Genomic DNA, 288358 nt, shown 5'->3' on the forward strand with positions numbered 1-288358 from the left:
ACTACTTGTTCCTGTGATGCTAAGGACACAGTAGTGTCCATGGAAACGGCTTACTGAAGGCTTGAAAAATCATGTTTTTATTTACCTTATTTACCAGATTTACCTTAATTCCTGATTCCCCACTGCCCAAGCTACGAATCCTGATCTTTTATTTAAAAATTTAAAGTACTACACACAAGAAACTGAAAATTCTTTTTGGAAGCAGGTAGGGTCATCAACAATAAAATATTCCAAGAATGCACTAGGTGAATTTGTAGGTTTACGCTGGGTTGTCTACAAGTTTATGGTTTGTACTTAGAAAACTTCTTATCAGAAAACCAGGGACACAGCTTTAGGGCTGAGTTAACTCATATAGTACATTTTCCAGTTAGATCTGTTTTTCTTTCCTTCCATTAATGATTGCCTATCAAAGGGTGATTTACTTTGAAATTTCTAAGGGCCTCTTACATGTTACTTTGCTAAGTTTTGTTCTTAGTGATCACTGCATACATAGTAATCACATGATCACATGTAATATTCTGATGGTTTTATTAACAAGTATATAATACATATATTGCATACTGTATATATGAGGACTGTACAGTACAAATTTATGTTCACAGTTTGACATGACAAAATGTCATTACTGAATTCCCATTGGACTACCGAGTAGAAACAGAGAAAGAACATTAAACATTCACATCTTTAGTAAGAAAGATTACCAAAATGTTTCAGTATTTGCAAGTATACTAATGCATGCTAAAAACCTTTACCCATTCAGTCTTATTAGCTTATAAAATATATTACACTTTATTAAAAATTTCTGCATAGTTTATACAAGTATTAAAGTACTGTAAATGTAATAATCCTGCTATACTTGCAGGTATGGTTTAAGAGATGCTAAGCAGAAAGATTATTTTGACCCTCTAACACTAAGTACATAACAGCAAAAAAAAAAAAAAAAGTGCTAGTATTTGTAAAACATAATATTGTTGTAGCCCTCGTTTAATGCATGTAAAATGGCTTTGTAAATGTATTATTTAAGTGAATTTGCAATCATTTAGAACTTGTTAACCTTGACCAACAAGAGAATAAAGGCCACTCTGAGCAACTTCATGTATGACGGCAATTCCTTCAAGATGACTGTATATTTTCAAACCAATCAAATTATTCTAAAACCTTAGACCTTTGAGATTGTCTTTAAAACAATCTAATCAGGAATGATGTGTAGATATACAGTATCAGCAATATAGTTTTTCAAATTCCACATTAGTGCAACACTGATAGTGCAGATGGGTGTTTAATAAAATATACACATTCATATATAGTTCCCCTGTAAATCTGTTCTAAGGCTCTTGAAACTTCTGATATTTAGCATTTCCTTAGTTGAACATAGCTATGCTGCTAACACGTTCTCAAAACCAGGCGATTTAGAATGTTAATGCCCATTTGCGATGTAGATTCACACTTTAGAACTCTAAAATGTGATGGTTACAGATTTAATTTTTCTGACTTCTCCCCCAGGATGACACTTGGATAATAATGAAAGAAATTCTATAATAAACAGAATTTACACAACACTAACTCCATGTTTACAAATCATTCTCATCAATTTAAAATATTGCAATTAAAATCACCATTGATAGTAACATGGCATATCATTAAAACCACACGTTCAAGGGTACCTTATCTTGTATTGGAGGTCTTCCACAATAACAGCTAAAAATTACTAAGAGACTAAATTTCTCAACTATCATAGTAAAATACAAATATATATAAAAAAGGAAAATTTGGTTAAGAGCCAATTGGTAACTAAAGTATACAGACCAGCATGAGAACAGAGAATAGCTTCCTGGGTTGCTTTTCTTTCAGGGTTGAAATGTATCTTTGTTAATGAACTGTTAGCATAACCTAAGCAAGCTGAATAGTAATGTAATAGCCTTTGCAGGGTCTTGCTTGCTTTTCTGAAAAAAAATGTCAATATGCCATAGCATACACGTCAAATTTCACGAGAACCCACGAAGCTTTCTATCAGCTGGACTCAGAGTCACAGCTAATTATTCAAAGATCAGTTCTGTCCTTTTTTGCCCCTTTTCCCACCTTCAAGATGGGTTAGAACACACACAAACTGGTTATCTCCATTAAAACAAAAATGTTCTTTGCACTCCAACTTAATTCTTCAGTGTGTTGTGGAAGAACCATTTCAAGCAATCAACATTTTGGCATGAATGTGACTAAGCATCTACAATACAGACAATACCTACTTTTCCAAGAGCCATTTTTTTTTATCCCTCAATTCATGTCATAGTTGCAAAAAAAAAAAAAAAAAAGCCTCATAAGGATGTTTTAATATTCTAAACAAATTTTGCAGTGCTTAAAAAGAAAAAAGAAAAACCAAGTGCCACAATAACAAATTACTTTGCATTTCTCAACTACATCTCCTTTCAGTTGGATCCGAGGGCTTACGAGCGGGATCTCTTAGGTGTGCAGTCCCTACAACTAACTTTTATTAACACGGCGCCATCAAAGTAAGCTCCCCACACAATTCGCAGGCCTCCAGAATCACTCATGCACTGTCTTAAAAACAATTGAACGGTGTATTCCTCCCAGTTAAGGTTGTGTTGGATCCTGAGTTGTGGCTGGGATAAATCTTCAGGATTCCATTCTTCTCTCTGCTCCTCCATCCTTTATCGAGGGATGAAGGTGCATCTGCTCAAATGCACCCACACTACACCACCGTCGCCCACTTTCTTCAAATTTAGGACCAATGGCATTTCTACGCATAAATTATTTTTACTGGCATTTACACTATGGTGCTCAAAAGCCTGCTTTTGAAAAACTTCCCCTAAATAATGGTGCTATTAATCTTCAACATAAACACGAGTCATTTTCAGTTTGTTCTTCTGACAGGATACTTGATAGTGATAGGAGATTGCCAGCTCCAACAGTAAACATTTGGGAATTTGAGCTACATTTATGAATCCCTGAACTGTGGTTTTCTAGATTTTTCAGAAATCTGTCCCCCAAGAAAGGTATGTGTGCTTCACAACTATTTATATTTACAAATAGTGTCACTCAGGTCTTAAATTGAAGGAATCTACTAAAGCATTAGCAGATGCTTATTTATGATATGCGTCATGAACACAGATGACAGCCAGTTTGGCACCTTACAGCTCACACAGAAAAGTCTCCATATGAAGCCTCCGTGATTAATTTGATAGGGGAATACAATTACCACTCAACGTTTCCCTGTTTGCAGAAAAGCTGTTAAGTAGGTGGGGTAAAAGAAGGCCATTAAAGAAGACCATTCATACCCTTACCCAAAAGATTTTTTCCCATTACTGAGCAAATATTTTTGTGGCACCCCTATCAATGCTTGGTAATCCACATTAAGGACATTGTAGAAACAGAGACAGGTGCATGGAGAACCCCATCAGTATCTGGCTTTGCAGTAGGGTTCCGCACAGCTGAACGTGCATAGAGACTGAAGCTCTGGGAATGTACTGCCCAGCGAACCAAATGATGAACTGTCACCGAAAAGCCCTAGGCGAGCAGGAATGGCTGGCTTCCTCCTTCGCCCACCTTGCTCTGCCCCTGCTGATGCCCCTTTGCTCCGACTCCACGCTAGCAAGTACAGCATGCACCCCCTCAACTGATAGACGTCATCCACCTAAATCAGCAGCTCTGGCTCACCTCCCAGTGGTGGCAAAGACCTCCTTAGTAGCTGCAGGCACAAAGGAGGGTAAAGGACATACATTTAGATGAAGCGATAAATCCAAATTGACAAGCCAGATCTGTGAAGGACAATGGAAGAGTTGACTGTACTAGTCTGAAAGCCTGTTGCATGTCTAGCTCATCTGTGAAAGGTTCCACCCTTCTTTTTGCTGTGGAGCACCAAACTCGATCACAGAGCACAGAGGTCTGGACGCCTCTGGCAAGGACCAGCAGGCTGGATACTGTATTTCTAATACATTTACTTTGACATTCTTTTGAGGATTACATGGAGAAACAATTGGTTATGTTAGTTTACATGTTCCCTTGTTTTCATTACATTAAACGTTATCTCTAAGAAGGGTTTGCTTAGCATCCCCGGAAAAAAAAAAAGAAAAAAAAAAAAAGTGTTCACATTCTTTAGGTCTGACCCGTGGTAAGGAGAGGGAGGATTAGAGAATATTTACTACTGACCATATGGAAGTTTGAATGATATAAATTCAGAGATTCAGACCAGCTGAATCAAAATTAAAATGTACATGTAAAAAGATGAGTTAGATAATGGGAGGGAGGACAGAGAGAGAGCTGGGAGAGTGGGAGCCACGCTGAGGCGGGAGATAGAGGCATTCAAACGAGCATGTGGCGTTTCCTATGGAGGGCAAGGTGGTCGGAGCGGGAGAAGCTGCGGTCACAGTCTGGACACTGGAAGGGTTTGATTCCAGTATGTTTTCGGAAATGTCTCGTGAGTTCATCAGACCGAGCAAATTTCCATGTGCATCCTTCCCATGTACATTTGTAGGGTTTTTCTCCTGCAGAAAGGTGGGGAAAAAAGAGCTTATTTTTTCTAAGAGCAAAATGATATTAATAATTAAAGACAGTAAATATTTCTGAGCTAAAGCTCTTGACAAACATTATTTCCAAGATAGGACCATACATTTGTCCCTTGAACCACTAGGCGACAAATAAGAAACACAGATTGTCTTAATATGAAATTGGCTTTCTGCCCAAAAAAGGGGGTGAGGGGGATTTTAAGAGTTCTTAAAGCATATTTATGGCACTGAAATCCACTCTGAGGGGCTATCAAATAATTTTGGTTTTGCCCTCAATGGAGGCGATGAATAAGTTTTTAATACCCGGTGATCCGTATTTGTTGACCTCCAAGTTGTAAACCTACTTAGGAGCTTAGCTACATGCAGTGCTATCCATTCAAAGAGAAGTCCAAACTGAAAGTTTGTGGGATTTTCTTATTCTTTTCAATAGTTTTCTAAAAATGTGAAGTCCCTAAGTCCCTAGCAACAAATATTTATCAGGGATTTCAACATTTTATTTTTTGTTTAGTCAAGAACAACAACGCCTAAGTATAATGCTTTAATTCAGATGTACGGAAAATATAGTAAACTCCTCCCCACCCTGTCAGAAGTCAGGTTTCTACAACCCTCTCCTGTGTGACGATAACTTACAGGTGAGAAAAAGAAGACCTTTGTGGGAAAGTCACGAGGACAGCAGTTTGAAGGCCTTTACAAATAAAAAGGCAGTTAATGGTAATTTTACATGTTTTAATCAGTAATATTGGGTAATGGCCATGACAGATTCATTCCCATTTACTATCTCTTGTTTTCTAGAAACCTTAAAGGATTGCAATTCCTTGGCATTTCAATGACATATTCAGAATTTATACTCTCTGCTTTGTTGCACAGAATATACACGTTAAGAGTTATTTTTCGTACATCTGAATTGTTACCCAAATATCCAATGTCTTTTTACTCTTAGGCTGGCCTTTGGTAACATCCACCCCTCAGGGCCCGTTCATGCCCTGAGGAGACTTTCATGAGTCTATCTGGCACTGCCCATTGGGTGGTCCTCTAACCGCAAGGCTGTCACCCTCAGCTCTCTCCATGGCAACACTGTGAGGAAGCCAAAGAACACTGTGTCTGGCTGGATCCCCTCGGCTTCCTTTGCCTCCTTCCCAGGATGCACAGAAAGCCTTCACTTCCACTCTGCCAGACACTTTACTTCCTCTCCTCTTCCAATCCCCGGATTCTTCTCTTTGTAAATGTTCCTAATAAGAATGACTCACAAAACTCCAAATATTCTACATTCTGAGTTAAGGAAATGTACAGAGAAGGAAATTGCTGTTACACTAGAAGTTCACATCCAAGAGTATGAGGTCAGCTCAGATGAGGCTTTCCATAAACATTAATCACCAATACCAACTGCAATTAATCAGGTTTGTTTAAAACATTTTTGTACGAATTCCTTAAGATGTTTTGCTACAAAATGTTCATGAGCACAGGGGACAATTTTACGTTTTCCTCACCTATTTAACAATTTTTATAAGATCTGTCTGTACGCTCTACATGCAACGCCTGGCAAACTGGAAAATATCCTACAACAAATATGGCAGGCAATCGCCTGTAAGTTCCCTCAGTTTTAGAAGACGATAATTACCCAAATTTCTTCACTTTTCTTTCCTTCGATGACTGTCTTCCGTTTGAATTCCATTTCTATAAACTGCTGCATTTACTTGTTCTGTATAAAGAACTTTTTTTTCTCTTTTTGCCATCGTGAATTTGATAATGTACAACATTTATTAAGTGACAGCCTATATGAAGGCCACATCTTTGATGAAACAGGCCCATGGTTAAGGGCACTTTCCCCCTCTGTTACCAGTGGAGGTTTCATGCCCTTCTCTCTCTCTTACTACAGAGACCACAGAACTGCAAGTGGTTGCAAGGGGCCTTGAATAGATAACCCTGAATCTACTCTATTATAAAAACAAATCATTATCGAAAACTTCATTTTTCACAACTGACAAGAGACATCTGTAGCTGACTATGGTAACTTTCAAGATGCCTGAAAAAATTTCCTTACAATAATCTCTGAAAGCTAGAACATTTGTCTTAACATTCCATGCTAGTACTTCTTAAGAAGAAAGATGAAGCGAGTCTTGTATTTCTAATACCTGTATGTGTTCTTCTGTGTGCTTTCAAGTGAGAGCTTTTAGTGTATACTTTGTTGCATCCATCATAATCACATCTGTGTATCCGCCGCTTCCTCTGGGTGTCTGGAGATTCCACAGGTAAAGGTCTCTTCCCGGGCTGCACGATGACTGAAGGGTGATTCCTAGGAAAGCCAATGCCAAATGCAAAATGGTGAGTGAAAGGCCCTTCCTTTCCTTCAGGGTACCAAAAGCATTAACAACACTGGGCAAAACCAAACAAACAAAAAACCCAACAAAATAAACAAAAAGAAATTAGCAGATCAACCCAAGAAGCACTGCTATATTCATTCAACAAACATGGAGTGAGCACCTACCATGAGCCAGGCACTGTGCTTGGCACCGGGACACAAAGATGAATAAAAACAGGGTTCCTGCCCTGGAGGAGCTCACACTCTAGGGGGAGACAGACATGTAGATAAGTAATGACAGTAAGAAGGGTTAGGGGCTACACTAGAGGGAGGTGCAAAGTGCTAGGAGAGTCTCTTTCCCTTAATAGAAATTTGCTTTCTTGTAGAATTCTGTGGTACTAGGCTGAACGCTGTACTATGTTTTCTCACATTTATTATTCTTTAGGGGAAAATGTAAGAAGTCAAACTCCTAAGTCTCAGGCAACCACGTTGTAGGATGAATCTACATTTGATCCTTTACATAACTGGCATTTAGTTTGAGTCTCTTAAAGAGGCTCAATTTACATTTGATTTTTATCTCCCCCCCCACCCCGTCCCCCGCCAAAAAAAAAGTTGGCACTACCGTCTTCACAAACTCAAACCTTTACTGTCACTATTATTCCTCCTTGAGAGAGAACTTCAGGCAGTGCTAGTGGTCAGGCGAGGAAGCCCCTCACTCAGGACTCAAGACCCAGGCTCCAGGTGCAGCACCGGCTCCCTCACTGGCTGCCCGCCATCCTCCCTACCTTCCTGGCTCCTCACCCAGACTCCCCTTCCTGCGCCTGCACACCTTTCCAGGGGGGAGGGGGGACTGAAATCAAATCAGGTTACACATCATTACTGTGAACTTTCTCTTTTTCAGAATGGAAGTTGGTGGAGAGAAATGGCAGGTGGGAAGAGCTAGGAAAAATCTGTAGTTTTTTCAGGCTTCCCCTGCTGATTGATGGAATTAACAAGTTCTACTCCATCCATTTGCTCTCCTAATAACTAATTACTTGATACATTACAAGCTTATGTATCAACAGTTGGCCTCTAACTGCAATGAAAGACTTCTTTGTCTTTTAAATTTGAATCTAAAGTTCTTAAAATATTCCAAATAACATGTGAATGTTTTATACAAGAGTGTATGGGGGAAAAAAGATGGGTGAAAAGAATTTGATGAGGGTAAACAATCTTGTGAGATAAAGAATAATAAAATTTAGACATAAAAATCAAGAGAGTCACTGAATGAAACGTGTTTTTTATCTTGGTAAAAATGTAAATACATGTCCCTTATCAACAACTTTTTCAAGCACCCAAAGAAGTGACTAGGAAGAGAATAAAAAGGTGCATTTTATCTTGAGTGACTTCACTAATTTCTCACTTACGATTAGCAAAAAAAACTGTCTGTTTTGAGTATCACTTTACCTTCCTACCCTGATGCTTAGAGGGATGATATGAAAGAATAAAGTTTAGATACATGGAAAAGTGAACATGAACTAGTGAGGGGGGGGGGTGGAGAACAAGAACTTCAATTATATAAATGTACAAACAAATAGCAGAGAAAATGGAGAAGTGAGAGAGTTTTTATAAAGCTCGATTATTAAGACCCTTTAATAAAAAGAAAACAGTTTATCAGTTTATTTTAAACTTTCAACTTTCACGCCATTGACTGAAAATTTTCATCTTCATTAAGAGAACTTCAGGAAGTAAAATGCTGAGGGGAAAAAAAAATGAACAGTTAAATATATCTCATTTGCCTCTGGGACCCTGGGAGAGAATCCCAGATAACATTAGAAGTCTCTCCCAGTTATTCGATTTTATGGGTTGGGATTCTAATGGTTTCTGGGCAGTAGTTATGACTGCTGTTTCAGTTGCTCATTTTGTGAAAATGTTACCCTAAAAAAAGGAACCGTAAAAGGCTGGGCGCTCCAGCTCTGCCCTGATAGTCCCTATAACCCTCGGCAAGGTATTCATGCTCTCTGTGCCTCAGTTTCTTGTCTGTAAAAAAGGGGATGATAATAATGCGATCTCAGAAGGCTGTTGTGAGTAATGCACACAAAACACTTAAGAACAACACCTGTTCCAGATGCAAATCTGCGAAACAGTAGCTGTTACTATTTCAAGGTGCAGAAACCCATTAGCAAACTTTGCCCCTACAGTTGTTTAATTTCATGAGGAGTTTTTTTGGGATGTCCTAACACCAGATCAGGAAATCTCTACTCCACCCAACATCTCCCTTGGAAGGCAGCATCACTCTGACAGGGGTCAGCAGTCTATCTCTAAAGAGCCGGGTATTGGTACAGGCTGAGGTTCAGGATCTTGGGATCTCACTCACTCTTCTTGGTCTCCTCACTGCTCATTTTTAAGGAGGTTGTTTGGGATCATTATAACCAAGAAGTTAGAATATCTAGTAAATATCAGAGACCTGGTCATTCTTTTGAGTTAAGCTGATCCCTCATATGTTTGCTACAGTTTCATGTACACAACTCAATGGGGAAATCTGGTCCTCAAACGTTTTGTTCTAAATAAATGTTCACACATGTAAATAACAAAAGAAATCTGATATACATTTGAGTGCCTTTAAAAATAATCCTAAAGCTATAACTTTATGATCAAACAAGTGGATTTCAAAGCTGTATTTTAAAGTCCGCCCCTGTAAAGGAAGGGTTTCCTAAGGCAAATATTATTGGGGCTGCCTCATGGACATGGTACCAGGTGCTTGGTTTCCAGTGATTCTTTCCTGGCTAGCTGGTTTCCTATGTGGGCTGCTACTGGGCACACTCCAAGACATTACTTAATCACATCTGTGAGAGAATTACTTGAAGGGTACATGTCCCAGTTGTGGCTAATCGGTTCAATTTTCTGAGAGGCAAAATGCATTCTTAGGTCAGCATTAGACTAAGCACATTACTCATTAATCATTAAAAGCCACTGAGCTTGAGATCATCCAAAGAACGTTACTTAAAATAAGCAAGAAAAGAGAAAAGGTGTTTTCTTTCCAGCAGCATTCAGAGCACAGAATATTGCCTTCAAATATTCTTCTGTAATGTGTTACACTGTAATTTATAATAACCTAGACTTTGGAATAACCCCCTTTCAGTCAACGGATCCCTCGCTACGCGGGCAGTTGGCTTTATAGCATCTTTTTCATCATCTGTGCAGGAACAATTACAGGTACGAGCCATGTTGCCAGTTACCTCATCAAAGACATCTGACATCCTAAAAAAAAGGTAATTCAGCCTACAAGATGTGTCCATTTTGGTTAGTCTATTTTTCCTTTCCCTTAGTGCAGCAGCAGATGCAATCAGCTAGATATGGCCTAAAAATAGCAAGAAGACCACTCATCTGGAAGCCGGAGATCAGCCCAGGCCCCCTCTGCTGTTAATGGTGTGATTACAGGCAAGTTATTTATGTCTTGGCTCGTCAGTTGTTTGCTCTGACTCCCACCTGCTTGTTTTCGGAGAATGAAATAACTCCTTTGAAAACACTTGGAAAAGTTCCTTTCTGGGGGTAAGGAGGCACTATGCAACTGTGAAGGGCAATAATGTACAAGACCATCAGGCAGTCTGCCTGCTGACGTGGCTGCAGAAGAAGATTCATCTTCTTCTTCATCTATCAAGGAGTAGATGACAACCCCCCGCCCCCCCTCCCCAAAGAAAAAAACAGACGGATTTGATGCAAATGACAATTGATATATGAGCTATTATGAAGGCATCTACTTGGGGTTGAATGTGGATACAACCAGAATATATGTTAAGTTCCAGAAAATAGCTGTTCTAAAACCAGAGGATTCATATTCTGCTACAGAATTCATTACGTAAGGGAGAAGAGTGCAGTAGATAAAGCAGAAAGGTGGGCAGAAATGCTGGAGAAAAGGTTACATGGGGAGGAAGGTGATAGAAGGGAGCCTGAGGAGACAAAGCTGTTGTACTTCCTTTGTACTAGGAAGCCGGCCATTAAATCCAGTGTTGTAAGGACCATAACAGAAGAAAAATAATTACAACCAATAATGAAAATAAAGAGGAAGCCGGGGCAATGAGATTAAGTGACTATGCCAAGGTCATACATATGGTGGAGAGCAGAGCTGGGATCTAAGACATTGGATCCGAAGGCCACGTTTGTACCTACTGCAGACACAGCCTCCAGTGTAATCCCTGGTAGAAGTCAAGGGCATCTATAGTGGCAAATCCCAGTAATGATGTTATTTAGACTGTGTGTGACACCATCACATGACAGCAAGTTAAACCACCGTTCAGGTGCCTGGATGCTGACCAGTAGTGTAAACTTCCTACTGGATGGCGGTTCTAAAGCAGACTGAACATTCTAGGGCAGTCACAATTAGAAAGACCGGAGACTAAACAGTTCTTTCAACGCCGAGCTTCTCTGAGCAACATGGTCAGCTTTCTGTTGCCACGGGCCTGGTTTTGCAGTATCTTTCTTGGATTTGTGGTTGGCCCGGAAAATTCTGACTAAAGCCATTCCCCACCACAGAAACACTATACTTTATGAGAACTGACAATGGGAAGGACGATATGTGATCCCATGAAGCATTTCCAGGATCCAACCTTAAGTGGAATATCTAGAACACCAAATTCAATCCATGTTGGGCTAAAGATGATGGGAGAACTAGATACACATAGTCTGGAAGGACGGAAAAAAACAAGATAAAAATGATTTCTGGGGTAAAGTGGCAAAATCACGTGTGACCAATTCACTGAGAATGTGATGTAACGCGTGTTAACAGAGCACATAGTTTTTGGAGAGATTCTCCCGTCTGGCCCAGGGGCTGCCCCGAACGACAAGGCAGTCCTGGCTGGCAATCCACACCACATCCTGAGCGGGAAGCTCCAGCTTCCATTCCAGTTCCGAGATGCACGCCGCTACGTAAATGCCAGGCAGACCTCAGTATACTTACTCTTGTAACAGTGCTTGCGGGGGGGACACTGAGTTCATTAAAGGGGGTGACATTTCTTCAGGATAATAATCTGTCCTCTGTGGTTCGATCCCAGGTTCTATTTTAATTTTTTTCTGTAATAGAGGCTTCTCATATGATTCAATTACAGGGACTACAAAATAAAAATAGAAAAGTTACTCTATGTACCATTTACCGATTTCAGCCTTTAAAAGCTTATTGCACGGCTTCTAGCTACCACACTGATGTGTCTCTATTTGCCTTTGGCAAAATGACAGCAGAAATGAATCGGTGGGCGCTTCTTGTTCCTCCTAACGATTACTTTGTCAGCAAGCACCGTAAGGAGGAAGCTGGACTTTTAAGACATCAGCCCCCAAAGGATTTCTTCCTTATGACGTTTGGTTATCTCCTTGTTACCCCAGCCTTCTGCCTCTGACCAGTCAGTAAACAAGGTGGCTTTTAATAGCCATTAGTTATCACATGGCCTAAAGGTATTTCTTAAATGCCTTTTTTGCACCTAGAACCATGTTGGTATTCAATAAAGCAAAACATAAAGTCAAGATTCTTATTATCCCCAGGTTGACAAGTATATAGTGAAACTAATCATTTCATGGCATTTAACAGACAGCCTGATTCTTGGGAGATCTTCCAGTGTCAACACTTTAAAAAAAAAAAAAAAAAAAAAAGCAAATGCCTTACGCAGACTCTAAGTCGAATATTTCCTCTGCAGAGTTCAACAGCTCTTGGCCCCTTGCTTCCTTTGCTCCCTCACCCAGACTATCTGGTGAAGACCCGTTAAGTCCGGACTAAGCAGGGCGGCAGCAGTGTGGGCGGGTGGCGGAATTTACCTTGCATGCTACTACTGGAATTTTCCATCTCGTCCGACAAGGAGACCATGAGCGGCTGCTGGAGGTGGCTGGTGTACATGAAGGGGACGGGCTGCACGACAACAGGCTGGATGACGGGCAGGATGCCGGGGCTCCGGATGCCGTGGCGGGAGAGGGCCGCAGCCATCACAGGCGGCATGGACAGCGGCACGCTGAAGGGCTGCACGCCGGGCGGCGGCGGCGGCGAGTACTTCTTCCCGGGTGGGCTGGACGAGGGCAGGCTCAGCCCCGGCGAGGCCCTCCGGTGCAAGGACTGGAACTTCAGGGAGGAGGGGGAGCTCCCGGCAGAGGGCGGCGAGCTCCGCTTGTTCACGGTGAGGTCCACCGGCTCCATCTGCATCCCGTGCGACAGGCCTTCTGGGGTCTGGAAGAACTTATCAGATAACGGTGTGGAGTAGATGACGCCATACTTGTTGGGCTTCATCGACTCCATGTAATTGGACGGGTATGACTATTGGAAAAGAAAGACGGAAACGTGTCAACAGCCAAGTAAGCGCGTTTGCTTGAAACACGAATTAAGATGAAAAATATACAAGTCACCTTCAATCACATGGACTTTAATAAGTGGTTTGGGTTTAGATACATGCTTGACCCTAAAACAATGCTATGAGAGAGAGCTGGTCTAATAAACGTAAGTACTAAAGTTAATGTGGTAACTGTGTCACACGAAAAATCTCAAATTTAACTCTACGATTATGGCCGTGTCCAATGTTAAGGCTGAGGATGATAGCTGGAAAAATTCTAAAATAGGTTATGAAACAGAAGGCTTATGGGCCTTTATCATTAGGAGTTGGCGTTGAGGTTCACCAAGAATCAGCCAAGCCAACTAACCTTGTTGATTTTCTGATGGGGTTTCTTACTTGGCAGGAAATACTCTCCCTGGCTTTAGTGCCCTCCAGCTCGGCAGAAAGACACTGAACGTTTCTCATACGCTGTGTATAACAGGGACAAGCGGAGCTGCATGGTAGTGCCTTAGGATGGTCTTCAGCCACTGACACATCCATGCTACGAGTCCTGGCCTTAGCACTAAAAGTCCTACATCCTAGGAAACACCTCAATCTCAGGCACACCAGGATGGCCAGTCACCCTACAAACCTATACACGGAAGGCCACCCACACAAGGGTGATTATGTTCTTGGCTCCAACTTGTGCGATAGACTTATTCACAGTCTGAATGAAACTGTAGAAGATGACTTAATCTCCAAATTTGTGGATGACACAGAACTGTAAAAACGAGCTAATCTAACAGGACTTAAATAAAGACACGTGATGCTGGAAGGGCCCTGCACACGAGCCAAGGCCCTGCCTTCTCTCCTTTCCACCTTGCTACCCCCCTCATCAAAAGAGGCTGCAGGACAACCTAACAAGATACTGGAGGAGACACCAATGGTTCTCCTCCCAAATCTAAGATCTGTTCCACAACTGACCTAATTTATCTTCAAGTACATTTCTCTCTTATAATATCAAGGTAAACCTAACTCTCATTTACCAGCTTTAAATATAAATCAATCATAATTGCACACTATGGGTACTGTCCTTGGCCATGGAATTCACTAAAATTACTTCTATTCCTTAACTAAAATTAAAAAATAGAAAACTTTGTTGTAGAATGCTTTAAAAAAAAATTAAACTCAACATAAGTCATTTTCTTTACTTGTAGGCATTTTAGGGAAACTGAAATTTTTAGTGGTAACATGTCAAGTCTGCCTGCAGAAAATTACTTGTATTTGAATGTTTTACAGTAAAAGTGAAAAGTAATATACTGTGCCTCTCTTCCAGCTCTAAAATCCGAAGTGTTTGTGATTCTGAGGCAACACTAGCTCATGATGCAACTGAGAAAACCCACCAATGGGGCCTTATAATGAAACAGCTTAAATGCACTATTAATTTCTGAGCCTCCCCAGCCCCGCCAATGGCCACTAATGTGAGTTATAAATAACTGTGGAATAGCAGTGTTTTTGACTGGGATTACCACTGAGATCACACCTTTTTCCTCTCTGGGCCTCGCTGGGTAAATCTCCACCTGACTATGCATCAGAATCAGCTGTGCTGCTTTAAAATTCCAGATGCCTGATTCCTTCTCTGGGCCAACTGAGCATCAGAGTATTGGAAAGTAAGGGGACAGGCAAGTACCTATCTTAATCTGGTTTTGATGTCAGTTTCTCATCGTTAAGATGCACTTTGTTCTTCTGTCCTTTCTTTCTTTACCTGTATCCTCATTCGTAATCTACATAACCACATGGAACAGTGATTCCTGCAGTCTGGTGTACATCTCTCTGATAGACACAGAGCTTTAGAATAGTTATTTATTTAAGTGCATTAAGAAAAAACTATGTTTCTCAGTAGTAGTGATAAAAAGTTCCCTTTTAAAATAACTTTTACAGTAGTGATACAAAGTTCCCTTTTAAAATAACTTTATTATGTTAAAAAGCAATTCTATCTCTAGGGCAAGAAAAATTACTAAATAAATATTAGGAGTGCAGGAGCCATGAGGATATGGCAAAATCTGTCAAGGTGGCATCGGATACCCACCTTCCAGGAGGTTGTGAGGTTAAGATTAAAATTGGACTCAATGAGATACCTATGTGATGAACTTAACACACACTGTGGTCCTGGGAGTCTCTTGTCTTCCTTCCTTATACAAGAGGTGTGCACTGCAGTGGGCTTTGATGCTCCCTATTAGGGCTCCTCAAACTTTACTGAGCACACAAATTCACCTGGGAATCTTGTTAAAAGGCAGGTTCTGAATTACTGGGGAGTGACCTTAGGTGCCACAGACCACCCTTGGAACAGCTCGGCTCTAAATGACAGAGATACAGAATAAAAATACTAATTTTTATTATTAAAATGGTATAGTGTTTAAATGCAATTTAAAGGCGGGGGCGGGGAGAATTTTCACTAATAATACTGCTTAAAAACAAGGACATGAGGATATAAAATCAGGAAACATGAATTTGTAAAAATATACAAATTGTTTTTAAAAATAGCTTTAAAAAAATAGCTTTGAATTACATATTAAGGATCAAATGAGATAAAGACTGTTTCTACCTTTCTTTAGAACTAGACACACACAGGTGCAACACAAGGTGAGAGGCCCAAAATATACAGTAATATTAATATGAAATAGATTTCAATTTAAATATTGAAATAGGCAAAAGCAAAAGAGGCACAAGGTTTGCTAACAAAAAATTACAAACTTTGTACAATGAGGGTTTAAGGAAGTAATTAACTATAGGAGGAAAAAAAGATTTCTCCTGGTTCTAAAACTTAACCATCTTGATATAATTTTCTAAAGGGCAAAAGTTATGGTATGAGAAACAAAAACTCCAGGAATGGGAGGCAGTATTCATTGTTTCTACTCACAGAATTGTAGCTTCTCCCTAATTTTCAGCCCTAGTCTTCAAAGACATCCCTATGACCTAGATTTTAATGCCAACTTATTGGCAGCTACATAGGAAGCAAAATGAGGACATACTTTTATTGCTGTCATTGTTGGATTTTTCTATCTGTGGGGTGAGTTTAAGGAAAGCAGGAATTTAGAACCTGGGAGATTTGCAAATTTAATAACAGTCTCAGGTTTCTCAAGCCATAAAGAAAGAAACATCCACACATAGAGCTAAGTTTTATAAACATTGTGCACAGTTCTGCAGAGAGCTTGCCCTCCCGTGAATGCCCCCTGCCAGCTATACTGGACATGTGGTTTTTGTAAGGCTCTAGGGCTAAAAGCAGGGGGACTGTTGGGACCTGGGCACACGACTGAGTACACACTATTAACAACTTCCAGTCCGACTGCCTCGCCTAAGGGTGAAGAAATGTGGTTCTTCAAACTGTCTCACTAGCAAATTTCATAGCAATGTTTACCAGAACCTTCTATGAGATGTGTTTACTTTATTTGGGTGGAGCACATAAGCCACTGCAATCAGCCTGCAACAATCTGGTTCTCCACAGTGTAAGGACTGATACAGGGCTTGCTTGGGGTGTGTGCCTTGGGTGGATACACCCTGGTAACAGTTGCCTCTTCTCTGTTCCAGACCATTCCTGTCTTCTAACAAAGCAATGCAGATAAGTGTGGCTACACCAGCGAAATCCAAATCAGAGGCAAGTACTGATGAAGCAGAAAGAGGGCCTCCGGCCACTGCCAGACACCCACTGCCTCGTATGCACACTGCTTACTCAAGGAGCCTTGTTTGCGGGAACAGAGCAGCCTGCAGACAAGACTCACGCAAGTCTCCCCCACTCCTGACCCCCACTAGCGGTGGCAATGGGTTTACTTTTCCAGAAGATCTGTTGTTAAGAAAAGTTCTCTCCCTCTGTTGTAACACGCATTCAAGTGTTCACACCTCCGCGCTGTGGGTTATTTCTTTGCTGGCGGCTTCCTGTCACTGGATGGGAGATGAGGGTCCAGCCCGGGTGCTCAAAGAACACTGGATGAATGAATGATGGGAATCAACATGCTCTCGGAGCAAGGTTTTACTGCTGACAGGGCTCAGGATAATACCAATTCTTTGATTCTCAAAAACATGATTTTTTTAAGTGTGGTGAGGAAAAAGGCACAGGGTTTGGATAATTTTCCAGTGCTATCACTTCATATGAAAGTGAGAATAGTTTCTCATTTTATTGGAAACAGTTTTGGTGAGTTTTCCACTACAAGATGGTTTAAGTGGATGGAGTGACTGCATGAAACGTGGATGAGTCTCTGTTTCACTGTTCATTAATATGAAAAAAATGTGCCGTCCGTTACAGGGCGATGGCAAGTCAAAGGAATCTTCATACCAAGGGTGGGCTTCCAAGTGCAGGAAGGTGTGGTGCATTTATAAACAAACTCGCTGGAAACAGCAAATGTCATGCCCCTCTATGCAAACAAAAGCAGAAAGCTCTCTTTCTACCAGGCTCAGAAAAGTCATGAAAAGTTTCTGTTAGAACACAGCAGAGGGACTACTGATTTCTAAGTACTTCTCAATCTGTAAGGCGTCCGTTAGATGATAATTTTCATTAAAGAAAAAGAAAAAAATACACGTTCTTCAAAAGTAATCTTCCTGTAGGAAAAGAATATGAGGGAATACTTTTAAAAATTCTTTCTCACTTCCTGAATTAAGTTCTAATTTTCAAACTTCTTTGGCAGTATCGGTAAAAACATCTCCTTTATGTGCGTATTTTATATACACCTGCCATTTCACATTTTACAAATTAATAATCTCCAATTTCACAAATAAGAAAAAATTGGAGGCTCAGGGAGCTGCTGATGGTTTTGCCAGCATCGCACTGATAGTAAGTAACAGAGCTCCATGGCACAGAGGCGGGTGTACTCTGCTCCCCATTCTTGCAAATCTTAACAGGATCGACAATCCAAAGTCTAATGTGCCTCAAGGCACAAGGTTTAGTGGGAAGTAAGAAGGCTTATACTTCAGCAAGAGAAAAATGACATTTCCTCACTTTCTCTAAACTATAGCAAAATACCAAATAGGCAGATTGCTTCTGCTCTTCTCACTTTTTAAGAAAAAGGAGTGGGGGAGGGAAATAAGTCACTGTAAAATATTTTTATTCATATGTGGAATTAAAACAAAAAGAATCTTACACATGTCTACGGCTTAATGTAACACTGACTTGAATAAACAAAGACCTCAACCTTCAGGTCAAAGGCAGAATTAAAAAGGAAAAAGGAAAAAAGGAACAATAAATCAGGTTTCATATACTCCACCTATGAAGGCAGGAAAGATAAAATCTGAAGATTTAAGAGTGGAAACAAAAGCTTTTAATTTTGTTATGTAAAATAATCACAATGCCCTACTCCCCAAATGTTTTAGTTAACTGAGGTTTTGCTGAATTAAGAAAAGGAAACTTTATTGTAAGGACTGAAACTATCTTTTGGTGAGACAATGTAATTAAGTCCTATAAGCATCTGTAGAAGTTGAAAACTAGAGCATGAAGGAGAAAAAGACCATTAATTGCAAAAATACTTCTACATATTTTAACTCCACATATTAATATAAGTTCCAGCATTACAAGTATAACCGTTACTTCAAATTAATCTTATTTCCATTTTTTCAGCAAAGTATATGTATTTCCTTGTACTTAACTGTATTGTGCCAACTTCATTTTAGCTTTAAATTAGGCTCTTGTGACACATTCTCATGCCTGATTACAAAATGCATCACTGATGGTCCTGCATCATTTATCAAATTAATCATATTCTTCAGTACTAAAAACCTATTCATATTTCAAGGATATAATTAATGGGGAAATTTTATACCTTAATATTCCTCCAATATGATCATGTAGTAGTTGGGGGAAGGGACTGATGACAAAACGAGTAAAATTAGAAGTCAATTTAGTTTTTTGATTAAAATAATTCTTATTGCTCTGTTATTATATTCAGACACACAGTTATCCAGTTATCATGCAGGAAGGTGAATGTTATTTCCTGACTTAACTTTTCACTGTACACAGTGGTAAACACTTCACTGGCACAGTAATCTCCATGGCAACTCAGTTCCAAGGGCCTCGGAGTGACCCCTGTGTCTTGTATAAACAGTTTTGGCAGGAACCTCCACAGCCAGTGCATAAGGATGATCTAATTTTTGCAAGCGTGTCATTACCAACCTTCAGATACACAACTCAGGCCAAGTTTTTCCCCTTGTGAGTATTTTCCAAGCCCATGGAAGAAAAGAGCAGGACAGAATTGGTAGCGTGGCCTTGTTATATTCACTAAACCAGATCTCCTCAAGTCTCAACCACTCCCTGCTTTGCAGTCGGACACCTTTCTGTTGTCACCCATGTCCCACCTCCATAGCACTGGTGTTGCACCTCTATAAACACCTGGACTAATTACTTGTTCCCTGGTGGCCGAGAAGCATGTAGAGGGGCCTGGCTCACAGGAGGGGCTAGCTTAGCACTAAGGTGTTGAAAAAAACAGTGATAATAATTTCCTCCCAGTCACAGACTCTTCTGAGTGATATGAAATTCCATCCTCAGGGTCAAGTTCATTCTTTCCCTAGCTTCTCCCCAGTCACAGCTCCATATGGCTGCTAGACGTTTAAGCTAATCACTTTATTCTTAATATATTTTTACATGCAAAAGGACCAAGGAGTTCCCCCCCTCCCCCAGTTTTCATCTTTTTAATCAGCTCCTTGAAGGACATCCTAAACACTGCATGAGATAAAATGGAGTACTTTTTTCCTTCCAGTATTAAAAAAAATGACATTCACAAACATGTTTAAGAAACTCTTCTATATAGTCTGGGTGGTGATCTCAAGTGAAAAACACCTCTAAGTAAACGCATACTTTTTTTTTTTCAACATCTTTATTGGAGTATAATCGCTTTACAATGGTGTGTTAGTTGCTGCTGTATAACAAAGTGAATCAGCTATACATATACATATATCCCCATATCTCCTCCCTCTTGCATCTCCCTCCCATCCTCCCTATCCCACCCCTCTAGGTGGTCACAAAGCACCAAGCTGATCTTCCTGTGCTATGTGGCTGCTTCCCACTAGCTATCTATTTTACATTTGGTAGTGTATATATGTCCATGCCACTCTCTCACTTCATCCCAGCTTACCTTCCCCCACCCCGTGTCCTCAAGTCCGTTCTCTACGTCTGTGTCTTTATTCCTGTCCAGCCCCTAGGTTCTTCAGAACCATTTTTTTTTTTAGATTCCATATATATGTGTTAGCATACGGTATTTGTTTTGCTCTTTCTGATTTACTTTACTCTGTATGACAGACTCTAGGTCCATCCACCTCACTACAAATAACTCAATTTCGTTTCTTTTTATGGTTGAGTAATATTCCATTGTGTGTATGTGCCACATCTTCTTTATCCATTCATCTGTCGATGGACACTTAGGTTGCTTCCATGTCCTGGCTATTGTAAATAGAGCTGCAATGAACATTGCGGTACATGACTCGTTTTGAATTATGGGTAAACTCGTTCTTGATGCAGATTTCTTGTAGGTACATTTGGAAACTGCTTCCTAATCACGATAAACATTGCATACCGGTTTTTTTTTTTTTTTAATGTCTCTAAATACACATTAATTTAAAAAAATTAATCTGGCCAAACTTATTTTTGCCAAAACCAATAATCCTGAGAACTCAAACTAAAAAACTGGTAACTGAGGGGGTTTTGTAAAACTACTTCTATTGTGAGCAGATGCTCCTGTGGCCCAAGTTCTGCGTTGATCACATCTTGGGGGCAGGTGGGGGTTTGGGGCACAGGGCTTAAGGAAACACGGATCCCATTTATTAAATGGGGGCACAGTTGCTAGGAGGGTGTTTACCTCACTTACTACCAGGGGCTTTCAGAAAAGTTTGCCTATCAAATGCCTGTCAAGTAGCGAGTGGCTTTAAGGAATAACACAACACACAGTAGAGTTATTACCACTTGGAATAAGGAAGAAGAGGTGTTCGGTTTTGGAAAACTTACCACCGAGACAGGATCCATGGCCTCTTGCTTGACAGGGACTGGGTCAAACATGAGCATTCTTTCAAGTACGCTTTCTAGGGTGTTCTGGTGTTTGGCCTAGAAAACAAAACAAAGTGTCTCTCTAAATCCCAAGGTTACTTTCAATATAAACCAGTAAAAAAAAAATATATATATATATATATAATATTCCTCACCACCACCCCCCTTCTCTGCTCCTTCCTCTCCCCTGCCCCCGGAATGGCTGGAATTTGTTTCCCTTACCTATGAAAGATGCCATTTTATATAATTAAAACCAGACTCCATGGCCATAACCGGGTGAGAGCCAACGGGCATTTCTAACTCAAATACATAAACCCTGATGTTTCTGGAACAATAGGTACAGCCTCTTCTGAGCAGCCATGCTTGTTCAAGATTACTGTGCAGCTCAATAGAAGTTAACATTATATATGAATGTTAAACACCTTTCCTTTCCCCCTTGTGTTTGTTACAGAAAAATCAGGAAAAAACAAGGCAGGCAAAAAGACAACTTAGAACCAACCATCCTGAATATCTTTGTCTTTATCCCTCCAAACTCTCTTTTTAAATGGATTGTAATATGCGTACTACATAGTACCCATAATTTCACTTAACAGTTTACTGGGAAAATGTTTCTTTTTCAGTAAGTATGGTTCCATACCATCAAGTTCAGTGTGTCACCGTGTGAACCAATCGGATTTTTGCGGCTTGCGGGATCTTAGTTCCCCGACCAGGGATGAAACCCAGGCCCCCTGTAGAGGAAGCACAGAGTCTTAACCACTGGACCGCCAGGGAAGTCCCCAATCAGATTTTTAAAAATTCCTTTCATTGGGCACCTAAGTTGCTTCTAAATTTTCACCACTACAGATAGCAATGAGCACTTTTATACTTACATGCTCCTGCACATCCTTAATTTTTAGGATAAATTTTATGAAGGGGAATTCTTGAGTGAGAAGCATGTACTTTTACCAAAGCATTTACTGTATCATCCAGCAAAGATACTCTATAATTTCCATCAGTAAAATATAACCTGTTTCCCAAAATTTCTACCAGCAAGGTGCATGATCATTTAAAAAAAATTAAAACTTTGCTAATTTGTTAATATCAAAATGACAAACGATTTTTATTCTCTATTGATTTAATTATTGAAGCTGAGTCTTTTTCATCGTTATTTACCATTTACGTTTCTTCTTTTACAAGTTGATTTTTTTGGGGGGGGGGCGCCGCGCCGCACAGCACGCAGGATCTTAGTTCCCTGACCAGGGATTGAACCTGCACCCCCCGCGGTGGAAGTGCAGAGTCCTAACCACTGGACCACCAGGGGATTCCCTACATTTCTTCTTTTGAGAAATGCCTATATTCAGGTCTTGAGTTGCCGGTCCCTGCTTATGGTTTTTTAAGTACTTTTTTTATATGAAGTAAATACCTTGTATTTACTCCAATTTCTCCTCATAAGGAAATAAGCCAATCTTTAGCCTAATGTAAAGAAAACGTCCATCTTGATTCTGTTGGATCTTTCCCTTCCTCTTTTGTTATGCTTGTGTTATCCCTTTCCTCCTGTGTTCTACACTGTCCACTTCTAGCACTAAAATACATCAAATCAATCGCTTCTTCACAAGACAAAATATTCAGTCCGCTGAACATTTAACTGCATTTCATACATTATAGAATCACTGCCCACATATTACCCAGATCATCAACAACTTTCTTCAGGCACCTCCTACCCAAATTTGGTTAGAAGTGAGGTCTTTATATATTACTTTGGTTTGGGTGGGAACGTAAACAAGTTCTAGATTGAGTTCTACCAGAAAAAGGTATAGAAATCCCTGGTTTAGATTACTTCCTGTATTTCAGCATTTAATCACTCCATCCCCACTTCCACGATAGCAATTCTGTAGCCAGTGGTGTCCATGCTCTACGGGTTAAACTAAGATATCGTCACACACAATTATAAAAGTAATACTGTGTAGTCCTTGTGCTTCACTGCTTCGCTGAAGAAAGACTGTCCTGGGTCTTGTGACAACACGTGAATATCATCATTAACTCAACATAAGGCCCTGACTTCAAAATTATATTTCCCTACATCACAGGACGTATTATAATCTGTGAACACAATTTGATACCAGGCTGCTCAAATCAATGGTGCTACCACCCTCTTCTGTATCCCAGCAAGAACAAACCCCACAGCCAGTGAAAAATGGATGATTTCATAATGAAGGATGAAAACCCCTTTTGTGTCTTGGGATCTATTATTAACCAGTTCCCAGGGTAGCAGCTGTACAGATGGATACGGTTCTAGGAATTGCTGTCCAGGGCCCTACAGCGGACCGTAAACAAAAGACGTGAGATAGCCTCCTTGTATCAATGAGGTCAGATAATTCAGCAGCCTCGACCCACAGCTGGTCATCCTCCCCCAAGCCTTTTAAATTTAATTTACTCTTACAGATTCATCCACTCCACTAGACAGTATCTTGCTGCAAATCCTTCTAAACAAAAGTACTCATATTCTCAGGAGTGTAAGGAAACAGTCCTGATCTGTAGACTCAAGCAGGAGATCTGCACCTGACCCCTGACATGAGGGAGAGGAGGAGGGAGACCCTTTTTCACATGTAAAATGCAGAGGACACCTCCTTTGCCTACTTCCTAAAACACTTACCTTCAAGGTTCTGGAAAAAACCAAATGAGATTAAAACAAAACAAAACAAAAAAACTCTTTTTGCCCTCTTAAGTCGTTTATATCACTGAATATGCACACAATTTTTGGATCTATATACTGTACAAACAGCACTAAATTTGTTGGTTCCGATTTCGGAAATGCCAGGTACTTGTCTCCTTGCTAACATACCTAGCCTTAGAGGTCAATCCTCTCCACCCTTAAAAAACTCAGACTAAATTCAGTTTCAAAGATAATAGCTGGGGCTTCCCTGGTGGCGCAGTGGTTGAGAATCTGCCTGCCAATGCAGGGGACACGGGTTCGAGCCCTGGTCTGGGAAGATCCCACATGCCGCGGAGCAACTTGGCCCGTGAGCCACAATTACTGAGCCTGCGCGTCTGGAGCCGGTGCTCCGCAACAAGAGAGGCCGCGATAGTGAGAGGCCCGCGCACCGCGATGAAGAGTGGCCCCCGCTTGCCACAACTAGAGAAAGCCCTTGCACAGAAACGAAGACCCAACACAGCCATAAATAAATACATAAAATAAAATAAAATAAATTAAAAAAAAAAAAGGTAATAGCTGCCTACATCCTGTATGAGATCTTACATAGGGCCTTGTCACTTACTTGACTGCTGTACCATTGCAATAGCTTCCTAGCATCTCCACACCTCGCCTTACCTGGAATCCTTTCCTACGTGCAGGAGCAGCACGGTGGCATTAAGATGATGGGCTCTGTAGCTCATTTTGGTCCAAATTTTAACCCCATCATTTAGCTCATAAAGCCTTCAATAACTTTTTCAAATGCCTATAGCAATAAGTACTGAACCCATTTAGAAATGAATTACACATTAACCTGCTATAGCTTGGGTCATTTTAAGACATTATTTAAATTACTTTCATTCTTTAATTTTTATGTTTTATCTAAATGTAGGGAAATTAGTGCTTTGAAAGACTTATAAGAGAAAAAATCGTCTAACATAAAGCATCCCTTCTAACAAAACCTGATTCATTTTTATTAAAAAAAATTTAAAGGTATGTTTATTTGTTCAGAACTGTACCTAAAAGAGTAACTCAATCACTGATGAAGGGATATTTCTCATACACAAGTATTAGAATTAATTAATAAATGAAGAAGCAAGATACAATTGAGAATACCTCATTTTGAAACTCCTAACTAAATAATGCATCACCGGACAATAAAAAGTCTGTGCAAAATACAAATATCACTATGAACAGAACCCAACTCACTGTCCACTCACATGCTTAACAGCACTTTGCTCTCAATTTGGTAGCTTCTAAAATGACTGATTATACTTTTAGTGATAGTCACAGGATATGGAACGAGGAGGTCATGTGGTGAAAAAAAAAAAAGAAAAAGACACACCCTAACCCTTAACAAGAGCATCTTGGGAGGGGTGGGGCAGCTTTATACACACCTGTGTGCCCATTTTTAAATTTATTAATTCTATAATTAAAACTTTTAATAAAAATAAGACGGAAGCTAAGCTAGAAAGAAACCAAATTTAGGAAGGGAATCAAACACATTAACACAAATCAGGCTTTTGTTTATTTATTGCAGAAAACATCTAGACTCTGTACCTACTGTTTCTATCTCTGAACAGACCACTTTTTGCCACGAGCATTGACCTTGTCTTTGGGTTCTGATCTAGAATCAGAAAAGAGTGACTACAGTGTCTCCAAAGGGCCTTCCATATAACTGGGAAGTAACTCCCGCACTGGAAGAACTGGGGTTCCTAAACTTAGTGGCTTTTGTTAACGCGTGGGCGACTCAGTGCTCTGGGGCTATTACCATCATGTTAAAAGAATGCTAAGTAAACTACAAATGCTGTAGAAAAACTATTACTTCACAACCCTGACAGCAGTCCCAAGTAGAACCATTAGGTGGCGCACTAAAACAAGTATAAAGACTAGGACAGGGGTGGTAAATTGAGTTTGCCAACATCAAGGTCTTTAAACGTAGTGGGTTTCAACTAGGCTCAGGAATTCTTATCACAGAGATGAGAAGGCCCCCAAAAGTGGTTCTGTTTTTTCTTACAACTATTTCCCAAACATTAACACATTTACATCTCAGTTGTGTGTAACTAGCTTAGGAAACATACATTCTAAACTAGCAATCCCAGGATAACACAACTACATTTACAAGAGGAAAAAAACGGCAAAACCGGTTTAAAAAAACTTCTAAGTTATCAAGGTGCCTAAAAGCAAAAATATAGGAACATCACCATTGCCAAAATAATTTTCCATCACTGGAACAAATGTCATCTTCCCCCAACTGTGTTATTTTGCTGGGAAGGGCCAGTACAACTGAATTTTCCTCCAAAAGGAAGAAACAGATTTCCCTTCACACTCTCTCTACTTATACTTCTGACTTTTCAGATGTCAAAAGAAGGCTCAGAATTTTGCCAAAATGCACAACCGCAAGTTTACGTCTTAAAAAGCTTTGGTGAATCATTTACATGAAGTTTCACAAGCAATATAGTTTCGTCTCCTTTTCAGCCCTCCAAGAGGCCTACTCGACAATTGCTTTATGAGGGTACAAATAAGCCGCAGAGCTTAGAAATACAGACAGGCCTTAATGTAAGAGGAGGTTATGTTGCCAGCCTCCTTTGAAAGTAGCTTGTCTTGAAGCTACAGCACATTTTATTACAGAAACAACCTTATAAATAACTGCCCCTTCCTTAGAAGCATGACACAGAGAGAGAGAGGTGTGAGGCAGGGGACGGAGGGGGGTCTGGAGAGAGAATGTGTGCATCTCAAGTCAATTTCTTGGTGATGTATCAGGATTTGCTTCTGACATTGTCCCTTCTCATCTCCTGTTTAATGCACTCAAAGGGTCCCTGTATTCTTCTCCCCCAGCCCCGCCTGACCCTAAGGCTCCAGATTACCTGCCTCCCTCAAAGCTAATCTGTTTCCTAGCCGACCTCAGCCAGGTGTAAGGAGAAAAACAGGATGGTCAAACCAACACACCGTCTGTAAGCGCCCCTTTCTATTCTCCCAAGTGTTTGGATGTTAAAGGAGGGAAGCATGTTGCCTTCCCTCACCCCTTACTCCCCAAAGGAACTTCAGGGAAAAAATTAAGAAAAGAGTTAAAACAAACAAACAAAAAATGTGTGTGTGTGTAATTCTTGGTCAGGAGGAGGACCAGGGCAGGGAGGCAACATCCCTGTAGCTAAACTTCCTTTCCAAAGAAATTTTCTTTCTTTACTTTTGTACCCAAACTCTTCCAAGAGCTCCCAGGAGTTGAATATTTAAAGGCAGCTGCTCTGGCCAGAAATACAAGAGGCCAGACAACAGATGTAAGCAGGCATTTCTAAGTCAGAGCCTCCTTTCAGGACAGCCAAATGCTGGCACCTACCTGGAAAGGCGTCTCGTTTTCATGTCACTCGGTGATCTGTCTCCTAGCTCAGTCTTCTATTGCTGGTGCGAAAGGGAAAACTCCATGGAACACTTCTGAATCTTTGCCCCTCATAAATTAGTTATTTTACATGAAAATGTTTTGTAAATGGGGAAGAAGTTAATTACTTAGTTTCAGATTAACTGTAATGACCCATGAGCAAACAATCCGCCCTCTCCCCTCTCAGCTAACAAGCCACCCAACTTTACTTTCCTGCATCCGCCCATCTGCTCCACCCTATGGAGAGTTGCCAAGGCAGTCTGACTTGTCCAAACAGGACATGGCTTCAGATAAGATTCTGCCCACACCCTGTACTTCGGAAAGACCAAGTGAAGCAATTGCCTTTGCATGTAAATAAGGACAGGTGCAAAGGTAACAACCAAGCAACCTCCCTACACATTTCCAGCTGGGGCCCAGCAGAGCAGGGGCGGGGGAGGGGAAACCCAAGCCCATACCCTTTGGTAAACTCTCAAGTTCAATGCCACCTAGTTAGTGGCCTACAACATCTTTCTTAAAGAAATTTTAGCGAACACTCATCATTTTCCTTACTGAGGTTACATACTCAGTTTCATCCTTCACGCTCTCGGACAATTTTGTATTTTAGTTTTAAGGGCGAGCAACCTCAACTCGATTGAAAAGCACCTCTAATGTGTACTCCTGCTGTGTACATGTCTTACAAGATCTGCCTCAGCCCTCAGTCTTCTTCCGTGAAGTGTTATATAATCAGACCCAGAAGGGCTGCGTGAGGCCACTGCCTCTGTCTGCCTCTCCGCTGGGTGCCCTATCACTGGAGACCCACCCTACTCCACCCTCAGGGGCCTCCACCCATGGGGCCCCGCCCTGCCGGGGGGGAGGGGCCCTGGGAGGGACCAATTGGCTCAGGTCAGCTGCCAGTTCCTGGAAATTCCAGCCTGAGCAGCGATGGCTGGAACCTTGCAAATAACCAGAAAGAAGTGGTGGTATTTCCCCCAGCTCCTGAGGATGCTCCATTAAACGTTTATTTCAGAGCCACAGAACCTCTGGATGTGGAAATGAGCTAATACCGCCCTCTCCCTTCAAAAGTAAACAAACAAAAAAGCATTTTGCACCAGTGCTATGTAAGAGAATTCATCCCGTCCCAAACGGAAACCCTCCTCCTCCTTGCTCCCCTCCCCGATTTGCCTTATCTTCTCGTCACTCACCAAGGAAACCTAGAGGTCATCTTTTAAGCCTTCCTCCCCAACTTTTCTCTCCACATCTACTGCTGCCACCAGGGGGCCAGGCCCTCAGTACCTCAAGACTGTGTTACTGGGGTCTCACCTCCACTAGTCCATTCCAGGATGGAGAATCCATCCTGACCCCCTGCCACCTACATTTCTCAAAGCCCTCTTCTCAGCTGGTCTTTCCCAAGCTCCCAAACCTTCCTCCGACGGGACCCGCAGGGCTTGCAGAGTCAGTTCAAGCACCAGGCTCGGTGTCCCCTCTCCTACCAGCTGCCCCTGCTCCACCAGGCGCCCTCCACGCTGGCTGCCCTGTCCCCCGCCTCCCCACCCCGCCTTTGTTCATTTTCGGCCCTGACGCTGGGCAACCAGGGTGGAATGCCCGTCCCCTTCCGGCTTATCTAAATCCTCCTAATTCTTCAAAGACCAGCTCAAGGCCCTCCCGACTCGGCGCAGCCAGCTGATTGCTCCCTGACCAATCTGAGGCCACCTCTTCTTACCTAGATAGGCTGGGCCTTTCTACTTTACTAATGGTCTGCCCAGGACCACCACCCGGACTGGGAGCACCTGAGGACAGGAGTGCTTTACACCTCCTTAGAGGGGCTCCCTCCCTGTTCCCAAAGGAGATCAGGAACGTCCACTAAGTCAAGTTTTTTGCCAGGCCGAAAGGAGTGAATATAAAAGCACTGAGCCGGTATGAGGAGTCCCACAGTCACTTCCCTTTCCCTTCGAATGCTCTTGAAATCTCCCTTAAATAAACAAACAAACAAACAAAACCAAACCTCCCTTAAATAAGTAATAGGAGTAACGGGACCTAACCTAAAGGAAACCTATTAAACCAAACTTCCTCAAAAAAAAGGAATGCTCCTAACCTTAACCTTGCCTGTTCCGGGTCCTCCAGAGACCTTATCAGCATCATCCTCCGAGTTTTTTTTTATTACCCACCCAGAGATCTTCTAAACAAGTCTAGTGTCAAGGTCTCTACTCTTTTTTAAAACCTAAAACAGGGGGGGAAAAAAAAAAAAAAAGACAGCAAGAGAGAAGAGAAAGAAGCGACTTCAAGGTGTGTGTGTGTGTGTGTGTGTGTGTGTGTGTGTGTGTAACAAACACTAGGTTTGTTATGTTTTAAGCCTCTTCTATTGACCAAGGAAAGCCAGAGGCTCAGTGATGTCACAGGTTTCCTACTGGCACTCTCTGGGTGCTGTTCTTTACATGCACTGTGTCATTTCATTCCTATGAGGTGGGGAGGTACTACCTTCCCATTTTACTGATAACACCGAAACAGAGAGGTAAATTAATCTGCCCAAGATCACACAGCTGGTAAAGTGGTAGAGCTGGGATTCGAAGCCAAAGTAGTCAGACTTCAAGGCTGGTGGTGGACTTGGCACTCCACCCTGTTGTCTCCCTGGCAGGGGACAACACACATCAAGAGTGGGATGGAGAGTTCTGCAGACAGGTCTGTCATTCGGGGATCTGGAACCAGGGGCAGTGTATTTACAGCAGTGGTGACTTCAACTCCTTCCCACTGGTCCCTGATGCCTCCCCCGTCTCAGTGCATGCCTGGACGCAACATCAAAAGACACATTCTGAAGCCCCCGAAGTAGCCGATTATTCTTCCTAGCCGGCGCATCCATAAAACTGTTCAGAAAAAACTGGCAGCTTCACCCAAGTAAATACGGAAATCCTCATAATAACTGTACAAAGGTGGAAGGGTCAGGTCCTCGTCCCCATTTTAGAAATGAGGAAATGGAGGAACAGAGGTGAAAAGACTCGCCCAAATTCACAGAGCTGGCTGGAGCTGCAGCCAAGAAGCGAAGTGTGTCCGCTGCAGACCCACGGCTCTTTCTGTTCTGCTCCACTCCGTGCTGTGGGACTCACTCTGAAGCAGAATCATCTTATATATAGTTGGGGCACTCCCCTGGGGCCAGGGGCGTGGGGCGTGTGCGCCATACTGGCCCATGGAAGGCAGTGCCATGGGGAGGTTCCAGCGGACAATTACGATTTCCAAGTGACTCTTCAGGTTAGATCCCTCTGGACCTACTCCATCTCGTGGCATAACTGAGAAAAATGACTGCAATCTTAGATTAGCTCTAATGCGTAGGTGCTCAATAAATACTTGTGAGATGAACAAATGAATGAATGTCAAACTACCCTTCTTACATGCTAGGATAAAATGAAGGGCAAGGGCCTCAGACTGACTGTACACCAGGGGTCACACAAGGAAAATTTGCCCAGGGGCCAGTGCAGCTAGCCTTAAAATCATCTTCTAAAACCTGAAACGCAAAGTAAATGTGAAAACTTTACTCAGGAGGCTCAGGAGACAAAACACCCTTGTCTGGAGAACTAAGTGGAACAGGAACTTGAACTTCCTAATGTTAGCGGTTTGGGGGTGCAAAGCTTTGGAAGGTACCAGGGTGTAAAGTGCAAGAACAAATAGAAGAGTGGATTTCAGTGATTAGACTCAGAGAACAGTAGTTAGGAGAATGAAGAGCATATGGGACAAAGGAGAAAAACCCCACACTGGATCATAGGTCGCTCTCCAGGGTAGAAGGCGCTGACCTCAGTGTCTGCTGGACCTCTTCTGTCTAGATTTGACCAAACTCCACTGATCTGGGTTGAGACGCTCCAGGCCATCCCTGGAGAGCCCCAGGCCTTCTAGAGATTGGCAACCATCTTAAGCATGTCCCAGGTTAAGCTGGGCTCCTTCAGGGTCCTCTTGGAAGGGGGCTGTCTCAGGAAGCACCCCCTTCCGGGAAGAGAGTAAGAGCTAGACCCAGGGTTACATGCAATGCATGGGCTGAAGGGCCACTTAGATTACTACATTCAGTCTCCAGCTCCCCTTTATAATGAGATGGGGGAAGTGATAATGTATTCGGCCTGCCAACACAAAGGAATGAGTTTCCAATAGCTCTAGGAACCTGCTTTGCTAGAGAAAGAAACTTACTATTAAATACTCTGACCAATAGAGACAAAATATGCTGATAATTTTTTCTAATATGCCATTAAACTATGGTGACATTCCAGAAAAAGCACAGAGCCAGTTAAAAGGATATACATAGAGACATACATATATATGTGTGTGTGTATATATATATATATGTGTGTGTGTGTGTATATATGTATATACATACATATATTTGCTGTGGGAAAAAACAGTCCTAGTTCTGGTTCAGAAACTGTGTCTATAGCATTGTGTCTCTTATTGCTACTAAATTTCAAGGAAGGAGAATTGAGGGGGGGGAAAGCAGGGCTACCTTCCTTAGACAATGCCCTCTCTTATCAGGGCAGACTGCTGTCTGGTTTCCTGTCTCGAGCTCTGGCATTACTGCTTCAGATGAGAAATGGGGTCTAAGAAAGGGACAGATCAGGCTTGAAAATGAGAATGCTAAAAGCCATCATAATCCTTCCCTTCCAACTCACTCCATCATGAGTTTTGGCTGGAATACTACATATTAGCAAACCAGATATCAATTGTTTTATGTCTCTAGGATTTTTTTTTTTAAGCTATAACCAATGATAACTGAAGCACTTCAGAAAGAAACCCAATTTCCAGAATAATGTAATTCCTGATATTTAAAGGATGAGGTCGCCTGTATTTATTTTTCTTAAACACAACTGGGTGTGAAAAGAGAGTAAGAACCACTTAAGAAAGCTGTTCATTTTATAGCAGAAATGTTGATTTGGACAAATTAAGAAGGCAAGTATCTAAAAAGGGGGGGGATGGAGATAAATGATTTACATGGTTTAGAGATGAAACTATTGTGTTCACCTCCCTCACTTTTTTGGTAATTATAATAACTATCAGACTGGTACAATTTTCCCCAACTGTTTAGCTTACATTTAAAAGCTTGCAGAATTTTTCCTGACAGAGTATATTAGATCCTTATCATCTCTATTACCACCTCCCTCTCCCCACAAGTAGGGAGGAAAGAATGATTTGGGGTAAGCCAAATAAAGACTCAGTCTACCAAATCTAGTTGAATTGTTCACAACTTTGGAACTAAAACAAAAAAACTTACTTCAGTTTGGGTTACTTATGAATTTAGTTTAAAGGCCTCTTGTCCTACAAGCGGCTTAGTATTTCAAGTTTGCTTCCTCCAAAGAAGAAAGGAAAAATCTTATTGAAACTTTCCAAACGCCCATCTTTTTTCATGGAAGGTTGTCAATATCCTACTATTTGACCCTAGTAGCTTTCTTAATAGCATATTGTGTATTTCCCTTTTATCCATCAAAGAAAAACGTGATGGGAAGAGATGTTAAAACCAAAGCATTATTATTATTATTACCGATTTGGGTAAGAATAGATAGGGCCTGATGTGTTTCCTCAGCAACTCTTTGCATTAATTCCATTAGAGAACACTGTAGATAATTCCTTTAGATTTTAGAGAAAATCCCCAAATAAGACATTTAAAGGAGAAACTTGTCAAAAGTTTTCTTTTCCAACTTTTTTTTTAAAACTTCATTTCTGGAGAACCAAGAGAAAAATAGTTTGTTAAAGTAGGTTTTAAATGGTTAACCCAGAAATTTGCTAACTCACAACTGACAGAATATACCAAAAAAAAGGGGGGGGGGATTATGAGAAAGTTGTTACCGTAAAACAATAAAAACAAGAGCATTCTCCTTCTGTCTTCAAAATATAAGGTTAAAAATTTCCAAACTATCATTAAATAAACTTATTCCAGTTCTCCTTTTCTTTGAGCTTTTTATTCTTAGAGCAGTTTGGAAATCAGATGTAGCATACAGTAAAATCTTTGTCCTTAAAAAGAAATAATCCTGTAGTACTCTCAATACATCTTATGTTTTGCTTCAATAGAAGATTTCTCCCTTAAAACATAAGCAAGACTTCCAAGTCAGTCCAAGCTGCCAAGGCTGCTTGAGTTCTCCATCCCATTAAGCCTCCTGGGCCTTGAGTGTCCTGTGTTAAATGCAAGACTGAGACACATCCTTCAGATCATGCTAGATCTTCTAAACTGTAAGGTGGTAACCCCATCCAAAATTGACAGCTTCAGGGCAAAATGCCTATCTCAAAACAAGAATGAAAAACAAACAAACAAAACAACCTCCTTTAGATTTCTAGCCAACATGCACACACATTTCTTAAAATCACAAGTTGGCAATGATAAACTAAAAAAGGTAAAAGTATTTATTCACCCATATAAACACATGGGAGCAAAGGGTGTATGTGAAAAGGTTAACTGACTTCTCATTATGACATAACACAGGCATCTTAAGCAATCATAAGTGTGTAGAGACATGATAACTCCCTGGGTGGGGATAGGGAGTTTAGGGGCAGGGACCATGGCCTGGTCTGGGCTACTGATCTACCAGAAAACAGCCTGAAACAGGAAAGAGCACACATATGCCACTTGGAATGTATGACGCAAACCCCAGCCTTGAAACAAAGAACAGGAAACAGCTCTGCTGGCTGTGCTGGAGAGAAAGCACAGAGAAACATTTAGCCGGCCCTCCCTGACCCTATATTCATGAGCAGCTGGAGTTTTTTAAGACAACAACAGGGGGGTGGAGGTGTTTGTTCTATGGGTGTGAATAATAACACCAGCTTTATACAGGGGACCTGCCCTATTTACAAATAGGAGCTTCCAAATACAGTAAACACCGTAAGTGAACATGTGATTTTATCATATTCAAGCAGCAGAAAGCTTCCTAATTAACACCAGCCTCCCTACCAATTTCTTTTGTCTCTTTCTCCCCCATCCTAATGGCTGGTCTCTAGCCACGATCAAATTCTGGGTTAGGGTAATAGGGTAATGATCACTGTGCAGCCTCAGAGCATCAAGAGGAAAATGAGACAGCACAGCTGCTGAGAATTCAGTTGACACTGGGGTCACCCCACATAACCGAAGTGGGACCAACTCTAAGTGTCCCTGAGCCACAGAACTAAATTCTAAGATGAAGAGTGTGGGACATCTAGAGTCACCCCAAATTTTCACTGTCTTTTTCAACTGCATAGTTACAAAGATACTTCCACACAGCTGCACATCTGTTCTACATGTACACACATCTACAAAAATCCACCTTTTGAGAATGTGATTCTGTTCCTGGTATTTCATTTAATCCAAAATTGTTATACAATCTGCAGAGTATCAATTTGTATAAGACATCCTAAAATGTCTATTTTTCCTTTAGGTATTTTTAAGGTAGCAAAATCCACTCACTAGTCCTTTTCTGATTTTTCTCTTTATTTTGTTAGCCAGTACTGTTTAACTCAGGTTTCTATTAGCAGAGATTTAAGAATCTGTGTGTAGACATAACTACAGGTAAAAAAAAAAAAAGAAAAAAAGAAGAAAAAAAAGGCATCACTGTGTCCATAGCAACCAGAAGATTGGGTTTTAATTTAGAAACTTTGCAGTGAAAAAAACAATAGCTCTCTCCAAAGCTATGTTGTCATGTTTTACATCTGACAAGGTTCTGTGGTCTAAGCAGTTACTTTTGTTATTCTCACGTTAGGATTTTCATACTTGCATTCTTCATGCAAGCAGAATGCTCCTTACAGTCTATCTTCACTGACCTCACCCATAGTACATCAGGCTGCTTTCTTCTAACAGTTCTGCAGCAAACCCCACTGACTGTAGAAATTGAGATATCAGCTTCTCTAGGGAGCTAAATGAAATTAATCAAACATCCCATTTCAGGTTCTGTTAACAGAATAAGGTCAACTCCCATACTCCATGTTTCAAGTCAGAAGAAACTCATCCACTCTTTTAAAGATACTACTAACTCACAAAATTTTGAAGATGTCAGGGTTATCAAACTGTTTTTTCCCTAGAAGCAAGTCTTCTCTTGGGCTAGGCAGATTATCATCCAGATGGATTTCTCTTTTAAAAATGCTCCTCAGATTCATACATAAAGCACTCAGAAAAGGACAGCACAAAATTGTTCTGTGGAATAACCTATAGTGAACAACTGCCCTATTCCCCACTTGATTTTGCTTAATAATTACAGATACTAAATCTAAATGAAGTCAGAATACTACTTCATACTTTTCTCCATATACCAGATTCTTGTGAGAATATAAATACATTTAAAGTGTCTTGGATGACATTAATGGAAAATTCATTCTGGGTAAAAAAAAAAATTCAGTGTAAAATGTTTATTTTAGTGAAATACAAGAAGGTGACCAATTACCAATTTCCGTTTAACCTGACTTAAAAAAAAGAAGTCTCATTCACACGTTCTTCATCTAGTATTATTGTATATTGCTGTAAAATTTAAAGCAGCGCAGAGTGTTCTCTCTTTTATCTGTCAAAGAAGTAGCTATGACAATTCCAGGTATTGTCTGCCATCTCCAAAAAAGCCACTCGGAAAGGTAGGTCCCAAGGGTGCGGGTCCAGGGATCCGTCCCTCGGTCCCCACCCGGCTCGGGTCCCTAACACTGCGGGCAGTTGCCTAAGGCGTTCTCCGCCTCCAGCCACGCTGCAATCCTTGCTCCAGACACTGCGGCAGGTTCTCCTTGCACCGGAGGAGGACTCTCCAAACCCGGACAGCTCTTTCTCCTGCCCTCGGGAAGCCAGACGCCCTGGCAGCTCCTGGGCTCCAGCACCGAGACTGGGATGTTTGCCTCCACTCCCAATCTCCCCAAGTTTCTTCCCAGAAGGCCCGCGAAGCTGCTCCAAGTTTGCTCCGCCGGCGGGTGAGCGGCAGCACGCCCCGTCCGAGGAGGGGGGCTGCTGGGGGCGCGGGCGGGGAGGGGGAGGGGGAGAGCGCGGGGGGTGGGGGACCAGGAGGGGGAGGAGCAGGAGCGCGCGGCCTCTGCGCTACCTTTCTCCAAACAACGTTGCCACACGCGGAGGGAACTGAGATTTCTGGGGCTTTGGAGGGAATCGCGGGCGGGCGGGCGAGCGGCTGTCGGGGGACCACACAGGTGAGCCCCCGCCCGCGCCCTATCTGGGGACGCGGCGGGCGCCGCCAGCCTCGCTCCCCGCACCCGCCGATCCGCACGGTGGCTCTCCCCAATCCCACACTTTCCACCGCTGAACCCGGGGGCCCCCTCCTCCTCACCTCCTCCTCCACCCTAACCCCCGGCTGCCAGGAGCTGTTGCACTTTCCCAAGCCCAGGAGCGCCCCAACCTCCGCGCTGCACCCCCAACCCATTCACTGCGCGCCCCCCCTTGGGGGGGAAAAAAAAAGGAAACCGGACGAGCCGAAAAGGGGGGCAGCGGGAGTCGGGGCGAGAAGGAAAGGTGAGGGAGAGGCGACTTACTTTTCGAGGCGCGGTGCTGAGCGCTGCAGGCGAGAAATAAAGGCCCGGATCCGGGCTGCCTGGAAACCCGCGGATGCAGTGGTGTCAGCGCTCCAGTCCCGGCGGCGTTGGCGGTGGCGGCCGCAGGGGACGGGGACGGGGACGGGCGCGCGTGCGGCGGGCGCGGCTCGGCTCGGCTCGGCGGGCGCTCGCGCTGCGCTCCAGCTCGGGCCCCGGCTCCGCGCGGCTCCGCTCCTGGCTCTCCTCTGGCTCCTGGCACCAACTCCGGGCAGTCACATGACACCGGCGCCGCTCGCTCTGCGAGCCTCCCAGGGCTGGCGGGGTAAGTAGAGGCTGGGACCCGGGGTGGGAGGGTCAGGGAGGGGAGAGGGAGCCGCCGCGGCCGCCCGGGCTGGGCGGGTCCCCACCCACTTGGGTGGAGGCAGCCGCCGGAGGGGTCGGCCGAGTCACTAGCGCAAACACGCACCCCGCCCTGCGCCCTTCCCCCGCCACCCTCGCCTCCCGCGCCGCCTCCGCCCCGCCCCGCCCAGTCACCCGGGGACGGCCTGACAGACACTCATTATTCCCCGGAGCCGGGCGCCGCCCCGCCCGCCCAACCTGTCCCGCGAGGCGCGGTGCGGCCGTGGGGCTGGGCGTGCGCGGCGCGGCCTCCGCCCTCCGCCCGGCCCCGCGTCCCCGCCCTGAAGCCCCCGCCCCGGAGTCTCCTCCCCGCAGCCCTCCGCCCTCCGCCCGGGAGCCCGCGGCCCCGCCCGGCCCGGACCCGCCGCCGCGCCGCCGCCCGAGCCCGGGGGGAAGGAAGGGCGGCGCTGGCCGCTCCGGGCGTCACAGCGCTGCAGCCCGCTGCGCCGCTTCCAAAACACACAGCCGGGCTCGCGGGCGAGCCGAGGCGGGGGACCCGGGACGGTCGGGGCCATCAATCAGCCGGCTCCGGCGGGAAGGGCGGCCCCGGGGCGTGGCGGGAAGGGCTGGGCCCCGCGCCCAGCGCGGCCCCTCCTGGGCCCAGCGCAGACAACTCTCTTAAAGAAAAAGCAGAAAAAGGCACCGCTGGTGAAGCAGCGGGTGGACCCGGGCGGATTCGGGAGAGAAAAAGCGGCGAGGAAAGGGAGGGCAGTTAGGGTGACTTCAACCCTAAAATGGTCCAGAGTTTCCAAGGTCGTTAGCCATCCTCTGGCACGCTTTCTTTGTGCCCGGGGGCGCCGGGGCCCCCTTGTCGCCCGCTCCACGGGGGTGCCGCCCGGCAGGGTGGTGCCCCCGCCTCCCGGGACGTTTCTCTGAAGACCGGGAGACCCTCGAACAAACTTCCCACGGCCGGGCCTGCAGCTGGAGCGTAACGGCGACGGGCTCAGCGGCATTTGCTCAGCCAGGCCTGTCGGAAAACTTGGCAAAGTTCGGTCCAGATCCTCCCGCCCAGAGGGAGAACTCGGGGCGAGCTGAGGGCTCGGAGCGGCGACCTTTCCTTTCGTGTCGCCTCCCTGGGACCGAGCGCGAGCGTCCTCGGGGGACTTAACAGGAGCCGGGAGGCGGAAACTCGCTTTCTGTCCCAGCCAGGCCCCTGGGAGGACTTTGGAGAGCTTGGTGCCCAAGTTTAATGCTTTTCGAGTTTCTTTTTCAACAGTACTAATGTAATAAAGAATGCAATAAAGAGAACAAAGGACAAATTGGTTCAATTGTTTTAGTCCTGTGTACTGTTTTAAAATGCCCCAGCTGCAGTCTATGGCTTGTTATCGCTTCAAGATGTTTTAAAGTCCCTTTAAGTTCACCATTCTCACTTTGATGCTTCATCCAGGCATGGTACTACTTAAAACGTAGAGATAGAGTATATTCGGAGCCTCAGCATGTAACTACACAGTATTATAAAATTAGTACTGGGAAACCTCAAATAGTGAAATTGCTTGTTGTAAAAAAAAAAAAAAGCATATACATAGAAGACCACGTGGAAAACACCCAGAATGGACACCGGTTTATGTGCCATCATACTGTCCCATAAGATTAATCTTTAAAATGTAAAGGGACGAGGTTTTTGTTTGTTTGTTTTAGTGAATAAAGACAAATGCAAGGAAAAAAGTTGGATTCGGGTCAATAACTAATTGCAACCCATTGATCACTGACACCGTTAAATGTCTGATTAGACGACTTAGATTTGTATTAGCTGAGAAAAAACAACAACATATTAGTGATGACTGGTGAAATTGTTTTGCATTTCCGTGCCTGGCTCATAGTGGGGTCTCAAAAAATACAGGCTTCACTCAGGGGACACAGAGTGATGAAAACCTGAAGAGAAGATCGAAGTAGGTCTATCTGAAAAAAGTGTTATTCAAGATAAGTAGGGAGGGGCTTTGATATGAAAGATGCGGGAGGGAGGAGAAAAGTCATAAAAAAGATTAATTAATGAACACAACTGTGTTCAGTGCCCTGTGGGAGGCAGCTCAACATAACTTGTCCAAAAATGAATCCATCCAGTGAAGGACACCACCATCCCTCCAGGTGCCCCAACCAGAACTGCCTGAAGTCATCCTTAACTCCTCCCCCTCCCTCGCTGGTCACAGCCCTGTGGTTCACTGAATCCCTGACCTCCTCAATCACCACCCACTCCTTGGCCACCACCCTGGCCCAGCCTATTGTCACAGTGTCTTGTTGGTCATCCTGTTTGCAGCGTGGCTGAAGTGTGGGTAAGGGATTGGAGCAAAGGATTAAGAATGCCTTTTTCTAAAATGCAAACCTAAACATGTCAAACCCTTCAATGGCTTCTCTCCGGATAAAGTCCAAGAGTTTAGCCCCAATGTTGACCTGGCCTTCACCTATCATTATAAACTCATCTCTCCCTGTTCTCCCCTCCCACTCTTTTCTCTAGCAACAATGAGCTTCTTTCCTTTGCTTTCCTCCAACTCTCTGTCCCCACCTCCGGCCCTTTGCACACGCTCATTTTTCTAGATGGACTAGCCTCCTTGGCTTTCTCCCCCACTCCTGACCTCCACTCTCATTTCCCTAAATTCTATTCATCCTTTAAATATTGATTTAAATGACATCTTCAATGAAATTTATCTTTTCTTACTACCATCCCTCACCCCACCTTTGGACGAGTGGAGGTGCTCCTTCTTGGTACCCTGATAGCACCCAGGCTTCACCTCTTCTAGCACTTTTTATTCTTTCTTGTAATTGACTCTTTACCTCTCCATGTCACTGAAATAGAAACTCTGTGAGGGCACGGACCTTGTCTTTTTAGCAAAATTGTATCCTTATGGCTCAGATGTTCAATGAATATTTGTAAAATGAGTAAGTGTGGACTATGAATTGAGAAGAAGTCATTCAGATTAAAAAGATGAGAGGGGGCTTCAGGGGGGGCAAGTGGCCATGAACTGTACCTTTGAAATAGTGAGGGAGAGGGAAGAGGGAGTTCCCCTCACTGTTTTTAAGGAGATGGTACAAAGTGGTGTCTAGGTCTTCTTTTTATTCCTAATACTAGTACAGTGCCTGGCACAAGCTTAGGTACTGGATAAATCCATATATCCTGGGTAAATGAAATATCTCAAGCTTGGTCCTTCCAGTAGCTGCTTCACTGTTGCTCTTTGAGGACAGCAGGCCAGTCTGGTTTAGGTTTGGGGCAGCATGTGCTCAGGGAAGGGTACCCCTCCCTGGCGCCAGCATCATTCCTCCCAACCAATCATTGCAGTCGCTTTTGCTGGTGACAGAGTAGATATGTGACCTGGTTCTGGCCAGTGGGACCTGTAGGTAAGTGTGCTGGGGCTTATGGGAAATGTTTCTTCCTGATGAAAGAAAACTCTTGCAAGGATAAACCCCCAGACCTGCTTTGGAAGTTATGTGAGAGTGTGATGCTTGAAGCTATGGCAGCCATCTTGTAGTCATGAGGGGAAAGCAAGGTTTCAGATTTCCATACAGATAGCTCTTTTTCCAACATTAGTTTTCAGATCAAATATTACGTCTTTAGGAATGACCACACAATCTAAAATATCCCTCCCTTCCTCATTCAATGTCTAGTTGTCCTTGCTTTTTTTTTTTTTTTTTTAACCTTTTTTCCCCATTAGAACCTGGGCTCCATGAGAGCAAGGACACTGTCTTCTTCACTCCTTTTTGAATTACGGCTTTCTCCAGGTATATGCCCAGGAGTGGGATTGCTGGCTCATAGGATAGTTCCATTTTTAGTTTTCAAAGGAACCTCCATACTGTTCTCCATAGTGGCTCCACCAATTTACGTTCCCACCAATAGTGTAGGGGGGTTCCCTTTTCTCTGCACCCTCTTGTCTTCTTCACTCCTGTTTCCCAAACTCCTGGAACAGTGTCTGGCAAATATAAGTTGTTCCAAAAATATTTGTTGAATAATGGATGACAACTAAACAATAACACTATGTTGAGATTGATTCAGAGCCTAGTGGATAATAGCCACTATAAACCTCCACTTTCTCTTTCAGGGATTATATCACAGTTAGTTCCGTTTCAGGCAATCTCTTTCTGATACACAGACACATATTCTTGAGATTCTTTCTTCCTCCTCCACTCTCTTTCAGAGCTTTTCCATTCTTTCCCCAGGAAAGTTTCTCCTCCTTGTGTGATGATGGACTGAGTTACGAAGGCAGAAAAGTGTCACGTGCTTGTGAAATTATGATCAACACAGACACATCTACCCTAAAGGAAAACGTATGTTTTTTTTTCTCCTTTCTTTTTCTTCCAGCTTTATTGAGATGTTATTGATCTATAACATATGCAATTTTAAGGTATACACTATGATGATTAGATACACATATATATTGCAAAATGATAATCACAATAAAGTTAGTTAACACCTCCATCCCCTCACATAATTACTTTTTTTTTTTCTGGCGGTAATAAAATTTAAGATCTACTCTTAACAACTTCTTTCAAGTATAGAATACAATTTGTTTATTATATACACGATGCTGTACATTAGATTCCCAGACCTTATTCATCTTCTAGCTGGAAGTTTGTATACTTTGACCAGCTTCTCCCCATTTCCCTCACCTCCCAGTTTCAGGCAACCACCATTCTACTGTTTCTATGAGTTTGGCTTTTTCAGATTTCACATGTAAGTGAGACCATACAGTATTTGTCTTTCTCTGTCTGACATTTCACTTAGCATAATGCCCTTGAAGTCCATCCATGTTGTTGCAAAAGGCAGGATTTCCTTCTTTTTTAATGGCTGAGTGATAGTCCAGTGTGTGTGTGTGCGTGTGTGTGTGTATCATATTTTCTTTACCCATTCATCTGTTGATGGACACCTGGGTTGTTTCCATATCTTGCCTATTATAAATAATGCAGCAATGAACATGGGAGTACAAATATCTCTTTGAGATAGTGATTTCATTTCCTTTGGATATGTACCCAGAAATGAGATTGCTGTATAATATGGTAGTTCTGTCTTTAGTTTTCTGAGGAACCTCCACACTGATTTCCATAGTGGCTGTATCAATTTACATTCTCAAGAAGAGTACACAAGGGTTCCCTTTTCTCTAATCCTCACCAACACTTGTTATTCTTGTGTTTTTGATAATAGCCATTCTAACAGGTGTGAGGTGGTATCTCATTGTGATTTTGATTTGCAGTTCCCTGATGATTAGTGATGTCAAGCACCTTTTCATGCACTTGTTGGCCGTTTGTGTGTCCTTTTTGGAAAAAATGTTTATTTAAGTACTTTGCCCATTTTTAAAACTATTTTTTGTTTGTTTTTGTTTTTTACTGTCAAGTTATATGAGTTCCTTATTTAATTTGGATATTAACCCCTCATCAAATAGATGGTTTGCAAATATTTTCTCCCCTTCCATAGGTTGCTTTTTCATTTTGTTGATGGTTTCCTTTGCTGTGCGGAAGCCTTTTAGCTTGATGTAATCCCACTTGTTAATTTTTTCTTTTGTTCTTTGTGCTTTTGGTGTCATAGACAAAAAATTGTTGCCAAGACCAACGTCAAGGAGAGTTTTCCTTATGTTTTCTTCTAGTAGTTTTACGTTTTTATGTCTTACATTTGTCTTTAATCCATTTAGAGTTAACTTTTGTGAGTAGTGTAAGATAGGGGTCCAGTCTTCTTTTGCATGTGACTATCCAGTTTTCCTAATACCATTTGTATTAAAGAAACTGTCCTTTTCCCACTGAGTATTCTTGACTCCTTTATCAAATATCACTGTCTATCTACATGTGGATTTATTTCTGGGCTCTCAATTCTGTTCCATTGTTCTATGTGTCTGTTTTTATGCCAGTACCATACTGTTTTGATTATTATAGCTTTGTAATATAGTTTGAAATCAGGAATTGTGATGTCTCCAACTTTACTCTGTCTCGGAATTTCAAAGCCACATGTTTTGAAGTAAAATTAGAAATGCTAGACTAAGGTCACCCATCTCAAAAGCATTACGAAGGGTGCAGAGATTCTCTTTAGCATCTCTACAAGTTTTCACCTATATTATCCATCCATCCATCCAACCATGCAATTTAGGATTGCCAGGAAATATTGAGGTTGAGTTAGGTGACCACGACTTTTAATAAAGATCAAAATGGTATGTGTCCTGCACACCCAACCCAGGAGCTCTCAGCATTTCTAATGCAGGTGGACAATTGAAATTGTCCTGGATTATGTTTGACAGAACAATGCAATTGAAGGACAGTAGTACAAAAATAGTTGAAATGTTGGATATTGGAATCTGAGCTGGAGAGCTAAAACAGAAGGAGACTCTAGAGATCTGGGCAAAGGATCAGTGAACTGGACATTTCAAGTAGGTCGAAGAATGGGTGTGTTGGGAATAATGTAGTGAATGACCTGGAAGGTTAGAAGGTGAGTTCCCAGAGAGTGGGGATATATGAGTTTAACATTTAAAGGTGATGCATGCTATCCCCAGGGCTAGCATGGTTCAGGGTGTGCCTGTGGGATTGGGAGAAGAGAAGTGGGTGGAGAATATCCCTGAAAATGAGGAGACGAAGGAACAGAATGGGGTAGTAAATGTGGTTCCATGTGGATCCTGAAATTACTCATAATTTTGTCCAGATTTGGAAATCAAGAGTAAGCCCTAGGTCCTCAGGCCACATCTTCATTTCCCAAGAGACTGGTGAATGATAGCAACCAGGAGAGAATGATTAGATATATCCTCCTTTTTGTATAGTGAAATCTGCTTTCCTTGAATCATGATTATTCAAGTTAAAAATAATCACTTGTATTTGGTTGTTTTTATTGGTTATTGTACTAGTAAAATATATCAATAATTTTATTTTCTACTTTTTATTGCAAATATACTATTTCTGCTTCACTGAGTGTTCAGATTGGCTTTGGAGGACTTATCAGGGATCTTAAACATTATTTATAACATTATTTCAAAGGGAAATGAATTGTAATTCCCAAATCAATGACCTACACATATAAAGATGGAGAATGTAACTTATTTCTAAGAGAATGGGAGACCCACAAAATAAAATAAACTACTTCCCATTTTTCAGCTTGTTTGGGAATGAGGCTGACTTGTTATGTTTCCAAACCTCTCCTCTATATTATGGAAAATTTATTGGCATTTAAATCCTGGAATGGGTTAGTTTGGTAAGTACTGGTTGAATATTTACTATAGGTCTGGGGTGGGTGTAAGAGTGCAAGAAATATGTATATGATCCCTGTGTTCAAGAGATTTGAAAGAATATATATACTTGCTTAATTAATTATTACACAATGCAGAATATAATGAGTAAAATTTAGAAAAGAACCATGATATGGGTGTTAAAAGGATAAAAAGCTAAACTGATTCATTCAAAAACTACGAGTATTCTTGTGCAGTTTGGGCCTTGTCTTCAAGGAGCTTATAGGTTTGCAAAAGAAATCACATTGGTCAGGAAAACCCCCAAAATCTTCACGGAGGAGGTGATGAACAGTGACAGAACTTCACTGCTGGAGGGAGAGGGGGCTCCACACTGCATTTTGGAGTCTGGAGAGGGGCCCAGGGGCCCAGGATTTGGTGGTGGCGGGGTGGGGTGGGGGTGTAGACGAACCACGTGGTGTAAGGCAAGCTAGGAAAGGTCAGCTGAGGCCGTGCTGGGGGGAAAATGCAATGCCAAGGAGATGCAATGTTTTCCAGCAGACTTCGGGAAACCATGGAAGGTCTCTGAACAAGTGAGATGCATGATAGCATATAAAATGACATTAAATATAACTCTAATGGAAAGTTCCACCAGTGCAGTGCAGGAGGCAGCAACTATGGTGCGTGTGCCATGGGGAGAAATACATATATATGTGTGTGTGCGCACACCGTCTCTTTCTCTTTCACTCTAAACACACACACACACACACACACACACACACACACACACACACACACACACATCTTTCCTCTTCAGCCAGCAGAGAGATGTTGTGTGAATTATACTCTAGGGAAGTGGCCTTGCTGCCTTCCTTTTTCTGCCGATTCCAAGTGTGTTGCATGCTTACGTCCAAACCCTGAACTGTGACATGTGAAGCGTTTCCCTCTGTGCAAAAGCCCAGTCGCACCAGTTTCCCTGGTACTTACTGGGGAAGAAGGCTTCAACTTTCATTCCTTAGCTTCCCAATCTGGCAAGCCTGTCCACGCTCACAAATGCCTTACAAGTTTGCTGATGTGTCTAGAAAAATAATAAGCATATGGTGGGATCACATGAACAGTAGAGAATTCTTCATTGCCCTTGTAATATAAAAAGATTTGCTAACAGCAGACGATATTAAAATCATAATAATGTCATAGCGAAGTGATAAGAGTGAGGGTGATTTTTTTTTTCTTGCCGTTCAATGCTCTTATGTACTTTTTTTCTTTAGTGGGCATATATTGCTTTTGTTATAAGAAGTGTGCTTCTTTAAATAGCTAAGAAAGTAATGTGCACGCTGTGTGTAATTAAATGTAGGGCCTGAAGCACAGTTTTACAAGGTGGCCCCTTGAAGGCACCCGGAGCCAGAGGTGTGGTTCTGCGCCTGTGAGTTTTGAGGTGGGGGGACGTATGGGGGGGCTGTGGGTGGAAAGGGAGGGGCTCTAGGAGGTGAGGCCGCCGGAGAGGGTGACCATCTTCCTTTATCGACTGTTTGGCTTTTTAACTGCTGCTTGAACCTGTGCACGTTCTTGGAACTGAAATTCTTCCTCAAAATAGCGTGTATTTACTTTAAAAGCGACTCCAAAGAGAAAAAGTTAAAAAACAAAACCGAAAAACCAGAAAACCCAGCACACTGGACTGAACAGAGCCAAAGTTCCTATTTCTCAAGAGACAGAAATATACTTCCCGGAGCACAAGGTCCGCTTACCCTCTCCCCGTGGTCTTTCGCCAGGATCTGTTGATTCAACGGGAGACAGGAGTGTCAGCAGTTGTGCTGAATATGAATATGTGGGAGATTACCTTCGCCTCCCCAAGCACCATTAATACAGGGGGACTTGTCGTCCCAGCCAGCAGAGGCTAGCTTCTCTCAGGTTTCTTTAAGCTACATTTGTTTGTCTGTTATTATTCTTAAAGTTTTCTGGGTAACTATAAGCAACAGACCTTGTTAGTTCCTCTTGAGATTGCCCACTACTCCCCACCCTTATTTCTCACCTCCTGGCATCCTGTTTGTCTCCCTGACTCTGTCCCCCAGCCCATCCCCACCCCAACTCAGCTACCGGCCCTTTTAGCCGTGTTTTTCTTCCCTTGGTTAGTTACTTTTAAATTTCTATTTTTATGTGTTCTCATACCAAAGAAGGCATGGCATATATTCAATTTTTAATTCACTGACTTGTGCTTTCTTCTATCATGAATACCTCTAAATTATGTCTTGGTGTGTATTCCAGTGTTCGTCTCCCTCCACCCCTTTTCTTGAAGACACTGTATTTCCAGGAGGGGATAAAAAGGAAATATGGGGGAACTTTGAACTATGTATAGTACTTTTTGGGTGATCTTTGCTTATTTAAAGTTACTCAGTTATGATATGGACAAGAAAGATCTACAATGTATACTGTGTTTATGCTCATATCAGTATAATCTTTAGTATATTAGATTTTAAAGAATATTTTAGCCAGTCAGCAGTTTTACATGAACTGTTTAGACTTACATTTCAGTTTTGTTCATTATCGTTGCAAATGGATCTATTACTTAATGAACATATGGATTCCAGCACCTCTTAAGTTTAGCAGGTTTATGAGAAATATTTAAAAAATGTTTTGGAATACCATCATAAAAGAAGTCATCAGTACCACTGAATATACAATTCTGCCCAGTAGTCACAGTATCTTCATAGAAAATTCACTTTCTAAAAAAAAGAGGGAAACACTTTCAAAACTCATTGAATACAATTTTTGCTACACAGTAATTTATCTAATCAATTTCCTTTTCTGTGCTGGAGATAAGAAAGATAAAGATTCAAAAGAAGCTGAAATTAATAATAGTGGAATCCTAAACTCATTTCTCTTAGTATCTTGTGGCTGTCAGAAAAATGAAGATTTCCCCCAGATTCACACAAGTTTTTCTCCTTTCCCATATGTTTGTTTATTTGGCACAATTTTCAAATAAAACTCACTGTATTTCACTTAGTCCTGAGAAGATGAGGGCATTTTAGAGAAGTTCCCAAGATTCAGGAGGAGACAGGAAAGGTCTTTTTTTTTAATATATATAATTTTGGCTGCTTTGGGTCTTCCTTGCTCATTGTGGGCTTTCTCTAGTTGCAGTGAGCAGGGGCTACTCTTTGTGTGGTGTGTGGGCTTCTCACTGCGGTGGCTTCTCTCGTTGCCCTGGCTCCAGGCATGCGGGCTTCAGTAGTCGCAGCACACGGGCTCAGTAGTTGCGCACGCGGGCCCTAGAGCGTGCGGGCTTCAGTAGTTGGGGAGCGTGGGCTCAGTAGTTGTGGCTCGTGGGCTCAGTAGTTGTGGCTCGTGGGCTCTAGAGCGCAGGCTCAGTAGTTGTGGCACACGGGCTTAGTTGCTCCGCGGCGTGTGGGATCTTCCCGGACCAGGGATCGAACCCTTGTCCTCTGACTTGGCAGGCAGATTCTTAACCACTGTGCCACCAGAAATTCCCAGGAAATGTCTTGATGAGGATTTATTTACCATGTTTCAGGAGAGATACTGTTGGTAGAATCTGTTTGCTTTCCCTCACCAAATATCTCGAGGTGTTCCCCATTCTGCTGCATTTGAAAGAACCTTTCCAAAGTCCAGTCCTTGATACTTTGCGGTTTTGATTAGGTGGTAGTGCTATCAAATGAGTAGTGCTATTTGGATGACAAAATTTGTCATACTTCTTAATGTATTCCCCTTGACTTTCTTCTGTACTTGAAGCAAAAGTACATTTAGATTCTTAAAAAAAAAAAAAGAGTTAATTTAATCTAGACCATTTGGTACAGATGACCCGACAAAGATGCATTGTCTAATTCAGACACAGTGATTGCTATGCCTGATGCCCTCCCTAATAACACTGTTGATTATGTTATTTCAATTCTAGATAGCGATCTTTCTATTCCATAGTCTTTAGAAACTAAAGAAGGAAGGCAAAGTTTGTTTAGCTTATTTTAAAGAAAACCTTTCCTGTATCATTTTTTTAAATAAAATGTGTATAATTCAAATTTTCTCTTTGAATCTACAAAAGACATCTTTCAAAAATTAAAGAAAAATTGCTTTTATCAGTAGAATTACCTCCCTTCTCAGCTCCCCGTGCAGTTTATACTTCTAGTTAGCTTGCACTCCAGTAGTTATTTGTAAGCTGATTGGGGTAAGGGCTTTATCTTTTTATAGTTCCTGTTTCAACCCTTTATACTTAATAGACAATTCTATATTATTCCAACAACTAATTTCCTTGACCATGTAAATGGTCTTTTCCATTTGAATTTATTTATCTATAAAAGGATGTCCACCCTCTGATTTATATAGTATTGATTTGTATCTTGATATTTTATACCTTATTCCATATCACTTGCTTTAGTATTTCTGAGTTATACTCCTGAAAATATAAGCTTTACTCAAAATAGTGTTATTAGAGTCTAATTTCCCAAGGGGAATATTATAATTAAATATTTTATTTAAACTATTATCAATAAAAATTCCATTCAACATGTCCTCTTACATTACATAAAAATGGAGAGAAAGTTAGACTGGGGGTTCAATGAGGAGCACATTAAAATAGTCAAAGACGGTGACATCCACACTTACCTGTGAGGTTAGGACCCTCCTTTCTCCAGTTATCTTATTTATCATTATTGTTTGGATCCAATTAAATGAAAAGAAACATAACAACAGGATTTTTTTTTTTAATTTTTTAATTTATTATTTATTTATTATTATTTTTTTATTTTTGGCTGTGTTGGGTCTTCGTTTCTGTGCGAGGGCTTTCTCCAGTTGCGGCGAGTGGGGGCCACTCTTCATCGCGGTGCGCGGGCCTCTCACTGTCGCGGCCTCTCTTGTTGCGGAGCACAGGCTCCAGATGCGCAGGCTCAGTAATTGTGGCTCACGGGCCCAGCTGCTCCGTGGCATGTGGGATCTTCCCAGACCAGGGCTCGAACCCATGTCCCCTGCATTGGCAGGCAGATTCTCAACCACTGCACCACCAGGGAAGCCCACAACAGGATTTTTTTAAAGGTCATATGAAGATGAGATCAAGTGGTCAGAAAACAAACTGAGGAATATCACACTTATTTTTCCTAAAGGTTTTGCATTAAATCAAGAGGAAAGACTTTTCCTTACACTGGGTCATGTTTCATATCAGGAAAATCAGAAAAAGGACTGATAGTAAAAAAAAAAAGAGTAATTAATTCTATGCAGTATTTCTTTTGCCTATGATTGCATAAACACACTCTAGCTTGTTTGCCAAGCCCACAGAGGCAGAGATCAAACATATTTCCACACCCTGCTGCTGATCTGGTTATCTGCGGTGAGTGTCTAGTCAATCAAAAAAAAACCCAAAAAACAAAAAACCAGCCAAAGGAAAGAATAGTAAGAATCCTTGGAAAGGAAACTCCCAGCATTAATCAAATAGACATTATTCAAAAATAGGGCCTGATGTATATTTATTAGAGTGATGTTAATGGCGACATTAACAGCACCACGGCTCAGTAATTGCAATTCTCCATTTCCCACTTTTAGTAGGACTTGTGCCCAAGTTGTTAAAGAGATTTGGATTTGCCAGTGCCTTTCCAGGCTCTTTGGACTCAGGGTTGGGGTTCGGCATAACTGCTGACTATGCCGTTTTCCAATGACATAATTTTAAAATCTACACTATTTGCTGGACCCCTACTTAGATAGGGGTAGAATTAAGTAATTTACAGCATCCCTGTCCTCAGAGAACTTTCAGTCTAAAATGGAAACCAGAAAGATATCTTCATGCAAAGATAACTGATGGTATGAGGAAGTAGATGATATGTTTTTTAAAAAAGTAGTCCAAATAAATAAATAAATATCTGAAGCCAAATAATCCTTGGCTTCAGAGGGTCAGAAAAGGCTTCATGTGGGAGGAGGGATATGAGTTGAGCCTGGTGTATCTGGAAGGGATGCAGAGACCACAGTGGTTCCAGCAAAGTGTGGAAGACTTGGAGAAAAGAGGTCGGAAAAGCAAGTGACAGCTGTATGTACGGTGCTTCAATTTAGGTCAAGGGGTAGGGACATCAAATAGTTGGCAACTTATTCTACCAAAGCTGGATTTTCCCAGACCAGCTTAAATTTCATGACATTTGCCCTCTTCAACTGAGGTGATTGTTAAGTGTGATTTAATATTGAAAGTTTTCCACTGCTTATATAAATATACTTACAGAAGTTTTTTTTCAACCTATATCCTGATTTGGTATTTGGGAAATAGGATCATTTATTCAGTCTTCAAATATTTGCTAAATATCTGTGCCAAGTACAGGACTGGACATTTATGTAATAGTTCAACAATTACTAGGTGCTTGCTATGTGTCAGGCTCTGTTCTAAGCACTCGGGGTACATCACTGAACAAAAAGAAAAGAAAAATCTCTGCTCTCATGGAGCTTTTATTCCAGTGGTATATTAGTTTGCTAGGACTGCCACAGACGAAGTACCTTAAACAGCAGAAGTTTATTTTCTCACTTATCTGGAGGCTAGAAATCTGAGACGAAGTGGTCCGCAGAATTGGTTCCTTGTTAGGGCCATGACGGCAGGATCTGTTCCAGACCTGGATCCTTGGCTTGTAAGATGGTCTCTCCCTATGTCTTCACATTGTCTTCCCTCTGTACTTGTCTGTGTCCAAATTTCCTCTTCTTATAAGGACACCAGACATATTGGATTAGGGCCTACCCTAATCCTCATTTTAACTTAATTACTTCATTAAAGACCCTATCTCCAAATATGGTCATATTCTGAGGTATTGGAGGTTAGGACTTCAGCATATGGATTTGGCCAGGGGGGTGGGCATGGGACACAATTCAGCCCATAACAGGTGGGCATTGATGGCAGAACAGTGAATGAAGCCTAGAACTCAGGTGGTCCTGGTTACAGTGTGCCAGGCACTGTACCGGGCACACTCATAGGCATCATTGCATTTAGTGCTATAACCAGCCTGTGAAGTAAGTATTGCTGACCCCACTTTATAATGAGGAAACTGAGGGCAGACCACATTTCGTTCGTATGGAGGTTTGCTTTGGTGATACTGTGTTTAATGTTTTCACTGGGTTGAAACCTTGGAAATGGAAAGTGAGCCACGGCTAAATGTATAGAGCATATATTTATGGCTAATTCAGATTCAGAACTGACAATTTCTAGTTGTTAGTATAGAGGGTGGAGGGTTTTTTTTTTTTTACATTTGGTTCTAAGAATAAAACAAAAGATAGGAGTAATCTTTGATAATTTTCTCTCTGAAGATAGTTCAATATCTTGTATTATGTAATAACATTATATATAGTAATATATTTATTATAAATAAAATATAAATAATATATTTATTATAAATAAATGTAATTATTTATAATAAATATATAATTATCTAGTATATAAATTCTACATTTTACATAGCAATGATCATTTTCCTTTTGATTATATAGGTTTAAATGAAATTATAGATCCTTTCTAACCTTTACCCTTGATTTATGTCCAGACTAGCAAACCTGCCTTGGCACTGCCTCTATGGAGGGACTCCTCCTCATATTATCTGTTTTGCCTGTTGAACTAACCTTGCTGCTCCTCTGGTGGACAGATTCAGGTTCAGCAAAATTATGGAGGACCAACCATCATATGGCAGGCCACTTCACATAAATCCATGCTTCTCATAAATATGGAAAACCAAAGGATAATACAGGCATTTTTCATGAGCATCCATTTTGTTCAATTATTTTATGGGAAAAAATTTAAGTAAATTAGCAGTGAACAATTTAAAACATAATTTAAATACTGAAACAATATAGGTATATATTATAGTATAAAATACAAACTTTTCATAAACTTTCAAGATAAAACCTATTTCAAGAAAGTTGCTTTTGTTTTGAGTGTGCCTTCAGTTCAACAGAGGTGTGAACTACAACCCCCGCCCCACTTTCCTGAGGGGTTCTTGGGAGAAAACCTTTGAGAAGTTCTGAATAATTTCTTCATTTAAGCTTCATAACAACCATGTGAGGTGTATTATCCTCATTGAGAGATCAGAAGCTTGGATAAGTTATCTTGCCCTAATTAAGACGACAAGTAAACAACAGAGGCAGGTGTTAAACTCAGACTTTATGACTCCAATTCCAGGGCATTTTTAAAATTTTTATTTATTTATTTTTTATTTAAAGTATAGTTGATTTACAATGCTGTGTTAGTTTCAGGTGTACAGCAATATATATATATATATATATATATATATATATATATATATACACATATATATACACACACACATATATATATATATATATATATATACACATATATATATATATTCTTTTTCAGATTCTTTTCCATTATAGGTTATTACAAGATATTAAATATAGTTCCCTGTGCTATACAGTAGGTCCTTGTTAGTTATCTATTTTATATATAGTAGTGTGTATCTGTTAATCCCAAACTCCTAATTTATCCCCCCCCCCTTCCCATTTGGTAACCATAAGTTTGTCTTCTATGTCTGTGAGTTTGTTTCTGTTTTATAAATAAGTTCACTTGTATCAGTTTTTTTAGATTCCATGTATAAGTGATATCATATGGTATTTATCTTTCTCTGTCTGATTTCACTTAGTATGGTAATATCTAGGTCTATTCATGTTGCTGCAAATGGCATTATTTCATTCTCTTTATGGCTAAGTAATATTCCATTGTATGTATGTATTACATCTTCTTTATCCATTCATCTGTCGATGTACACTTAGGTTGCTTCTGTGTCTTGGCTATTTCCAGGGCATTTTGTATTGCACTATAGCCATTCATTGAATTAATAGGCCTCAATCCTCATGAGGCTGGATAAGCCTCACAGCTTTGCATTTCCCCATGTCCCAAACTCATTCGTTCATGGATTCATGCACTTATTTGTGCATTTAGTCAACAAATATTTATTGGGAGCTTAACACGTGCCAAGCTTTATGCTGGGCCCTAAAGACAGAGTAGTTAGCAAAAAAAGGCATAGTTCTTTCCCTCATGGAGCCTATAGTCTAGTGGGGAACAGATATTAAACAAATAATTGCCACAAATATTGTTTACAAACTGTGGTAAGTGTTATAAAGGAAAAAATATAAAGTGCCAAGAGAGGAAAAAATGGGTGAATTAATTTAGATTAATAGTCAGAAAAGCCCTCTTTAAGAGAGTGACCTTTAACCTGTGGTCTTACACATGAGTTAGCTAGAGGAAAACTTATCTGCACTTTAAATAGTTACAAATTGACATCCTACAAAATCCAACACTATAATTCCCTCTATCTTCATTATTCCTTCTTTGTCTGTAATAAGACTGAATTCTCACCCTCAGCCATCACATTTATCCTTTTCTATTATATTCTTCTGACTGTCCATCCATCCATCCATCCATCCATCCATCCACTGAATCTTCATTGAACATATACAATGTCCCCGGCACTATTGTGCCCCCAATCCTTTACGTTTCCAACTTCTCTCTCCTCTCTTTTTCTCTCCTTTGACTGCTCTAACCTTCTGCCCCTTTATTTGATTCTTGGATAGCCTATTTTTGACCCACATCTTCAGTGTTACACCCTTCCCAGTCCTTTCTGTCACTCCTCTTTCCTTTGGCTAAACTATCACTTCTCATCTTATTTTCAACAAACAGATTGTTTCCCCACATTTTTCTGAAAATTTTCTAATCAGGTACAAAAAAATTAATGAGGTTCTTTTTGTGTGTGTGGCCAACTAATTAGAATTTCATCCCTTAATAAAGAGATGCTGCTAATATAAAACAAATCTCTTTTTTCATCTATCTATATATCTATCTACATCTATCACCTATCTATATTTTGGATCATTTCTTTCTTTTTAGTTATAAACTCCCAGAGATAGTTCTATCTGTTTAATTTAATATAGCATCTGGAACTTACGGTAATAACTTCTTAAACTTTTAAGAGGCACATCTTTGGGGGCCTACTAATGTGTCTGTTGTACCTCTGATATAAATGTAGAAATGAATTCAGAAATGCACAGCCCAAGATAAACCTGCTTTCATATTCTCCTATAAAATTATCTGTGTCCTGTCTCTCATAACCTGGACATGCAAAATCCAGGTCAGCAAAAATAGAGTGTATCATCAACTACTTAGGAAAATCCACCAGGAAAGGATCTACCTTACCCCTCTGTTTCCACACAAGTCAGTTAAGTCCAACAAATGTCCTTTGGAAAGTCTGAAGAGCTAGGGTACACTATCTAGAAAATTCCACCTATCAAAAGATAAGTAGAGGGGATTTTCCTTTCAAGGCACGGTGGAATAACAATGACCAGACTTAACTGCCCACCATAAATAATTAGAAAGTTGGATAAAATATGAAACACTGACTTTCAGACATTGGACAGCAGTCTGCACAGGACTGTGATCCTTGAGAGAAGAGAAACATAGTGAGCTTGATAATTGCCCTGGCTTTCTGCCTGGAAGCAATTTCTAGACTGTAGATCCAAACAGCCTGGCAGCCTTGCTGAGTTGATGAGATGGAGGTTGGAGTTTGGGGAGTCTGTAGTAAGGCAGAGTTTTGGGAAGGAGGGAGCTATGCAGAAAAAGAGCTCCAGGAACATGTAGTGTAGGGATGTCTTGTGTTTTTGTTGAATACCATGACACAAATGTATAGGATGACACTCCACAAGGCTGGGCAGAAAAGACTGATGAATTGTAAACTGAATAAATCCCAGGGCAGACATGAAGTGAGAAAATGTTTGGGGTTTGACTAGCCAAAGGGGTGAGTCCTTGTTCATCCTTGGAACATACAGTGGAGACCCTAAAGTAATCATACATTAGTAGTGAGTCTGAACTATCCTTGGAGCGAAAGACCCTCTAGAACAGTGTTGGAAATATTTTCTTAAATTTACAGATAGCAAATATTTTTGGCTTGTGGGTCATATGGTCTCCATCACAACTAGTCAGTTCTGTCTCTATTGTGTGAAGGCAGCCACAGACAATACATAAGTGAATGGGTGTGGCTGTGTTCCAATAAAACTTTATTAACAAAAACAGGTGGCCAGCCTATGGGCTGTAGTTTGACCGCTGCTCTAGACCAGCACTGACCAATAGAAATATAATGCAAACCATATATGTAATTTTAAATGTCTGGTAACCACAGTAAAAAAAGTAAAAATAAATAGGTAAAATTAATTTTAATAATATATTTTATTTAACCCAATATATCCAAAATGTTATCAATTCAACATGTAATCAGTATAAAAATTATTAATGAAAAAGTTTGCATTCTTTTTTTCATACTAAGTCTTCAAAATCTGTTGTGTATTTTATACCTATTACACATTTTAATTCAGATTAGTAATATTTCAATAGCCACATAGTGATTACCATTGGATAGCACAGCTCCAACCTCTTTAAAAACAGGTCTTGATGGAATCAAACCAATGAGCAATTAACTTCACCACCCACCAAAATAAAGTCCAATGTTCTTTAAAAGAAGACAACACAGGGTAGCCAAAATAGGTCAGTTGGGAGAGCATTAGACTGAAGATCCAAAGAAGACAACACAATGCAGGCACTTGTCAATATCAAATAAAAAATAACTAGACATGCTAAAAAGTGGACAAAAAACCAAACAAACAAAAAACCTACAACAAGGAGAAGAATTAGTTAAGAGAAACAGACCTAGAAATGACAAGGTAATAGAATTAGTGGACAAGGGTGTTAAAACAGACTTTATTATTATGTGTAAGTATTTAAAGGAAAACATTAAAAGAATCAGAAGAAAAATGAAAGGTATAAAAAAGAACCAAATGAAACTTCTAGAGATGAAAAGTACAATATCTGAACTGAAGATTTTGCTGGATAGGATTATCAGCAGATTAGGCACTGCAGAAGAAAAGATTAGTAAACCTAGCAATTGAATAGATCCAAGATGAACCACACAGAGAAAAAGAAGACTGAAAAAACTAAAGGAAAATAGGTTCAGTGATCTGTGGGATAATATAAAATTATCTACTGTAAATGGGGAAAGGAAGAGGGGGCAGAAAAAATATTTGAAGAAATAATGGCTGAAATACTTTAAGATTTGATGAAAACTATATTTCATAAATCCAAAACCTTAAAAGCTCATAAAAAAAAGAAATTAAGGCACATAATAGGCAAATTGCTGAAAACCAGCATTGAAGAGGACCTTAAAAGCAGTTAGAGAAAAATACAGATTCCACAAAGAGGAACAAACATAAGAGAGACAATAGATTTCACCTCAGAAACTTTGCTAGCCAGAAAACAATGAAATAACATCTTTAGAGTGCTGAAGAAAAAAAGTCAACTTAGAATTCTGTATCCATTGAAAATGTCCTTCAAAAACAAAAGTGGAATAAAAACTTTATCAGACAAACAAAACTTGAGGGAATTTTTTTGCCAGCAGATACATACTACAAGAGTGTTAAAGAAAATTATTCAGGCTAAAACAAAATGATACCAGATGAAAACTTGGAGTACAGTGTGCCAGAAATGCTAAATATGTGGACAAATATACAGGATTTTGTTTCTTTAAAAAGTTCTTTAAAAAGTTAATTTCACTGTATAAAGAAAAATATTATAATGTATTTTTGAGAATTATCAAATATTAGAAGGAAAATGTATGACAATAACTTGAAGGGCAGGGTGGGGAAAATAGCAGTTCACAGTTGTAAAGGTTTTATGTTATATACAAAGTGGTATAATATTATTTGAATATATATTATGGGTTAAAAATACATATTGTAAAGTATAGCGCAATCACTAAAAGTTTAATAAATTAAGAAAAAATATATGTCACTAACAGTGCTATGTATAAATGGAATATTAAGAAGTATCAATTAATGCAAAAGAAGCAGGAAAGGAAAAAAAAAGTAACAAGAAAAGATGAGACAAATAGAACACAAATAGTAAATGACAGATTTAAACTTAACCATATTGATAATTATATTAAATATAAATGGTCTAAAAACTCCAATTAAAAGACAGAGATTGTCAAACCAGATTTAAAAGGTAAGATTATATTACATGCTTTGTGTAAGAAAACCACTTTAAATATATAGACCAGATACGTTAAAATAAAGAGGATGGAAAAAGATATACTATGCAAACACTAATTACAAGAAAGCTGGAGTGGCTATATTAATATTAGAAAAAGCAGACAACTAGGAATAAGAAAGGAGCTTTCATAATGATAAAGGAGTCAATTCATCAGGAAGATATGACAATCTTAAATGTAATAGACCTTCAAAATACATGAAACAAAACCTGACAGAATGAGTCAGAGGTCTGGGAATTACTTAAATTCTTTGAAATTAATAAGTTGTGTGGCATTGGGGAAATCATTTAATCTATGAGTGAAAGTCTATTCCCTTGTAAAATAAAAATAATCACACATATATCATGACTGTTTTGTGAGGATTAAAGTATATGTGGAAAAAAAAACTCAACCTGACAGAACTGAAAGGAAATTTAAAAATTCACAATTACAGTTGGAGTAGTCAACAATTCTTCAGTTACTAATCAATAAAGAAGACAGAAAACCAGCAAGGATTTTGAAGACTTGAATGACACCATCAATCAACTGGACCTAATTGGCATTCCTAGAATACTTTGCCAAACAACAGCAGAATACACATTCTTTTCAAGGTCACATGGAACATTAACCAAAAGAGACCATATGTTAGTCATAAAACAAGTGCTAATGAATTTAAAAGTATTGAAATCATAGAATTTGTCCTTTGACCATAGTGAAATTAAATTAGAATTTAATAAGAGCTATTTGGGAAATCTCCATATATTTAGGAATTAAACAACACACTTCTAAACAACATATGGGTTGGGAATTCCCTGGCAGTCCAGTGGTTAGGACTCTGTGCTTCCAGTGCAGGGGGCACGGGTTCGATCCCTGATTGGGGAACTAAGATCCTGCATGCCGTGTGGCATGGCCAAGAAAAAAAAAAAAAAAAAACCCAACACATGGGTGGTCAAAGAAGAAATCACAAGGAAATTTAGAAAACATTTTGAACGAAAATGAAAATGAAAACATATCAAATTTATGAGTTGTTAAAGCAGAATCCCAAGGGAGATGTATAGTTAAATGTTTATATTAGAAAAGAAGAAAGGTCTAAAATCAATAATCTAAGATTATACCTTAAAAAGAAAGAAAGGAAGAACAAATTAAACCTGAAGAAAATAGAAGGGAGAAAATAAAGACAAAAGAAGAAATTAATGACATATAAAAAAAATAACAGAGAAAGTCAATGAAACCAAAAGCTGGTTGGTAAATTTCAACAAAATGTATAAACCTCTAGCTAGATTCATTAAGAAAAAAAAAAAAGGTAGAAGACACAAACTGTCAATATGAGGAATGAAAGTGGGATGTGCTACAGATGCTATAGACATCACAAGGATGATAAATGAACATAGGAATAATTTTATGTAGATAAATTCAACAACTTAAATGAATGGAATGAGCAAATTCTATGGAAGATACAACTTACCAAATATGACTGAAGAAGAAGTAGAAAATCTGAATATCCTTAAATCAGTAAAGAAATTAAATGTATAAATTAAAAAAATTTCCACAAAGAAAACATGGCTTCACTTGTGAATTCTATCAAATATTTAAGAAAGAAACATACCAATGTTTCACAAACTCTTTCAGAAAATAAGAGGATGAAATACTTCCAAACTCATTTCAAGAGGCCAGCATCACCTTGATATGAAAATCTGACAGTAACGTTAAAAGAGAGAAAAAAAGAAAAACAAGTAGAGATCAGTATGCCTCATGAACATAGTCACAAAAACCCTTAGCAAAATACTAGCAAATTGAGCCTAGCAATCTCTTAAAGAAATAATGCATCATGACCAAAGGGGTAAGGGTTATTTCAGGAATGTAAGAAAATCTAGAGGAAGACCATTGAAGGTGGGGGTGTATGCCAACGAGAAGTAAAGATAAAGAGGGAACATCCCAAGCTCCAATAGTCTTGATTTCCATTCTTATTTAGAGCAGCTGACATTTCTGAGCGTTTACCACATTCCAGGAAGCATGTTCAGAGTTGTATGTGAATTATCTCATTTAGCCTCTGCAAGAACCCTATGAGGTAGGTACCATTTTATAAGTAAGTAAACTAAAGCACAGAGAAACTTAAAAACCTGTCCACAGTCCCATAGCTATTAAAATTTGGACCTTTGTTGTCTGTCTCCGGATCCTGCACTCTTTACTAATGTACTCTCTACACAAAACTGCTCATTTTCTGTGCTTTTGCCTAGCAAGACTTATTTCATCACTTCTAAACATTTATCCACTTTTTCAGTCCATAATTAAGAACTGCCATCTGAGTCAAAATATTAAGCAGTTCCAAATGCAAAATACTTCTAAAGTAAAAGTATGTTTATTAAACTATAAAACTCATAATACTAGAGTGGGAGATGTGCTGCATTATACCCTCCTAAATCTTTATGTGGCTACAAATGTTGCCATCTCCAAGAAGTGGAAAGAATACTTTCCCTTCCTTATGTGTAGAACAAGATGCTTTTACTTTTTCCCATGTGTAGACCTAGATTTCAATGCTGGCACTATGACTTGGGCAAGGTCTTTAAGCCCTCTGGGCTTTAGTTCTCAGATTTGTAAGATAGAATGGTTCTGCCTCCCGAAAGGGATAGTGTGAGGGTGAGGAAGGCATCCAGGTATTCTTTTCTTCTCTCTGCTTCTCCCTAGCTTTTCTCCTCCATGATGCCTCTTCAGAGTTTCAAAAGTTTGACCTTCTCCAGAAAAGCCATTTTCAAACTTTTCTGGACCATTGTCCCCAGTAAGAAATAACTTTACTTCACAAACCAGTAGACACATTATACACATACGTATATATAATGAAAGTGATTGCTTAGTTTATTGTACAAACTAGGAAAGTTATTATTTTTTTAAAGTAACTATGCTGAGCCAACAGAAATAAACTGGGAATGTTATAGGAAAATTGGGCCACATGTCACAAAACCACTTACCCTTATTTATTTTGATGCACTCTTATTTTATCATGTATTCTAGTTAATTTTTAAAATTTAAGTTGAAATATAGTTGATATAGTTAATTTAAAAAATGCTTTTCAGACCTATTAAATAGATTTTGTAACTGACAAATGAGCCCCTACCCAAGCATTTTTATTCGCTTTAGAGAATAACTTATCTGACCATTCCAATATTCTTGGGATCCAGAAGTGTTGAAGAATAGCATACACAAATATGGAGAATCTCTGGAGAACTCAGGTGCAGGACAAGATGCATTCTGATTGTCATAGCCACACTCATTCCAACTCTTGTTTCTGTTCATTCATTCATTCATTATCCATTCTTTCATCCCCTCATTTATCAAATACTTTGAGCACTTTCTATTGGGTTGGTCAAAAGGTTCCTTTGGTTTTTAGGTAAAAATAAAAGACACATTTTTCATTTTCACCAAGAACTTTATTGAACAATGTATTCACCATTTTTTTCCACTACCTTCTGCCATTTTTCTGGCAACTTCATAACTCCATCTTCCCAAAACTTTTTATCTTTTTGAGCAAAGAACTGTTCCAGGTGCCTTTTATAGTCTTCCAGGGAATTGAAATTTTTTCCATTAAGAGAATTTTGTAAAGACTGAAATAAATGGAAATCCAAAGGTGCAATGTCTGGTGAATATGGCGGAGGAATCAGAACTTCCCAGCCAAGCTGTAACAGTTTTTGCCTAGTCATCAAAGAAACATGCGGTCTTGCATTATCCTCATGGAAGATTATGCGTTTTCTGTTGACTAATTCCAGACGCTTTTTGTCGAGTGCTGCTTTCAATTGGTCTAATTAGGAGCAGTACTTTTTGGAATTAATCGTTTGGTTTTCTGGAAGGAGCTCATAATAGAGGACTCCCTTCCAATCCCACCATATACACAACATCACCTTCTTTGGATGAAGACCAGCCTTTGGTGTGGTTGTTGGTGGTTCATTTCACTTGCCCCACAATCTCTTCTGTTCCACATTATTGTACAGTATCCACTTTTCATTGCCGGTCACAATTTGTTTTAAAAACAGAACGTTTTCATTACGTTTCAGTAGAGAATAGCATGTGGAAATATGGTCAGGAAGGTTTTTTCGCTTAACTTATGTGGAACCCAAACATCAAAGTGATGAACATAACCAAGCTGGTGCAAATGATTTTCAATGCTTGATTTGGATATTTTGAGTATGTTGGCTATCCCCCGCGTAGTATAACATTGATTGTTCTCAATTAATGTCTCAGTTTGATCGCTATCAACTTCAATTGGTCTACCCGACCGTGGAGCATAATCCAGTGAGAAAGCTCCAACACGGAACTTTGCAAACCACTTTTGACACGTTCCATCAGTCACAGAACCTTCTCCATACACTGCACAAATCTTTTTATATGTTTCAGTTGTGTTTTTACCTTTCTTGAAATAATAAAGCATAATACATTGAAAATGTTGTTTTTTTCTTCCATCTTCAGTATTAAAATGGCTACACAAAAATTCACTCATTTTGATAAGATTTTTTTTTTCATGCATGCTGATATGACAGCTGTCACAATACAATCTAACAAAATTGTTTCGAATGAAGTTAAAGACAACTAAGTGCTACTAGAGCCATCTTACAGGAAAAACCGAATGAATCTTTTGGGCAACCCAATATATCACCAAGTCCTGGAACCAATCAGATACTGGGTGCTGGGACTTGGCCCCTCTCTTACGGAGTTTCTGTAGTTCAGTAGGGCTGGCACATGCGTGGACAAACCGTTACAGGACAAGGAGATGAGTGACGTTGTACAGAGATGATCTAAATGTTGTAGGAACGTGGAAGAAAGCTCCACCAACTTTGCCGGGGAGGAGCAGAGGGTTCAGAGGAAAAGAGTAACATTTAGGAGTACTATGACGTTCTTGAGAAGGACGGTGAAGCACGGAAGGTGGGGGGAGCTACTGCAATCTGGCGGCCATGCCCTCAATGCAGCTCACGCACAGGCATACACGCTACCGGGGTTGACGTGTGGCTGTACCTACTTCCCTTGTGTCTCTCAAATTTATTTTAGACTTCATGAGAGTACTCACACCCCTTCTATTTCTGTCTCCCTATTTTTTTTTTAACACACAGTGAATGAGTGCTAGCTCCCCCTTCTCTTTCTCTTTTCCTATCCAACTCACCCGGCTTTATTTTTCTCCAAGACACTTTTCACCTTCTAAATATCCTTATAATTTACTTATCTATTATATTTACTCTCTGTTTCCTCTTCCTAGAACGTAAGCTCAGGAAGGAGACGATTGGTCTATTTTGTTCACTGTGGTGTCCCCCTGCTCCTGGAAAAGTGCCTAGTACACACACAGTGGGTCCCTGATAAGTAATGGGAATGACCTGAAAGAGCCAATTTCTGTATCGAGGACATAATTATTATCCACTCATATCTGAAGGAAAATGTAGAGGAAAATAAAAGCCTACAAGGGACCATTGACAATAGCATCATTTTTCTCCCTCCCTTCAACAGTATTTATTGATCACCTGCTCTGTGTCAGCCCTGCTCTGAGCACTGGGGTTTCAGAGGTGAACAGAACAGATCCTATTTCTATCTTTATAGCGCTCACCTGCCAGAGGGAAGCAGATGTTAATGAACTATGTAATTGCAAATTTGGGATAAGTGCTTAGAAAAAAAGTAGAGGGTGCTATGAAAGCATGAGACAGCAGCACGTGACTCGGCCTGGGTGATCCAGGAAGTTATTTTTAAGCTGAGTAGAAGTTCACTCAAGGAAAGAGAGGAGGGGGAGAGAGAGCATTGGAGCAGAAGAAATAGAATAACACAGATTGCAGAGTGGGAGAGAGAGTGCCTCTAGTCTTCCAGGTATGGCTGTAGCCAGAGGGAGGGAGGAGGGACTTAGCGTAAGAGAAGAGGTAGATGAGCAGACCAGGTAGCTCCAGGTGGCTGCACATGTCAAGTGGCTGGCTTTTTAGTTCAAGAGCAAAGGGGAGCCTTGAGCGGGTTGTAAGCTGGCGGATGTTGAAATGAGAAGATAGCTCAGGTAAAACTACAGACAGGGGATAAGGGAGGAGGGCAGATAGGATGTGGGGAGGCAAGTTGGGAGGGTGCTGCAGTGGTCAAAGCAAGATGTGATGGTTGGAGTGGAAATGAAGAGACATGCATAGAGTAGAGAAATATTTATGAGATAAAATTGAAGTCAATGGCTTTTCCGTGGTTTCAAATAAATAAATTACGGCTTGTGTGTGTAAGGTTTTTGGATGTTTTGATGAACCAAAATGTAAATAAAGAAGCGTCTTGAGTGGTTTGTCAGCATTCTCTGTGATATGTGTCCAAATATTAGTAAGAAGTGAGCCCCATCTACAATGATCTAGTAGCCCCTATGCGGCTGGGGGGCCTTCTGGGGAGGGAAATGAGGGAGTGTTATTGGGAAAGTTGATATTGATGAGGGTAAGATAATAAAAGGTGTGTGCGTGTGTGTACATGCATATAACCAATCACAGAACCCTGCCCTCACCCCTTTCACATCCTTCCTTCTAGCCCTGCTTCTTTCTTTTCACATGTTCCTCTCAGCTTACAGAGTTTGAGATCAGTGGTTCTTAATATTTCTTGGACCTTATCCTGAGAATAATGCACATCCAATGCACACAGAAAATTTCATACCATATATCGGGGGCTCTGGAACCCAATATTTAAGAATCTCTGACCTGTAGAGTTTGTAAAAAGTCAATTCATAGACAAAAATAAATATATTTAGCCAATAAATATATGAAAGATGTTCAAGCTTACTAACAATCAGTTGAGCCAACCATGAGATAACATCTCTCATCTATCAGATTGGTAAAGATTCAAAACTTGAAAATACCCAGCTTGGCCATAGTTGGGGGAAATGAGCACTCTTGTATACTCTGGATGGAAACAAAATGAAACAACTTCTTAGGTCCTTTAACCTAGTAATTCCAATCCTAAGAAAATATCCTTTAAGAAAACAAACATAGGTGTGCAATAGTCAAGGATGTTCATTGCAGCAATAACAGAAAATTAGGAACTGCCTAAATGACCACCAACAGGGAAATGGATAAATACATTTGAAACATACCCTTACCATACAGTGGAATACTATGCAGTCCAAAAGAATGAGATCAATCTGGACTGACAATATATTAAGTGAAAAAGTCAAGTTGCAGACCAAGATATGTAGCACAATGCATTCTCTATTAGAGAACTCACAAAAAGATCTGTGTTATATGTAAATGCTTTTGTATATATTTAGAACATATATACATGGATTTACATGGAACTCTTCATAGTGATTAACCCTGGGGAGTAAGATTTGGTTGAGGGGATGGAGAGAAGTCAGGCTCGAAATGAAATTTTCCTCTTTTATTTTATGTACTTCTCTACTGTTTGAATTTATTTTAACAAGCCTGTATTACATGATCTTAATTCTTAAAAAATAAAGGTAACATAGGAATTCCTCACCTTGAGCTTCTTTTCAACTGTACAGCTCTCCTTTAAAATTTGAGATGGAAGAAGAGACAAGCCATAGGTATAGCTCGGTCTCCTCCTCTGATTATGATATTTTTGTGACATCCCATTGTGTTGGGGATTGAGTCCAAACTCCTTAACTTAGCACTGCAGGTTGTCCTTGATTTGGCCCCTTGCCAGCCTCCCCAGTGTCTTCAGCCATCTGCCAACGCGTAGACTCTGCCCTCACTGGAACTCACCAGGGCGTGGAGTTCCTGGGATTCTCCATGGTTTCTGATACACGTTCATTTTCACAGGCTGATCGTTTGCCTGTAGTGACATCCTCAGCTGCCCAACATGCGTCCTGTCCTTCAGTTTCAGCATCACCTTCTCCAGAAGATCTGGCCCCCTAGCCACCTCCAGCCCAGTGGTTAGCGTGCTGCTGAGTGCTCCGTGTCCTGAGGCATACCTCCCATATTATACCACTTTTTGTGCCCTACTGCCACTTTAGTATCTGTTTCCTCTAGGTGAGAACACCCTGAGGACAGAAGCTGTGCTTTGTGTCACTGTGTTCCCAGTGCCTGGCCACAGGAGACCCCCACTAAGTCGGAGGGTAAAATGTCCACACCCCCTTTCCGGGATCCGCAAAGAAGTATGAGACACTGAATTTTAAAATTTCTTGCGAATTACTTTTTTACATGGAGCCTAAATTGAAATTTAGAATCACAAAACCACAGCACTTTCTAAACGAAAAGGACTTAGAAGTTATCTAGAGGAGTTGTTTTCAATTAAGAGTCCGTAGACTAGTGCAAGTTTCCACACTCCAAGGAAAAATGAGAAAAATATGAGCAATGGAGCAGATTAAAAAAAAAAAAAAATCAGGTTAAATGCATTCAGTTTAAATAATATTTCTTATTCTGAGATTATCTCTCCCTCTCATTTTAAGGTTAGTTATGAATTATATGCTTGTAGTTTTAATTGTTCTATTAAATCAAAAATTCTGGAAACTCCAGCTCTTGTGTCTTTCCCCTCAGAACTAAGACCCAGAGAGATTGTGGCTCTGCTCACAGCCAAACCAAGAAATAAACATTTCAGTCTGGTATCTTTCTGCTGTGTGTGTAATGCAATTGTGTACATTCAAAAATTTTATAGCTATGTTTGTTGCGATTGGTTTTCTGTTCAGCATTTTAAATTAAGAAATGAAATAATCAGTTAACATATTTGTTGTGTTATAATCAGAAACAGGCTTGCTCTCTGAGAAGCATCTATAACCATATGACATTGCTGTCTGTCAGCATTTGGTGAGGTTTTAAGAAATGTCAGAGTCTTGAAATTATATCTATGTAATATTAATATTGAGTTTGATATGGAAATAAAGACTGTTTTCTTTCAATTTTTGGTTGCTTCTTAAGTTTGAAGGTGTTCTAAGCACCTTAAAAAAAGAATTTAAAGAGACTCTGGATTTGGCTATTGATTTAATTCTGATCTTAAACATCTGAATACTGTTCAGCAAAGAAATTCCACTTCCAAAAGTTTATCATAATAAAATAATGAGAGATGCGTGCAGAAATGCATGTATAAAGGTATTCATTAAAACATTTGTGTTAATGAAGATTAGAAAAAAATAAATGTCCAGTTATAAAGAATTGGTTAAATATTTCGATCTAGTCATTTTACAGAAAGTGCTTTGGTTATTAAATATGGCTGTATTTTTATCTTCTTCTATATACTGTATTTTCTAATTTTTATCTACCACAAACATTTTGTACTTACATAGCTGAAAAGTTTTTTTTTTTTTTTTTTTTTAAATTTATTTATTTATTTGGCTGTGTTGGGTCTTCGGTTTGTGCGAGGGCTTTCTCTAGTTACGGCAAGTGGGGGCCACTCTTCATCGCGGTGCGCGGGCCTTTCACTATCACGGCCCCTCCCGTTGCGGGGCACAGGCTCCAGACGCGCAGGCTCAGTAGTTGTGGCTCACGGGCCCAGCTGCTCCGTGGCATGTGGGATCTTCCCAGACCAGGGCTCGAACCCGTGTCCCCTGCATTAGCAGGCAGATTCTGAACCACTGTGCCACCAGGGAAGCCCAGCTGAAAAGTTTTAAAATCTGCCTAGCTCAATGCTTTGTCCAAAATTATGTTCCTTACTTGTTTTTCTTATGCTTTTTTTCCAATCTGACATTATAATTTAATAGCTAATCAAAGTTCAGTATATGAAACTCTGTTATAATTTTTTAACTTTAGCTTTTACATCTTCTGTTTTTATGTAGTTTAGCTTAACTTCAGCACCTGACACTGAGCTGCTATAGAACAGCACACGATCCAATGGAAAGCTGTCATTTTCATCTTGAACATTGTGTTCTCCTTCAAGTTCACATCTGAGGCCTGTACCTTCTAATTAAGTATCAAGAAGGACAAGCACAACCATAAACTCAAAGATCTAGAAAACATTTGAAGATGTAATCAGTTGAAATATTCCTTTTTTTCTCTAGACCTGGCTGCATCTTAGCTCGGAGTAGGAATTTTGGCCATGGCTTTTGCCAGGGTTGCAGCCTGTTGGCCTAAAAGCCAGAATGAATAGTATCGTTAGTATTTGCAGCTCAAAAGTTCTCTCTCTGAAAGAGGAAGACAAGAGGTGCCAGATTCCATCACAGCTATGTATGCCTGTGTGTGCCCCTGTGTGCACACGAGTGTGTGTGCATGTATGTGTGTGTCTGAGAGAGGAGGGAGAAGGGGAGAGGAGGCGAGGGGGTGGGGGAGAGGCAGAGAGAGAAAGTGAGTGGGATTGTGTAAAGGGTTTCTGTTATCTTTGGCACTAGGTTAATTTGCCCTTTTAAAGTTCTTATAGACTCCGACAGTTCTTCCTAGTAGTTGTCCTACTTTTAATTAATTAATTAATTTGTTGTTCAATGTCTGACTCTCTTTCTAGAAAGTAAGAGACATGAGGGCAGGAACCATGTCTCCACCCACCCCCATCTCTGTTTCCTTAGTTCCTAGCACAGTGCTTTTTGCATATGTAGTGAGGATTTAATAAATATTAGCTGAATAAATGCATGCATAGGTCTTAAAAAAACCTTATTTATTTTTTTACCTTGTCTAACAGCGTCTATGGCTGCTGTAGCTTCCCCCTCTCCCTTCTTCCAGCTGCTTCTTAAAGCCATTTTTAGGACAGGAGAGGACCATTTCCTCAGACTGAAGGAGGTGCTTGTTGGTTACTTCTGCAGCGGGAGGGTTGACCCACCCTCCATCCATTGAGAGCTTCGACAGGTGAGACCTAGGCTTCAGCCCTGTTTTATGGACGTTAGGATCGGTGTTTGCACCTCCCTTCTTAGCTGCTCCTATGCTCTAGATAGTTCCGTGACAAAAGCCAAGCATCTATTTCACCGTCTGCAGTAATATAGGACTGTCGCCTTTTTAGGGAGGCTGATTTGGGTGCCAGTGTGACTGTGGGAACCCCAGCTCTCTCATAGACAAAGTACACATCCATCTTTAATTTGTGCAACATGCTAGGCTTTGCCTCAGGGAAGCTTGGTGCAGGCAGGCATTCTTGTCTGTGCTCTTCACTGCTGTCTCCATCCCTAAGGACAGGGCTTGAATGCCCACCCTGTGGGCCCTCAGTAACTATTTGCTGAATGAGTGAATGAATGATGAAATAGCCTCATAGCTGGTGAATGTCGTCTTGTGTTTGATGCGCCATTTTGCCTGTATTTCACCCAGTTAAGAACTTGAAATGTGTGCCATTTATGAAGAGGGCAACCTTTTGCTCACCCTTCCCACCCCCCATCCCCCATCACAGTTCCGATACTCTGCTGCACGATCCTTCTAAACTGGATGCCAGGTCTCCCATTTTCCTTTAGAGAACAGTCCAAACCATAAATGGTGGCAATCACGTGCTAGTGAGCATGTTGTTACAAAATTTCCAGATCTTCTGATCAATCCACAGACCTTACAAGTATAATAAATTCACTTTTTTTTTTCGGTAAAATGCTATACTTTCAAATCAATGTTTTCCATAAGAATACTGATTTTTGCTGTGTGATTCAGAAATCAGAGAACAAATGGTGATAATATATGCTAAAATTAAAATTAGTCCGCCTCCTTTTATAAACGAGAAACTTGTCACTTCCTAGTTTGCCTTTTCTCTCAGGAAGTTCAGAGTTAAGAGTTATGCCCACTCGTGCTACCTATTCTTACCCTCAACAGGGATTTCATCTCCGTTTCCCTTCAGTATTTTGTTATTTAAAAAAAAAAAAAAAAAAAAAAAAAAAAAAAATATATATATATATATATATATATATATATATATATATATATATATATATATATATATGGCATTATGCTTTGTTGAAAGTAGCCCCAAATTCTTTTCAGTAGATGGTAAATTGTAATTAATGAGAAGAAGGTGCTTTTCAAAGCCTGCCTTCCCTGATAGTATCAATGCCTCCCTCTAACTCACTGGATATCAACCCTCTTCATGAGCCCGATTTTTCCAGTGTCACAGGCACTGGGAAATAGGCATGTTATTGCTAGAACGTAAGCATGCAGCAGAAAGAGCCCCGGGTTTGGAGTCAGCAGAACTGGGTTCTTAGTACAACTCCACGTACTACTGGAGTGATCTTGGACAAGTCACTTAACCTCGGTTTCTCTTCTATACAGTGGGTATAAAATCACATGCTATACCAACTACCTTGGGTTCTTGAGACGTAAATGAGATGAGACGTGTCCATGTGTTTTGTAAACATTGCAGTTGTCTACACAGCTGTGTCCCCACAAGTCTGTACATTCCTTAAGATCAGGGACTACATCTTGTTCATATTTGTGTCTCCAGGGCTTGGCTTGTTTACCTGAACTGAAGACAACAGAGGGCACTGAACGTGGAGGACACTAATTTACTCATTGTTTTCTTTCAGAAAAGTTCCACTGGTGTCTGTTCATTAATAAGCCTTCGTTGGTCAGCTGATCTTAATTGAGTACCTTCTACATGCTTTCTACTACCCCTAGGATATTTAAGTGAGGAAAAAGTATAGAGGATAAACACAGAAAAATGAAAATGCACACACACACACTGTTACAGATTTGTAAATGTCAGAGGTCACAGAATGGTGGCTTAAGGGCTAAATCTGCCTTTAGATGTGCTTTCTTTGGCTCAAACATTAATTTTTTCAATGTAAACAACTAACTTAAAATCCAGAGATGTGGATTTTGCTTTCTCTTGAAATTGTGAACAGCTGGTCACACCAGGCCGGTCCCTCCGCAGGGAGAGCTGGCAATGCAGCTGCAGCCGTTTCAGGCACATCCTCGACAGGCCACCCTAGAGGCAGCCCCGTCACTCCCTGTTGTCTCCTGAACACCAAGGCAGAGAGGAGCTACCATTTATGATCACATTTATTATGCTTGCATTTAGGTGGTAGCACTTACTGCATACCAGGCACTATTCTAAGCTCTTTGGTTACCTATCCATCTAGATATCTACCCATGAATTACAGGTAGGGAAACTGAGGCACAGTTAGTGTGTGGTGGATCAGGATTCAACCCCAGGCGTCTGGCCCGCGGGTTCTGGCTCTTAATCGCTCAGCTATATCATATCTTGGTGGGGAGGGAAGGGCACCAAAAATCATACCTAAGTGCCGTGCAAGGTTGTGCCAGAGCCTCTCGGGCAGGACACTGTGTTCTGTCTAATTAGAGAAAGATTCACAGAAGAAGTGATTTTTGTAGAGTTTTAAAGGTAAAGAGAGTCATGAGTCCAGGCAGGTTCAGCGCACCGTGCAGAGCCCTCATTGGAGATCTGAGCGCAGGCCTGGCTAACTGAGCTGCATGAGGGTGCAGACAGAAGACAAGCAGGACGTGAGGTGTGGCAGCCGGGAGTTGGAGCTTGGATCTGATACCCCGCGGAAGTGGACTGCCCTGGGCAGCTGAGGGAGGCTGGCGATAAGGTTAAAGTCCTGTTTGACCAACGTGATGTGGGATGAATCTGCATTCTTACAGGAGTTCTGCTGAACTTCATTCATTGCTTTCACAATAAAGTCGATTTTGTAACACAGGTGTCCCTATAATACTGGCCTGACTGTTTGCTTCTGCTTCGGTCCCTGAGCATATGAGCAAATACTTCAGACACTACAACGAGCAGAAACTTGAGACAGAGCTTATCTTGTAATGCTGGGTTTTGCATCATATCCAGGGTGTGGTGTTACTTTAGAAGGCAAGTTCAATAATTATGTGTTTATGGATTGAGCAAACAGTGCCTATGCCCCACGAGGGCTCAGGATTTATACTTTGAAAGCCCAGCAAACTAATTTATTTAGCTGGTCAGCAGGCTTAGTACCTGGATGTAGCAAATGGTCACAATATATGCAACATATATATGTGTGAATGTGTGTGTGTATATTTACATTGAGTATTTATGTAGCCCCTTGTATTTAATCATACTTATTTACAAAATAGCCCAGGGAAGCTTGGAGATGTTAAATGAATCAATAAAGCTAATTCAGGCAAGCCTTGGTCATTGAACCACCCAGTGTGTCCTCTCTTGTTTCATGTGATATATTAAATAAAGCATTTTGTGTTTTTGGTGTAACCTAACGGTATAATGAAGTGACAAAAATGAATGTTAAAAGCATTAAGGTCACCTAAACTGCCTTCTTTTGAAAATAAAAATGCCTATTAAACAGTTACACTCTTTATTCTCTTGGCCTATTATTATTTTTCTCTCCAGGAGAGAGATTGGAACCATGTTTATTACTCTGTTCTTAACAGGTTTTGTCAACTACCGTCATACAGTAAGTGTTTATAAGCATCGGTAATAATGAATCGCAGCCCACATCCCTGCCTAATCTCTGTTTCCCTGCTTTATTGCCCTTAGATAATTTCTTCCATTTCTATTTTTGCCCTTTCAAGGACAATGCAAGGCAGGATAATTATGTGATTCTGGACTTTTAAACACATTTGAAATATGGCAATCACTTGTTATTCTTGATAACAAACCTAAAGGCAAGCTTTCAAGTGCTGACTTGTCTTCTCCCTGCTCATTCCAGCTACTACAGACTTAAAGAGAAGGGCTTTGAAATTATCTCCTTAATTGGTCTGCAGGTCACTGCTATTTGTAGAAGTGGCTTTGGGATGCAGGTGTTGGTTTTGGGGGCCCCCTTTGCTGTGGTTTTACATGTCTTGTTTTCATTGCTACACTAGCTTCAAGGACCAGGCAATATCCTTGGCTTCCTCTGGGGGGAGTGGGAAGGGGCACACTTGGATTGTTCTATTCCCTTTGAGGTAGATGCCATCTGACCCTGGCCCTCCTTTTTTCTGTTCTTTTAAGTGTTCTGGACTTGAGTTTCTGCTCCTTTTGGAATGGTCATCAGATGTCGACATACAGACTTTTGTTGCACTTAGAGCTATGCTAGGAGAAGCATGAAATTACTTCCCAAAGGATGTGGTTCCTGCCTCCTTGAGAACTAGAAAAGGGAAGGTCATGGTTGGACCAGTAACCCATCCTAGGTGACTGTCAGTTTCCTTATTTGTAAAGTGTGAAGGTCAGGCAAGATTGCCTCTAACATCTTTTTCTGCTCAAATTTTCTATGGGCCAAAGAAGGCTGAGAACCCATCTAAACTGAGAATTCTGTAATTTTAAGAATTTTCTGGAAGACTGGGATGGTGGCACCAGCCAACCAGACTGAGATAGAGTTTGCAGTCAAATGGAATTAAGGATAAACCCAGTTCTGCCAGTTTCTTGCTCTGCAACCTTTAGCAAGTCACTTCTCTTTGAGCCTTAAGTCTCTCATCTTTAAATGAAAATACTACAGTCTACCTAGCAGAGTTATTGTATGGATTTAATACACACACATAGCATATTTGTAGTGCTACATGCATAGCTGACACAGAGGAATCACTCTGTAAATGGTTAAAGTTACTCTGATGACAGTAATCTTATGAGTATATGGTTTGGGGAATAGCTAAGGGTTTGGAATAGATTCGATCTAAGGAAGATGGCATGTGAAGAAGTCTTTGAAGTTGAAATAGGACTAAGGATGATTTTGAGGTTAAAGTAGCTACTGAAAGAAATGATGCCAAGGGTGTGATAAGAAACTGAGGTGAAGGGCACTGATGGGCAAGATCATTTATTCACTTTTTTTCTAGCACTTGCTACAGGTGTAGATACTTTCAATGAGACAATCTCCTCATGATCAGTATTGTCTTGTGCCTTGTCTAGCATGTTATCTTGCAGATGCAGTCATTCTTTGTATTCAGAGATGGTGGCACGTTGATGACATATTGTTCCTCTTACTATCCATAATGGATATGGGCATGTCTGAAAAGACCAACTCAGGATCAAACCCAAATATGCTCCAAAACCCAAATATGGAGATTGCTTTTATTTTGTAGCTACTATCTTGCATATAGTGCGTGTCACTTTTATTGTTTCTGCCAACATCTGGATTCTTGGCAACTTCTCCTTACTTTAGATCTTTTTAACCTGGACTCCTCTAGTCTCGGGGGACTTTTGAAGTCCTTGAAATTCTTTGCAGAATTGCATGTGTATAAGCGTATGTGCATTTTGGGAGGTGGGGGGATCCTGGCCAGAGCAAAGGGATCAGACTCAAAAAAGCCAAAAACTGCTGCCGAATGTGTCTTAGACTAGGAAAGAATTAAAATGACTTCACAAGATGAAAAAATGGTCTAACACAAACACAGAAAGATCCCCAAATACCTGTTTGCTTCCATAGCTCTAATAGGTCCCTACCTTCTCCTTTCCTCTAACAAACAATGCAATGGGTGAGTCTCTTTGGCAAGGTTTTCACAGTTTCCAAGCAGCTCTTCATGACATGATCCGGAGTCTGGTTGAACGGTCTGGAGGGTTTCTGCTGAGTGGATGTGAAGACTTTGCACTTTCTTCATTGTCCCTAGAAAGAGCATTAACAATTAAAAAAAAAAATTTCTTTAGGAAGACTAAAGAGTCAGAGAATAGAGTTTCCAGAGAAAGAAATGAAAACTGATTTTGACAACAGCAACTTAAAAGTGTAAAGTAAAGGTGGCAGGGTAAGATGTTTAAAGGAAAAGAAGGAAAAGTGCTTGTTATCCAGATTTCATTTGCAAAGAGAATCAGTCCTTTGTGCCTGGCTTTGCCTCCAGGCCAGCAGGGGCCACAGGGCCACGCCCCAAGGTTGGTTTGGGATCCTTTCAGTCTCTTCCTCCTTTTCTTCCTTGCCCTCCTCCTCCTCCCCCCTCCTCCTCCCCCTCTTCCTCCTCCCCCTCCTCCTCCTCCCCTCCCTTCCCCTCCCGCTCCTTCTTCTCTGCTCTCTCACATGCATGTACACACACACACACACACCACACACTCTCATCTTTAAAAGGTGCAACCTTTATCACCAGTGTTAGGATTTGGCACATCTTAAGGAGATGTTGACCACCACAAATATAGATTAGGAAAGAAAGTGAATTTTAGTTGAACCTGTTTTGAAAATACAGAATTTCTCTTTTAAGAACATGTGGAAATAAATAAATAGAATTTGTTGAGCCTCTGTGAGTCCAAAGCTCCTATTAAGCTCTCTGAGAGAGTCAAAAGGCCAAAGTCTATCATTTATCAAATTATTACATAGATGCAATGATTCTATTAGATGCTGGCCATAGAAGTTGCTCTCTAGAAGTTTACTTTCTAGTCTGGGAGACAGACCTCACATACGTGGAACAAACTAAGGAGAATAAAGTACAGTCAGACTTCTGAGAAGGGAAGGCTTAAGTAGGCTGGAAGAATGCATCAGATCAGCAACAGACAAATACTGAAAGTACTTCAATAGGGGAATGGGTAAATAAAAGTGGTGGTTTCGAACAAGGGAGTACTATTCAGCAGCCAAAAGTATTGAAATAAATCTATATGAAGCCACATGGATAAGTTTCAAAATACTGTTAAATAAATAAAGCAATTTTTAGGATGTGTATAGCATTATACCACATATTTAAGAAAAACACATAAAATAACATCATTTATTCTGTGTGTGTGTGTGTGTGTGTGTGTGTGTGTGTGTGTATTTCTTTTTAAAGATTTGGAAGGAAACACCTTGACTCATAATCATGGTTACTTTTTGAGGATGGAGAGGAGATCAGGATAAGGATGTCAGTCAAAAATCTCTTTAGTTTCCATCTGTTTTGTGCTGATTTTGCATTTCGTAATTTACTCTGCTAACTGGGAGTCTAGAGGCCCAGCTTTCTTTTGCAGAAAGCAGTTGAGGGTTTTGTAAATATCTTGCCTTCTAATACACCACATGACCTCCTGGTAGCCAGGGCCTCTCAGAGGTCCCGAGAGCTGGGTCTCTTCCATTATTTTGAGGCTTCCAGCACAGTAATAAATGAAGAAATGCCAGAAGAATGTTACAACCAGCACAGTACATTTAAAATGTTTATATTTAGCCATTAGAGTTGTTCAATGAGTCCTTTCTCTTCAATCCTATCGGGGTATCTCTGTGATACCATCAAAAGTCTATATTTTAAACCCTGGGCCAATGGTCCCACTGCTGCACTCCTCCAAGTGGCCCCAGGGAACCAGAGAAAGGCTCTGCGTGAAGCAGGCTGATGGAATGATAGTGGGAGGCGTGTGAAGGCAAGCTCTAGTGGCTTCCATCCTTCCCCAGGGTTCGAGTTTTCCCCCAGGCCTGGCATTTGTGTCTATAGGTCTCACCTGCAAAATGGGTTGAGTTTCAGCTCTATGCATGTGTCCTAGAACATCAAATGGAGAAAATTTCACCTTTCCAATCATCCTTCCCCATCATCCTTCCCCCACCCCCCTATCAGGGCATTTAAGGTCAAATGGGCTTTCAGTACACAATGTGTCAGCCCAGCCCAACACTGCCTCCCCCCATGTTCAAAGAGAATTGGGGTCAAATGTATCGTTACAGTTTCATAGACTGTAAACTGTCCAACCATTTTATTTTTTAAGTAGGAAATGTTCACCCCAAGAAAAAGTTGCAAAGGGGCATAAAATATTAGAACTTGCATCTATTTCACTTTATAAAAGGGAAATAGATTTCATCTTTAAGTTTTTGCACTTGGTGAAATTCTCTTAAGTATCTGGAGAAGTTGATAGCCTTAGCCAATTATGAACACACTTCTGAAACGTTTTGAAGAGGTTTGTCCCTCTAGTCTCCCTCTTTTTAATATTATATCGAGAGTTTATGTCTAATCTAAAGCATTCTCATTATGACAGCACTACTAATCATTTGAAAGGATACATTCATATAAACAAATACTACACTCCAAAGAGAACCAAATGCTAATGCACATTTTATTAGATAAAAAGACAGACAATATAATCATACTTGAATTTCAGGGAATCAAATGTAGTAAAACAAAGTTTACATCAGAGCCCAAGGCCGGGTTTAGGTTAGCCATACATGCCTTCATTTTTCCAAGTTGGGAAAGTTTGCTCATTCGAGCTGAGGGCTACTTCACCAGACTAACAAAAAGGAAAATGTCTATCAGTTTTTTCTTTTGTTCTTTTCAGATCCTGTTCAAGTGCACACAGAACTAGCAGGTTCACCAGAAAAGCTATTGAGCGTTTGCTGGAACACATTATGCAGGGTGAATTTCTTCTGGAATGTTGCCAAGGGTTTTTTATGCTTCTGTGGTAGGCATTTCTGGAACATTGTCATTTAGCCAAGCAAAGAACATTTGTTTAAAGGATAGAAAGTGTTTAAAAATTCTTGTTTGTTTAAAAGCAGGTTAAATAGCAATATGAGCTTAGGGTACGGCAGTGAAAAGCACTTATTTCTCTAAGTGATCTGATTAGGTCATTTAATTGGGGGGGGGGTGTTAACAGAGTCATAGTTTCTCCTAAAATAATTATATATTAATACTGTTTTCTAGAAAGTGTCTTCCAGTGCCTACTTTTCTTTGATGTGATTAGCTGTTTTTCTCACAATTGAAAATTTACTTTAGAGATTTCTCATGTGTTTGTGTATATAGGAGCTACTAGTAATGGCTAAAAAAATTGGAAGTGCAGAGAACATGCTAAATTAGGATTTCTTTTTTCACTTATAATTCCAGAACTAGGTCAAAAAATAAATGAAAAAGGAAAACGTGAAAATATCTCTAAATTAGAGGAGATAATATTTTTAAAGTATTTCAAATTGGAGTATAAATTCCAAGTTTAAATTTTGACACATTAAAAAATACAATACATAAACACCTTCCCAGAAATTCTTCTCTAATGAGTGGTAAAATCTGATCCAAAATCACCTCACTTTAACAAGTTTCATTAATACCAATGTCTGCATCATACTATCTGTAATACCCAGTGATATATATAAAGGCTCTTATTAAATGTGGCAAGGAAAAATCCTAAGTATAAAAATTTGAATTTTGTCTCTGCCATTCACTGGCTGTGTGATCTTGGGTAAGTTACTTAGCTTCTCTGAGCTTCAGTATCCTCATCAGTAAGATAGGAATAATAATACCTATCTCACGGGACTGTTGTAAGGATCAGAGATGTTTGTAAGAAATCTCAACAGTGCCTAGCATTTTGTAAAGGCTTAAAAAAATATTCATTTTTAAATGAGATAATATTTAAAAAAAAATATTCATTCCTTTCTCATCTTCCCCAATCCATTCCACCGGTATAAGTCAATCTGGAGATTAAAATAGGCAACACTGTGATCTAAGTTAGAATTGTGTTGTTTTAGTGTTAGGATATTCCTGGCTGCTTCATTTTACACTTGGACTTTAAATATACAAGTTTCTATAAACATTCTTTAAACAAAGTTAATCTGTTTTTATTTTGATGAAGCTAGGACTGATTCTGATATAATGCTTGGAGAACTAAATGACACGCAGGAGAATTTTGTTTCTGTAGGGCTGACTATCATGAAAATGTACTCAGTGGAAAGTAAATATGGTGCTACCTTCTCCTATGCAGTATTTAAATTAACTCTTAAGGAAAAATATGACAATTCTCCTTTTATACCTAAATCCTATGGAATTCGCTGCCTTCTGTATTCAAGTTCGGGTTATGATCTTACACTTGGCTCCCTTCAATTGAGTTTTGTTATGTACTTGGCATGTTCCCAGAGCCAAACCTCCCATCTGTAACCGGCACCTACAGTTCACAGTATTCAGCCCAGAGAGCTCTGTACTTCCGGGCCACTCAGGTACCTGCAAGCTTGAGCTGTGGGCTTTCATACCAGTTTCTTGGCCAGTTTAGACGCTGCAAACATTTGGACGTTCCAGTTTCTGCAATTTTGCTTTGGTTCTTTAAAAACAGCTCTTCCCCCACCCCTGGCACATCACCATTCTCCAAGGCATTCACTGTGAGATGGGAAGGCTGGTGTCTGTCATTTGCATTCCAGATTGAAATGAACAGAATCTAGATTTTCTCTCTCTCTCTCTCTTTCTTTGGTGCCATGGCAAACAAAAGAGGATATGAGATGTATTTATTTTTTTGTAAAATGCAGAAGTATCATTTCCAGGAGATGTTGAGTTTTCCTCATTTGTTTTGAGCTGTTTGTATAAACTATAGCCCCAATTTTTTTTAAATGAACATTTAAAAAATTAATTAATTAATTAATTAATTTGGCTGCGTTGGGTCTTAGTTGTGGCACGCAGGATCTTCGTTGTGGCATGCGGGAGCTTTCATTGTGGCAAGCGGACTCTTCGTTGCAACGTGTGGGCTTCTTTCTAGTTGTGGCACACGGGCTCCAGAGTGCAGGGCTCAGCAGTTGCAGCACACAGGCTTAGTTGCATGTGGGATCTTAGTGCTCTGACCAGGGATCGAACCCATGTCCCCTGCATTGGAAGGAGGATTCTCAACCACTGGACCACCAGGGAAGTCCCTATAGCCCCAATTATTAATAGGTACGTGGAAAGTATGAATTTGGTGGGATGTTGAGAGGAGAAGATGGTGATGTGGGAAAACTATTTCTTTCTCATTTGCCATGAGGCATTTAATTCCTGGAAAGAACATATATAATGGTAAGTAAAATGTCTTGGTCTTTGGGGCCAGAATTTCTGTTGTGAGTGTGTGTTATGAGTCTCGCAGGGGCTAGGTGCAGGTTTGTGCATTTACGGCTCTCGCAGCCTTGGCTTCTGTGGTTCTTCCCCCTGCACAGCATATTCTTCCAAGGCAAAGCAGCTTGCTGTTAGACCAGGATCTTTGGATAAAGAAGAAGAGATATGATAAACAAATTCATAACAATTAACGATTTCTTTTACAAGAACCATTTAAAAAGAGAATGTTAGGAAAGAGTGGCACCAAAATGGCACCCTCCCTCAAATGGATTCTAGACTGAGGGGTGGAGTTGGAGGCAGATGTGATACGACGTAAATGGGGGTTCTTAAATATTTAAAAATATTTATTGGGAGGATAATACCGAGAATCTATGGGTCAATATAATGCTTTTTAACATTATAAGTTTTGGTTAAGGTAAAACATTAAAATTTGGAGAGTTTACAGCTCAGGCATCAGCATTACTTCCCACCTTCCCTCTTCCCCCCACCATCTTCTTCCTCTCTTCTCATCTTCTCTCTTGCAATGGGCAAGAAACTCGTCTTCTTCAAGATGCTTGTGACGTAGTAAAGGAGACCTCTAGGCAAAAAAATGCAGATAGGCCAGAGTGAAAAGGGCTGTAGAGAAAAGGATATGTACCTGCCACAAAGGGAATTCAGAAGCATCAATCCAGAAGGGCTTCACGGAGGAGGTGTCTTGCAGATGCCTAGACAAATAGGAAGTGAGGAGCTAGTGGTGGCCATGCGATCCTGTGGAACTAGCACAGACAAAGGGAAAAGGCATATGAACACTAATAATAATAAGAGTGCCTAGTACTTGTTGAGAGTTTATTATGTGCAGCCACCTGCCAACTATTTTTCATGGATTATCGCATTGAATTCTCACATGAAAGTTTTGGGGCAGATTTTATCCCTATTTTAATCAAGAGAAAATTGAGGCAGAGCAAGGTTATGCTGCTTGCCCACAGCTGCACGCTAGAGAGTGAGAGAGCTGGGATCTGAACCCCAGAGCCCACGTTCTTAACCTCTTCAGCAAGGGCCTGCTGTCTGGGGACTATTGAGCAGCTTGATAGAGCTAGAGCCCAGTCTGTTTCTTGAAGGTGTGGTGGAAGATTGTTTCATTTTTATCTGGGGAGTGATATGTTTCCTAATGAAAAATTTGGTCAGAATTTGCAAATGGGTTTTTTTTTCAGGGGGGAGATGGGAGGTGAGGAGTGGGAGTGTGTAGTGAAATTTCAGTTTTTAAAATTAATTAATTTTTATTCTTTTGCTTGTATTTGTATGGAAGCAAACATTTCCTTAAAATTTCCTTAATTTTTCTTCTAGGCATGTGTATTTGTGAAAGGTAACCTGTAGACAGCCTGGACATGGGGTGGGGTGCTGGCGGTGTTGGTAGAGGGGTAGAGGGGAGCTGGGGTGTAGCATACTTGGGGGCAAGAGAATGATGAGGAGACTCGTGCCATCTCAGGTAAGAGATACTGATGATGATGATGATGATAGTTACTGTTTACCTGCGTACTTACCATGTGCCACCATATCCTTATTTAATCCTCACAGTTGCCCCATGAGATAAATAGTCATACTCTCAATGTACAAATGAAGGGATTGAGGCTCTCAGAGGTTAAATAACTTGACTAACGTCACACTGAAGGTAAGAAGCAGAGCCGGAATATGGATGAGGGTCTGTCTGATTTCAGACTCTTAACCCTTAAGCTGACAGCATGCTATGGTAAGTGAGGTAGGCGTACTTAGGGAAGCGTAGGGCTTCTGAAGTGTCATCCAAGTGTGGAGATGTCTAGGAAATAATAGAAATATACACATTTGGAAACTTGGAAGCTGACAGGTGACAGAGTCCAGGGGAGTGAATGTGTGTACAGGAAAATGTTGGGTGAGGATGATGTCCTGGGAACCACTCCATGGAGGGAGACGAGATGGACCATGAAAGACCTTTAGAAGAGGAGATGGGGAATGAAGACCCTACCCCTGGGCTCTGTGACTCACCCACTGGGTGGTTGTGGACAAGGCCCTTACTTGGCATCTCAACCCCAGCACCTGTGAAAGTGAAGAAAAGAACCCACTTCCCCATCTTCACAAGATGTTTTGTGATCATCAGTGAGGTGCGGTACATAAACATGCTTTAAGAACTCCAGAATTCTTTACGATAGGATGTGTATGAAGGCAAGAAGGGAGCAGTGGAGGCTCCGAGCCCAACAAGTGGGCTGAGGACGCTGGGGGAGCAGAGCTGTGTGCTTTTAAGTAGGACAAGGGGAAGTTACTGAGATGTGCCTGTGGGCTGGGTTTGGATGGAAACTCCGGAACTAAAAACTCCCTAAGGAAGATTCAAAAGTAGGACGAGAGAGAGGAACAGGAAGAGAGAAACTCTGAAGAATGTAAGTGAAGAGGCTGGTGCCACAGGAGGAACCTGGTCTGGGTCTGTAAGGCGGGGATTCCTGCCGCATCTCTGTCCCTAACAGGCTCTTTGCCCTTTAGCACGTTGGCCTCCACTTTCTGGGCTTCTGTAAAAATGATTCGTTTGGTTAGCATAGATGGACCAAACCAGCCCAAACTGGGAGTGACAAGTACCACTGTATCTTACCCCTGGTCCCTGGCTCTGTGACACTGTGTTGAGAAGGTTGGTGAGGCCAAGAGGACAGAAGTCAGGGTTGATGAGTGAAATCTGCTGATGGCGTGTAGTGAGGGTGGTGCTTCATCCAGGCCCCTGACCCAACCCCAAGCAAACGGGAGACTCACAGGCCAGCACACTGAGAAGGGTCCAAGGAGAGGCCTCTCTGGAATTCTGGGGACAAGGTAATTACTCGTGAGATGTCAGCCTTGTGGCCTTGCCCCTATGGGGCGGACCTGGCCCCTTGGGAAAAGTCTCTGCTTTGTGAGGAGACTGAAAGAGGGCGTGCTGGGAGTGGCCAGATTCTTCTGAAAGGTGACTCCTGGGGTCTGGGCCAAGAAAGGTTTATGAACAGGAAAGGGGATTCACAACAGGGCATACTTGAGAAGAATTGTTTAAGGCTTTAAACCCTTGCCAAGGCAAGTAACATGAGCCGGGACCTATAAGTTACTTTGGATCGATCTATCTATCATCTGTCTATCTATCTATCATCTATCCTGTGTAACCTGAAAATCCCCGGCAGCATTTGTGTTTTTGAACTCCCAGAGTGTGCCTCATGGGGAGGATGGAGTGGGGGAAGGGATTCCGCTGGGGACAGACAAAAGTGGGGATGCACTAGCTTTGAAGACCGAATTTCCTCCGTTTTTATGCCTGGGGTGTAACCAGAGACCAGTGTCAACAAGGAATCTGGCTCAGGAACGCTTTTGTTTGCAGCTCTCCTTGGGGCGTGACTTGCTTTTATCAGAGGTCAATGAATTGTAAATTGTGTAATTTCAGGTTCTGCTGAACCAGGGTAGGGGGGACTTTTGAGGGGGGTGGATGGTGGCACTCAGGCATCTAGGAAACTCTTGGTTTCTGTCTGTGAGTCCAGACCTGGCCATGTGGGACTTCACAGGGGAGAAGAAAATACATGTGGATTTAGGGTGTTTACGTCTGAATTTGCTATAGCAAATGGATCTGTGTCAAATCTCCAAAACAAGTTAATATCCTAAGTTCAGACCAGCAAAAGCAATAAAACCAGTTTTTGGTATGCTTGATTACACTTTTCTGGTTAAAACTATTTGTTGTGACCTACGAAGGTATATACCCTACGCTGTGGGGAAGGGTACCAAACTGGGAGCTTCTAAAAGTCTTAGTCATTTTTTTTTAAACAATTTTTTGACTTCTATTTTTTATTTTAAATTTTTAAATTGAAGTATAGTTGATATATAATATATTAGTTTCAGGTGTGCAGCATAGTGATTTGACATTTATATACATTAGATATTGATCACCAGGATGAGTCTAGTAACCATCAGTCACCATACAAAATTATTACGATATTATTGACTATATTCTCTGGGCTATATATTACATTCCCATGACTTACTTATTTTATAACTGGAAGTTTGTACCTCTGGATCCCTTTCACCTATTTCAATGTACCTTTCCCTCTAGCGACCACCAATTTCTCTGTATCTATGAGTCTGTATCTGTTTTGTTTGTTTTGATTTTTAGATTCCACATACAAGTGAAATCATGCAATATTTGTCTTTCTCTGTCTGATTTATTTCACTTAGCGCAATACCCTCTAGGTCCATCCATGTTGTTGCAAATGGCAAGATTTCACTCTTTTTTATGGCTGAGTAATATCCCATTGTGTACATAGGTCTTAAGCATTTTTTATCTACATTTCCCCTCCTATACCCTAGGATTTACAAAAGACTTGCTATTTATTCATGCACTCAACAAAAATCTATTGAGCATTTATCTTATTCCAGCCACAGTTCTAAGGGCTGAGGACAAAGAAATCAAGCAAGCTATTGCTCTCCCAGAACTTACAATCTACTGGGGTGGGCCAGACAATAAAATGAATGTGCTGTATAATCTACCAACTAGTGAGACCTGCTAGGAAGAGAAATATAGAGGGCTCCAGGAGATGGAAAGAAGTAATATCTCTGAGGAAGTGGAGTTGGAGCAGAAGTGAGGGAGTGAGCCCTGAGGCTGACTGAAGGAAGCAAGTCCAAGACAAAAGGGGTGTCCAGAGAGGGCTCAGGGAAAATGGTAGGCAGTGAGGTCAGAGGGGATCCGGAAGCAGAGGCGGTGCAGACCTTGTGGGGCTTTGCGGGTCACCGCAAGGACTTTGGATTTTACCCTGAAGGAGGTGGGAAGCTTGTGGAGGGTTTTCAGTAGAAGTGGGACAGGATCCTTCTGGCTGCTGCTTTTAAAATAAATTGAATAGGGCAAAGATGGAAGCATGAAAACAGGATTCGATAATCTAAGCAAGAGATGATGGTAGCTTAGACTAAGGATTTACCAGATTCTAAATTTTTTGAAGGAATATCTGGCAAGATATTCTGATGAATGGAATGTGAGCCTGGAAAGAAAGAAGCAAAAGATGAGTCAAGGTCTTGGGTCGGAGCAGCTGGAGGAATAGAGCTGTTGTTTACTAAGATGGGGAAGCCTGGTGGAGGAACAGGTTTGGAGATAAGGGAGCCAGAATTTGGCTTTGGAATTAAGTGTATCAGATGCCTAGTAGAGAAGTCTAATAGACTGTTGGATACACGAGCCTGGAGTTCAGGGGGGAGGATAGGGTTAGAAGTATAAATTGGGAAGTGGGAAGCACATAAAAAAAAATTGAAGCTATGGATGGGATAAGGTCACCTAGGAAGAGAGAGTATAGGTGGAACAGAAAGCAACCTGGGGCTGAGCCTTGGGAACCCCAGCATTAGTGGTTGGGGATATGAGAAGAACCAGCCAAGGTGATGAGGAGGAACCAGTGAGACAGGAAGAAAGAGGAAAGTCCCAGAGAACAAGGGGCGAAGCTATTTCAAAAAGGGCATATCCAATTGGGTCAGATGCTGCTGAGAAATCAAGTACAAAGAGGACTTAAAATTAGTCATTGAATTTGGAACATGGAAGTCATTGATGAGTTTCACAAAAGCAGTTTTAGTGGCATTGTGGGGATGAAAACCTGATTTGGAGTAGTTTCAAAACAGGGTGGAAAAAGAATAAGTGGAGATAGTGTAGATGTAGATAATTTTTTCAAGAAATTAGGTATAAAGAGAAGCAAAAAAAAAAAAAAAAGATTGAAGCAGTTGCTGGAGGGAGCAATGACTGTCTCTAATATGGCCCCATAACTTGTTAGGAGCTGTTTTTCAAACAGAAGGTCATTCTCTTCTCAAGAAGGTGGCTCCAGAGGAACCGTAGGAGTCTATCCTGTGGCTCTCTATTGGGGCTTGCCAAAGACCCTACACAACATCCCTATCCATCACAGATACCTCTGGCATTGTTGGATCTGCCAGATCATATGAACCAAGGGCACCTTGCATGGCAGCCTGGATCTACTGCAGAGCCCTCTCTTGTTCTGGGCCCCACTCAAAACCATGAATGTCTTAAATCACCCAGTACATATGTGGGAGCAGTATTCCCTGCTATAGGTTATGTTTATCCAAAACCCAAAGGGGCTTACCAAGCATTGGATTTCTTTCTTTGTAGCAGTAAGCCCAAAGTGTAATAACTTGTTCTTTATCTGGCAGGGGATATCCTGACATGCATTAGATCATTGAATCTCTAAAAACTTCACTAGTGTGGGAGACATTGCTGGATCCTTTCTCAAGGGAACCCAGGTTTGGGGTCTGAGAACTGACTCAGATCTGGAGATTATGGGCACATCAACATTCTCCTTGATAGCTCTTGACTTTTTTTTCTTGTTATACAAGTCGTGTAATACCTTTATTGGCTGATCGTCTATCCCAGTCCCAGGAACACCATGGTCTATTAGCCATCATCAAAACCCTTGTGGGTAGAGGCACTCTGGTTGTCCCTCTGGGCTTGTTGTGGTTTATGTTCACCTTGACTCTGATGGTTAAGCACTGACCTCTGGCCTTTATTATTCTGGAATCCCATCATTCCCACGGAGACTATGGAGCCCAATTATTTGGCAGAGTCACCTCTTCTCACCCTGGCCTACAGTGGACAGTCATCTCTAAGCTTCTCAGACATGTAGTTGCCCCTGACTGACATACTCCTTATTGCCTAAAGCAAGGAAATGTCCTCTGAACCCTCCCAGGAAGCATAAATCTCACATAAATTTGTTCGAACATTTCTGTCTCCCTGAGCATTCCAACCCCTTCTTCAATTTTCTGCCATTGTACTGCAGCCTCTCCCTGTAACTTACTGTAAGGCATCATGTCCAAGCTTCAAGGAGCCATTCAGAAGTACAGTCATCCTAACTTTAAGGGGGTTCCCAAGTCAACAACCCCTCCCTCGCCTTTGTACTCTGCTCCCCTTCTTCCTCTCCTGTTTATCATCCTTGAACTCACTCCCACATATGTCCCCCCTAGTTCATGCTGGTAGATCTTAGCCAAGTCCTGCGGCTCTTTCTGAGGATAGGACATTTTCTTCTGGACCTGGCACTGTATTTCTCCACTTGGACTGCCTTGAGACCTAACCCCAGTTATTCAACCAGAAGTAAATAATGGAGGCAGGGGCAGATCACGAGGAAGGCAAAATCGTTTTGTCATAGTCACTGTCAAGAATCTAGTCTCACCCAGATCTGGAGAATAAAATAGAAGCAACATTCAGGTAAATATCAGTCAACTAATGGAATATTTTTAGTGAAATAAAAGAAGCCAGGAAATGTACCCTCAGGCTCCAGGCTTCTCCCTGCAGGATTGGGAAGAAGTTGGTGGTGGCAAAGTGTGGATGAGGCCGAAGGGGACTGGGAAGGAGATTCAGTGCGCTCCGTTTGGTGATTTTTCATAGGTGGCTGTGCAGTTCCAGATCTCTGATCCTTGCAAGCGAAATGACACCATAGACTCTTTCATTTGTCTATTCATTCATTCAATATTTATTGGAAGCCTCTTACGCTAGTCGCTCTGTTAGGTGCTTGGGTTCAAAGACAAGTACTACCCTGTCTTTATTTTTCAGAAATTCAGAGTGTAGTGGCAAGTGGACAGAAATGCGACTTATTATTTGTCACCTTACATGTGCTAGAACGGAGGAACGTAAAGGGTGCTATGGCAGTCCAGGTGAAATTTAAAAAACGCTCTTGCCTGTTGTGTGTGCACACAAAGGAGGAGTTATATAACGCCTTGTCTAGTTTCTTGTCCCACCACACCTCCATTCCTCGTTTCTAGAGCCACTTGAACATTGCTGGTCAGGGTTAATTTAAAGAATCTTGGTTTGGTAGCTCAGAGGACTACAAAGCCAACCTTCCTTTCTGTTCTCAGCATCTGCATGTAGTTTCTGAATCTGTTTTTGTGACCCATCTCCTCTTATCCCCCAATTCCATTGTCTTAAATATCTTTTCTTTTTTTTTTTTAATAATTATTTATTTTATTTATTTATTTTTGGCTGTGTTGGGTCTTCGTTTCTGTGCGAGGGCTTTCTCCAGTTGCGGCGAGTGGGGGCCACTCTTCATCGCAGTGCGCGGGCCTCTCACTATCGTGGCCTCTCTTGTTGCGGAGCACAAGCTCCCGACACGCAGGCTCAGTAGTTGTGGCTCACGGGCCTAGTTGCTCCGCGGCATGTGGGATCTTCCCAGACCAGGGCTCGAACCCGTGTCCCCTGCATTGGCAGGCAGATTCTCAACCACTGCACCACCAGGGAAGCCCCTTAAATATCTTTTCTACTTTTATACCTGTTGTACTCTCACAGATCCCCTGACTCCTTCTTGCCTAAAGCCCAGACTTTTGGGCAAATCCTAGTTCCTTTTCTCTGTACCTGTCTTGGGAGAAGGGAAAAGTATCTTAACAGGTGCACTAGTTAGCACTTTAATTTCAGCCTTATAACTGTTTCCATTTTATAAATGAGGCCCAAGGAAGTTAAGGAATTTGCCCAATTCACACAGCTAGAAAAGAAAAAAGGCAGGATTTTGAATTCAGGTCCAATATTCAGAGTACTGACCCATACCTTAAAGGCTCCCAGATGACCAAGCATTTCTAAAACATTCAGTCGCAAAGCTTTTCTATTCAAAGTCTCACAGGAGCAGAGAAAAAGCACTAAAAGACTGTCTTGTACTTTTATAATCTCTTCAAAGATCTTGTTCCCGCTACGTACCCTCAGACTCATAAGGCACTTACATCCTTCCTCCAGGATGTATATGCATTTCTAGTGAATATAAGCCTAGAAGTGGAATTCCTGGGTTATACAGAATGCACATATATATCGCTGCTTAATAAATATCACCAAATAGTTTTTCAAAGTGATCATGCCAGTTTACGTTTCTACCAACGGTGTATGTGCTAATTATCCTCATCAACATTTGGTGTTGTCAGTCATTTGAATTTTAGCCATTCTGGTGAGTTTGTAGTAGAATCTCATTGAGGTATTAATTGCATTTATCTGATCATTAATGAGGTTGAGCATTTAATAAGTATAACGGAATAAGTATATAGATGGTTCCTGACTTACGATGGCTCGACTTAGGATTTTTCGACTTTACAATGGTGTGAAAGTTGGCAGTTATTTTCTTCCAGCACTTTGAAGCTGTTATTCCATTGTCTTTTGGCTTCCAGTGTTGCTGTTGAGAAATTAGCTGTCAGTTTAATTATTGCTCCTTTGATGGCAGTCTGTATTCTCCCTCTGACTGCTTTTAAGATATTTTCTTTGTTTATGGTCTTTAGCAGTTTTACTTTAAAGTAACTAGGTTTTACTTTATTTTCAGTTTTGGATTTCTTGAATCTGTCAGTTGATATATGTAATTAGTTTTGGAAAAGTCTCAGCTATTACCTCTTCAAGTCATATTTCTGTTCCATTATCTCTGTCTTCACCCTGCAGGACTTCAATTAAACATACATAAAACTTTTCATTGGTTTTTGATGTCAGTGTCATGGTCTGAGAAAAGTTAAGTACAAAATTTGAGAGTAAGCATTTTGAAGACTTTATAGCAACTGACAAGGTAATTTTATGTCTTATGAATCTAATAAAAATTTGCACTTATATTTGGGTATGTCTATTTCTTATTTCATTGTTCTACTATTATTAAGTAAAGCCAATACTTAAGAACAAAGAAAGCTATAGAGCAGCTATAAAAAGCAAGAACAAAAACTCACAAAGAATAGTCATCTCAGGCCAATAAGTATAGGAGCAAGCAGCTTTATCAGCTTTCATAGACCCTAAGAACATGTCAGAGTCCACACAATGAGGATCATGAATTATCCAGAAAAGATCATATACAGTTTTTATTTCCTTTTCTTTTTTTTAAAGATAGGAACCACACTAAAATATATAATGCACATTTTCTTGTCTTCTTTAACAATGTGTTGTCCTTAAGGAAGTTTTGGCAGTCTAGAAAGTTATTTTCTCTGGAGCAGTGGTTCTCAAACTACCATGCATCAGAATCACCTGGAGGGCTTACTAAACACAGACTGATGGACCCCACCTTCAGAATTTTTGATTCAGCAGGTTTGCATTTTTAATAAATTCCCAGAGTGATACCAATGTTATTGGTCTGGGCACCACATTTTGAGGACCTCTGTTTTGTAGCATCCACGTCTCTGATAAATAAAGCATTGTAGTGCTAAAGAACCAGGAGTAGTAATATTTAGGCAGAATATGGAGTAAAATAAAATCCAAATGCTTTACTATGATATTCAAGGCCCTGCATGATGTAGCCCCTGCACAATGTAGTCTATCTCACATTGTGTTTCTTATTTTTGCTTTGACCTTCATTCTGGGCCTTAAATACACCAAGCTCATTTCTGTCTCAAGGCTGCGCTTGCTGTTCCCTCTTCATGGGGCTCTTCTCTCCCAGATTATGGCTCTCTCTGTGTCATCACTGAAGGCCTAGCTCCAAATGTTACCTTTTCAGAGAGGTGTTCTCTACCTAGAGAAGCCATTCTCTATCACACTTCCCACTCTCCTAGTTTATTCTCTTCGTGTCACTTATCATGATCTGAAATTGACGTTTTCTTTGCTTGTTGGAAAATTCCAACAAAGCAAACATCTTTCCTCTTAGGTTCTTTGTGCTATCTCCAGCCTGGAATGGGGCCTGATATGTTGTAGGTGCTCACTAGATATCTGTTGGTTGGAAACACCGATGTTTGGCATGGGTCTCTTACTTTATACCTTGTTTCTGAGGGGAAATGAAGGGCACTGAAAAAGGAACATGGCAACCTGAGGAATATGAAACATGGCCCCTCCCTCACCTGCCTTACTACATGTTAAAGCTGCCAGGATTCTTCCTGGCTTATGATGCTTAGGAAAAGGGGTCTGTATTTTCTCTGCCTCCGCACTGTCTTCTACAGCCTAGGTTGCCTCGTAAGAAGACAAGATGGTGACTTGGGCAACACTTTTCACTCTCAGGGATTCCAGAGAGTTGCTAAATGGGTCACTTTTTCATACATCCAGAACACTCCTAACTTGTATAAGTGATTCTCTGCAGGATGGCTGGCCTCTGTCAAGTTGTCCCCAACTACAGTGAGGGGAGGAGAGCTGCTTCTCTACCTCTGTTGAGTGCCAGGTGGGCTCTGTCTGTGCGTGCTCCTCTCAGGTACCTCCAGCTGCTTGGAATCCCAGCTTAGGAATGGACCTGATCGATCCCGTTGGAGAAGACGTGGGCCATTAAGATGAACAGAGAAGCCTACCTGCTTACTCAGATATTTAAAGTTGTATTTGTTTTCCTCCCAGTGGTTTGCTCATTAAAAATTGAGTGCCTGTACCCATGCTGGCTGCAGACAAGACCTGCACATTCTCTCTACAGACAATTGCTGGTGATCTGAGCTGACTCACCCCCATCCCCTCCCTTCCCCATGCCTCTGTCCCTGGCGCCTGGTCTTGGAAGGTTGGCATTCTTGTTATAATCTCAGGCTGCTGCCCTGAGCCATAGGCAAAAGCAATAGGGCTTTCTTTAGGGAATTCAGGAGTGAGCCTCATAGGCTAGCCACTGATTTTTATTGCTGTTTGCATGAGGTTTGGGGGAGGGTTTTTCCCAAACAGGGAGAATTGAGAGTCCTTTCGGTTGGGGATGTTCTGGATCCCCATAGCACTAGGGTTGAAAATATTTACACAGATATATTTCATATTTTATCTCTCCTTTAGATAGGCATGTAGAACATTCCAACTACACTAACTTCTTTCACTTCTGCCCTTTATCTGTGTTAAAGCCAGTTAAAGACACTGGTGCTTGATTAGTGACTTTGGCATTGCTTGCACATCTTGTCGTGCTGGGAATGAACTGAAGATGGTTGTGACGAGAAGCAGAGGTCGTGGGTGGGAGGCTTTGGCAGGTCTCAGAGGAGCTGCCTTGAGGGTTTTGTTAAGCCAGCTCATCTGCTTCTAGAGCTTTCCGGGTTTATGTGGGAGTTCACACATCAACTTGTTAAGCACTTACTCTATACCAGGCACCCCTTCCAGTTAGGTGCTGGGGGTACCAAGACTAATAGAATTCTTTCTTTGCCTTCAAAGACCTCAGAATCTTATTGGGAGAGGGACCTGTCGTGGTGACTTCAAGATGGCTATACATTCTTTTTATTCCTTCTCTTGAATTTGAGCTTGTCCTATCACTAGCTTTGACCAGTAGAATATGGTGGAAGCAACGTAACTTCCAAGCTTGGGCCATAAGAGATCTACAGCTTCGGCTTTTGCCACTTATAATGCTTCTTCTTGGAAGCCAGCCACCATGTAAGGAGCCAATCTACCCTAAGACCACCATGCTGTGAGGAAGCCCAAGCTAGCCACATGGAGCTAGAGTGTGAGAGGACCGCTGAAGCACTACACATATGAGTGGACCCTTCATGGGCCTTCTATTCAGTCCAGTGGCTAAATGAATGTAGCTGAGTGAATGACCTCAGCTGATGCCACATGGAGCAGAAGAACCACGCAAACAAGCTTAACCTAAATTCTTGATCCATAAAATTGTGAGCAAATAAAATGGCTGTTGTTGGAAGCCATTAAGCTTTGGGATATGTTGTTATGCAGCTCGAGATAATTAAAACATACACATATATTCTTGATGGAGGTATGATTAGGACGTTATAGGGATACAGAAGAAGATACCTGTCACAGACTTAGAGAGAGAACTTATGGTTACCAGGGGGAAAGGGTTGGGCGGGGAGGGATAGATTGGGAGTTTGGGATTAACATGTACACACTACTATATTTAAAATAAATAACCAACAAGGACCTACTGTAGAGCACAGGGAACTCGGCTCAATATTCTGTAATAACCTAAATGGGAAAAGAATTTGAAAAAGAATGGGTATAACTGAATCACTTTGCTGTACACCTGTAACTAACACATCATTGTTAATCAACTATACTCCGATATAAAATAAAAATTAAAAAAAATATACAGTTGTGAGAAATAGTGAGAGATCCTGTGCACACTCCACCCAATTCCTTCAGTGGTTAAATCTTGCAACACTGTAGTACAATATCACAACCAGAATATTAACACTGAGGTAATCATGGTATAGAACTTTCCCATCACCACAAGGATTCCTTGCATTGCCCTTTTATACCCACACCCATTTCCCTTCCACCTCCACCCAACCCTTAACCCTTGGCACTGGTCAGTTTTATATTCTGTTATTTCAAGAATATTATGTAAATTACATTAATATAAAAATTAACGTTATATCATAAATTAAAGTATTGATACTTAATCTTTTGAAAAAAAAAAGAGGAAGATACCTGAGCCAGTGTGTGGTGATGAGAAGATGGTTATAGAATGCTTCCCAAAGAGGCTTGCTTGAGTAGAATCTTCTCTAAAGACTCAGATGTGAGCCAGGCTTGGGGGAGGGTAAAGTTTGTCTAGATATAGGGGAATTGAGCAAATTAGCACAGAGGTGATTAACAGCATGGTAACATATGTGAGGGGACTTCAAACAACTGTAAGACAAGGAGTAATGGACAGGTTGCAGAGATGTTCTTCATCATCATCATAGTAATAGTAATAGATTACATTTCTTGAACACTTACTATGTGCCAGATACTGACCTATGGTTTTATATATATTAACTCATTTAATTCTCACAACAACCCTATATTATTATAGGGTTTTACATCAGAAGAAAATGAGGCACAAAGAAAGAAGTAACTTGCTCAAGGGCACATGGCTGGCAAGTACAGAGTAGAGATTTGAACGCAGACAAGATCTTGGAGGACTTTGTGTGCCTCCTTAAAGAGCTTGGGATTTGTTCCGTAGGTGATGGGAAGTGACCCAAAGATTTTAAGTAAGGGAGTGACATGGTCATGTTGAAAGATTCTGTAGTCTTTGTAATTTCCCTGTCTTTCGTTATTTTCTTTGCCTGTTATCTATTTCTCTACAGTGGCTAGCAGTGAACTCTTTATAATAAGCAGGGCCTGTGAGCTTATCTTTGAAGGCTACAAGGAAAGAGGGAGGAGTGGGGGACACGTGCTACTCCACAGCTGGTCATGGGGGTGGAGAGGAGGACAGAACGCCCAGGGAGAGAATGGGTGTGGCGGCCACGAAGAGAGAAAAGTGGGCCATATCCTTGACCTCAAGGCAGGATAAGAACAGCAGCATATGGTAGCCAGTCTGTTCTAAGACCTTTTAGGCTGAGGCACTGATAGGCTCATGAGCTGTGCAGACAATCTGCCTCCCTCTCTTTCCTCCTTCCCATGGCCTTTCAGGTGATTAGCATCAAAATATTAAAAACAGCTGTCGGATTTCCAGTGGTGATTAGTAAAGAAGAGAGCATTTCACAACAATTCAGAAATGCTCATCTGGCCACGGCCATTGCTTTCTGAAGGAATCCCACCTCCACTGCCCCCGGGAGCCATTGAATAGCTTCTCCTGCACACACCACACTCACTTTCTCTCTGTCCCCTGCTCTGTCGACTGTGGATGGTAGGGCTGACTCAGTAGAGTCTTAATCTGTATGCAGACTCGTCACGTCCTCCTTAGATTTTGTGCAAAGAAGGAAGAGACGGAGTGTATGAGAAAAAAGAAGTCTGGCTTAGGTTTTAGCAGAAGCTAGGAGATCCAGCTCTCAGACTTGGGTTGGCTGACAGTAGCTTTGTGAGATATGGACAAATGTCTGAAAGTCTCTGGGTCCCAAGGTCCTCGTCTGTAATATGAAGACTAATCTCACAACAAATAATAAAAATAACCGTAGCTGATGTTTACGGAGCAGGTACTAAAAGCCTGACCCCATGCTAAACATTTTGTGCACCTTATTTATTTAATCCTCACAATAACCCAAGCTCAGTGAAGCTCACTGAAGCCTTTCCTGATTATCCCATCTAAAACTCCCTGTATTAATTATCTATCACTGTGTTACAAATGACTTCAAATCTTAGTAGCTTAAAAAACCACAATAAAAATTATAGTCACATAGTTTTTGTGGGTCAGAATTCCAGAGCAGCTTGGCTGACTGGTTATGGCTTGGAGTCTTTTATGAGTTTGCTGGGGCTGCAGTCATCACTTTCAACATGGCAGGTAGACATTGGCTATTGGCAAGGTCAGCACTGGCTATTGGCGAGAGGCTCCTTTCATCACCACCTTGCCATAGGACTATCCATGAGACCATTCGAATGTTCTCACAACACAGCAGCTGGCTTCCCCCAGAGTAAGTGATTCAAGAGAGAGCAAGGTAGAAGCTGCAATGTCTTTTACGACCTGTATACGTATGTACACAAAGACAGGAATACTGGGAGGTGATGGTCATCAGTGGCCATCTTTGAAGCTGGCTATCACCTTCCCACTAAATTTATATCATATTACTGTGTATTACCTTTAATAGCACTTCTCTGAAATTATCTTTTTTTGTTTACTTGAGACTCATTTCCTCCCTGCTGGAATGTAAGTGTCCTGAGAGCAGGGATTTCTTCTTTTTATAATTAATTAATTAATTAATGGCTGCGTTGGGTCTTTGTTGCTGCGCGCGGGCTTTCTCTAGTTGCGGCGAGCAGGGCCTACTCTTCGTTGTGGTGCTCGGGCTTCTCATCGTGGTGGTTTCTCTTGTTGCGGAGCACGGGCTCTAGGTGTACAGGCTTCAGTAGTTGTGGGGTGCGAGCTCAGTAGTTGTGGTTTGCAGGCTCTAGAGTGCAGGCTCAAGTAGTTGTGGTGCACGGGCTTAGTCCCTCATCTTTTTTTATCGCTGTATCCTTAGCACCTACAATAAGGTCAGGTGCATAGTTGATGCTCAGTACTGAGCATGGGGTAGGTACCATCATTATGCCAGTTTCAGATGCAGAAACAGAGGTTCAGAGAAGTTAAATAATTTGCCTGAAGCCACATAGATAGTAAGTGTTGGAGCTGGGATACCAACTTGTGTGTAGGAACTGATAACAATCTACATAGACAGCATTCAATGAATAATTGAATAATTATAATCAAACTGGATAATTCCAGTGCTGTCATTATGTGAGTGGAATTATCTGTGGAGTAGAGAGCAGGACAGCATGAAGGAGGAGGGCTGGGAGAATTCCTGGGTAATATCGGAAAACTAGGAGGGAGTATGTATGTGTCTATATAAATGGATATGTGTACATGGTTGAGTAGGTTGTGAGAGATAAATAGAGATAGAGAGAGAGATAGGTAGATAGATATGTAGACAGAGGATGTGTGGGTATGGTAGTTGGATCGTTAAAGGGGAGATAATGTACTCAGAGCAGCTGTTATGACACAGACCTAGAGATAATACTTTGACCTTAGTCTTATTTTGCCTCAAAATTCTTTGAAAAATTTGTCTCCAAGAAACATCAAAATTAGTAATTTTTCCTTTAAAAATCCCACAAGCAATTAAAGTTATTATGTGACTAGCAAGCATATTGCCAAATTATACATGTATTGCTAACTTGATTGTGTTTGTGGGAATTATCCATTTTCTTGATTATTTGCCAGAAAAAGAAAAGTACTGACTGTTGGCAACCCACTCTCCGTTCTCCTTCCCAGACTCCTGAGGGAGGGGCCCTGGTATTCATCAAACATACAATGCCTCACCCACCCCCTCTCTTGGCCTGGGAGACGGAAATCTGGGGAGAAATGGAGGGAAATGATTATAAGAGTCTCTCACTCTCCCTCCTCTGAAGCATTCTGGGTCCTGAGTTTGGGGACAAGGGGTATCGTCTGTGTGGAGGAGTCTTTGGTCTTTGGGCAAGACTAGGGTGAGATTCAGAGGAAAGGCTACAGAAGTTGGTTGCTGAGGCTGGCTTTGATCTAGCCTTGAAGCAAAGGTGGTGTTGGTCCCTTAGTTTCTTCAATGCCCAATCCAGTTCACCACAGTAAGAAAGCAGACAATGATTCTATGTGGGAGGCCCACTCAGGAAAAACAAAAGAGTTTGCATTTAGCTTGAACGTATCCTCAGGAACCTGTGGGTAGCTGTAATTAGCTGGAGCAAAACCAGACCTGGTGGAAAGATTGAAATAAGCTTCCCCTCAAATTACTGAGTTTGTCTTCATGAGTTGTATCAAGATAGAGACTCCATAGTCTTGTGTGAAGGAGGATGGCATTCTCCCTGAGCTCTCCACTTAGACTAGCCCGTTGGTTTATTCAAGGCAGATACTAGGAGGGCCCACCTTTCCTTTACCATGACTCCCTTATGAGGGAGTTGTAGTACAGTGGTTAGAGCAGAGGCCTTAGGGTTTGCTTTAGTTTGTGCCTTGGGCTCTGGCACTTACTATGTGACCTTAGTCGAATTACTTAACTTCTCTGGGCCTCCATTTTCTCAAATGTAAAAGGGATAATAACTGCTCTTACTTCATAGAGTAGTTGTGAAGATGAAATTGGGATGATACACATAAAGCTCTTACAACAGTACGTTGCATTCAAGAATTCATTTAACAAACATATGTGGACCAATATACCTTGCTATGTGCCAGGTGCAGGAGAATGGTGACAAAGACCTGGTTCTGGCCCCGAGTGAAATTGATATTCCAGTATGTATGGAGGGTGGTAGCCCGAATAATGTCCCCCCAAAGATGTCCACGTTTGAATCCCTGGAACTGGTGAATATATTAGGTTACGTGGCAAGGGGGAATTAAGGCTGCAGATGGAATTGAGGTTGCTAATAAAATGGCTTTAAAATATTCTGGATTATCCAGGTGGGCCCAATGTAATAACAAGGGTCCTTAAAAGATGGAAGAAGGCAGAAGAATGAGTATCAGAGTGATGCCATGTGAGCAGGACTTGACCTGCCATTGCTGACTTTGGAGATGGAAGGGGAACAAATGCCAAGGAATGCAATGGCTGCTGTAAGATGACAAAAGCAAGGAAAGGAATTCTCCAGAAGCAACACAGCCCTGCTGATATCTTGATTTTAGCCCATTGAGGCCCATTTCAGATGTTCGACCTCCGGAACTCTAAGATAATAAATTTGCCTTGTTCAAGGCACCATGTTTGTGGTAATTTGTTACAACAGCAATAGGAAACAGACAAGAAATAAATCAACAAGTGAATATATAATGTAATTGCAGGTGATGATAAGAAAATTAAACAGGTTAAAGGGATAGAGGGTGATGGAGGTGGGGCGTCTTTTAGATGGTCAGGGAAGGCATCTTTGGAGAGAGAAAATTTGAGAAGAGGCTTGAATGAAATGAGAGGATAAGCCATGGATCTGCACTCCAGGTAGAGAGAATAGAGCCTACAAAGGCCTTAAGGAGAGAAGGATCTCGAATTGTTGAAGAAGGGCCAGTGTGTCTGAGGCACAGGGGCAAGTGGGAAAGCAGTAGGAGATATCAGACAAGGCAGAAGTCAGATCCTACAAGCCCTTGGAGTTTTGATTTTATGGTAAGAAGTTCGGATTTTATCCCCCGTGCGACAGGAAACTACTGGAGAGGAATTATTGGAGGGGGTGATACGAAATAATTTACATTTTACAAAGCTCACTCAGGCTGCTGTGTGGGGAATAAACTGCAGGGAGTTAAAGAGTGGAGGTAACAAGCTAAATGAGGAGACTGCTATGGAAAACTATGGACTAGTCTCGGCTGGTGGTGATAGAGGTGGCGAGAAGGAGCTGGATTCTAGACGTAGCTTGGTGGTTAGAACTGACTGGACTCTGTGTTGGTTTGGATATGAGGTTTGAGGGACGGAAACAAATCAAGGACACCTTCTAGCTTTGGGCTGGAGCATCTGGGTGAATGGACATGCCATTTACTTACATGAAGAAAACAGGAGAAGGACATGTTTGGAAGGTAAAAGTCCAGAATGTTCACCAAATAAATGCTTAAAGATTATTTTCAGTATCTGATGCCCCTGATACACTGGTCTATTGTTTTTTCCCATCCATATCTATGCTCATCATGTTTCCTCCATCTGAGACTTCCTCCTCCACTCCATTGTCCAGGGTTCAATTCATATCAAGGCCCATATCCAAAGTCACCTCTTTCCTACTTCTGCTATAGGAGAGATTGCCCTTCCTTTTGACTTCACAAAGGTTAGTATTTAAGTCTCTGTAACAGTTTGCTTTTGGACCTCATCTGTAGGTACCTTGTCTTTCCTACTGGGTAGTAATCTCCTAGAAGGCAGGGGTGTGCATTCCTTTTCTTGCATTCTCTGCTGCTTAGTGACTTGCACACAGGAGGGGCCCAGTAAATGATCACTGAATGGAATTGGATGTTATGGAGAAGACTGTGTTGTGTAGGCGAGTTGAACTAGGTATTCTCTAAGGCTAGTTTCTGCTCTAAGATTTCATGATTCATTTGATTGCAGGTTGGCTGTCCCCACTACTCAGAAGGTTTCTAAGTTTCCTAGTTCTGCACTTGATTAGGGAGTGCATGAAGAATGCAGTCTACCTTCAATGCCCTCCCAAGGGATTAGGAAGGAAATATTGGGTTTGTAGATATATATAAAGATGGTTTTCTGCTGCCATATATAAATGGTTTCAGATTCTGTGCACCCTTTCTTGATACTCCCTTCCTCTGCAGTTAATAGGGATAACCTTACAACAGGTCAAAAATAGGAAGTGAAGATAGGATGACGGTATTGTCTTCAATTATTCCATTTCCACAACTGTGCAAGAGTCTCACATGTACTCTATATTTAATGATTTAATTTTGACAGCACGCATATGTATCCTTTCTAATACCAAGACAGATATATATTCAAAGATTGCTTAATGAAACATGTGGTTAACGGAGGTTGCTGTTCTTAGCAACAATCTGTAATTTTACTTTTATCCATGTATCAGTTAGCTTTTGCTAGAGGACAAATAATCCCACAACATAGTGCCTTAAAATAACAACCACTAATTTAATGCTTAGTTTTGTAGCTGGCAGTTTGGGCTGGGATAGCTGAAAGGCTGGTCTGGGCTGGATTGGCTGATCTTGGCTGATCTTGGCTGAGGTCATTTATGTATCTGTGATCAGCTCGTGGGTTGGTGAGGGCTGGACAGTTTGATGGCTCAGTAGAGGTGGCTGGGAAAACTGAGTTACTCTCCACAGTGTTTCTCCTCCTCCACAGGCTAGCCTGGGCTTCTTTATATGGTGGCAGCAGGGTTCCATAAGTGAGAAGGCAATTACGCAAAGCCTCTTTAGGCCCAGGCTCTGAACTTTTCAACATTGTCCAAAGCAAGTCACAAGCCCAGCTCAGATTCAAGGAGTGGAGAAATTGCCTCCTGATAGAAGGAGAGGCCAAGCTGCATTTTGCATAGGCTGTAGATAACTGGGAGGGGTGAAGAACTATGGCCATTTTTGCAATCTGTCACAATCAGTTAGGGTGCTTTTGGCTTAAGTAACAGAAAATTCAACTCCAAGTTGCTTAAACAATAAGGATACATTATCTCACAGAATAAGAAGTTTGGAGGAAAAGGGATTACAGGGTTATTTCATCTGCTTAGCAATGCCATCATGGACCTAGGTTTTTCTTGTATTCAGCTTTCCCCTCTGTGTTCCCAGCATGTTCAGTCTTTGTGCACATTTTAACAAGTTGTCCATGACAGTTTCAGCCTTTACTTATAAATGACAAAGTCCAGAGGAGAAAAATGGAATGGCTCTGTCTTGTGTCTCCTTTAGAAGTGAGGAAAACCTACCCAGAAGCCCTTGCAGCCTTCCTGTTTTGTCCCATTACATCATATGCCTGTGCCTGAGGATAAGTAGATTGAAAAGCTCTGCCTATCAACCTCATATTAGTAGCTTTTGGGTAGGAAGATGGGAATTAGAGGTGGTGAGCTATGCATGTATTTCCCTCAAGAAATACAGAGGCTTAGCAACATTGAATGTAGGGCAAGTAGTTCTACCCAGAACGTGGCTTTGGGTTTATCGTTCTGGATAGTCTTACCATTTTCAGTGATTCCTTTAATAATAACAACAACAACAACAACAACAATCTATGGTAAACATCTGTGCAAACATAAAACTAATTCAACTAGTAGGATGTTTTTGGCTCAAGGAAATTTCAAGTAAATTAAAACAAAAATTAAAAAAAAAACTCTTGTTAAGTGATTTTTTTAAAAAGTGATTCTTATTTTGACTACTTATGTCTGCTTCTTGAGCCATGTAATACAAAATGTATTTCTTTAAATCTTAGAGGCCACTGATGAAGCCCGAGTTTCACAGTCTTAAGCAGTCAAAGAGTAAAGGGATGAAAACAGCCACCCGCTAGGAAACTTTAAAGCTTTTGTTTACAGAGTACATTTGTCCTTGATTTAATTAAGTCACAGCAATATCTATTAGTTCTCCTGTGTTTAAAATTTGACCCGGAGTGACATATATGGCAAATGCAAGTATCGTTTTTCTAGAAAGTCTCAAGTAAAATATGCCTCTCCTTTAACTATGCTCCATAAATAAAATGTCTTGTAAAAAGGCCATCACCTTAGCAACTGTCAGCTGAATCAGCTTTATGAAGACAAAGTAAAACTACAAGTAAGCCTGCAGATAAGGTCTGGGTAATTATTTTTTACCATTAAAGAAAGTGAAATTTTTTAAAAAAGTGACTTCTGACCATGCTTTGAGAAAGATTAAACTAAGTACATTTAAAGTAAACACAGTTTAAAAAAAGAAGAAGTTACCCCGAAAAGCAAGTTTGAAAATCACATTGTTCTACAGTTTCCTTCCATTTATGATTTGTTTGACTATTTTCTCTCCGTGTTAAACTGCTTACACTTCAAAAGCTTTTCCTCTTTCTATAAGTAACACTTTTAAAGTGAAATCAGCCAGCACGTTTAGTGAATCCCACACTCTGGGTTTCTTTTATAGTGTTTTGATCCTTCGATAGGATTTTGTCAAGAGCGTGCTTGTGGGTGTGGGGTGTTTGGGGTTGTCAATCCTCTTGCCTACAACAACTTAAATATCTATGACAGGACTTTCAAAGGCAAACCACAATGATTTTAGAAAAGAATGAACAACTTGGGTAATTGGTCAATGATCAAATATTAGTAATAAGAGCGTACATCTAACATATGATTGGCTTAATTTTTTTATTTCAGAGTCACATATTGCAGGGGTGATATAGTTCAGACACCAGGGTATGATGCTGGTTAGGAGAAAATCTTGGGTATATTCCACCTTAGAATATTCTTTTCTAAGAACAAAAAACTAAGAAATATAAAATCATTTTTTGCACTCACCCCCAGTGTATATGCATGGAAGAAAGCCTGAAAGCACTGCCTCCAAACTGTGTTAACTATGATTATCTTGGAGGTGATTCCTGGTTGGGGGCAATTCCCCACTGTGTTGAGTTTTGGTAGAGTACCTTGCCCTAGCTGTCTGTGGAAGCTGAAAGGGGAAACCCTTCCTTGCTCACTGCCTAGCAACCAGGGTGTGGTCATATGAACTGGGCTTGTACATTGAAGCTTCCACCTGAAACCTCAAAACTTGGGTGTGTGACACAGGACCTGGGATAAGGTGAGGCAAGTGAGGCATATAGGGTGCTAGAGTGTAAAGTTTAAGGAGGCATGCATTTTCAAAGTCCTGGAAGTGCTGATTTGCATTTGTATGACCCTGAGAGTATATGCCTCCTTACATGTGGTTCCCTAGGCTCTTGACTTGCATCCTCAAGTCCCAGCCATGGTTTGACATTTGGACAGTCAGCAAGCAGATCATCACAGTGGGAGTGGAGGTGATGATAGTGGAACAATGATGGGGGTGGTGCTAATGACAGCAGAAACGATGATGGTGGCAGTGGCTGTGGTGCTTCTGACTCCATTGGTGTCATCTTGTACATTGGGATGAGCTTGGTACTGGATCCCATGGGAAGGAATACTGGTTCTCCTGCCTTTGGACTTGTCAGCTCCTTAATAATCCTTCTGACACATTACTTTTCTACTTAAATGAAGCAGCGTTGGTTTCTGATGCTGGCAACCAAGAACCCTGACTAATACAGTGGGATAGTGAGCAATTTATATTTTGTTCTCCTTTATCCTTTTCTGTGTTTTCATGATTCACATATTTATAACCACGTTACTTTTTCATGGAAGGCCGGATATTTTTACCAACTTGTTCTGTCATCGAGTACACCAAAGTGTGTAGGATGGGCTCCAGAGTAAGTTAATTCAGCATTTCAGTGATGTTAACATGAAGCACCTACATTCTCGTCCACTGTTCCATGGTTGATATTGGCTTTACCTTCATGTTAGCGGCAGCCTGGCTATAGCAATTCCAAGAATTACATGCAGAAATGACAAGGTCTAGAGGAAGAAGCGAAAGGGTCTCTTCTTATGGTACTTTCCCAGGAATGAGGCACACTTTTCCAGAAGCTCCACTACCAATTTCACTCTCATTTTATTGGTCCAAATTGAGCCACATGCCTAAGGACGACCTAACTCCTGACAGGGCAATATTCACCTGAGACCAATCAGACCCATTCCTGGAAATGAAGTTAGTTTCCCCTGAGGCACATGACACTGTAGAGGAGAGAAAAGTGACTGAATAAAATTAGAATTCTCTTAGGGGAGAAGAAAGACTGAATGATGACTGGATAGTCAACTTGCAGTATCCATAATTTATTTTGGTTGCTTGTTGAATGCTTTGTTCACTTTGGGGTGGGTGTGTGGCTACAGTCTGAGCATTAATGTGTATGTGTTACCTTAAGCAACTGTTAATCCTGTCTTCTGAAACCAGTTTGAAAATGCTGACTAGATCATAGTAAAATGGTGTAGCCACTGTGGAAAATGGTATGGCAGTTCCTCAAAAAATTAAACAGAATCACCGTATGATCAAGTAATTCTACTTCTAGGTATTCAAAAGAATTGAATGCAGGGTCTCAAACAGAAATTTGCACACTCATGTTCATAGCAACATTATGCACGATAACCAAAAGGTAGAAGCAACCCAAGTGTCCACTGACAGATGAACAGAGAAACACAATGTGGTATGTACATACAGTGGGGTATTACTCAGCCATAAACAAGAAGGGAATTCTGACACACACTAAAACACGGGTGAACCTTGAAGATACCTTGAAGTGAAATAAGCCAGTCACAAAAGGACAAAGCCTGTATGATTCCACTTCTGTGAGGTACTTAGATAGTCAAATTCATAGAGACAGAAAGTAGAATGGTTGTTGCCTGGGGCTGGGGGAGGGGAAATGGGGAGTTACTGTTTAATAGACACAGGGTTTCAGTTTGGCAAGATGGAAAAAAGTTCTGCACAGCAGTGTGAATGTACTCAATGTCACTGAATTGTACGCTTAAAAATGATTAAAATGGTAAATTTTATGTTGTATATATTTTACTACAATTTAAAAGAAAACATAAATTAAAAAAAAAAGAAAAAAAGTCCATTGTGAGGGTTAATTTTACATGTTAACTCGGCTAGGCTATGGCACAGAAGTTGTTTGGTGTAACATTGGTCTAGATGTTGCTGTGAAGATATTTTTAAGATCAGATTAACATTTAAATTAGCGGCCTTTGGTTCTGTTTCTCTGGAGACTAATACATCAATTTTTTTCATAAGCATTATACGGTATTTACAGAAATTTTATAATTAAACAAACGCTCTCCTATCTCTGCGAGTAGAGGATGTGGGACCCAAGGTTGTAAATCCCAGCAGCCCTGGACCAAATGCCCATGAAATGGGTGGAAGTCATATAGGAACAGAGGAGGAAGTGTATGGGTTGGGAAAACCCCACAGAGTTTTCCCCTTGGCTTGGAAGTCCCTTCCCGTCCACAGTCCTCTACTGTATTCTTTATGAAACTACTCAGAACAATAGCTGGTATGACAAGCACTCAAAAAATGTTAGCAACTTTTATTATTATTTTAGGGGAAGATGTGTCTTTCCCATTCATAATATTTCCTTTTATGTGGAGAAAGCTCCACTAGGGAAATAATCTGGCTTCTCCCTACTCACAGATGGCTGAGTTTAGAAGAAGAAACAGAGTGTATTAGTCTCTCAGAATTGTTGTAACAAATTTGCGCAAATCGAGTGGCTTAAAACAATAGAAGTTTATTCTTTTGCAGTTTTGGAGGCCAGAAGTCTGAAACCAAGGTGTGGACAGGTTTGGTTCCTTCTGGAGACTCTGAGGAACAACCTGTCCAGTTCCCCTCTCCCCGCTTCTGGTGGTCGCCCAAATCCTTGGTGGTCCTTGGCTTGAGGATGCATCACTACAATCTCTGACCTTCTTCTCTCTGTCTTCTGCCCTTTTCTTTTAAGGACACTTGCCATTTGATTTAGGGACCAGCCTACCCCAGGATGATCTCATTTCAAGATCTTTAATTTAATTACATCTGTGAAGAAGCTTTTTTCCAAGTAAGGTCATAGTCACAGATTCTGAGTGGACACGTCTTTTGAGGTGGGGGGGTGAGTGGGTGGGGAAGGGGTCACCATTCAACCCGCTGCACAGAGCATGTACATTTCAGCCTCCTCCTCTACTTTTTTTTGGGAGGGGGGTGGTGAACCTGCCTGCTGAGAATATGTCTTCTGCTCTGATTCTCCTATTGTAGGTTTTATAGGAGTCTTGCCCTCCATCAGAAAGCCTGTGTGGTAATGCAATTCTGGTGACTGCATGGATAAATCTGTCTAATTCCGGGTTTAGAATTGGAAATCCACTTACCTGAAGTCAGACAGCCTTATTCTTCACTATCAACTTCATCAAGTAAAGGTGATAGCTTGGTCTCCCACCTACCCTATTCTTCTATTTCATTCTTCTATTCTATTCCAGTTTAGAATTCAGGAATAGAAGTAAGGTGCCCTTTATTCAGCTCCCTGAAAATTCAATTAATATTTCTTAAGGCTCACATCAAATGTCAGCAACTTTCTAAATTCTTCCCTCACTCTCACAGGCAGAATTAACCATCTTTTAGGGGCCTTTGCCCTCCTTCGCATTATCTTCTGTTAGTACTTTTTCGCTTGGGATTACAGTTGTTCACAGACTGGCTGTCTCCCATTTTGCATCCCCTGAAACCCATTCCATTGTGGTCTATGAATAAATGATTGGGGCAAGCAGGAACTATATTTTGACAAACCAGACATCCTCCTAAGAATGCTACAGCACAGGATGCATAATTAGCCACCATGTATCCCATTATTCTGTCATGCTTTTGATTTCATTGTCATCTTTGTTTTCTTAGCTGTTATGGGTCATGAATAAGAAAGGAAATCTCACTTTTTACTGGAAGCAGGATCCAAAGGATCTTGTATGTTTTGTCAAACCAATTTATGGGCTTTACCTACTAAGTAAGTGTGGTCTTTTATACTGCTTTATGTATCTTATAGTTGTGTGGTTTTTTGTTTTTTTACCTTTGAAATGTTGAGAAATACAAAAATGCATATGAAAGAACTTTTAAATGCACACATCACCCCACCATCCAGAGTTCCTGTTAACTCATCTTTCCAGTTTATTCTCTCTCAATTCCAGAGCTGAGTGTATGATTAATTCACTAATAATACTATATAACTTATATGTACTAATTTTTATGTAACACTGCATCAGTCAGCATTTTTCTTTGTCATCATATATTCTCCAAATCATGATCCTTTGGAAGGCTGTATAATATTCCTGCTTATAAATATAATTTTTTCAACTATTTTTTTCTTGTGGGGTATTCAAATAGTTTTAATTCTTATGTATTTAAAATAACTTTTAAAAATGTACTAACAAGTTATAATTGTTATAACATTTTGTCCGACATTATTTGTAGAAAAGTTGAACAGTTGAAATAGTCAAACTCAAGATGGCTGGCAATACACTAGGACATTGTTCTGCAGAAAAGTCAGTTGATGTGATTGCCAGGGTGAACCATACCCTCTTGCGAGGCAAGCTGCTTCAGACAGTGCTCTGTGCATGGTTGACATGATGTAAACCGGAGGCCTGCTTCCCTGGCTACAGCGGACTGAACAGAGAATTGATGCTTGACCCAAAGGCAGTTGTACCTGGGATGTCCAGTAGCCAATGAGACTGGCTGATGCAAGAACTCCACCCAACGTGGTCACTGTATCCTGGATGATGACTGGCCAATCAAACAAAGCCTCTTTCACACAATTTGAATTTGAGACCTATTGGGGGGACTAAGCCAAAAGGTTGGGCAGAAATGGGCAGACACCCAGAGAGGAGTCCAAAAGTCCTGTCTACACGGCAGTGGGAGCCACAACAAAACAGGAGCAATGGAGTAGAGAAAAGAAATACAGACAGTATGTGGCAGTACAAGCAGAGAAAGCAGAGGCAGAACGTAGCTGAGTCACCATATTGGCAGAGCAATAGAGAGGGAACAACAGATGCCCACTGCTGAAGCAATGTCAAGAAAAACAGGTGGCTGGAGGTATACTGTGTCCTGAGTGACATTCCCAGCTCCGTCAGGCAGCTGCTAAAACTGCTTCCTGCTCTTCCCCACTTCCTCATGTATCCTTACAACGCATCACATTCACCCAAGTCACCAGAGCACGTCTCTTTTCCTGGCAACCTGAAAGAGCCTGGTCAACATCACGTAATATTCGTATCTCTATTATGGCGCGTATCAGGTGGCATTATGATGATTCGTTTTTGGGATTCTCCCTGACTAAACTCCTGAGGTCAAGGACCGTGTTCTATGCCTTTTTAAAACACCCTCAGCAACTAGGACATACATTATTACGTAGTGTGTACATACTAATTGTTTCATGAATGAATGACTGGTGAGGAGTATGAGTGTGCATGTGGCCAAAACAGCCTTCAAAACACAGGGAGCTCAATTAGAGAACATTTCTCTAAAGGAAGTACATGTCTGGTTTATTGTTTTGTCTGCTATTAATAAAGGCATCAAAACTTTTAATCTCACAAATTTTATTCGAAACAATGGCTAGACAAATATTCTCCTTTAATTTTGTTGTAAATTAAAAACACATTTAAAAATATATATAACATTTATCGAGTCTGCCTCATATCAGACATGCCACTAAGCTCATAGTATATGTTATACTAAGCTCTATGGGGAGAAAGCACACAATAAGACAAAGCCCCAGCACTTTGGGGCTTTCAGTCTAGGAAAGGAAGCATGCCATCCACACCAAGATCAATAAAACAGTGTAGAAGGGCCACAGTGCTGCTACAAAGTGCTGAGGAGCTGCTTTGCTGAAATGTGATTTTAGAAAAGGCACTCGCAGGTTGAGTAGAGAAGGCTTAGCTCTGAAGGAGATAGCATCTTTTAAACAGTGGTTAATAGTACTCTCTACATTGTCAGTTCAATAGGACATGATCTCTAAATTTCAGATTTCCAAAGCTATTTGGAACATAATAGGTTGTGAGAGCCAGAATTTTTTTCCTGGTAACATTTATCCACTGTCTTAGGGCAAGGAGTTATTTTTCCTATTTCAAATGAGACAAGAAATCACTAATTAATTTTTCTGAAAAGAAACTTAGCAAAACAGTGCTTTGATACAACAGAGTTGCATCAGCTTGCTGCTGTTTTTTAATAAGCTGAATGAGTTCAGTCTGGCCATGTGGGGTTGCAGTATCACCACGCCTACCATTGTTGATAACCTGTCAGCAGTTAAGATGAAACTTAAAATTGTGACTCAAATTGCAAAACATTTATTTTACTGGGTTCAAACTTTGAACCCAGTTACTGAGATATCTGAGTTTTAAAAAAATGATATTGAATGGCTATCATCCAAAAGAACACAAATAAATGTTGGCAAGGATGTGGAGAAAAGGGAACCCTCCTGCACTGTTGGTGGGAATGTAAATTGGTGCAGCCACTATGGAAAACAGTATGGAGGTTTCTCAAGAAACTAGAAATAGAACTATAATATGATCCAGGAATTCCACTGATGGGTATATATCTGAAAAAAATGAAAACACTAATTTGAAAAGATACACACACCCTAATATTCATGGCACCATTATTTACAATTGCCAAGATATGGAAGCAGTCTAAGTGTTCATCAACAGATGAAGGGATAAAGAAGATGTGAGATATATATATACACACACACACACACACACACACATACATATACACACACACACAATGGAATACTATCAGCCATAAAAAAGAATGAAATAATGCCATTTGCAGCAACATGGATGGAGTTGGAGGGCATTTGTCTTTCTCTGTCTGACTTATAAATGAAATAAGTCAGACAGAGAAAGAGGAATACTGTACGATATCACTTACATGTAGAATCTAAAAAATATAACAAACTAGTGAATATAACAAAAAAGAAGCAGACTCACAGAAATAGAGAATAAACTAGTGGTTACCAGGAGGGGGAGGGAAGAGGGAAGGGGCAATATAGGGGTAGGGGATTACGGTACAAATTATTGGGTATAAAATAATCTACATGGATATAATGAACAACACAGGGAATATAGCCAATATTTTATAATAACTATAAATGGAGTATAACCTTTAAAAGTTATGAATCACTATGTTGTATACCTGTAAGCTGTATAATATTATACATCAACTATACTTCAATAAAAATAAATAAAAAATAAATGAAAATGATACTGCTGAATTACTCATCACATGCTGCAGATATATCTGAAAAACCTCTTCCCAGCGAACACTTAAATTAGCAGAGGAGCCTCTTCACAGTTTAGGTAAGTAAACTTTGAAATGGAATTGCGTATTGCTCAAACGTACAGCCTGCTTTTAAACTTCGGCACAAATTGAATTAAAGAGTATCCTAAGTGTTCCAGGTACACTGTTTGAAAAAGTTACTATTTGGAACTGCTCAGCTATGTGAATCAGGATTTTCTCAATACCATGCAAATAGAATAAAATACAGATGCAAATTAGATGTTAAGGCTGATATAAGCCTGCAATTGTCATTCCTTAACCCAAATTTAAAATGTTTGCATATTATTTGCAAATTAGAGTAGACTGTGTTATTTTAACCTGCCCAGCATCTTTCCTTCTTCTCCAGGTAATGGCACCTCAGTTTTCCTCTGAGACCATCTGTCTCCACTCTGAGTCCATGGAGACTCTGGGGGGACACAGGACCCACCGTGACCATTCAGTGTGTACCATGGTCCAGGGCGCAGTGACAGGGCCAGGGATGGGCATGTGAGTCAGGCCAGGCCACTGAGGCTTAGCTCTGAGATTGTGTTGGGTCCTGTTGGGAAGGAGATTGCAACTTGTGAATATGGTTATAAGCCTGGATCTGCCAGGGACTGCCACAGGGAGGAAGCCCATCTTGAGAATGGAGCAGCCGCCATTCTCCATGTCTCCATGGAGAGGGTACATGGAGATGAGAAATGGACAGACAGCTTTGATGGTATTCCTTCAGCCCCTCAGTCAACTGATTCTGGAATCCCAGAACCACTTCTGGATTTACACGAGTCAATAAATCTTTCTCTTCCCTCACTTTTTGTTTTTCTTCCCTGAGTTAGTTTGGATGGGGTTATCTGTCACTTGCACTAGAAAAAAAAAATCTTGATCGATGTGCAAACAATTTATATTTTTTCTCATTAGTTGATATAAGAATAAGCAAATGTAGGAAATCCCCTGGCGGTCCAGTGGGTAGGACTCTGCGCCTTTACTGCCAAAGGCACGGGTTCAAATCCTGGTCAGGGAGCTAAGATCCCACAAGCCACGCGGTGTGGAAAAAAAAAAATTTCGCTAATAAAACATCACGTCTCTTTGTTCTATGCATTCAAGTTCCTCCTAAGAATCACTTGACAATATAAATATTTCAAATATAAAAATTAAAAATTAAATATAAATATATAAAATGCTTACAATTCCCTGCCTACAAAATAAGGTCAAGTGCATGTGTCACAAGTCATCACAGACCATCTGCAGTCTGTCCTGAGTTACCTTTCCAGCCTCAGGCCTTGAATTCCTTCCACGTCAGAATCCTAGCACTCTCTCCCCAGCTGCCTCTGCCCCTCAGCTCTTCTGCGACTTGCTTAGCTTGTGTCCTCTGCTCAGAATACCACCCTTTTCTGGCTGTTGGTTTTTGCACTCATTCTTTATGGTTCAGCTAAATAGCACTTCCTCTGTAAAGCTTTCTAGAATCTTTCCACGTAGAGTTAATTACTCTTTCTTCTACTTAGCCCTCATCACAGTCTGACCTGTCTCATGGCTGGGGGCACATAACTGACTTCCTTCTAGTCTGGAGTCTCATGGGCTGGGTCTACTTCTTACTCATCTGTGGATGCCTCCTGCTTAAGCTCTGTCTGGCACCTAGTAGATGCTCAATGCATATTTGTCAAATAAAATTTCAATGCTGGGGCTGGGGGTAGGTTTTGCTCTTGTTTTCTCTCTTCGGTGCTACCGGCCCTCTCATCTAGGGTGTGAAGGGAGCTGTATATACTTAGCAGTACTACTGTCAGCATTCACAGTCACCAAACACCATTAATGACCTATGTTCCACCCATTCCCAGTCCAAGAGTGACTTTTATTGGCTCTATTTATTGGCCCAAACATAAACTCCTTGGTTTTAACGGGGCCTTGAGCCAAACTTAGAAAAGCACAGATCAAAGAGCTCCAAGGGCATTCAGTATTGTGGATGTTACCATTCTTCATCAAATTTTATTTTGGCTGAGTGGTTTAGTATATTTTTCCTTGGTAATTTCCGTCTATCACAAGAATGGGAGATGTTTACCCAAGTAGTTTACAAGTATTTCAAAACACATTCAGCTATCAGGAGGCTTGTTTCATATCCAGCCACGCTGGGCATGTCAACTTCTTGGGCAACACTCTTGCCTCCTGTCACCTTCATTCTGCTGCTTAATTGCCTTGCATGCTTTGGGCCATCTGACCTGGTAGTGACTTCCCATGGAGCTTTCCTGAATAACTAATGATAGATATTATACCTACAAGTATTAACCACTCCTGATTTAAGTTAGACTTGTTGGGCAACATGAAATGCTCTTAAGCTGGCCTTCTTTTCCTGATGGACTTTCGTGGGGATCGAGCACCTCACCCCACCACCTCCCTGTTGAGGAAGAATATTGCTGTGGACACTTTACCCTGTATCACAGGATACCCTCACACTTGGAAGAGAATGCAGAGCCCATTCTTTTAACTGGTGGGTTATTAGTTGTGATGACCCAGTTCCTACTGCATGATGAGGAATGTTTTCTTCATGGAAACAGCCATGTGGAGGGGAGCGACAATACAGATGCCAGGGTTGCTGTGCTGGCCCAGGGCCAGTTCAGAGGTAGCAGGACTAAACTCTTATCTTTGGGATTGAATTCCGCTGGCTTGTCCTTGGGAGTAGGGACAAGGCAAGAGAGGTTGGCAAGAGACGTGATAAGGTCCTGTTCCCTTGGGCGTTCCTACTTTGTTGGACAATGCAGGCAAATTATAGGCTGGAGAACAGCATGCTGACATGTTAAAAAGAGACGGCTACTCTGATTTTCCAGTGGTCAATGCCATCTTCAACCATTTTATTTTCAAATTGATCTGTTCTGTTGATTTTTTATCTGTTGACAGCCCTCTCTGGGTTTACCCAATTGCCCCTTCCTACCAGTTGGGGCCAGGGAAACATTACAGGAGTCACAAAATCAAAGGGGGAGAGTGTGTTTGGAGTGGATGTGTTGCTTTTCATGATTAAAGCCTGAAAAATTAAGAAAAAAAATTTCCTTCCCGTTCTCTAGATCTTTTTTTGTGTTGTTTGCCTGGAAATGTAGAATTACACATATTTTAGAATGTAGAATAAACTAATTAAGAAAATATGATCATAAATGACTACTCCGTGATCCCGGGAATCCAGTCAGGGACAGTCTGTTGTTAAGGAAAGAGCAGGAGCCTTGGAGTCTGCTGGACATGAGTTCAAATCCTATCGCTGGCTCCTACTAATGTGAATAGAAGGGTTACTATGAAGTTCAGAGAGAGAATGTGTATCAAAGTATCCAATTCCTAATAGTGTAGTTTATTAAACAATTAGAACATTTTTAAAAGTAAAATTAAGTATTCTTGAACCTTTGGTAAGTATATATACCATGCGGAAGTAAACCGCTTGCTCTCCCCAGAGATTCTGCCATTTTTGTAAGAGAACAGGATGGTGGGCAGCTTGCAGATTTCCTTTTGTTGCATTTTGATCTTGAGGTTGGTGGATGTCTTCCTGTATCCTCAAAGGACTTATGGTTTGGTGGACACTGAGAGTAGCACCCACTTGTTCCTGCAGAGATGGGAAACAAGGGGCTTATTGGCCATCTCGCTCAAAAGGCCCTAGACAGAGAGAAGGAGAAAGAGGAAGTGAAGAGGTTTGGGAGTTGGAAGGAGATCAGTACTCTCTGTATCTGCCTGGCAGAGTAAAAGCTCCTAAGTGCAGAAAACATAATGACTGCCTTTGTTGGCTGGAAGTTTGCTGGTGCCTCTGGTTTTCAAGTTTTTGCCTGCTTTATAGAGGCAAGCAGAAAGCAAGAGATGCTAGATTCCCTTGAGTTCAGCGCTTTGTATTGATGGGATATTGAAAAATTATTTTAATTTGTTGGAATGCAAATTCAAAAGGAAAATGTGGGATTGTTGCATAAATACATGATATTTTTAAGTCTAATAAGTCCAAAGCATTATAACTTTGTGAGAAAACCACAAAATGTGAAATTTTAATGCTATTAACCTAGGAAAATCATTTTAATTATGTGCACTAAAAATATTGCAGACATTGGTCTTCCCCTCACCACATTTCCATTCAAAGTGGGAGAAGGTGAACAAAAGGTCTTCCCCCCCTTTAATGCATTGAAACATTTTAGTAGCGCCCTTTGTATAACTGATTATCATATGGAGGTAAATGCATGGATTCTGTCTCGGTTTGAGTGCCAGCTCCATCTTTTATAAGCAAATCCTTTAACCTCTCAGTGATGTGATTTCTTGTAAAATGGGATTATTGTAAGGATTAAATGAGTGAATATGTGAAGTGCTTGGCAAGTAAGCATTATATAAGTGTAATACTTTCTTCCTCTTCTTACAGACCAGTTTATCTTCACAAAATTTTTGTGAGGAAGACAATGTAGGAGTTATTAATGTCCTTGTGGGGAATATAAAGTCCAGAATAACCGAGTACCTTCCCTGGGATCAAATATTTAGTAAGCTATAAAAGTGGGATTCAGATTCAAGCGTTCTGATTTTCCGCTCTATCGCCCTTAACTTCTAGAAATTTTACACTTTTAGTCTTCTCCTTAATGCTCAGGAGTGAATTAAGCACAACTACTGATTGAATATATCTTCTTCAGATATGTAGTTATTAACTGAATAGAACAACTAAGAAGGAGGTATTGCCTAAAGGAATATTGGTAAACATTCTCTGATATAATAGCACAAACATGTTATAGGATTTTTTTTCCCTTCGTGTAACCAAGTGTTCTATTATTATTTTTTTAGATAAGATTGAATAAAGACAACTGATGCTCAAGCCATTACTATGGAGATTCAACAACCAAGCGTGAACAGGTCTGTATGCGTGATGATATGACACAAAAGCCACGTTACAGATGATGCAGTCATTGAAAAGGAAGCATTTGCTCAATCCGAAAGTGTGATTAATCTTACAAGAGATCTATTTCCATATCTTTTGTCCACAGTGTAGCTATCTTTACTTTTAATCAAAACACTGAAGCCTGAATCACCCTGACAGGGCCTGAACAACAGCATCTATGACAGAGAACATTTCGGAAGAAATCCCTTCATTTTGTCCACATGTCTACTTGGAAGCTGTGGGAGTCAGAGAGGAGGAGAAGGAGGGGTTGATGGCTATATTGTTTTGTACAGTGTTACTTTGTACAATACTGGAGGGGGCGAGGAGAGGAAACTGTAACCTGTAAGAGCAGAGATAAAGGAAAAGAGCTGCGTAGGGCACGGTGCTTGTCAGGAGTAGATAAAGTTGCCACGAGGAAGTTTGTTCTAGTCCTTATTTATTTATTTATTTATTTATTTATTTATTTATTTATGGCTGTGTTGGGTCTTTGTTTCTGCGCTAGGGCTTTCTCTAGTTGCGGCAAGCGGGGGCCACTCTTCATCGCGGTGCCCGGGCCTCTCACTGTCGCGGCCTCTCTTGTTGCAGAGCACAGGCTCCAGACGCACAGGCTCAGTAGTTGTTGCTCACGGGCCTAGTCGCTCTGCGGCATGTGGGATCTTCCCAGACCAGGGCTCGAACCCGTGTCCCCTGCATTGGCAGGCAGACTCTGAACAACTGTGCCACCAGGGAAGCCCTCTAGTCCTTTTAAGGTTTTAGAAAATATTTCTACGTTGATTTCGCAGAATTTTATTACTGAGAGGGATTTTAGAACTCATTTGCCACAACTTTTTTCACTTTTTTTAGTCAAGTAGATAGTTGAGACCCGGAAGGATCTCCAGTTGAAGTTCCTCCAACTTCACAAGTCGAGTGTAACCAAGTTGCGATTAGGTCTTTTGGTTCCCTTTTTGATTCAGCAGTAGCTCCTTGTGGAATCCTGAGCCTGATACATTGCTGGTACTCAGCAAATATTTGATGAAGGAAAGAATGAATTCCTGAATGACTCTGTCTCCCATACCTTTCGTTCGTGGACCATTTTTGTACCCCCAAATAAAGTCAAAAGAGATCGTCGTGTGCTTTGCAGTTGGGCACGGAGATGGAGAAAGCAAAGTTTCTAGTTCTGGCACAGAGACATCAGAAGAATGACCCCACTTCTTTTTAAATTTTCTCTTTGCCAAGGGGGGGAATCATTCAGCAGAGATGTGTCTGCTGGGAGGGCCAGGTTCTGAAGTCAGCCACAAGAAGAAGATCACAGATAATCAAAACTTCCCTTGAAGTTTTCTTAGGGAGGTACCATGCCAAAGCCTGGTGGACTATTTCTCAGCCAGTTTTCCCTCTATCATTGGAGCAGACAGCTGTTTTCTTGTTTGAGTACCAGTGAAGCAGTTAGCTTACACTTTGAGGTCATGTATATGAAAAATGTGTATTTTAAGCAGAAGACTGCACCGGGAGGGTCTGTAGGCATGGAGACAAACCTAGGGCAGAACAGATTTGTTGGTCCTGTCTCATGTTCACTCTGGGGCGCATGCTTTTTAAGACCAATACCCATTCCTTCTCTCTCTCTCTCTCTCGTATATAATCCAACTTACAAAAGTTTAATGTATGTTAGATTTCACTCCACTGTTCTACCTAGTGCATTGGGAAAGCTGAACTAAATACTGACCCAGTATCTAGAATCAAAATCTACATTAAAGGTATTTATTTTATCTTGTGGAACTTCTTAGATAAAGATGAGAGGGCTAAACTCTATAATTTTATTGGCAGTGATATGAATTATTATTATTATTATTTTGATGTGGAAGCTTAAAAAAGAGGAAGTTTTGATATAGATATGCCTGGGAAAAGGAGAATATATTATATGATGACTGAATTTAGAGAAATTTAAATGCAAAAGGCAATCAGCCTCTGACACTCTTGCCCTCTTTCCCCGTCTCTGAAAAAACAAAAACAAAATCCCTGGTTTACTCAGAGCCCTCTTTTAAGACTTGGTTCAGACATCCAAGCCTTCTATCCTCAGTAAGCTGTTTGTTGCTTTTTCTTCATCTCTCTCCCTCTTTCTTCCTTTTCTTCCTACCCATCTCCACTCCTAATTCTCCATTCCCATTCTTCTTTATGCTGCAGCTTCACTGTGGACACAGACCACAGCGTCAGGGAGGCTTTTGTAAGGATTTCTTAAACTTACGAAAAAGTAATAAACTCTTGCAGACATTATGAAGGAGGACTTTGGACAGAGACACCTAGCTGATTTCCTGGAACAATAGCTGGGGAATTATTTTTCGGCTCCAAGATGACAATATTTTAAGTTGTTATATGTTTGCTGATCTTGGGGAGACGGTTGGAACAATCCAGCATGCACGGGAAGCTTGGGCTCTTGGCCCAGTCGGCTCAGAGTCTAAATATTTGGAGGATGAATACTTGAAAATGCATTTAAACATTTAAAGCATTTTATTTGTTTTTCCAGTAAGTCGCATTGTTAATGCGATACAATTCTGCAGCAGGACTCTGTCTGCGGGAGGCGTGAACCTCCTGGACAAGCCCAGGCTCAGGCTCCACCTTAGGCCTTGGTGCGAAGCCAGAGATGTGCATGTCTATTGGCTAATGTCCACGCCTGTGAAGTGGGTTATTATTACAATCACTCACCTTCAATGCCTGTGTTCTAAAGTCATCCTAAGGGTCTGACCCAACTCTGCACTGAAACCAGGAATGGAACTTCACACACACACCATTTTCCAAATCAAATGCTGCAATGTTTATCTTCTTTTGTCAGTGCTGCAGCTTTATTATTATTGTCAGCTTTCAACTCTACACTGATGATCATCTGTGGTCAGTTTTCCTCTCCTGCCTACCAGGCAACATACCTTTGGGCTGGTATATGCTTAGAGAATTCAAACTAATATGAATGCATTAGATTATGTAAAACGTAATTAGGAAAGCAAATTTGTTGTAAAAGCAGCCTATGTGTTTATATAACTTACAATCAATTATAAGCAACTGGCGGATTTTCAATGTTCTTTAGACCCACAGATATATTCCAGGACCTCAATTATGTCAACTATTTGCCTATCTCAATCAAATGATCTAGATAATTGCCAAGTATCTACTTTGCTATGCTGTCAAGTCCCAGACTCTCATTGTCTCGGTGGAATGGAAGTGAGCATCACCTTCACTTCTGAAATTTGAAGTAGAAAGTGCCGGGGAGGGCTGAGGCAGAAAGTAGCGTAGGTGTGCACCCGACCTGGTAATTGCCATGGTAAGGTGTCTTAGACAACATGATAATAACCCTCTCGATAGAATTGGGGATGCGGTAGCAACAGTAAAAATTACAGTAAACTGGGCCCGACGCCCAGACTATCAGCCTCAGATAAACAAAATATAAGAGAAGCATTTCAAGAGGGGCTAACTTGTGAATCAAGGAAGCTAAAACAGGCCAGAGAGGTGCTCGCTTGAGGAGACAATGCTTTCACCTCCTTGAAAAAGCTGTGCCCAACCTAATTAAAATGCCCAATCTAATTAAAAATCTAACCATAATCTCCCTGGTGGCCCTTCACCCCACCCCTTTCCATTGTTAAGATGCTAATAGGGTCGCTTAGCTGAAAAATTATTAAAGCAGAGACTATCTGAGCACACACGCGTAATCCCCAGCCTAGCGAATTGGAGCGAAGATGCTAGTGATTTGTACAGCGATGGTGGTGTCTCCCTCAGCAATGATGTACGACATGGATTAGTGCAGAGCAGCCATCTGCTGTCGAGGAGGGCGATAGAATCTGTTCCACAGTGGCAGATGACTCCCCAGCGCTGGCCAGCTGGCTCAGAGTGGACGAAGTTGGACAGGGTAAGTGAAGCCCCGGCCACCCTCTGGGGAGACAGCTCCGGGACCTCTCCCTTAGGTGCCTATATTTGTCCCTGCCGGCTTCATGCATACACATATGTCATAGAGCTGATATGATGCGATACACTTTAGAACATGGAGAAGAAGGAAGAAGCACATGCCCACCATAAAGTTTAAAAGTTGCTGGTCTTGAGCATGAGATGTGCCCTTGAGTTTCACGGTAGCCTGGACAGAAAGAGGAAACCTGATAAATCGTATAGCTCACATTATCTGGGAAAAGAAGCAAGTCAGTTTCTTAGAAGAAATAAAGTTTTTTCTTACTTTTTCACATTTAACTTGATAAAGAGGAGAAACTGAATTTCTCAGGGTGTGTATTAGAAAATGTCAAACTGCTAGAGTGCTTGGCCTATTTACAGGGAAAGGACCAGAACATGGATTCCCCAGTGACTAATGAGAAATAGGTAGCACTCAGCAGTTCCCTAATAGGATTGTGATTTTTACCTTTTTCTCTTCGCATATCTGTATTTTCTAAAATTTCCACCATCTGGGACTTCCCTGGTGGTGCAGTGGTTAAGAATCCGCCTGTGGGCTTCCCTGGTGGCGCAGTGGTTGAGAATCTGCCTGCCAATGCAGGGGACACGGGTTCGAGCCCTGGTCCGGGAAGATCCCACATGCCGCGGAGCAACTAAGCCTGTGAGCCACAACTACTGAGCCTGTGCTCTAGAGCCCGCGAGCCACAACTACTGAGCCCATGTGCCACAACTACTGAAGCCCACACGCCTAGAGCCCATGCTCCACAACAAGAGAAGCCACTGCAATGAGAAGCCTGCGCACCGCAATGAAGATGCAACGCAGCCAAAAATTAAAAAAACAAAAACAAAAACAGAAACAAATAAAATAAAATTTCCACCATGAACATTCATGACACTGTCATATAAATGTGCTGGTTCTGGGTCTGCTTGACCTGAGGTCCATTCCTCACTCTTCCTTCCCTGGCTGTGTATTCAGGGGGCCTGACCCCTCCAGGCCAATGTTCTCAGACCGCATGTCAGCCGGCTCCCAACTGGGTTTGGCCCATGGAGGCTCTAGTGGGAGTTTGGAGAACAGGAGGGAGGTTGAAGTTAGGGTATTTCTCCCTCTCTCTCAGTCCTGGGTGGTATCTCTGGCAGCTGCTGCCTCTCTTCCTTGGTTCCATCTCTCACAGGAAACCTGCCATAGTTCCTGCTTCCTCTGGGTAATCCCAGGCCCAGGGCTTGGGTAGCATCACCTCCTCCCTTTGTCCCTCCAGCCTGGGAGTGGTGGCGACTTCCTGCTGTGGCTAGTCTCTGGATTGCCTCACCATCCCTTGTTTGGCTTTTAAGTTTCTTTCATCTCATTGCACTAAACTTCCTCTGTTTTAAATATTCAGAGTGGTTTCTGTCTTCCTGGTTAGGCCCTGACAAAGAAACAAAAATGTATTTGAAACAAAAATGAACGGGGCAAAATAATTTAGAGGAACTTGAGCTGGAGAAGTAACTGAAGAAGCAAAAGACGATAGATCATGGCAGCACACACAAAGCAAAGTCCGGGCTTGGTGCACACCAGCTGGAAAGGACTTCCGGTCACGTACGGGCCTTTTTAGGCACATTTATGCACATGAATTACAATTTTACTTAGAGTTGTCAGCTCCAGAAGTGAAGGATAACAATATGTCAGTTATAGAGAAAAAACAAACAACCCCCCTCCCAACCCCCATAAGATTTGGAGTCCTACGTCGTTCAAGTCCCGTAGAATTCAATTCCTGGCTTGTGGTGGATACCGCGGTTGACTCTGCAGCCCCCATTCCACCCCTCCCGCATGGCATAGCAACTGTGGGGTTTGGAGGGGACTGATCCAACCTCTAGCTTCTGGGTTGTGGTCTTGGTTGACATGGTCACTGAATCATGTACCCCAGGCCTCAGCCAATCAGTACCTGGCATTCCCCTGGCCACTGGTGCAACAAAATGAAGCCAGGGTCTCATGTTTGTTGATTGGAGAAAGAAAAGTTCTTTCTCCTTCTAGATGGTGTGGTGGGCCCTGAAACTTCTCCAGCATTTTGCTACTAAATGGAAAAAGAGACTGAGAATAGAGCTGACACAAAAAGAAGGGTAAATCCGAGACAATCAAAATAAAATAGCTGGATTTCTGATCAAACTGTGCCTGAAGCCCACCACACCACTGAACTTTTTCTGTTCTAGAGTTTCTATATTCTATTTACTGTTTAGTACATTTTGATTTGGATTTTCTGTTACTTGCAACCAAAAACATGCTAGCTGAGACATAGAAATATTGTCTTATTGACTGTGTGGCCTTGGGTCAGTCACTGAATCTTTCTGATCTTCAGTTTCCTCATCTATAAAATGGAACTATCAAGACAATTTATCTTAAGGAATTTTTGTGAGGATCAAATGAGGTAATAAATGAGAAGGTGCTTTGTAAATTGTAAGCAGTTATTTGAATCTTCTTATCACACGTATAATTTATTTCAATTGTTAATGCAGTTTTATATCTCTCCTACATATAAAGAATTGATTTTATCAAGCATCAAGTTCTGTAATAACTACTTCATTGCTGTATTGTGAGCGTTCATCAAGATTAATCAGTAATAGCCATATTTCACTCTGTGTAGCCCTAAATATTTTACTTTTGAAATCCCAGTTGACCTATGTAATCTTGAAAGGATTTACCTCAAAACTCTCAGCCAAGTGGACATGAGTTGAGTCACTCCTCTGCGTGACCACGCATCACTCACTTGTAAAACGTGTGGTTTTCATTGCCATCTGGAGCAGCCCGTGAAAAGCGGGTGTGCAGCATTCCTCTCACGGCGTGAAAGTCCGGGCACGTCCAAAAAGGGCCAGCTGGTCAGTTCTGCCCTTGCATTTTCTTGGAGTTGCTGCCCTGAGGCTGTTTGGTAACCTGAGAGAGTGGCTTACGCATGAATCTTTGAAAGGGCTGCAAAACTAAGAGTGCCCAGGGGAACAACACGTAGTGTTTAGGTTTTTGTAATAACAAAATATTAAGGGCAATTAATTTATCAAACCTATTTAGATAAGGTGTCTAACATTTAGGGCAATGAAAATAAAAGTACACAGGAAGTATGCTTTATGTTTTTCTTCCAATAATTGGCATATCTTAGGACGGGACGTGGGATGACCTTGCTGACTATGGCGGGTCAGGGCAGACAGAGAATGACTGAGACTAAGAACTTGACCCTCCCATGGGGCTGGGACAAGCCCAGAGGACAAGACCTGCAAGTTCAGCCTTGATTTTTCTCACCAAGCACTGTTGATTCTACCTCCCAACCAGACTTCCCATCTCCCCCTTCTCTGTCTGCCTTGCTACTGAGTTGGGTCAGGTCCTCATTACATGTCACCTGGGCTGGTCTCTCTGCCCCCAGCCTCAACTCCCTCACATTGCCCTCAACCCACCTCTATTCGTCCTCCACCCTGCTATAGGAATCATCTTTTAAAATTACACTATGTTGCCCCACCCCCTTCCTCCCTTCAAACTTTTCACTGGCTCCCTGTGGCTGATCCTATAAAGCCCAAAGCCCTTAGCATGGCAAGACCTTGTGGGATCTGACTTCTCTTAACAGCCAATCCAGCTTCTCTCCCACCTCCCTTTCCCCCCCCTCCCCAAGTCCCTTCCAAATCAAATCAGAGTCCTGGGACATAGCTCTTCAAGGCCAGTGGTTATCACAGTTTGACGGTCATAAAAATTACTTGGGTTTGTTTAAAATACAATTTCCTGAGCTGCATCCTCCCAAGATTATGATCCAAGGGGCCGCATCTGGGAATCTGAAGTTTCGTAAGAACTCTGGCAAAGTCAGGTGCAGGTGGTCCTCAGACCGTCTCTGGAGAAACACTGTATGATAACACTTATCACATTGTAGTCCACGTCTTTCTTTTCACATCTGTCTCCAACTAGAGCTCCTTGAAGGCAAGCATCAGGTCTTTTTCAGCTTTGTTTCCCCAGGACCTAGCACAGCAGTCTGCACACACTGAGCATTCAATGCGTGTTTGTTAAGTGAATTAATGAATCACAGCAGAGCCAGTATCTTGAGGGTAAAGCAGGGAAAGGAGCAGTCGGGGACCGGGGCACTCAGTGTTGGCAAGCTGGGAGAGCAGAAGTTCAGGGCAAGGAAATGTTGGAGATGCATAGGTGCTTCAGGGAACATGTCAGCAAAACTCTAGTCACTGGGCACAAGGTCAAAGGCGGATCCTGTTCTGTGGTGGTGGAGGGGATGGGGGTTAACAGTGGCCCATCAAGACAATGATACCCGTGCAAAGAAGGAGGATGGGGCTGTTAGTGTAAGGCGGCTCTGGAAGCACGGGGCCACGCAATCAGCATCAGACTAGGAGAGGGTGGCTTGATACTGAGTCCCAGATTATTGCTCTAGAGAGCAGCAGTCTGCAAATTAGATTCACCTGGAGCAGTGTTTTTGAAAGCAAACAAAGAACGTAAGTCAGATTTCCAAATTCCACCCCAGAGTCACTGAATGAGACTCTGGATGTGTGGAGGGGATTTCAGAGCTCTTTATATCAAGAGTTATGAAATTTTATCATCATGGATCCCATGCATGAGGTTTTTTCCCCCCCTTATTCACCCTGGTTGTTACCCAGTGGGATATTTTTATTTCAAGAATAACATTTTTTCAGCTTAGAAAAAATATCTTCTACTATTATTTCTTTGCTTATCTCTTCACCTCCGTCTCTCTGGTCTCTTTGTCTGTAACTTCTATCAGATTAGATATTGGAATTTCTGGGTCTAATTTCTAATGTCTCCAACTTTTTCGTATTTCCATTTCTTTTTCCTTTAGTATGGTGTTCTGGAACAATTTCCCAGCATACTTTGCTACCTAAGTGCTGTACTCTGTTGTGTTCTTTCTGTTATTCAGCACATCTATTGAGATTTTCATTTTTATTTTGATTATTGTATTATTCATTTCTAAGATCTATAAATGCTTATTGTCACAACAGCCTTTTCTTGCTTAGGAAATGTCATAGCATCCTTAATTCTCTAGACTATTCCATGTACAGTACTTCTTTCAATGTTTTTTTGTTTATTTTATTTACTCTGTTTCTTTGGATGTTGGTTCCTAGATTTGTTTAGTTTGCTTTTCCTTTCATGATGTTGATTTTCCTTACATATTTGGTGATTCTGGATTGTGTACTCATCTCTGTATTTGATAATCTTTGTTTTTTCTAGGTCAGGGCCCACACACCATGGCCCATGGGCCAAATTTGCCTGCTGCCTATTTTGAAAATAAAGTTCTTTTGTAACATAGACACACTCATTCATTTATGAATAATCAATGGCTGCTTTTGTGCCACGATGGCAGCATTGAGTAGCCCTCAAAGACTAGAATATTGATTATCAGACCCCTTACAGAAAAACTATCCTGGATCTGGCCATCACTTTATAGGAACTACAGCTCAGAGAGAAACATAGTAAGCAATGGTTGGTTGATTGATCCATCAACTAAAGCAGAATGTGAGTTATTCTATAAGACAAAAGACAGTTTTTTCACAGATAAGTGTCATAAAAATGAAGAAAAAAAAAGAAATTCATGTGGATTAAAAGATATTTAACAGAAATATCAGCCAAAAGCAATGTGTAACCCTTGCTTGGATCCTAATTTAAACAGGATCCGAATTTAAATTTTACTTTTTTATAAAGTAAAATTTTGAAACAATGGGAGAAAATCAAACATGATCCAGTGTTTCTGAATTTTACTGATGAGAGACAAACCACCCTACCACTTAGTGGCATGAAACAACCACAGTGTTTTCATGGTCACAGGGTCTGTGGGTCAGGGCATAGTGGAGATGTCTGGAGTCTCAGCTGGGAAGACTTGAAAGGCCAGGCTCAGCTGGGAATGTTGATTGGACACCTACCTGTGGCCCCTCAGGTGGCTGGATTCTGAGAGGGACCATCTTGAGATGGAGCTCTGGAGAGTAAGTGCTGTAAGAGGACCAGGCGGAAGTGAGGAGACTTCCCTTTCTAACCTTGCCTTCAGAGTCAGGCAGCTTCTCACGTCTGTCCTTCCAGGGAATGGCCAAGGCCAGTGCTGAGTCAAGAGGAGGGGATGGAGACTTCACCTCTTGTTGGCAAACTCACCTGAAAGCGTTTTTGGAAAATGCAATCTGCCACAACCGGCTATTAGATGATGTTAATAAAAAATTATTGTCATTTTTTTCTTGTAGTGTTTTCATGGATTTGTTTTTTAAAAAGTCCTTTATGTATTAGAGAGTCACACTAAGTATTTATGAGTGAGATGATATGATATTTGGTATTTGCTTTAAAATACTCCAGGAAAAAAATAATAAAGGTAGCAGTGGTAGTGGCATAGAGAAAACGAGAATGACAGAATGCTAGCTGTTGTTGAAGCTGGGTAGTGTATGCTGGTTGTTTGTAATATTCTCTTTAATTTGTATATATTTGAAAAGTTCTTATATTGCCTGTTTATGAATGTTCTTCCACCTCCAGCAGTTGTGGGTGAGTCAGAGCCTCGGTGCTGAGTGGGGAGCATTCATTGGTCACTCATCTCCCAGGTTTAGAGGCTCCCTGTTCTTTCTGGGTGTTACCAATGCCGTGAGGCATTTCCCTCCCTCTTTCTGCTAAGGGCTTATGCTCACTGTTCTAGCCTGAGGCAAACACACTACCATCTACTTCTTGGCACTATTTGGTGGAGGAGAGGGACCTCCCAGATTGGCGACCAGGATTGGCTTATTGTAATCCCCCATGGCTGCCCCGCTTCTCCCTCCTTTTCCTCCTATCTGTTCCCTCTGTGTTTGGAATACACCAGGGGCCACTTCTACACGTGCACCAGTCTCCCAGGAACATGACTTTTGGTGTAATTTGCTTTGTCAATTTGGTCTTCTCCGCTTTCTCTATTTCAAGGACTACTTAAAATTTCTGATCTGATGATAGCATGTTTTTTGTAGTGTTATTATGGATCTGACATTACCTCCTCCCACTGCCAACCCTCCCCCACCAACAAATAGCTCACTTTTCTGTCATTTTTAGAGATGTTGATTGGAATGGAAAACTATTCATCAGCACTCAGTTGGCCATTTGGATTCCGTACCTCCAAGTTTTTTCGCTGCGTTATAACCAAACAATCTATATACAATTTTGCACCTTGTGGGTTTTTGAAAACCTACATTAGAACTTAAGTATTTTCCATTTTATTAAAAACTACTTGCAATCAGAATTACTCATGGTCACATAATATCATACCTTAAATGTATCCTGGTAATTTGTAATTTCTGAACATTTAATTTAGAGCATTTTCAACTTTTTGATATTAAGCATATTGAGTGGGATAAGTATCTTTGTTTCAATATTTAGTCTCAGTTTTATTTCCTTAACGTAGGTTCTAAAGCTACACGTAGTATTACAGTGAAAGAACGTGATCTATAAAATGACTATTGATATGTTGCCAAATTCATCTTCAAAGAATATCTGTTCACTTATGGTTTTCCGCCTCATCCCCAGCATGTAAGATTATCCATTTCATCTGTCATTAATTATTAGAATGGTTTTAACCTTGATTAAGATTAAATGCTTGATAAGCATTAGGTGATATCTCATTCTCTCATGCTCTCCTATTATCTTTCCAAATGAACTTCAAAATAATTTTACTAAATAAAAATAAAAAGAGAGAGAAAGGGAGGTAGAGTGGGAAGAAGGCAAGGAGGGAGAGAGAGAGAGAAGGAAAGAAAAAGAAAGCTAAAGAATTCTCATTAAGATTTTTATTGGGTTAAAAAAAATCCTGTGGTGCTTAAAAATCTCATACATAATACATGAATGCACACTTCTTTAAGAAATCAAATCAGAAATATATGGAGGGATAAAAATTTAAAATCTGTTTTCATTTCCATTCTCCTCCCCTCTCTCAATTGCTCTTCCCTCCAGAGATAAAATGTTTAGTGCATATCATATCAGGCTTAAAAAATCCTTATGAATTTATATTTATACATGTTGACATGTATAATTTTTGTTAGATTGATTTTTTTGTTTTTTTATTCTTGCTGTGGAAATTATGCATACTATGTCTGTTCTTCTAATAATTATTCTTAAAAATCTAGTACACATTATTTCCTCGACGTCTAGAGTTAAAGCATAGTTGTGTCCTTTCTGAATAATAAGGCAAATGTCTTAGGAAGTTCTTTCATCCCCCTTCTCTCCATTTCCTACCATAAGGAAATCATCTGGGGTTTTAATTCCAGATTTTATTAATGTATTTACATTGTGTATCATAACTATTTATATTTAAGTACCCATATTTCTACACAAGGGTTTTTGTGCCCCATTTTTTTTTCTTCCTTAAGAGTTTTATTTTTTTCTGAAATATGTTCTCAAGTAATTCTTTTAAAAAGGAGCTGAACATGATATACTTCCATGTTCAAGAAAATATTTTGTCCTCCCATTTGAATGCTGGCTGATGGAGTTAGATTAAAAATTCTTTTGTCTGAGAATTTTGAGGATTTGCTCTATTATCTTTCATCATCCAGCGTTGTCGATAAGAAGGCTATTGCCAATCAACTTATCCATTGTTGTTTAAAACAAGTGACTTCTCCCTCTCTGTAATCTTTCCGGCTTTATTTTCATGGTGTAAAGCATGACTCTGAGAGTGAGTCCTCCTTACATCTCTGCCCCAGGCCCAGCCCTGAAGCTAGGCACTGCATGTATATTCTCTAGAAATAACAGAAAACAAGGTAGACATGGTCTCTGTCTGCATGGAGAATATATTTGAGGGTTGGTGCTAAGAAAGACAAGACTTTACACAAATGAATAAACAAAGTAATTAATGTGAAAAGAAGGAAAGGAACATGTTGCTATAAATGAGAACAATGGCTTGGGTGTGTAGCTCCTTAAGATGTGGTAACATTTAGGAACATACACAATTTTTTAAAAAATTGTGATTGATGGGCATTTTTTTTAATAACTTTTTAAAAAAGTTTACTTATTTTTGGCTGCGTGGGGTCTTAGTTGCTGCACGCAGGCTTTCTCTAGTTGCGGAGAGCGGGGGTTACTCTTTGTTGTGGTGTGTGGGCTTCTCTTTGAGGTGGCTTCTCTTGTTGTGGAGCAGGGGCTCTAGGTACGCAGGCTTCAGTAGATGTGGTACATGGGCTCAGTAGTTGTGGCTCGCGGGCTCTAGAGTGCAGGCTCATTAGTTGTGATGCGTGGGCTAATTTGCTCCACGGCATGTGGTATCTTCCTGGACCAGGGCTCGAACCCATGTCCCCTGCATTGGCAGGCGGATTCTTAACCTCTGAGCCACGAGGAAAGTCCCTGATGGGCCTTTTTAATTTGAAGACTTGTGACTGTCTTCAGCTCTGGGAATTTTCATCTCTTTTTCAAAAAATTTCCAGTTCTGCTATCATATGCCTTTATTTATTCTGTTTAGGACTTTGTTGGCTGTCCTTTTGTGACTACAATGGAATATCTATTAGGATTTTTCACTCTATGCTCTGTATCTCACCTTCTCTTTTCCATCTTCAACCTTTTGCTTCTCCATGCTACACTCTGGACATTTTATTCTTATATATCTTTTGGTTCACTAATTCTTTACTGCTTTGTCTAATCTGCTGTTAAACCTGTCCTGAGTTAAGAACCTGAGTTCTTAATTTTGACCATTGTATTTTCAGTTCTAGAATTTCTATTTGATTGCTTTTCAAATCTTCAGTGTCACTTTTATGGTTTACAGATCCTTGCCAACATTTTAAAGCTTATTTTTTATCTCCTTGAACATAGTAAGCATTGTTGTTTTAGAGTCTATGCCATATCTATTAGAATCTGGAGTATCTCTGGGTCTGTTTCTGTTGTCTGTTATTTCTGTTGGTTCTTGCTCAAGGTGTTTCATCCTTTTTGTGTGTCTAGTTATTCTTAATTGTGTCCTAAACATCTTATTTTTAAAACTTGTAGAAATAATTTGAGGCCTGAGATGATATTATCTTTATCATGAGACATGTTTTCATGGTTTCTGCATCCCATGAGTGTATTAGCAGTCTGGGATCAACTTAATCCAAGTATGCATTGACTGACATTTTTTAGCCTCCAGATGTTATAAAACTGGGCTGCAGTCTGTGTGAGGGCTTATTTGCTTCCAGTTTACCTTGATACTTAGGGTGCAGGTCTTCAGGGTCCCACTTCAAAGTAAGGGGAGAGAATATATTTTATCAGAGAACTGGGCTGACCTTGCTCTTTGATTGTTTTTTACTCCTCATCCCAGAGAGGCTGTCAATAGTGGACACATCCTCCAAGCCTTTTCTTCCAGATTGGCAAGTGTCCCCTCCATAAAAGCAGTGTAAGTGCCAGACTCACTTCCCTGGCTTCATTTCTTTTCCCAGATCTTGTTCCTTAAAGTAGAAGTCTCTCTCTGGTAAACTGAAAGAAGCTCTTCTTTACCAAAAGGAGAATAAAATCTCCCTATGAAACCTCTCTATGAAATGAGAACTCCCCCTGCATCTTAAGCAAGGGTTTCCAAACTGGCTGATTAAGAAAAGCACTTGAGGAGCTTTTAAAATGGCCCAACCCTGGGATGTGTGTACTTCGGTGAGTGAAGACTTTCCCAGGATCTGTGACCACAAATGATTTTAAGGTAATTTCCAGATCCCCAGTGTCCATAGGTACTTTTTCCTCAGAAACCACCTGTGCTTAGATACTCCCTTTCACAGAGACCTTTTCCTACTAACAGCTACCTGGGTGGACACTGAAACGGATCAGAGTTCACAGCCTTCCTGGCTTTAGTAGTTTTAATATGTCCATGTAACTGAATTAAGGACAATCAGAATCCTACCTGGGATTTTTTTTTCAAGGGCCATCAGAAAAGATGTGTACCTGCCACTGTGGTTACTGAGGTGGGAGGACCTGAGTCTGGCATTGCTGGTGGCCATCTTGTCTTCTCTATAGAAAACCTGTTTAAGAGAAGAAGAAAGGAAGAGAGAGAAACAGATTTCTGACAATACAATGAAACTTAGGAATCTTGTGCTGGACACCAGTTGCATCCCTGGACTCCACAGTTAAGTGAGACAGTGCATCCCATTTTTTCTGCTTCAGCTAGTTTGAGTTGGGTTTGTATCACTGGCAACAGTGAACGCTCTGTCTCTCCATTCTAGAAAGACTGGTGTAATTAGGCAAGTTGCCAAGACAAGAACTTGGGTCCAGGAGAAGAAGGAGATATTTAGCTGGGATACCTGGGACATCTGGCCTGATATGACCAGAAGCACAATATTGAACTGGAAAGATACAAAATACGGTCACTGCATAGACCCACCATCTCTGTCTTGTACTCATAAAAGACATCACTAATCAATCACAGCGTTCTTTCCTACCAAGTCAGGACAAGTAATTGCAATCTTACTTTTAACACTGAGTGCCAGGCAACCACTATTATTGATTTGAATTTGTGTGTACTTTCGATCCTGGATTTAACGCCTGGAGACTGAGATGCATTTGTCCAAGAACTGGGCTTGAACTTGGGATTTCTTCCTTGCGGATGCTTTCAGAGTATGCCTGGTCAATTATTATTATTAAAAATATTATGAATATGAATAATGATAAATGATTGAGCTTTCTTTTTATATTTTTAAAATATTCTACATGTAACTGTAAATCTGGTTCCTGAATCCATGTCTTTCCACTGTTATCTTTGTTTCTTTTAGTTGTTCCAGAGTAATGATATTTTCGGTGGGTTTTGAGTGTTGTCAAGCACTGCTATTTTTGGAGTTGTCTCTCTGTCATTTACAGAGAAAGCCCATGAGATCTTGAAGCTGACACAAGGGTGTATCACTTGGCAGTTACAGATGCTGCTTCTGCAGTTGCACAATGCTTCCTTTCGCTAACCACCTTAATTTCTTGCCCTTATCAATCTGAAAATCAATGATAATTGTCGATTATGTGGATTTTCATTTAATCTTTTCTGTTTAAGTTCAACCATTTCCCCATAACCAAGCAAGCAGATGTCCTACTCAGCAGATTCAATTGCAATTGCTAAGAGCATTTGTAACAGAGTTCCATGGGCTTTAGCAACAAGTCAGGACAGCCAAATATCATTCAAACCTCTACCTATTTCTAACCCTTCTTAAAATCTATTACATATTACAGAAGAAATGTCAATTGTGTTATTGTTGTAGAAATAGTAGCTGTTTTGTCTCGGGATTCTAACTGACCCACAGATTAAATTTAAGATGTCTTAGGACAAATATAAAATTCATCCAATGCTTTAAAAGATGATGGTATATCAAAAAGATCACCATAAAATGTCCAATGATAGGGTTGAAAGTGCATTCACTTTGGCTAATTATAGTAGTTACTATGACTCATTATCATCAACCTCAGTTTTAATAGCTAACATTTATTTAGCATTTACTCATGCCAGACACTGTATCAGGGCTTTATTTGCATTATTACATTTAATCCTCACATAGGAAGGATTTACTCTCCCTATTTTACAAATGGGGTACCCGAGATATGGAGAGATTGGGTAACTTACCCAGTGTTAAAACTATTAATAAATTAATGTAGATCTGCATTCAAACCTAAATTTGTACGAGTCTGGAGTCTGTGAATGAAACGTGACTATAAAGACTTGCATATATATTCATTAGGATCAGACACAAGTAACAGAAAAACTCAAAATGACAGCAGGTTAGTTTATCCATTTTCCTTGTGTTTAATGGGCCTGGAGAGAGTCAGTCCAGAGCTGATAAGGCATTCCATGGTGTTAGGGACTCAGGCTTATCTTGTTGCTCTGCCAATGTGTGGCTTCTATTCCTGAAATCACCTTATGGATCAAAATGGCTGCTGGAGCACCAGTCATCACATCTGCATTCTAGAAAGTAGAAATTCACACACCAGTTGTATTTTGTGCTTTTGCTTTGAAGTTAGTCATAAGGTCACACTTAGCTTAAAGGAAATCTAGGAAATGTAGTCTCCATTCTGGGCAGCCATGTGTCCAGCTAAAACTCAGGAGGAAGAAAGAATAAATATGGGGAGTAGCTTAAATAACAGTTTTTGCTAATGTCATATTTTCAGCTGCTTCCCCATAATTCATGTGAATACAAGAATTTTATATTTTTGCATCCAAAAATATTCAGATTATTTTAAAAAATCAACTTAGAAAACTTCATTAAAATGTTGCTTATTATTATACATTCACACATTTCACAAAACAAATTAGTGCTCCAAATCTAACATGACATAAAGCAAAAGTGTGACATTATCATTTGTCTACTACACAGGGAGGGGTCAGTCCTGCCTTTAATACTAACATGAGAAGGGGTTCTGCTATTGAGGAATATATACATTTTAAAAAATTTTATTGAGGTATAGTTGATTTACAAAGTTGTGTTAGTTTCTGGTGCGTAGTAAAGTGATTCATATTCTTTCTATAATGTTTTATTACAGGATATTGAATATAGTTCCCTGTGCTATATAGTAGAACCTTGTTGTTTATCTATTTTATATATAGTAGTTTGTATCTGCTAATCCCAAACTCCTAATTTATCCCTTCCCCACCCCCTTTCCCCTTTGGTAACCATAAGTTTGTTTTCTATGTCTGTGAGTCTATTTCTGTTTTGTAAATAAGTTCATTTGTATCATATTTTAGATTCCACAGATAAGTGATATCATATGATATTTGTCTTTCTTTTTCTGACTTACTTCACTTAGTATGATAATCTCTAGGTCCATCCATGTTGCTGCAAATGGCATTATTTCATTCTTTCTTTATGGCTGAGTAGTATTCCATTGTATATATATACCACATCTTTACCCATTCATCTGTCAATGGACATTTAGATTGCTTCCATGTATTTTTTCGAATTAGAGTTTTTTCTAGATATATGCCCAGGAGTGGGATTTGGATTGTATGGCAACTCTATTTTGAGTTTTTTAAGGAACCTCCGTCCTGTTCTCCATAATGGCTGCATCAATTTACATTCCCACCAACAGAGTAGGAGGGTTCCCTTTTCTATTTTTTTGGCTGCGCCACACGGCACACGGGATTTTCTCCGACCAGGGATTGAACCTGTGCCCCTGCACTGGGAGCACAGAGTCTTAACAACTGGATTGCCAGGGAAGTCCCTCCCTTTTCTGTTGAAGAATATTTTAACAGGCATGCTTTCAGGCTTTCTCTGTTATTATTTTTTTTCTTTCCTGCTTAACCATTGATTAGAAGCCACGAGAGAAAAATGTTCCTAGTTGCTCACTCTTTCCTTTACACTGTGCCAAAATCTGAGCTGGAATGTGTATTACTGTGAACATTCATTCATTCAATAAAAACTTCCAGGTACTGTGCTGGGCGTCTCATTAGCAGCACTAATACTAGTTTAATTTTGTGCTCTTGTTTACTTGTCAAAGATTTTACATGCCTGCCATCTGCTTTGATCCACGTATATGGGAATATAAACATACATAATCACAGAAGTCCTGGAGCAATGATCAAACTTTTTTTCACTTAACAAAGTACTTATTAAGCTCTCACTATTCTCAACAGTGCTTAGACGTGCAGAGAGGAGATCCAATAAATGACACCTCTTCACAATGCCCGAGTTCAGAACTAATTCAGAGACAAAGTAAGGGAGTAGGGCAGATGAGGATGAAAATGTCATCTTTACGACTGATAAAGCCTATGTTAGTGTGACACTGCTGGGCTTCCTAATATTGGACCCTCGAGCTCAGTGGGCTTTACACCCAGTCTCAGGTGATGCTAATGGCCATAGGCGGTCAACACGGGACCCTGTAAAACCTGTGGGACTAAGGAACAATAGACTGGACTGAGACTTGCTCTACCTCCTAGAGGAAGGCTAAGGTTATACCATGGGGTGTACCTCCTCCTGAAGGAGACATCAGGAGTGAGCAATAAGCTTCCCCCATCTGTCTCTGCCCCATAACGATAAACTCAGAACCATCAGGAAGCACCCCAGGATCTACAGAGGAACTGTTTTCTGTCTCTCCAGCTTTTCCCTTCACCATCCTCCATCTCCTCTGATGGAAACAGAGGCTTCCTAGAGGCTGAAGTCCCCTCTTTTGCCTCCAGGTACATCAGCTCCGTGGCTGTCTCTGTTGGTCAGCTGACCAATCCCCTTCTACCATCTCTCTACCTGGTCATCTTTCATTGAGAGGTGTCCACAGGACATTTTTGGTTTGGGATACTGAGATGCAAGTGGAAGTTCTTGGGGAAGCTGCTGTTCCTAATCTACAAGGCAGGGCCGTTCTAAAGGAGAAACATTTTTTGGCCTTTCATTCTTCCTTCATCTTCCTGCCTGGAATGTGAAGATGGGGTCCAGAGGAACAATGAGAAAACATCTCATGAAAGGATGAAAAAAGGCCCCCTGCTAAGAACGTGGAGCAGAGCTGGAAAGCACTTGGATCCCTGATGACACCGTGGAATGCCTTCATAGGATCTGGACCAGTTATCTCAAAGATCCCCAAATGATGTGTGACCCACACTGTGTGCTATGGTCTGAATGTTGGTGTCCCCCCAGAATTCATATGTTGAATCCTAATCCCCCAAGGTGATGGTATTAAGAAGTGTGGACTTTGGGAGGTGATTGAGTCATGAGGGCAGAACCCTCATGAATGGGATTAGTGCCCTTATAAAAGAGGTCTAGAGAAACCTTCAAGATGGCGGAAGAGTAAGACCTGGAGATCCCCTTCCTCCCCACAAATACATCAGAAATACATCTACATGTGGAACAGCTACTACAGAACACCTACTGAATGCTGGCAGAAGACCTCAACTTCCCCAAAGGCAAGAAACTCCCCATGTACCTGGGTAGGGCAAAAGAAAAAAGGAACAACAGAGACAAAAGAATAGGGATGGGACCTGCACCAGTGGGAGGGAGCGGTGAAGGAGGAAAGGTTTCCACACACTAGGAAGCCCCTTCGCGGGTGGAGACTGCGGGTGGCAGAGGGGGGAAGCTTCAGAGCCGCGGAGGAGAGCACAGCCACAGGGGTGCGGAGGGCAAAGCAGAGAGATTCCCACACAGAGGCTCGGCGCCGAGCAGCACTCACCAGCCCGAGAGGCTTGTCTGCTCCCCCGCCGGGGCAGGGGGGGGCTGGGAGCTGAGGCTCAGGCTTCAGAGGTCGGATCCCAGGGAGAGGACTGGGGTTGGCGGCGTGAACACAGCCTGAAGGGGTTAGTGCGCCTCGGTTAGCTGGGAGGGAGTCCCGGAAAAGGTCTGGACCTGCCGAAGAGGCAAGAGACTTTTTCTTCCCTCTTTGTTTCCTGGTGCGCGAGGAGAGGGGATTAAGGGCGCCGCTTAAAGGAGCTCCAGAGACGGGCGCGAGCCGCGGCTATCAGCACGGGCCCCAGAGACGGGCATGAGACGCTAAGGCTGCTGCTGCCGCCACCAAGAAGTCTGTGTGTGAGCACAGGTCACTATACACACCCCCCCTCCCGGGAGCCTGTGCAGCCCGCCACTGCCAGGGTCCCGTGATCCAGGGACAACTTCCCCGGGAGAACACACAGTGCACCTGAGGCTGGTGCAATGTCACGCCAGCCTCTGCCGCCGCATCCGTACCCCTCCCTCCCCGTCCTGAGTGAGCCAGAGACCCCGAATCAGCTGCTCCTTTAACCCCGTCCTGTGTGAGTGGAAACAGACGCCCTCAGGTGCCCTACATGCAGAGGTGGGGCCAAATCCAAAGCTGAACCCCAGGAGCTGTGTGAACAAAGAAGAGAAAGGGAAATTTCTCCCAGCAGCCTCAGGAGCAGTGGACTAAATCTCCACAGTCAACTTGATGTACCTGCATCTGTGGAATACCTAAATAGACAACGAATCATCCCAAACTGAGGAGGTGGACTTTGGGAGCAATGATATATATATTTTTTCCTTTTTCTCTTTTTGTGAGTGTGTATGTGTATGCTTCTGTGTGTGATTTTGTCTGTATAGCTTTGCTTTTACTATTTCTGCTGTGGTTCTGTCTGTCAGTTTTTTATTTTTATTTTTTTTAAGTATAGTTTTAGCGCTTGTTATCATTGGTGGATTTGTTTTTTGGTGTGGCTGTTCTCTTCTTTCTTTCCTTTTTAAATTACTTTCAAAATTTTTTATTTTCAATAATTATTTTTTATTTTAATAACTTAATTTAATCTCTTTCTTTCTTTCTTTCTTTCTTTCTTTTTCTCTCCCTTTCCTTCTCAGCCATGTGGCTGACAGGGTCTTGGTGCTCCAGCCGGTTGTCAGGCCTGAGCCTCTAAGGTGGGAGAGCTGAGTTCAGGACATTAGTCCACCAGAGACCACCCAGCTCTATGTAATATCAAACAGCAAAAGCTCTCCCAGAGATCTCCATCTCAACACTAAGGCCCAGCTCCACTCAACGACCAGCAAGCTCCAGTGCTGGACACCCTATGCCAAACAACTAGCAAGACAGGAACACAACCCCACCCATTAGCAGAGAGGCTGCCTAAAATCATAATAAGGTCACAGACACCCCAAAACACACCACTGGACGCAGTCCTGCCCACCAGAAAGACCAGATCCAGCCTTATCCACCAGGACACAGGCACCAGTGCCCTCCACCAGGAAGCCTACACAACCCACTGAACCAACCTTAGCCACTGGGGGCAGGCACCAAAAACAACGGGAACTACGAACCTGCAGACTGCGAAAAGGAGACCCCAAACACAGTAAGTTAAGCAAAATTAGAAGACAGAGAAACACACAGCAGATGAAGTAGCAAGATAAAAACCCATCAGACCAAACAAATGAAGAGGAAATAGGCAGTCTACCTGAAAAAGAATTCAGAGTAATGAAAGTAAAGATGATCCAAAATCTTGGAAATAGAATGGAGAAAATACAAGAAACATTTAACAAGGACCTAGAAGAACTAAAGAGCAAGGAAACAATGATGAACAACACAATAAATGAAATTAAAAATTCTCTAGAAGGGCTCAATAGCAAAATAACTGAGGCAGAAGGATGGATAAGTGACCTGGAAGATAAAATAGTGGAAATAACTACTGCAGAGCAGAATAAGGAAAAAAGAATGAAAAGAATTGAGGACAGTCTCAGAGACTTCTGGGACAAGATTAAACGCACCAACATTTGAACTACAGGGGCCCCAGAAGAAGAGAAAAAGAAAGGGACTGAGAAAATATTTGAAGAGATTATAGTTGAAAACTTCCCTAATATGGGAAAGGAAATAGCTAATCAAGTCCAGGAAGCGCAGAGAGTCCCATACAGGATAAATCCAAGGAGAAACACCCCAAGACACATATTAATCAAACTATCAAAAAGTAAATACAAAGAAAAAATATTAAAAGCAGCAAGGGAAAAACAACAAATAACATACAAGAGAATCCCCATAAGGTTAACAGATGATCTTTCAGCAGAAACTCAGCAAGCCAGAAGGGAGTGGCAGGACATTTTAAAGTGATGAAAGGGAAAAACCTACAACAAAGATTACTTTACCCAACAAGGATCTCATTCAGATTTGACGAAGAAATTAAAACCTTTGCAGACAAGCAAAACTAAGAGAATTCAGCACCACCAAGCCAGATTTACAACAAATGCTAAATGAACTTCTCTAGGCAGGAAACACAAGAGAAGGAAAAGACCTACAATAACAAAACCAAAACAATTAGGAAAATGGTAATAGGAACATACAAATCAATAATTACCTTAAATGTAAATGGATTAAATGCTCCAACCAAAAGACATAGACTGGCTGAATGGATACAAAAACAAGACCTATATATATGCTGTGTACAGGAGACCCACTTCAGACCTAGGGACCAGACAGACTGAAAGTGAGGGGATGGAAAAAGATGTTCCATGCAAATGGATGTCAAAAGAAAGCTGGAGTAGTACTTCTCATATCAGACAAAATAGACTTTAAAATAAAGACTATTACAAGAGACAAAGAAGGACACTACATAATGATCAAGGGATCAATCCAAGAAGAAGATATAACAACTGTAAATATTTATGAACCCAACATAGGAGCACCTCAATACCTAAGGCAAATGTTAACAGCCATAAAAGGGGAAATCGACAGTAACACAATCATAGTAGGGAAGTTTAACACCCCACATTCACCAATGGACAGATCATCCATAATGAAAATAAATAAGGAAACACAAGCTTTAAATGATACATTAAGCAAGATGGACTTAATTGATATTTATAGGACATTCCATCCAAAAACAACAGAATACACTTTCTTCTCAAGTGCTCATGGAACATTCTCCAGGATAGATCATATCCTGGGTCACAAATCAAGCCTTGGTAAATTTAAGAAAATTGAAATCGTATCAAGAATCTTTTCTGACCACAATGCTATGAGACTAGATATCAATTACAGAAAAAATCTGTAAAAAATAGAAACACATGGAGGTTAAACAATACACTACTAAATAACCAAGAGATCACTGAAGAAATCAAAGAGGAAATCAAAAAATACCTAGAAACAAATGACAATGAAAACACGATGACCCAAAACCTATGGGATGCAGCAAAAGCAGTTCTAAGAGGGAAGTTTATAGCAGTACAATTCTACCTCAAGAAACAGGAAACATCTCAAATAAACAACCTAACCTTACACCTAAAGCAATTAGAGAAAGAAGAACAAAAAAACCCCCCCCAAAGTTAGCAGAAGGAAAGAAATCATAAAGATCAGATCAGAAATAAATGAAAAAGAAATGAAGAAAACGAGCAAAGATCAATAAAACTAAAAGCTTGTTCTTTGAGAAGATAAACAAAATTGATAAACCACTAGCCAGACTCATCAAGAAAAAAAGGGAGAAGACTCAAATCAATTGAATTAGAAATGAAAAAGGAGAACTAACAACTGACACTGCAGAAATACATAGGATCATGAGAGATTACTACAAGCAACTATATGCCAATAAAATGGACAACCTGGAAGAAATGGACAAATTCTTAGAAAAGCACAATCTTCCAAGACTGAACCAGGAAGAAATAGAAAATATAAACAGACCAATCACACGCACTGAAATTAAGACTGTGATTAAAAATCTTCCAACAAACAAAAGCCCAGGACCAGACGGCTTCACAGGCGAATTCTATCAAACATTTAGAGAAGAGCTAACACCTATCCTTCTGAAACACTTCCAAAATATAGCAGAGTTGGGAACACTCCCAAACTCATTCTATGAGGCCACCATCACACTGGTACCAAAACCAGACACAGATGTCACAAAGAAAGAAAACTACAGGCCAATATCACTGATGAACATAGATGCAAAAATCCTCAACAAAATACTAGCAAACAGAATCCAACAGCACATTAAAAGGATCATACACCACGATCAAGTGGGGTTTATCCCTGGAATGCAAGGATTCTTCAATATACGCAAATCAATCAATGTGATACACCATATTAAAAAATTGAAGGAGAAAAACCATATGATTATCTCAATAGATGCAGAAAAAGCTTTCAACAAAATTCAACACCCATTTATGATAAAAACCCTCCAGAAAATAGGCATAAAGGGAACTTACCTCAACATAATAAAGGCCCTATATGACAAACCCAGAGCCAACATCAGTCTCAATGGTGAAAAACTGAAACCATTTCCACTAAAATCAGGAACAAGACAAGGTTGTCCACTCTCAGCACTATTATTCAACATAGTTTTGAAAGTTTTAGCCACAGCAATCAGAGAAGAAAAAGAAATAAAAGGAATCCAAATCAGAAAAGTAGAAGTAAAGTTGTCACTGTTTGCAGATGACATGATACTATACATAGAGAATCCTAAAGATGCTACCAGAAAACTACTAGAGCTAATCAATGAATTTGGTAAAGTAGCAGGATACAAAAGTAATGCACAGAAATCTCTTGCATTCCTATACACTAATGATGAAAAATCTGAAAGAGAAATTAAGGAAAGACTCCCAATTACCATTGCAACAAAAAGAATAAAATACCTAGGAATAAACCTATCTATGGAGACAAAAGACCTGTATGCAGAAAGCTATAAGACACTGATGAAAGAAATTAAAGACGATACAAACAGACGGAGAGATATACCATGTTCTTGGATTGGAAGAATCAACATTGTGAAAATGACTATACTACCCAAAGCAATCTACAGATTCAATGCAATCCCTATCAAACTATCAATGGCATTTTTCACAGAACTAGAACAAAAAATTTCACAATTTGTATGGAAACACAAAAGACCCCAAATAGCCAAAGCAATATTGAGAAAGAAAAACGGAGCTGGAGGAATCAGGCTCCCTGACTTCAGACTATACTACAATGCTACAGTGATCAAGACAGTATGGTACTGGCACAAAAACAGAAATATAGATCAATGGAACAGGATAGAAAGCCCAGAGACACACCCACGCACATATGGTCACCTTATTTTTGAAAAAGGAGGCAAGAATATACAATGGAGGAAAGACAGCCTCTTCAATAAGTGGTCCTGGGAAAACTGGACAGCTACATGTAAAAGAATGAAATTAGAACACTCCCTAACTCCATACACAAAAATAAACTCAAAATGGATTAAAGATCTAAATGTAAGGCCAGACACTATAAACGTCTTAGAGGAAAACATAGGGAGAACACTCTATGACATAAATCACAGCAAAATCCTTTTTGACTCACCTCCTGGAGAAATGGAAATAAAAACAAAAATAAACAAATGGGACCTAATGAAACTTCAAAGCTTTTGCACAGCAAAGGAAACCATAAACAAGACAAAAAGACAACCCTCAGAATGGGAGAAAATATTTGCAAATGAAGCAACTGACAAAGGATTAATCTCCAAAATTTACAAGCAGCTCATGCAACTCAATATCAAAAAACAAACAACACAATCCAAAAATGGGCAGAACACCGAAATAGACATTTCTCCAAAGAAGGTACACAGATTGCCAACAAACACATGAAAGGATGCTCAACATCACTAATCATTAGAGACATGCAAATCAAAACTACAATGAGGTATCACCTCACACCCGTTAGGATGGGCATCATCAGAAAATCTACAAACAGCAAATGCTGGAGAGGGTGTGGAGAAAAGGAAACCCTCGTGCATTGTTGGTGGGAATGTAAATTAATACAGCCACTATGGAGAACAGTATGGAGGTTTCTTAAAGAACTAAAAATAGAACTACCATATGACCCAGCAATCCCACTACTGGGCATATACCCTGAGAAAACCATAATTCAAAAGGAGTCATGTACCACAATGTTCATCGCAGCTCTATTTACAATGGCCAGGACATGGAACCAACCTAAGTGTCCATTGACAGATGAATGGATAAAGAAGATGTGGAACCTATATACAGTGGAATATTACTCAGCCATAAAAAGGAACGAAACTGAGTTATTTGTAGTGAGGTGGATGGACCTAGAGTCTGTCATACAGAGTGAAGTAAGTCACAAAGAGAAAAACAAATACCATATGCTAACATATATATATGGAATCTAAAAAAAAAAAGGGTTCTGAAAAACCTAAGGGCAGGACAGGAATAAAGATGCAGACGTAGAGAATGGACTTGAGGACACGGGGAGGGGGAAGGGTAAGCTGGGATGAAGTGAGAGAATGACATGGACATATATACACTACCAAATGTAAAATAGATAGCTAGTGGGAAGCACCCACATAGCACAGGGAGATCAGCTTGGTGCTTTGTGACCACCTAGAGGGGTGGGATAGGGAGGGTAGGAGGGAGATGCAAGAGGGAGGGGATATGGGGATATATGTATATGTATAGCTGATTCACTTTGTTATAGAGCAGATATAACTAACACACAATTGTAAAGCAATTATACTCCAGTAAAGATGTTTAAAAAAAAAAAAAAAAGATGCCTAGAGAGCTCTCTTGCCCCTTCCACCACGTGGACATAGCAAAAAGACAGCCATCTATGAACCAGGAAGCTTGCTCTCACCGGCCTCTAAATCTTGGGGTTTCCAGCCTCCAGAACTGTGAGAAATAAGTTTCTGTTGTTTATAAGCCACTCAGTCTATGGTATTCTGTCATAGCAGCCCAAATGAACTAAGACACTGTGTATCAGAAACTTAGGAATCCTGAATTTTGGTTATCAGGAGCTATACTTAATTTTTAAAATATTCTTTTGGAGACAAATATTTAACTGGACATGTCCTGACATTTAAAGCAAATCAATGCTTTTGGAGTTAAATATTCTTTAACTATATATTTTTATTTTTTTTAACATCTTTATTGGAGTATAATTGCTTTACAATGGTGTGTTAGTTTCTGCTTTATAACAAAGTGAATCAGCTATACGTACACATATATCCCCATATCTCCTCCCTCTTGCGTCTCCCTCCCACCCTCCCTATCTAACTTTATTTTTTGAAGTATGTATTTATACAGCTTAAATGTCAAATTGGGTTGGGGATGCATAGGCTGGAAGACTGAGAACAATTAAGAAAGGACCTCTACATCCAGCACCTCAATATTCCTAATGTCCAAGCTAGAGGGGAACTTGGGGAACTTTTGGTCTATGCAGTCTCTGACTGTTTTACCAGGGTCCTTGGACTTCCCTGGTGGTGCTTCTGGGGCTGCCTTTGGGGGATGAGAGGAAGCTGAGTAGATGGGCTCCAGCACTGACCCTCAGTTAACCAGAACATCTCCACTTTCATCTGTGCTCTCCACTGGGATTCCTTGTAAAATTAATTCAGGAGAAAAAGGTGGAGAAGGTTTATGTTGTCAAACCCAGTTTAAAATTACTCGTATAGTCAAAATTAAGTTTAAAAACCACTTATTTTCCCCAACATCCTTATTTTATAAAGAAGGAAGCTGACACCCAGCAAAGTTCAAATGACTTGATCAAGTGGCAGACTACAACTGAGTTCCCCAATACCCTCCCTTCCTGTTACCAGTATATTGTTATTCCTGAATTAATGCTCAATTTCCACAGATTATGAAAGGGGGAGTTTCCTCCAAAAACGTTAATCCCTGCAAGGGTGGATTTCTTTGGAACAGCTCCACATGCAGGAACCTCACACGAGAAAAGCCTTAGGGTTGTAAACCCTTGTCACAGAGGGGAAGGACTTAATGCAACTGAAAATGCCAGAGGTAGATGGACTTTAGGTTTGGTTTGATCAGGGCTCTCATCCTGTAAGCTCTGCTCTCTTCCACGGGTTAAATTCAGTCTGATTCCCCATGTGATAGTTGTCTGAGGGGACAAGCATGAGAATCCTGAAATCATGAAGTAATCCCATTCTTCTCTCTGACTGGCCCACCTATGAACCAGTAACTGTAGCAAGCTGACAATTACCTTGCATTGTTGGTATCTGGCGCCCAGTGTTCTCTTGATCATGCTTATGCGTATTCACAGTTTAAAAGTATCTCTTTAATTCAATTATCTTCTATGATCTAGTGATAAATTTCCTTATTTTTTTCCATTCCTCCTTTTCTGCTAAAGCATTACCTGAGGTGTTTTTTTTCCTAGTGTCTTGTGATTTAGAGTTCCATATTGTGTCCCTTTAGTGCCAGCTTCATTTTTGACATTGTCCAACCTGAAAATCAGGATGGAATTGCTCAGCTTTTGCAGCTTTCTCCATTAAAGTGATCTGGAGAGTGGTCTGTTCATCTTTCCTAACTGATGGGGTTGAGTTGATATTCCCTGTGCAGCATTTCATGCGTATCCTCTCTTTGGAGACGACTGTGGCATGTGAGGCTGGGAGAAACATGGCAAGCACCATAGTGAGCTGAGGTTGTTCAGGAAAACTCATGTGCCCAGATCTCTCTAGCTTCAGACACTGTGTTTGCAGCCATACTGCCCCACTTCCCCAGCCAGGCGTGGGGACTTGGGATTAGGGCTGTGGGATATGCCCCAGACTCAACTTTTGGGACATCCCTGTGCTTTCTATTTTGTCTGGATTAGCAGTTAATCTCTTAAATCACAATGACCTGTGTCTTTGTTCCTAAGGATAATGAAAAAGGATAAAGCTGGCTTGGGGGAGAGGAGCTCTAAGGCATGAGTGAGGTATGATGGGGGGGTGCTTGGAGAAAGGGATGCGAGTGAGGCCCCACCAAAGGATTTGGGAGCGGAAGACCTGGGTTCTTGACAGAGCTCTTGCTCCTGCGGGTATGTAATGGGACGATAAGTGAGACAGCTGGGAGCTCTTTGGGGATTTTGAGGAATATCTCAGTCAAAACACTACCCAGTTGTAATTTCATTTGCAGAAGATTGAACTAAACAAATAAATCAAAAGAAAAAGATGCCGTAAAAACAACAATTTTTATGGCAGTGTCTATATAACTGTATTTGCTGAAATAGCAAAAAAATGAAAAGTGTTTTGAATATCCAAGGACAGAGGAACTATAAAATAAACCAAGATACCAGTACTATGAAATATAACATATCCATTGTAAGAAACACATACCGTGAATCTTTAGAAATGTGTGGCCAGTACTGGAGTCATTTACCCACAGGTGGCTGTCTAAATTTGCATTTAATGAATTAAAATTAAATAAGATAAGAATTCAGTTCCTCGGTTACACTAGCTCCACTTCAAGTGCTTAAGAGTCACACGTGGCTAGTGGCTACCGTCAAAGTGCAGGTATGGGACATTTTCATTATCACAGAAAGTTCTGCTGGACAGTGGTGCTCTAGAAAGCTGGAAAGATGTTTACACGTGACTGTTCAAATGAAACAAAAGTAGCATGAGAAGCACAGCCACAGATTACATTAATATAAAAATCATATACATGCCTGGATATGGATTAATCAAGACAAGGAAGCATTAAATTATTTCCACGAGGGAAATAAATACACCAGGTGGATTTAAACGTTACCTTTTAGAGTGGTCTAGAGTTCAACTACTAATACATGAAATTATTATGTGTTATAATAATTCGGGAAGCCAACTGTACCTGCTGCTCCTGGGCTAGACACTGAGAAGTTGTGGAGGCACCAGGACATGGGAGAGTAAGATTCTGTTGCTGGCTCTGCGACTGAAACAGCTCTGTGACGTCATGGAAGTCACTGCAAGTCTCCTGGCCTCTTTTGTCGGTTGGTGTCTAAGGTGTCTTCCCACTTAAAGGAATGGTTGTGTTTTTATCTTCACGGAGGGCGGGTGTTCAAGGGACCCATTATGTTCCTCCCTGGGAGGCTGTAGGAATGGAGAGATGGCGGCAAGTTATCAGGAAGTGAGTGAGTTCGGCAGAGTCTGGGGATAACCATGGATCCCAGGGACAAAGGGGGAGAAGTCGAAGGGATTCCTAAGGGTGGAGAAGCTGGTCAGTGAGAAGATGGGGGATTTGTATTCCAGGCACTAAAGACCTATAAGAAAAATTGTATCTGTTTTTATTAAATGTTAGAGATTATTTTGATTAGAATCTAAGTGAAACTGCAAACTCAGCTGAGAAAATCCCAGTTCTGTCTGGTTCCAGAAACTCTACTCCCTCTTTTTCCGGCCAGCTCTCTAGTTACAAGTGGTTCACCAAAACCCTTCCATTGGCTCGTTAATAACACTCCAGGGTAGGGCAGTTCTTTCATTTGTTCAACTATTTCTCTGATGTCAGATCATAAAATCATACTTCTTGAAAATCACTTATTCTTGATATTTCCTCCCTGAATTGATTTTACAGTTACAGCATTTTATCTAAATCATTTTACACTTCTTTTCAAAGTTTGAAAGTATGTAGTGTCTCATCGCATTTCCCTCCTTGTGTATTTTCCTATTAAACATCACATGGAGAAATGCTGCTACTAAGTAAGTGATGTTATCATTCACCTTTATGAGTTTTGAAGCATAATAACTACACATTCACATGTCTTAGAGATGCATCATATATACTATGGTGTGCTTTACTGTTTATACTTTTATTGTACATTTAAACAAAGCAAACTGAATCTGTACCTTTAAAACCCTTTAATGGTGCAAAAAGTACACGTGAGTTGGTGTATATATATGTGTGTGATCTACACATTCATTGAATAATGAGCCACTTACTATATGCCATGCTCTGTGGGAGATCGAAGTTGAAAACAGTCCTGTCTGCCAAGGAGCTGATAATCAAACAGACATATGCTTTGATCATTTCTTTTTTTAAATTTAAATTTAAAATTTTTTTTTGCATTTATTTATTTTGCTTTGATCATTTCTGAACATCTCCCAAATTAAAAAAAAAAAAAATTGGGTCCCCCAAATGTATTTTAAACCTGATGTTTCAGAACCCAAAAGGCTTTTTCCTTATAAAAAGTATACACTTTTAATAGTTTTCAATTTGTCTCCCCCAAATGACTGAATGCATACTGTACCCTGAGTATAACTATATTTGGTGTAATTCAATTTACCAATATGTTTATTGCCTACCTTGTGAGGAACTAGAATACAAAGATGAGTAAGACATATTTCTTGCTCTCAAGCAGCTGATATTTTGGTAGGGAAAGCAAACCAGTAAGCACGTAAGTTCCAATAGACACAATGGGTGTTAAGTAGGTCCGGGAAACTTCATGGAGTGCACTGATTGCCAGCCTACCAAATTCATGGACGCCATTGCTTAGGTACAAAACAGGAGGCTTAGAACACATTTTCTACTGTGAGAACCCTGGTGGTAGAAGAGGGAGGACGTGCCTTTCCTACTCTTCCAGTCTCCTGATGAGGCTGTGGAGAAGCATGAGCTCCAAGGTAGTAGGATCACAGCCCAGAGCAAAGGTCGAAGGACCTGTCAAACCAGGACTTCCTGCCAGGGCCACTGTGCAGGCTAACTTCCTGTTGCATCAGGAACCAGGAAGGACCCCTGGTTTCCTTCCACTGACAGCACCATTGATTTCTTTCCTTTCCTGGCCCACTGTGCAGCTAAGAGTAGCCTAAGAAACCCATAAGAGCTTCTCACTACCTTTAGGATAAAATCCAACCTTCCTTCAGGGCTGGTCCTCATCTACCTCTCCATCTTCCCCCAGCCACACCCCATCATGTTCTCTTTACTACAGCCGTGCTGCACTCCCCACGGTTCCTCCAGCACGCCGCACTTTCCAGTCTTTCCTCCAATCTCTTATCTATACTCTTCCTTTGGCCTCAAGACTTTCCCTTCTACCCTTGGACTGGCTGAAGCCTAGTCATTCATCCATCCTGAGCTTACACGTCACCTCCTTAGGAAGCTCTTCATTGACCCTCGTTGAGGGAGCTCCTGGATGACCCAGCACTTCCCTGATCTTAGTCCTCATCAAACTTCAGATGGTTACTCCTTACACTCCTTTCTTCCGTGCACTCCAGAGGGAGGGTACAGACCACATGTCTGGCTCACCACTGCATTCCAGGGCCTGGCCCATCATTCGATGGATGCCGGGTGGGCAGCACAGGTGTGCAGCCTGTGTAGTGGCACAGTGTCTCATGTGCAGAAAGGTGAGTTTAATGCTTGGTTTAATGATTTGCTGTCGCCATCTTGGAAATTCTTAGTAATGTTGAACAAGAGGCCCTGCATTTTCATTTTGCAGTGGGCCTCACAAATTGTGAGGCCGATCCTACATGGATGAATAAATGAATTAATGGATTAATCTTCAGTTTGCTGAACCAAGGAAATGAAGATTTCTGAAGTCCTAATTTCAAATAAGAAAAAAATATTTTAGGAAGAGGTTGCAATGTATGTTGCAGATATCTTTATGACCTATTTTGCTGCTTTCTACATATTGTTTGTTCATATGAGAAAAGAGAAGCAGTGCCTGAGAGATGCGCATTCTCTGTTTTGTGAGGACTATTTTCATTTAAAGTCACATTTTATTCAACCACAACGTTTATGAATTTACAGAATGATTTACTTTGTCTTGTGCCTGTTTCATTCTAGTCATTGGAAAGATGGGTCTAACTTCTTAAAAAAAGAAAGGCAAAGGAGGTGGAAAATTCTGCAAAGAGTGAGTGCTACCTAGATTGTACCTCTTTAGGATGCATGAACATCAGCAGGAATATCCAAATTTGGGTAGTAAAAGTAATATTAGAAAAGAATGAATCTCAAAGGAAAAAGAAGCAAGGTGGGGGCATTCCATTCATAAACTCAAGGACACCATTCAAGTCTGGGCTTTCAGCTTTGAGCTTCCAAGGTCTATAAAGAACCTTGTGGTAAGCTTTGTGAAGACAGTGGGGAGCCTTCTAGTTCTTTTATTAAGGGTCTCTCTGAACCTTCACCACCACCTCTAGTAGCCAGTGGCTGCCTTCACTACCTTTGACCAACTGTGGAGAAGGCAGCTCTTTGGAGGAAGGAGGGTGGGAATGTGGATTCCAGCAGAGAGGGGTCTGGAGCTCTTGACCATTTTGAGAAGCTAATTTCTTCTCCCTCCTATTGGTCCAGAGGCCCAGCTCCAGGTCTGGCTATGCTGATCACTCGCTGTGTGACCTTAATGATTTCTCGCCTCCAGACCTCAGCTTCCTTATGTGTAAAGCCAGAGGTGGATAAAGGTTTCACATCCCCTCCCACCTATCTTTCTAGTACCCAGTTCTCCACCAAAGGACATTCCCTTCCCTGGCCCTGGGAGTTTGGAACTCACATCCTGATCTCATCCTCTGGGTTCTTCCTCATCAGATCCCCATTTGCCACTTCTTGACCCTCCATTCTTTCTTGGATGTGCTGTTGTCTCTGTCCCTGTGTCCTACTGAATACTCTCCCCTCCTCTCCACACTTTCTTGATGTAACGGCCTAACGCCTACTCTTCCTTCAAGAAGTTAAATTCCACCCTGCCCAGAGCTCTTTTCAGCTTCAACCTCTACTCCGCATTCTACCTAGTCCGGCACTGACTCCCGTGTGTTCTCACAGCTGGTGCTTTCCAGCCTTCCAGCTCTCATTGCACTGTATTGTTGTTGTCTATTTCCTTGTTAGTTTCCTTCGGGAGTCCCAGAGTTCTTTGAGGGACCAGACCGTGCCTCTTCAACATCTGGCACAGTCAGTGGGACACAGTAGGTGTTCAGTCAATGTTTGTAGAATGAATGAATGAATGGAACAATGAAGGAAGGAATGAGACCTCATTATCACCCATTTGTCTTTTAGAAAGCAGTATTGCACTTACCTGGGCCTCCTGGAAACACACTGTCTTAATGAGGGAGGGCCAAGTGGTAGAGGTTTGGGCTGGTGGGGCAAAGAGGTCTCTCTGCCACTCAGCTGGCCCTTCTGCTTGGCCTAGGCCCAGCTGGTCCAGCTCGTAGCACAGTGGTGGGGAGTAGCAACAGGAGGCATCAGGAAGCTCCTCGCCCACATTTACTGGACGTTCTCACCCTGTCTTAATGGTATTGGCTGCAGGAAGGAAGGAATGGGAGCAATTATCCCCACTCATTGTAGCTTCTGCCAGGTTGGCACAATTCCTTCCTCAGAGGTACCTAGGAATGTACGTTAGAGACATGATCCTCAGGCTTGGCGAGGAGAGTGATGTAGCTGATGGAAGTCATGTATTCATCAAACACTCATGGGGCAGGCACTGTGCTGGTGCTGGCACAGGTACGTGAGAACCAGACATAACGCCTGGCCTTGAGAAGCTAATAGTCTACTGGGGGAGTCAGACACGGAACAGAAACCCTACAGTGGAATGGCTATTAGGTAACCTTTTTTTTTTCCTCCTTAGGATATAAACAGCTAAAAATCCCAAATCCCTGCTTTTATGGAAACGGAAATATCAAGCTAATATTTGGAATGTTTTAATTAATCAAGCCCTTCTATATACATGATCTTTAGCCCTCACAGAAACCTCATGAGTTAAGTATAACTGTCCTCTTTTCAGGCAAGAAAACTGAGGCTTAGAGAAGTTAAGCAATTTGCTTGAAGTTACCTCGTGTATAGGGGTGCCTTGGGATCAGTACCATTTAGATCAGTCTCCTAACTCTACTCCTGGATTTTCCACCCTCCAAAAGCCCTGGTACTCAGGAAGAAGTGCCTAAGGCACTGCTAAGTACCCAAGGTGCTTTTGAAATGATCAAGAAGATTATTAGATTCAATATATTTAAGTCATAAGTATGTATTTTATTTTCTTGAAAATCAGACACCCATAGAGGGCACGTGACATAAATAAGAGCAGGTCTGGGCATAAGGGTGGGAAGCTCCAGCCTAGGGTGGGGGACTGGTTGGGAGGGAGGTGAGACAAGGTGTAGGGCTCCTCGGGGTATAGGGAGTGACTTGGGTGCTACTCTGGCTGCAGAGGCCAGGCTGGGAAAGGAGGCCGGATGGCCCAGTCATAATGGGGTCAAAGGGCAGTGCATGCTCCAGCCAAGGCTAGACTAGTGTTGGCACCAATTGGCATCAGTGAGTGTAGTCCAGCAATTGGGAGTCAGCCAGGATACCAGACTATGGCCCAGAGCATAGGAGCCAGAGTGCAGCGGCCGAGGTCAAGACCAAATCTGAACACAGACCTGCCTGACCCTCCTCCCCAGCATAGGGTTGACAGCAGTGCTCCAAGGAGCTCCAGGACACCCAGGGTGCAGCTCTGCTTGACTCTGTGACTGAGTTATTAGGTCCCCGGTATTTCCGAGGCCACTGACTTCTTGCCCCAGTCAGAAACAGAGGCATGTCTGGGCCTGCAAGTAGATGGAGCCAATAGGAGAACTAGCCCAGGGTAGGCAAAGGCCAGGGAAAGGAGGAAGGGCCTGGTGGTAAATGTGGTAACTTGCCATTAAGTGGAAGAGTAAATTACTCAGAAGACCACATTCCTCAACCATTCTGAAATGAGTTTACTGTAATTCCAGATAAAAATAAAACTTTCAGAGCTGATACTTAGACACTTGAGTCAAGGTTGGTTTGTTTTTTTCTACAGTTTCAATATAATTCAGCACTTTCACTTTGTGAAGATAGACCTGACCTTTATGTGGTCTGCATAATGCTGATTCAACATCAGGGTAACCAGTGGTGCAATCATGACATGAAACAAGACTGGTGGTTGTCAGGGTTTTTAAATCTCCTGACTCGGGCTATCCCACGATCTCTTGACACTCTGCCTTTATCAGAAACTAGAGCCCTGGCTGAAGCAGAGGGCTGGGTGTGGTAACATTCATTTGAAACCATTTTTTAAAGGATTTTATTGTATTTTATAAGGGGTAGAGTGCTGATTTAGCGCAGGTCTTTCCTCCTTTCCTATAGCAGTTGGCAGCTGAAGGGCTGATGAAAAGAGGAAGGAAGAGGAGAGAGGAAGAGGGGATGGGGAAGAGGAAGGGCCAGCAAGGAAGGCTCACTTTTCCTTCCTTGGAAATATTGTGTTCATTTCCAAGCTGTAACTTGAGATTCTCCTGGAAAAGAAGGCAGCTTGGGTTCTTCTAAATGCTTGTTTGTATGATTTTTCTCTGGCTTGATTTTACGGTTCCTCTGGAATCAAACTGGGAATTGAATTATTCCTCCGGTGAAAAACATCGACAAAAGTTCCACCCTCTGCTCCGAAACACAGGGCAGCACCCACCCTCTTACCCCTACCATACCGCAAAGCAACAAATTGACGTGTTCGACATACTTATCGTAAATCAAATCTGCTGTGCACACCAGTAAATAGTGCCAGTAAGCCAGGTGTAACCGATTCAGATTTTTCCGCCTTGACTTCCAGTGGCGAGAACAAGTAAGTGCTGACAGCAAAAGGACGAGGCGCGGGTGCCGCGCACGTGCCCTTTCAGAAGACGGGGTGCACCGCTGGAGTCGGGGATGAGGGGAGCCTGGAATCAAGGCTGACGCAGTGCCCTTCAGGGACAGGCTCAGCAGAAGCCAGATTGGGTCACACGGCCTCAGGGTGCTCCTGGTAGTTTCTCTGCGTTTTCTCTGAAAGAGAGGAGGAACTCTGGTGCAGATAAAAGGGAAGATGTGAGAAATGATCTGTGTTCTGGCTGGTGGGACCCAAGCCCTGGAGGCAGCCTAAAGCAGCAGCCCCTGATCCAGTTCTTCTCACTTGTTCCTGACTCTCATGGCCCACCTTTTGTCCTTGTTCTGGAAACTCAATTCTTGCCTGAGTCCTTATTGCATTCCTCGTGTCGAGCTGTATCCTTGATAGCTGATGGCTGATATTCTTCCTTGATGCTGACCACAGCTGTTGCTTTGATCCTGCTAGTTTTGCTTCCTCCCTATTCTCCATTTCTGGGCCGTTTCTTCCTTTCCAGCCCCTTGCCCTACCTGCATCCAGCCTTGGACCTCCCTGAAGCTGAGTCTCTTTAGGAGCAAATATATAGGTCTATCATCGCCAGATCCCTTTACGCATTACCCTTCCGCAGAAGGTTTATCTCATTTCATTTTCTCCATAAAGAAACTCTTCAGTCTCCTTACACAGCATTTTCCATAGTGCACTCCACCATACAATATGTGAAAATAGAACTCTAAAGTCAAATCATGCAATCTCTATCACTTTCAGATCCTTTTTTTTTTCCACATCTTTATTGGAGTATAAATTCTTTACAATGGTATGTTAGTTTCTGCTGTATAACAAAGTGAATCAGTTATACATATACATATGTCCCTGTATCTCTTCCCTCTTGCATCTCCCTCCCTCCCACCCTCCCTATCCCACCCCTCTAGGTGGTCACAAAGCACTGAGCTGATCTCCCAGTGCTATGCGGCTGCTTCCCACTAGCTATCTATTTTACATTTGGGAGGGTATATACGTTACTGCCACTCCCTCACTTCGTCCCAGCTTACCCTTCCCCCTCCCCGTGTCCTCAAGTCCATTCTCTACATCTGCGTCTTTATTCCTGCCCTGCCACTAGGTTCATCAGTACTGCTTAAATTCCATATATATGTGTTAGCATACGGTATTTGTTTTTCTCTTTCTGACTTACTTCACTCTGTATGACAGACTCTAGGTCCATCCACCTCACTACAAATAACTCAATTTCGTTCCTTTTTATGACTGAGTAATATTCCATTGTATATATGTGCCACATATTCTTTATCAGATTCTTATTAGCATATTACAGACATATTGTTAGTAAAGAAAGTGGTTTTGCTCTGTAAATCTGACTGAGAGTCATTTTTGCCATTGTGGCTCACATGGTGCCTGGTGTTCCACAGCACCCACTTTGGGAAACATTGCCCTTCCTGCTGACGGGCAGTGCAGTACAATGGCTGAGTACCTTGCTAGGGGACCACGCTGCCTTTTACTAGAATCACCTTGGGTGAGTTAATCTCATCTTCATCTGTGAAATCAGGCTGATCATAATATATTGCTTTATAAGGACGCAATGAGGTCATTGAAGCAAGGTGCTCAGAATAGTAACTAGAATATTATACCCACTCAATAAGAGACATTAGTTAGTATTATTTTTCTTATGTTCTGTTGGGCCACCTCCAGTTCTGCAGTCTGCAATGTCTTCAAGGTGCTCTTTCTTGGCAATAACTAACACCCCAGGGCCAGCCATCCTGTGCAAACATTTTAGATAATTTTCCTACAATTTATGATCTCACATGTGTATACAATAAAGCCTCTTTGCCATATTTTTGCTCACTTCTGCAACCTTGGGAGGTTTTCCTGCACTTTACTTAGTCACTTGAGTTGTGCTTCAATTTAAACAAAATCTCCATGATGGTTGAGGGGAAAAAAATCAGCTTGTGTCTCTCCCACAAAACAGATGGGAAATGATTCAGAACAAGACTGTTTCTAGAGTTACAAACAGGGCCCTTTCTTTTGGGAGAAAGAATGACTTATTTTTTTGTGCCTATGCCAAAGTCTGGGATAAAGTTAAGTTACTGCTTGTTTATTTCTTTTTTCCTATGTTATCTCCAACTGTCTGGCAACTCTGCCCACTCCGAGTGAAGCATACTCTCTCCACCCAGAGGCTGTAGATCAAAGGGATACAACACCTCTCTTAGAAACAAACAAAAAACAAACAACCCCCTGAAAACCCCCCAGACCTCCCAAACAATAAATTAGAAAAACTACTTTATTCTTAATTACAAAGTGACACATCAATATATTCTCTTACAGATAAGCCTAAAGTCTCCATTGACTATCGACTCAATCTCAGGACACTTAGTTTGCACACACACACACACACACACACACACACACACACACACGGCATTATCTTGTGTTTGCTTTTAAGTAAATTGCATACCATTTTATTTTTCAGCCTATAGCCTTTGATTAAAAAACGTCTTTCAGAATGATTTCAGTGATTCATGTGTTAGCCGTTATCATTCACAGCTATAACTTCATCCAGTGAAAATGCACTCCAATTACTAATAATTAATATCATTAATATCTGTGACAACCTTTTCTTATTAGATTGCGTAGGTCAATCATTCTCAAACTTTGTTACGTATTAGACTTACTGGAAAACTTAAAAAAAATCTTAATACCCAGGCTTCCCCCAGGACCAATGAAATCAGAATTTCTGGGGGTGGGCAGAGGCATCAGTAGTTTAAAAGATGACCAGGTAATTCCAATGTGCAGCCAAGTTTGAGGGCCCGAGGCTTAGGAGATGTCTGGATTCTGCCTTCTCAAGCCTGATTCTTGGAGAACTCTCCTCTCCTTCAAATCCAAGTTTAGATAGGTTCTTCTTTTTTTTTTAATTAAATTAATTAATTAATTTACTTATGGCTGCGTTGGGCCTTTGTTGCTGCGTGCGGGCTTTCTCTAGTTGCGGCAAGCAGGGGCTACCCTTCCTTACAATGCGCTAGCTTCTCATTGCGGTGGCTTCTCTTGTTGCGGAGCACGGGCTCTAGGCGTGTGGGCTTCAGTAGTCGTGGCTCGTGGGCTCTAGGGCGCAGGCTCAGTAGTTGTGGCGCACGGGCTTAGTTGCTCCACAGCATGTGGGATCTTCCCAGACCAGGGCTCGAACTCGTGTCCCCTGCATTGGCAGGCGGATTCTTAACCACTGCACCACCAGGTAAGTCCTAGAGAAGCTCTGAATTAGTCATTCATCCAGGCTCCCAGAGATGAAACTTGGCCTGCCCAGGCAGATCAGGTGAACCTATTCTCTCGTGGCCACCAACAAAAAGAAAAGTTGAGAAATAGCTTTTTATTGTCATTTCTTCTCTGATAATTTGGAAATATCGTAACAGGTTTCTTCTGAGCCATCAGTAAAAGCTTAGGGAATAATCTGGGATATCTATGGAGGCTTTTTCCCCTTTAAAATTTACATATCAAAAGAGATTTGTTTTCCAGAACTCTGGGATAAGTCCACAGAACTCCTCATTTAAATGTTGCTTTGGTGACAATGCCATGGGTCACAAGTAGCACTAAAGCATGGAATTACACATCCCCAGCTATATAAGCAATGAAGGGTTAATGATGTAAAATGTTATGGAAAGCAGAAGAGTGAAGAGCAAAAGCAAAGACTTAAATTTAGACAGACTCATGTTAAAATATTGGTGCTGCCACTTGATCTGTAACCTTGGTCAAATTACATCATCATCATCATTTTTGAGGTTGTTCTCTCATCTGTAAAATGAGCATACTATTGTCTTCCCCATATATTTGTACTGATGATTGTTGAAAAATTTGCTAAAGTACCAAATAGTTATTGGCACACAGAGGCAGTCAACAGACGCTATCTGATATTTCCATTTCAAAGACTGAAAATAATCCACTATCCAGTTGTTTGTTGGTTTAAACAGAATTTGAATATTGATTCCCCCTCCCCCATATTGGCATTCCACAATTTAAAGAGTGGTGAGATGGTCCAGAGGAACAGGAAACAGATTCTTTTTTGAAGCAGAGGGGACTGAAACAGAGATGAAATATTTAAGTATCACCAGTGCTCATTTTGCTTGGTTCTAACATGCACAAATTTCAGTTTACCACAGTTTAGTTAAATAGCACCAGATCTCAGCAACATAGTTTAAATTTCAGTTACTGTGAGCAGCTGTGTAAGTACAAGAAATTACAAGCTTTGCTGCTAAATCTTCCGTCCACAAATCCCTATATAAATAACATGTGCGGTATGATCGTGAGCAATCACATCACTTCTTTCAAAGTCTGCTGTGCTTGGTCACTGGGCATCTGTTATTAAGTTCATACACAGACAGCAGAGCCTGCAGTTGTGTTGCTTCCTTGTCTCCCAGTGATAAACCCATATGACATTTTACAAACATGGATAGTCGGAAGAAGGAATTGGCCACAAAAATGAAAGGGAAGCAAGAAAACAACAGCAGCAACAAAATAATGCTGGAAGTGAATTCGAATTGCACATAAATAGAAGAAATGGCTGAATCTGAGAGGTTTTATACATGCAGCCAGAGAAACTTAGTGAAGGGGAACTTAGCAACATAAATGAGGAAAGTGGTTGTGATAAAAAAGATGAAGATTTCCGAGAAATGATGCTGGCAAAAACTAAAGGAATTCTCAGATGTCTTTTACAACCTTGAAAATGCAAAGGAAGAGGTGCTGGAAGCTCATCCAAACTTAGGAGCATGACAATTTGGAAATTTGGCATAGGAAAAAAGGATTGTTCCCTATCCTAAGTTACATGATGAGAAGACAAGCACCATTCACACTGCTCTTGATAAGTTTTTGACAAATAACTAGAACACTTCAATTTTCAATGTCTCTAATATTTTAAATTATCATCTACTAGAACAAACATTAGTTTTACTATTTTTTTTATTTCCCTATACATTTATGGTTGACAGTGTTTTTAATGTTTTGACCAAAAATTTAAATATCACAAAACCAGCATCATTTCTCCTTGATTATTAAGATTGCTCAGCACAGTTTCATCTTGTACGGTCATTTTTATGGTCCCACGCTGCCATGCAAAGCCTGCATTTCCAAGCTGTATGAAAGAGAACTTGTAGTTGAGTGAGTGAGATTAAATGCAGTCAACAGGAAACTTGGCTCCTCCCTCTGCTACTTCCGGGGAAAGCAAATATGAACATCTGTGCCCCTCCAAAAGCCACATGTGAGAGGAGCCCATGGAAAACTACTTAGATTTTTTCTGAGGCTTAGTCTTTTCCTAAGAATTTCTTTAAGGTCTGTACTGTGAACTATTACATCTGCTTCTGTAGAACCATCAGCTTCTAGAGTTGCAGGCAGGATTTGGTGAGAGTACAAGCATAAAGCACTTGCATTGTGCCTGACATGTAGTACGTGCTCAATAAATTATTATGATTATCAAGAATCTTCTTATTTGACTTTATGCTGACTGACTGTCCCAGTTTGTCCAGGAACCAGTGGGTTTCTTGGGTACAGGATTTTCAGTGCTGAAACTGGGACAGACCCAGGCAAACCAAGATGGTTGCTTACCCTATTTGACTCTCTAGATCTGGGCCAGACAAAATACTGAAACTATTGCAAGAAATTTTCTTGGGATTTAGGAAGTAATTAGAAGAGAGAAAATTCCCCATGCATAGTTTCTGGATTAGAACTTTAGGGGTAGAAAAGATGTTGGGGCCCATGCTTCAACACCACACAGCAGGGCCTATAATTCCTCCCATGCAGACTCTGTTTTTGAAAGCTTACAAGGGGAGAAAATAAATGACTTATTCAATTGATAAATGTCATGCAGCAATCACTCTGCCAGAGGCCGAGGGAAATACTAGGTAAATGAGACTCATTTCCGACTCTGTAGAAGCTTACATTCTAGAAAGAGAGACCACAAGTTATATGCACCATGAATTACCAAGAAACCACCCTTTACAGAGAACTGACACTGTGCAAGGGGCTTTAGACATGTGATCTCATTTAGTCCTCATGATAACTCCCAAAAGGTAGTATTATGGTTCCATTTTACAGATGAGAAAACTGATGTTCAGAGAGATTGAGTTGTGCAAAGTCACAAAGCTAGCAGGTGCTGTAATTGATCTCAGGACGCAGGCTGAGAGCATGGGCTCTGGAGTCTGCAAGTCTGTGTTTGAATCCTGATTTCCACTGGCTTGCTACATGACAAATGCCCGTGAGCTGCTGTTTCCTCCTCTGCAAAATGGGACTAATAATAATATCCACTTGTGTGAGCTGTGAAGATTAAACGAGAAATGCACTTAGCATGTGCTTGACATATAGTAAATGTTCAAAAAATATTTATCATTATCACCATTAAACCAAAGCCTGTGTATTTCCCCCATAGCAAAGTGGCCTCTTCCATGTCTTGGCAAATCCTTAGAGGAAGGAGAAATAAATGAACTGCTTCACGAGTTCAGAGGTGAGGATGACTATTTCAATCTGTGATGATCAATAAAGGCCTCTTGCAATGCTGGAACTTGATCTTCAAGAATGGATAGACTTTTAATAGGTTGAGCTTGGGGCAGGCAGGGGAATATTCCAGGCAGAGGGAAGGATTATAGCTGAGGCAAAGAATCAGGAAAGCACAATGAATTTGGGGAATGATAACTACTGATGGTTGGTGTATAGGTGTCTTGTAAGGAGCCTGGTGGAGAAAAGGCAGAAAGAGTGAACGCCTCACAAGTCAGGCGATGTTCTAGGAAGCATTATGTGAACGTTTCCTTCATAGGCTGCTTCCACTGTCTTCTCAAGGCTGGTCTCTCAAATGGGCTGAGATCAAGAATTGCTTCACCTGTGATCGCTCCTGCCTGGGGCTCCTCCCCTTGACCCTGCACATCACTATCTTGCTATCTGTCTTCATGCCTCTCCTGCGGGTGCTGGAACTGTGGTGTTGCATTCTACCTCCTCCAGGGTGTTCTCAGATAAGGTCCCAACTCCTTGCCGGATGCCTGGGATTGGGGGTGGGGCAGAGGCTGAAAGAGAGTCACAATGGACTAGCCCGTCTGGACAAAGACAGGAAAGACAGCGCTTGTTTCCAAGATGAACAAGTTTCAGGTTTCTTGGCTTTTTCTAGAGGATTAGATCAAATCAAAACAAAACACAATACAGCAGCCTGTGGCATGTATTGGAGGCACGTATTTCTCAGAAGGTTTATTTCTGAAATAGACGGTCCTGAGCCCTCAGAGGAAATTTAGAAGGATGAGCTTTTATTTCTAGAAGGAGAGGATTACATGGAGGGAAATCTCTGGAAAGGATAGAAGAAAAGGAACAAATGCAGTGTTATGACCTGGAGAATAATAACTGCCTTTTCCAATAGCGTAGGCAGCAGGAGGTTGTTCCGCATGCAGGGTGTTATGGGCTGGATTTTGTTCTCCCCCCAGATTCATATGCTGAAAATGTGACTGTATTTGGAGACAAGGTCTTTAAAGAGGGAATTAAAGTTAAATGAGGTCAGGCTTCCCTGGTGTTGCAGTGGTTAAGAATCCGCCTGCCAATGCAAGGGACACGGGTTCGAGCCCTGGACTGGGAAGATCCCACATGCCGCAGAGCAACTAAGCCTGTGCACCACAACTACTGAGCCTGAGCTCTAGAGCCCACAAGCCACAACTACTGAGCCTGCATGCCACAACTACTGAAACCCACGCCCCTAGAGCCCGTGCTCCGCAACAAGAGAAGCCATGACAATGACAGGCCCACGCACTTCAACGAAGAGTAGCCCCCGCTCACTGCAACTAGAGAAAGCCCATGCACAGCAATGAAGACCCAACACAGCCAAATAAATAAATAAATTTATATATTAAAAAAAAAGTTAAATGAGGTCATCCGAGTGGGCCCTAATTCATATTAGGACACAGACACACAGAGAGGAAAACTATGTAAAGGTGAAGGGAGAGAAGGCCATCTACAAGTCAAGGAGAGAGAGGCCTCAGAAAAAAACCAACTCTCATGACACTTTGGTCTTCTATTCTCCAGAACATTAAGAAAATAAAGTTCTGTCATTTAAGCCATCCAACCTGTGGTCTGTTATAGCGGCCCCAGCAAACGAATACAGAGGGCGAGTGAATACTATTAGCTCTGTTCCGATAGCATTTGTTTATTTGTCGATTCTTTTTCATTTCGCTATAATATGCTCCTAAAAGGCCACACACTTCAAGGATTTATGTTTATTTTTCAGGATGCTGTCAAAGGAACAAATGAAGAAAATGAATTCCCTCCACCCGATGGATCCTAGAGACCTGCGTACCTGGATGTGGTTCCTCCAGTGGCGGCCTTGAAGCAGGTGCCCCAAAGCGAGCCACGGAGATTTCACGGAGGGCCGTGAGGGGAGCGGGCAGAGGGTGGGTCTATCACACAGCCAACAGTAAACCACTTAGCCAATAACCCTGTAAGGTTTCTGACCCTTTAGGCCTCCTCCCCTGGTCTTCCTCTCAACCCCGTCCTCAAGCCGTCCCTGGACCTCCCCTGCCTTTATGCAACGTGATTCAGCTCTGCCTAGCTGTGCCCATCCAAGGGCTCCGCCTCTCCACTCACTTACCGAAGCCTTGACTTGACAAAAGTGGGTCTTTCCTAGGAGCTTCTTCCACTGCCGAGGAAACCATGGTCCTTTTCTGTACATGCGTCTCCTGCTGGGCTAATATTTGCCACCTTTGACTCACCGATCAGACTTTCCTCTGTAAGAAGTGCGGGAAGAGAAAACGAGACACAAGACCCAGCTCCACCTGGACGTGAAGGGGTGCCTCGCTGGCCAGACTGGGGTGGGAGGCGCTCAGGCAGGAAGCACGGCGACCCTTCTGGAAGCTGAACAACTGGGCTGAATAAGGAAGCAGCGTATCAAGAGGGGTCCAGCCAGGGAAAGGAGAGGGGAGGTTGGCCTTGGATCTGAGGAGGGAAGAGCAAGTGTAAAGACCCTGCGGCGGCTGCGGCTGCAGTCAACGTGAGAGGAGGAGAGTTAGCACAGGGGCAGCAGAGGAGGGATGAGGCAAAGGTTAGGGAGGGGTGCCGGTCAGACAGAATGATGTGGGGACTCGGAAAGACTAGGTTATTCATGACTAGCATTAGCATCGTTTTGTTATATTATCTATCTTACCCATAATTTTTACAAATTGCACATTTTATATATATCCTGCCCAATCTCTGATAGCAGGGTTTGGAGAGATTATCATTTTCTACTACATTATATATTTCCATAATGTTTGATTTTGTATATTTTGGTATTGTTAACAATTAGATAAATGGTATTTTAAAAATATAAGAAAAAAATAATGCTGAGAGGAATAAAGGGTAGAAGAACAAGAGCCAGTGAAAGAACTGGTGAAAGAGCATCCAAGGTAAGAAAACAGTCAGCATAGGGTTCCAGAAGCCAAGAGTTTAAAAAGGAAGAGGTAGCCTTCAGGTGCAACAGAATGAAAGCTGAGAAGAGGCAACTTTGGGACAATTAGAAGGGCATTGGTGACCCAGAAAAAATAATTTCTGTGCATTTACAGAAGCTAGACACAGTAAATGAGACCCAAATAAGTGGAAAAAAGGTAAAGGCAGATTTAGAGTACATTTTTCAAGGCCTTAGTGAGAACGAGAATCTCTGGGATATAACAATTTTTTAAATTGTAAAATCATCAAATAAACCATTTTATGTACCATTTGTTACACTGTTTGCAATTCCTAAATTTTGGATTTAGGAATTAAATCCTTTTAAAATAAAGATATAAGTTAAACACACACACACACACACACACACACACACACACACACAAAAGACCCTGCGGCGGGAGCAAAAGCTGGTGTGCCGAGGCAGGGCGGGGCCGGGGGGCGGGACTGTGGTGAGCGGGCGGGGCGGGCCGGGGCGGACCGGGGCGGGGCAGCAGGGGCGGCCCACAGACGGCTTCACTCCGAGCGTCCGAACCTCAGAGGCCTGAGGCGCACTCCTTGCCTCCCATCCCTAAACCCAAAGAGGTGCCTCGGACCACATCGCTCACTTGTGTCCCCTGCGACAACCCTTTCCACCAGCCTTCGCTTCGTCTTCCCGAGTGAATCGGGGAGCCTCCCTGTTCCCTGGTGAGGTGTTTTGTTTTTTTTTTAAACTTTGGGTTTATTTATTTATTTATTTATTTATGGCTGTGTTGGGTCTTCGTTTCTGTGCGAGGGCTTTCTCCAGTTGCGGCGAGCGGGGGCCACTCTTCATCGCGGTGCGCGGGCCTCTCACTGTCGTGGCCTCTCCTGTTGCGGAGCACAGGCTCCAGACGCGCAGGCTCAGTAGTTGTGGCTCACGGGCCCAGCTGCTCCGCGGCATGTGGGATCTTCCCAGACCAGGGCTCGAACCCGTGTCCCCTGCGTTGGCAGGTGGATTCTCAACCACTGCGCCACCAGGGAAGCCCTGAAGTGTGTTTTTTTTTCTCTATTTTGCTATAAACACTCCTTTAGGCCTGATTTTCAAAACTGTGATTACACAGCTAGGAGTAGCTGCGAAGTCTTTCGATTCTGTCACAGAGGGGTCGCTGGCCTTTCTGTTGCTGCGAGGCCAGAGACTTGCCATATGGAAGCCAGCCTCCCACTGCACCAGCGTGTGCTTGTTTGAGGGCCAGCGGGCGTTCCACCACAGAGAGGCTTCTGTGGCTTTGAGGCCTCGCATAATCCCTAATACCAGAACCTTGCGAACTTTCCACTAATTTGTTGCTTCTCCACCCTGGGGTTGCCAGCCAGGTCTGCAGCGTGTCTGCTACGTAGTCAGCCTACAGCTCGAGGTCTCCTCTGCAGGCCTTGGCTGGTGCTCTCCCCAGGTGTCCATAGCCTCGGGCACTGCTTGCTGGACGGTCAGCCCCTCAGAAGGCCTCCAGGCCCCAGGTAAACCCGCAGCAGCAGGTGAGGCTGGGCTCAGGAGTGCAGTTCATCTCTGCACTGGCTCTCCTGTCACCTTCTGGGACAGAATTCCAGTTCTCAAGGACTAAGGGGCCTCCAGCAAGGCCAGCTTCCACACTATCCATTCGCCTGGGATTTTATGGTGCCAGCCTGACGTCCTCTCTCTCCAGCAGTCAGGTTGAGGGTGCCCGTGTCAGTCTCTTCTCGGAGGATGGTTTAATGTGAGCAAAGGCTGGCTCCTCTGCCCTAAAGATCCTGGGTGGGACTGAGAACCATAGCCCAAGTTTCTCACAGGAAGCCTGGTTTCACCCCAAGCCAACCACAAATTTTGTCAATACGTTTTCATATCTCCAAAATGAAATACAGAGTAATGTGTAAAGCTATAGAGTAATGTAGATTGCACGGAGAGTTTAACGAGGAGGCGAAAAGGGCTTACATGACACACAGTGTAGCAAATCACAAAACTCTCTGTTGACCACTTTGGTTTTCCACACCTCCAGCCGATTAAGTCCCTCCTCAGCCAACAGCTGCTTGGTCTCCCACCCCCCAATGCCCCAGTCATCTCTCTGAACCCCTTTTTAAAAATTTTTTATTTTTTTTGGCTGCATTGGGTCTTTGTTGCTGTGTGCGGGCTTTCTCTATTGTGGCGAGCGGGGGCTACTCTTTGTTGGGGTGCGTGGGCTTCTCTTTGCAGTGGTTTCTCTTTGTTGGGGAGCATGGGCTCTAGGCGCGTGGGCTTCAGTAGTTGTGGCACGTGGGCTCAGTAGTTGTGGCTTGCGGGCTCTAGAGCTCAGGCTCAGTAGTTGTGGCACACAGGCTTAGTTGTTCCGCGGCATGTGGGATCTTCCCGGACCAGGGCTCGAACCCGTGTCCCCTGCATTGGCAGGCAGACTCTCAACCACTGTGCTGCCAGGGAAGCCCCTGAACCCGTTTTTCACATTTATATTATGCAGTTGTTTGATGGAGTGTCCCATAAATGCCAGTGAGGTCAAATTTCTGGTAGTGCTGTTCAAATCTTCTGTAGTCTTACTAGAGTCATTTTCAAGTTATCTTTTGCTCCCTCTACCCACACTGTTATCTCTGTTTCTTCTGAGTTCCTCTTCCATTTGTTTATTTGGTTGTTTGGGTTTGGTCTCTGTCTTTCATGTTAATTTTCCTCAAATGTCTGATGATCCTTGGATGTCCATTTATAGTTAAGAGTGAGGCACTAACAAGGTGATGAAAGCTCTGTGTTTGCACAGGATTTGTTGATCTGTGGGTTATAAGGTGATTAAATGGGACTCAAATGGGGGGACTCATAAATGCCTGTATTTCTGAGTCTTTTTTATTCCAAGTTGTATTTCTCTGGAGAAGAATTCTCTGGGGTCAAGAGGGGGAAGGCCTAGGAATCTCACTGTTCAGGGAGCACATAACCCCCTTGACTTCAACAAGGAGCTCCCCACTTGCCCTCCTCCGTCCACAGAAAATTCCAGTTTGGCTTCTCTGAGAATAAACCCAGTGGGAGAAGGGCAGCTGCCTCACTCTTCTGGGTAAAGGTAGGAATCTAGGTATCTGATTATCCTTCATTAAGGTTTTGAACCAGTCCTGATATTTCCAGACCTGCCTGTCCCTGCATGGTTGCAACCTGGGCTTCCAGTTACTGAGTCTTTCCAGGGTGCTGTGATTCAAATGGGCTTGCTTTTATTGGCACCATCCCCTAACCCCAAGAGAGTTAGGTTTCAGCTTTCTTCACTTTTTCACTTTCTTCATTTTTTAAAAAATCGGATGTCTAGCAAATAAATTCATCAATGGATGATGGAGAGAGAAGAGAACAGGGGGCTTTGAAAGGTTTACAAAGAAAATGGCATTTTGACTGGGTCTTGAAGAATCAGTGGATTTTGACTATTGTAAGACTGGCCGGAGTATTAGGATGTAGGGAAGAAATTCTAAGTCGAAGAAATTACATGAACAAGTGAGGAGCAAAGTGATTTGGGTTGAATGATTTCTTTACTAAGGCAGTCATCAGCTTCACCATCTGCTTTCCATATGCAAAATTGGGACAGCTCTGGCCCACTTTTGTCTCTTCTCCTAAACTTTGGTCTCCTTCCATTTTTGATCTTTCTAAATACCTTTACTGTCAGTTTAATGGGGCTTGGCGGTAGGGCAGTAATAAATACATTTGTTTAATCCAGGGTTTCTCAGCCTCAGCACTGTTGATATTTGGGGCCAGATGGTTCTTTGTTGGAGGGAAAGGGCTTCCCTGTGCATTGAAGAGGTTTAGCAGCATCCCTGGATGCCAGCGCCTCCCACCCCCCCGTTGTGATAACCAAAAGTGTCTCCAGCCTTGCTAAATGTCCCTTATGGGGGGCAGGGGGAGGAGGTGAAAGATTGTCCAGTTAACCATTGGTTTAATCCATAGTTTTTATTGTGTGTCTAGAAAAATAGATTTATGAGTGGATGATGGTGAGAGGGAAGAACAGGCGTTCTGGAAGGCTTACTAAATGCATTTGACAGGGTCTTGACGAATCAGTTGGATTTTGATTGGCTAGAGTGTTAGAATGCAGGGAAGGAAATTCTAGGTCAAAGAAACTACATGAACAATGGGAGCAAAGTGATTCAGGTTACATGGTTTTCTATAATCTCAGTGTAAGTACCCATGGTGGGGAAAGGGCTGCAAAAGTGAGAGGCAGTTTATGAAGGCTTTCACTGCAAACAAATGGAACCTGGCCCTTACCCTGCAGGGATGTGATCACATCTTTGACCAATAACTCGAACTTTAGAAAATGAGACCTGAGGACTGGGAGACGAGTTAGGTGTTTAGGGCAATAGTCAGGGATGTCGAGGCCTGACTGGGGCAGTGGAAAGTGGAACTAGAATCTTCAAGTGTCTTCATTTTCGTGATAATTAATAATAATTAAAGGGACTGAAGGGGAGCTGGATCCTGAGCTCACTATATATTTGCAGATTAAAAGAAAAACTGTGTCTTCCTTCAAGGAAAGTACCTTAACTGGTGGGAATTTCATGGGGTGGATACCCTAACAACCACACCCATGAAACAGCAGCCTGCTTTATTGGTGTGTTGTCAGCCCAGGGTCCAATTATAGTAATTGCCTATCACAAATGGCATTGATGCTTGAGGTTAAAAAGGGAACTAATACTTCCTAATGAAGACTGTTTAAATTTGCATTTGAAGGCAAGGTGATCTACAGAAAAGCCAAAATGCTTTCAGAGGGAACATCACCACTGCCACCCTTGACACCTCGGTTCCTAATCTTAGTAAGAGAAACGGAACTACCCTTTTATCTCAGGTCTGCTTGGAAGATCACGCCAATTTGGCTTTCTGACAGCTGCTGCTATTTTTTTTTTTAAAGGTAATTGTAGAAACTGTCTTTGAATAATTTTGTTTTACAAGTAACAAATTCATTAAAAGCAAAAAAGAGAGTGAGAAGAAACTGTTCAGAGATCCTGGAATTTGGTGGGCTAGAGAAGAAATGTTTATAGAGGTAGACTTCCTAGAGGTAAAACTGTAAGTGAACAGTTGGGATAGCGGTCGTCTTTCCCGGGGACGGGGGAGGTGCCCTGACCACACCGCTCCAGCTACCCTCCCCACTTTCAGTTTCTCCTTCCTCTCCTGCCCTCCTCATTAATGAAATGATGGGGAAGTTTTGGTGTAAAGTGAATACTTCCTGATTTGACTAAAATCAGAAAAAAGTACAAAAAGGAGATATGGTTTTGAGAGCAAAGGGAAATTGACTAAATGTGAAATCTTTGGTGACTGTATTAACCTGGGAACCTCCATGGGGAACTTCATGCTGCTGACGGTTTTTGGGGACACAAAGTACCGAGATTCTCACATCTCACAATGGACTGAGGAATCAGGCCTGATTTAAGTGTCTCTGTGTGATACCTTCACCTTAGATTTTATTTTCAGGCCTGGCTTCCCACTGGAAAGCGTGTCACACAACTGACTGCTATGGAGTTAGAAAGTTGTTCTATCAATAGAGAAAGTCACAATGAAGTTTGAACATTCTGGAGGCATAAATACGGCTAACAGTGACTTGCTGCTTGAGAGGAGCTCCCCATGTTTAAGGAAGATGGTGATTCAGACTATTATGGGGGCATTGAAGACTGGAGGGGTTAAGGGTATCTGCATTACATATATTATTATAGTCCAAGTTCTAACTATGCTACTTATTTTTAAGCTGTGGTCATGGGGGTGGTCAATGTAGGAAGAAGATACAACTTATTACTTAATCTGTCTTCTTATTCAACAAGTCTCTATTGCGTGTCTACTGTGCTATCTGTGGCAGATAGTCACACAAAGCAGAATGCACTGTAGCGTTCCCCTGGGGGGACACAGTCAGGGTCTGCAGACTCTGGACTTCTGTGGCCGTCTCAGTGAGTGCCAGCAACTCAGGGGTGGCCTACCCTTCTGCCTCCTCTGTGCTGGGACTGTGTTCCAGGGAACATCCTCAGGTGTGCTAGGCATGGCTGCCAGCACAGTTTGTGGTGGTCCCTGGCCAGACTGGGAGAGGCAGCAGGAACACACAAAGCTGAGGGGACCCGCCCAGGGGAGTGACTTGGGAAGCACTTACCGTAATACCTCTCCTTTCCTGGTACAGGCCTTAATTCCTTACCTATACCTCTGATGGGGTTGGGAGCAAGGGGACTCGTCTTTATTTGGCAACACTACCTGACTGATAAGGGGCTGTTTCCTCTCTATTTATTCCACGCAGTGTAAATTTTTGTATGTTTTGCTACAGAGATGTTAATGTGTTTGATTATGTGGCCTCCACCCAATCCCACCAGGTGTGAAAATGTATGATGTGCACGCCAGGTTCCTGCGCTGGATGCTTTTTGTTTGCCCAGATCCACTCTCCTTCCTTCTCCACTTTGCTCTGGCCCCTGGGAGGCAAGCCGTGTGGGTTCTTCAGTGGACACCTCCTGCCCTCCAGCTTCCCAGTCAGGATCAGCCAATGGGAGGCACCAGCTGAGATCAGAGAGCAGGAGGAGAGGGAGATGGGGTATCTATTCCCCTGGCTGCCCTGCTGCTGGGCCAAGAGGTGGCAGTGGCCCAGGTCCTCTATGAAAGGCCACAGCTCTGGTCAGACAGCCTCTCCTAGAGCTGCAGTTATAGATAGTCCTGTCTGGGTTCCTGTAACCACCACCCTTCCCCTAGCCTTTCAGGCCTATGAATTACTAATGTGCTGGGATACTTAAAATATAAGATACAATGACAGGACATAAGGCATCATCTGAAAACTACCTAGGTTGTTGAAATGGTGGAAGAAGAGGAATTACAGCTTGGAACGTGGAGTGAACCTTATTGGCTCAGGAGAAAAAGGGAAGGAAGAAGCAGAGAACCAATTAAGTTCAGAGAATGGTCATTCACTGAGCATCTGTTGTGAGCCAGGTTCATTCACATTTATCATCTTGTTTAATTCAACCAACCGCCCTGTGAGATCTGTTATTATTCCTATTAGAGATTAGGGACTTGGCTGTGGTTACATAGTAACCCCTGCTAGTTAACCCCTCTTGACCGTAGGCCTCAAGAGGGGATGAAAATTGGTGCTTCTGTCCCAGGCACCTCCTAGGAATAGGTTGCCCCTTCCTGGCACTGTTGGAGTAGGAGTAAAGGGTGTAGGAAAAGGGAGGCTGGGATGTCACAGCGATGGATTCCAGATATCAGAGCCTTTCCTACTTTGGCAAAGGGTGAGCCAGCAGGAGGTGGCCCAGGTACCAGAACTAAGGGAGGAATCACCTCTGGGATGGGTGAAAAGTTGCACCAAAAGCCACCCTCAAGTACATTGATGTAAAGTCTCCTCTAAGCGCACCCTGCTTACTTTTAACCATATCAGAAATAAGAGGGAACGTCTTCAGGTTCTTTCGTTTAATGGAAACCATGAATGTGAATAGCTCACAGAGACCGTTGGCCCTATTAATACCTAGGAATGCCACACAAACTTTATTTTATAGAAGCTTCATACTAAGAGGGTCTTTTAATTGGACACTGTTATTCTTTAGAATCAAAAAGTCAAAAAGTGGTCCTCTGTTTTAAAGAAGAAATGACAAATACTTGTCCCATTAAGAACTACTGTTCATATGATAATAGCACCTAGAATGATAACTGCATGGTGGATAAGAACATGGCTTTAGCATCAGGCAGAACTGGGTTCAAATTCCAGCTCAGCTTTGAAATAAGTTGGGGTATAGGTTGGCTATATAAAAGAAATCCAAATAACAGAGGTTTCAACAAGAGAGAAGTCTATTTTTTCCATTACTTAATAGTCTGAGGTAGGTGGCCCAGGAATGGTATAGCTGGTCTGTGCTATGAGGCTGTCAGGAGCCAGGCTTCTTCAACCTTATTTCACCATCTATAGGATGATGCCTACGACAGTAGGGCCCAAGGTGTCTCACTACTTCAGCATTTCAAGCAGCAGGATGGTGGAAAAGGAGAGGACGGGGGAGCCCCTTCCCTTTAAAGGTAAGTCCAGGTAGTTACCCATACTGTACTGTACCATTTCCCCTCATAGCCCATTGGCCAGATCTCAGTCTGTGTCTGTAACCAGCTGCAAGGGAGGCTGGGAAATGAAGTCTTTGTTCTAAAAGGTTACGTGTTCAGAAAATCAGAGGTATGATCACTGTGGGACCAGCTGTGTGACGTTGGGCTAATTAACTTCTGTGTCTCCATTTCTGTATCTGTACAATGGGAATAATAAAAGCTTACCTCGCAGAGTTGATGTGATGATTAAAGAGGAATGTATTTAAGCACTTAATAAAGCTAGCTATGATTATTACTGGCTTCCTGAGGCCGGGAGCAGTTACAGCACCATCCACCCAGCTTGCCAGGGTCCTGACCTCGCCACTTCTTTGCAGTGGAAACTCATGTTTGAATCTTCTAAAGACCTTTCTGGTTAGGGTTCAGTGACCAAAACAATTACCTTCCAACAATGATAAACAAAGGTACATTCCGCATGATTCCTAGGAGAAAAGGGGTTGGCAGTGGCTATGATTTCTTTCCCCTGTTTACTAGCTCACAGAGGACCATGGACGAGGGGTGGGGGGTGGAGGTATGGAGCAGAGTTTGGCTCCATCTTCTGCTGCCCAGCCATGCCCAAAGCTTACCTTTCATCTCCCAAACCCAGCAATCCAGTTTCCAGCTGAAGTGTGCCGACTCCCCACGCAGTCCTCTTGCTTCCATTCTCACGGCCTGGCCCCCGGCCAGCCCACCACAGAGCCAGCCACATTTAGCTGAAGTTGACAATGAATTATTATTAGAAAATAATTTTTACCAGATTGCCTTTTGCTGGCTTTGTTTCAAGAGGCTGGATAATGATGCAGGTGCTAAATCAGATGGGAGGGAGAAGCTTCTTCCTTCCAGAAGAAGTGTCACCTAGAACCTTGTTGGAGAATACACTCGTGCTATGACATGGCTAATCCACTTTAAAAGACCCTGTCAAATATCCGGAGTTAAGAAAAGCTACCCAAACCTCTCTGAGGGATAATTGGTGCTGTGGCTTATAAAATACCAGCTCTTCCTTATACGTGACCCAAAAGGCACTCCTGTTTTCAGGTAGCCACAGTTTTGCTGAACATCCTCAGTTCAAGGTCTGCAATCATTTGTTGCAGACCACTCTGTGCCAAGCTCTTCCATAGCCCTTGGGGCTCCCGCCTTCCGGGGTGGCAGGGGTACTGTCAGCCTGCTTTGTTGATGAGCAATCTGACCACTTAGGACAGTTCAACCTCAGACTTCTGTGGTCATTCTTACTGCATTTCAGGACGTTGTTGCCTTGCCCCATTCCTCCCCATGGAAAGAATTATCTCCTTAACTTCATCACTACATCTGGCAGCAAAGACTGAGAGCCTAGGGCAGTTGAAAACATGCCTGTATTTTCAGTCCACAGGGGTTGAAGTTCTTCTTGGCTGTAAATCATCAAAGAATTCCTCAGCTGCAATGGTTCCATTGTTAACACACAGAGATGGTTGTGAAAGATGTTATAGTCAATAGCTTTTCTTATTTCCATCCTTCCCTCCCTCCCTTCCTCCCTCCTTCCCTCCCTTCTTTTATTCCTTCCTTCCCTCCCTCCCTTCCTTCTTTCCTTCCTTCCATTTCCCCACTTTTTTTTGCTCTCCTTTTTTGGGGTGCATATAAATCACTGTGATTGCAATAAACAGCCTAGGTTGGGGTTTCAGTGAACTAAGGTTTATGCATCATAGCTAATCACTAGTTTGTCCTCACTACAGTAAACTTACTTGATGCCCTCTGCACAGTTAAGGGAACCAAAATAAATTCAACTCCACAGTCTGGTTATCCACAACGAGGACCAATCCCTTGATATGCATCACTTACAATAAAAACTTTGGTTTTTCAAATTGATTCAGTGTCCCTCAATTCCATCTGGATAATAGAAGTTGTAATGTAAAACAAAAGCAACTCTTTTTTCTGCATAGAATAAGGGCCATGTGTGGAATTGAAACCACTCCTTTTCAAAGTAGATTATTTTCCAACAGCTTGGGCAATTCCCATTTGTGATAGCAAGGAAAGCTTGCGAAAGGCAGGAAAGATTCCCTGCATACCCCGCCCCCAATCCAATCTTTTAATCTTTTTATGTTGATTCTTTGCCACTTAGACCTAAGGTAATAACTTGGCTTAAAGATAATAGCTATTCATCACCATAACCTGTTGCTAGGTGTGGTTTCAAGACAACTTTTATTTTTCAATATATGTCCTTTGATAATACAATAACATGACCCTTCTAGTAATTAGTAACGCTTTTCAACAATCACTCTCACAAAGGAATTGGCATAATTCTGCAAGTACAGTTATGTTTCATATTAGTATTTGTACATAGATACAGGGAGGATCTTATAGACATGCAGAAATACACCCTTAACAACATAGAAACCAATAAAATCCCAATTGGAAAGATTCTCATTCTGTTAGATTCAAAAGCAAAAGCCTAGAAAAAGGCATTCTGTATTTTTAATTGTTTGCTTATTAAAGAAAAAGGTCTTATTTCTTCAAAGAAATATAAAACAGAACATAAAGATTCTGGGTAACTTTACTCATGGAAATTGGCTTCAACTACTTTCTTCTTTATTCTAGACAAAAAGACCATTTTTCTTTTTTTTTTGAATTTTTGAATTTTATTTTATTTATTTTTTTATACAGCAGGTTCTTATTAGTCATCAATTTTATACACATCAGTGTATACATGTCAATCCGAATCGCCCAACTCAGCACACCACCATGCCCATGCCCCCGCGGCTTTCCCCCCTTGGTGTCTATATGTTTGTTCTCTACATCTGTGTCTCAACTTCTGCCCTGCAAACCGGTTCATCTGTACCATTTTTTTAGGTTCCACATACATGCGTTAATATACGATATTTGTTTTTCTCTTTCTGACTTACTTCATTCTGTAGGACAGTCTCTAGATCCATCCACGACTCAACAAATGACTCAATTTCGTTCCTCTTTATGGCTGAGTAATATTCCATTGTATATATTTACCACTTCTTCTTTATCCATTTGTCTGTCGATGGGTATTTAGGTTGCTTCCATGACCTGGCTATTGTAAATAGTGCTGCAATGAACATTGGGGTGCATGTGTCTTTTTGAATTATGGTTTTCTCTGGGTATATGCCCAGTAGTGGGATTGCTGGGTCATATGGTAGTTCTATTTTTAGTTCTTTAAGGCACCTCCATACTGTTCTCCATAGTGGCTGTATCAATTTACATTCCCACCAACAGTGCAAGAGGGTTCCCTTTTCTCCACACCCTCTCCAGCATTTGTTCTTTGTAGATTTTCTGATGATGCCCATTCTAACTGGTGTGAGGTGATACATCATTGTAGTGTTGATTTGCATTTCTCTAATAATTAGTGATGTTGAGCAGCTTTTCATATGCTTCTTGGCCATCTGTATGTGTTCTTTGGAGAAATGTCTATTTAGGTCTTCTGCGCATTTTTGGATTGGGTTGTTTGTTTCTTTAATATTGAGCTGCATGAGCTGTTTATATATTTTGGAGATTAATCCTTTGTCCGTTGATTCGTTTGCAAGTATTTTCTCCCATTCTGAGGGTTGTCTTTTCGTCTTGTTTAAGGTTTCCTTTGCTGTGCAAAAGCTTTGAAGTTTCATTAGGTCCCATTTGTTTATTTTTGTTTTTATTTCCATTACTCTAGGAGGTGGATCAAAAAAGATCTTGCTGTGATTTATGTCAAAGAGTGTTCTTCCTATGTTTTCCTCTAAGAGTTTTATAGTGTCCAGTCTTACATTTAGGTCTCGAATCCATTTTGAGTTTATTTTTGTGTATGGTGTTAGGGAGTGTTCTAATTTCATTCTTTTACATGTAGCTGTCCAGTTTTCCCAGCACCACTTATTGAAGAGACTGTCTTTTCTCCATTGTATATCCTTGCCTCCCTTGTCATAGATTAGTTGACCATAGGTGCGTGGGTTTATTTCTGGGCTTTCTATCTTGTTCCATTGATCTGTGCTCTTGTTTTTGTGCCAGTACCATATTGTCTTGATTACTGTAGCTTTGTAGTATAGTCTGAAGTCAGGGAGTCTGATTCCTCCAGCTCCGTTTTTTTCCCTCAAGACTGCTTTGGCTATTCGGGGTCTTATGTGTCTCCATACAAATTTTAAGATTTTTTGTTCTAGTTCTGTAAAAAAAGGCCATTGGTAATTTGATAGGGATTGCATTGACTCTGTAGATTGCTTTGGGTAGTATAGTCATTTTCACAATATTGATTCTTCCAATCCAAGAACATGGTATATCTCTCCATTTGTTGGTATCATCTTTAATTTCTTTCATCAGTGTCTTATAGTTTTCTGCATACAGGTCTTTTGTCTCCCTAGGTAGGTTTATTCCTAGGTATTTTATTCTTTTTGTTGTAATGGTAAATGGGAGTGTTTCCTTAATTTCTCTTTCAGATTTTTCATCATTGGTGTATAGGAATGCAAGAGATTTCTGTGCATTACTTTTGTATCCTGCAACTTTACCAAATTCATTGATTAGCTCTAGTAGTTTTCTGGTGGCATTTTTAGGATTCTCTATGTATAGTATCATGTCATCTGCAAACAGTAACAGTTTTACTTCTTCTTTCCAATTTGTATTCCTTTTATTTCTTTTTCTTCTCTGATTGCCATGGCTAGGACTTCCAAAACTATGTTAAATAATAGTGGTGAGAGTGGACATCCTTGTCTCATTCCTGATCTTAGAGGAAATGCTTTCAGTTTTTCACCATTGAGAATGATGTTTGCTGTGGGTTTGTTGTTTATGGCCTTTATTATGTTGAGGTAGGTTCCCTCTATGCCCACTTTCTGGAGAGTTTTTATCGTAAATTGGTGTTGAATTTTGTCAAAAGCTTTTTCTGCATCTATTGAGATGATCATATGGTTTTTACTCTTCAATTTATTAATACGTTGTATCACATTGATTGATTTGCATATATTGAAGAATCCTTGCATCCCTGGGATAAATCCCACTTGATCATGGTGTATGATCCTTTTAATGTGTTGTTGGATTCTGTTTGCTAGTATTTTGTTGAGGATTTTTGTATCTATATTCATCAGTGATATTGGTCTGTAATTTTCTTTGTTTGTAGTATCTTTGTCTGGTTTTGGTATCAGGGTGATGGTGGCCTCATAGAATGAGTTTGGGAGTGTTCCTTCCTCTGCAATTTTTTGAAAGATTTTGAGAAGGATGGGTGTTAGCTCTTCTCTAAATGTTTGATAGTATTCACCTGTGAAGCCATCTGGTCCTGGACTTTTGTTTGTTGGAAGATTTTTAATCACAGTTTCAATTTCATTACTTGTGATTGGTGTGTTCATATTTTCTATATCTTCCTGGTTCAGTCTTGGAAGGTTATACCTTTCTAAGAAGTTGTCCATTTCTTCCAGGTTGTCCATTTTATTGACATAAAGTTGCTTGTAGTAGTCTCTTAGGATGCTTTGTATTTCTGCGGTGTCTGTTGTAACTTCTCCTTTTTCATTTCTAATTTTATTGATTTGAGTCCTCTCCCTCTTTTTGTTGATGAGTCTGGCTAATGGTTTCTCAATTTTGTTTATCTTCTCAAAGAACCAGCTTTTAGTTTTATTGATCTTTGCTATTGTTTTCTTTGTTTCTATTTCATTTATTTCTGCTCTGATCTTTATGATTTCTTTCCTTCTACTAACTTTGGGTTTTGTTTGTTCTTCTTTCTCTAGTTCCTTGAGGTGTAAGGTTAGATTGTTTATTTGAGATTTTTCTTGTTTCTTGAGGTAGGCTTGTATAGCTATAAACTTCCCTCTTAGAACTGCTTTTGCTGCATCCCATAGGTTTTGGGTCGTCGTGTTTTCATTGTCATTTGTCTCTAGGTATTTTTTGATTTTCTCTTTGATTTCTTCAGTGATCTCTTGGTTATTTAGTAACGTAGTGTTTAGCCTCCATGTGTTTGTGTTTTTTACGTTTTTTTCCCTGTAATTCATTTCTAATCTCATAGTGTTGTGGTCAGAAAAGATGCTTGATATGATTTCAATTTACTTAAATTTACTGAGGCTTGATTTGTGACCCAAGATGTGATCTATCCTGGAGAGTGTTCTGTGTGCACTTGAGAAGAAAGTGTAATCTGCTGTTTTTGGATGGAATGTCCTATAAATATCAATTAAATCTATCTGGTCTATTGTGTCATTTAAAGCTTCTGTTTCCTTATTTATTTTCATTTTGGATGATCTGTCCATTGGTGTAAGTGAGGTGTTAAAGTCCCCCACTATTATTGTGTTACTGTCGATTTCCTCTTTTATAGCTGTTAGCAGTTGCATTATGTATTGAGGTGCTCCTATGTTGGGTGCATATATATTTATAATTGTTATATCTTCTTCTTGGATTGATCCCTTGATCATTATGTAGTGTCCTTCTTTGTCTCTTGTAACATTCTTTATTTTAAAGTCTATTTTATCTGATATGAGTATTGCTACTCCAGCTTTCTTTTGATTTCCATTTGCATGGAATATCTTTTTCCATCCCCTCACTTGCAGTATGTATGTGTCCCTAGATGTGAAGTGGGTCTCTTGTAGACAGCATATATATGGGAAAAGACCGTTTTTCTATCATTCGATAAAATAGCCCATAAGGCATTATTCAAGGAATGAGGAGAAACATTTCATTTTAGTCGACTTTAATATTGAAAAGTTTGCAGGAAATGTTCATAATTTAAATTTAAGTGAAAGAAAGTGAAATGCCAGATATCTTGAGCTCAGTTTTGTAAAAACTGGGAAAATACACATTGAAAAGATTGAAAGAATATGTACTGAAATGTTAGCATTTGTTTTCTGTGGATATTGAGATTATTCATTGGGAATGTTTACCTTCTTTATTCTTTTGTGCCACTTTCCATTTCTATAGTGGTTAAGTTATATTCTTTTAAGAGAAAAATATGATTTTAAGAAAACACAAAATAATGAAAGACCTCCTTTACCAATAGAAATAAAACAGGAAAAAAATAGAAAAAAACATTTCTTTGGGAAAGTGAAACTTTAGGTTTTTTTTTTTTCTCTTTTTTTGTTCCAGGGGTTGACAAACTTTTCTATAAAGGGTCAGTAGTGGATATTTTGTGCTTTGTGGGCTACCAGTCTCTGTTGTAGCAACTCTACCTTGCCATTATAGTGCGAAAGCCAACGTGGACAATACATAAATGAATGGGCATAGCTGGGTTCCAATAAAACTTTATTTATTGACACTGAAATTTGAATTTCATATAATTTTATATATTATGAAATATTATTCTCTTTTGATTTACCGTTACTATTTAAAAATATAAAAACCATTCACAGCTTGTGGCTCATATAAAAACACATGACAGGTCAGATTTAGCCTTCAGGCCATCCTTTGCCAGCCATTGCTCTATTCTATTCTTCCATGTTTTCCCCCAAAATGTAAATAGAGATGCATTAATTTTTTACCAGTTTTCTTACTTTAATAATTTTAATGACATCAAAACATTTAACCCACAGATATAGAAAACAAACTTATGGTTACCAAAGGGGAAAGGAGGGGGCAGGGATAAATTAGGAGGTTGGGATTAACATATACACACTACTATATATAAAATAGATAACCAACAAGGACCTACTGTACAGCACAGGGACTATATGCAATATTTTGTAATAACATATAAGGGAAAAGAATCTGAAAAAGAAGATATATATATATATAAATAGATAGATAGATAGATATATCAGTATGCTGTACACCTGAAACTAACATGACATTGTAAATCAACTATACCTCAATAAAAATTTTTTTTTTAATTTTTACATAAGTGCATATACTCAGGTCACTCATAGTACAAAAGTTTATTCCTGTGGGTAGAAACCAAGTTGGATTCTGCTGCTCCAACTGAAATCCTAGGTCTGGGTAGTCAAGGTTAGAATTCAACTGGCTGGTGTGTGGCTTCACCGTGCTGATGAAAGGGAAGGGGGTCTTTCCCAACAAACCTGGCCACGGCTAAGCCTCAGAAGCCATTCCTCTCAAGGTATCTGGTGATGGTGTCAGTGACATTTCCTGAGGCTTCATCAGGACCTCAGCGTGGAGGAAACAATCATTCTCTCGTGGTCACCACAAGGGCTGAACCAGGAGCACTTTCCCCACTAGAATGAGTCAGGAGTAACCCCACAGTGGTATCTCACTGGTTCAAAGAGGATGTTGTTTATCGGAGAGGGGGTATGTAAAACCAGAGGCCAGCGCGGTTCAATGTCAGTAATTCTGTGGTCCTTCTAAGTGACTGTTGTCATAAGCTGCGGTGATTTGGGGTGGGAGAGAGTAGAGTCAGACCCTAACTGGTTTTTTTTTTTTTTCAAGTCTTGACGGACTGTTTCGTTGAAAGCTTGTGCATTCCTGGAGCCTTTTGTTATTGCTGCTTTTGTTGTTTTTCAAAAATAAGACTTTTTTTTTTAACTGCTTCATTACCTAATTCAGTAGAGAACAGAGACATCTTGGCAAGGTCCAGGTAATAGAAAGAGAGAGACAGTGGGCCTTGGGGAGGGGCACAGTTGTGGGAGACTGTCAGTGCCATAAACTCAACAGAGAAGATGGATCAAGGAAGGCAGGGCACATGCTACATATCATCAATCAACAAATCTATGGCAAAGCACTCGTTAAATACCTACTGTGTTCTAGATTTCTATGGCCCTGGCACATTCTACTTGCTATTCTATACTAATGATCAGACAGACACCATATGCTTCCAGGGCTGATGTGAGGTCAGTGGAAAAGTACAGGGAACATTTTTTAAAAATACAACTTTGCAACTTACTGTAAACTCAAAATTCTGCTTCTCATAACGGGTCTTAGTTTAGGAGACACTGTAGAACTAATTAATATCCTTTGTTTGTGTAAGGATATGTTTCTTAATAGTCCGTGTTAAAAAAAACAAAGCATATCTACAGGTTTCCTATTTGGTAGAGAAGGTTCCCACTGTACAAAGGCACACCTTATAAGGATTTGAACAGAAGAACAGATGAGTCTGATTCATTCACTGTGGGAGGAGTTCCTGACTTCGGAACGCCCGAGGCCCTAACAGTGATTCATATGAGAGGTTCTCTGCTGATGATCTCCTGACAGTCATCACCACCTTCTGAGTGTCCCCAAAGGACATCCAAACACCACCCTCACAGGAGATCAGGGCTAGAGTGTGACCCCAATGGCCTGGAGAACCGGAAGCATCAGAGACGTCCCCCCTCCTTGACAGATCTGCCCTTTTATTCCATGTTAAACCAGCAAGAGCCATAGGTGGTCACTTTAGGGGAAGAAATAGATTTAGGTGCTCAGGCCCCTGCAGGGTCTGGGCAAGGGTGTGGTGTGGAGGTGGCACAAAGAGGCTAAAGTTGCCTCACACATTGTCCTCTTGTAGGCTGGGCTTAGTCTCTTGCTGGTTGACAAAGCACAGCACTGCTCAGGGATGAAGGGCATTTCAACTTTGAGCTATATATTTTTTCTTGAGGTCAAAACATTCTGTAAGTACATAGCTCTGGAAACACAAATGGGAAAATTTGACTTGTTTAACAGAAATTAACTTTTTTTCAGGGACATTTTGTTTTCTTTTAAGAAAAGGTACTGCTATATTATTCCCATCTTAGTGAATCTCATGCTTTCTGGGATTTAAAAAAATTAAACAAAAATGAACTGGAAAAGGTGGTCAAAAAGAAACATAGGAGTGTGTGTGTGCATGTATGAATGAATGAGAGTTTCTGCTATATAAAGAATTTATGTAAAATACATAATTTTTGAATCAGATGGGCACAGATTAAAATCCTAACTCCAGCATTTATTACCTAAGTGATTTGGGACGAATTAGATGACCTCAGTTTTTTAATCTGCAAAATGTGTATAACCTTAACTATTTAGTGCTAACACAGAGGAGGTGCTCAATGAATGACAACATTCATTATTACGTATAATGAAAGCTCAGAAAAAATTGTATGGAACTCATGGTCCACTTCCATAGTTTTAGAAGTTCTATAGATTTTGATTACTTTACCCATTTGACTAGTGAATCTTCATACCTGTTAACTTCAGCTTCAGGATTCCAGATTTTGAAATGTGTATAGATCTTATGTCATAGGATTTGAAATGGGGCACCCAGACCCATGGGTCACGGATATGAGGGTTGGCCAACCCACTCTGCACATCCCACATCACAGATCTTAAATCGGTCGTTCTTGATGTCTAACTATGCTGCTGCTCAAGAAAACTTAGAGTTACTAAAGTTATACCGTACTCGTTTGCCAGAGTGAACGAACAAGAAAGAGTATACAATGTCTGAACTTTACTTCCAGGCAGGAAGGGGCCCAGAAAGTGAGTCCTGGACAAGAGTTCTGGGGATCTGAGCTGAAGAGGCAGGGAGCAGGGGCAAGAGAGCAGAGGAAATGCAAAAGTCAGAGTTGAGAGGTAAAGCCAGATTGCAAGACAAGCAGACAGCCCACCAGAAGCGTTATTCTAATGAGGCTGAACAGAGCTGTGGATGCATGAAAGTAGAATCAATGGAAAACCTTCAAACGAAGTAGGAGGTTTGGGATGGAGAGAGAAGAGAGGCCTGAGAAAGCTCCCCGAGATCTTAGAAAGTCGCTGCAGGATAGTTGTACATGGGAGGGTCAGGGTCAGAGATTGGGGCAGGGGAGCTGTCTAGAGCGCCAAGCTGAGTCAAATACACACACAGACACACACTCACATGCAGTACAACCTTTATACCAGATTCTACTGGGGAGTAAAGAGTCCCTCAAATATATTTGTTTTGCAATAGCTGAATTTTAGGACTTAACACCTTAAAATGATGGTTCTCAACTTTGGCAATCATCTGAGAATCATTTGAGGATCTTTATAGAAATGCCAATACCTGGGTCCAAACCCACACAACTGAATGGAATTTGGTGGGGGTGGATCCCAGATGTGGAGGTTTTTGAAAAAGCTTCTCCTAGGATCCTCCCACGCATCTAGATATGATGACCACCGCCCCCAAACAATTTAAATTTAACTTATTTTTTATGAACTGATTGCCACTTACACTAAACAGTCAGGATCCATAATGCTTTAATTTGCCATTTCGATGTCTTCTTTCTCTGCTGTTGCTGTCCACGATTCCACCTCTAGGATCCATCTGTCCTCCCTCCTCCTCTACTGTGTTCCCAATTGCATCTTCCAATGATGTTCTGATTAACTGGAAAGCTGCTAACCAAACATGTTAGAATTGCGGTTCACGATCATTCTATCCATTTGGAAGTCCTCTGAACTTCCAGTTTCAAGGTCTCCAAGTATTAAAATGTCTGTAGTTCTTAGGTCATGAGGATTGAGAACTGGGAGCCCAGAAACATAAAACATGGACAAGAGTGTAAGCCAGTCCATTTGGTACACGGCAGCCTCACAATTCTTAAGCTGTGGAGTTTGAGCAAAAGCCCAAGGGAATCTACTAGATATGGAAAGACAGAACAGAAACAAGCCAGATCACTGAGACCTGTGTTTTAATACTGTCTCTCTCATCAGCGGTGTGATCTGGGGCCAGTTATTTTACTTCCCTGGACCTCGGTTTCTTTACAAAATAAGGGGGATGGACTAGATGTTTTAAAAAGCTATGAGAAAAAAAAAAAAAACAACTATGAGATATGTCAAACAGAAGTTCATATAAGATATTTTAAACAGAAGTTCGTATAGAATAACATAACATTTAAGTATGTGCTTGCCACGCACTCTAATAACTCCTATTACTTTGCCATATTTGCTTCTTTATATGTTCTTAAGATGCTTTTGAAGCCTCTTCTGAACCCTGGCCTAATCCCATTCTCCTCTCTTCATCCCGAGAAACAATCATTATCCATTTAATGGGGTTTATCATTCTCATGTGTATTTTTGACACCCTACGCCTGATGGCAAACAACGTCTCACATCGTTTTGCTTATTTTTACACTTGAAATGAAGGGGATGGCTATTCTCATCCTTTTTCGGTTTGCTTTTCTAAAATTTAATTCCATGTTTGGAGGTTAATCCATGTTGATGCATGTGACTCTGGTTTATTCTGTGTAATGTCCTGTTAAATGAATATACCATTTGATTTAGCCATCTTTCTGATGATGGATCTTAAGTTGTTCAGAATAGAGAAATTCTAAGGTGCCCACCAGTTTGAGCCTTCTAGAATTTGACATAAAAATACAATTTTTCTGAAGAAGTTTTGTAGCAACATCTTTGGCTTTTCCCATTGTTCTCAGGTGTCCACTTTTTCCAGTGGTACCTTGTGGGTGTGTGCGAGATCTCCAGAAGCCTCATCTTGGACCAACAAGGTCATCCAGATGGTTAGTAAGCACCAGAGAGGCTGCATCATGCAGTGTTTAAAAGCACAGACTTGGGAACCAGTCACACTTTGTTTTGCATCCTAGCTTTGTCATCTGTGAGTTGCATGGTTTGGGTAAATGATGTAACCTCTCTGAACCTGAATTTCCTCGTCTGGAAAATGGGGAAAACTTCTATCCCATAGGGTTGGCATGAGGATTAAAAAAGATACTGCATGTAAAGTACTGGGCAGCATGCCTGCCACCTAGTAAGTGCTAGACAAAGTGATAAGAGATATTATATAGAGAGCTATAAGATAGATATATAGCGAGGGAGAGCACGCTGCCACGACCAGAGCTCATGTTTATCGTATTCTCTAAGGCTTTTCCAGCTCAACATGATGCCTAACACATAGTTTACACTTAAGAAATGTTTGCTAAAAAAAGAATGAGTTTCTTACAAAATTAACCATACTTTTACTCTATGATCTGATCGCACTACTTGGTATTTACTCATGGGAATTGAAAACCTGTGTCCTCACAAACACCTACACATGGATGTTTGTAGCTGCTTTCTTTATACTTGCCGAAACTTGGAAGCAGCCAAGATGTCCTTCAGTAGGCAAATGGATAAACTTGGTACCTTCAGACAGTGGAATATGATTCAGCACTAAAAAGAAATGAGCTATCAAGCCATGGAAAGACATGGAGGAAACTTCAATGCATATTATGAAGTAGAAGAAGCCCATCCGGAAGGCTACAGACTGTATGATTTCCATTCTGGAAAAGGCAAAGCTATGGAGACAGTACAAATCAGTGGTTGCCAGGGGTGAGAGGGGGGAGGATGAATAGGCAGAGCACAGAGGATTTTTAGGACAATAAAAATACGCTGCATGACACTATAATGAGGGATGCACGTCATTATGCATTTGTCCAAACCCATATAATGTACAACACCAAGAGTGAACCCTAATGTAAACTGTGGACTTGAAGTGATTGTGATGTGTTAATGTAGGTTCATCAGCTGTGACAAATGCGCCATTCTGGTGGCGGGTGTTGATAATGGGGGGCGCTGTGCATGGGGGAATGCAGGGGGAATATGAGAAAGCTTTCCCCCTCAACTTTGCTGTGAACCTTAAACTGCTCTAAAATACAGTTTAATTTAAAAATAGAATAAGCAAGCATGTAAATATATAAGTGAGACTATTGGAAAATGCCTTTACCCGTGGGATCGAAGAAAGCGTAGCCTATGAAATGACATAGAGGAGCCTTCTGGTGGTTCCTATCAGAAAAGTTTGAGGCAGAAAAGTTGAGAGAATTTTTCCTGAAGATCAAACATTCTGTCATCTAAATCAGTCGCTTCTTTCAATCCCCCTAAACAATCTTGCTGAAGCTTTAGGCAAAGAATAGCCCCAGCCTACAGCTCAGATATTACCTACAGTCTCTTATTTGTCACTGTCACAGCTCCCGGCCCTAATTGCTGCATCCTGTCTGATGAGAGTTCATTCTCGAGACAGCCTGACTTCTTAAGTGAATGTCCACGTTTACCCTGGAATAGCAGGCACTTCCTGGCCGGCTCCTTCCAGACAAGGAGCCTCTGTTCGCCTTGGGACTGGGGAGGAAACAGCCTCTGACTGTCCCAGCTGGTGAGTGAGGAGCCCCAGCCCTGGGACAGCAGACCTTACATACATATTTTTGAGCCGTGGATGGGAAGCAAACCAATAGGTTATGAGGTTGCCAGCCTTTTAAAAAGCAGCACTTAGCAATAGCGTTCACAGGCTAGCCTTTAGTACAGCAAAAATGCCTGTCTACCAGGAATTCCTTTTCAGTGGTAGAGAGTTTGCAAAGGTGTGTCATTTCTGAAAAAAAGAGCTTCTGACAGGAGCTCGTGCTGAAAACCGGTGGAGGATTGTCATTGTTCTGTTTTACTTTGGACGTTGTATTTATATCCTGCTTCAAGCCTTTAAAAATACCGTAGATATGTTTGAGATTGTACTAGTTTACTTGGCTCCTATTTAAAAAAAAAGAAGGTAAGTTGTGTTTCTGCCTGACTTAGAGGTTAGTAAATTGAATGTGGCCGCTTTGTGGTCTTTGGTCTGCGCAGCGTAAATACATTCAAATCCCTGCTTTGAATCAGCTTTTGCCTGCCTTGGGGGTCAAACTGGGGCCTTTTGTTAGGGGCCATCCTGAGTTGGGGGGAGGGCCAGGGAGGTGGAGGAATGGCAAGTATTACAGGACTGTAGGTGGCTATTGTCTCACAAGCAAGCTCGTACAACTAAACTGCCTTCTTCTGTTGAGGAGAAGCTGGATGAAGCGGGAGAGGGGCTCCGGGGCCTGGGGAGAAGGGCGGAGAGGTGAGAGGGGCCGGTGTAGCCACTGAGACCTGCCCGTCCCTCCCTACTCCAGCCCCTGACCCCCCAATCCCATCGCCTTTCTGCTGCCCCAGAGAGGGACTAGCAATGATGTGCTTTGCCGGTACAGAGCACTAACTGGCAGTGGCCTGCTTGAGCCGAGGCCGTTTTCTAAGCCACTCGCTAATCAGAAGTGACTGAGGCTCTGAAGAGAATACAGCCCAGCCTGGGTTCCACCCTCCATGCTAATGAAGAAGGCAGGGAGGGGGATAATCAAGGGTGGTGATGTGAATAATTCCACACCGATAATCCAGAGGCAATGAAATGCATCATGAGTTGTGGGTACAGCAGATTTCCTTTACCAGCCAAGGCTGTTTTATGATCAAATGAGCTTGCCTTTCCAAGCACAGAGCAGCTGACCCTGGGAGGAGCCGGGGGGGGGGGGGGGCGGGGGGGAGGCAGGGTTGTAGGAGGAGCTACTCTGGGATTAAGAATCCAGGCAGCCATTAAAAACAACGCTTAGGAGCCTGCATAATCATGCAGGGAAATGCTTGTGATGCGATTTTAAGTGAGAAAATAAAGAAGCATGCAAAGCAAGCATTTTAGACAACCACAACAATGGACAAAACAAACAAAACTAATCCCAAACACAACTTTATATACACGGAAGAAAGCCTGGAAAGAAATACACCAGAATATTAACAGTAGTTATCTAAGTAGTGGGACTGCAGGTGATTGCTTTCATTCTTCTCTCTGCTATTATTTTCTAAATTTTATATTAACTTGGATTATTTTCCTAATGAAAAAAGGGAGTGTACTAAAAAAAGAATTTGGCTTGGCAGAATTCTTCCCCAGAATAGACTGTGGAGGAAGAACTCCGATGCTAACTTTCTAACTAATGTGGAAGGGTACCGTGTCCAGGCAGGCTAGATTTTACTGCCCAAGCTGTTAGAGGTCCCAGCAGCCGTCTTCCGGATGAGAACACTTCCTCTGTCAAATTCAGACTGTATGTGAATCTCCCTGGCCTTGCTTCTCTGAGAATTGAAGAGGTGTTTTCAGAGGCAGCAGCTTTTTGGCTACATGTTCTCCTTAGGATATAACCAATTTCTACCACATTTAGTAGCTTCCTGGAACCTCCTCCTAATTATCTTTCTTTCCCAAGTTTTCTAGTTTTCAAACTAGTTTTGAAAATAACACTATCAAATTAAATGGACTCCTTATTTCACTAAGTCATGGGACTGTGGGTTTTATAGTAGGTATCTAGGAGATGACTGATTATTCCTCACTCTTACTAATGAGACAAACGTGGGAGAGTTGGTAGCAAATTCTTTGTTTCATTAAGCTTTTTAATTAATGAAGGGGCTCTGCCACCTAAAAATAGAATCCATATTTCCTTCTACAAATGTTTGGGTGTTAAAACAGAAAATCCTTAGGAACCCTTTGAATACTCATTCTTACAATGTTGCTTTTGGCACTGAATCTGCCAGATGTTTATGCTGCTGTTGGCCACGACCTTCTTTAGGGTGGAGTGGGCGCATTGCTGGAGAGTTACGATGCCCCTGTCTAATGGAGTTGAGTTGATTGCATTACTTAGTGCAATCTTATATCATCCAGATTTTCAAATCTTGTCCTAATACCTTAACATTCATAGTTGTGCTAATGTATAATTATTTCACAGTTCTATATAGTACCACCTAAGAAATGAGGGCAGTGATGCCTTTAGTTATTCAGGGAATTAAATGAAACATGTGTGAAGTGATTAGCGCAGTGTTCAGCAGATAAACTCTGTGCTGGACACATGAGTCAGGTGTGTGTGAATTACATTCCTCACCTGGAGGAAGCCAGAGGTTGCTCACAGTACTCACAGACCCTCCTGAGCACTTCTTTGCCAAGTGCTATGAAGTACTTAGGAAGTTAAGTAAGTTCCTTATGTAGTATGGAGACTGTAACAGGGTTTTGTTGTTTTGGTTTGGTTTGGTTTTTTGGTTCTGTTTTTGAGGGATGATGGTCCAAAAGCTTATCAGGAAGAAATATAAACATTTGGGGATGTAGAATACAAAGTTGGGTACTGTCATAAAAGGGAAATTCTGAAATAGAAACTTAAAATGGCTTTCCTGTTTCTTCTTTGAAACATGCAACCTGATACCCTGTGTTGGTGGGAATTCTGCCTTCAGCGTCCTGCTGCATTTCCCCAGGACAGATTGAGAAGAACGTTGGAGCAAGGCTCTGGTTCTTCCAAACATGCTTTTTATAATGTATTAATGTATTCTTAGTTAAACAAATTAACTTACATTTGCTTTTAAGCAAAATTTTTTCCAAGTATTAAAAACTTTTATTCTAGCGTTCCCCAAGTTGACTGTGAAAGTACAAGTTTCTACATTTGAAAAGTTTATATAAATTACATGAATTGCAATTTTCATAAAAGTCAGAATGAAATGTTCTGCATAGGACAAAAATATGCCTAAGCAACATATCACGTTTGCACAAGGCCACTGAATGACACGGATATTAGTAACAATTAAAAAGCTTGTCTACAGCAGACGGAGCAAAGATTTCAGTTTGGTATTCTGTAAGCCAAGATTGTAAACTATTCTCACTATACAGAAGTTCTAATGACATACAGAGTTTTGTGTAGGAACTTTTGTGCTTCTGGTTGTCACATCGCCTACTTTTTAATATGTGAAATTAATACAGAGGTTTGTGAGAGGTTGTGCAAAACCATTGTATTTACAAAAATGGCATAAAAGTGAATTCAGTCAATGTACATGCACACTTCGCTCACATCTTTAACAACAAAAGGCGTCTTAACGCCACAGAACTGAATAAGAACGCTAGCTCCAATGGCAGCTGTTAAGCATTAGAGTCACATAAGTTACACCAGAATGGGCAAATATTGTCAAGTAACATTCTATTGTTAAAGCTGACACAGGTGACAGTGCCGTCACGTCTGCACTCCAAGCCATGTCCCCTTGTCTGCTGCAGATTGGACCAGAGGAGGCCACTGGACCCGAGGACAATCCTTCTATAGGCTGGTTAATAGCTTATGAAGCTCTCCGCATCTCTGCCCATCTGGAATATTGGCGGCTCTCTTTCTCAATCAGCTCTCTGAGTGAGCTGGACTCATGACGTACTTGCAGGGTCAGTTAGCAGAAGCAGCAGGGACCAAGTCAGAGGGTAGCTGAGTCGCTGAAGGGGCTGTAGCTTTTGTCTGCCCAGCTTCTTTTCCTGTGCCCCCTTCTGGAAACAGACCCCAACCTTCTGGCCATAGCTACCCAAGCCATGTCGGAGGTCTTCCTCAGCTTTTCCTAATTAAGTTCTCTTTCTTCTCTGGGAAAGAGGCTCTATGGACCCTGGTTCCACAAGCAGATGCCTGCAGGGGCCAGACAGATAACTTCAGTGAGAAATGTTCAGATGCCAAAAAATGGGGCTGGGGAGGGCCTGTGACCAATGAGAAGACATGTCTGCCAAAGGCAATCACATTAAAGCAGAATTGACACCTGTCTTGGCTAATAAAGTAAATGAGGCCTTTCCCCCCAGGTTTGTTGAGATATATTTGGCATACTAGCACTGTGTAGGTTTAAGGCATACAACATAATGATTTGACTTATGTATATTGTAAATAAAGGAGTTCTTAACATGGCCCTTGCTGGGGATTTACTGCCCCAGATAACATCAGCTCAGAAGCCTGGGCCTCATCCACTCACCCTATAGATGGACTTTCTCCAAGAAGTGGCCACTGTGGAGGATGTCATGGGCCAAATGTTTGCATCCTCCTCAAATTCAGAAGTTGAAATTCTAACCCCCAAGGTGATGCTATTAGGAGATTGGGCTTTGGAAGGCGATTAGGTCATGAGGGTAGATTCCTCGTGATTTGCATTAGTCCCTTGTAAAAGAGACCTCAGAGAGTTCCTTCAAATACATGAGGCTTATTACGAAAAAGATGCGTGGCCATCAAAAGCTGAGCATAGAGGGACTGGGCTGGAAACACTAAAGAATTCCCCACTGAGAAATGGGCATCTTTGGGACCTGAAAGAAAATCCCTTTTCCGAAGCTGTTTAAAGAGAACACATTTTCTAAGCCTGTAAAACTTTAGGATTAGTTATGCTGAAGATAGAAATGTTAGACCAGACCATCTCTTTTTTTTTTTTTTTTTTTTTTGTAGAAGAATCATTTTTTCAAGTGAAACCTTACATGCAACAAATGAATGAAAAGTGACATTGTTTGTGTTGAAGTGATGGCATGGTCATAGTGACACTGTCCTCCGAACCCTTAACACCCCAGGCGGCCCCAAAGGTCACCATATGAGACACAAGGACCCCGTTAAAATTAGTTTGAAAATAACTAAAACCAATGAAGAGTTTCCTGACTTTCTACAGAAGGCTGTGGGTGCTTGGAGATTTATTTCAAATGGCAGTTCGGCCTTGAGGGTTTTGTGAGATTGCCGAATTCTTTTCCTGGTTCAAATTTGTGAAACGATGTTATTTCTGAACTCAAGTCCTGTTCTTCTGTGTATTGTCCAATGACACTCTTATATACACTCTTTAGTAGCACATTTGGTCCTAAGTGTACCAAAGTATAAGGAAAACAAGGGTTGAAATTTTTCATCTTTCGGTAAATTTATTTCATTTGCTTAAATAAAGTTCCAACAAATGAAATCAACAGTTTTACTTCATTAATGGTCAATGAAATTAAGGGTTTACTTTATTAAGTCTTAAATAAAATCTTTGCAAAAAAGAGTACATCTTATAACCACCAAGACTGTCATCCCAATGTTACTATCCTAATAGTTTCATGAATAATCCATTTACTTTGGAATTCTTCCTACACAAAAAGGACAAAATGTATTCTGGCACCACTTTAATACACATGTATTATTATGACTTAATAATTAATAAAGTTTACATAAAAATTTTAAAATATATAAAGACTTCATGGTTGACACAACTTCTAGTTTCATGATGGTGAACTGAGAACCTGCCATTCATACCAAGGCCATGTAATTGGTAGAAAATATTGAAAAAGACACACACCTGCATTGAAAATTAAGTATTGTACAGACAGTCCTCAATTTACGATGATTCAACTTACGATTTTTTGACTTTACTATGGTGTTAAAGTGATAAAGTGTTCAGTAGAAATTGTACTTTGAATTTTGATCTTTTCCTGGGTGATAGGCGGTACGATCCTCTCTCGTGGTGCCAGGCAGGGCAGCGAGCTGCAGCTCCCAGTCAGCCAGGCGATCACAAGGGTAAACAACTGATACGCTTACAGCTACTCTGTACCCAGACCACCATTCTGTTTTTCACTTTCAGTATGGTGTTCAATAAATTACATGAGATATTTAACACTTCATTATAAAATAGGTTTTGTGTTAGATGATTGTGCCGAACTGTAGGCTAAAAGAAGTGTTCTGAGCATGATTAGGCTAGGCTAGGATGTTCTGTAGGTTAGGTATATTTCAGTTTAACAATATTTTCAACTTACGGTGGGTTTATTGGGATGTAAGCCCATCGTAAATTAAGGAAGATCTGTATAATCAGATTAGATTTTTTAAAAATCCAGCTATGTTTTTTACAAGAAATATCTTAAAGAAAAATAAGAGAAAGGTTGAAAATACAGGAATGAAGCAGCTACTATGGAAAAGAGCATGGAGATTTTTCAAAAAATTAAAAAAAAAAACTACATATGATCCAGTAGTTCCATTCCTGGACGTATTATCTGAACAAAACAAAAAACTATAGAAAAGATATAAGCACCCTTACGTTCATTGCAGCATTATTTACAATAGCCAAGGCATGTAAGCAACCTAAATGCCCATCAATAGATGAATGGATAAAGTAAATGTGGTATATATATACAATGGAATATTACTTGCCATGAAAAAGAATGAAACCTTGCCATCTGCGACAACATGGATGGGCCTAGTGGGTATTACGCTAAGTGAAATAAGTCAGATAAAGACAGATAATGTATTATTTTACTTATATGTGGAATAAAAGAAACAAATGAAGAAACATAACAAAATATAAATAGAGTTATAGATACAGAGAACAAACAGGTGGTTGTCAGAGGGGAGGGGGTTGGGGGAGGGAAGAAAAAGTGAGGGAGAGTAAGAGGTACAAAATTCCGGTAGCAAAATAAATGAGTCACGGGTATGAAATGTCCAGTGTGGGGAATATAGTCAATAACTGTGTAGTATCTTTGTATGGTGACAGATTGTAATGACTTATCATGGTGATCAGTTTGAAATGCACAGAAATATCAGATCACTATACTGTGTAACAGGAACTAACATAGTATTGTAGGTCAATTATATTTCAAAAACAAACAAACAAACAAATTCACAGAAAAAGAGATTAGATTTTTGGTTACCAGAGGTGGGGGTGTAGGGGATGAAGGTGGGCAAAAGGTGCAAACTTCTGGTTGTAAGATAAATAACTACTAGGGATGTAAAGCACGACATGATAAATTTAATTAACATGGTTGTATGTTACATACAAAAGATGTTAAGTGAGTAAATACTGAGTTCTCATCACAAGGAAAACATATTTTTTTCTATTTCTTTAATTTTGTATCTGTTTGAGATCACAGATGTTCACTAAACTTATTGTGATAATCACTTCATGACATATGTAAGTCAAATCATTATGCTGTATACCTTAAACTTATACAGTGCTGTACGTCAGTTATATCTCAATAAAACTGTAAGAAAAAGAGGTAATCATAAAGCTAAAAAAAACACAGGAATGAAAAAAGCTTACTAAGCAAATGCTGACAAAAAGAGACTGTAGCAATATTAATATCAGAAAAACTAGAATTCAAGGTGAAAAGGACAATATCAGACCAAAAATTCAAGGATTAAGGAAGGTATTTCGTATTGAGGAAAATAACTGTTCACTAAAATATATGGCATTATGAGCTTTTATGCACCTGATGATGTAGCTTTGACAAGCAGACAGGCCGAGGTTGTAGCAACATAGGTTGTAGCATTGTCTATGGTTATAAAACATAAATTAAAACAAAATTGAAAAGAACCTAAAAGCCCATCAACTGATTGGCTAAACACTACAAAATATTGTAACAGTTACAAAGAATGAGGTCAATCTATATACTAACATAGCTAGCTCTCTAAAATGTATTGTTGAGGGAAAAAGCAACTTTGCAGAAGCCTGTGTACAACAATATAAAAACCACTTATGTTAACACACACACAATGTTGCTATGTATTTACTTTGGAAACAGAAGTCTTTATATAAATAAATAAGAAAAAAAATCAGGAAAGAACACATACAAAAGACATAACTGTGATTACCTCTGGGGAGGGGGAAAGAAGTAGACTGGGGTCGGGGGTGCTTAATCAGAAGACTTTAAATTTTATCTCAAATGCTTCCATTTTTTTAATAAGGAAAATTCATTTTATTATCACTCATGTTATTAAATTAAAAAAAAAAAGATTCCATGATTTCAGAAAGTTCTGAAAGCCCTGTACTAGCTGATGTGTCAAGTTGGATGCTGTTGGATACAAATACCACAAAACCTGATCTGAACAATAAGGCTTGAAGAGTAGGCCAGTTTATATTACTTCATGTAACAGGATGTTCAGAAGAGTCGAGGGTTGAATGAGTACAAAGTTCAACCACATCATTGAGGACCCAGGTTCTTTCTATTTATTTGCTTCAATGAATTCTGAAGAAATTTACTTCAAATTCTCTTTGCATCCTTGGAGTATGTTTAATCCTCAGGCTCAAAGCAAGATGGTGCCAGCAGTTTCAAGCAAACAATACCCAGAAAAAAATAATAATAAGCAACAGTTATACAGTGCTTACTATATGCCAGCATTTTACATACATTAATCCATTTTTTGTTCCCATAACTCTTTTTGCAGATGAGAAAACAGAGGCATTGAAATTTGTTGAATGTTACGTAATTAGTAAGTGGTAGATTCAAATCCAGTCAGTCTGGCACAAGAATACATGCTCTTAATCTCTGTGCTCTACTCTATATGCTTTTTCCCTGTGACTTTTTTTTTCCCTTTCTTGTCTTTTCTTGTAGTTTTCTCTAAGAAGTAAGGAGACTTTTCCCAGAAACTTCCCAGCAGACAATTCTTTACATCTCATTGGCAGATGCCCACTCCTGAACCAATTAGATTACCCTCAGCCTAAACAGACCACCTCTGGAGTTGAGAGTGGGGTCAGCTGCCCCCAAGGACATTGCTGTGTGGGAAAGTGTAGGCACATGAACCAAATTTGGGCTCTCTTTGGAAGGAAAAGAGAGTGGAGGGGGCTGATGCCGAGAAAATAACCAACAGTCTCCAGTAAAGGTAATTTCTATTTGTGCTTTGTAGCTCAATGACTCATTCATTTGAATGCCTGTTACGTTGGGCAAACAAGTGAAAATTTCCAGGAAGCATGTGTGATTTGAACCTTGAGGAGAAGAATCTAGGCTAGAGATAGAGATCTGAGTATTGCCAACACATAGATTATAATTGTTTTTAGTCACCGTGATGGAGAGAATTCCTACAGAAGAGAGTGTAGAGGTTTGAGAGAAATTGGTCTAATAAGATAAGATTCAGTGTTTGTAAGATTTAGTATTTGATAAGATTTAATGTTTCCCTCTTCCACGGTATTAGATTAAAAGTAGCATGATTAAAAAAATAAAAACTATAACTGCATCTAGTATACCTGTTATTAATAAAATAGCTACACCTTTGTTCATTCATGTAATTTGCTTATTAGTTTATTTACTTTATTCTAAACATCATGAATGGGACTTCCTTGGTGGTCCAGTGAGTAAGACTCCACGCACCCAATGCAGGGGGCCAGAGTTCGATCCCTGGTTGGGGAACTAGATCCCGCATACATGCTGCAACTAAAGAGTTTGCATTCCACAAATAAGACCCGGCGCAGCCAAAATAAATAAATAAATAAACAAATATTTTAAAAACAAACAAGCAAACAAAAATAAACATCATGAATAATCTTGTTCTTCACCAATCCAAGATGTTGAAGGGTCCAATAATCAAACCTTCACAAGAGTAACCTAAAATTGTCCCTGGCTAAATACAAGGGGTGAAGCAATCTTGCACCAGAGATGGTAGCTGAGTTGTTCCCTGGTACGTGTAGCCTACCGACTTTGCCTTGGATGTCTCCTGTACTCATTGATCTGAAGAGATTACTCCTCAGTGTGTGTTAGTTGGGCTAATCTAACAAGCCCCATAGCTCAGTGGTTTAATCCAATTGAGGTTTATTTCTTGTTTACACTGTAGTCCAACTTGGGTTGGTAAGGATGGGTTCCTTCTATCTAGCAGCTCCACTAAGCCCTTGATCCCCAAAGTCTGCCCCTGGATCCTCAGCATTTAGCTAGGAGATGAGAAAAGAGAGAAAGATCATAAAGGATTGCATGGGAGGACTTACGGGCCAAGCCTTGGTGTGGTGAACATCACTTCTGACCCATATTCTGTTGACTGGGACTCAGTCACATGGTCACAGTGAACTACAAGGAAGTCTGGGAAATGTAGTCTAGCTGTGCACCAGGAAGAAGAAGAAAATGGGTTTGGTGGGTACCTGGCTAGTCTCTGACATACAATGGATTGAGTGAAACACTTCCATCATGTAAAAATGTAATGTTTTTATTTGTTATATTTACGGTTTCTCACCAATATCTTGTTCCCATTTATAAGAGACTTTTCTTATGTTGTATTCTTCCTTACTGATTACAGCTTGGTCATTTTTTGTATTTCATTCTTTTAATTATTCGAGGTCCTCCCAATTTTGCTTTTGCTATTTCCAGCTATTCCCTTCTTTCTTCAAAGTTCTCTGCCCTCTATATTTTGGACTTGCATCTCAGTCAAAATCCATTTGATATTTTCTCCAGTGCTTTAGTAGATTTTTTTTTTCTGTGTTTCCTAGAGCTTTTACATATGGATCAGCTATTTTATGCATCTTAAAACTTAAACCCTGTGGTAAGTGGACATTCAAAATACACTACATTATTTGATTAATTAAATAAAACCTCAGACATGCACCCAACTCTTAGAAACACCTTAATGTACCATATTAAGTTCAAAGTAGGTAACTTGTATTTGACATTATAAGTTGTGGAAATTGTAAGCTTGATTTTAAAAAGATTAAATAACTAAGTGCTCAGAAACACAATCATTCTGAGAAATAATCATTATGTACCCATCAACTGTCATTGTGAACATTTAAAAATCAGCCGGCAAGGTTTTCATGTGATCCTGGCAAGATCAGGTAAAAACCACACCTGGCTGAACTTTGGGGAAACATCCTTAAGCATTTCAAATATATTGTTATTATTTTTTCCATTGTTGTCACTACCATCAAGATCAACCAGGTGCTTATGGACACATTAAGCCATGGCTGTTGTATTTAATGGTACTCTTAGAGCCTCAAGAGACAAGCCCCAGCCCTGGTGGCCAGCTGAGTCCCAGGGAGTGACAAGTCCTAACAAGGGCACCTTGGCAGACTGCTCTGTGGGTCCCTCCCTGAAGACAAATCAGTAGCTTGATTAGGTGGGGTTGGGGCCAAGCGTGCCCTGAGGTGGGGCTGGGGCTGGGCCTGGGTGGTGGCAGTCCCTTAAGTGCCTGGCTTTCATTGGCTTGGCTACACTCCACTCAGTTACTCTAACAAGGTGACTCGAAGCCACGTGAAGCAGTTTGGGAACCACAAACAGGGCACCTGATAGTGAGCTGCCATTTTACAAGGGTGGGTCTTAGGGTCATTGGTTACCATTTTACAGGCCTAACTGGCTCAGTGTTAGAACAGCAGGGAGCAGTGGCTGCTGCTCTTCATGGCAGAGCAAGTGCTGCAGTGTTAGATTTTGCTGAAAATTGTGACCCTCACCTGCCCAATACTTGATCAACATTTTACTGCTCACATCATGTCACACAAATGGTATGTAATATACCTAAGATTTTTATTCTTTTTTTCCTTTGTTTAAGTGACCTGTTTTATGGCTTGCTCTGAAGCCAGAGTTAGATTCTTGAGTGCTCTAGGAAAAGAGTTCTAAGCAGAATTAAATCTAATCTGGCCATTGATTATCTGCTGGATCTAAGTACCTCTTCCTCATGTTGTTCTCGCCTCAGTGGGATAATAAACTAGCAATTCTATGAGGTGTTTGTGGAAAAACAAGACTGGGGGGGGGATCCCATGCTAAACAAATGCCCAAAATGAAAGAGTTCATCATTTTATCACCTGTCTCTTGGAAAATGTGAACCTTATTTTCATGTAGCCAGATTTCCTGGGGCAAATAGGAAATCAGGGCAATCAGATGGAGATGTCAGCAAACAGTTTGATCCTGTGTGCCAATCCCTGGGGGAGGGGAGAGAGGGGAGAGGGGCGGGAAGTATCCTCACATGCAGGGAGGTTGGTCTCAGAACAGGGTTTCTTTGTGCCATTTCTTTCTGGATGGAGTCAGCCTGCTCTGACTCTTGATTATGTAACACAGTCTTTCAGCTCCCAATAAACAGGTCATTGCTGAAAATGAGCAAAAATAGACATCACTCCAGGTTGACAAGGGAGAGAAGTAGGAAAATTGGGCTTGGTCTCATGGAACTTCTGCCACTCCCAAAGTTCTCAGTGCCAACTCAGAAAGGGTCTTTAAGCAAAACACCGTGAATAAGGATGTAAGTCCAGAAGGGCCACAGGATGATATGTCTGACTTTAAATGTATACAACATAAGTGACCCAAGTTGGTAGAACAACATCCAGAGATGGAGGAGATGCACCAGAAGGTTAAGTGATTGAGTGGGGTATGGAGTAGCTAGGGTTAGGCTGCTCCAGGAAATTCTGAGTTTTTTCTTTTGGGGGCAGTGGGGTGAGGTTGAGGGGGAGTCATGAATCAGGGCTTGACTGGGCAGGCTCCGAGTCACTTATCTTCTGTAGATAGCAACCTGGGTGCCCGAGGACAGGGAAGCTACATCACCAAAATTTCCGACTATCAGCATCAAGGGTGTTAACTGGTTGTTTTTCCTTTAACACCAATTAAGTGTTCACTTGGATGTTTTAATTTGGGAACCTTTGAGTCTTCTGTTTTAGCATCATCGAGGTAATATTTAGCAGTTTAAGTGCTATAAGAAACTGGCTATATTTATGTCTAAAAAGCTTTACAGTGCCTTTTAAAACATTCTCACCAAATCACTGGAAATTATATCAGCACTAAGTATGTCATCCACATGAATATCCTTAGAGTCTCACCATGAATATGTGATTAACAAGCATCACGTGTGGCCACCTGGCACGCAGGGCGCTACATCAGCCTGACTCCTCAGGTAACTTCCTGGGAGGGACTGGCGTAAACATCCTCCAGAACGGCCTCGGTCTTGTTTAAGAATTTTCACTGGCAAAGGGGATGAGATTGAGAGTACTTCAGATCTTAAGCCCTGCAATGAAGGAAAGCTGAGGATTTAAAATGTTCATTTCGCATAGATTTTTTTGTTTGTTTGTAATGGACAAAAATGTAAATGTATCCCTTGAGAGAAGACTTTGGGAGCTGACTGAATCAGTCTTTCTGGCTAGCCCATCCCTCTCTTCCTCCAGCCCAAGAGGAAGAGGTGGTGGTTGGTGCTGGGGGGAGAGGATCACGATAACTGCCACCATTTTCTCTAACCTCTGGGCTCACTCTGACCTGCCAGCATCCTGGTGCAGGAGAAGGCAAATCCCTATCCCCTGTAAGAATCTGTCAAAAGTTTAACTTAGCAAATGAAGATAAACACTCCAGCCTCTCCCCAACTCCCTAGAACGGAAAGAAAATGTAAACTATGAAGGTGGTCACACTTACAGGGCCCAGATCCTATATGCTGACGTGACAACATCTGGTCAGAGCCTGGTTCACCCACCTCCCTTATGGAGTCTTTCCCCACAGTTCCACCCACCCCCATTCCTTTCTTCTACAAAATTCTGCTCACTTGGAATGTAAGGTCAAAAGCTTAGTCTCCCATGACTGTAGATTTACAATGAAAGCAACATGACAACAACAAAACGTTTAAACCAGCAGTAGCAATGTGAGGTAATAAGAGGATGGTCAGTTCTGGGACAGAGAAGTCAAAGTCACCAATGTTTGCCTTTTTGCATAGTCTGACACAACTTTTCCGCTCCTATCACATTCTATCAAAGACCTTTGGTGAAAGTATAACCTTACGTATTTAAAGTTGATGTTCCAAGCTTCCCTGGTGGCGCAGTGGTTAAGAATCCGCCTGCCAATGCAGGGGACACGGGTTTAAGCCCTGGTCCGGGAAGATCCCACATGCCGTGGAGCAACTAAGCCCATGTGCCACAACTACTGAAGCCTGCGCACCTAGAGCCCACGTGCCACAACTACTGAGCCTGCGTGCCACAACTACTGAAGCCCGTGCGCCTAGAGCCCGTGCTGTGCAAGGAGAGAAGCCACCACAATGAGAAGCCTGTGCACCGTAACCAAGAGTAGCCCCCGCTCGCCACAACTGAGAAAGCCCACACGCAGCAAAGAAGAACCAACGCAGACATAAATAAATAAAATAAATTTTTAAAAAATGCTTAAAAAAAAAAAAAAGTTGATGTTCACCAACAATCACTATGTGCTGGGTACTCTATCCTCATTTCCTCACTTGACTTTCACAATATCCCTCTGGGGCCTGTAAGAAGCATGTGTGATTGGTTTTGCCATTTTATAGATGAGTGAACAGAGGCATAAGGTGGTTGGGAGCTTGCTCAGAATCACCGTGGCTGATCCACTGTTGAGTTAGTTAGGTTTTGAACCAGACCTGTGAGGCCCCAGGTCTATCCAAGTTCACACTCTTATTTACTACGAGATGGCACCATAGTCTCACAAGACGATACTTTCCATTGAGGGTTATGGAGGTTGAAGTCGAGAACCCGGCTAACAGAGAGAGGAGGCTGATGGAGAGCTTGACTCACAACTCCGATTTTTGTTTCTTGGTTCTTCCCCCACCCCCCACCTCCAGCCCAGAGGTCTTAACAAAAGCATCTGTATAATTTTGTCTAGTGCAAAATGAAATGAAAATGTGGGCTCCTTGTTCAAAAATTATGAAAAATTTCAAAATGGTGACCGTGAAGTGGGGTCTTCATCTAGCCCTGATTTAAGATGGTTATTTCTAGCATTCTGTCTCTAGAACTCTCTAAACCCCATCTGGGAGGACTTCCAGAAGAGTGGCTCCAGGAAGTAGATGTCTAGATGGAGATCTAGATATTGCTGAGTTGGCATTGGTGGTATTTTCCTGTGTCCCAGGTCAATGAAGCTTGTTCACGTTGCCATAATCACACTGGCAGCAAAGTGATGCTCTACACATTTTAAACCTAAATAGTTAAATGTAGTTTTTATTTGTTCTAAGTAAATAGTTGACAATAGCTAGGTCAATGGATTCTGTAGATGAAATGGTCCAACCTGATGTCTCCCCAAATAGCTAAAAACAAACAAACAAAAACCACATCCATTTATTTTATTTAGTTCATGCAAGCTTTGCTTGCATGAAGAACGAACACATTTGAGGCAGCACCCTAGCTCTGAGTCCTCCTGCAGGGCCCAGAGGGTGGTTTAAGTCGTGGAGCATTTTCTCAAGCAAAGCCCTAGGCAAGAGCCAGGTTCGCCTAAGGAAAGATCTCTTTTGTCAAGACTGGACCTGGAAAGGGTGTGGGCCCTACCAGGTGTGCTGAGCTTCAGGACAGCCTCAAGGCCCAGCAAGTAGCTGGGCCAGAATCTCCCTGGGCTGGGCAAACTGGTCAGGGGAGGTTACAGAAGGCCTGAAGAGACACGCAGGAAGGCAGATGCCACACACTGTCAGGGTGGAGACCCCTAAGGGGCTCAGGAAAGCAGAGCAGGACCTGGGTGGGGTTAAAGCCGCAGGGGAAGATCTGTGGACCTGCAGCTATTAATACTGTTTCACACTGAGGAAGCAGAGTGCCAAGCACAGTTCTCTAAGTACTTGAAGTGTATTAACTAATTCGGCTGTTCTCGAACTTGAGCATATAGCAGAATCACGGCTGGTAAAACACTGATCCCTGGGCCCACTTTCAGAGTTTCTGATTCAGTAGCGCTCTCTCTCTCTTTCTTTTTTCTTCCTAAAGCCTCTCCTTTATCCATATCCTGTTTTGGGTCCCTCCCTCTCCAGGATCTCTTCCCTGCCCCTGCTAACTCTGAGTGATTTCTCCTCTGAGCCCTTCTACCTTGAAGCATATTGATTAAGGGCACATCCCAGATCTGGGTTTGAATCCTGGATCTACCACTTACCAGCTCCATGACTGTGAACAAGTTATTTTATGGCTTCCCTTCCAAAATACAAATTCAAACATCAAATTATTAAGAATTTCAAGGCAGCGACTGGTGAGCATTAAACCCCAAACAAGAGGCCCTTCTGAGCACTAGACCCTGAGCAACTGTATAGGTCAAAGACCCATGAAACTGGCCCTGGTCGCAAAGGAGAGAACTTACCACAGTTCAGAGCCAGAGAAGACAGTTTGGGTGTGAGCCGGAGGACCAGAGAGCAGGATCTGATAGAGATTAGGGCTCTCACTAGATTGGGAAGACTTGTCAACCTGAATCTACTTTGAAGAAAAACTCTGAGTATTTAATTTTAGCATACAGCCCAGATAGGAAGGGTAAAGGAATGAAATCTGGGAGTTCAACTTGTGAGTTGTACTACCACTCTCAGTTTAGGTAAGCATGGTTTAGCAAAATATATTCAGTAAGCTCATCCAATGTTAGTCTTCTCGGAAACTATTTTTGTGTTTCCTTTCTTAGTTTCATTAGTAACAATTTCTTTAGAGGACTGACCATCTTGATTTGGCTGAGCGAAGAGGACAAGGAATTTTTCCACATTGAGTTGGACAGACAGGGCCTCAGTGCCTCTCTGGAGGCCAAGTTCAGGGGAAGGCTGGGACTGACTCAGCCTAGAAGGGGAGACCAGCGTGGCTGGATGGGTAGTGTGGGAACCCCGAGGCTGGGGACATGTTCCACGGTGGGTGTTGCTCCCACTGGCCTGAAACCACTCGCTCCCACTGGTGCACCATTATACACGAGGGATAACAATCGCAGAATGACAATGATTTTCAACCTTCTCAAGCAGACTACACACAGGCAAGCATTTCCTTCCCATAAGTCATTTTCAGGGCTATGCGTACAGTCTGATGATCCTGAAGGTCAGTGTGGCAGAGCAGAGAGAGTCTGGACTTTTAAAGGAGTCAGACCTAGAATAGAATTATGGCTTTGCTGTGTTTCCAATTTCTCCCTCCCTTCTTTCCATCCTTCGTCTCTTTTTCACTCCTTCCCTTTCTCCCTCTCTCCTCCCTCCCCTCATTCCATCCATTCATTCACCAAATATTTATTGAGTTTTTATGCTGGTCTGTACCAGGTGCTGGGTATACAGTGGTGACCAATGCAGACACACAATCCCTTCCCTGATGGAGGCTGCAGTGGAGAGGGCTTTGAACAGTTATTAGGAGGGGTGTGTGTGTAATGACAGGCAACCAACCCAGTGCGGTGGGAGGATGTAGCAAGGGGATTCAACCAGGGTGAGGGTCATGGGCAAGGTACTCACAGTTTCATTGTCCTCTACTCTAAACTGTGAGAATTAATGTATGTAAAGTGTCCAGCACCAGGCTTGGTCCATGATGACACTGTGACTACTCAAGCCAGCTTTGGGATTCTTCTTGGGGAACTGTCACCAGAGGGAGTTTCAAGCTCCATTGATGGTCATTTCTTTATTATCCTGCCTCATCTTTCTTGTGCTAATTCTTTTCACCCTGGTGGGCCTTGCTGCCTCTCTGAGCCCAGGGTTCCCTGGAAGGCAGGGGCAGCAGTTACTCTCTTTGAATCTCCAGAGTGCCTACAACAATGCCCAGCACATAGTAACTGCTCAATAAATGTTGCTGGATTAAAAAGAGCTGAATAATGAAAATGAAAATGAGTCACAGATAAAGGACATCTGGCAATCCAGAGAATGAAAAAGTTTTATGGAAAGAAGTTGGAACCTATACAGCTGTTCTGATATTATCTTTATGACCTCTTGGGAGAATAAAAACCAACACACATCACACCCTTTGTCTCATCATTTCCTCTGCTATCAGGCAGGGAGGATTAATAAAAGAAAGAATATTTAGTTGGGGTTTTACTCCAAGGGATCCTTCTTAATTAAGTGGTGAAGCATTAATTATAAATCTAATTAATCATCATAAGCTGTTGCTGTTGTGCTTGGCAGTCAGGTGCAGGCTTTCTGAAGACATGAAGGTACAGGAGCTCTGAGCTGCATGTAAAAGAAATACCCCCCAACCCTCCAAATAGATGGGAAATCACTGAGCAGGGCATGCTCCTGGTGGGCCTCTTACAAGCTAATATACAGAGATGGACTTACCATGGAGCCAATGAGGCTTAACCTTTGGGCCCCTCACTTGCACAGACCTTACCCAGGTCATGATAGGGACCTCAGTGTATGTTTGGAGACATATATATATATGTCTGAATTTGGAATGGTAGAGTATTTTTATACTCTCTTTCTTAAAGAGGGTTCCCTTAAGCTTCAAGTCAATAAATTTGGATTTCTTCTACTAACAGCATATCTCCTAGAAAAGGTTTAGGGTGTAAGATGGAGCCCAGGTGGAATGACATTATTAATGAAGATGGTGGTGATGATGATAATGTCAGTGTGACTGTACAGAGAGGAACTGGAAAGAAGGGCTGCACAGAGCCCAGGGAACTTGTTGGAAAATTGTTTTGGATCAAAATGAACAGAAAAGGCCTCATGAAAGTGTCTAAAAGTCAATTTATCAAGGTTAGAAGGCACATACTAACTTGGTCTTAACCCAGGATTCATGCAGGGGCTTCTGGGGCTCCATGGGCACCCTGAAATTGTGTGCAATTGTCTCTGTATGTGCATTTTTTCCTAAGAGAGACATTCTATTCATAAAGATGGGAAAGTCTGAAATGGACACAGTAGACAATGGATTTTGTAAGATTATACTATTCTAGGGAGTAGAACATATAATGGTAGGAGGAAATAAAATTTGTAAGTAAAAATAGCATGTGGAATAATCTTGGTTCTGTCTTCCCTGTGTCTTATTGGAGTCCATGTCCTGAGGCAGGTACAGGAAGACAGGCTGGATGGAGGCAACCTCCAGCTTGCTGGAGGTTGGGGGTAGGGGGCTGTGGTCCTAGAACCAACCTGGGGTCAGAAGGAAGGAAGCTTACGGTCCACAGTCTCACAACCGACCAGAGAGGAGGCCAGAGAAGGGCAGTGGAACAAAGAGAAAAGTGTCTCCTAGGGGTCTTTTGTTGTGGTATGATCTGACTGAGGGTTCCAAGATTTGGGATCCTGGCCAAATCTTCTTCATGTCATGATTTATTCCCATGCATAAATGGCCAGAACCAGGGATTGAAATAATTAACTGAGAGAAGATTAAAAAAAAAAATTCTTGATGACAAGATGGTACCTACTGCCTAGAAATTCATCTTAACTAGAGGCTGAAAATAGTCTGGGGCCCAAAAGAGAAAATACTCTGGGAGGGTCCTTATCAGCCTTATCAGGAATAGGAGTAGGGTTGATCTTAGTTAGACACAGAGGGTGAAATTAGGACCAGTCTATGGCAAAGCTAAAATCACAAGATAAAAGCCAGACTGAGAAACAGGCTAGGAAGAGGGCTCCAAGGAAGGAGCCAGAGAGTTCATGGTTTATGAGGTCAGGGAGTGGCGCTGGATAAGAACCACATCTGTAGCCAGAAACCAGGTGTCTCTCTCGTTCCCACCTATACACCCACTCGAGCCAGGTGCAGCCACTTCCCTGCCTGCACCTGCAAGGCCAAGGCTAGCCGGGCCCAGGGTCTGGTCCCACCCCTGCTGGAAGGATGTGAGGAACTTCCTGCCTCAGGCAAATCTTGGCTTTCAATCAAGGTCTCCTGGCTATTCTTCCCTCGTCTCTGCATGCCCAGTACCGCCAGCTCTCTGACCCCTCACAGCTCCCGACCCCTGGTCCTAGAATTCTTCCAGCCCAAGTCAACCCAAGCCCTAATGTTTTGTCCTGGCTTTTCTGGTCCCAGCCTCTCACACTCTTCCTGTGATCCTTCAAATTCCATCCTTGCACCTACATCAGGAAATAAGGCCAGTCCCCAACACTTTCCTTCAGGATAAGGAAGGGGGATATCTGAGAAGAAAGAGAATAGGGTAAAGGCTGTGGCTCCGGTAATGTTAGAAAGAGAAATTGTCCCTTTATTCCCCAAGAGTGTCATTAACATGTTAATTCAAAATCCAAGGAACCAAGGGGGTGGAGGAACCTATCAGGTGTGTGCATTTTGTCACTCTTGGCCCCTAAGGAAAGAATAAGGGACTGTCAGAAATTCTCTGTAATGTTCTGAGAGCACCTATCACAAAAGCCTATCCACCCAGGTGTCATATGTTTCTGAAGAAAGAGTTACAGCTTATAGAAATAGAGTCTATCCTTCTCCAATACGGAGAATATGTGCTCAATCCGGGCAAGGGTTAACCATTGCAGGAGATTATATCGAGCTTGGGTTTAACTTTTAAACAAGATGCTGGGGGGCATGTCTTAACTGTCATGCTGCATTGTAAATTTAGAGTTTGGGTGTGGAAGCTCTGCCCCCCTGCTTTATAATCTACACAGGTGTGCAGAGGACTTCAAAGCTAGTTCTAGAAGAAGGCTGTTGAGAATTACCTCTGGGGGAAAAAAGAAAGAAAGAAATCCCACAGAACAGATGCTGAGAGAAGTGAACTAAACCCTCCTGGAGTAATTGCCTTCACATTAATTTAAAAATTCCAAAATCTTTTTCTTGTGTTCTTGCTCAAGAATGGGGACTTCCCCCTTCCAAAGAATGATTTCAGATTTGATAACCTCTATTCTTTTCTGAAAGTGATTCAAATAGAAAGTTTACCCAGGGAAATTTTGGTAATACCTTAGGCTGTTGAGCAGGACACATACTAGCTCTGCGTCCAGCCTAGTGCACTATGCGTTCTCAGGCATTGCTTCTTGCCATTGCACTGTCAACTGTAATGGAGAACGTAAAATGTGGTCACTTTAGTATTAGCTGTTCTCCTTTAAAAGCAATTAAATTAGCGAGTAGAGTATCCTTTTTAAACACTGAGATGATTTTGCCGAATTCACTAATGTTCAATAGGGTATATACACTTGGAGTTTACTTTTCAACAATAATGTTGGGGCTTGATTGTAGTTACCATATGGGGAAAAAAATTGCTCCTTCTAAATGTCAATATTTGAGTCCTACTAAAACCTGAGGGGGATTTATGCATTTAGCCTAAAGCATATTTTACTTCTTGGTATTTTCGATGATTTGTGGCCAGTGAATCATGAAAATGAAATCTTAAAACCCCAAGAAACCACCAGAAACCAAGCTAGGCACTTGGCATATTTCACAGTAATTATTCCCACCCCACTCCAAAATGAAAATGTTTGTTTTCTCCAATTTGTCTGCTTTTTTCATTTACCGACATTTGGGGAATTTACAGATTAAACTGCCTGTTCTACCGAGGGCAGGATAACTGACATTGGAGTTTGGAAAGTTCTGTTTAGTTCAGTCAATCTCACTCTTCCTTGGAGAATAGGAAAGATAGTCATTTTTCTCATTTCACAGAGGTTTCGTTTTTTTTTTCTTGGAAAGATGATTTCTACTAGATTGTTTCATAACTGTAACATGTAGGACTTAAAAAATGCTGAACTTCTAACTTAACTTTCTGGTGAAAGCATCCACCAAGTTTAGTCATTCATTTTCCAGGTAAAGACGATAACAATTCCACTTATGTAACCATTTGTCATTGTTACCTTCCAGCTTGACACATAGCAGAGCTACAGATACCCTGTTTAGTATTTTCCACCATTTCCTCTTAGCAAGTTTTCCTTATTCTTGCTAATTATTCCTAATTTCTTTCAATTTGGGGGACTTTTAGTTTTTCGCAGTTTCTTTTTTTTTTTTTTTTTTTTACTGTATTTTATTTTTACAAGAGATAAATAGACTGACACCAAGCATCGCAGTTTCTTATGGCAGAGACTCAGTTTTCTTTCTGTGTCCGTTCTCCCCTTCTTCCCGGTAATAGAACCCACTTCCATTAGAGCGAAGTACAGTGTTCCACCCTCTTTCCCTCCCCCCAAAGGAGAATTACATTACCCAGTCTCCCTTGCAGCTAGTTGTGACCATGTGATTAAGTTCTCACTAATGGATGGAGCAGATGTGTTGAGCATGCGTTGTATTTGCTTCCATATAAGAACATTGCTCACCCGCCACTTCTCCTTCAATGTAGGCTGGGACCTGGATGTGGCACTGGTGAGCCAGCTGTAACCATACATGAAGACAACATCCTAGCGGACAGGAAGACCTTGAAAGTGAAAGAAACCTCAGGGCTTGAATAAGCCACATACCTGTCCTGGACTACCTGCCTAACCCTGGACTGTTACATGAGAGAAAAAAAGATTTCTTTCTTATTTGAACGAGTGTATTTTGAAGTCTCTTTGTTACAGTAGCATAACTGATACCCTAACCCTGACTAGTGCATTTCTTAAACAAAAGAGAAGATGTTACCACTGCATTCTGTGCTACTCAGATCATACTTGGAGTGTAAGTGAATCACGTTTTGAGCATAAAGACAAAGCAGAGGTTTTTCAGATAAAAGCAACAAGAATGGTGAGGGATTCAAAGCAGAAGAAACTGGAAGAGCAGCCTCAGAGTGTGAGTGCTATATTTAGATATCCAAAGAACTGGCAAGGAGAAGAATGATTCACCTCGTTCTGTGTGGCTTTAGGAGTGCATAGAAGTAGGACTCAAGGTGAAAACAGATTTTGCTTGAGACAAAGAACATTCCTGACTGTCAGCTCTGCATAGAAATGGAAGGGGCTACCCTGGAAGCACTGAGCTCCCTGCCCGTAGAGGCATCTTAATAGAGCCTGGATAACCATGTGGCTGGATTTCATAATGACTGTGTGTCATGCATGCATACTATGTAAGTCATCTCAAATTCTTAGAACAACACTAAAAATTATATATTTTTACCTCCGTTTTATAGAAAGGGAGTCTAAGTCTCAGACAGGTTAAAACTTGCCAAAGGTCACGGAGCTAGTTAGTAGCACGGTCCGTGTTCTTTCTACCAATCACTATTAAAGCAGACTTACAAAACGGCTTAAAAGCGTCTTCCAAACCTGAAATTCTGTAAGTCCTCTGGAAAACTGTCTTTCCTTAATTTGTGCTTGAATTCTGAGGTATCAGAGCCAGACATCTCCTAAAGCTTGATGTGCCTAATCTCCTGTGTTTTAAACCAGTTGCCAACTTACTTTGAGCCTTCCTTTTTGAGTCAGAGATTGCCAGCCGATCATCAACCCATTTTCTCTTCTTTCTTGGCACACGGTGAGAGTACATTCTTCAGTTTCCCTTGCAGTGGAATGTGAGCAGAAATGATGTGGGCCACTCCCAGATCTGGCCTGCAGAAACCTCTCGTATACTTTCTTCTGCTGCTGCTGCATACTGGCTCATGGAGTGACCTTGAGAGTTGAATATTGAAGAACTTCTACCTTGGTTTCCAAACAAGGTGTTGAACAGAGCCTCCTGGCAAGCTGAAACTGTTTTGGACTGTGTAAGTGAGGGAGGCGTAAGCTTTTACTGTGTTTAAGCCATTTTATACTTTAGAGCAGGGGTTTCGAACCCCCAGGCCGTGGACAGCTATGGGTCCACAGCCTGTTAGGAACCTGGCCACATGGCAGGAGGTGAGTGGTGGGCAAGCGAGTGAAGCTTCACCTGCTGCTCTCCATCGCTCCCCATCGCTCACATTGCCGCCTGAACCATCCCTCTCCCCTCCATCTGTGGAAAAATTGTCTTCCACAAAACTGGTCCCTGGTGCCACAAAGGTTGGGGGCCACTGCTTTAGAGTCTATTGGTAACAGCAGGTAGCCCACCCTCTGTAATACTCTTTATCCACTGCCACTAAATATCCAGAGTTGTTACCTCAATCATAGGACTATGCCCAGGGTCATGGTGTTTACCAACAACTCTACTAGGTTAATCTTTTTGACACTGAAGATATTCCATCCTTTTTGACTTAAAAAAAAAAAAAAAAAAAAGCAGAACTTTAATATAGTTCAGCCTAAAATAATAGAAGATAATCTGATTCCTTCCGCCTCTCACTTTTGACCCACACACAACCAGCCCAGCCGATAAAGAGGGATCAACTTCCTTACATAACAGTGTCAGAGAAGTTTCAAATGCAGATTACCCTTGATAGAGGTTTGCCACAAGTTTGCCAAATGGTGTCCTGTGGTGCAGTCTACTGATTAATGCTGTTAGTTTCCTTCCTTCCTTCCTTCCTTCCTTCCTCTCTTTCCTTCCTTTTTCTTTAAATATCAGGAAATTTCTCATAATGTCTCATGGAAAAAACCCTTTCCAGACTATTTTACAAATTGAAAGATTTAACAACACTCAAATCACCATCGGCTGACACTCGGGGGATCTCTTTGGACAGGTCACACCTTCTCTAGGTGTCCACAGACCCAACACTCCCCTTTTATCCCTAACACTGACATGCATGTCAAATGCCACATATCTTTGTGATGTGGATTTTTTTGTCTACCTTGCCCTACAGGCTATTTGTGTTTGCATTCCCTGTTAAAGCAGAAATAAAGTCAATGGTTAACAAAGAATTACCAACCTGAGAACTGCTTTTGAAGGTGTTAGAATGCCTTTGGAAGACAGTGAATACTTTGTGGGCGTTGGCAGGAAGAGTCAGGAAAAATCTTCCCATTATTATTGGGTACTTGTCCTCCTCGTGGGGGCATATACTTAGGATATCAAAATTTATTCTCTTCAGTCTCCAGCTTCCTTTCTGTAACACAAAATAGAGATCATAAAGTGAAGATGTGTAAGAGAATAGAATAGAATTTTGTTGTTCTGTTTTTAATTGAAAGCTTAAATAGCAATATTGATTGGTTTGACTTCACCAAAGAGTTAAGCGATTTCCTTCCTTGTTCCCAAATCCCTAACTGTGTCAAGCTTAATTGTCGCCATCAGCCTCTTGAATGTTGTGCAGGTTCAGGTAACACACCCATCCGCTGGGAACCAGCAGAGCAGAGAGGATGGGAGCTAGAAGAGAAGCAGAGACAGAGGACCTTCATCTTTTGACTCAGGAGTGGACATCTATGCAGGTAGGTTCCAGGGCTCTGACAATTATAGGATGCTTTTCAGCAGGTGTGTAACTTGTCTTCAAAGCTCTGGAATATGCCAGGGATTAGGTTTTTCATACATGTACAAGATTTTCATATACAAAGGTTTCCTTTTTCAAAAGTCTAAAAAAAAATGGGTACAAAGTAGATTACTGGTCTCCCAGAGAATTTTCTAAACTCCTGGTATGAGTGGCGGAGGGAGGTGAATGAGGTAGGGCAGTCAAGGTGAATGCTTGAAGCTGGTTTTGCCCAACTTGTAGTATGGGTACTACTGAAGTAAGCATGATAATTTGAGGTGGTATACAAATGTACATTTTAAAATGTTAATAGTGTGATGTTTACTTTAATGTGCTTTATAATAAAGACAATACAGCAGTGTCTCAAATCTGTGATTACATTAATACAAATGCTTAGGATGAATAAAGGAAAAGTTAGGCTTTTTAAAGGAAAATAGTAGGTTAAATAAGAATATAGGGACTTCCAAGTCTAGTCAAGCTAGAATAATTGGAACTAAATTTATCCACTTGCCTGAAATAGCTGAAAATAAAAATATACATATGAAGTAACAGTACTCAAGGTATTGGACATCAGACAATGAGTGGTGATCTCTGACTGACAGGAGACAAATGAGGTGATGAGCTCTATGTCTGCCTGAGCTCTTATTACCTGGAGAGTTTCCAGGTCATTCCCCACAGGAATAGGGAACCCAAGCAAAGCTGAACAGTAGTTTCCTTGGGTCACAGAGACAGAGCTGAGAGTCCAGGGAAGCCAGGCTATCTGTAAGTAGAAACAAACAAAAAAACAATTCTTTGATATCTATCTCATACCAGATACAAAAATTAACTCAAAATGAATCATAGACCTAACAAAGCCATAAAACTTCTAGAAAAAAAATAGGAGAAAATTTTTGATCTTATGTTAGACAGAGATCCCTTAGCTACAAACAAAAATCATAAAAGAAAAAAAGTTAATAAATTGAGCTTTATCAAAATTAGGACCTTCTGCTTTTAGAAAAGCACTATTAGGAGAATGAAAAGACAAGTCACAAACTTGGGGAAAATATTTGAAAATCTCATATCTGGTAAAGGACTTATGGCTAGAATACATAAAGCACTCCCCCAGACTCAATAAGAAAACCAACAACCCAATTAAAATTGGGTGAAAAGTTTGAACAGACATTTCACCAAAGAAGTTATGTGAGTGGTAAATAAGCTCATGAAAATAAGCTCAACATCATTAGTCACTAAGAAAATGCCAGTTGGAACCATAATGAGATACTACTGCATACCTGTTAGAATGGTTAAAATTAAAAAGACCTACCATACAAAGTGTTGGCAAGTGTATGGAGCAACAGGAACTCTCATACGCTGTTGGTGGGAATGAATTATGGTACAGTCAATTTGAAAAACAGTTTGACAGTTTCTTAAAAAGTTAAATATACACCTACTCTATTATTCAGCCATCTTATTGCTTGCACATACAAGAAAAATGAAAACATATGTCCATACAGAGACTGGTACAAAGACATTCCTGTAGCTTTACGTATAATAGCCAAATAGCAAAGACAACTCAAATGTTCACCAACTGGTGAATGGATAAACAAATTATGGTATGCTCATACAATAGAAAACTTCTCAGTCGTAAAAAGAAATGCATTAGTGATACACACACCATGGTTGAATTTCAGAACAATTGCACTGAGTTAATGAAGCCAGACAAAAAGTGTGTACATATTGAATGATTCTATTTACATAAAATTTTAGAAAGTGCAAACTAATCTGTAGTGAAAGAAAGCAGATCTATCTTTCTATCTGACAGAGGTCAGAGAGTGGTGGGAGGGAGTGATTACAATGTTGAACAAAAAAACCTTGGGAGTGATTAACATGTTCAGCATCTCTGCGGTGGTGATGATTTCATAAGTATATATCCATGTCAGAACTCATCAAACTGTGTACTTTAAACATGTGCAGTCAATTGTATGTCAATTATACCTCAATGAAGCTGTTAAAAAATTTGACTAGAGCTGGATATGGCAAAAAATTGGAGGTTGAATGATGAAATTTTGGAAACACAGTCTAAGGTTATCCTATTTGTTCTCTTTTGCCCGTCCTTCCTCTCTTATTCTGGCCCTTCCTTCTCTTTCTTCTCCCCAGGTTAGAAAAGGTGATAGTTTGTATAAGACCACCTTGTATAAGATGTCTGTGGCCTCAATATAAGAAAGGACTTTTTGACAATTTCTGCTCTCAAAAGATGCAATGGAATAAGCTGCTTTATAAAATAGGGAGACCTCCATCTCAGGGCTCCCCCGGGCATAGACTAAATGAACACTTGACAGGGACATAGTAGCGTCAGATATGATGTTGGGCTGATTCAGTGGCTTTCAACCTTTTTTTTTTTTTTTTTTCAAACCATAAAACTCTTTATACAAATGAATGAAATCTTAGGTGGGAGACAAATATTTAGGGAAAACAATGAAACATTTCTTTGAAAACAAATTGGAGGCTCAGAGGCCTGCCACTTGGCCTCACCTTTTACCTACTATTGTGACCCTTCAGCATCTCCATGGGTGGATGACTCTTGTTTGTTCCAACTCTGAAAGTCTATAAACATTTAGTTTCAGTGATAGTAATTGAGGGCCGTGAACGAAAAATTTTTACCCAAACCACCCCAGTTACAACAGAGGGTTGAGGTGAAGGTCTGACCACAACCTAGTCATATGACAAAAAGTGGTCCCATTTGTAATAGAGAAGGAGGTTACGTTCTTTGAATCCTGGAATCATAGCATTGATAATCCTTCTTCCCAGAGGGAGTGTCATACAGCTACTATTTATCCAGATGTACCAGCCCTTTTTCCTCTTCACTTTCTCAGAAAAATAAAGGGTTTTAAATAATGGTTTAGCTTAATAAAATTTGGTCATTTTTGTTCCTCTTTAGACCATGCAATTTTTTCTCTTTAACCCTGGACATGCCAACTGTGTTTGACCACATTTGAGTTAATAAGAGAAAGAATGCTCTTTTTTTCATATTAATAAGAATGATAACAAGTAGTCATAGTGAGTATTTACTGAGCACTTGCTAAGTACCAAGGACTGCATGATGGTTAATTTTTATGTGTCAGCTTGGCTAGGTACCCAGATATTTGGTCAAACATTATTCCGAATGTTTCTGTGAGTTTGTTTTTATTTTGTTTTAAATATTTCAATGATCAGTATTTCCTTAAAAAAACTCCTCATACAGCTAGTAAATCAAAGCCCATTAATTTAGGAAATTGGATTCTCTCAAACAATTAAACATTGATTATAAACTTAATATTAATCTTCTTATATATCCATTCAAGTGTTTTATATACCTTAAAAAGCAGACATGTAATATTAAAATGATTTCAAGAACTCTATGGACCAAAATTTATTTCTTTACGATCTCTATCTTCATAATGACCCCTTTTCCCCTTCTTTTTTCTAACACTAATTCTGGTTCTTTTTTTTAAAAATTGAAGTACAGACAATGTATAATTTTATGTTAGTTTCAGATGTACTATCGATACATAATTATTTGGCATTTGCATACATTATGAAATGATCACTGTAATATGACTAATAGCCATCTGTCCCCATACAAAGTATTACAGTATTATCGACCATATTCCTTATGTTGTATATTATATCCCCATGACTTATTTATTATATAACTGGAAGTTTGTATCTCTTAATCCCCTTTACCTATTTTTCTAGTCTCCCACATCCCTTCCTTCTGGAAAACACTCATTTATTCTCCATATCATGAGTCTGTTTTCATTTTGTTTTGCTTATTTGTTTTGCATTTTAGATTACACATGTAAGTGAGATCATGTGGTATTTGTCTTTCTCTGTCTATTTCATTTAGTATAATACCCTCTAGATCCAACCATGTTGTCACAAATAGCATGATTTCATTTTTTATGACTGAGTAATATTTCACTGCATATATATATATATATATATATATATATATATATATATATATATATATATATATATATATACTACATCTTCATTATCCATTCATCTATCGATGGACACTTAGGTTGCTTCCATACTTTGGCTATTGTAAATAATGCTGCAGTGAACATGGGAGTGCATTTATCTTTTCAAATTAGTGTTTTTGTTTTCTTCAAGTAAATATTGAGAAGTGAAATTGCTGGATCATATGACAGTTCTATTTTTAATTTTTTGTGGAAACTCTACTGTTTTCTGTAGTGTCTACACCAATTTACATTCCTACCAACAAAGCATGAAGGTTCCCTTTTTTCCACATCCTTGCCAACACTTGTTATGTATTGTCTTTTTAATTATAGCCATTCTGATAGGTGTGAGATGGTATCTCATTGTGGTTTTGATTTGCATTTTCCTGATGATTAGTGATGTTGAACATCTTTTCATGGGTCTGTTGGCCATCTCTATGTCTTCTTTGGAAAAATGTCTATTCACTTCCTCTGCCCATTTTTTAATCAGGTTGTTCATTTTTTTATGTTGAATTGTATAAATTCGTTGCACATTTTAGATATCAACCCCCCCCAACCAGATATATCATTTGCAAATATCTTCTCCCATTCAGTAGGCTGCCTTTTTGTTTTGTTGATAGCAAAATCTTTTTAGTTTTATATAGTCCCATTTGTTTATTTTTGCTTTTCTTGTTTATTTTCTTGCCTGAGGAAAGAGATCAAAAAAATATTGCTAAGACCAACGTCGAAGAGTGTACTGCCTATGTTTTCTTCTAGGAGTTTTATGGTGTCAAGTCCTATGTTTAAGCCTCTAACTCATTTTGAATTTTGTTTGTTTGTTTGTATATGATGTCAGAAAGTAGTCCCATTTGATTCTTCTGCATGTAGCTGTCCAGTTTTCCCAACACCATATATTGAAGAGGCTGTCTTTTCCCCATTGTATATTCTTACCTCCTTTGTCATAAATTAATTGACCATATAAGATGGGTTTATTTTTGGGATCTCTATTCTGTTCCATTAATTTATGTATCTGCTTTTGTGCCAGTAACATACTGTTTTGATTACTGTAGCTTTGTAATATAGTTTGAAATCAGAGAGTGTGATACTTCCAGCTTTGTTCTTCTTTCTCAAGATTGCTTTGGCTATTTGGGGTCTGTTGTGTTTCCATACAAATTTTAGAATTATTTGTTCTATTTCTATGAAAAATGCCACTGGTGTTTTGTTAGGGATTACATTGAATCTGTAGATTGCCTTGGGTAATACAGTCATTTTAACAATATTAAGTCTTCCAATCCATGAACACAGTATATCTTTCCATTTGCTTATGTTTTCAATTGCTTTCGTCAAAGTCTTACAATTTTCCGAGTACAAGTCTTTTACTTTCTTTGGTTAGATTTATTCCTAAGTACTTTTCTTTTTTGATGCGATTGCAAATGGAATTGTTTTCTTAATTTCTCTTTCTGATAGTTTGAGGTTAATGTATTAGAGATACAGCAGATTTCTGTATATTTGTCTGCAGGTGTTTTCTATTTCCTCTTTGACTTCTTCGGTGACCTATTGGTTGTTTAGTAGTTTATTATTTAGCCTCCATATGTTTGTGTTTTTTGCAGTTTTTTCCTTGTAGTTGATTTCTAGTCTCTAGACATTGTAGTCAGAAAAGATGCTTAATATGATTTCAGTCTTCTTAAATTTTTTGAGGCTTGTTTTGTAGCCTAGCATGTGATCTATCCTGGAGAATGTTCCATGTGCACTTGAAAAGAATGTGTATTCTGCTGCTTTTGGATGGAATGTTCTACATATAACTATTAAATCCATCTGATCTAATTTGTTGTTTAAAGCTAGTGTTCCCCTTATTGTTTTTCTGTCTGAATGATCTGGCTATTGTTGTTAGTGGGTGTGAAAGTCCCCTACTATTATTGTGTTACTGTCAAGTTCTCCCTTTATGTTTATTAATATTTGCTTTTTGTATTGATATTTAGGTGCTCCTATGTTTGGTGCATATATATTTACAATTTTATCATTATGTAATGTCTTTCTTCGTCTCTTGTTAAAGACTCTGTTTTAAAGTCTATTTTGTTGGATATAAGTATTATTACCCCAGCTTTCTTTTTGTTTCCATGTGCATTGAATACCTTTTTCCATTTCCTCATTTCCAGTCTTTGTGTGTCTTTAGATTTGAAATGAGTCTCTTGTAGGCAACATATATATGAGTCTTGTTTTTTTATCCATTCGGCTACGCTATGTCTTTTGATTGGAACATTTAGTCCATTTACATATAAAGTAATTATTTATAGGTGTGTACTTATTGCCATTTTGTGAGCTGTTTTCTGGTTGTTTTTGTAGGGTTTTTTGTTGTTGTTGTTCCTTTCTTATTCTTTTGCTCTCTTCCCTTGTGATTTAAGGGAAGTGTTATGTTTGGATTCTTTTCTCTTTTTTTGTGTGTGTATTTATTATAGGTTTTTGGTTTGTGGTTACCATGAGATTCATATATAGCAACCTATGTATACATATATACCTGATTATTTTAAGTTGATGATCTCAAGTTCAAATGCATTCCAACAATTGTGCATTTTTACTCCCCCCACCCAAGTTTAATGTTTTGACATCACATTTTACATTTTTTGTTTTGTGTATTCCTTAAGTACTTATTGCAGATATAGATGATTTTACTACTTTTGTCTTTTAAACTTCCTCCTAGTTTTATAAGAGGTTGATCTACTACTGTATATTTGCCTTTACCAAGGAGATTTTCTCTTTCATAATTTTTACATTCCTATTTGTGGCCTTTTCTTTTCCAGTTAGAGAAGTCCTTTTAACATTTCTTATAAAGCCAGTTTAGTGGTGTTGAATTCTTTTAGCTTTTGCTTGTCTGTAAAACTCTTTATCTTTTCTTCAAATCTAAATGATAGCTTTTCCAGGTAGAGTATTCTTGGTTGTAGGTTTTTTCCTTTCATCGCTTTTAATATATCATGCCATTCCCTTCTTGCCTGAAAAGTTTCTGCTGAAAAGTGGGTTGAGAGTCTTATGGGAATTCCCTTGTACAAACTAGTTGCTTTTCCCTTGCTGCTTTTAAGATTCCCTCTTTATCTTAAATTTTTGCCATTTTAATTACAATGCATTTTGGTGTGGACCTCTTTGGGTTCATCCTGTTTGGGGCTCTCTGTGATTCCTGGATTTGGATGTCTGTTTCCTTCTCCTTCTAGGATCCCTATAATGTGAATGCTAGTATTCCTGATGTCCTAGAGGTCTCTTAAACTATTCTTATTTTTTTAAATTCTTTTTTTCTTTTTTCTGTTCAGTTTCAGTGATTTCCACTACTCTGTCTTCCAGTTCATTGATCCATTCCTCTGTATCATCTAATCTATTGTTGGTTCCTTCTGGAGTATTTTTAAATTTCAGTTATTATATTCTTCAGCTCTGTTTGGTTCTTTATATTTTCTAACTCTTTGTTAAAATTCTCACTGTGTTTATCCATTCTTCTCCTGAGTTCATGGAGCATCTTTATAATCATTACCTTAAACTCTTTATCAGGTAGATTGCTTATCTCTTTTTTGTTTAGTTCTTTTTCTGAGGTTTTGTCTTGTCCCTTCTTTTGGAATACATTCTTCTGTCTCCTCATTTTGCCTAATTCTCTGTGTTTGTTTCTATGCAATGGGTAGGTCAGTTATGTTTGTTGATCTTGGAGAAGTGACTTTATGTAGGAGATGTCCTAAGAGGCCCAGAAATACACTCTCCTCTGGTCACCAGAGCTATATACTCTAGGGGTGCTCCCTATTGTGAGCTGTGTGGGCCCTTCTGTTTTGACAGGACCAACTACCATAGGCAAGGTGGTAGGTAAGACTGGACCTGGGCCTGGTTGGCTGCCAAGCCCTGCCTAATGTGGGTGCAACCAGTTCCTGGGACAGCTGGCTGTGGGGCCAGGGGCTGGGCAGGTAAGCCCTAGCAGCAATAGGCTAGAGGGAGGACTTCAAAATGGCACGTGCCAGTAGTAGTGTTCTGGTGGTAGAAGGAGCTCCCCAGAATGGCTGCTGCCAGCATCTATATTCCAAGGGGGGCTGCTAGCTGCCTCCTGCCTTTTGGGAGGCTCTCCAAGATCAGTAAGTGGGTTTATCCAGGCTCCTTTCAAATTACTGCCTCTGAGTTGGGACTCAGAGCATGTGAAATTCTGCACATGCCCTTTAAGAGCAGAGTCTCTGTTTCCTACAGCCCTCTGGCTCTCCCATATGTAAGCCTCTCTGGCCTTCAAAGCCACAGGTTTGGGGGCTCATCTTCCTGGTACAGGGACCCTGGTCAGAGGAGCCTGCTGTGGGGCTCAGGCCCCTTGCTCCTTGGAGAGAACCTCGGCAATTGTGATTATCCTCCCATTTGTGGATCTCCACCCCTCCTAAGTGTTTTGTTGTGGTTCCCTCTTTATACCTTTAGTGGCAGAAAATCTTTTCTGTTGGTCTTCAGGTCTTTCTCATAGATTGTTGCACTGTACATAACTGTAATTTTGAGGTGCCCATGGGTGACGTGAGCTCAGGGTCTTCCTGCTCCACCATCTTGATCACACTTTCTCTGTGAGTGTGTTTTTGGATGAGATTTACATTTAAAATTGGTGGACTTTGGGACTTCCCTGGTGGCACAGTGGTAAAGAATCTGCCTGCCAATGCAGGGGACACAGGTTCAAGCCCTGGTCCGGTAAGATGCCACGTGCCGCGGAGCAACTAAGCCCATGCACAACAACTACTGAGCCTGTGCTGTAGAGCCCGCCAGCCACAACTACTGAGCCTGCATGCCACAACTACTGAAACCCACACGCCTAGGGCCTGTGCTCCACAACAAAGAAGCCACTGCAATGAGAAGCCTGTACACTGCAACAAAGAGTAGCCCCCACTCGCCGCAACTAGAGAAAGCCCACGTGTAGCAACGAAGACCCAACGCAGCCAAATAAATAAATAAATAAATAAATAAATAAATAAAATTGGAGGACTTTGGGGAAAGCAGATTGCTCTCCTTAATGTGAGTGGGCCTCATCCAATTCATTGAGGGCTTGAGTAGAACAAAAGGCACACCTCCTTCCAGCAAGAGGGATTCTCCAGCAGCTGGCCTTTGGACCTTACCTGCAACATCAGCTCTATATTGGACTGCCTTTGGATTCAAACTGTGATTCTTTCCTGAATCTCCAGCCTGTCAGCCTTCCCTATCAGATTTTGAACTTGCCAAGCCTCCATAATCACGTGAGCCAATTCCTTAAATTAAATCTCTCTATATATACACATCCTATTAGTTCTGTTTCTCTGTAGAACCCTGACAAATATATATGGTGATAACTTTAAATGTATTAATTCATCTAATTTTTCAACAATCCTATAAAGTTTGAACACAGTACTTTAAGAAGTGTTACTATTTCACAGGTAAGGGAATGAGGTTTAGTGAGATAGTGATTTGCCCAAGATCTTCCAACTAGCAGGTGGCAGAGCCATGATTTTAACCCAAGGTTCATGGATTGAGACACTTTTCTTTACCACAGTAGCCAGCCCTTGACATATTTTGGAGCATTAATGATACTGAACAGACCTCAGCACCAGGTGGTCTGGAATCTAACTTTGACCCAGACTCTTTTCTTCTATCAGGGGGCTCCCGCAAGTCTTCCTGGTATCCACCTGGGAGCCTGCCACGCCTGACCCTCTCTTGCAATCTCAGACATGATTCTTCACTTGCTAAGCTTCAGCTTCCTCATCTACAAAAGCAGAGTAAGTCACTTCACCAGCTTGTTGTGGAGATGAAATGTGAGTGTATAGAGTATCAGTCTCACTTCCCGCACACCATAGGTACTCAAATGCAAATATCCTCCCCCTGCCATCATGCTCTCATGTGGGTCAAAATGACACCGTTCACTACAGCAGGATCTTGGACACTCCTAACTCATTATAGAGTGAGTCCTCCTGTACTCCATCTGTATTAGTCTGTTAGGGTGGCACAGATTGGGTGGCTTAAGCAACAGAAATTTATTCTCACAGTTCTGAAGGCTGGAAGTCCAAGATCAAGGTGTCATCAGGTTTGGTTTCTCCTGAAACCTCTCTCTCCTTGGCTTTCAGATGGCCACCTTCTTGCTGTGTCCTCATGCGGTCTTGCCTCTGTCTTCACATCATCCTTCCTCTGTATGTACATCCCTAGTATCTCTTTGTGTTTTCAAATTTCATCTTCTTATAAAGACAATAGATTGGATTAGGATCTACCCTAATGGACTCACTTTAACTTAGCTCTTTAAAGGCCCTATCTCTAAATACAGTCACCTTCTGAGATACCGGGGATTAGGGCTTCAAAATAGGAGTTTTGGGAGGGACACAATTCAACCCATAATACCATCTTAGCCCCCAGGTGCCAAGGACCTGCTACTTAGGACTACATTTCATACCTTCACTATTGAGATTTATGCACAGGACCTTTTCTGCCTGGCTGTCCCTTCAAATGTTCTGCCAGCTTGGCATGATTTCTTCAGGATTAAGCTAATCAGAAACTAAGCTAATCAGAAATTAAAGGCAAATAGCTCACTCAAGCTCTTTGAAGTTGTCTTTGTCCAATGGTTATGGAAAGCCAACCAGAACAAGTGTCAGGTACATAGAAATTGCTTCATATTCTTAATCTGTAAACTGCACCCTCCAAATCCCCCACCACCACCAAACACACACACACACACACACACACACAGAGCTTACTAGAAAAATACTCTGGGAGCAGCAAGGCATTTTGAAGTATGCTTCAAACAACAATTATACGTGTATGTATATATATGTGTGTGTGTATGTATATATCTATATGATGTCACGACAACCACTGCTCTTGACTCCAGTGACTTTTGCATTCTTTAAATCAGCTTCTATTTGTTTCAGTGACTCTCTGAGAGGGTTACTCCTGTCCACATAATGGATCTTATTAATTCTGTCCCTATGTTTATTGTGTCTTAGGGTTTTTTTCTTCCCTAACATCATAAGACCCCAAGAGTCAGGCTCTGGTTAGGCTGGTCAGCATCCAACATGAACACCCCTACTGGTAAGAGTTTTCAGTCCAGAATATCGTCATAGGCCACAAGTCTTCCTGATGTCTAATCTACTTCTGATTGCCCTTGGCTGAGGCACTAATACTGGGTCCAATCTGGGAGGTTTAGGGAAGTAGGGTCTCATGGTACAAACACAGAGACTTACTTAAAAGGAACCAGAGTGACCAAGGTCCCAGGAAGAGGGTATGAGAAGGGCGGTACAAGGCTCTGTGGATCCCTCTGGAGTTCTCAGAGGCCCATGATGAAGACGCATAACACGTCAGCAAAGTAGCCACCATATTGGCAAATTTCACTTCCTTTTGCTGGAAGCTGCTTCAAAATAGTAATGATCCATTTTAGAGACCAAATGGATTTTCCAACTCTAAGAATTACATTTTACAAAACTAGAGAAAACATAGACCCCTATTTTTGTGTCATTTGAAATCACTTAAGATATAAAACCAAATTACTAAAGAGTAAAGTGTGTGCAAAGAGGATAATTTGATATTCTGGAGGAAAAAGAAAACCTACAGAGAACAGAAATTCAGAGTCTGAGAAGCTGTCCCCACTCCCCACCCCCAACCATTTTGTGTGTATGTCTTTTAAACAACATTTTAGAGAGCGCGCGGATGTCTATGGTTGAATGTAAACAAAGAGTAAAGGGAACAGGAAATCAACGGGAATCACCTCTTAATGATGTGTCCGAAAACAGTCCGAGAATCCATAAGGGACTCATTCTGTATTGGATTTCTGAAAGTCGGCAGAAAGGACCCAGTGATTGATGCCTGCCATCAGCAGCAGGTCCATTCCTTTCCTCCCATGGAGGCTTAGACAAATTTTGCTTCATTCAACAAGCTCTCAATCATATTCACGAAGTCAGGACTTCAAATGGGGCATGATTATAACTCTAATAGCTATTCCAGGTAGAACTGATTCGCATGTTGTGGGATCTTGGCAGCAGTTTAATTTCTTTAGGGTAATGAAGTGAATCTCAGTGAGGGGCCAGTTTGGGCATTGCTGGCTATTATGTGTAAATTAATATGATTAAGTGTGCTGCTTTACAAACTTCTTTAGTCCCCTCTCTACACTAATATTTGGGCCTTGTCTTCCAAAACCGTTGTTTGGGCAAAGTTTCCTTCCCCTTATTTTCCTCTGTAGGGCGGGATATATTCCTAATAACACAAGTATCTCTATGTATTGATAAAAAAAATATTTTCTGGAAAAATTTTGCAGAGGAAGGACTTATTTGCTTTCCTCGTCATCTTTCTCTCGTCTCCTTTCCTTGCTTATTTGTTTTGCTGCCTTTTCCATTTTGTAGGATTTTATGGCTCTTCAGAAATGAATTTAGGTTTCCTAGCATTGATGCAAAGACTTTAGCCAATAATAATAACAACATATGTTTAGGTTGATCACTTAATGTGGGCCAGGAATTGCTGTAAGTACTTGTCTTATTTCATCTCATTGAAATAACTGTATGATTTTCATTTTGCAGATAAAAATACAAAAGCGTATATGGATTAGGCATCTTGCCCATAGTAGTATAGCTAGTAAGTAATGGCACAGTAGTTGAAATTTAGGTGGTCAGTGACCCCACAGCAGGAGCTTTTCCATACTAACTTCTGAAATCTGGTACTTGTGAAAAGAACTTATCTCTCTCAAAATAACAGTCATTCCTGAAATGGATATCCTGCAACCTGCATATGTTGGGGGCTTACTATGTGCCAGGATGACACTGAAGGCTCAGGGCACAAGACCCAGCCCCTGCCCTCAAGTAGTCATGTCCTTCTGGAAGTACTTAGAGTAGCATGAGGTAACTCTATGGTGGGAAATCACAGAAAATGTCTTTTAAAATAATGTTAATGTGGTCAGGCAGAGGCATTTGATATGTGCCTGAAAATCCAGGTAATTTTAGCTACTGGATCCCTTCCTGCAAAAGTATGAAGACAGTCATGGGGTATTAAATAAATGATAGCCTTCCTAGCATCAAACATATATATCCTGTGGTCAGATGCAAAGCCTATGGGTTCTAGAATCACATAGACCTGGCCTGAAGTTTTTACTGGGCCCCTTAGTAGCTGTGTGACCTTAAGCAATTTACTCAAATGGTCTGAACGTCTGTTTCCTCACCTATAAAAACAGACTATAATAGATCTTACCTTCTCTGTTTTTTTTAGACCATGAGTCAGCAAACTTTTCCTTGAAGAGAGAGGAAGAGTAAATATTTTACGTTTTGCTAGCCATGCAGTCTCTGCCACAGCTCCTCAACTCCACTATTGTAGTGCAAAGGCCACCGTAGACAAAGTGTGAATGACCAGGTGTGGTTCTGGGCTTTATAACAACAGATGGTCTAGATTTGGCTCATAGGCTATAGCTTGCCAATCCCCAGTTTAGAGCACTAAATGAGATGTTGAAAGAAAAAAAAAAACCCAACATATAAGAGTTTTGGGGGGCTTCCCTGGTGGCTCAGTGGTTAAGAATCCACCTGCCAATGCAGGGACACGGGTTCGAGCCCTGGTCCGGGAAGATCCCACATGTCGCGGAGCAACTAAACCCGTGTGCCACAACTACTGACACAACTACTGAGCCCGCGTGCCACAACTACTGAAGCCCGTGTGCCCACAGCCCGTGCTCCACAACAAAAGAAGCCACCACAGTGAGAAGCCCGCGAACCACATTGAAGAGTAGCCCCCACTCGTCGCCAACTAGAGAAAGCCCACGCGCAGCAACGAAGACCCGAAGCAGCCAAAAATTAATTAATTAATTAATTAATTTAAAAAAGAGTTTTTGGTACACTGTAGGTACTCAATAATTGTTCATTTTCCTTCCTGCCTGCCATTTATTCCACTAGGGTAATGGGTCACAAAGGTGCATGCAGTCACTGTATCTCTCTCGAGGTGGCCACGGACCAGTTGGGGTGACAAGATGTAGAAAATATAGACAGCAAGACAATTTTGCAAGTGCCAGTTGTAAGGGGAACAGAATAAACTGTAAATTTATAGGAACTGACTGAAGGGAACAGCTGCCATAGGAGAAATGGTTACAGTTAAGTGAGGAAAGAAGAAAGGACTTCCAGGTAGGGAATCCAAAGAAAGGGGAATGCTTTAAGTATTTTCAGAGGAACTGTTTGTCTGGGGAAGTGGAGGTGCATATGAGAAGAGTGAGTGGAAGCCAAGTTTAGGTGGGGAGGTGGGAGGCTGACAGGTTCAGAGTTTGCATCTTATTCCATAGATGTCAATCAATGTGTTATTGATGGTTGTTGAAGAGAACATAGAAGGCACTCAAAAGATGTTTGTTGAGTGAATGAATTCATTCAAAAGTGATTTTACATGATGGCTGGGCAGAAAATGGCAGCCAAAAGATCAGGCAATAAGGATTCAGACCAGTGTGATGAGTTAGAATTGGCCAAAAAGGGCATATTGCAAAGACACTGAGAAGGAAGAACTGACATGACCTGATGACTGAACTGCAGGCAAGAGAGAGGACCAGTTAGCAGTGATGCCAAGTTTAAGTCGGGTGTCCAGGAGAAGGGCGTTGCCATGATAGAATGAAGGATATCAGCGAGGCTGCCTTTTGGAGGAAACATCATGAATTAGTCTTCAGTACTTGAATTTAGGATCCCTAAGGAACTTCCAAGTGGAAATGTTTAGAACAATAAGATAGGCTCAAGAAAGAGACTGAATCAGGAAGCAGAGATTTAGACATCAGCCTCATAAAGTGATGGCTTGTGAGAATGGATGAAGTCTTTACTCTGGATGAGATCTAAAGATCAAACTAAGGACCTGGTATAGGGACCGAGTCAGAGACAAGGGCTTTCCTTAGAAATCCAAAGTGTCTCTCTAGTTCATCATTAATATTATTGCAATAGAAACACTGAGAGATTGTCGAAGTCTCACAGCACTTTTAAAAATCTAAAAACAAAGATCAGGAAAAGAATTAGATAAACCCTGGGATTCTGGTGTCCAGAAACTTCTCCCATACTATGCTGAAGAAAAGACACCCAGTGGGCTTCTGAACTCTTTAAAGGTGTGATACGTAAGCCTAGTATCGAGTAATCTCATTGAGTTCAGTTAATAGAAGACATGGAAACTTGTCATCACCAATAATGATGATAAAACACCTCTAAGATATTCTCAGCCCTTTTCCAAATGTGCTTAATTCAATCATTACTTAGCAAAGCTACTTTCAGATATAGATCCTAATTGGTTGCTCTGTTAAATGAATACGATTATATGCCAAATCTTAAACAATTCTCAGGAGATCTCAAGTCAATCTATTTCTCTTGTCTTGCAACTTTTTTTGCTACTGCTGTGAGGAAGGGGATTCCCCTTGACTAGGAAGAGAAGTGGTCCATGGAGCAAGAGCAAGAGAGATGGACCCTTCTAGGATAGAGTTGTCATTATATTATCTCCAAGTAAAATCAGAAAAGTGTCACCCAGAGACATTACATCTGACTTTGTGAGACACCAACTCTTTATTAAATTGGTGAGTTGTGGAAAAAGGTGTCACCATCTGAAATGATTTTTTTTTTTTTTAATCAGTTGGTTTGGGACTGGGCCTGAGATTCTGCATTTTTTTAACCTTTATTTATTTATTTATTTATGGCTGTGTTGGGTCTTCACTTCTGTGCAAGGGCCCTCTCCAGTTGCGGCAAGTGGGGGCCACTCCTCATCGCAGTGCGCGGGCCTCTCACTATCGCGGCCTCTCTTGTTGCGGAGCACAGGCTCCAGACGCGCAAGCTCAGCAATTGTGGCTCACGGGCCTAGTTGCTCCGCGGCATGTGGGATCCTCCCAGACCAGGGCTCGAACCCGTGACCCCTGCATTGGCAGGCAGACTCTCAACCACTGCACCACCAGGGAAGCCCTGAAACGATTTTTGAAGGAGTTGTTCGTATTCCTCTTTCCATTTACCTATTTCTTGAAGCCAGTGAACTATACTGTACTTATGCCATTGGAGGGTCAAACAGAGCATATGTAACAGTGAAGGAATCACAGGGTTTTAAAATCTAGCTCCCAGAGCTTGCCAAGTTTAAACTTCGAATTTTTTAAAGAGAGAAAACTCACACCCTGAGGGACTGAATGACTAAAAATGACTAAAAATGACTCAGTCAGGAAGCTGCAGGGCCAGGTCTAGAACCCAAGGGTCTTGGCTCCAGTCCATTACCTCAAATGCATCTTTGTCAGAGATTCACTTTGGCCACGGGTGGATTCTCATTCCATTGTGGGAATTTGTAAAAGAGCATTTAAGCCACAACCACATTAAAGATGGAGGGTTTATGATGGCACTGTACCCACCCAGCCCATCTCTTAACTACACTCTCTTTCCAAGGGTGGGACAGGGTCAGAAAGCCCTGTTTAGAGACCTGGTCACTTCAGGGGGAAAAGCAGAAATCCTAAGAGGCCAGCTATAATCCCTTTGCCTGGGAACACTAAGGGCTGAGACCTGAGAGCCAGCCCTAAAACCTTCATACTTAAAGCAGTTGTCTGCAGACATAATGCCCTTAGCTTGATCAAAGGGCCGGGCCACACAATCCCCGGGAACAGGAAGGCTGACAAGGGGGGAAGGGTCCTTTGTCTTCGAGGACTGGAGGCCTGGAATCCGGATGCCTAGGCAGGCTGGGCTGCTGGCTGTGCAGGGAGGGGCTGAGGCCCAGCCTGTCCCCCAAATTCCTCGCCCTGCCCTCGGCTGGTCCCACACCAAGAAATCGGTCAGGGTCAGAGCCTCGCCCTCTCCTCACCCTGTCTCCTATCAGTTTTCTTTAGCATGTTAATAAAAAGAATTTCCCGAGCCCCACAAGCTTTGCTTGAACGTTTGCTGTTTCATTCTGCAATAAGAAAAGGTGAGTGCCCCAATTTAACTCCTTTTTAAGTCTTTCTCCCAGCATGTGGTTTCCTAAACAAATATTTCATGTATCGTTCAGGTCACATTCTTGACCTTGTTGTTTCAGGTGCCTGATAATTCTGGGCTAATGACAGCCCGGACAGCACACTTGTGGCCGCTCCCCCTTTCCTCCCATCCCTGGGCAGCTTTCCTGGGCCCATTTTGGTCCTGGTCTCTTCCTGGTGAATTGCTTTTCCCCTGCAGCCTTTCTTTATGAAAGTGCCTGCACTGAAGGCTTACGCTTCAGATTCCTGCCCCTGGTGCCCTTGGCCTGTTCATTATTTAATTTTTCTTTCAGACTCCTGCCTGTCAGGTAACGTCTGCATACTGTGATTGTTTTCATTTCTGAGTCTCCAAATGCTGATCACAGCCTTGGAGATAGGCTTTCAAAAAAAATTATAACGCTCTCCCACGCATGCGCACACAGACCGAAACGCGCACGTTAGGAAAATGTGCTTTGGACCCACCCACATTCTTCGAAGCACAGAATTTCAGTGATGAAAGAGCTTTAGGCACTGCCATTTGTCCCTGACAGCAACAAGGCCCTCATACCCACTCTCTTGCTTTGCGAGTTGTTGGGAAGGGGCTTTATTTTCCTCTAGTCCCTCAAACAAATATACAGAAAGTAGCTTCTAGAGACTTTTCAACATTGTACTGGTCTGGCTGAAGGCATTTTATAGATCTGGTCTAGTTGAGGGAACACTGTCATAGAATAAGGCAGGTCTAGTCCTGCAATAAAGTGTTGAGAAGAGTCAGGAAAGAGGAGAACAGCCTGGGCCTCTAGACATGAGTGACATTTGGATTAAGGAAAGTTCTTCTTCTGACTTTTTTCCTCATCCCTAAACTTTACATATGTTATAAGCCAAGTTGTTTTTCCCAAATTCATATGTGGAAGTCCCACTTCCCAGTACCTCAGAATGTGACTTATTTGGAGATGGGGTCTTTGAGGAGGTAAATAAGTTAAAACAAGGTCATTCATGTGGGCTCCCACCCACTAGGATTGGGATTTTGTAAGAAGAGGAACTTGGGACACATGCATGTACAGAAGGAAAACCATGTGAAGACACAGGGATAAGACGACCATCTGCAAGCCAAGGAGAGAGGCCTCAGATGAAACCAACCCTGCAGATACCTTGATCTCAGACTTCTGGCTTCCAGGACTGTGAGAAAAGAAACTTCCGTTGTTTAAGCCACCCAGTCTGTGGTACCTTTGTTAGAGCAGCCCTAGCAAACTAACACAAACATTAATATTCAAGATAGCTTTAGTTCTAGAAGGACAATGAAATTAATCAGAGAGCAATTTCTGGGCAGGAAGTGGTTCTTCTGTCCCTGTGTGGGTTTCCAGGCATGGAATTCTTGTTTGTTGACAAGCCATAGATATTCAGCCTGTGTTTATTGGGCACCTAGCACATGCCAGGCACTGTGCTAGGCCAATGAGCAGAGACTCAGAAGTCGATGGCTCTGTCTAGATTCTAGATGAGATTAGCATCTCACACTGGCAATGGATGCCTATTGATGTGGAGTCCCCAAGAGAGTTTCCTCCCTAGGGCCAAATGGCTACATTGTAACAAAGTTTTTCTTCTTTGGTTGCTAGACTATTTCCTAAAGTATTAAGTGGAACTGAATAAAATTGCTTTGTATTCAGTTGAACTAAATGCAGTGGAGTATGCTGGATTGCATCCTGGAACAGAAAAAGGAGATTAGTGAAAAAAATGATTGAATCCAAATAAAGCAGTTCAGTTAATAGTAATGTACTAATATTAATTTTGTAGTTTGCCAGATGTGCCATGCCTATGTAACCTGTTAACATTAGGGGAAACTGAATGAAAATATACAGAAAGTCATTACACAATCTTTGCAACTTTTCTATGAATCTAAAATTTTTCCAAAATAAAAAAATTATTTCTTAAATGTTTGCATATTGACAATTTTACATAATTTAAACTAATAAAGTCTGGAGGCCTTGACTATAAAGTAGGCTGATTCAATCTCTTAATTATACAGTAGTAGGATTTATGTTTGAAATTTAAGTGTGCTTTACTTATAGATGTTTTAAAATGATTGACCAACTCTTTGTACCCTGGATGCCTGGCTAGTCTAGGTAAGAGAACTAAATAAGGTGACCTTCAACGACAGCCCAATGGCCATTACGGAGGGAGAAGGTTGAACAAGACCAGCAGCAAGAAGCTGCTGATTCAGCTTCTCTCTCTCCTCTGATTGGTCAAGGGTAAACTCAATTTCTTGAGGACTCTATGCTATTGGAATGACTTGAGTCCCTCTGCCCTTCTTGGCGGTCAGTGGGCACCCAGCATGGCCTCATTCAGAGAGAAATGATCACTTTCAACCCCCTTCTTCAGCTGAGATCCTGTTTTGCTTCCCCACCAGGTCATGAGAAGACAGAGGATTGTGCTATATCAGTTTGCAGGGAGTCTGGATTCTCATTTCGAGGAAAAAGAAGAAAATTAATTCTTAATCAGACCAATACCACATGAAAGACTCATTTTGTTCGGCTGACAAATGTTTAACATTTTTAAGAATTATTTACCACACTTTTAAATTCGGGAGCTTCACAGAAACAATCAGAACAATCAGAAATTCTAGCAATAGAGACCTACATTCCTACGTGGAAAAGATCGTTTGGAGCCGAGTAGCCACTGTGCCCTTTCAAGAGGCCTCCATTTCCCATGGTCCCCACGCAGCCCTCTCCTTCCATTTATGCTACTTGCCCAACAGCTTTAAGCTTTTGAGTTTACAAGCTAAGTCAGTGTTTTTCAAACTATAGATTATGACCTCTTTGTGAGTCGTGAAGTCAGTGTAGTGGATAGCCAGCACTAAAAAAGGGAAAAGGGGAAAGGGGAAGGAAGAGAAAGAAGAGGAAGAGGAGGAAATAGAAACTATCAGAACATACCACCTGTAGTAAGGGTTCGTAGTACTTGATGAAACTTTTGTTTCAATTGTGTTTGTATGTGCTTGCACATAGGTTACAATATATATTTCTCCCTGTGAGTTGCAATAAAAAATATCAATATTCTATGTTAAACCATTTTCCTCTACCTGAAAGGTTTTTTCTTTGTGGTTTTAAAAGAAATGGAAACATTTTATGAGCCCTATAGTGGGCTGAATAATGACCCCCTCAAAGATGTCCACACCCAAATCCTCAGAACCTGTGAGTATGTTACTTTTATGGCCAAAGGAACATTGCAGCCACAATGAAGTTAAGAATCTTGAGGTGGGAAGATTATTCTGGACTATTCGAGTGGACCCAGTAGAATCCCAAGGGTCCTCAAAGGAGAGTCAGAGAAGGAAATGTGATGACAGAAGTGAATGTTAGAGTGATGCAGCTTGAGCAAGACTCGACTGGTTTTGAAGATGGAGGGGGCCACAAGCTAAGGAATGCAGGCAGCATAGTGCCTGGCACCATCAGTATGTGATGCAGGGAAGACAGAAATTGGGAGAATTCTTTTCACACTTCCAAAGAATCACAGGATTCAAAGTGACCATGAAAGAAACTTAAAGCCCAACTATTGGGTGGCCCGTTTTTTTCCCCCCAGAATGCCTAGAGACAATGAAATTGTTGGCCGAAACTGTTTGCTTTCAACAGAGTTGGTGATTCTGATGCTTCACAGAAACTACATTTGGGAGAGGGTGAGCAGCCTCTGGGGAAAGTGCTTGACCGAGATGGGAGAGGGACTGCAAAGGGGCAAGTGCACTAATAGGCCTGAAGAAGTCAACAGAGAGAGAGAAAGAGAGAGAGAATCCACAAAAGTGGAAAGAGATGTTTACAGAAAGGAGGAAGGGAAGAAGGAGGGGAGGAAGGAAAAAAAGGAAAGAAGGAAGCAATCTGGGATGTGAAGGGACCCAGGAGGAAAGGTGGGGAAAGAAGAGAGACAAAAAGCAAAGCAAGTAGTGAGCCTCAAAGTAAACTTCCTTTCTTCCCATAGCTGACGCTGAGTACAGAGTTGAACTTCACAGGCCAGAAGCCATCTGCGCCTATCAATCCCAGGCCCACACTGCTGCCGTGGTCAGTGGGAGCTGCACATATGGGACCCGGGCAGAATGCAGCCCGAGAAACCAAGGGGCTCCCATATGGTGAGAGGCTGCATTTTCTCTGCTCTCTTTACACAAAGCTGCTATTGACGTCAAAGTGCTCCCTGTGACCCATGGTGTTCACTGCTCAAGCTCACAGGCCTCTGTTTCAGTCTCAGAACATCTCTGTAACTGTCTGAACCTGTCGTCTTTAGGGGAGTAGACCCTATGCCCAAATTTGTAATAATTTCTATGTTTTCCATGGTGTGGGTTTTGTTTAGTTTAATGCCAATAGTCAGTTGGTTCCAGGTGACCTTTTCACCTCTTAGTACCACTTAATAAATTTTTTTAAAGGAGATATTTCTTTAAATGTATATATGTATGCATATGTTGAATATGAATATATTGAATATGGAAGCATTTTGTGGGTACACACACACACATACATATGTATACAAGCATACACCCACATAAAGCTTCCATATCCAATTTCTAGGACACCAAGAACAAAGCATTGCAGGGTATTTTTCAATAATCCAGAGTCCCTCTTTCATTTCTATTTTTATTATTTTAAAGAGCGTGTCTCACAATGAGATGCATTTCTTAGCTTTCTAGACGATTCACTGGGACCACACTTAGCTGGGCCCCTCTTGTGGTTTTTAATTTTACCCCTTTTAGTTGACTTTTGCACATATAATCATTCATTTCTGTAAGCTCTACCCCAGGAATTTGTTTTAAACAAATTTTGTCCATGCGGCTTTTAATTGTCCTCCCCAAATTGTGTCTGGTACGTTGATATTCCCCCGGGTCTGGGTTTTTAGCTTACTCAGTTCTTTCTTCCTTGGCTGACACTGGGTGGTCTCTCTGCCTTGTCTGGCCTTTAGGTATCAAAAACAGCTCTGTTTTATGTTTTTCACACAGTTCACTTTTCCATCTTGGCTTAGGGACTGAGATATTATTATTCCTTGTTCTTCTTCTTTCTCAATGGCTTGTGATTTTTCACAGAGGATGGCATTTAAGATTTGTCACCTTGGGTATCAAATCTGTGCATAGATAAGCAAGCAGGACAGCAGTTACACAACTTCTTCAGTCTCAGTTTTTAAGTGTATGTCTATTTCTCCTGCTCTGAATTTGGAGGACAGAAGAGTCGATATGTTTTCATCTTCTCTTAGACAATTTATTTAACAAGTACTTATATTGTACTTACCATATACAAGGAACTCAATCTTGTGCTCAATGCTTTCCAAATATGAACTAATTCAATCCCCAGGACAACCTTCTGAGGATGGGGCTGGGATTCTTCATAATGGTGGCTCCAAGACGTAAGTTACTTGCACAAAATCACATGTCTGGTAAGCAGCAGGGTCGGGATTCAAATCCAGACAATCAGATCCTGTATCCAGGCTGTTAACCTCTACATTAGGGAAAAAAAATGGGGCATGAATTTCTTGTTTTAAGACTTGCTGATGAGTCAGTTCAGAGTTTCCAGGACTAATATCAATTTTTGACTCTGTTTACATTAGACACAAACGATTTTCTTTTTTTTCAGAGTACTTCTTTAGGAAAAGTATTAGAATGCATAACAAATGCATGCGGAGTCCTATAATCCTGCTCAGGTATTTTATTTTCATCTTCCCCTTTTTAAGGCAGATGGGCTGAAGTCATTGTTCTGGGATGTCTAACGGCATCTGTGCCTCTTTTTACCATGTTACCCCATCACTTCCTTCTCGTAGCTTTTCGTAAGTTTTGTCATCAACACACAAGGCCTGATTTATGTTTTAAGAGCCACACCCTTTTCAACAAAGCACACACAGATGCCATACATAAATGAAAGGTGACCTTTACCCACAGAAAGAATTTTGATGAATCACGGGAAGTAATATACTGTGCAGGGAAAATAGTCGTTTGATCTTTTTTGTCTTTTTCTTTTTCTTCTTCTTTTTTTTTAATGTAAATCACTTCCCATGAAGAGCAATCTGAGTCTAATGAGGTTCTTTAAGTGGAGACTACAAAGACTCCCCAGCATATTAGATAATAATTCCCCTTGTGCTGGGCTCTGATTTACTGCTACTGATGGGATGTGCATATTGGGAGGCAGGAGGAAGTTGAGGGCTGTTGGATGGAATGATAAAAAGCATTTAGATTAGTCACTGAATATTTCTTGGTTACGGAACAAGGGCTGGACTGTCCATAGCAATGTTTTCAGACTAGGGACTGGGACCCATTAGTGGACTCTAAGGTCAGTGTTAAAAGAAATTTAAAAAAATTAGGAGAATAGAAAACATCAGAACACATAACACAGAGTAACAACAGATAGAGTTTGGTGAAACTTTCCTAAATGTGTGTGTACACAGAATGTATATACTAAGCTGCAATGTAAACTGTATCTCTTACTATGTACTACGTTCAAAAAAAGTTTGAGAAATACTGCTCTACAGAATAGAAGCAACCACAGACACTTTGTCTACCTTCTGAGAAAAGCTGCAAGACAAAATGACAATTCTTGATGTTCTAAGAGGTGTTAGGGGAATTCTATACAGGTGATTCTACAGGGATTATTAAGAGGGATCAATTGTAATAGGAGTAAGTGGCTCTATTCTTCTTAGTGAGGGTGCATTTCTGAGGTGAAGTCAAGGAAGAATTCTGAAGAGGGAGGTCAGCGTCTAAGGAGATATGAAACGGTGGCTCTTCCAACTTCACAGGAGAAAAATCTCAAGTTGCAAATAGCCGATGAAGGTAGATTGTGAAAATATCCTCCTGTTAGGAGCAAAGCAGCAGAATCCAGGAGAGAACATGGTGAGGAGATTGGATCTAGAATAGCAAACTAGATGCCTATTGGCCAAAACTGAACCGTAGATATTTGCTTTGACTGGTCTGCTATTTTAAAAATTAAGATGTTCCCATAAAAATTGGGATTTCCAGTTTCTCTAGAAAAATCAGAAGACCTGGCACCCCTGAGACTGCACTCATGCATGGCAGCAACTGGCTGGCACCAATGAGCAGGGGCTCCCTGTGTGCTATCACCCGTGACTGCCACTAGCACATTTGGCTCTTAAAATTAAACGTTCAGTTTCTCAGTTACAGTAGCCACATTTCAGGTGTTCAATAGCTACATGTAACTGGTGTCTACCATATTGGTCAGCACAGGTATAGACCATTTTTCTCATTACAAAAAGTTCTACTGGACAGTGTTGCTTTTAGACCCTGTCTCCCCACTAGTCACTGCTTTCTCCCCCTGGGGCAGCCCCACTCCTTTCTGCTATCTGCCTCACTCTATTTGCAACAGGGATTTCTATTTGTAACTCCTATGACACAATACTTAGGTTAGGTTGGCTGAAAAGCTGAGTAAATCGTGGGAATTGAAACCTATCCCAATTGACCGCAGACTCACTGAAGTATCTTGAATTGAGGGTGTATGTATGTGTGTGTGTGTGTGCTTTGCAAGGGAAGGAGTGACATGAGAGTTACAGATATCGTGTATGTGTAAATGGCCTCTTATAAAGTTACTCAAACAGAAGAAGAGTGGGTTTCAGTTAGAGTTCTTCATTACAGGGAAAAACTGTAGAAAAATAACCTAATTTCCTGTCATCTGCAACTATGGATATTCCAATGGGGTGCTCAGACAGAACCAAAAAGACCAAATCTGGCGACAGTAACTAATGGTAAAGCAATGAATAACTTTCCAGATAAGAGTTAATATCCTGTTAGGATGCAGGTGGATAGAGTACCTTCTGGCTCTGCCCAACTATCACAGAATACAAGGGAGAATTGACAGCGATTGAGTTTATTTGATCAATGTAGGAAGCCAGTTGGGGTAAATCAGACCTGAGAGAACAGTTTGGTTTGAATTGTCTGACAATTCTAAATCAGATGAGCTTAAATCTCCATATTATTTATTATTATTTTTGTTTTTTGTTTTTTTTTTTCTTTTTTTCTTTTTTTAAAAGAGAGTGGTTGCTTGAGGATAAACAGCTAGTTTTTTTTAAATTAATTAATTAATTAATTAATGGCTGTGTTGGGTCTTCGTTTCTGTGCGAGGGCTTTCTCTAGTTGTGGCGAGCGGGGTCCACTCTTCATCGCGGTGCGCGGGCCTCTCACTGTCGCGGCCTCTCTTGTTGCGGAGCACAGGCTCCAGACGCGCAGGCTCAGCAATTGTGGCTCACGGGCCTAGTTGCTCCGCGGCGTGTAGGATCTTCCCAGACCAGGGCTCGAACCCGTGTCCCCTGCATTGGCAGGCAGATTCTCAACCACTGTGCCACCAGGGAAGCCCCCTCCATATTATTTATGCAGGCACAGTCATTAAATATTCACCTTTGAGCACAGTAACACACACACACACACACGCCCCTTTAATTTCCAGGAGCCTAATGCAGTTGCCAGGAACCTAAGATGGCATAGTGCTCTTAGAGTCATTACATGCTAACAAATTTGGGGTCCATGTTGTATTTTAGCAAATTTTAACTATTTCTTCTGTCTTGGCTGCGTCTCCTTGCCTTAAACTCTTTTGCTGTGGAAATGCATGGAAAACATGAGAGGATCCTGAAATTCTTTGGGCAGCGAGAAAATTTTGTTTTTCAACCTGCATTTGCTCATTGGCATCACTACCTACATTTTTCCAGGTTCACATATGAAAATAATTATTCCTCACTTCAGGAAGTCCGTTTTTAAAAAGTCCATTTGACTTCAAAGCATCCAGCACCCTTAACAGGGTCAGCTTAGCTGAGGAGACAGCTGGCAGGAGCCCTAGCCTGGGGGAAATCTGGACTCTCCTGGCTGCTTATCTCTTGGAACTTGTGCTGGAGTCCGGGGAGTAGGGGCTGTGCCCACCCAACAGGGGAAGTATAAATGTCTGTCCCGAAGAGCTGAGAACAGGGGACAGCTCTCTCAGTCTTTCCTGGAATCAAGACCAAGTGCTCCAAACCCCAGTGCCTTTTATGGGCGTGGCAGAAGGGCCCAGCACAGGGTCAGGGCAACTGCCATCTTGCCCTGATATGTGACCTTAGGTGAGTCTTTTAGTGTCTGTGAGTTTCTGTTTACTCAGGTGTATGGAAGGTTTCAACTGGATCAGTCTCCCTTTTGATAAATATAGAAATCTCACATCCTTGTTGGATCTACATCACACTCACTGCAAAATCAACCTTTCTCCTAAAGCATCAATAGAATTAAGATCAATGTTACGCTTCGGTGAATAAAACAGAAAATGTTCACATTTGCACACATGGTAGGAATTAAGTCTGCTTAAGAGCCCCACAGCAGCACTTCTCAAATTGTAGTGGGTGGAAGAATCATTTGGGTAGGCTTATTTAAAATGCAGATTCCTGGATCTCTCCTCGAGAGATTCTATAGCAGGTTTGGGGAGGTGCTGGGAATCTGCATGAACAGTCACACCAGGTGATTCATTGTCCAGAGGGGATATTTTGAGGAATCCTGGCATTGGCTTTAAGTTTCCAGATGTGCAGAAACCACATCTGTCATGTTCAGCATAGAATTCCAGTGCACCCAGTGCCTTGTAGGGCACTCAGTGTTGGCCATATGCCTTGTTAATTTAATCCCTCCAAATACTTTCTTGTAACATCCAAGAAGAACATGTCAAGTTTCTTTTGAGAGAAAATATTTTTATCTGATTTGTTCACTGTTTATATTCAGCCTTGAAGATGTGCCTGGCACATTGTAGCTGCTCCGTAAACATTTGTTTAGAGACTAGATGGCTCTCTATTACACAATGATTAGAATTGCTCTTCGTTTTCCAAATATGAAATTATATGTTCTGAAATGCCTGCTGCCTTGGGAGGGCAACTGTGGTCTCCACCCTTACCCCAAGCCAAGTGAGAATGTTGGACTGTAATTGTCCTTTAAACTGTCTCCCCATAGAAGGGTGGAGGGATTTAGAGCAGCATCTCGATGAGGCTCCTGAAGCCACGGCTCAGCCTTCTTACTGGGAGAGGCCATAGCGTGAGAACAAGGCATCAACCTCCTCCTCTCCCCTCCCCCTCCATCACCACTACCCTCCGGTGGCCTGCCCCAAAGCACCCAGCCACACCTCTCCTTGCACTCTACTGTCAACACCTGCTGGCCTGCCTGCCCACCCTCACACCCCAGAGGAGCAACTCTGGCTCCCTCATCTGTGTTCCTAGCACCGAGCACAGTGCCTAATGAAGGATGAGGGAAGACCAAGGTGGGGACAACACGCAGGCTGAAGGGCAGGAAGTGGGGGGCCACTTGCCCCTTGCCACCTCCTTCTCTTCCTGCAGCCTCAGAGGACAAGTCCCCAGAGAGGTCCTCCTGCCCCTGAACTAAATTTTTCCACTCCTATTATTTTCCCATAATAGCCCATTCTCTTCCATCACAGCACAGTTACCAATCGTTAACTATATGTTTACTAGATTCTCTTCTTGTTTATTATCTGTCTCTCCAACTAGATTGTAAAATCCATGGGGCAAACCTATGTCTGTTTTATGCTCTACTCAGAATCTCAAAAAAATGCTTGTAGGTGCTCAATACATATTTACTGAATGAAAGAACTAATGAATATATGAATGAAGAAGTATGCCTAGTAACTTCCTGAGGCTACTCTTGTAGATCCATCCCTGCTCCAGGCAGGAAGTCTCGCTTGCTCCAGTTAGCCTTCCCCTCACCTCCTACCCCATTTCTCCCAGCAGTGAGGGAACTCAGAGTGACAGCTCTGATTGGTTATTCCCTGGGGACACCTATCAATTGATACAAATAGTTTGCTGGTTGACACAAGGTCTTAAAAAAATGATGCAGTACCCCTACATAGATGGAGATGATCTTATCTCGAAATTCATTTTTAAATGAATAAATCATAATAATAGCTCTCATTTTTGAGCATTTGCTCTGTGCCAAATACATAATGATATCCACTATTTATGGAGCATATGTGCCAAGCATTTTAAATATATTACTCCATTGAAGCCTTACAAAACCAAAGACAGGTCCTATTATTGTCTTCATATTACAGCCAAGAGCTTGGATAAGTTAAGTCTTTTGCCTAAGGTCATACAAGTCGTAAGTCGGCAAGAGAGATCATCTCTCTCTCTCTCTCTCTCTCTGACCCCAAAATCCATGATCCATTGCCTGCTATCTACTTCCAAATCTGCTCTGAAGAGGAGGAGGGGGTATATTCATGCCCAGATGGAAATGATGAGCAGTGGACGTGAGGGAGGGACAGGGTAAGGAAAGAAATAGAGGGCAGATTTCTAACCTGTGTGGGACACGTGACCCTCATGGGCTGGAACTATAACCTTCCCTTTATGAGAGGAAGGAAAGCCTCAGGCCAGCTGAGGGACTCATCCCAGTGGGTCAGAGAAGTAGGAGGAGTTCAAAGTCACAGATCCAGTCCTTTCGAGGCTCTGCTTTCACCTTCCGTCTGCCCAAACGTGAACCCCACTGCCTTACTCAGGTCTCAGACACTTTAGGTAGAACACTGGGCCTAAATCTTCTCGTGCTTCATCCTTGCCTTGATAGGAGTGCCCTGCAGTGGCTGGGTAATCGACTCTGCTTAGCAAGTGAACCAAAAATATTACAATTCTGACACTCTCTTCTTCTAGAGTAAAGTCTTTGCTGTGTCTCAAGGAAAGTTGCTGTTATCCAAATATGTCCCAGAACACACAGCCTCAGTGATGCTTTTGTTTATCAGAAAATGTGGAGGTGAGGCATCTATTGTTAGTTACAGAGAACAAATGATTTTGCTTTGCAGCTACACTTGAAGCATTAAAGAATGGAAATTTTACATATCTTTTTCTCCTTCCCTTCTTCCTACCCTCCCTTCTTCCTTCTTTCCCTCCCTTCCTCGCTCCCATTCTTCCTTCCTTCCATCATTCCTTTTTTTTAAAAAGATAACATCAAAAGTTAGAAGTAGTTTGAAAACTATTTTAACTTTGAACTGTCTTGACCTATTGAAAATAGTCATTATGAAATTATTGATTCAACCATGTATTGATAGAAATTTTGATAAGTGCTTTTGTTGAACATAATTCTAGATGCATTTACTTCTCGCCAGGTGATTTGGCTTAGTGTCTAAGGTGGAGTTCTGCTTGTCTCCCAGAACGGTTCTGTCTTAGTCATTTGGGCTGCTATAACAGAATGCCACAGACTGGGTGGCTTATAAGAACAAATATTTGTTTCTCACAGTTCTGGAGGCTGGGAAGTCCAAGATTAAGGGTCTGGCCAATTCATTGTCTGGTGAGGACACACTTTCTGGTTCATAGACAGCTGTCTTTTCCTTGTGTCTCTCCTGGCAGAAGGGGCAAGGGAGTTCTCTGGGATCTCTATTATAAAGGCACTACTGGAATTTCATTCATGAGGGCTCCACCCTCACGACCTAATCACCTCCCAAAGGCCCACCTCCAAATACCATCACACTGGGGATTAAATTTCAAGATATAAATTTTAGTGGGGACAAAAACTTTCAATCTACAGCAAGTTCCTTCTCAATAGTTTGACTTTTCACTGTTTCCTTATCTTATCTTACTGTTCAAATTCCAGAGGAACTCAAACTGTAAGAGAAACAGCAGGAAAACTAGACCACCTGGATCTGTGAATCTCAAGCTATTTCCGCATTCCTCATCCCCAACCCTGTCCCCCAAGCCCAATTTTTTCACTGCTGCATCACCAAAAGGACAGATAATCAGTCAGTGAGTTATCTGTCTTTTAATGTGGGAGCAGAAGACCACCTGACCTTTAATTAGCAGCTAGCAAGGGAGATAAAAAGGGAAATAAATATTAATAATATCTATTTTATAAAACATTCAATTTTGTTCACATGAATACTAATCAAAGCCTGCATAAAATCATAGCACATCATGTTTGAGGAAAACATGTGAGTTATACTAGATCCTATTTCCATAATTCTAACATGCTGTAATTTCCATCTGATGAAATGTAGCTATGAAATTAAAAGTGCCATTTTATGTGTGAAAGTTCTAAACCTGGACTGAAAGTGAAGGAAGATATTTTTTAGAGTTTTGAAAAGAGGATAGAAAAATGGTTGAAATATGAAATATTCTCTTGAAATTTACTAACAATTTAGTAGAACTAGTAAGAAAAGCAGCCAAAACTTTGCATGATCTCTAAGAGGGAAAAAGTCTTTAAAAATGTTACCATATACCCAGCCCCTAGAACAGTTCCTGCTAAATAATAGGGCCTCCATACGTATTTATTGAATGAATTTTTGAGCACAAGTTTTGGGGAGAAGGCAGGAGAGAAAGGGCAGAGCAGTCCAAGAACCAGATTTCATGAGAACCAAGAGGGAGGTGGTATGGGGAGCTGAGGGGATATGATAGTTGGACCTCAAAGGCAAGGTGTCTGTAGTAGTTTCTAAGGCTGTCATCACAAAGTACCATTAACTGGGTGACTTAGAAAAACAGAAATTTATTGCCTCATAATTGTGGAGGTTAGAAGTTGAAAACTGAGGTGTCAGCAGGGCCGTGATCTCTCTGAAACCTATAGGGGAATCCTTCCTTGCCTCATTCTAGCTTCTGATGGTTTGCTGGCAGTCTTTGGCATTCCTTGGTTTGCAGCTACACAACTCCAGTCTCTGCATTTGTCATTGAGTGGTGTTCTGTGTGTCTTCACAGGGCCATTTGTTTATAAGGGAACCAATCATATTGGATTAGGGACCCATCCTACTGGAGTACAACCTCATCTTAACATTGCACCTGCAATGACCCTATTTCCAAATAAGATCACATTTTGGGATGCCGGGGTAAGGACTTCAACATATCTTTGTTGAGATTACACTATTCAACCCATAAGAGTAGGTATTTAAAAATCAAAATGAGACACCCATTGGGATGGCTGTTACAAAAAACAAACAAACAGAAAAAAACCCAGAAAGCAACAAATGTTGGTGAGAATGAGGAGAAATTGGAACCCCTTTGCACCCTTGGTGAGAATGTAAAATGTTGTAGCTACAATGGGAAATTGTATGATGTTTCCTTAAAAAATTATATGTAGAATTACCATATGATACAATGATTCCATTTCTGGGTATGTATCCAAAAGAATCAAAAAAGGGACTCTAACAAATATTTGTTTATACGTGTTCATAGCAGCATTATTCACAATAGCCAAAAGGTGAAACAACCCAAAAGTCCAACGATGGATGAATGGATAAACAAAATGTGTTATATATACACAATGTAATATTATCCACATTCAAAAAGGAAGAAAATTCTGACACACGCTACAACATGGATTAACCTTGAAGACATCATGTGAAGTAAAATAAGCCAGTCACAGGAGCACAAATATTGTATCATTCCACTTATATGAGATATCTAGATGAGTTCAATTCATAGCGACGAAAAGTAGTATGGTGATTGCTGGGGCGGGGGAGTGGGGGAAGGAGGAATAATGGAGAATTATTGTTTAATGGGCACAGAGTTTCAGTTAGGGAAGAGGAAAAAGTTCTGGAGACAGATAGTGGTGATGGTTGCACAACAATGTGGATGTACTTACGCCACCAAACTTAAAAATGGTGAACTTCATATTACATATTTTTACCACAATAAAAAAAATCAAAATGAGGATTTAATAAAGGGATCATTAAGGGCAAAGAATAGGGGATTAGGAGAAACCCATGAAAGTGCTCCTAAGAAGTAAATAGACCTGACCCCAGGCATATCACGGAAGAGGCGTGGACCAAGATGGTAAGGGTCGTGCAGAGTGTGTAGGGGTGGACGGTATGGTCAGACCACTCAGGATGGCTGTTCTCTTGCTCTCTGCCCACACCCTGCCCAACCAGTGCCTGCTTCACTCATATCTTATGTGCATGACTGACCTTCCTAAGTACTTGCCCCGGGCCCCAGCTGGTGATTGTTTTTATCAAAGGGGTGAGGAGGGGTGTGCCTCTACTAGTTTCCCTGGTAACTAATGAGCCTACAGACCTCAGTTCCCCTATAATTGGTAATCTCCCTCCTCCCCCAACCTTAGCAAAGACTGCCACCATGTCCTGCCCACTGTGTACCGCACACGGTGGGGTGTTGCTCCAGGACCTTGCTTCAGACGTGTAAGCTCCCCCATCCATTAAACTACTGATGTCTCAAAAAAAAAAAAAGTAAATAGAAGTATAGCTAAATTGGAGAGCTAAATAATAGCATGTTACTCTAGTTTGGAACTTAAGAGGTCTTTCCCACAATTTGACTCATTATATTTCCACAACAGGTTATTATTACCAGAGAAGGAAATAGTCTTTATAAAGTATGCATTTTACACTACATAATGCACATATATGGGCCCTAAACTCTCTGACTGGAAGTTGAACTATACAACTTTTAAGGTCCCTTCTGATTCTTAGAGATAGTATCGTTTTAGGTAATTTACCCAAGGCAGTAGATATTGGGCAAAAACTGGGTCAGCTGTGATTAATGGAAAGAGCCCAGTGTCCCATCAGAGTCCTGGTTTGGGTCCAGACAGTGGCTTCTCTGCCTTAAATAACCTTGGGTTTCTCATCTGTAAAAGTGGGTTAATAATTCTTCCTGGTCATTGTGGGGATGCAATGATGTATTATATATAAAAGCAACTTTAATCAATTCAGGGTTCTATTTATTTGACCTTATTTGAGACTATTCATACTTCACCTTAAAGAGTCAGGATATCTAGTAATACATAGCAAGGACACTGATCTATCTTTACTAAGTGGTTTAAGGGTAAATATATATTTAAGTATATGAGAGTATAGGCAATGCCCAGCTCTCCACCCAGAACCCAAACCTCACATGTGGATGTTTAGATATTCTTACAGTTTTCTGGCTTTATCTTTCTCATTTGCCACAGATCTACAATTGCTCTTTACACTATGTGGCCCAGTAATAAGTTTTTGTTTTGCAAGAATAGCACAAAGAACTTTTTTTATGAACCACTTGAAAGTGAGCTGCCAACATAATGCCCCATCACCTTTGATATTTGAGTACAATTTTCCTCTACACAAAGACATGAATCATAACACAACCATAAAAATCAGAAAATTAACGTTGACACCACTACCACCTAATCCTCAGACCCACTCTAGTTCCACCAGTTATCTCAGTGGTGTCCTTTATAGTAAAAGGATCTGACTTACGATCACATGCTACATTGAATTGTCATGTCTCTTCTATCATCTTCAGTGTAAAACAGTTCCTTAGTCTTTCCTTAACTTTCATGACCTTAATACTTTTAAACAAGGCTAATGGACGAAATCCAGCCTGGTGACCCATTTTTGGAAATAATATTTTATCGGAACACAGTCACATATGTTCCTTTACATATTGCCTAAGGCTGCTTTGGGGCTACAACAGCAGAGTTGAGTAGTTGTGACCATATGGCCTGCAAAACCTAAAATATTTACTACCAGGCCCTCTACAGAAAATCTTTTTTGACCCCTGTGCTAGACAGTACTAGAAGGCAAGAAAAAGAAATGAAGAGAATAAATATCAGAAAAGAAGAAGACTAGTTTTAGTGTATTTTATTGCTTACATAGAAAGTCCTAAAGAATCTATAGAATGACTACTAGGACAAATATTGAATTTAGCAAAGTTGCAGAATATAAGGCAGGCACAAAAAAAATCAATCTTGTTACTCTATATTACCAGCAATCGGTAGAAAATGTTTTTTAAATTTCGTTAAAATATTGTCAGAAAACATAAAATACTTAGAAATAAATTAATGAAAGATGTGCAATCCCTCTACATTGAAAATGAAAAAATATTGCTAAGAGAGATTAAAGACCTAAATAAATAGAAATACCATATTCACATACTTGAAGACTCAAAATTGATGAGAAGTTAACACTCCCCAAATTGATTATAGATTCAATGCCATTCCCAGTGAAAATTCCAGCAGGATACTTTGTAGAAATCAACAAGCTTATTCTAAAATTTATATGAAAATGCATAGGCTCTACAGTTGCCAAAATTATCCTGAAAAAGAAAAACCAAGTTAAATGACTTATACCATATGACTTTAAGATTGTGATTTCAAGATTGTAACCAGCATACAAATGGCCCCCAATGATCCCCACTTGCTGGTATTATCCTTGGGTGGTTCCTTCACAGATGGCATCAGGGTTGGTCTGTGTGGCCAAAAGAATATGACAGAGTGATGATATGTTGCTTCCTAGATTAAGTTATGAAAGACATTGTGATCTCTCTCTCTTTCTGTCTCTCTGTCTCTCTCTCTCTTATTCTCTCTTTGATCACTTGTTCTGAGGAAAGCCAGTCTCTCTTTCAGGAACAGTCCAATGCCGAGGCCCATACAGTGAGGAACTGAAGCTCATGGCCACCAGCCAGCAAGGAACTGAGGCCTCTCTCAGCAGCTGCATTAGTGAACTTGGAAACAAAATCTTCAGCCCCAGCCCAGCCTTCTGATGACTGCAACCCTGGCCAGTAGCTTTACTACACCCACATGAGAGACTCTGAGACAGGATCGCTCAGCTTAGGTGCTCTCAGATTCCTGACTGTCAGAAATGGTGTGAAATAGTGTTTGTTGCTTTATGCTGCTAAATTTGGAGATAATTTGTTATGCAGCAATAGATGGCAAATACAAAGACTTACTTTTATAGTAATCAAGACAGTGTGGTATTGATGTAAGGATTGACAAATAGATCAATGGAACATAATAGAATCCAGAAATAGACCCACACATAAAGTCAATTGATTTTTGACCAAGGGACCAATATAATTCAAAGAGGGTAATCTTTCCAAGAAATGGTGCTAGAAGACTCTTTGTCATACCAACCACCAAAAGTAATTCAAGGTAGAACATAGAGAATACCTTGGGGTAGGCAAAGATTTCTTAGATAGGATGATGGATGGATGGATAAAGATGTGGTATATACATACATATATATTATTTGGTCATGAGGAAGAAGAAAATTCTGTTATTTCGACAATATGAATGGATCCTAAAGACATTATGCTAGGTGAAATAAGTCAGAGAGAAAAAGACAAACACTGTATAATATCACTTATATGTGGAATTTTAAAACACAAGATTCATAGAAGCAGAGAGTAGAATAGTGGTTACCAGGAACTGGGGGGCGGGGGAAATGGAGAGATGTTGGTCAAAGGGTGTTACAAACTTCCAGTTATAAGATGAGTAAGTTCTGTGCATCTAATGTACAGCATGGTGATTATAGTTAACAATATTTATTATATACTTGAAAGTAGCTAAGAGAGTAGATTTTAAATATTCTCTCCACAGAAAAGAAATGGTAATTATGTGAGGTGATGGGGGTGTTAACTGACCCTACTGTGGCAATCATTTCAAAGTATATAATTGTATCAAATCATCACATTGTCTACCTTAAACTTACACAATATGATGTCAATTATATCTCAGTAAAGCTGGGGAAAGGGACTTCCCTAGTGGTCCAGTGGTTAAGACTCTGCGCTTCCACTACAGGGGACATGGGTTTGCTCCCTTGTCGGGGAACTAAGATCCCTCATGCTGCGTGGCACGGACAAAAAATAAATAAAAAAATAAATAAAAAAATAAAAATTAAAATTGAAAATTAAAAAAAAAAAAACCTGGGGGGGAAAAAGACTTGTACAAGAATGTTTATAACAACTTTGTCATAATGGCAAAAACCTGGTAACAAGCCAAGTGCCCCTAAACTTTTGAATGGTTAAACAAATTACAGTATATTCAGACAAAGAAATACTACTCAGCAGTAAAAAGAAACACATTACTGATACATACAACAAAGTGAATGAATTTCAAAAACATAATGTTGCATCAAAGAAGCTAGACAAAAAAGAGTACATACAGTATAATTCCATTTATATAAAAATCTACAGGTAAAACTAAGCTACAGTGATGGAGATTGGAACAGCAAATGCCTCTAGATGAGGGGGTAATTGATGGAAAGGGACTGGAGATAACTTCCTGGGGGATAAAAATATTCTATATGTTAATAAGGGTGCATACATTTGTCAAAAACTCATTTAACTGTACACTTAGAAATAGCATTTTATTGCATGTAAATAACTGCGTAAGAAAACAAATTTGAATGCTTTGACAGGACATGCACTTTCTAGGTCCTGGCTATTTATAACATTGCAAATATGCTAGTTGGTTTACACCAGTCCTGGGAGAGACCTAGAAATCTGGGAGGAGTATAGAATTGATTCTTAAGAAGGAAAGGAGAGAATGGAGAAGGAACCCACTCCAATGGAAAAGAAACACAAATGAAAGGAGTTGAATATTCACTTGGCATTGGGTCTTACACTGCCTTGGACTATTTCCCCTTTTCCATATGTCTCTCTTTTTTTTTTTTTTTTTTATAAGACTTATCATTCAACCCTGCCCTCTTTTTTTTTTTAATTATTAGGACCTTTTAAATTATTATTTATTTATTTATTTATTTTGGCTGTGTTGGGTCTTCGTTTCTGTGTGAGGGCTTCCTCCAGCTGCGGCAAGCGGGGGCCACTCCTCATCACGGTGTGCGGGCCTCTCACTATCGTGGCCTCTATTGTTGCGGAGCACAGGCTCCAGACGCGCAGGCTCAGCAGTTGTGGCTCACGGGCCTAGTTGCTCCGCGGAATGTGGGATCTTCCCAGACCAGGGCTCGAACCCGTGTCCCCTGCATTAGCAGGCAGATTCTCAACCACTGTGCCACCAGGGGAGCCATATGTCTCCTCTTTAATGTGAGATTTCAAACTCTTCAAGGGTAGTGATGTGTCTTATAAGCCTTTGCATTTCCCATAACTGTGGCAGTATTTTATGCAGACAGATAGAATTTGGTAAATATCATAGAAAGAGAGAGAGAGAGAGAGCTATGATTTAGAATATTTTTCCATGGGGTTTTGCATGTGTTACCTGGAATGGTTGACTACAAATCACGTGAGAACCAAGACAGTTCTATGTTTCCCAGTCTGGCACATGGAAGAATATTTATTCATTGATTAACTGAAGTGTACACTAGAGAGAAAAGTAAATGAGCTCCTCTCAAAGTCCTGTTGTCTCCCCTTCACCACCCCCAACAATCTCCCAGCAGCGGAAATCTTTAAATATGCTTTTTGTTGTTTTACAGCCTTTTGCATTTAAACTGGGAGTGTCACCATCCCATTTTATTAGCTATTTCTCATACCAGCCCTATGAGGTTAGCGCTGTTATCTGCCTGTTACAGGCAAGGGCACTGAGAGGTGAAGCCTCTTGCCCGGTTTGGGATCCACAATGAGCTGCTGGGAGGAGTGGGATTTGAGTGCACGTGTTCCCCTTTCCAGCCGGCTTCACTGGTCCAAGGAGCGTGTGGCTTCCAACAAGATAATGAAATGTGGATTTTCTATACTAGACTTTGAAAATCATTTTAAAGGCATTTATTCCAGAAGAAAGAGTTAGGATTGTAATTCTTTGGCTGATTCCTTTTCCTGAGATCTTTTTAGCTACTTGACTGGGCTGCCTAGACCCAAGGTCTTTGAAGTGACTCAATCCATCCAGAGATTCAGCACCGTTAGTTCCTGTTCAGATACCCCGCCTCGCAGAAGTCACTCTCCCTTCGACAACTTTCCAGTAGAGCCCTCCCAAACAACGTAACCTGAAACAATATTTTAATTGGAGTAAAATAATTTTATAAAGTTGGAAGGGGATTTAGGGTTTATCTAATTAAGAAAAATTTAATTGGTTCGTGAACTTCCATAAATCTAAAATGTATGTAAAATTGTGGGTAAGGATGGATATAACTTTTTTTTCTTCGTGAGAAGGTCAAGCTTTCAGATAGTTCTTCTTAAAAGTGGGCTTGTTTCTAACAAACAGGAAAATGGAAGCTCAGCAAGTGTAGAGAACATGCCTCAAGTGTCACAAAGCCAGGTGACTGGATCCAGAATCGCAGTCCTCCAGGAAGACAGCGGAACTGACTTATCTTGTTTCCTGGAACATGCATTTCGTTTGAAGAATTACACCCACAGGTTCTTTGACTCCTATACTTTGTTCTAAAGAATTGGTTTCCCTAAAATTGTATCCTTCATCAAGATAAAACCACCAGTCTGTCCTTTCCTTCATCTGCCTAAATCAGCTCCCCTGGAGGACACTCGGGGGAGGGATGAGGGTTTTCTGTGTCCTTTCTCTGAATGGCAGAGGGAGCGTCAGCAGTTCCCAGAATTCTCAGTTCTGATAACTTGGCCCAATGTGATCAACGATACTATTATTGCATCACTCACTAACTCCCTCCGGACAGTAGATTCAATTAAGACAAGTGGTTTTCAACCTTAGCTTCACTTTAGATTTTCCCCAGGGAGCTTTTAAAAACTCCCATGCCCACAGCCAGCCTGCACCCTGGACCAATTAAATGCAACCCTCCGAAGGAAGGACTCAGTCAAGAGTATTTTTTTAAAGCTCTTCAAGTGATTGCAATGTGCAGCCAAAGTTGAAATATACTAATAGAAGCAAGAGAAAAAAAAATCGTATTCATTAGGCACCTGTTATGTACCGGGTTTGACGTACACTAGCCCTTTTTCCTCTCCCAGGTTCAGAGAGGCTCTATTAACTTTTCTAAAAATCACACAGCTGGAAAGTGGCAAAGAATAGCTTTAAATCCAGGTCACTGTAATTCCTGAGGCATGCTTTCTTCACAGGAACAGATGGTTTCCTGAAAGCTGTTTGTAAAACATAGATTTAGTGCAAATGAGGTGACATCTGTCAAGCACCTGGCACATAGTAGGTGGGCCTGAATAATCTCTATGTCTCCATTTCTCAGCCTATTCATTTATCTAGAATGTTCCTCCTGGCCGATGCCGTGACATGACACCAAGACTTTAGGTCAGGGAACTTCGGGTTAACCCCGGCAGCTATGCAGTTATCATGCCTTCTTTATACACTAACCATGTTACATTGTAATTCATTATTTGAGATGTTAGGTTTTAGGGAACTTAAATTGATGGAATATAAACTGAAAATATGTCCTCTTACCTATTGCAATCATGTTATAGATACTCTTAGCTTTATGTATTTTAATGTTATGTAGTCATTACTTCTCTCTCTTGTCATTATAGAATGGGATAATTCCCCATGTAACCGATGGGAAAGTTGACATTGGTGGCACTGCCCAGCCACACAGTTGTAACTTGATGTTACCAGATCATCTATCCATCCATCACACTGTCTTCGTAAGACTAGAGCAGGGGCCTGTGCCCTAGTAATTCTGAAGTTTTTCCTTTTTCTTCTAGTCTATTTATGAGACTCATAAATCATTAAAAAATTTTTTTTCTGACTTGGTGGCATTCAGTCAAATAGCATATGGATGGGAGCAGGGGCTTCAAGACGAGATACCTCCTTGGGGTGGGACAAGTGTTGGCACCTGCCAAGGGGGAAAAGCAATGACCTTGTTCAGAATGCCTCTATCTGCTGACAGGTACTGAAGGGTTTGACTAAAGCAATAACAGTTATGATAGCTAATGTTTATAGCAGCCACTTAGTCCAGGCGTGTCCGAGGTGCTTGGTGGTGAGAGAGATAGCCAGGATTCAAACCCAGGCAGTCTGAACCTGGAGTCTGGTTTCCAACTCCAGTGTTACACTTCAGGAGCCACCAGTGGGCTGGAGGGGCTCTCACAGAGGGAGGCGGGGGTCTGTGTCAACCTCAGAGGAAGAGGGAATGAGGCATGGAGCTGGCCATGACCATGCCCTTATCCTTCCTTCTGAGATAAGGAGCCACAGGAGTCAGACACAGGCTTCGTTGAGCAAGACAGGGGAGGGACCAAACGTCCATCTCTTCTTCTCACTTTAATATCTTCTTCATCAAGCCTGCACTGAGTGCCACTTGTGTGTCTGACACGGTTTTCGGTTCCTTGTACACGTGAACTCAGAGAGGTCAAGTCACTTGCCCGAGGTCCACTGCTCTGAAGGGGTGAGGGCTGCGTGTGAACCCAAACGTTATCAAACTGATGACATGCAGTGCCCAGCCTCTCACTTTGGGAACTTTCTACTCCATGTAAGGGATTTTTAACAGAGGTTCTTGGTAGCGCATAATAACTCAAGTAAACCACCATTAAGTTCTCATCGGAGAAAGGAAAGTTGGGGGGCCTTAGACTTGGAGGTTTCTTTCCTGAGAAGCCTCACTGTGCATTTATTAGCTTCCGTTTGGGTCCGTGTCTGAATATTGCACTAATATGTCAGTCTTTGTCTTAATGACGATAGCACTAGATGCTGTTGTGCAGAAGCTGCAATGTGTCCATAGCTTAACATCATTCACTTATAGTTTGCATTTCCATAAGGAGCCAAGGCAATTCCAAGTCAGGAGGGGCTGGGTGGGGTGGGAGCTCTGCTCAAACACAGACTGACAAGGGGCTCTGTCTTCTCAAAACAGGGATTCAGAGGATGTCTTGTTCATTGGCATTGAGCTGGCAAAAGAGGAGACGGTGGAGGAACGCGTGTGAGAGGTTCTTATGGGTCAGGCCTGGAAGCTGTGCTCATCAGTGCCGCTCACGTTCCATTAGCGTGAACTCACTCCTATGGCCATGGCTTAGTGCAAGGGAGTTTGGGAAATGTCCCCAAGTTGGTTCCCAAGGAGAAGAAATTGGGGTTTTTTTTCCTTTCTTTTATTTTATGTTTTTTTGTTTGTTTTGTTTTGTTTTTTGGCTGCATTGGGTCTTTGTTGCTGCATGAAGGCGAGCGAGGGATTCTCTTGTTGAGGAGCACGGGCTCTAGGTGAGTGGGCTTCAGTAGTTGTGACACACGGGCTCAGCAGTTGTGGCTCGCGGGCTCTAGAGCACAGGCTCAGTAGTTGTGGTGCATGGGCTTAGTTGCTCCGCGGCATGTGGGATCTTCCTGGACCAGGGATTGAACCTGTGTCTCCTGCACTGGCAGGTGGATTCTTAATAGGGAAGTCCCTATTTTGTTTTTTGTTTTGTTTTGTTTTTATGGTTTGTTGTCATTTTATGGCCAGTGCTTTGAGGGCTGAGTTGCCAATGGAAAAAAGAAGAATGAGAAGAAAATCTTCTGGAGTGATCCTGTCTGGTGCTAATTCTAAGTGTGAAAACAATAAAATCTCATTTTTATTTAGTATTTTCTATATACCAAACTGTCTAAGCCCTTCATTTCATGGTTGCACTTAATCTTAAAGCAGCCTTGCACATGGGTTTTAAAGTGTATCAATGGTTAGTTGCCGGATGATATAGTTCCACTCTTGGAAAGGTAATAAAGAGCTAAGATGCCCCAGTAGGTCCATTCTCCACCCTCCTTTCCCCTGCATGCGTCCCAGAGGTTGGGTTCCATGGATGACTCACCCAGGCTTTCTTGTCCTCTGGCTTCTGGTTGGATTTGGTCAATGGGCGTCCCCAGCAGGAAATCAGAGTTGGGTGTACTGTTGTGCCCCCTTGCTCTGTGCTTTGGCAGTTGCCGTGCTCCTCTATCAATGGCCACAGCTCCTGTCAGGCAGCCACTCTCCCGCGGCTACAGATATCACCAGGTCCCCGTAAGAGGTCTCTCTTTCTGCCCCTTCAGGCCTGGGATGACCATGGCTTCCTGCCTTTGATAGTCCCTTGGTGCTTCATCAGCCCTTGATGGTCCCTTAACCCTCCCCACATCCCTGTAAATAGTTCGTTCCACGAACTCTCCTCAGTTATCCCTTGGAGAGTGCCATCTCTTTCCTACTGGTTCCTGGCTGATTCAGCTAGGACTTGAGAAATTATACCATCCCTTTATTAATTATAGTGTCTACTTTGGAGTCAGGAAGACCTAGTTATGAAGCCCAGTTTGATGGCTTACTAGTTGTGTGACCTTGAGCAAGTTACTTAATCTCTCTGGGCTGTAGTTTACTCATCCACAACATAAAAGATAATGGATTTGGGAGGATTAAAAGAAATAACATATCCAAATTACCTAGCCCAGTGTGTTGCACGTAACAGGTGATTAATAGAATTCGAAATGGAAAATGATGCCATGGAAATATGTCAAACTCAATTATTAAATTAATTCAAATTAAACTATATGCAGTCTATTAAACTGATGGACATTTTTAAAAAGATGATAATTCCCAGTATTGACGGTGATGTAGGGGAAAGGCACGCACTGCAAGTGAAGTATAAAATTTGGTAAAACCTTTCTGAAGGGCATTTTATCTATAGGGATATAAAGCTTAAAAAATGTACATTCTTTTTGATCCAGCAATTCACATCAATTTTCTGAATTTATCCTAAGGAAATAATCCTAAGGAAAAAATCAGGCAAAGATGCAAACATGTTCACACTATCATTGTTTACAATAGTTAAAAATTGGAAATAACAAATATTCAACAATAGGGAATTGGTTAAACAAACTTTGGAACATTTATACAGACAAATAGATGAATATAGAAAGATGGCCATAGCACATAGGAAGGAAAAGAATCAATCACAAAAAAGTGTTTGTAGAGCATTATTTCATATTTTTGTAAAACTGTAAAAGGAAAAATTCAAGAGCTATATATTGAAATACTAATTTTGGTTATTTCTGTATGGTAGGATTACAGGTGATATTTTCCTCTATTCTTTTCTCTTTTTTTCTGTATTTTCTGACTTTTCTACGCTGAACATTGTACAGAACATTATGTAGATAGGATTGTTCTTGGCTACAAGTAACAAAACTCCAAACTACAGTGGTTCAGCAGCTCAACAAGGCAAGGACCAATGTCTGAAATTTTCATGGTTTTTCCATCATGGCCTTAACGTGGCCACTGCTGCCCAGTCATCACATGTGCATTCAGAGGAGAAAGGTGGACCAGAAGGACCAGTGCCTCTCTCAGGAAAACAAGAGCTTTCCCAGGGACTCCACGACAGACTGATGCCTCATAGGCCAGATTTGTGTCACATGACTACTGCTAGCTGGAAAGTGGAAGAGAGAAGGGAGTTGGGAAATGAAAGGTGAGTCAACCCCTTTGCAATGTCTGCCACAAACACATATTGCTTTTGTCATAAAAAAATAAACATTATTAAAAATTTCAAACACGTTATTCCTTTTTTCTTTCCTTGATTACTTTAATGCTTCCCTCTGCCACCTTCCCATCCACGCCAGCTGCAACAGCCAGAAATTCATATTCACTGAGCCAAGAGGGTGAGGAAGGATGAAGAAACTTGAGCCAAGGCTGCACCCTCCAAGGCAGTGGGAGTGGAGAGATGGGCAGAGCCCCGAAGGCCTGGGAAATCAGCCTGTTGCTTTTTCAGCCAACCTCATCTAGGTATCCCTGGTTTGAGGCTGTGGCTACACAAAGCTTATCAACAGAGATTTTTGCAACTTTAGTACTTCTGGCCCTGCTGCTATTTTATAGTGTGCAGAACTGGCCCTGATATTTTGTCCAGCTTGCTTTGGGCTCAGTAAGTCTTCCCAAATAAAGAACGTGCCCATGACAGCTACTGAGGGAATGGTCTAGATTGCCTGGGTCCAGATCCTGGCTGTGCCACTTACCTGTTATATGATCTTGGGCCAGTTACTTAAGCAATCTCTGTTTCTGCTTCCTCAACTGTAAAATGGGAATAATAGTATACTTTCCATAGGGTTGTTATGAAAGATTAGATGAATCAGTATTTGTCAAGTGCCTGCAATGTACCTATCACATGGTAAGTGCTATAGAAATATTTGTTAAAAAAATAAATGGATATAAGAAAGGCAGAAACAGCCATTGCTGTCTGGACCCAATTTGTTTGAAGTTACATCTTACTTGACATAAATCTGAAACATCTGAAGCTGCAAAGAAGGGCTGAATTTTCTTTTGTTGCCTGCTGGCTGCCCCATGTGGTCTCAGTGAGGGGGAAAGGAGAGCCCACAGGAAGCTAAGAGCCATGAAGAACCTACTGCAGCTCATTTAAATCTTACGAGGCAGGTATATACTGCCCTCAGTTTACAGATGGGGAAACTGAGGCTCAGAGAAGTGAAGTAACTAGGCCACAGTCACATGCATATGAATGGTGAAGCTGGGATTCAACCGCAGGTACCCTGCATATTGCATGTTAAGAATGATATTTACAGAGGGGAACCTTCCTGTACAATATCCTAAAATGTTAACATATACATCAATCCCTAGTTGAACAATACTTAAGGAGTTTTTACTTAAAAGACTCTATAACAAATCTTTTTGTAAGATGCTGTATTTCTCTATATTTAATTTGGAATTTTGAATTTTCATATATTGTGTTTTCTTATAATATATAGTGTGCCCCTCTTGTTTAAAAAATAAATTCCAAGGCTGAAACTCAGCTAAAATTCTTTTTTGGGGGGGCAGTGGAGGGAATGGTGTTGGGGTTTTTAGCCCTTTTTTCGTTTGTTTCAGTTTTGTGGGTTTTTTTTTTTTGAAGTGTAGAATATAGTATCTAAATACAGATGTGCCCCTACAATAAATGATCATTTTGTTGCCAATTCCAGGCATATTATCTTGAAGCTCAAAGCCTGGCTTAAACCAGTGGAATTCATCAATAACTAACATCATAGATATCTCGCAGGTCCAAATTCCTCCATTCCTCCTCTCTGCTGTGTTGATGCCACCTTTGCAAATGCCAGTTCCAAAGAGATACAACCAGACATTGCTCAATGGTTTTCTTCGTGACTATGATCAACTTCAAGCAAAGTGTAAATGTTTCAGGAGACTTCCCTATTCTTTCCCTTTAAGGAAAAAAAAAAAAAAATCGCCAAGCCCTACCCAACCCCACCCTTAGCTTCTAAGGTTCCGGAGCCTGCCATGCAAGAGACAGAGCCAAGGTAAAAAGAACTGAAAACAAAATGGGCTTTTTGTTTTTTTTTTTTTGAAACTTTTGTTCCCAGCTCTTATACCCCACCTCCCTATACTGCAGACTCCCGGGATCTGGGATCTGACCCTGACCCGTGCCACCTGGGGACCTCTCCCTGGCCCTGGGCCAGTCCTAGGCAGGCTGATGTCTGTCCCAGATCAGCCCCCAAAGCCATCAGAGGGGAATTAATTCTTTCCAAAGACATGGGCTAACCTCCAACAGCCCCACCTTCCTATTTCGAGTGCTGATCTTTCCACCTTTATACTTTTGGCTTCATAGTTGTTCTCATTCTTCTGCCAGGGGGTTAAAGGGTGCAAACAGCCAAGAAGCAGCTGCAAGGAAGCTCTGAAGTGCCTATCTGGTAGGTAGGGCGACTGCCGCAGGCAGGAGAGACCTGGAGAGAGATTAGGTGAAACATTAGCCATGGCCTTTTGGATTCAGTCCAGTGTCTTTCAATTATTTCTTTATGTGCTTTTGGTCCTGGGTTTATTTGGCATTGGACAGGCATCCATTAGAAGATTTCACAATGATTTGCCATGTTATAGTTCTAAACATATGTGAACTCGTCACCAAAGGAAATTTATGTTTTACCATCTTTTCCCCCACCTCTCCCTGGAGAGCTGCAGGGAAAAGCACTCCAAGCAAATTAATCAAAATGACTAGGTAATGCTCTAAAAATAATAAATGGTGGTGTAGTCTGGATCTCTTTCAAGTTTGAGCTCATTTTGTGAGCTTGACTATCCATACATCACATCACATGTATATATTTTTTATCAGAGTGAAGCAGGCAATTGCATAGGAACAGATAAGTTATTAAGACACATAAATGCAATTACTCTCATAACACTGGACTGAATTTTAACTAAGTTAATTAAGCAACTCGGCCTAGGAGCAGGCAAAGAGTAGGTGTCTTAATGATTCCTTAACTTGCCTCCAGAAGCCAGCTATGCAAATCAGGACAGGCTACAGGCTCTGAAATCACGGCTGGCCAGAAATGGAGGCGAATTATAACAAAAAGGGAAAATATATGTTGTGTCTTCCTGGGCTTCCCTCACCTGCTGACAGAAGATGCACTGTTACTAGACAAAAGGCAGGAGGACTGGACATTTTTGAAAACAGGTTCCCAAAAGTCAGTGGATAATAATGAAAAAACAAACAAGCTGACAGCATTATTATCATCATATTTTCAAAATACCTTCCCCAAGATCAGCTCTAAAAGAATGTTTTTATATGAAAAACAGAAACAAAAAACAAAACAAAACAAAACAAAAAACCTGTAGCTGGGCCCTGGGTTCTCCATCACTGGAATAAGATTAGATAAGCCTCAGGGTGAGGTTGAGAAGGGAAATCCATATTGGAAAAAAGGAAAGCACGGATAACCAGGATAGGTTCTTTTCTTATCTTAACTGATGCAGTTCTTTAATTTTCACTTGACCTCTTTCCCTAATATATGTCCCAAATATCCAAGAGCAAGATGTTCTTTAAAGATCTGTATCCAAACCATCCACAGCCCTCGATGATAATTTATCCACGTCAAACAGGGGCTACTAGGCCAGTGTGACTGGCCAGTGTGAGGAAAACTAGGAGCAAGGATTGCCCAGGTTTGTCATACATGCCCTTTGTCTCCAAATCTGAGCCCTCCTGTTATTAGGCTAAACCACAAGGATATTTCCAACCTAAGAAATCTCATCCAGCCTCAGAATGCTTGTTAGATAATTCCCACATCTTCATTCTCCAGAAAGGGTTGCTAATCCCAACCCGTTTAGCCAGCCTCCATTCATCATGGCTGGCAGGAGAGACTAGAGGGTTATGGGTAATTGAATTGCAGCCAGCCTTCCAACCTAATTTAAGTCAACCCTTTGACCTCTTTCCTGACCAAATCTGCTGCCAGAGCTAGTAAATAAATATCGTTTTTCCATTAGAAGAGGCCTCTTCTGAATGCCTACTATGCGTGAGCTTTGTGCGATGCATCCTTTATCTCACCTCATTCATTCATTCTGTCAACACTTTGGTGGGAACCCAGACACGAGGAATTAACAGATAGTGAAGATGAGTGTAAAGGTCATCTCGGGGTCAGCCCGGTGGGGGAAATGTGTGCTCTGCAGACACCCTGACTTCCTATCTTTGAAAGGAAATAAATCTTTACCCCGACAGAAAGCCCGAAGCCCCCTGCACACAGGAAAATGAAACGATAAACATATCCCTTCTCTCAAAGAGAAGCCACGTAGGTCTTCGAAGTCCAAAGACCTCCATTCAAGTCCTCCCTCCATCGTATTTGACACACGATGTCAGGCACCAGTTTAACCTCTCTGGGCCTCAGGGTCCTTATCTGTGATAAGGGGGGTGCGGGGGAGGTGCTTGTCGAGGGAGGGAGTAACAACCCTAAGTGGCAAGGCTATCGTGAGGATTTGGGGATTAAGTGACATATCGTGGAGGGAAGTTCCTTGTAAACTGTAAGGCTCTTCACAGATAGGAGATTATTGCTAATTACTCTCACACACTCTCTGTTAAAACTGCCAACCAGCCATGAGACCAGTGAAAGGAGAGCTTCTGATCGAAGGTCTAGACGGACAGTATACACTCTTATTTTAAATAATGGAAGCATAGGTGGCATTTCTCGCGAAATTTGCTTCATTTATTTTCTTTGGTAAAAATCTCTGGGTCACCATCATGTCTGCTAAGTGTATATATGATCTGGATTTTGTGGCCAGAAAGCTTTCTAACATTTCAAATTTGGCAGGAATCATGTTCCCCCCACCTATTTTTCATCCTCAGTTAGAAACCAGCTCACCAGTGACTAGTAATGTTCTACTATCAGCAACCCTCGAATCCACACTAAAGCTGGCACTGAATTGCTACAGATAATATCCTTGGCAGCAATACATTTTTTAGGAACAGTGAGTCAAGGATGTGTCGAGGTTTGTTCAGGGAAAAATTAATGTGCTTGAAAAATTTACCTTCCCTTTTTAATTCCAAAATGATACGAGGCCCCTAAGATTTTACAAGCAGCCAGGAGACCCTGAGCAGCCCGAGAGGGTGGGTTTAAGTGGCGACGTTAATGGAATTATCCGTCGATGCTGGATAACTGTCTGCTGCTGAGAGATAATTATCCAGGCAAAGATGAGGTATCGCTGAAGACAAACACTGAAGGAGAGCCCGCAGTGTTTATTTTCCACGCTGCAGCTTAATCTCCTCCACTGTTTAACTTCATCAGCATCGCTGCTAATCCTGAGCCACACAATTCCGCTTGAAAGAAATTAAATCACCAGAACATACATTCAATTGTAAAGCTGCAGGAGATGTGGGTTGGGTTGTTTTTGCTGCTATAGTCAGTGGCAAACGAGTGTTCTCTTTTACCCCATCCTTCTCTATTGTGTGATAAAAATGAGAGCAACGTTTGTTGAATGCTCACTGCGGGGCCATGCCCTACGTTAAGCGTTTTATATACATTGTTCTATTTCATCTTCATGCCCAACAATTCCATGAGTTAAGTACTAGTCGAGGGAGCTGGTATCAGAGAAGTTAAGTAACTGGCCCAAGATCCCACGACTAGTGAGCAGTGGAGTGAGGGTTTCAATTCTGGCAGACCAGCTCCAGCTGTTCACAGCAAACCACTAGAACACACGTGTTTCCCCTTCTTGAGTCTGCTTTTCTTGACTTTAGAGATGAGTGCAGGCAGTTTTATGACTTCTACAGCTGCCCCTGCTATCTTCATTGGAAGTCTGCCAGATCTCCCATCCGGTCCTCTGTCTGGATTCTGTTTTATTGAGACAGAATTTGCATCCAACCCTGTGTGGCCTTATCCTGAGCTTCGTAACTCACCTCTGAAGGCCTTCACATTGGCCAAGTTCCCTGCCTTCTTCAGCCAATCTGTAAGTAATCACTGCCTCCTTCCTCTAGGTTCTTTCCCCCAAAACCTATGAAAATAAAACACAAAAAAACCTAAAAGAATATTTCAGTGCACATCTGTCCAGCCTCCACCAAATCCAACAATTGTTGACATTCTGCCATATCTGACTGACTGATCAATCAACCTTTCTAGTTTTCTTTCTGAGCCATTGGAAAGTTAGGTTCAGAAATCATGACACGTCAGCCCCCAAAGCGTCATTTAGCATGCATCTTCTAAGAATATGGAGCATTTCCTACATGACCACATTGCCATGATCAGACCCGAGAAAATTATAATTCCTTAATATCATCTATTATCTAGTTCAGTGGTAGATCTTTTAACCATTCCTCAACTGTCTTTTATGGATTTTTTTAAAATTAAGTTTCATGCATTTTATTGATAGTAATGTTTCTCTAGCCACTTGTAATCTAAAACAGCTCCCCTCCCCATCTTTATTTTTTTTTCCTACACTACATTTAGTTTTTGAGGAATCCCTCTAGTTTTGGGGCAGCCGAATTGCTTCCTATCCTAAGGGTCTCTGCTGGTCTCTACTTTCAACTCTTAGCCAGCTGTTAGTAAGATGGCAGCTCTAGAATTTCTATATGGGAGGGGCTTGAGGGGAGTGTGCAATGCGGTTATACGGTGTTGGAGGGTGAGTGGACTTTTGCCTGAGAAAAACACTTTAAAAAACTTAAATCGTTGATTTATTTGACATGGCTGCTGCCCTTATATAGAGGTAGTCTGTATCATAGAAGAGGTGGTAAACGGTAAGTGATACAGACTCTGAGCAAATTAGATCCGAACCTCAGCATTGCTACTTGCAAGCTGTGTGACCTTGAACAAGTTACTTAACCTCTCTGTTACCCAGTTTTATCATTTGTAAACTGGTGGTGATAATAATAGAATCTAATTCACAGAGTCCGGCTGAAGTGAATTGATAAGCACAAAGCAGTGAGAATCCTTCCTGGAACAGCACGTTATTCACACATGGTAGCAATCATCATTATTGATATCCCTCTCCTACCTTCTATCAACTTCCTTCTCTAGTCATTTCCTGGAACTGGAGCATCCAGCACTTCTGCCTGCCTGATAGTTTTACCCATTGCCTTTCACTTTGTGTCCAATTTATTCCGATTGACCTGGGGAACCCTCAACTACATCCTCTTTCCTCTCTCCCCTGTTTTGTTTTGTTTTGTCTTTCCAGTCAAATGCTTTTTAAAAATACCTATTTGGTCCTCCTTTCTTCTATTATCTTGTATGTCTGAAATAAGTTCCTTCCTTTCTGTACTGAGCCATAGCTTCACCCTTTGATTGAAGATGAAATTACATCAGCTGTTTCTAGTCCAGGAAGACTTTCTTGCTTAAATGAAGGTCAGAGCTTTTTGGTTCCCATTCATTCATTCAGTAAGACCGCCAGTCATTCAGTGCACTTTGGGAGCCCCATGAGGAACTGGGCACTGGCTGAACACTGGGGATACACAGTGAACTAGACATCGTCCTGGCTGTGGACAAATAACCAGCCAATTACTCAGAGTGAATCTGAGCGGCAGTTAGGGATGGGTTGAAACAGGTAGTTCTGGACCCTCCCTGCACCCGGACCACGCTGGGAGAATCATCGAAAGCGTGTTAACGGGTCCCTTTCTCCACAGGTGTACTCTCCATTGTCCTGAAATTCCTACCAGAGTACCGCTAGAGTAGCTCGTGTTGCTTCCTGTTTCTCTACAAGTCCTTTAAACATTTCTAGAACCATTTAGAGCTTCAGCTATTACTGCCTGTTTCCACAAAAGTGCATGTATTTTATTAGAATAACTGTAATAGCACAACATCCCCGTCTGAAGAATGGGGATAATAATAGTACCTAACCATCCAGGGCTGGTATAAACATTAAACGAGTTAATAGAAAAATGCTTAGAATGCAGAATGGATTTGTATGTGTGAAAAATAAATTTAAAAAGTTTGTTGAAATATCATGCTGGAGTCAAAGACAGTATGACTCAGAGCAGGTTAGCTTTGAGGGGGTTCAGGGGCCCTGACTTAAGGAGCAGGTGAAGCAGGAAGCGTTTGAAGACATTGTGGAGAGGTTAGAGGGAAATCCAAAGATTAATTTTGACTACTTAAAAAAAATTTGTTTTTTAATGTGGCCTTATGTACTTCCTTTATTCTGAGTTCTGGACCCTAATCAACCACCTCCAGACAGATACATCATCATTTGGTGTGTATCAGGAAAGAAACTTGTTGGGAGAAACAGTTTCCACGTGTCTCCTGAGTTTTGCACATCTTGTGAACAGGGAGACTGACTCCCTTTGGGAATGTCTTTTCAAGGATGTTTGTACAGTGAACAGCCTTGACAGACAGAAATAGTCTTTCCCTCCAATGCAAAGGGCAGAACGCTTACTGCCATTATAAATGTTCAAGTTCCCTAAGCTCAGGTTCCTCTCCTGTCATGAAGTTCCCATGCAAACAGAGTCACCTGGCCCCCTTCTCATCATCCTATGGGAACTGGGGGTCCGGAAGCCGACACAAATGCAGATGCTCTGGCTGCTGCTGTTGCTGTGAGTAATAAATGGTCCTTTGTCTCTGAACCCGAAGTCTCACGTCTTGTACCAGCCTTCGCGAAACTGCAGCGGGCTAATTTGTTAACTTGCAAGTAGGGTAAAATCTTAGACCCTTCAAGGTTCTTGACACAATTGTTACAGTCTGGGGTCCACCTCCTCTAACAGTCCCTTGTTGGGGCAAACAGTCCTAGGTGGTTCTTGGAGAGTGGGTGGTCCAGATCTACACCACGTGATCCTGCTTCTTGGATAGGAAAAGCACGTGGACCAAAGGCAGACAATCTATAGGATAGCTAGTGATCCATAAGGTGGTCTAACAAGCAGACTTTGTCCGTTGGTGACAATAATAACTAATTGAACCCATCAGATCCTCTGTCTCAGGAACTGAGCTGAGGATACAGAGAGGCTGTCAGTTACAGTGGTGGAAGCAGGCATGGCGTGACCCGCAGAGGCAGAAACAAACAGCAGAGGCAGGCTAATGGCAGTGCACTAGATCACAAGGAGGGTCAGTCAGTCAGGGCATGGGGAGGGAAACTGTGGCCTTGTCTCCATGAGCCCTGACCTCAAGGTTGCGCGGTGTCTTAGTCTGCTCGGGCTGTTTTAACAAAATACCATAAACTGCGCAGCTTATAAGCCACAGACATTTATTTCTCGCAGTTCTGGAGGCTGGGAAATCTGAGATCAAGGCGGCAGCAGATTCAGTGTAGGTGAAAGCCTGCTTCCTCCCGGATGGCTGTCTCTCACTGTAACCTCACCGGACAGAAGGGACAAGCAGGCTCTCGTTCACAAAGACACTAATCCCCATCATGAGGGTCCTGCCCTCGCGAGCAACATCCCAAAGGCCCTAACTCCTCATTCCACCACTTTAGCGGGTAGGATTCCAACATATGAATTTTGGAGGGACACAGCATTCAGACCGTAGCCCTCTGCCTCCGCTTTTCTCTTGGTGAAGCCTGATTATTCAATAATTTCCATATTCTTTGAGGCCTGGCAAAAAGGCTAAGAGTCATCTTTTTTTTTTTTTTTCCAGCTTTTTTTGTTTCCTTTTAATAAAGCAGGGGAGGTCTCACTATCATATAATGGAACCACTACTGCCTCTCCCCAACCCTTTCCCCTCCTCCCCCAGACCAGGTTATTACCTAAAAATGGTAACTCTATTCTCTTCCCTCTTGCCCATTTCCTCACCCTCTCCTTACCCTACCTAGTACCCCCATCACTTCAGCCCCGTGTCCCATTTTAACAAGAACAACAGACTACTCTACACTTGACCTCCTGCTAAATGTGCCCATTTGTGACCACAGGCTTGTGAAAAGGAAAGGTTGAGGGAGTCTTGCCTCTGTGGCTTCCTTCTCCCTTTCTAAAGCAACAAAGCATTCTGTTCAGTGACTCCCCGATGGCTATGGGCTTATAATGTCCCCATTTCCTGTGCTTTTTCTTTCTTGTTTTTGCCCTAATCCTTTGTGTTGTCTGGGCCTCTCTGAGCCTCCCCCATGCCTCCTTCGTTAGTGAGGAGGGCATCCCAGCACCTGGTCCAGCAACTGGCACATGGTAGGCACTCAATTACCATAAATTCCCAGACTCTTTCACCCCACCCTTCTTTTTGTCTATCATCCTAACCCGTCTCTCCCACACTCTCTGCATCTCTTTGTGCTCTTAAAATACATCTATGAAGAATCTAGAGGGAGAAGATAAAAGCAAAGACTAAAGAACACTTAATAGAGCATAATTTTATCTTCCAAACAATAAAAAATCCGTAATGTGTGCTCTTTCGTTAATGGTTTTACAGATGACAGTGATAATCTAGTAAGTGTTTATAGGACAAATAGTTGGGTTTTAACAACCTTCTGCCCCTTGAGCATTTAAACATTTTACAAAGCAATCTCTACCACCAACGCCCAGCACTGAAATAGTTTTGGGTGATTTAGGTTGGATCTGTTGTACAGCATTTTGGGGACGGATTTTAACACGATGCTATGGGAAAATATTTCTCTTTCAGATAGTGTTGTTTTTGAAGTATGCGTCAGTTGGATGAGCTTGGGCCAAGACTGGGTGACAGCTACATGCATTTGGCAAACTCTCTGGGGGACAGAAGTGGGAGGATGCAGGCCTAGTGTGCAGAGAACATGTTCTCAGTGTCAGGTAGCAAGGTCCACTGGGTCTCTGGACCATCAGCCAGATCTAATCCACCAAGAGACCAGGAATTAGAAACAGGCAGTCTCACTTAAAAAACAAAAAATAAACCAAAACACCACACTATGAGTTTTTAAAATGATACAAATTATGTGTGAACATTGTAGAAACATGAGAAAATATAGCCAGGAAATTAATAAATAAAATTATCCATCATTTCACTAGCAAGATATAATCACTGTTAGCATTTTTATGCATATCCAGTTTTATTTTCAGTTGTGTATGTATATTTTACACACACACACACACACACACACAAACGGGGACATATTACAAATCATATATTCTTTTTTATTTTTGCTTATACTTTTCTGTGGCCAAAAATTATACATCCACAGTTAAATGGCTACAAGGTATTTCATTGTATGGATGGACTCTAAGTTAATTAACCTATTTGATCATTTAGGATGCTTTCAATTTTCCATTATTATAAATAATGATGTAATGAACACCCTTGTGCATACTTCTTTGAACATTTGTCTGACTATATCCTTGAGATAACTTTCTAAAAAGGAAATTTCTAGGTCAAATGGCATGCATATATTCAGAGCTTAGATACATACTACAACTATACCCTCCAAAAAGTTTCAATCCATTACAGTTTCACCAGCAGTCACATCGGATTTTTGAGCAAAGTTTTCAGGCCAAGCTCAATTCTCAGAAGGAGTTTGAGAATCACCTGCTGCTAAAAATCATAAGATGGCTTGATGTATGTGCAAAATGTTGTTCATACAAGGCTCTTTGGTGCTGTGACCTAGGTCAATTCTACCACAAAGAAAAAATATCCTCGTGTATGGGGACATAATATACATTGATCATGAAAGTAACCCAACAGTTTTCAAGCCCTTAAAGAAATAAACCCAGTCCAAGAATCCTTGGTCAGCAAAATAAGTTATGAAAGTAAGTGTATTTACTTTTCACTGTTGCATGACATATTACCACACTTAGTGATTTAAAACAACATACATTTGCTATCTCACAGTTTATGTAGGTCAGGAGTCTTGGCACACCTTCTCTGGGTCTTCTAAAAGGCTGCAATCAAGGTGTCAGCCAGGGCTGGGTTCTCATCTAGAGGATCAGCTGGGGAAAGGTGTCCTTCCAAGCTCATTCCATTTACTGCTGTAGGACTCATAGAAGCTTGATTCTGCAAAGCCAGTAAGGAGAGCAAGACTCCATTGTGTATCTGCTAACAAAGCAGAGTCTTGCACAGTGTGATGTAATCATGAGAGTGATAGCCCATCCCCTTTGCCATATAACAGAATGTAATTATGTGAATGGCACCCCATCACTTTTGCCATATTCTATTGGTTAGAAGCAAGCCACAGGTCCCAGCTACACCCAAAGGGAGGGGATTACACAAACACATGAACACCAGGAGGTTGGGATCATGAGGGCCACCCGAAGTCTCTGCATCATAGTAAATAACTCTGAAATCTCTCTCCTTAAAGCACTTTCCACATGAGTAATCAAGGGGGCTGAAGGCTTGGGAAAATGTAAAATCTGAAACTCATCAATCTAAAAATATTCATTCTATGTCTCTCGTTTCAACTGGAGGTGAATAACACAACATTCTATAAATAATCCTTGGCCTGAGATAAATGTGGTATCTTCAGAGGTGTACCCTGGAGTGGGTGTTTCATGTTTTCTTGGGAATTCAGTTCTACATCCCTGTGACTCAGTTATTTTCTCCCAGTTTTGTCTTGTGGAATGAGGTGGCTTATTCCCAAACCCATGTCATGATGACCACAGTTGAGACATTTTCCATGTGAACATGTGCTTGCTGTTTTTATGTCTCTAATTACCATGTCTCCCCCAAGACCCAGCCGTGAGCCTTCACAGCCCTTTCAAGAATTTAAAAAATACAAAGGGAGGCAGGAAGTTTAAAGTGTTCTTGAAAAAAGTAATAGGAATCACGTATTAAAAATGGGCACTAAAGAATTTCGTCATTGATGTCCGCATTTTTATCTTCCTTTTTAAAACTCTAGGGAGTGTTTATGTTCTATATTTCACACGTTCTTTTTCGTACGGTCAATCACTGCCTTCACTGTGAAGCCTCTATAGTGTAGCATTTTCTTAGGAAAACGTGCATTTCATGTATCTTCTCATCATTGCTTACAATGAACATCATTTGAGATTGCATCAAAAAACCTTGGAGGGAGGGGAAGGGAAGAAGTTCTCTTAAAACACTTATCCTTAGTCCCCTTCTCTTCCTCCAACTGGTTCCCTTCCCAGACCTACATTTAGAGAAAAACAAACTGTGATGGTCCAGGGGTGAGTATAATAAATGACTGGAAGAATCGTCAGCTGCAGTCACACAATAAAAACTGCAGAGATTTCAAAGGCTTGATTTCTATGTAACTACTTCACTAATCAAGTTATTCCTTCCAAGGGAACCAAAGGGAAGATGGTGATGGTGGGATAAAAATGCTTAATGCGTGGTGTTCAGAGCCCGTCCTTTTCCCCTCGCCTGCTTAGCTTCTTGCCCCGCCATCTTCTCTAAGGAAAGGAAAAGCTTTGCAGAAAGATTCGTCAGAGAAACCTGACTGGGAAATAGAAGACTGTTCCCCAGGTGGTGAGGGGTGTGGGTGGGGAGTGGATCTGGCCCAGGACTGTGTTTGGGGAATTGAGCTCTTCATTGCCAGGCAAGATGAAAGGCGAACTAGGAGAGAAACAGAATGCACTTAGACAAAAGTTTGGGAGGGCTAGGAATTTGGTGGGAGGAAGTTAGGGCAGGGCAGGGCATTTTAGTAACAGTCACTCTGGACCTTATACTTGGACCCTCTTAAATATTTGAGGGAATTGTTAATGAAGATTAGTGTTCCTAGTTAGGCTGGTTTATTAAGTGTTACATGACTCTGACACCCCGAAAGCATGTATTATTAAATGTAAGCATGTACTATCATGACCTCTCCCCAGCACCAGCATGGAGTTCCTACAGCTCCCATAACAACATACCACAAACTAGGTGGCTTAAAACAACAGAAATGTATTATCCCACAGTTCTGGAGGCTAGAAGTCCAAAAGCAAGGTGTCAGCAGGGCCTGCTCCCCCTGAAACCTATAACAGAATCCTTCCTTGCCTCTTCCTAGCTTCTGGTGGTTGCCAGATATCCTTGCCGCTTCTTGGCTTGCAAACACTTCATTCTGTTCTCTGCCTCTGTCATCACATGTAATGTGTGTGTGTGTGTGTGTGTGTGTGTGTGATCCCCTCTTATTATAAGGGCACCAGTCACATTAATTTAGGCAGTACTAGCCCCATATGACCTCATCTTAGCTAATTACGTCTGCAAAGACCCTATTTCCAAATAAGAGCACATTCTGAGGTTCTGGGTGAACATTAGTTTTGGGGGGAACACTATTCAACCCAGGACAAAACAGAACATAAAGAAACACACACACACACACACACACACAAAACTACTAACCAATTAAATTTAGTCTTTATGCTCTAATGAGTTAGTCTTGGAAACAAAGCCAGTGGTATTCTGCTTGGGGAAGGAATACCTTCAAGTTCTCTAATCCTTTCCTAGCCAGCAGACCTCACTGCAAGCAATGGGCTGTACCTTAAGGTTGACCCTATTCTCCAAACCATCTCTTTCTTAAACATTCTGCACAGACACACACACACACACGCTCACACACACACACACACCACCATCACCAACACCACTAACAGGAGAAGGGAGATCTTGATGGTTCTGTACACCTGTCACCTCCAGTACCTGCAGACAAAGCACTTTGCATTTCCCTGGTTTGGAGCAGCAGGACACTAGCCCCACTGGTATCCAGCATCACAGAGAGGTAGGGTCTCTGCAATGCACGTATCTCAGGTTTGGCCAGGAGTGCTGGGAGGACTGGAAAACCAGGGACCACAGGGCTATCTTGTTATGGGGGCACAAGAAGGTAGAAAGGGTACAGTGACATTAGGATACTGCTCCAATAGATGACTCCCCGCCCGCTTAGCTGAGGACGTCTTACAAGAACCTCATTCACCAAGTGCCAGAAGATGTCTAGGACCATATTTTGCCCAAGCAAGGGGTGTGTATCATTCAGAACTGGTAGAGCCCAGTCTCAGACTTACCCCAGGCTCAGGTGTGCAAAGAGAACATAGGTTCTTAACTTTCTATAACAGACCCAGTTGTCCTTAAGTGTCCCCTGACCCCTATGCCACTGACTCGTGAGAAGTGCAGGTGGAACTGAATTGTGGTCCAATCTGGTAGACTCAGGCTATCTCAGTAAGCAGTCTCGTTTGAGTGAGTCAGTTTTTCCAATTTACGTCACTCTCACTGTTCCTCTCCAAGATGGTATCTGGGCATGTGGGAAGCTCAAAGACTTTGGGCCAGTCGGGGAGAGGGAGGCCCTACCTAGGAGCTAGCTGGTATCTGCAGGGGTGACTGGTCTGCTATTAGCCCAGGCTGTTCAGAAGTCCCCTGCTGAACTGGGCAGCTGTGGCCCTTGTGGTCTTGTCTGTCCTGGCTTGGACAAGACTCAAGGTCCCCCCCTGCTGACTCCGCCCCACCGCAGCCCTTGTGGCACTCTAACGGGACTGCCTCTCGAGCCCCAGCTTGGTGGAGGGCCCACCACATGCATGACCACTGTCCCATCTAGGGCCAGGGCACCGGTACTGGGGGACCCTCAAGAAGACAGAGCCTTATGGCTCTGGCTGTCCCATTTGGGGCAACTCCAGCCATCTTTAATAATTCCCAGCTATATCCTCTGCCCAGGACCAGGGCAGGAGCTTGAGAATGACATAGAGGAGATTTTGCATTGTCACATTGCCCTGGCTAGCTCAACTCTCTGAACAAATGTGGCATTGGGGGTCGGGGCAGAGACTGCAGTTAAAGTCTTAAACGCAAACAGGAGGACAGCAAGAGTCTTAAGGGAAAGGCACTGTGCTCCCAACCTAATCCCAATATTACTGTAGGAAAAGGTAGTCCATAGTATTGAGGGTAGGGGCAAAGTGTGGCGCTGAAAAGACAAATCAGAAATTAAGCATTAAGCTCCAGACCAGTGTTCTCCAATAGCATTTTCTGTAATGATGGACATTCTGTATCTATATTGTCTACTATGGTAACCACTAGCCACATGTGGCTATTGAGCACTCGAAATGTGAGTGGTGTCACTAAGGATCTGAATTTTTAATTAATTTAAAGTTAAATTTAGATAGACTCTACCTTAACCTATATGTATCCCGAACCCCTTTGGTACTCTGGTGAAGGCCACGAACTATTTCTCAGACTAATGTATAAAATAGATAGGATTACAATGGAAACCAATTAATTTCACGTTTATAGTGTTATTTAATTTTAAATTAAAAATTATTCTATTTTTGAAAATGTTGGTGATATAGTACTCTATTTTTTTCTTTATTCATGCATTAAATATCAGTCTAGCAGTGAGCCTAATCATCATAATTTTGAAGTAGTGATGAACATAAACAACATTTTGAGGTATCTGATACGATGTAACATGATATGCAAATGATTATGATTTACACAGGTGATAAAATCACAGGTACTGCTAATACTATAATGGTTTGTGTTCAGTTAAGAGTTAGTAAAAAAAAGCATGTAAAAGTTTTTCCCATCCAAGTTTACAAGCCCCCTGAATTCTCTTCACAGCTCTGTTGAAGATACAGGGACCTAGGCTAAAAACCCCTGCTCTAGATTTCTGTAAACAAGACAGGTTGATGAGTAAGGTTAATGCATTCAAGAAATATTTATGGAATGCTTTCTACATGCCAGGTACTGTTCTAGACACTTGGGATGCAGTTGTGAATAAGACAGACAAAGTTGGAATTTTTCTACAAGTTTTCAACAAGTTTATATTTCAGTAAAGGGGAAATACAATGAATCAATAATCCTATCATTTCAGATGGCAGTAAATGCTGTGAAGAAGACATAACAGAGTGACCTGATAGAAAGTGACCCGAGGGAGAGTGGCTATTTTAGACTGGGTGATCAGCAAGGTTTCTAGAGAAAGTGACATTGGAGTTGAGGCTTGAATGCAAGGACCCAGCCACATGAAATCTGGAGACAGCACCTTCTGAGCTTGGGGACAGTAAATAGAAAGGCCCTAGAGCTAAAAGGGGTTGGTGTGATTGGAGTTGCATAATCAACAAGAGAGAGCACCATGGAACTGAGGTCAGAGAGGTGGGGAGGGTCCAAGTCAGTGCTAGAATTTGTGAGTTGTCACAGGTGGCAGGGAATTCAGATTTTATTACAAGTCCACTTAAAATAAAAGGTGGTTACATGATGCTCTCGGTGAAGATTGGATGAAATGGGGAAGTAGAAGCAGGAAATTCATGCAGGAGGCTGTTTTACTCATTCAAGTGCAAGGAGATGGTGGCAGGTGACTATGGAAGGTCCAATGGAGAAAGAGAAGTGAATGAATTTAGGACATGTCTCCAGGTAGAGCTGATCAACTATAATTAGAGAGCACCATGGAAAGAAAACAGTCCCTGAGTGACTCAGGGCAGCATGATTTACTGAGATGAAAGAGTGGGAGGGGAGGTAGATTTGGCACAGAATCGAGACTTATATTTTAGTTTTACTAATGCTTTCTAGTTGTTGAAGTAGAGAAGTTTGTGTATATGAATCTGAAGCTCAGTGAAGAAGTCAAGACCATAAATATTGGATTCACCATCACAGAGATGGTATTTAAGCCATGGATTGAGTGAGGTCACACAAGAACAGTGTTTGTACCGAAAAGAAAGGGCTGGATCTGAGTCTTATGGAAAGCAAGTATTTAGGATTCGTTTTTTGATTATTTATTGTGCACCCTTTTTTGGTCTGTACTTTCAGGTTCATGTGTGCTTCGTGAGGCAGTAAAGTTAGCTTGCACCTCCAACCCCAAACAGTTCCTCGGCTGCTCTGGTCAGTTGTGCGTTAACATGTGACCTCATGAGGCTTCTGAGAAAATGCAGTTATCCTATTTGCAAGGACCCATTCCCATACACTCCCATAACTAACATCACAATGATGCTTCCATGGGGCATTTGCCATTCTTTTTTGGTGAGTCCAGCATCTTTGAATCTCCTTCCTGTATTGGAACAAGTCCCCACTTTGTGAGCTCTTCCTTCCTCTATAGATTTCCCAGGGTGCGGGCAGGTGATCTGGTTTCTACCGATCAGATATGCCCACCCCAGACTTTGAGCAGGAAGCTAGAGACACAAAGTAGCAGATCCTGTCCCCAGTCCATTCTGGAGAAGGTAGTTGCGGCCACATTCACTCCACAGTCAGGGGTGGCAGAGGTCCCAGCAGTGTCAGTGGTGCAGACTATAATGTCTTTGCACAGGAGGGAGCAAGAGTGTTTCCACTGGAGCTGTCTGTGGAGTCATCTGGAACTTTCTTTGTTAGAACACATTCTCCACGCTTGGCTTGCTGGGCTTCCTGGAGATTCTATGAACCACTTTTAATAAATTCCTTTTCTGCTAAACCAGCGTTGATGTTTGGGTTTCCCAGGAAACAAGCAGACCGAGATTTGTGTGCAAGAGCTTTTTGGGTGGAGCGGCCTCGGGATCAACATCTGTGAAGGCTGAAGTATACAGGATGGGGCAGTGGAAGAACTTGAATCCTCGTCTGATCCCATGGGGAGCTCTAGAGCTGGGAGTTGCCTTGAATTGAGCTGAGGGGGCTGGGATTTTTTACCCCTACTGCCCCCACTGCCCAGTCACCGGACACAGGTGGCCCCAGGGAGGGGGCATGTCGTTGGGTAAGGTGACTGTCAGATTGAGAGCCATTCCTAGCCAGGGATGCAGCAGCTCCCTGACAGGAAACTGTCAGCCGCCAGCACTCCCAATCTCCAAAACAAGCTTTACAGTTTGGAAATCCATTATTCCCCTGAGATCTAATAATAATCTGCTTATGTTCTTCACAGTTCGAATAAGAGACTGAGGCTCAGAAATATTAAATGAACTGCTAGAAAGTGGTAGACATGAAACTCAAACCTTAGTCTTATGATTCCAAATCCTGTTGCTTTGCCTGCACCATATGGAACATTGAAGAGAAACAGACAAACCCCCAGGAATAGTCAAACTACCCAAGAACCAGAGTAGGGCTTGGCAGTTTTAAGATTTTGAGGCACATCACTTTGGGAGCTTTTCTCAGGAGATCTCAGTTTAGGAAGGATTTGGGACAAGGGAGTCCAGTTGGAACCACCATTTGTGAAGGAGTCTTGCCCTATACTCCTGTGCAAAAAAAAAAAGGGCCACTGAACAGCAATCAAATCCCCACGCTGGATATTATTTTTTGACATGAGACATCTATTCCTACCTTCACTTATGTTCCCTCCTAGGGTCTGAAAGGCAGCTGGGGTTCTGGGTGAGATTTCATGTCTGCCAGGGAAACGCACTTGCTTGATATTTGGAAGGCAGAAGAGGGATGGAGACTATTTCCCTATAACTGGGGCAGTGGACAAAAGTAAAGGGCAGCAGCCCGACTCCACGCCCCCCGCCTGGTCACCAGTGACAGGGACAGAGACGGCAGCAGCAGCAGCTGTTTCCCAGCCTCCAGCGTACAGTACAGTGGCTGGTTTTGAAGCCAAAAGGCCAGGAGCTGTTGCCTGATTTCTATTCCTCCATCCCTTCCAAACATTTTGTTAGCACTTAATTTCCTGTATTAAGCCAATGTCTCTTTCTGCTTGAAATACTTACCATGATTTTCTTTTTCCGGTGCAGAACCTCATCTAGCACCCCAGTAGTGAAGCCAGAGTCACTGACTTTGCTTCACACACCCACACACATGGCACAACCAGAAGAAGAAAGTTCTTACTGGGAGAGTAACACAGAACAAACCAAATCCCTAAGTGTGAGATGACTCCTTCAGGGAAAGCAGTGACAAAGGGCCATTTGGGGATTGCCTCTTGGAGCAGGTGGATTTGGAGCCTTGTCTTGCTGTCTGGATTATAATATTCAACCTTTCTGATCATGACATTTGGTGCCGGCATGGACCTGTCCTCCACCATTTTGACCCAGCATCCACAGAGAGGTGAGGTGTGAAATCCTAACAGGTGGTCAGGACCCTTCCCGGCGCACTGTGTCGACAAGATGCTTCTCTGATAAAGCAGATGTGCGGGAGCCCATGACCACTGGCAATTAACCAAGTGTCAGCTAAAGTCAGAGGCACCAAAAGCATGATGAAATGAAGAAGAACACTTTATGGGCCCCATGAATCCCATCCCCAAGAAATGGAGAGAAGCAATAAACTTTTGGAAGTTAAGAGTCACTTGGATTTGTAGCCATTAAAAGCAAAAAGATTCAAGCATGAAACAAATATTCAAGAACAGACTGCCTACAAACACAGAGCCTGGAAGATGGAAGATGCTATGAAACTACTGGTTGAATGATACGCAAGGTAAGAAAGGATTAAGGTAACGTGCAGGCACCCTTCCATTTTTTAACAAGAATCACTGAAATATGCAGTTTCCACTTCATAGGGCTGTTTCTGTGTTTCAGGCAACAGCTGGTCCCACTTTCTTGCTGTGGGTACCATGAGTTCTAGTAAATCTTGTGTAATAGATGTATTCATATGCTCCATCCTTTTAACAATCTTCTTAATTAGGGTGCTGTCCTTTAAAAGCAAAGCATTTATATAGTTACTTTATTGCATTTGAATACAGTGTTAGCTTCAGTAGACTTAATATAATTTTATAGGTTTTTTTAAAAAAATTGCTTTACAATGAAGGGAATTTATTTTATCATCAGTACAGAGTTATTCCCATGGATATTTAAGAGCCATTGGTACAGAGGTTTATGAATCTCTGTTGGGAAGGGAAGGTCCTACAGATGTAGTAGATGGTAGTAGTTTGGCTAGTTATTAACTTAACTTCTGCGAACCTCAACTTTCTTATTTATGAGATGGGGTCAATATTTTCCTTGCCTACGTTATGGAGTAGTTGTGAACACCAAATAAAATATTATACATAAAATGGCTTTATAATGCCTCAAGAGTTATGTGCATTTCCAGAGCTCTTACCCTCCCCATATAAGCTTCTGACCTCACGCTCCACATGGAGATGGTGCTGGTGTTTGAGATTTACAGGCATTAGAGTAAATGCAGACTTTCAAGATGCATGGGACATGGAGGGCAGAGAGAGCTTGGATTGTCTGGAAAAGATGATGGAGGATAAGCAGAGTCGAGATCCTAGGCATTTTGAGAATGAGGGACAAAGGACAAATGTGTGGTCAATTAGGTGTTAGCCATGGGTACCCGCTGATGTTCTAATACCACGTCTGTGGCTCCTCTCCATGACACCAAATTGTTTTTCAGGCCTCCACCCACCCAGCCTCACCCAAAATCTCATTCTTTCTTACATCAGAGTTCAAACAAACAATTCTTCATTTAAGCAAATGAATGTTCTGGAAAACCCTCTCCATGCACTCCTAGAGCACTGGGATTCCATTTATTGGGGTCAGATGTCCTAATCCCCCTAACAGGTTGATAAAATAGAACTTGGCTGACATCAGGTTTCGAGCTGCCCATGCACACACAGTTAGATATCTCCTCAGCAGTGTAATTTTCAAATTTGAATGACAAGAATTTACGAAGTAGGCTCTAATGTCTTTTGAATAATACTACATCACCAGTACTCCAATATCAATCTGTATCATTTTCTTTATCATTATGCATCATAGAACCAAAGGAATATTAGTCACTTTTCAAATCATGGAGTGAAATCCACTGTGTTGTCCATGATACATCCAATAAGAAAATTCAATTATTTTAAGTCCAGCTGTTTTATCTATTTCTTTTAAATATATAAAAGTTTATTATTTTCTGAAGTATATAGGCATGGAGGCAGTTGCAGTACAGTAAAAAGATCACTGTGTTTGAGGTCAGAAAACATATGTTTGACTCTAACACTTAATAGCTGAGGAATTTTGAGCAAGTTACTCTATCCCCCTGGGCCTTAGTTTGCCAAGCTCTTAAAATGGGGATGACAGCATTTACTTCACGGGGCAAGGATCAAATGAGATAATGTGGATACGAGAGCTTTGAAAAAATCAATGTTAGGACTTCTTTTATTGATTATATGTTACAGTCACAGACAAATGTCCTATTTATGGGTATCTCATTGATATTGGAAACTCTCAAATATATTCTTACCACAAACACTAATTTCAAACTTTTTAGGTGAAGATCAAGATCAGGATCTATCCTTTCCTTCTTGACTTCCCTCCTCCCGTCTCCAGTTTTAATATTTAATTTAATTGTGGCCATGCCCTTCTTGGCTAACCTCTCATTAAAGACCAAAACACAGAGTCTCATTGTCAATTTCAGGCCCATCTAACTGCTATCCAGGTAGAGAGGCTTTTATATACCTCAATATGATCCTAAGAATCTAAGTCACAGGAAGAGTAAAGGGAAATGTGGAATAGTCTTGGAGCTCTGAGTGAATGGAATAGGAATGCACAAGGGTTATAGCAAAATGTAAAGGCTAAATGGTTCTCCATATCACAGTCTTACTGATTCTGAGGGTCTGTTTGTCCATGTAAGCCTGAAACAGAATACCAAGCTATTTCTTTTAATCCAGTGGAGAGTAAAGGAAATGTTAATCTATTGATCAACCTGAAAGGTAAGTCAAAAACAATGTGAAAATATATTTTCTATCAGATGAAACCTACTAAGAACCTGTTGGGGATTGGGGGGAACCAATAATTAGCATGACTTTTTCTTGCCCATGTTCTGAACCAAGAAGTCAAACAAGAGGTTAAGGCAGGTAGGGAACCAAAACATCACCTTTATTGTTGATAATGTTAAATTTAAGAACATAGCTAATCACTATAAGTGGGCTTCCTAATCCTTTCTAATAGTCAAAAGTATACCTTGTATCTAAAGGCAACTGGGCTTCCTCCCCTGCAGGCTTATTTTGTGTCTGAGAGCAGTAATGACTTAGGCTCTCTGAAAGTGGGCTCCTTCCCAAGAGAAAAGGGAAGAGGAAGGAGTTCAAGAATGCATGCTCAGCCTCTCCTTGCAAACTCACCCTGAGGATGGATAAAAGACGGAGAGCACAGAAAATTCAAGAATGTTATGCCATGGACATATATACACTACCAAATGTAAAATTGATAGCTAGCGGGAAGCAGCCACATAGCACAGGGAGATCAGCTCCATGCTTTGTGACCACCTAGAGGGGTGGGATAGGGAGGGTGGGAGGGAGACGCAAGAGGGAGGAGATATGCGGATACATGTATACGTACAGCTGATTCACTTTGTTATACAGCAGAAACTAACACACCATTGTAGAGCAATTATACTCCAATAAAGATGTTAAAAAAAAAAAAAAAAGAATGCTATGCCAGTAGAAGTCCTTCCACATGGATAGAAACATCATCAACTCTGGGGAAGCAGTATTCCTCTATAATAAATCATCCATCTTTTTCAGCCTGAAAGTAAATTTCTGTAAGTAGAGTTAACTCTGAAATCCACAATATCACACAATTGTGCTTTTAAAGGTGATGACTTGGATGAAACACCCGTATTTTAAGAATACTTGTATATTGCAAAATGTTTGATTGCCACATGTTTCAAGTCCCTTCTTACAGTGTTTTCTCCTCTGGGCTATCTACCCTGTTAATTATAAAATCATCCATCAATCCTAGTCTGGTAAGACAAGGGTTGAAGAGTGGTTGGAAATAGAGGGATTGAAGCAATGGCTGGTTTCCAGATCACAGAGCTGATGCTATGAAACACTTTGAAAGACGGGCACATTTTTTTTCTCCCTCAGCCTGAATTACTTCGTACTATTCCTGATTCTCCTGGCAGGAGTCCTATTGAATTCAGGAAAACCATATGAAACCCATCCCGGATGTTGCCAAAATAAATTGTTAATCATATCAGATGTAGCACCAAAAAGTGTTCTATCATAGGCAATCTTCTGTTTTGTAGCTGTTCCCCTTGGCTTCATTCAGGATCCGCCAAGAGGAAAGGAAGCCCGTAGTGTACATGCCACATCTGGTTATCTGCCAGAGGAGAGAGGACACTGGGGGATGCTGGTGGGGTCAGGGCGAGGGTACTCCTAACACTTACGGGACATGTTCATTACAGCCCAATTTCAAATATCCCTCGGGGGATATAAAGAGTTTGGAATCCTCTACTCTATCCATTACAGCTTGAGAGTATCAGAATCCTATGAAGGTTTAGGTTTCACAGAATGGGGATGACCGACAGCATTTGTGGCTGCATGTTTCAAAAATGGCTTCTTTAAATACAGAAAGTTATAGAAAATGACGGCAGTTATCTGAGCACTTAGTTATCTGGACTGTTGTCTATTTCTCCATTATGGAATAAAGTAAGAAGTAAATGATAACCAGCTTTTTTTAAACAGAGCAAAAGCAGAATAGATCAGCAGCAACCAAAATCTGTCCTAGGTAAGATCACATTGACACATCTAACCTCATGGTAATAGACCCTTGGAAAACAGATTGAATTCCTTGGAATTCAATCTGCACCCCCCTCCACATTTATAGTTACGCTACCTCTGTTACAACGAGCATTCGGCAGGGCTATGCAATTCTTGAACATAAATCATGGCATAGGACTTTTGTATTTATCGAGGTGAGAAAATGGATTGACAGAGTTAAAACAAGAGAGGAATTTCATCCAGGCCTCAGACCCTCAAATAAACAAAATCAGCATCCCTCTTTAGGCCTTCATTTAACTGAAGTTCAACCACTTTACAAAATAAAACACAAAGATTGTTACTTTGTCCTTCTAAAAGCATGCCAGTTCTGAGGACTCCCATCATACCTACTCCTAGACATAAATTTTTTTAAAATAAATTTATTTATTTATTTTTGGCCGTGTTGGGTCTTCGTTGCTGTGCACGGACCTTCTCTAGTTGCGGTGGGCGGGCTTCTCATTGTCGTGGCTTCTCTTGTTGCGGAGCACGGGCTCTAGGCGCGCAGGCTTCAGTAGTTGTGGCACGCAGGCTTCAGTAGTTGTGGCACACAGGCTCAGTAGTTGTGGCTTGCAGGCTCTAGAGCTCAGGCTCAGAAGTTGTGGCGCACGAACTTAGTTGCTCCGCGACATGTGGGATCTTCCCGGGCCAGGGCTCGAACCCGTGTCCCCTTCATTGGAAAGCAGATTCTTAAGCACTGCGCCCCCAGGGAAGCCCTAGATATAAATTTTTATTTCAGCCTTAGTAAAGCAGGTTCTCTTCACCAAGCTTCAATTTTCCATGACTCATTTAAACAGTGATTTAGGCGTGCTGATTTGTTCGAATTTAGGCATCTCACTGCTCTTCTGAATTTGGAAATGCTTCTTACCTGAGCAGGGATCGTAAGTCCAAGTCGAAAGTAGAACTGTCATACTAGAAAATTGCTGACACTCCATGAAGTCAATCTGAGCTTACTGGCAGACCCAAGGGTAGGATTTATGACACTTGGAGATGGTAAGCCATCGAGGGAGGAGGAATATATTTAACAAAGGCCAAAGGAAAATGCATCCCAGCAAAGCAGTGTGGATACCAGTTTGCTGTATTTTCAACATGAAACTTCCAAATTTGAAGTTTCAATCACCAGCTCAGAGTCTAGCAATGATGTTCCTATGTGTGTGTGAGCATATGTGCACGTGCGCATGTGTGTAGGTGGGTGTGTGTGTGCGGTGGGGGGAGAAGGTGGACATTTTCTGTGAGGACATTAAAAACAATAATGCAGGCAACTAAGAGATGGGATACTTTTTATTGTCACATGTGCTGGACCATTCTCAAAAATGTCAGAGATAAAACTTTCCTCAGAAAAAAATCTTTTATTGGTCTAAGTCCTACACAAGTGCTGTTGTTACTGTTGAGTTTAATAATATATAGGTAAGGCTCAAATTGGCACATTTTGTTATTTATCCTTTAACAAACATTGTATTTTATGGGGAAGTTAAGTTGTAGAGTGCCCAGTGATACAACTGCCCCTGACACGTTGGACACAGCTATGGGCACCATTCATTTCAAAGTAAGTTTATGGCTCAGAGTTATTACCACTCGCTTTGGATGTACTTCTTTCTCCATCTCTGTGGTACGAAGTTCATTAGAAGAAAAATTTCACTGTTTCCTTCTGGCCATTACTGTTATTAATTTCATTTCGTGATTATTCCTGAAAGTAATTTTGTCATTTGGGGAGGAGGAGTTTTAAAAGATGTCCTGCTCTGGGCATCAAATACACCAAGTACACCACTGCGTTCTAAGCCAAAATATGCAGGGTGTTTCTGCTCTGAAAAAGTACAAAAAGTGATCAAGGGGAAATAATGATTTACTTGCGGATGAATATATGAATGAACAAATCCTGCTTCATTATACAAAGATTTGGGGTAGGTTTTTAAAAATGCCTACAGTAAAATAACAAAATGCAAACAAAACATTTAAAAGTTTGGAGAACTACTGGGACGCCCTTAGTAAAATTACTTCACAAATACTAGTCTCAGTTCTTGAAAGGTAAAAAATCTGACATGTCACGGAACCCACACACCTCAGGAAAGACAATTTCATGGCAGAGCGCATACAAGAGTTTCAAAGAAGAGTTAACTGTACACCAGATCTGCCTTAGGTGAAGAAGTATTTAGCCATTGACTTCCCAAGCAGGACAGATTTTAGAACATCAGATGTTCCAAGATTCTAATCTGGAGCAGATCGTCCCCCATACTCAGTTGAGACAGGTTCCAGGCAACAGGGTGAGGATGAGTCAGGAGTGAGGAGAGTAGCTGAGACATTTTTATTTACTTCAAAGAATCATTTCACGTGGTATCCCCATGTTCATGAGGCACATAGCATAGTGGTCCAGAGCACAGCTCTGAAGTCAGCTGCCCCGTCAAATCCTGGCTACAAGCACAGGCTCAGTTTCCTCACCTGTCAAACAGGGGTGATAACAGTAGGGTCAACCCCATAATAATGTTGCTGTGAAGATGAGTGAATTACGCCATTCCTGTCACTGAGTAAGCACTCAATAAATGTTCCTCCTTCCCATTACTAGGCGCATTAAGATGGAGTTTAATCCTGACTCTGGACAGGGCATTACGTTATATTACATTGCTTTACATCTTAACTCGCCACATAACATACACATTTGAAAGTAAAATGAGAGATTCTCTTCAGTTCCAGCTACTTGGTAACATTAGAAACAAGGCGGTGGCTACAACTCCCCCCTCCCCCCACCCCTTGAGATTAGGGGAGAAAACTGATATTTGAAAATAAATGGTTAATATGTTTCGATCCAAGACCCAGCTCCAAGTATTTGGTAGTTATTATATTAGTTTCTTAGGGATGCCGTAAAAATTACCATGAACTGCGTGGCTTAAAACAATAAAAAGTTTTTCATCTTGCAGTTTAGGAGGCTAGAAGTCGGAAACCAAGGTTTTGGTTGGGTTCTATACCCTCCAGGGGAGAAGGCTCTAGGGGAGAGTTCTTCCTTGCCTCTTCCAGTTTCTGGTGGCTCCCAGCAGTCCTTGGCGTTTGTTCCTTGGCTTGTAGCTGCCTCACTCCAACCTCTGCCTCTGTCATCACATGACTTTCTTCCCTGCGTGTGTGTCTCTGTGTCTTCACATGGCCTCTTATAAGAATACCGGTCACTGGATTTAGCACTCATTCTGATCCAGTATGACCTCACCTTAACTTAATGAATTTCATAATGCAAAGATACTGCTTCCAGATAAGGTCACACTCTGAGGTTCACGTCCAATTCTGTGGACATGACTTTGGGGAGACACTCTCTAACCCAGCATCGTTATGTATAGTCACATTTTCCCAACTGTAGCTTCAGGTCATCACTCTCTTTTACATACTAGTCCTCAGACATTGGCACCCCCTCTGTCCCTCTTGCTCTTAACTGCACCTTGAAGCATAGCTACCTCTGCAAAAGAAAGCTTTAGAAGCCCAATCCTTCATTGTTTTACCTCTTCTTTGGCAAAGCAAAACGGGACTGAATAAATCTTTGCCTTGGAACTGTGCTTTGCCATTTGGAACACTTTCCGTTGGAAAAGGCAATATTTTCTCTTAGAAAATACATTTCGAGTTGCAAACAGTCAATTTAGAAACTATTTTTAGAAATGCCGTCAGCTCCATGTTGGGGGATGCCTGCATTGTTAATGAGACATCACACAGGGTTTTGGACTATCATCAGAACCACAGCGGGAATCCAGCTTCAGTGTAATCCCCTCAGATAATGCTCTTTGATTTTCTTTCTTTTTTTTTTTTTAATTTTTGGCTGTGTTGGGGCTTCGTGTCTGTGCGAGGGCTTTCTCTAGTTACGGCAAGCAGGGGCCACTCTTCATCGTGGTGCACGGGCCTTTCACTATCGCGGCCTCTCTTGTTGCAGAGCACGGGCTCCAGACGCGCAGGCTCAGTAATTGTGGCTCACGGGCCTAGTTGCTCCGCGGCATGTGGGATCTTCCCAGACCAGGTCTCGAACCTGTGTCCCCTGCATTAGCAGGCAGATTCTCAACCACTGCGCCACCAGGGAAGCCCATGCTCTTTGATTTTTAAGAAATGAGTATCATTATCAAATATAAAAACTTATTTTGGGTAGGCTCATATAAAAATCAGTTCATTTATTAGACAAGATTCTAACTTATATGCCAAGAATTCAAATATTAGACTTCTCAGTATGGGTTCTAAAATCAGAGCCTGGGACAAGGTCTTGGGTCTGTGTGGTTAATTTGGGAGGTGATCCCTGGAAGTAGGAGTGAGGGAACAAGGAGAGCGAGAGGCAGGCAAAAGGAAAAGCCAAAAGGAGCTGCATGGTCAAGGTCACTGCTGTGTGCACTGGAGGTTTGGTCCCCCAGGACTTTGGAGAATTGTAGAGAACCCCTCCCCAAAATCATCCTCTCAAAAGACCAGAGGCTGGAGCACTTCTTCGGGGTCTTCTCACCATCAAACGAGGTCTGCCTCTGAGGCATCCTTCACACCTCTGATCTGTACCTGCCTGGGAGACGGGGAGGCGCAGAGGTGGGGCAGAGGTGCTGGCAGTACATGATGAGGCTTAACTTACATGTTAACCGTGCACCACAGCTGTGGCTTCAATCAGACGTGGGCCGAGGGAAGGTGACACAGGGACCAGAGCATCTGCTCTATTGGAATTCTTTCTTTTCATCGAGGATATAATCTTCATTCTGGTCATCACCTAAAAGTTAGCTGCTCTATGAATGAGGAATGGCATATGGCATATTTCTTTTACAAGTCAAATATAATTAAGGTATTTTTATGTAACGGCGTATCAGTTTGCATGCTTTAGGCTGCGGTACAAGAAGATCCAAGTCAGGATGGTGTAAAGAGAAGAACAGAGGCTGGTTTGGCATCGGGTGCTGAGAGACAGCGATCCTTTTAGCCTCAGGCAACCAGCTGGAATCCTTCCGCAGGCTGACTTCTGCTGCGAGAAGCCTCATCAGGGGCTTCTCACAGGCTGGCCTCAGTGGGATGGGTTCTACCCACACATGGTTGCACCATCATGACTTGCTGAGTTTAGCCAAGAAGGTGCTCTACCACTGGACGTGGACTTCTCCAGTGAAGCTGCTGGAATGTTCATGTTCTAGGTGCCCAAAGAGTACAGCACAGAGTCTAAGCTTTGAGAAGGGGTGTTGAGATAAGGCAGGGACTCTTGGCGGCCCAACTCCAAACGGTGGCCCAAACATTTGTCTTTATATATACTAGGTGCTTCTGTCCATTTGCAGCTGCTATTACCATATAGTGGCCTCTGAGCTAGCTGTAGAGTCTCTACTTTAACAGTGTATCTATAGATTAGAACTCCGCATTGTTTTGAAATATTTGATATGAAATTTTTTTCATTAGATGAGAAATCCATTTGCATTAATCCAAGAAATTTCAGCACTAAATTGTCAATGACAGAAAAATGAGCTCTTGAACTTGTCAAATACAATTTCAACTATTGTATTTTTAAATAGTTTTTTAAATGGCTTAAATTTTTTTCAACTACTTTTGCAAAGTTTCCTGTCGACAGCCACATTCAAGTATTTGAAGACATCATTATTACGGATTTTGATCAGTAATTTCATGTAGCCATTTCAAGCATAAATCTCTGATTAAAATAAATGTTATGTTCACAAAAGCAAGCTCAAGTTATTCATTAAAATTTTTGACATGTTATTATTTGGAAATTTTATATAAATTCTGTATTCAATATATTCCCTACTCACTGCATTTTATTTTCCATATCCATATTTTCCATATAACGTAAGCTCTCATAGAGCTCCTATGCCAGTGCATCATACAAACATTATTGTTTTCTATGTCCGCCATCTCATTAAAAAGAAGCAAGAATTTTGAAACAGGGCAGTTTATTATCTCACATAAGAAGTTTGGAAGAAGTACAGTTCCTGGTTTAATTACATTAGATGCTTAATGACATCATCAAGTGCCTACAGTTCTATCTTGTCTCTGCCATCTGCTGTGGTTTAGCTTTTGTCCTAAGATTGTCCCTTCGTGGTTTCATGATGACTGTAGCAGCCTCAAACATTATATCCTTATGCAATAATATCCAAATGTTGGAAGGAAGAATGTCTTTTCCTTGGGCCCACCCTCAGGACAAGAAAGGCTCTCATAGAAGTTTCCTTGCAAACTTTCCATCACATCTCAATGGCCAGAATTTACCCATGCCCCTTCCCAGAAAAGGAATTACAACATAAATCAGTTAGTGTGTTTCATTGTAGACTTCAGAAGTTGATTCTAGGTGATAAAGAAGGAAAGAAGATTCTTTAAAAAATATTGGCTGTGACTCACTAATAATCAACACCATTAAAAGGAAGAGCAGCCAGTGTGTACCTCATGATAAGATGTGATACAAGTACCTAGCACAGCCTGTGAAGTATCCTTGCAAAACTATGAAATTGAGCCTGAATCTTATCAGGTCTCTAGATCCAACTACCAGTTTAAAGGAAATACTGGGGCTAGAGGAACTAGCTAAACAGCACCACGAGGATAAAATCAGCCAAATCCAGGATATAGGACATTGTATGGGGTAAATGATCCAGTTTTCCCAACAAACCAATGCCATGAAAAAAAAAATGAAGGGAGGGAGACTGTTAGAATAAAAGAGATTTAAGAGACATGACAGTCGAATGCAATAATGTAAACATTTTTGGATCCTGATTCAAGCAAGCTGACTATGAAATGACGTATTTGAGACAACCAGGGAAATTCAAAGACGAAGTGAATAGTGGATGATATTAAGGACATTAGATGCTATTAATTCTTGTGCATAATAAAGGCATGGTGAGGTATTTATGAATGAAATGACATGATTGATGCTGGATATTTCCTTTAAAATACTCTAGGGGAAAAAGTGGTGGAAGGAGATAGGTAAAACAAGATTAACAAAACTTGATAATTTTCAGCATAGGGATACGTATATGGGACTTAATTTTATGATACCCTCTACTTTTGTCTAGCTTTCAAAATTTCTCTAATACATTATAAAGAGTTGAACAAATGCTGGGTAGCTCATGGTATTTGGGGGAGGGCCTGAGAAGTAGGCTTGAAGGTAAGCTCCCAACAACCAATCCTCCAGACTACACCCCAGAACCGGCATGATAGGAGACAGCCCCAATGGTTCCACCCCACTGAGCACCAAAGGAAACTACTGCCCACTCATGCCTCCTCTGCACCAGCAACTTGCCTTTAAAACTAGTACTTCTGACACTACTGCCACTAAAAGACAGACATCTCGATTCCTCCTCCGAGCCAGCAAATGACGGAAACTTCACACAGAGCCTGTTTCCTCACAGTGCTCGCTTTTGAATTGAAGTCTTATATAAGTGCATCTGATGGGTGGAGTCTAATCTGTGTCCTAGCTGCAAGGGAGTCTGAATGTAAGTCCTGGCTTATACATTAGCAAGGCAGAATGTGTAATACCAGCATGAAGCTTGTCCCAATTTTCCTCAAATATAGATAATGGGCACCCATGCCTAGAATGGATATCCACTGTCTCCTACACCATAATCACCATAGATTGATCACGATTCACTTTCGGGCTGGAGAGGGACTCAGTCATCCCTGAAATATATGGGCACCCCGTACCTGACTAATATAGGGTTCTAATGGCAAGGAAGAAAAGGGCACGGGTAGGGAGGGCCATGCAGGGGATGGCTATTGGGAAGGTAACCCAGAGCAAGTTCCACAGACGTTAAAGCATTAGTATGATAGTACATATGAAAGTGAACTGATCTGGAAATCAGATTTATATGCTAGCTGTATAGTCTTGGGTTACTTATTTAACCATTCTGCCCTCGAGTCAAATAAGCAAGTTGGCTTAGATCAGTTGTCTTCCTCCCTCCCACCCCCTCCCCTCCCTCCCTCCCCTCCATCTCTGAAGAACCCTAGGGAGCACCTCAGACTTTTAAAAAATTACTGGACTAGTTGATATTTTAGTGTTTTTCCCCCTAGTTCTAGTATTTTATTATTCAGTGACTCCCCCTTGGACCAATTTACACTTCATACTTGGCTTTACGTTAACAGAGCAAAGTTTTCTGTGAGAAGAGTAAAATAGACTAAGGGTCATAGCAGCTTGATTTTACTCTGTCCCAACACTATTTACTGTGCTTTGTCATTTGTCTATACCTCAGTGATTCAGGCAGTCAGATGTTCAGGTCCTCAAATTGCCAGGATGTAGATCTCACATATGCTCTCTTCAAGCTCTCAGATTGTAAACTGCCCAGGGAAGAGGCTCTGTCTAATTCCTCTTCACGTGTGTCAGTCTCCCACAATGCCCTGCCCAGAGAAGGTGCCTAGGAACTGTTGTCAGATTATTGGATAATATACAAATACAGTTTTAACATTCTGAGCAGTTTATGTCTTCATGAATCACTAGTACAATGGAGAGCGACTAGGGAGCGGGTTCCTCTGGGCTTTGGGAGCAGAGGGAGGGGCCCCCTTTGAGGCCACTGACATACAGAAGACACTCCAGAGGTGGTAGACAGGCTGGGACCTGGGACCCTTTGCTGCAGTGCTGCATTGCTTGCACCTGGACAAACCTCTCCTGGAGGAACAAAATACAAAGAAACCATATGGGACTAAAAATAACTGCATGCATGCACAGTCCGGGCAAATTCTGGACAAAAGATACAAAGAGACCAAAAAACCCAACTGCCACTTCTGAAGAGCCTAGGGCATAAACAGGGTGTCGGGAGCAAAAGCAGGTTACTGCACATGCCTTCTGCACACGACACCACCTAAGGGGTGGGCAAACCACCAAGCCACCCCTCTGGCCTGATTCCTCGATACACCCCTACCCTCCCTCCCATATAAGGAACCAGCTCACCCCACCCCCATCAGCGAGCGAGCCACCGAGGGAAACTTACTTGTTCTCACTACCCCCTGCTGTAACAGGGGCCCCAATAAAGCCTTGCCTGAATTTGTTGCCTTGCTTCTAGTCAATTTCTATTGATTGGGGAAGGCCAAGAACCCTGGTCGGTATCAGTGGCAAGTAAAGCTGCATCTCTTACCATCTTCTCCACCTTCTACTCTATCCCTTGGAGCACTGATTTTTAAACTATTCCACCTGTTTTTCCAGATCCTTTTCCTTTCACCCTACTCATCTTCCATGAGCAGCCTAGCGTGTGTCCTAGTTAGAATCAGTGCAAAATTACATGGATGAAATTCAAGGGGAGGCGAAATTCATAGTCAGTGTTGATATGACTAGCATTTTTCTTACAAGAATCAGACCTGTCAGGAGACATTATGATGCCATGATGTCTCTTTGATGGTCTTGCTCATCATGAAGAAGGGAGAGAAGGGAGTAAATGTTAAAGAAAAGAACTATTTAACATTCTGCAATGGGTGGTCCTTTCAAATACAATTAGTTTCACACAGTATTCATCTCTTCTTGCATTTGCTAAAAGACAAAGTGTCCTGTTAGTTCATCGTTTCTGTCCTCTGCCTTTCAAACCACATTGAGTGCTTCAGCAGGAAAAGAGCTGAACCTCACTGCCTCTTATAAATTGTGTAATTGGAAAGCAATAAATTTAAATATCTAAAAGAACCACCATAAAGAGTCAAACAATAACTTGCTCTAATTAATAACCATTTATGTCTCCCATTTTGTAAAGTGCTTTGCAAATGCAATCACCTTTTAGTTTAAAGCATATTCTTTTTTGTGAATAGAAAATGATTTCATTTGTGAGAATGAGAATTAAATATGGCTTTAATCAACCTAGAGCTATTTAGTGCTAGGGGGGCTTTAAAATTTTTAGTAATACTATGAAGAGTTAATTTGCTACAGTAGTTTAAAAATCTTATCTTACCATAGATGCTAATTTTTACTTATTTCTAATTAGCAGAAAATTAAACTTAAAGGATAAAAGCATACACACACACACACACACACACACACACACACACACACATACAAGTATATAGTATTAAAACTTAGCGTTTAAAATTCTCAAATGTTAACACTATTTTTGAAAGTCATGTCTTTATTTGTGACTTGATTTTTTTATGGTTTATCATTTTAGGTAACAAGTGGCTCTATTTAGAACCAGCCATCCAATTATTGAGTTGCAAATACAGAAAATTTCTAAAGATATTGCTACCACTAATAATTTCACATTAATGGCACTAACTGTTCAGTATCTGTCCTTCCAGGAACAAATGTCATTTTCTGAAAAGTTTAGTGATTTTTTTCCCTAACTTCAGACTACCTTGTAGAAATCTTTGAAGTTTGGTTTAACTTATGATCTGGCTCTTTTTTTAAATAATTAATTAATTAATTAATTATTTATAGCTGTGTTGGGTCTTTGTTTCTGTGCGAGGGCTTTCTCTAGTTGTGGCAAGTGGGGGCCACTCTTCATCGCGGTGCGCGGGCTTCTCACTATCGCGGCCACTCTTGTTGCGGAGCACAGGCTCCAGACGCGCAGGCTCAACAACTGTGGCTCACGGGCCTAGTTGCTCCGCAGCATGTGGGATCTTCCCAAACCAGGGCTCGAACCCGTGTCCCCTGCATTGGCAGGCAGATTCTCAACCACTGTGCCACCAGGCAAGCCCTGAAGTTTGTTTTTAATAAATGTGTGCTATATAGGAGTTAAGAAGACATGGCAGTCTGTGGAAAGATCTTTGTAAGCTTTGATTGGATTCTCACTATTAGTGTGGTCCAACCAGAAGGACAGAGAATGGTAGCCTTTTTCCCTCCAACATTTTATTATGAACAATTTCAAACATACAGAGAAAGTTAAAAAGAGTTTTACAGCAAATACCTGTATACTCCTCGATAGAGTCTACAATTAGTATTTTTGTTATATTTGCTTTATCACATAACTATCCATCTATTCATCCTTCTATCCATCCATCAATCTAGTTTATTTTTTTATTTTTTAAATTATTTATTTATGGCTGTGTTGGGTCTTCGTTTCTGTCCGAGGGCTTTCTCCAGTTGCGGCAAGTGGGGGCCACTCTTCATCGCGGTGCGCGGGCCTCTCACTATCGCGGCCTCTCTTGTTGCGGAGCACAGGCTCCAGACGCGCAGTGTCAGTAATTGTGGCTCACGGGCCTAGTTGCTCCGCGGCATGTGGGATCTTCCCAGACCAGGGCTCGAACCCGTGTTGCCTGCATTGGCAGGCAGATTCTCAACCACTGCGCCACCAGGGAAGCCCAAGTTTATTTTTTTTAATGAAAAAGTAAGTTGTAAATGGTAGTATACCCTCTTATAAATACGTCACTATGCATGTAATAGCTGGAGTTCTATATTTTCAGTTTGTTATGGAATTTTTTTTGGTAAAACTTATGTACATTGAAATATGTAAATCTTAAGTATTTTATCTGATAAGTTTTGACAAGTGCCTGTAGCTGTGTATCTGAATAATTATCAAAATACAGAACATTACCATCACTGCAGAAAATTCCCTCTTGTCCTGTTCCAGTCAATCCCTGCTGCTACTTCCCCACTCCCACTTAATCACTATTTGGATTTTCTGTCACCATGGAATAGTTTTCCCTATTTTAGAACTTCATGTAAATAGAATCATCTAGTACATACTAGATGTATAAGGCTTCTTTCACTCAGCATAATGCTTTTGAGATTCATCCATATTGTTGCCTATTTAGTAGTTTGTTTCCTTTTTATTTTGCTGTAGTATTTCTCTGTATTAATGCATCAACTTTATTTATCTGTTCTTCTGTTGGTGGACATTTAGGTTGTTTCCAGTTTGGGACTATTTTGATTGAAGCTGTTTGTACAAGTTTTTGTTATTCTTGTGGATGTATGCTTTCATTTCTTCTAGTCACCTAGAACCTCCAGAAAGGGATGTAGCCTTGATTTTCAACTCCTTAATGTTAGCCCATGAGACCTACAGAACTGTAATATAATAAACTTGGGTTGGTTTAAGCCACTAAATTTGAAGTGATTTGTTATAACAGCCACAGAAAACTAATACAGACTTTGGTACTGGGAGGCAGGGGTGCTGCTATCACCCCTCTTTTATATATCTATATATATCTCATTTGTCCTGTTTCTCTGGAGAACCCTGAATTATACATGGTCATAATGTGTTATTCTTTTTTATATTACTGAATTAACTTTATTAAAATTCAGTTAAGAATGTTCATGAAGGATATTGGTCAGTAATTTTATTTTATTTCTAATGTCTTTATCAGGTTTTGGTTTCAAAGTATGCTGGCTTCATAAAACAAATTTTTGGAGAGTTTATCTAAGATTGATGTTATTTATTCCTTAAACATTTGACTGAATTTAGCAGCAAAATTATTTTTTAGCAGCAGTTTTGCTGCCCTGGAGTTTTCTTTGTGTAAAGATTTTATATAAAAATTCAGCTTCTCTAATGAACTTAGAGCTATTCAGATTTTCTGTTTTATCCTGTGTCAGTTTGGGAAAGTTGCATCTCAAGAAATTTTTTTATTCTAAATTGTCAAGCCACACCGGCTTCAGGCAACTGTAAATAATTTCCCCATCCACAACCAAATACAAGTACCTGGCATGCTGTTTATATAGCTTATTAATCATTATTTAGTCAAAGGAAATGTCAAGCAATGGACAAGCCTGGACAGAAGATGTGGAGAAACTCTTTTGGCTTGTTATGTAACTACCGATATTTTATAACCATCATGATTTAGAATAAGACTGTTGAGCTATCCTGCAAACTCATGGCAAGCTTTTGACTTTATAAAAGTGACACAGCTGGATAATTTTATTTGGAGGAAAAAAGAATTTGATGGGCACTTACTGTTTGCTTTCCTCATTGCAAGCTCTTTTTTTCTTTAAAAATATGTATTCAACATATTTTCATGTAACACTAACCTGAGTGTGTATATTGTTTTGTGATCTATTTTTTCACTTGTTACTACTTCCTATACACATTTTCACATAATGATACAGATTATATATTTGTCATCATCGACTAAGGAGCGTTCTATCATGTTAAGGTAATTTAGTGTGCTTAGCTATTCTCCTACTCTTGAGAATTTGAATTGCTTCTAATTTGCTAGCTACTCTAACAAATATTGGGCAAATAAGGACTTCACTATCTGAATTATCCTCCCTCCTTTGGGGTTATTCCCTATGTATATACTATCAACAGCTCTGTATATTATATTAAAGCTTTCTTTTGGGGGGATGATCAGAAGGAAACCTTTATTCTGAGTTAATTCTTTGTAATCAGATTTTACTTCAAATATTTGAGCAATGGTTTACCTTTCATAACCACGTTTCTTACTTTTTTTTCAACCTATGGGGCATTTCAGAATTATAGAGTTAAAATAAGAACTTTGGAAATAAGTTATTCAACTAATATATATTGTACATTTATTATACCTTAGGTATTATGCTAATCCCAGCCCTCCTCCCTTTTTATAAATGAGGAAAGTGAGACCTGGAACAGAAACTCTGACAGTGAAATACTAGTACTTTGGTCTTGTATTTGCATATGATGTTTTGCATTTCAAAATTTTTACCTTTAGCTATTACCTATAATTATCCCATTATATTGTCTCAACGGCCCCATAAAATAAAAAAGGACACATTTGTTGACTTTTATTTTGCTTTGATTTACAGAGGAGGTATTAAAAACTTACAGAACTTATTCAAAGTCACGTGGTTAACTCTTGGTCAAGCCAGGATACAAATTCATTTTAGTGACTTCTTTTCCATGATTTTGTCCTCAAGACTATACAAATATTCCAAAATTAGAAACATAAACCAATTTACACACGTGGGAATGTAACTTGCAGGCTACTTTTTATAACTGGGTTATAAAATCGTAGACTTCCCACCATAGGATTTTATCATTTTCAAATATCTGATCATTAAAAACATTATTTCTGAATGGATAAGTGAGCGAAGGTTATAATTTAGAAATTTATTTTTAAAAGTATTTATTGGGTGCCTTCTGTATGTCAGACACTCTTCTCAGCACTAGGGATTCAGCAATAAGCAAAATAGACACAGTGCCTGCCCTTATGGCTAATATATATTGATTTAAAATGTTCAGCCTTATTTATAATCAAATATATACATAAAGAAAAGCAGCAACCATGTACTTTTAATTATTATTTTATCATATCCGTTCTTTAAAACAAAAAGAGAAAATGCTCAAGGCCTACAAGTATGTACAAAACTGATACTTTCATATACTACAAGAGGAACTCCGAGATGCAGTCTTCTGCTGGGAAAGAAATTTTGCAATCGACAGAGAGCCTAAGAAATGCCTATACGTTTTGATTCAAAAGTCTCACTTCTGGGAATCTTTCCTAACAGAAAAAACTGGATGCACAAAGATGTTCATTTCAGAGTACTTTATAACAGTTTTAAAATATTTTTAAAAAGGAAGGATGACAATGAGAACAATGAAGGAAAACATGAGGCATCCACACAATAGAATTAAATATCAGCTTTCAAATAAGACATTTTAAATACTTTGTGTAGAAAAAAAGACTATGTAAAATGGTACATTCAGTATGATCCAGAAGGAGAAATACCCGAATGATAACATTAGGGATGGTTTATTTTTCTCCTCCTTTTACATTTTTGGTACTTTCTAGATTACGACAGCAAGATCTCATTACTTTTTTTTTTTTTTTTTAAATGAGAGCTCAAATTCTCACGACCTCCACTGGCTTTTTTTTTTTTTTTTTTTAATGATTATTCTATGTTTATTTTTATTTATTTTATTTATGGCTGTGTTGGGTCTTCGTTTCTGTCCGAGGGCTTTCTCCAGTTGCGGCAAGTGGGGGCCACTCTTCATCGCGGTGCGCGGGCCTCTCACTATCGCGGCCTCTCTTGTTGCGGAGCACAGGCTCCAGACGTGCAGGCTCAGTAATTGTGGCTCACGGGCCCAGCCGCTCCACGGCATGTGGGATCTTCCCAGACCAGGGCTCGAACCCGTGTCCCCTGCATTGGCAGGCAGATTCCCAACCACTGCGCCACCAGGAAAGCCCTCATTACTTTTATAATCAGGAGAAAACCGTAGCTCTTACTCCCCCGCCCCGGTACTCCCACCGCCACCAAATAATGTGTTGTATTTGTCTTTGTGGAGTCACAGCACTGAAAATGCTAATGGGAAGGAGAGACTACCAGAGGATGCGTGAAAAATATGTTTTATTTTTCTCAATCGTCATCTTGTATTTAACTCTGAATAGTTCCTTTTCTCTCTTTTATCTTATTTGTGCTGGACTTATGTATAACAGGTTTCCCAAAAGAGAATTAAAACATTAATTTTAGGTTAAAATTTTATCCTCTTGCCTTACAGACTGGATTAGGGCCCACATTTGTTACAATGTTCAAATTCAAACATCTTTGGGCAACTAGAATGATTCTCTTATTGGGTAAGCTTACTGTGTCCCTGATCCCACATTAGCCCACAACCCTACCCATCCAGGAAAGGTGGAAATGAATTCGGGCAACAGGCTCAAGAAAACCTGCCAGGAAGGAATGTCTTCATTCAGCCTTGTTTGTCCACAACTTTTCCGTGAACTGCTGTGGGTTTATCTGGATAGAACGTTCCATGCTGGCCATGGCAACGTCAACTCAAGAGTTAAATTTGGCCAGGTCAGAAGAGTGCTGGGGAGCAGTCTGAGGGACTTGAGGGGCGGGCAGACAGTGAGGGGGGATTGCGATCCTGCCCAGCTGTTCTCAGGGCCTTGAGAGACTTCCGATGACCTGACCCTCCTCTCCTCCGGTCGCTTCTGCTTGTTCTGATGGCAGGTGCCAGGGGCTGTTAGGATCACGGATCTAAGTGGAATGAAACAGCAGAACAAATCTTGGCTACTGATGGAACTTCCACCAAGTATCAATTCGTCGTTGATGCATGCTGAATCCTTAAAGACAAATCCTTAATAAGCTTGTGTTTAATATCGCCATTCAGTTGGAAAGCCTAGCTCTGAAGGATTTAGATGATACATGTTTATTTCTTTTATTACTAATACACATTTATAGGTGTGCATTATTTAACAATTTTATTTAGAACAAAATACTATTATACTATATCATGTTGTATTATGTTATACTAAATAAAACCTTTAAGATGAAACTAATCCAGAATGCCCAAATAGTTTCCAAAAGAAAATATTTAATATAACTCAACTCGGGACCCTGACAATGTACAAAAGCTCTGTGCCTTCCATTGAGTAATTTCTACTGAAATATTTGTATTCAACTGAAAAATGCGCTGGAAAGAGAAGCAGGGAGACAGGGCACTGTGCAAAAACTCTGGACTGGCTAACCAGCCGTAGAGTTTGGGGAAGATGGTTACTTTCCAC

At 41.3% G+C, this 288358-nt stretch overlaps 2 protein-coding genes across 4 annotated transcripts; one reads left to right on the plus strand and one right to left on the minus strand.

Moving 5' to 3' along the window:
• Positions 1 to 511: 511 nt before the first annotated feature.
• On the minus strand, positions 512 to 36707 carry KLF3 (KLF transcription factor 3). 3 transcript variants are annotated; one of them, XM_082464298.1, is made up of 7 exons: positions 36567 to 36706; positions 27108 to 27169; positions 21064 to 21159; positions 12601 to 13090; positions 11756 to 11906; positions 6653 to 6813; positions 512 to 4499 (listed from the first exon to the last, which is right to left on the minus strand). In XM_082464298.1, exons 3-7 carry the CDS (start codon positions 21118 to 21120, stop codon positions 4318 to 4320), a joined length of 1041 nt encoding a protein of 346 aa, XP_082320424.1. In that variant the 5' UTR covers positions 21121 to 21159; positions 27108 to 27169; positions 36567 to 36706; the 3' UTR covers positions 512 to 4317. The 3 variants fall into 3 exon arrangements, with proteins under 3 accessions (XP_082320424.1, XP_082320423.1, XP_082320425.1); XM_082464297.1 differs by lacking the exon at positions 27108 to 27169 and having other exon boundaries at positions 36567 to 36705; XM_082464299.1 differs by lacking the exons at positions 21064 to 21159; positions 27108 to 27169 and having other exon boundaries at positions 36567 to 36707.
• On the plus strand, positions 35623 to 158925 carry LOC309660875 (uncharacterized protein; the record flags this gene model as incomplete). Its single annotated transcript, XM_082461949.1, has 6 exons — positions 35623 to 35635; positions 35758 to 36888; positions 41112 to 41219; positions 103647 to 104669; positions 105134 to 112813; positions 157466 to 158925. The coding sequence occupies 3 exons, from the start codon at positions 35623 to 35625 to the stop codon at positions 41132 to 41134; spliced, it is 1167 nt and encodes a 388-aa protein (XP_082318075.1). The 3' UTR covers positions 41135 to 41219; positions 103647 to 104669; positions 105134 to 112813; positions 157466 to 158925.
• Between the last annotated feature and the right edge of the window lie 129433 nt (positions 158926 to 288358).

This window comes from Balaenoptera physalus, assembly GCF_965194825.1.
Source record: "Balaenoptera physalus genome assembly, chromosome: 5".
NCBI classification, from domain to species: Eukaryota; Metazoa; Chordata; class Mammalia; order Artiodactyla; family Balaenopteridae; genus Balaenoptera; species Balaenoptera physalus.

Bases quoted from the DNA above. Each gene is read 5' to 3' on its own strand.
- KLF3 (XM_082464298.1), bottom strand. From the start codon at position 21,120: ATGCTCATGTTTGACCCAGTCCCTGTCAAGCAAGAGGCCATGGATCCT. The intron at 13,091-21,063 runs GTAAGTTTTCCA...CTTTTCCAATAG, and splicing joins CCATGGATCCTGTCTCGGTG to TCATACCCGTCCAATTACAT. The intron at 6,814-11,755 runs GTAAGTATACTG...TGGCTTTCCTAG, and splicing joins CCGCAAGCACTGTTACAAGA to GAATCACCCTTCAGTCATCG.